Source organism: Eupeodes corollae, chromosome 2 (assembly GCF_945859685.1).
Source record: "Eupeodes corollae chromosome 2, idEupCoro1.1, whole genome shotgun sequence".
NCBI lineage: Eukaryota > Metazoa > Arthropoda > Insecta > Diptera > Syrphidae > Eupeodes > Eupeodes corollae.
In genome coordinates, this window is record NC_079148.1 from 142,215,059 (window position 1) to 142,447,840 (window position 232,782).

The 232,782-nt window shown below is 33.6% G+C and overlaps 8 protein-coding genes and 1 long non-coding RNA gene across 14 annotated transcripts; 2 read left to right on the plus strand and 7 right to left on the minus strand.

Annotated features, from left to right (window-relative positions):
• Positions 1-3,918: 3,918 nt before the first annotated feature.
• Positions 3,919-163,371, plus strand: LOC129944451 (breast cancer anti-estrogen resistance protein 1). 4 transcript variants are annotated; one of them, XM_056053881.1, is made up of 5 exons: positions 3,919-4,523; positions 115,122-115,265; positions 135,086-135,421; positions 158,605-159,404; positions 161,169-163,371. In XM_056053881.1, exons 1-5 carry the CDS (start codon positions 4,308-4,310, stop codon positions 162,208-162,210), a joined length of 2,538 nt encoding a protein of 845 aa, XP_055909856.1. In that variant the 5' UTR covers positions 3,919-4,307; the 3' UTR covers positions 162,211-163,371. The 4 variants fall into 4 exon arrangements, with proteins under 4 accessions (XP_055909856.1, XP_055909857.1, XP_055909859.1 ...); XM_056053882.1 differs by lacking the exon at positions 3,919-4,523 and adding an exon at positions 80,997-81,638; XM_056053884.1 differs by lacking the exons at positions 3,919-4,523; positions 115,122-115,265; positions 135,086-135,421 and adding an exon at positions 158,080-158,350.
• Positions 38,136-38,673, minus strand: LOC129944453 (uncharacterized). Its single transcript, XR_008781443.1, has 2 exons — positions 38,428-38,673; positions 38,136-38,366 (listed from the first exon to the last, which is right to left on the minus strand). It is a non-coding gene; the product is annotated as an uncharacterized LOC129944453 (long non-coding RNA).
• LOC129944452 (uncharacterized) lies at positions 70,733-72,521 on the minus strand. Its single transcript, XM_056053886.1, has 2 exons — positions 71,010-72,521; positions 70,733-70,883 (listed from the first exon to the last, which is right to left on the minus strand). Exon 1 carries the CDS (start codon positions 72,450-72,452, stop codon positions 71,187-71,189), a length of 1,266 nt encoding a protein of 421 aa, XP_055909861.1. The 5' UTR covers positions 72,453-72,521; the 3' UTR covers positions 70,733-70,883; positions 71,010-71,186.
• A 5,354-nt stretch (positions 163,372-168,725) lies between the features above and the next one.
• On the minus strand, positions 168,726-169,337 carry LOC129946095 (N-alpha-acetyltransferase daf-31). The gene has a single exon (XM_056056130.1). It carries the CDS (start codon positions 169,335-169,337, stop codon positions 168,765-168,767), a length of 573 nt encoding a protein of 190 aa, XP_055912105.1. The 3' UTR covers positions 168,726-168,764.
• Positions 169,338-169,380: 43 nt separating this feature from the next.
• LOC129946096 (small integral membrane protein 13) lies at positions 169,381-169,843 on the minus strand. The gene is made up of 2 exons (XM_056056131.1): positions 169,710-169,843; positions 169,381-169,523 (listed from the first exon to the last, which is right to left on the minus strand). The coding sequence occupies exons 1-2, from the start codon at positions 169,786-169,788 to the stop codon at positions 169,381-169,383; spliced, it is 222 nt and encodes a 73-aa protein (XP_055912106.1). The 5' UTR covers positions 169,789-169,843.
• Positions 169,844-173,263: 3,420 nt separating this feature from the next.
• LOC129946094 (uncharacterized) lies at positions 173,264-174,210 on the minus strand. The gene is made up of 2 exons (XM_056056129.1): positions 173,829-174,210; positions 173,264-173,767 (listed from the first exon to the last, which is right to left on the minus strand). Exons 1-2 carry the CDS (start codon positions 174,084-174,086, stop codon positions 173,393-173,395), a joined length of 633 nt encoding a protein of 210 aa, XP_055912104.1. The 5' UTR covers positions 174,087-174,210; the 3' UTR covers positions 173,264-173,392.
• Positions 174,211-182,450: 8,240 nt separating this feature from the next.
• Positions 182,451-214,368, minus strand: LOC129946844 (uncharacterized). Of its 3 annotated transcripts, none has more exons than XM_056057201.1 (2): positions 214,046-214,368; positions 182,451-184,444 (listed from the first exon to the last, which is right to left on the minus strand). In XM_056057201.1, exon 2 carries the CDS (start codon positions 184,330-184,332, stop codon positions 183,118-183,120), a length of 1,215 nt encoding a protein of 404 aa, XP_055913176.1. In that variant the 5' UTR covers positions 184,333-184,444; positions 214,046-214,368; the 3' UTR covers positions 182,451-183,117. The 3 variants fall into 3 exon arrangements, with proteins under 3 accessions (XP_055913176.1, XP_055913178.1, XP_055913177.1); XM_056057203.1 differs by lacking the exon at positions 214,046-214,368 and adding an exon at positions 212,927-212,947; XM_056057202.1 differs by lacking the exon at positions 214,046-214,368 and adding an exon at positions 190,062-190,081.
• An 8,469-nt stretch (positions 214,369-222,837) lies between these two features.
• On the minus strand, positions 222,838-224,378 carry LOC129947098 (innexin inx5-like). Its single transcript, XM_056057531.1, has 3 exons — positions 223,816-224,378; positions 223,609-223,751; positions 222,838-223,530 (listed from the first exon to the last, which is right to left on the minus strand). The coding sequence occupies exons 1-3, from the start codon at positions 224,246-224,248 to the stop codon at positions 223,012-223,014; spliced, it is 1,095 nt and encodes a 364-aa protein (XP_055913506.1). The 5' UTR covers positions 224,249-224,378; the 3' UTR covers positions 222,838-223,011.
• Positions 224,379-227,039: 2,661 nt separating this feature from the next.
• LOC129947467 (RNA exonuclease 5) lies at positions 227,040-229,305 on the plus strand. The gene is made up of 2 exons (XM_056058030.1): positions 227,040-227,365; positions 227,428-229,305. Exons 1-2 carry the CDS (start codon positions 227,198-227,200, stop codon positions 229,258-229,260), a joined length of 2,001 nt encoding a protein of 666 aa, XP_055914005.1. The 5' UTR covers positions 227,040-227,197; the 3' UTR covers positions 229,261-229,305.
• The last annotated feature ends 3,477 nt before the right edge of the window (positions 229,306-232,782 follow it).

Here is a 232,782-nt window from a genome sequence, read left to right on the forward strand (position 1 = left end):
TTGGAATGTTGGCTCTTACTAATAATACTTTGAAAACAATTTACAAAAAGAAGAACCCTTAACCTCACTTATGACAATTTTACTAAGGTCTTTGTATGTAAAGACCATAGTACTCTCGTGGTGGAAGGCTACTGAAGCTTTTTAGATCTATAGATGCCTTGTTTTTTAAAAATATACCTGTGTGCATCTAAAAGAAAAGAGTTCGTGAACTGGGTGGTCGTAATCTAAATATGGTGAACACTCTTGGAGCTAAAACGCTAGCAGCACATTTTAAGACTCTTTTGTCGGCTGAGGTTAATCACCATACTTTTTCTTAAGCTTTACCCAACGTTGTAGTTGATGAACTGGATTGTTAAATATCCTTGTCTGAACTCGATTCTTCACTTCATAAGATGAAAAATAATAAAGCTCCTGGCATAGATGAAATTTAAGTAGAATCTTACAAAACTAGCACAGTTCAATTCAAGAATTATCTTCTATTATACCTCAACAGATTATACAGCGATTCTTATGTGCCACACAAGCTAAACAAAGCAGTTATTTTTGGAATTCACAAGAGCGGTAATGCCACTCTACCGAAAAACTGCAGCGGAATTTTTTTTTAAGCACTTTGAGGAAGATTCTTACTTCGATTCTATACGAAAGGCTTACCAAATAGATGGAAGAAAAAACCTTTTAAGTATGTTCCAAGCTGGTTTTCAGTCGGGCTTCTCAACCATGGATCAAATACTTGCTAGAAAATCCATTAATAAAAAGAAAAAAACTATGCGCTTGCTTCGTAGATTTCAAGGCAGCATTTGACAAAGTAACAAGCAGACTGTTAAAGCTTTCAACGATAGGAATCTCCCGTTAATTTTTGACCATATACTCTAAATTTCTTGCTTCATCTAGTGCATCTCTAGGGGATGGAACGGACTTCTCAGAATGGTGTTCCATAGAGCTGTATTTTAAGCCCATTACTGTTTGCTTTATTTGTAGACCTTGAAGGGGAGCTCATTTAGCGCTGGTAATTCCAGCACTTGTGAGCAACCCAAACCACAGGAAGTATAGGCAGTGCTATTCATAGCACTCCTATACTTCCTAAACCGTGTACAAAACCGAAACCCTCAAGTAGCAGTGCAACTCGAGGAACCAAAAAACCATCGGAAGGCACTCTTCTCAGGAACCGCTTCAAAACGGCCTCTCACATTCTTGCCAAAAATGAAGAGACCGGAGTGATTCGCCCAAGATGAAATAAAGTACCAGAAGGTTCTTAATGAATACAACAACCTTCTGGCCAGTCGAGAAAAGGCCGTTAAGCGAAACAGATCTCAGGTAGAGATCTACCCGTCTCAGAAAAAGAGCAAGCTTGACGACCAAACAAAGCCAGGGAAAGCACTATCTTCTGGAGCAGCGCAACTGCGTACTCTTAGTGAGGTTGTCAGTTATGACCTCCAAGTAGCAGTTGTCGATGAGCTCTCCACAAACAGCAAAGGTCTGCTGAACATATGGAACTCTATCGAGGGCAAGATCTTTGAGATGGTGTTTTCATACACTATATCAAACAGGGAGGGTCCCTACCCTAGTTTTGACTCTGGCCAGATGCTCAGTGGGTATAGGATAATCAGGTGTGCGGACAGGTTTTTTAGGGATTTCCTAAGTGAAAGCATTGCTAAGGTTAGCAATGACTGGGAGGGCTTGAAGCTCAAGTTTATCCCAGCTAAGGACATCCCTAGACAACCGAAGGCTTGCATTTGGTTGCTGCTCATGAGCATAGAGCCAAGCGGACGGGATCTGATCCGCGGTCTTCAAAGGCGAAATACGCTGGTCACCATGCACGATTGGGCTTTAGTAAAGGTAGAAGAACCGCAGAAGACCAGCTCCTCTTACCTTCTGAGGATTAGCGAGGAAAGTCTAGGGGCTCTCGAAAAGACCAAGTACAAACTTATTTTTGGCATAAGAAATGCCAAAATTAAAATTCTGAAGAGTCGGGGAACAGACACCCACAAAGCTGATGACAACGTCAAGGTTGACGATGTTGTCAGCGGAGTCGAGGTCCCCAGCGAGTTGCCGGGCCCTAGCTCTGCAGCTAAAGATAATTAAAAACGCGCTGAAGGTCATCCAGATTAATCTGAAGCCCTCTAAGTGTGCTTCAGATTATCTGAGAGTTTTCCTTGGGGAGGAAAACTTCGACTTTGGAGTTATCCAAGAACCCTGGATAAACGGCCTCAAAGTGCGAAGCCTGAGAGACAACCAATACGACCTCTTTTATAAAACCGCAGATCAAGACCAAGGTAATCCCAGAACTTGCATTTAAGCTAAGAAACATTTAAAAGCTTTTTTATGTCCAAATTTTAGCACTTCCGATCTGACAGTTGTCCTGCTTTGGCAAACACTAGAATGAAATACTTTGGAAAAAGCAAACTTTGCGAAATATTAAAGGGAGGACTAGGATGGCGTACATTATATAATTATTGCAAACACGCATTAACAATCCGCAAAAGTTTCGATATTTAAATATTAAAATGTGCCTAATTTTTTTTCAAAAAAAGCTATAGTTTTCGACTTATTTGTCAATCAACAAAACTTTACTCTGAAATGTGGACACATTTTTATAAATATTCCTTAATTCAAAACTATGTTGTATGATTGTCCTTTTAAGATACGAAACGTCTATCTCCTCAACCATAAAATGAAACTAATTTGTTGCCTATTATACTTGGATATTATTGATTTCTTATTTGAATTGCTAAAGTCTTTTAAGCCTCCATCAATGAATTTATAACAAAACGTATCCAGTTAAGTCCTTCAATGACCTTAATCTACTTTTTTCCAAGAAAATTGCGTGCAATTCAATCAAACAACCTTCCGTTCATAATCACTTAACTAAAACCACTTTCACTCCATTTCTAATAACAAGCCTTGAATGGGCCAATCCTCTAGAAGAAGAGTAAGAAATAAAAAATAAACCTACTATAATCCTTATCGAGCACACATATTGCCCAATTAAGATTCGTCTTCAAAACTTCTTCGTCTTGGTCGTCTTTGCGTTGTCGTTTCCTTGTCGTGATGGCCCTTTTCATTAAATATTGTCTAGATAATCAAAACATATTGTTAACTAATTGCAAAATACACCCAAACCCCCTCCCCCTATTGCCCCTCCCAGTGTTAATCTCGTCACATAAACCACTTCTTGTATAACTTTAATGACAATACAGCACATACACTATCCCGCACGAACCCTCAAACAAAAATTGTAACATTCGAAAATTGATTATCCTCAAAAAGTTCGTCCTTGGAATCGAGAATGAGTGTTCGGTTCGAACAATTTTCGAGACTTTGGAGACCAAAAAGACAGAACACATGAGGCACCGCACTGCAAATAAATATAATTTTGTGTCGGTAATGCTGATAAAATAAACTCTAGACTACATCACCTACACACTCGTTCTCCTATAAAAATAAATACCAACAGAAAACAAAATTGATTGCTCTCTTATGGATCCACTTTGGAAACATATAGTAATCTTGACTTTGGTCAGCATTCCGTTTTCCCCAAAAACCTCGCCAGTACCCTGGTTTTTTTTCATTCATTTTTTGCAAAAGAACACTCACTCACAAAAAAAGGCACAACAGCGAAAGTTCAAGCTTCTCTAGGTTCTGTACTCCAAGGAACTTCAACTTATCTCTTTTACAGCGAAGTTAGATGGTGAAACTTTAAGCTATACACCTTCAGCGCATGACGACGCACCCCATCCAGAAGAACAACGACAACCACGATGACGATGGATATACTCGTGTATTCTTCCCCTTTTCGCAGAGTCTGATGCTCTCAATTTTCTTTTTTTATTTTTGCCAGGATAACAACCCGATTCGTTCGGGTTGAGATTTTCAGAACCATCACCAAGCACATCAGTTCTCCATAAGTCCTGTCTGAATCCGTGCACACAATTTCGTCAAGTTCCGGTAAAAAGTCATAAAGATTCCTAAAAAAAATCTACACAATTGTTACAGATTACACAAAACGTCCATCTTTCGTCGGTAACTAAGAATTTAAATATTTTCGCAACAATTAACAACCGGAAGTCGATAAAGAAGTTTAAAAGCAAATGTCGGGTAATCGGTGCTTATTTTGCATCGTGTGAAGTGTTTTTCTTGCGATAATAATTGCGTGAGTTGTTTTTTTTTCCATCCTTTTTCAAATAAAAATTGAATACAATCTCAAGTATTTCAAGTTAAGGAAAAAATTTAAATACAAATCAAGTCAAGTAAAAATAAAAAAGTAAAACAAAAAAAAAACAAAAGTAAAAATTGCTACTGCAGTTGAAATGTCACAAGGATCAAGAGAACCACAACCTCATGCTGGAGGTGGAACAGGGGGAGGAGGAGGTGGTGGAGGAGGGGGTAATGGTAGTATATCAGTGATGGGGAAACCTAACCAACAATATTCACACTTCCACCAGCAGCCGCCTACGAATATTTCAACGAGCACAATTATTTCAAATACCGGGGTTGGAATACTACAAAGGATTACATCTACGCAGGTACCGTATATCGTGTCCTTTTTTTTCGTTTTTTTTTTTGTTTTGCATGTAATTTTATGACGTCAATCCTGGGCTCTCGCTCTCATTGAATATGATTATGGTCCTATAAGGTATAAGGATATGTACATAGAGGTACACCACCATATCCGTATGATGCGGTGGATATACCGCAAGAGAAGAAATTACTCCCTAGCCGGCTTTTTTAACGGTTTGTAGTTTCTAGACGCAGCTCAGCGCAGGCAGAGTGTTCATGTAGTCGTACCTTTATGTAGATTGTAGATGATGGGGCGAAATTTCGATGAATGTGTATAAAGGACATTGTGGAGAAGTTTTTCATAATTTATTTCATTCATTAAAGTTGTTTTGCTCGTTAATTTTAATATTATTACTCTGTGAAACGATTGTACATAAGGTATAGACGGTTTATATAGGTATTATATAAATATAGGTACAATATAAATATCATAGGTACTCCTTCTACCTCTATCTATGTATATATGTAGGTTCTTATAGTATAGTTAATGGCAGGCAATATGCAATGGAAGTAGAGGTTTAAAGGAAGAGGAAGTCCATTGAAGTGCGAAAACATGAATACCCTTTTAAAAGCTTGATACTTGCTGTCTTAATTGTAATTAAGATTTATTCCAATGAACATATTTGGGGTTGGAAAGAGAAAAGATATAACTTTTATTGTAGATTATGGAACGAGTAGGAAATTTATTGCATAGATTTAAGATAAACTTGAAATAAATTTAAGTTATGTAATAAATTGTAAGGCATTAAGTGTTATTCTTAAACGTTATCAAGTGGAAATCGGTATTCTGTTATCGACCAGAAGGAGAAACGATTGTTCTGGAATTCATAAAAACAGCTAAAGATATAAAATTTGAAGAATTAAATTATTCCTTTAAGTAATATATTGGTAGGATTTTAGTTTTAAGCTTATCTTGAGGACTTTTTTAATGGTAACGATTTAAGTATAGATCAATAAAATAGAAGGTTGATTTTTTCACAATCTTTAAATGTAAACAAAAACTTAAATTTTCCTTATTTCCTTTTTAAAGGATCAATCAAACACACAAATTTTTAGTATTTAATGGTTATTGAATCCTTAAATATTGGACTTAAGAGAAGTTAGCTGGTTCCACATTAAAATAACTATCACTTTTTTTTAGTGGCGCGAAAACTTACATTTAAGAAATAAAAAATACCTACGTATACGCCAGAGTAAACCATTGTATTTAATTAAAGATTTTCAAGTGTTTGAAGCATATTTTCGGTCTTTCTTTTCAATTTATTGGTGCAATTATTAAGAATACCAATAGGTAAATATTTTGTGTGGTGATTATGATGTTCAGACGAAATTCAGTACGCACAAAATGAAATGTTGGATGTTTTTTTTTTTAGAAAAGTGTCTTCAATTATAACCCAGAGTTCCCAAAAATCCTGGAAAAGTATTTTTTCGTCATATTGAAAAAAATAATCCAAGTCAACTAGCGGCAAATTGTTTTAGTTTCCAGAAATGCACATTTGATTTTTTGGAAAAAAAAATTATGTCATCTATAGCGTCAGTGGAAAAAAGACAGGACTTGGTCCCTCAATATCGGGATTCATATTTATTTCCCCATTAAAAGTCATTAAGTAATTTGATAAGTTTAATACTTTTTAAATTCACAGATTTGCAAAATTCCTAGAATCTAAATTCTTACCTCCTTATATTTTTTTTTTCATCTATATCTAAAGAAGAATTCTGAAGACATTACATATTCAAAATATGCAGAAAAAGGTTTCGAAAAAGTTAAATCAATGTTTCAAAAAAAGGAATATTAGCTCCAATTAAATTGTAAACATTCTTATTAAAAGTCTCTACAGAACCGTAACTATTTTAAAAAAGAGGCTGTGATGCGACCCACACTGATAACTTCCCATCCTGTCTGTCGATTTTTCTTAAAAGTTTGTAGGTATTCATGTTGGGTTAAAAAACTTGGCAGCTGAATTATTCTTAAAAATTTTAAAATTACCAACAACATTTTTCATATCAAAAAACGGTTTAGTTTGAAAATCTAGTTTTGTTAAATAGATTTTAAGTCGAAAACAAATGTTTACCAGTTTTAGTAGCATTTCTTAAATTTTTACAAATTAATAATTTGAGAGATTTCAAGAACTGAACATCAATTTTTACCAAATTTGCGTAGGTACTATTTTTTGTAGATTTTATTTTTTTTGGAGACAATATTTTTAATTTTTGAAAAGCTATTGGAGTTGAAAGTAAATTTGTACCAACTTTTAATATTGTTTTTTTTTAGGTTTTTATTTTTTTGTAAACAAAACTGTCAATTCGATTTTTCTCAAAATTTGTCCAAATGCTGAAAACAATATTTCTTTTAAGTAAAAATTTGTTTAAAGTCATTATCTCAATTTTTTAAAAGATATTTTTGTCGAAAACCAATTTTTACAAACTTTTGCTAAATTTTCTTTTAAGTTTTTGTTTTTTGTAAGAAAACTGTCAATTCTCAAAATTTTTCCAAATGTTGAAACAAATATTTCTTATAACATAAAATTAGTTGGAAGCCATAATCTCAAATTTTTGAAAAGATATTTGTGCCGAAAATCAATTTTTAACAACTTTTGTTCATTTTTTTTACTTTTTTAGTTTTTTTGTTAAAATAATTTTCAAATCGATGTTTTCAAAATTTTACTAAATGATGACAATTAAAATTTTTAAAAGATAAAAGTAATTCAAAGCCAATATCTCAAAGTTTTGAAAACATATTTGATCCGGAAATCAATTTTTACTGTCTTTTGTTAAATTTTCTTTTATTTTTTTATTTTTTGTAAAAAACTGTCAATTCAATTTTTCTCAAAATTTTACTGAGTATCGACAGCAATATTTTTTAAAAGAGATTGGTAGTTTGAAACCAATATCTCAAAGTTTTTAAAAGATATTTATATTGAAAACAAATTTTTATAAACTTTTTTTAATTTTTTTTTAGGTTTTTAGTTTTTTTTTAAACTGTCAATTCGATTTTTTCTCAAAATTTTACTGAATGTTTCAAACGCTATTTTTCGTAGCACAAAATTATCTTGGAGATGAAATCATTTTGTACACGTAAAATTTTCGAGGTGACAAATTTTTTTTTCAGTTTTTTCGTTTTATAAAAAAAACGTTCCTTGGATTTTTAAATAATAAATTATATTCATATTGATCACTTCTAATATGGTTCATGACAACTTCTCATATATTTTAAATAATCGCTGATAACTTCCCAGAAGTATCCTTGGGGTGATGGTTAGTGTGTAGGACTCTTTGGGTTCAATCCCTGCCTGTATCACCTTAAGCTTTTTTTTTGTCAAGGGTACAAGCTCTTGCTCTTAAAACTTGCAAATTGTACTGTCAAATTCTCATTTAGGGGGATTCGAAAAGCATGAAATCAAAAACCAGATACATAATCTTGTTTATGTTGAGATATTCGAGATTTAAAACCATTTCAATCATATTTTTGGTATTGGAAAACAATTTGTAAATTGGATTTTATTAAAATTTCACTAATGTCTTTTCTAGTTCGATATTTTAAAGTCGTTTTTATGTGAAACCAAATTGATATAAACTTTTAAAAAATTCAACTGGCATTTTTCTTACAATCCAAAAATCTGAAACAAAAATATTTGTTACCATAATTTTTGCGAAAGTAAAATAATATTGATTTCAAAATAATTTAAAGCATGGAAAAACAATTTTTTTGACATATTTTTACATTTTTAAAAGTATTGAAATGACTTTTTTTTTGAAAAAATAGATACTTCCAAGAAAAGCTAAGAAAATTAGTTGAATCAAAATTATTGAATCATATGCAAAATATTGTTGTTAACATTTAAAGTTAATTTTGAAAAAATCCAATTGAAAACTTTTTTTAAAAAGGCAACTAAAAACTTGTAAATTTTAATCAATTATCTTGGGAAAAAAAGACATCGACTTCAAACTTCAAACATTTTGAAAATTCCTTTGACAGTTTTTACATCAAAATAAAACCTAAATATTAAATTTTCTTGAAAACCTTCAAAGTAGAAACTACTCCTCATAGAAATATTGTTTACTCTTTCAAGTTCTTTTAATTAGCAAATTGATTATTTGAATATTTTTAATTGACACAGCCTCATTTTGTTTGACAAATTAGAACGATTATCATAACTTTCAAAAATTGCAGGCCGCTTTTAATTTTTTTTTATAAAAAAAATAGCACGAAATTATTTCTAAAATCAGTACAAAAATTTGAAGAAAAACAATAATTTTGACTTGGGCTTAATAACTGGTATCGTTCTCTAAAAAAATCGTTCTTAAAACTAATACTACAAACAATTTTTTTTAACTTAAATTTCACCGGGCACCGTAGTAACAATAACCCAGTATATCGGTTGTATCTATCTGTCAGAATAATAATAAAAATACACAAAAATGGAAGAAAGTTTTGTGAAAATCAAATGTCAAAATTTACTTAGCAAAAAAACTAACTAAAAATAATAAAATAGACAATTTTCGAGAATAAATGGTAAGAAAACATCTGGAAATTTAGATTCTATAAAAAAAAATTCATTTAACAATTGCTTTAAGGAGAGGGTTTGTTCTCAAAAAGATTTATTTAATCTTAGCTATGATAAACCTTTTGTGGAAACATAGAAAAACTTAATTATCTTTTCTATTGTTTTCTCTTGCAAAATAAGCCCAGTTAGTCTATTTAACAAAACTAAACATTAACAAAACTAAATAACATCAACAGTAATAGATTGATTTTTTCCCCAAAAGAAAACACATACATAATTCGAAATGTACAACTACTCAACGAACACAGCCGTCGAGATACGAATGCAATATCAATCGTACCAACATTTGAGAACGAAATCACATAAGATCCATCCGAGACTCGTATAAATGTCAAAAACCCATCCATAGTAAGATTCTACTCTAACTTTTATCGGTGTTATTCATACTATGGATAATGTTTTTGTTATTCGTGTAAGATCCTACTATACTATTGATAGATTTTCAAACAAAACACGGGTAATTTTGAAATTGATTTTTCGTTTACATATAAAAACCTTCCTCCCTTCTTAGAAAATGTCGCTTATGTATTTCATCTTGAAAAAATTGCGTTTAAAGAAAAGGAATGAAATACTCATAACTTTTTTCCAATTTCTATCAAACATCTGTCAGAAATTCTTAAAGTTTTCATTGTTTTAAAAGTCTTCAACTTTTTTTTAAAAATGTTTCAAAAAATGGTCGCTTTTATAAAAGATCTGTTGTTTCTACCAAATTGTCTTGTTTTAGAAAACAAAGTGCAAATTTTATTATCCTAACATAAGTGTCAATTGGTTTCTTATAATTTAAATTAGTTTTTGTTTGAAAAAATTGACTTTTTGAAATGTGTAAAATCACGTTTGTGCGTCCATTCGTTGTTCGCTCTCATGTGCAAGTGCCAGTTTTTCATTGTGGGATCGAACAATAAAAAGCTAAAATTCTTGCATTTGACATTTGGATTTAAAAACCTTTAAAACATTGTTGTATATATTTATTTGCTTCAGAATTCTTAAGAATCTTAAAGAGTGTGGTAATTGTTTTTCAAGATTCTTGTAGGCTTATACAATGAACTTTCTGCAAACCAATAGAATCATTAAAAAAACATTCAAATCTTCTTCTCAATGTCACATTATTTGCTTTTCACCTTAAAATATAAAAAAAAATACAACAAAAGTAAAGCTTCTTGCCGATTAACTGACACGAATTTCTATTCACCAATAAATCCACCAATCTCTTTTAAGCTGATTATGTGTCAGAAAAACAATCCGAAGTGTCAAATAAATTACAAAACATCCACCCCGTCCCAGGATATCTTTTTAATCTTCTCAAATGCATTACAAGACTGCAGTACATACAATGTAACTTATATTTCTCTGTACTTATGTACATTTAAGACACCTACCCTTCAATCGAGACTTGTGTATCACTGATTATTGTCAATAAGTAGCACCACCCTCTCGCATTTTTCCCAACTTTATTTATATAAGTTCATTGAACCTTTACATTGATGCAGAAATGGAAATTACACCAACCTACCACCCCACAGGAAAAACACAGGCACAGCATGCATAAGACATCGTGATGTCCTTCGTCACTAACTATGTATAGGTACATACTCGTATCTATACGAACATTGATGTCTATCACACTTTTGCACACAAAATAAAAATGGAAAACTACTTTTTTTTCGTATTGATATCGACAAGACTATATTCTGTCAAACAAAGGCACTTTTCGCGCAAATGCGAGCTTGAGCTACGGCTGCTATGGAACAAAATCAACAAGATACAAAATCCTATACTCTCTATATGTTTTTGTAAATAAATAAAATGCTCAACACAACACACAAGGTAAAGAACAATCACCCCCATTTTGACGTAAGGCAATAAGCAAGGACGATTATTCTGGAACAAAACAGAGAAACAATAAAAAATCTAGTGCGACTGGGGAAACATAAAAAAAGCAACAAATAAAATGAAAATAACTCTGCTGCCATTATTGCCAACAATTGTTGATTTCTGAAAATCAATTTCTTGAGAAGAATAGGATTGAAAAAAGTAGACAAACAAACCTAGCTGTCACTCTGATTATAAGTTAAAACGTCAGTTGCAACCGCAATTATCGTGAATTGATGAGTGTGTTCAAAAAGTATGGAAATAAAAAGAACGAATTTTGAAGTGGCTTTGGAACTTATGTGGAAAAGTTTTTTACAATAAATTGTAAACGATAATAAAATGAATCTGATTCAAAATGTATGGATTAAAAACCAACAGGGTTTTCCAACAGTTTCCTGTCAAAAGTTCATCGTTTTTGTAGCGAATAGAACACAATTCGAATAAGTTTGTTTGCCATTGAATTAGAATAACTTTGTTTGTGTGCAAACAAGTGAAGAAGAGCTGTCAAATTTCCAATTAAACTTTCTTAAAATTCTGTATGAACTTGAAAAAGAGAAATATTCGAAATTAAAACTTTTCTATGTTTTGTTTAATTGTATTTAATAATGTACTTATGCCTGTTCTTTTTTCTTGAAGTTTTGTACATGTTTATTTGTTGACAGTTTCACTTAAAAGTTCCTAATTTCCTAAGGAATGGTTGAGATTTGTAAGTCACTGGGCCATAGTTTTCTAAGAGCTGTTACGCCACTTAATTTATTTATTTTTAAGGCAGGCTTACTGTTTATCACTTATCTTACTTTTCGGAATATTTCTTTACAACATCCTTGACAAAGTCTTATACATGATTTTTGTTTTCCTTTTTAAATAAACTTCTCATAGGTTGGGTTAGGTTAAAGTGGCTGCGGATTCATAATCCACACACTTAGGCCAAAAGAAACGGCTCATTGTGATACCACATGAATCTAGAGAATTACTTCCCACTAGCCGAACCATTTTGAGCTTTTTATAAAACAAAGGAAATATTTAAAATCTTAGTCAAAGAAAGAGCAAGGCAAGTGCAGAGGAGGTTAGAGATTGTTTCTTCTTCTTCCTCGTCAATACAGCTCCTGCAGAAGTCACTTGAGGCTACACCAAGTCGTATTGCGTGTCCGTCTATAGGACAGTGCCCCGTAAGGAAGCTAATATGAAGTCTGCTTTGAGATACCAAGTCTTTAGAACGCTTCAGGTGAAGTGAAAGCCATATGAGTTGTTTGTTAAATTGTGCCACATAGAGTTTGTTACCGCAAAACCTGTTTCTTTTAGCAGAAGTTTACATGCAGCTATCGGTATACCTATCTTCTCCCTTTCAGGTGAAATAAGTATGTCGGTTCCATTTTTAGGGAGTTTATCGGCTCTACAATTTCCTGTGATGTCTCTGTGGCCCGGCACCCAACAGAGGTGAATGTTAAACTGCTGCGCCATCTCCGATAAGAGGCGATCAAAACTCGAGGGCCGTTAGAGATATGGTTTAGACACCGTCAAGAGATTTGATAGCCTGACTGTAAAAGAAGATGCGGATATCAGGAGTTGATATCACGTTTTCTCTTAGCCAGGGGAGAACCTCTTTGATCGCTAAAATGTCTGCTTGGAAGACACTACAATGATTAGGTTGGCGGAATGAGATGCTTAGATTAAGCTTTCCTGAGTGCACACCACCACCAACTCCCTCCATCTTGGATCCATCTGTATAAAAATGGATGCATTTGTCATCCAGGAGTTTTTTGTCTTCCCATTCATCTCTGGATGGAATGGATACCTGGAAGTTTTTTCCAAATAGGGGTTTAGGAATAGTGTAGTCTACGTACTTTGGTATAAATGATGAGGCGTGGAGTATTATAGCCGAGAAGTGTCAGATGGAGGACAGTGTCTAACGCTGCTAAGGTTGTGGTTCTTAATGCCCCGCTTATGCAGAGACATGCAGTGTGTTGGACTCTGCTGAGTTTTTCGAAGTACGAGTAAGTGACATTCTCCAATGCAGTCCACCATACTGCAACGCCGTACATAAGTATTGGTCGGATGACCGATGTGTATAGCCAATAGGTTAAACGAGGTTGAAAACCCCATTTACTTCCTATGGCTTTCTTGTAAAGGAAAAGAGCTACTGTAGCTAATTTAACTTTTTCCTGAATATTAAGTTTCCAACTTAATTTGTTGTGCAATATCAGACCAAGATACTTGGCTTCATTGCTAGACTTCTCATCATATCAAACAAATCTTTAGCAGTTAATTCATTTTCACAAGAAGAAGATGGAGTTGATTGCTTCCATATTTTATTACATTTGCTTGTTTGATAGCAAAACTCTTTCCAACCGAAATATATAACAAATAAAAGAAAATGGATTATTTTAATCTTACAGCTAAAAATGAATTGTATTAGTATTAGCACGAAGAGCAGGGTAAATCTGCCAAAAAATCTAGATCCGCAGATTTGATCTTAAATCAAAAATAAATCAATTTTGTTTGCCTATGGAAAGCAAAAGCAAGAGAAAATTGTGTTTTGTGTTTTTTTTTTCTAGATCAAAAATATACTGATTAATTTTCATATGGAAAACACTATTTATCGGATAGGTTGAAAACTAAAAATAAATCACTTAAAAGCTGACACGATGGCCGCCAGTTAAAATTGTGTTGCTAACAACTTCAACACTGCTTAAAAAACACGCCTTTCAAAGAAGTGAACTTATGTGTTATAATTTTAAGTGGACCTAAAACTTTGTTCCTCTGGACCATTCGTACAATCATGGTTAAACATCTAAGGTGTAATTAGTAAGGTGATTTTTGATAAATAGCAGTGAAAAAATGAAAAAAGCGTTGGACTGTCATGCAAGGGGTCTTGGGTTCAATCCCTGCCTGTGCCACCTTAATTTAAAAAAAAATAATTTTCGCGGGTACTGCCTCTTGCGAGGAATTGACAAATCCTTCAAGAGTAATTCTTGTCATGAAAAAGTGCTTTCTCAAACTAGCCGTTCGGATTCGGCATAAAATTGTAGGTCCCCTCCATTCCTGACAACATTACTCGCACACAGGAATGGTTGAGAGTTGTAAGTCACTAGGCCCTGGTTCACAACGGACTGTTGCGCCACCCCATTTTGATTTTTTTTTTGAGCAGTGAAAATCAATTAATTTGATCTTTGTAAGGCGATAAACTCAAGTGACTGCTTAATAACTGTCAAAACAGAAATGTAAATGTAATTTTTTAAGGAATTTGACGTCAATAAGAATAAATCAAAGAAAAAGTAGGAATATCATCTCAGTAAACACTGTACTTTTATTTAGATCAAAAATGTGACTCACACTTTCCTCCTCCCTTAGAAAAAGTACAAATTTGTCACATTGGAAAACTAACTCACTGCTTTTCGAATTATATTTTATTTAAGGAGTTTTCAACACATTAAATAGAAAATTAATTTTTTTTTAAAATTTGTAAAGTGTTCCTACACCATTAAAGCAAACATTTTAGAACACATCCCTTCATATACCGAAAGAACTTTATTGAAACATGTTAAAAAATCATCTTTCAAAACAAGATTATATCACATCGTTGGCAATACTGGTGGTCTTGAAGCTTAATAAACTATTCAGGTGGAGCGAAATTTAGCTGAGAATATAAACCTACTCGTTAAAAAAGAGAAACACAAAGAAAAAGAAAAACACACTATCGTCGTCGTCGAAGGATAAAATAGTGTTCGCCCCTAGATCAACTTTTAATTTAACAAGAACAAAACAAAAACACACACATACATATGTACGAGTATAGTTGTACCCTTAAATCCCATTTGAAGTTTTTGCAGTATACTCTTCTGTGAAGTTCCATAAACTAGGTATAGGTGGAGTTGGAGTATGGAGTATAATGGCAATGAATGACCTTACCAACAAGCTATATGCACGCGCGCCTTTATTCCCGAATGCCAAGTTCATGTCGCATTGAATTATTCCCCCCTTGGTCTTGGTGGGGCGCTTTACGCTTTTGTATGGGGGCAGAAAACAGAGTTGAATGGGTTAGGGTTAGGATTGGGTTGGGTTGGGGATACCGCAATACTAACCTTCTGCCTGAGGGGCTTGCATGGTTGATTTGACTCGTCGAACAAAGGGACTTGTATACCTTGTGCCTTGTGCTTGGGCTTATGCTTGTGCTTATGCCATTGCCATCCACATTGCGTTATTGTTGGTTCTTTCGGTTATGTGCGCTTCTGGCTGCTGCTGCTGTTTCTTCTGCTTCTGATGGTTGTCGTTGTTGGTTTGGTTTAGCATGGCGCTGGCGCTGGCGTCTGACTGTCAGTGTGTCGACATTTAGAGTCGAGTCGATTTTATGTTTTAAGGGGTGAAAAATCGTTGAATGGAAAATGGAAAATTCCGCATAAGTAAATCTGGGTGTTTGTTTGTTTGTTGGTTTGTGTGCTTTCTTTTAAAGGAAGGGGTGGCATGGGGTGGCAGAAAATATACCTCAGTTAAACACAAACAGAGAGGGTGGAAAATAATGCGTTACACATGATTTGGTCTTTTGTTTATCGCATCAGATATTTTTGTTTTCTTCCTTCATTTTTGCTGTTTTATTGTTGTTTCTTGAACCTTCTTCTTGTACTGTTGCTGTTTACTGTTACATTGAATAAGAATGACAAATGATGTGCGTATACTGTTGTTTAGGTTGAGGATGTTAACACATGAGTGCTTGTATGTTAATGTGCCTGTCAAAGATGGGCTCAATTAGGATCGAAATACTTTTAAGAACAAAACAAGAAGGGAAAAAAACGCTTTGAAGGTTTTTTGTTGTTGGGGATTTTTTTGACATTTGAAAGATGAATTCAATCAGTAAAAATGTTAACAGGAAATCAGCTTATTTGAAAGCAGCTTGAAATTATTACAAATATTGGATGTTAAAAAAATGTAAATATTTATAAGATAAGGTTTTGACAGATCGACAGTATACTCAGTTCAACATCAATACATTTAAATCTGCAGCGGTTTGAAATAAGGTATGTTCAACTCACAGTTCTTGATTGTAAATTTTATAAAAGTTAAAAACATTTTATATATGAATAACTTTGAATACTTGTATTTTTCAGTAAATTGACAGATAATCGATATTCAGTTAAAGTTGTAACATCAGTTTTAGTGTATTTTGACAGTTAAGCCTCGTTCACATGACAACGACCGATGGCAAACAAATTAAGTTATTTCCTAGTTCTTTGAAAAACGTTGAATCTTTAAAATTGATTTCTTTCTTCGTTAAATTCTTGATTTATCACTTAATCTAACATCAGCAGAATTTTTTCTTTAAGTGAGTCTGCCAAGAGTTGATAACGAATCAAATATAAATCGATGTTCTTGTACAAAAAAAAAAAAAAACAAAAAAAGCAAATAAGAATTTTGACAGATCAAATTGAAGAACTAAGTTGGTTCATTTTTACAAATATTAAATACATTAAGTTTTTGTTAAAGCAAACACTTTAAAATATCACTTCCAATAACGATTGCTGTCAAGACCTACTTTATGTCACCTTGACCCTGACAGACGTCAAATTGAGTCACATGTAATTAGGAAACTTAAACATTCCTATTAAGACTAATGACTAACAGAATTATCAAATTTGTAAAAACATTCCTTAGGTAAATTATCCAAGACTGCATTACTATTATAATTCCTAAAAGATAAGTGACACCTGTCATTAGTGACAAGTAGCACAGTTAATCCAAATAGAAAACAAAAACTAACATCTTCACCTATTTACATTAAGTGTCTCATGTCTCGGCTTAAATAAGACTCAAGCACCGATTAATATGAAATTATGAATATAAACTCTGTATTATTCAAAGAAGTATTTTTATGGGCCAACAAAAACTATATCAAGCAATCACTTCAAGACTTAGACTCAGGGCGAATATAATCTCTTTGAGTAACAAACCTATTTGTTACGCAGCATAAATTCTAATGGAAATGATGATCTTTGATGACCGCAGTGTGTTCTATTTTTCGTCAATCAAATCTCCCCATTCCGCGAAGAAGACCGAAGTTTGTAAAGGAAGTATTGTAATTCAAATTGCTTTACTACTTGCCGACAAGTTGGTTAGGTTTGATTTTGACTTAAGGCGACGACACGACACGACGACGCGACGCGACGACGAGTGTGGGAATATTTTTGTCTGTTCTGATCTGATGGTGTTGTTTTTATTGTCAAATACTCGTGGGGTTAACACAATTATTATTGTCGTTATTTTAGTTTTGTTTTGTAGTTTCATAATTTGTAAAATATTGAAGTAGATCATGTTTGTTTTGTGAGATTGGGAATTTTTTGTGGGGTTTTGAATGGTGGTGGGGATTTATTACGCTGTTTGAGTTATGTGTTGACATAAAATTGAACGCTATCAAAAGATACAAAATTAAATTAAAATTCAAGAAACTAATAGAAATAAGATAGAAATAATAGAAATAACATAACAGAATGCAATGAATGAGTTGCAAAATGTTCTTTGTGATTTTTAACATTTTTACTATGGTATAAATGTCAAAATTGACATTTCATTCCGTCCGCAGCCTTCTCAACAAATCCTGTAATCTGCTTAATTAAAAACAGACAATACGGGAGGTTTCACTCTAAGTTATAATATCCGTAAAACGTAGGGAAATTTATATTGGTACATTTTGATTTCAATAAAAAGTGATTTTTATAATTGAAAATCGATGTTTTACTGTCATTATGTTAATATTCTTTATCGTTTCTGTACTTTTCAATATTCTCATCTAGGAAAAGGAACGAGCTTTATAAAGTTTGAAATTATTTCCATATTTAAGGAAAATTGTTATCAATTAATATTTTGAAAATCGTTTTCATCCAAATCAGAAACCACACTCTTCAAACTGACAGATATGTCTGAATTACAAACACACATCAGCTTCGGCTTCGTCTGCGTTACGGTGGGCCTGCTTCGAGGTTGCTTTGAATGACATTTCTATTATTACATCGCTCCAAAGAGCAAATATTTTGTTTTTTGACATTTTTTACAGCTGTTGAACTGTCACACAAAGCAAATGTTCAGATAATTGAACTAGAGCTTCCGTTTGGAGTCACATTACGTTACATTACGTTCTTTTCTTTACGATTGTCAAACGATACGTTAGGTCGAAGCTCCATTGTGGCTGAACTCGTAAACGTCAGGTGAAGCTGAAGCCGAAGCGTGTTTGCCAATATTGTGCATGAAATTTGGATTGGTGAATGAAGTGTCAAATTTCACGAATAATTTTCTAACTGAAAATTTAATTTAGATCAAAAATAAATCAAAATTTTAACAATAAAACAAGACAAAGTAGTGATTTGACAGATTCTTAAAAAATAAATTAATTTATTTTACCAATGAAAAAACCCATGATTAAGATTTTTTAGAATTTTAACGCATTAAAAGCTGTATCGTATGAAAACTAAAGCAAAAAGCTAAAAGTGTGTTCTCTTCCACAAAGCCTTAATGAAACTATCCAATCATAAAGTTGATCAAGTGGATACGTGATACCAATTTGCGTACTTCAGTTCACTTCTGACACATACGTTGTATTCAAAGATTATTAGGAACATCTTGATTTAAGATAAATCAGTTCTCTTTAAAAAACAATAAACTAGGTTAATAATATAATTCCTGATTAACATGAAAGAGAAAACAAAAATCCATGCCAATCTATTCATTACCTTCTGGAGCTCTAATTTTATATCTTTGGTGTCAAAATCAAACAAACAAAGTTCAAAGCTTTCTTATTTTCTTTTAACAAAAATGACTTAATTATTGTTTCAATCTTAGCCTGAATACCTCCCACATTTTTGTCCTCTGTTGTTCTCTATTCATTTAGACGATGAGTCAAATGATGCCATATGCATGAAGAACGAAGCACGAGGGTGTATTTTAATTCCAATTAAATGGTGATAATATGAAGTCTGCCACTGATGTTTGTTTACTCAATGTCTGCAACAAAATATTATACAGAGATAGAGAGATAGAAACTGACGATGAACGCCACTGATTTGTTTGAACAGTCCTGACAACAAAACCAAGCAAAAAAGAAAAAATGGCAAAAACAAGGCACATGTGCTAGGTAGGTACATGGATTAAGAGAGGAATGCTATTCATCCTTTTTTGCTATCAGCATCAACAAACCCTTGCTTGAAATGCGGGCAAGGATTAAGGAGTGGTGATAGGTGGCACATGGCCTAGACAGAAACAGGAGTCGTCCAGAGAAAAAAAGATGGATGCTGCTATGAGATGATGTTTCTTCTCAAAAGGTCGACCGAGATATGAGTGTGATGTGTGTGTACCTCCTTATTATAGTCACGTGTGTGCAGTTCCTTAGAATTTGTAGAGAGTTAATTTCATTTGAAAGGATGTTGGGACTTAATTTAGGAGTAGAAATTATAAAGTCCTTTATTAACTTACACATTTCTTGGAATGGAATATAACAATTCATAAAACAAATTGGACTCTCAAATTGACAAAGTTACAACTTTTAAACATTCCCATCTGACATTAATGACAGGGATGGAGGGGACATACAGTTCTTATGTCGAATCACTGTTTATGGAAAGACCACTTTGGACGATTTACCAATACCTCGCAAGATGGAGTACTCTTTAAAAAGCTTTTAAGTATCATCGGCAGATGTTGAGCCTAGACCTCTAGGATGACAACCCGTTGCACTAAACATCACGCATACCACGAGTACTATACTCTTAAGTAATTTGAAGCTACAATACCATGAGGGCTTGAACCTTAAACGAGATTTAATTTTGAATTTGTCCCAATATAAGGTCAAAGCCCCTGGGTTTATTAAATCAAACCAAATTTTTTGTTCTTATAAACCACAATGACGTTGAATCAATATCAAATGACATAATATCTTGGGTGTGTGATGCGTGAATATGACACCGACAAACGAATAAACATTTTGGTCAACAAACCCAAACCATACAAAAAAATCACCATCAATGAACACGAAAATTGACACTTCGTATGCTCCCACAGTCCCTGCCCCATTGGCTTCTCTTATAATAGGGTACAACTATGTAAACACGCCTCAAACCACCACATCACTCTACCTTACCTACATGAGAAAGTATATCTGTCATGCAGACAAGATGTGCATTTGATGTGTTACATAAGCAATCTAGAATTCTATGGCCTTTAAGGTTTGCTAAAGGAAATGTATAAACCTGACAAATCTTTGGGACGCGCACGATTCATCCAAAGAAGAAGACGCGATGAAGCATAAACATGCGGTAAAAAGAGCAGAAAAAAAAAGAAAAAGTGATTTATAAGCAAAGAACAATATTGACATACAAATTCAAAAATGGAACTGAGAACCAGACCGAAACCAAAACTGAAACTGAAACCAAAGATCTTCAAATATTGACACAGTCACATGAAAAAGAAAAGAGAAAAAGAAAATTCCTATTTTTTGAAAAGAATTATACCGCGAACTCAAAACACCTTCCCACATTAAAATAATCATTCTGCTGGTTTTTGAACTCTAACGAAAACCACCAGGTACTTTGAACATGTGTTTGCGTTGCATGGACATCTATCAAATTAATTTCTTTTGATGGCTGATGTTGCAAAATAGAATATGACACCTTTTTGAGACATTTTCTAAGGAGTGGGCGATGTTTAATTTATCACAAGTGAGTCTTTTTAATATTTCACATGTTCAAAACCTTCAAACTTCTCTGAATGACAGAGTTCTTTCTGTCTGATTTCAAAATCGATGTCATATAGAAGATTTCTGGATGACCAAGCATCATATTCAAAAATGTTTATTTTGACATTAGGAAATGTTAACATTCCGGTCTGACACAATACCTCCCATGTCCCGTCAAAGTTCCAGAAAGAAAAACAAAAATAAATATACAACATTTCATTTTTAGTGTGACGTTTATCCACACGAAAATATTCAAGGAAAAAAAAAACAACGGGAAAACTTAAAAATAACAAATCAAGTTATAATTAGAAGACGAACAACAAAATTATGACTTTTAAAACACAAACATTTTACACATGGTGTCATCAAGTTTGGGGATTATAAACTCACTCCACCCTCAAACTGAACGAAAACAAGAAGTTGGCATCACCACAATAATGATGAGGTTGATGTTTCAGTTTTGACATTTGGTGGGCTCTCTTAAATGACAATCTCAACTACTGACTAATTTACCAGATCCCTTTTTGTATATTGAAATGGTTTGTCAGGGTTAATTATCGCTGCTATGTCAAAACTTAAAATGTTGTCGTTTTCATGATATAAGCTGCTTTATACTCGAGTCTGGTGGTCGTTTCCCCTTTTTGGATTTTTCCTTTTTTTTTTTGGAAAAATTGAAGTGAAAATTATTTTATTTTTGAAATTTCGTCTGCGTGTCAGGTTTTTATTTAATGGTTTCATGGTAGATAAAAATTGTAAATTAGCATGCAGTTGGATATAGTTTTTGAATAAAATTGCATCACTCATATAGAGGGAGTTTTCAGAGATTTCTAAATATAAAGTTTATTTTAGTTTTGAAAGAATACAAAAGCATTTTTGAAAATGCAAATTTATTAATAAGTGAGTTTAGGTAAGTTTATTTCTTTTTCAAAATCTACACAGCCAAATTTAAGAACAAGAAAATTTGGGACTCTTTTTTATACACATTGATAGGTCGGAATTTTTAAGGGTACGCTCGCATTGCGTCAAAATTATAAAACTCACAATTGAAAAGTTTAGTATTTTTTTGCAAGCTTTTTTAAATGTAAAAAAGTTGTAAACTTTATTAAAATCGAGAAAATTTATGTACACATTTTGTTATAACAGGTGTATAATGAAATTTGAATTGGTATTTCTTTTTAAAATCTCATATTCAGTTTTTGAACTATAAGGGATTAGCCTAAAACTCAACTTTGTACTTGTATAAGCTCAATATTATTGTCTTTAAAACAGAAGTTGGAACAGTAGAATTCAAGTTCTTTTAGAAAGTACACAATCAAAAATTTAACACACAAAAATAAGAAAAAATAAAGCCTATAATACAATATATATTATATATATATGTTGTCCGGCTAAAAGTACAGCACCGCTTTAACTCCTGCTGGAGCATAGGGCAGCAACAAGATCCTTCCAGCTATCCCGATTCATCGCAACTGATCTCAGCTGTGGACAAGATTGAATGCCTTAAGACCGAGCCTCCGTCAAAACTGATGACTTCCAAGTTGTCTTTGGTCTTCCAACGAGTCTATTACCTTGGGGATTCCATTGGACCGATTGATTTGCTATGATTCCTATTCCACAGCTGAACGGTAGAAATGGTTTTCGGCCACCACCAGATCTCCAGAATAGAGCGCATACAACGGTTAACGAAAGCTTGTAGTCTGCTAGAGATGTTGGCATGTTCCATGTTTCAGAAGCATATAACAGCAACACTGATTTGACATTGGATTCGAGGAGTTTCAACTTGGTGCTTAGCGATATTTTGCTAGAGTTCACACAGAAGAAAGGATTCCAAATGCACTACGGACTTTGTTTATTCTACTGTTAACATCCAGGTCGGTTCCGATATCGGGAGATATAGAACTTCCCAGATAGTTAAACTGCTCGACCTCCTCTATGGTCCCCTGCCTTAGAATAACTTGTGTGCTTTGGCCCGTGGTCATTATAAATAAATAAATTGGGTGCAACAGTCCGTTGAGAACTAGGGCCTAGTGACTGACAACTCTCAACCATTCCCGTGTGCGAGAACTGTTGTCAGGGATGGAAGGGACCTACAGTTTTAAGCCGAATCCGAACGGCAAATTTGAGAAAGCACTTTTAATGACAAGATTTACTCTTGGAGAATTTGTCAATTCCTTGCAAGAGGCAGTACCCGTGAAAAAAAATTTAGGTGGCATAGGCAGGGATCGAACCCAAGACCTTTCGCATGACAGTCCAACGCACTAACCATTATGACCCGTGGTCATTACTTTGGTCTTATTTGTGTTAAACCTTAAGCCAGCCACTTCTCCATTTAATTGCAGTGAATGAAACATCTGATTTAAGCCTGCCTTGTTGTTAGCCATGAGACATATCGTCAACATAATCTATGTGGCTAAGCTTGTCAAACAGACTCCATTGGATACCGTGTCTTTCATTTGTACCCACCGTGGCAGTCATCACATCGTCAATCACCAGAAAAAACAGAATTGGTGAAAAAGACATCTTCTTGTCTCACTTCTTGACACGAAGAAGTCGGAAAGATGTCCATTATGCAACACAAAACACCTTGCGTTGTTCTACGATTCTTCAATAACAGCGACAATTTTCTCTGGGATTCCTCGCGCAGTAAGCGATCTAGAGATGAATTCACGATTAACCCCTTCTCAAAATCTACAAACATTAGGTACATCGGTACAGCCACTACGAAACCCCGGTTAGTGTCTATTGATCTTGAACTTAATCCTCTCGAGAATAATAGTTGGCATTAACTTCGGAAAAACGCAAAGAACTTTGATACCGCACCAGTTATTACAGTTTTTGAGGTTTCCTTTCTTTGGTAACTTTACAGTAACTCCATCCTTGCAGTCCCTTGGGTTAGTTACATTCTCCCAGACAGCCTGTACGAGTTTAAGCAAAATACGGGAAGCTGCCTCAGGGGCTGCTTTTAGGAATTCTGCGGGAATACCATCAAGTCAAGCTGCTTTGTTTTTCTTTAGAAGATGTATCGCAATACTTAACTTATCCCTGAACTTGTTGGGGGACTGGAGTCCCTAGAAGATCTGCGTATGTTGTTTAATTGTGGATTCAATTCTGCATTGTGGGCATCATTTGGAAGCGCAAAAAAGTGCTCCTTCCATCTTTGTAGCTGATCTTCTATCGTCACTAAAAAGTTGCCGCTCGAATCTAACACGGGATCTTTATTGTAAGTGCTACTACGCTGTCCAACAATATCCTTAGTGATTTTATAAAGCCACCTTGCGTCACCTATTTCTGCAGCATGTTAAGTATTTTCCGCAAGTTTGTCCACCCTTTCCCTCTTGTCACGTCTCACATATCGCTGCAGTGTCTTATGAGATACTCGTTTCGTAGAATCAATTACCGCTGAGCATCACTTTCTGAATTGATTCTAATTTTAAGTGTTCTTCGATAAGTGATTTTGTCCCAGATGTCTTGGAATATCCAGGAAACTCTAGCTCTTGTCTGTATGTCAGAAGCAAGTAATGGTCACTACCTGCATCAGCCTTTCTTTTAATGTCCCCCATGATGATAATGATATCGCCCCCTGGAACACCGTTGTACACCGAATTCAGATGAGTATAAAAAGAGGTCTTTTCGTGCGCTGACGCCTCATTCGTTGGAGCGTAGCATATAATAAAGGTGACCTTTCTGATTTTTGAGCTAAACGTCACCGTAATAATCAGACTTTTGGTAGCTTCTTTAGTCAACATGATGCCCACACCGTTGAGTCTTGGACCTCTGTCTGAATTCTCTTCGCCAGAGTACAACATTCTCGTTTGGGCCGATTCTGCACTATACTCATCTCCATTTGGTTTCACTCACTCCGAAAATGCTGATATTATGCCGAAACATTTCAAGCTCTACCTGCTCGTACCTGCCTGGTGCGTACATGGAACTAACATTTTATGCTCCAATCTTCGTTCGCCACCAGACTTTTATACCGTTGACAGCCATATGCAGTTCCTCCACTTTTAGGGAAATTTTGGTACTACTGGTAAAGCTGGTCTGTTTGCGTATACCGGCAGGCATTCGGTCCCGTTGTGCTTTAGCGTTATCCACTCTCTACCGCGAGGAGGTGCACATAAGAATTTTTCTTTCATTAAACCTAGGACCACAGGTGACGTTTCCTAGCGCTCTCCAGTACCTTAGAACGCAAAATGCAAAATACAGATAAATTATTATAACTGTCTTCTTTTGACAGGGCACTGACAAGCATGTAATCAGCCCCTTGAGGATTGGAATGCTCAAAAAAGTACTAGTTTCGATAAAAAGGTTTAAATAAATTTGACAAATGCGGTATTATAGAAAATTTGAAATGGTGAACGGTCAGCAAACGATTCTCAAATATGCTTGATGCCTACTAAAATATTTTTATATTTTCTGGTTTTGTGGTTTGACAAGCATATTTGAGATATGAAACGATTTCATTTAACAGGTTGATTTTTAGTGGAACAAACGTAAAGACTGTTTTATTTTTGACAAAGGGGCTTGCTAATAATAAATCGCTAAGCACACGTTAAAGTATTGTTGAGTTGAATTTTAACAGCGAGTTAATTTGCGTGTATACTAATAACTAAAATAAACACGTCTTTTACTAATTAGCCTTCTATTATAATATCTACTACATTCTCGGTCAAAAAGACAGCATTGAATTGATATTAGTAAAATATGCAAACATAAACAAGCATAACAATCAAATTCTGCGGTATCTTCAACAAAATCCAAAGTGGAAATTTCAGCAATTTCATAATCGATCTCAAAAGGTTCCTTGGAAGGTTTTAAAATACCGGTCTCCCTTTGAAGCCAATTAAATTGGTCCGTGGCTTCAACGGTACCTTACTTGTTTTGGCATTAATTCAAAGCTACTTGCCTAAATGACTTGCCATCATTTAGTTTATAATCTATAACATGCGCAAGTGGTCTAGCTGCTTCGACTTGTAAGTCCTTCATTGCCATCGTCTAATTTGACGATCTGCTCCGTTTTAAATTTAGTTTTTCAGCCATTTCTAAAATTATGGATATTGATTAAAATATAATCACAATTATATATTAAAACAAGTATTATTCGACTTACTTTTTTTATAAAATATTGCCACGAACAATCAGCAGACAACAATCGCAATAAATCTCAACACTTGTGACCTGCAAAGTATTTGTTGGATGTGCTGTCAAAATGACAGTGCAAACCGTGCATTTAAAGTTGAGTTTAGAAACACTTAAATTCAACCGGGTGTTAGCCCTTAACCTAATAATCAAAATGGTTATTGATCTGGCGAAATATTTAGAGCCCAGTTAAAAATTTAAGTTAGCTTGAAATTTGAATATTGGTAAGGCTAAAAGTCACCTTTCAGGAGCATTTCATAGAATGTTGATTTTTCTGCAGACTTGAATGATATAATTTAAGGAAATTTATTCCTCCCTAAAAATTTAATATATATTTCAAGTAGGTCCTCGTTGGTCAAAACGCAATTGGACGAAAATGAAAACATTTGTTTTTAATTCAAATATAAATATTCATCAAGCCATATTTTCAAAAATATTTTTAGAACCCCCATTCTAATTATTCGTTGCACGACTTATCTGTCATTAGCGTACAAAAAGTGTGGTTAAGGGTTAATAACGTATCGTTTGTCATTTTTCTACAAAAAGTGTGGAGTATTCCGAAATTTCATTGTAATGACCAACTTGAAATGTGCTATTCCCGATCGATTACACTACTTCATTTCACTTTCACGGTAGTGTTTACTTTGCAGAGTTCTCTAAGTATGTACAAATAAAAACAAAACCTCATCAAAAAAATTTAAATATAACATCCAATTCCATTTGTCATTTCGTCTCATGACAGTTAATTTGACAGAATTCATTAAAAAAGAAATGAAAAAGAACCCCCCATAGTCTGTGTTTGATATTTTCTTTATCTGTTTCCGTGCAGGGGAGTTAAAATGTATGATATCTCTGCATTCATCAATATTATGATACCCACATCATCATATCCATATCTATCAATGACATAAGTTATAGGCTTGATGATAAGTGATGTATAGCGAAAATCCCCTATAACTGTCACATCCTACTGTCACTAAAGAGACTCCGCAATATAATCATATAATGACGTCTGTCTTCTTTAATATTTCGATTTCTATATTTTCATTGAAAAGTATGTACAAGAGCTCGTTAAAAAACTCATGTGTTTCGGAATTCAGTAAGACTTTGTATGAGACAGAATCTTTATGTCAAAAAAAAAAAACAAAACAAAAACACACCATACCAGACTTCCACTAGACCAATCTTTTAAGCAGACGTTACATTCCACTCCTTCTCTTCTCTTAGCAACTTTAACTACGAGTATTATTCACCATGTCTAGTCTAGCTCGAAAAAATGTACATAAAAAAGAAGAACCTTTTTTATCGTCTGCGAATGAAAATTTCAGTTTTTGAATTTATGAATTGATCTGTTAAAATACAATTTTGTTGTTGCTGCTGAAGTTGGAGCACATTCACATTAAACAACAATCCAAGCTGCAGAGCGGTCTATGGTGGCTTGATAATATAGTCATAAAAGATGCACTTAAACACGCGTCAGTGTAGATAGAAAAGATGTGGATATAGATATTAATAAATCTTTTCAAAATACAAACAACAAAAATATCTAACCGGTCACAATAATCTTTTTTTAACGATAATTGAGATAAAGTTGCTTGATATACGTACTAAAATATGTAAATTATTATGAATAAACAAAGTTGCAATGGCTGCAGAGACTATAAACCTTGTTGCAGTTACAAGTTGCAACCATCACTTCTAGTCTTTGGGAATGGAAGAAGGAAGAGAATGGGTTTTTTCAATTGGTGCTGGAAGGATATTGTCAAGTGTATTTTTAAGCTTGATTCGAGTGACAAATTGAACTTGTTTTTCAAGTAAGAGAATAAATTCACTTTCATTAAAATTGATATCTCTCGTCGCGTTGTCCATCCAGTTGCAAGTCAAAGTGGTTTGGTATTATTGAATTATATCTGACATTTTTATCAGATACTAAAATTGTGACATTTAAGAGCTGTAAATTTTATCGCACCATAAATATGTCTGCCTTAATTTTAGCATCATAAACATAAACAACAGGATTATAACCTAATTTTTGCTTGCTTTTTTGTTGCAGAGGATTTTCCCCAACTTTCTTGCATTTGCAGAAATGTTTCTGGAAACTATTTTTATGGGAGCGTTCATATTACCCATTTTTTGATTTATTAGATAGTAATACATCGATAAATTTTGATAACTTGTCAAAACGTTAATACACCAAAGAAAAATATGTATAGATACATTTCGATACTTACACATTTCTTACTTAAAAATCTAGCTGCTGACCTACTTAAAGAATATTCAAATTTTGCAAATGACAGAAACCAGTTAAAGTGAGAATTTTGAATAAATATTCCTTATCTTTTTCTTTCTAGAAAATAAGTAGCCCAAGTAAAATCAACATTTGTGTTAGGTACACAAATTAGAAATTTGCAAAAAAAAAAGAAACAATATTTTTCTATTTGTATACATTTGCATATTTTTCTTCCCACAGTTAGGTATACCTTCTAGAAAGAAGGAACCATACTTTATCTTTTAGCATAACTAGAAACCTCAATTCCAACACAGCCCAGTGGAACGCCAACAGCAACAACACCAACAATCTTCTGACACTTTCAAGTTCCATTGAAAAATTACTAGCTGTCACAGTGACATTACTCGAGTTCGCCACTGTTTAGCTATTTGTTAAAAAGAGATTCTCGACCCAACTGACAGCCAACACGTATATTCAAATTGTCGGCCGCCACTGCATTCGTATATAATGATGCCTCTTAGGTATACGATACATATATAAGATAAAGTTTTTCTTCATTCTCTTCCCCCCTTCGACCATGTCAATATGACTGTCAGGTGATGCTAAGTGTACATATAGCTTTAAAGATATAAGCCAATCCTTTTGCATCTCTTTATACAATATGCTCAATGGTCAAGATGACATTGCAGTGTTGTTGCTGTGGTTTGGTTGGTCTTCTTCTGAATTTACACGTCTCGCCTAGAGTTATAAAACTATAAGCACATTTACCGCTGCTATATCCGAGACAGACCTAAACATTTATTCACACTCCAAACGGAACGTGAAATTGAATTTACATGTTTTGCATTTTCTATAAACTTTTCTGTGTTTTTAGCTTGGAGCTTGGTAGAAACACCTGCGTGCAAAATGCTTATTTTGTCTTTCTTCAATTTCAACTTCTTATACTTAAATCTGCCCAGTTTTGTTACCTAGTATTTATACGTGCTAAGAAGTGGTAGAATTCTAACTTGCAATGCAATGGTCAATGTCTTATGTAACCCTTTGACAGCACAGAGGTTACTTCGAATGCAATCGGACCCTAAGGGATTAGAATGTGCACAAAAGTACTAGTTTCTATAGTAACATATGTGATTTTTTGTATTGTCGCACGACTTATCTGTCATTAAGGTAGACAACAATATGGTGGCGGTTGTGGTGGGTTACGAATGGGATTATATATTGTATAAGAACGTGACGACCTGTCAAAGAAGGTTGGTTAAATATGCCAGCCGTCTTGAAGGAAATAGAAAAGAAACATTGTTAAACAAAGGTCTTGGCTATAGAATACTTATTTAAATTTAAATATGAAAGAGAAAGATATCTTGAAGGTCATAACACATGAACTCATTGATATTTTTATGAATAGATAAAGAGTTTTTTTTAAACGTAAGATATAAAAATGAATTTAAAAGACAAGAATACAAGATGAGTTCACGTTTCAAATTGACAACCACGACTTCAAGGACACCAATGATTCGACCATGACTCAACTATAAATCATCCACATTGATGACATTTCATATCTATTGATGTTTAGGTTCAGTAAACTTTGCGGCGTCATTTGATTTAAAAAATGGCTATTCAATCAACTGTCAAATGTAAATGGTCACGTTTATTTTGTACTGTTGGACGCTCATTAAAAAAGTATTGAAGTTTATAAGCTTCTGCAAGTTTGTTAAAAAGCTATCAACGGCTTACAATCGTTCAAGAATTATTGATAATTTAGTTAAAAGCTGTTAATAAATAGATAAAGAGCAGTGATAAGTTTTAAAGCTGTTGGTTACGTTATAAAAAATCACTGGTGAATCTATTTTCAACTGCTTAGGAACCTTAGATAATCCGGTCAAAAGCCGTTGACAAGGCGGATAAGAAATTATAATCCTATTAAGTAAATTATAATCCAGTTAGAAGCCAAAGTGTTAAAAAGTGGTGGATAGGCAAGTTACGAGTGGTAGGTAAGCCATTGCAAAGCTGGTTATTGTAAAGGTGGTGACTAAACGCAACTGTCAAGTTTTGTGAATAAAGCTTGCGTTTCATGTGGTTTTTAAGACATCATGTCTATAGTAAAATTTCCTCAGTTTTCAATGTTAACTACTACATCAAAGTTTTTGCTAAATCACACTTTTTTACCGTATTGGAAGTACGAAGTTTTCAATTCTTAATTCTCCTTCCTCAAAGTTCACCTTTGACATTTGCCGCAAACGTCACCATGGAGATGTCACATACCAATTTTTCCCATGATTCGCAATTCATATCATCAATCGGCATCTTCAGTTGTTAGGATTGTGACACTGTCTCTCCGTTCCGTGTGGTGTGTGTCTATCCATCCGCCTGATGTCTTGTCTATCTGTCTATCTATTTTTATGTTCTCGCGAATGCTTAAAATGGTCTTCATCATCATGGCAATGGTGATTCCAAGAACCAAGAAAAGCCACATAAATGGGATGTTATTTCCTAGTATGACGTCTCTCTGTATGTCGTTAATATATACACAACTTCCATCACAGGCAGTGATTACACCGATCGTTAAGTTGTTCCACCACCTGGTCAACCATATTTACACGATAAATTCTTTATACATCTTAAGGTTTGTCCATAAGACAAACAACAACAAAAAAAAATACAAAGAACATTGTCGATAGGTTACATTGAAGGTGGAATCCAAGGCGGAAAGACATTTTAACCACTTGGCATGTTTTCATCATGTCTCATTGAAGTTCCTTGGATAACAATGATGATGGTCTCCAGAGGTATGGCTAAATTAAGATAAAATATCAAAAGCAAACAAACAAGCTCGTGTATATCTTATCACATGGCCAGGCTTTTAAAGATAAGATAAAATAGATAGGCAGAGGTACTGTGAATTTTTTCACCCCATTATGTGGAACAAGCAAATTTATTTTTTCCAGAAAAAGAAGCCAAAAAGATAACTTTATTTGCAAGAAAAAATACAATATTACTCAAGCTTAAAAAAAGAACTGATAGCTCTGTTGACTGAACTTTAAGTACTACGAGTATATCTAGATGTGTGCATACCCTAAGTCATCGGTCGTTGGTCGGATGGTTGGTTTGGTTCTATACGAGCGAATTTGCTTCAACTAATATATTCGCTGAGCGTACTCAATGATATCCATAAAAAAGGAACCTTAAATGGTAGATATTTTTTCAACGCAATTAGAGTAAAATGGTGTGGTGAGGACAAACTTGGTTTTTGAATTTTTAACAAGACTTAGATTCGTTCGTTTTTCGTGGATATAATATTTATAAATTCATTTAGTTCTCTTCTCTGAATATTATGGCATCGAGAACACTTTGTTAATAGAGTTTTGATAGTCAGAATTTTTATAGCACCTTTAGACCTATAAAAGTTTTTTTTATACCTATTTTATGTTTTATCTTTATTTAATGAAGCTTCAATTTGTATTTGATTTGATTCACGTGCCTTTAGTGCGGTAGCGTAATAATAAAAATAAGAGATGTGGGCAGTTTTTATATTGAATTGAGGGAAGATAAATAGAATTCAAAGTACTTGAGTGTATCATTGAAATGTTTATTTTTGTTTTGTTATTTTAAGTGTTTCTGGTCACTCAAATTTGTTTCATAAATATGTGTTTTTTCAACTTTGTCAATGTCAACATTTTATTACAGTTATTCACTATCTTTAATCTTTTTTAAGGTTAGGACTTATTCATAATCTTTTAGACTCTTTTTTTTTCTTTATGTAAATGTCAAACCTTTTCTTCTTGTTAAAGACCATATATTTTACTCTAAAGTTTATATTTGATATAAATGTGTCAAAATGCAAACATTTTGTTCCATTGGACAAAACAAATTGATATTTCGAGAGATTTACAATCCATATACATGTTTGAAATCAATTCAACTTTCATCGTTGAATATGTCCAACTACATAAATAATGGAAATATCTATTACTTGATACCTACATTTTTACGTTGTTTTGGAATTTCAAAAACATTTAGGGCCATCGATAGGAATCCGGGCCCGGATATCATTAAAGCTTCTAATGATGTTCTAAGGTTTTTCAGATGATTTGTAAATGGTTTCACTGCCTCAATTCTAGCTGACCATTTTGTATCGGAAAGGTTGTGAAGGAATCCGGTAACATGTTTCTTAAGAATTTCCCAACGTTTGACATTGCTGCTAAACAAGTTGAAACACTTTTGAACTACACCAAAAAATATGATTGCGGCAGTACAACATTCCGCTGAATCGACTCCACACAAGTTAAGTCTTGTAAGAGCTGCACATGGTGAATACAAGGCATTCGGATTTTTCTTTAAAATATGACTTTGTGCACCATTATACAGTCATAGCCTTGTGCACAACAGTCTTCTAAAGGGATTATGTTCTTTGCCAATGTTTCGCAGATCAAATCAGCTATTGCGGTGTCAGTTTTTCTTTCTTGCATTCGACAAATTCCAAAAACCATTCTTGGATGGAGAACACATTTTCTTCCAAGCGCAGATATCGGAAAATAAATGTGTTTTATTCCACATGACTAGAATCAGGTGTTGCATCGACAATTATAGGGAAGTATTTAGCGTTTTCTCTCTCCTTCAAAACAGCTGAATTCACATGTTGGCACAAATTTTAATGAACTCATTTTGAATCCCAACGGAAAATTAGTGGACATGCAAACGTTTGTGTTCCTGTTGTTAAATTCTTACTTTTTCAAGTGCTCCTGAAGTAAGGGATCATAATAAATAATTAATTCCAAAATGCTCAAAAAATTTTCATTATTTGGCTCTCCAATAAGATTACTATCGCCTCGTAGTCCTAGTTTCCTTTTGCCAAGAAAGAGAATGGTGTAAAATATTATATATAGAATTCCTTGCCATTTTTTGGTTTCCCTAGTAATTTTGGCATTGAGAAGAGCATCAATTGAAACGTTTTTCTTTATTCGCAGTTGTAATGAGCGCCATTGAACGTAACACTGGACATGATCGGTATTGTTTCCATGAGCAGGCAATTTGACGTACAGCTTTTCCACACTTGAAGGCAAGAATATCCTCCTGTACGACACAGATTTGAGCGATGTATATTGATTTAATTTGTTGTGTAAACAAACGATAAGGTAGGCAATAGAACGCATTTTTAAGGTTACTCCACACTAACCAATCGCGCTTTACCAATTCACCGTTAGGTAAGATTTTCGAAAGCAGCGAGGTCGGAAATTGCTCGTTGTTTCGATCACGTGGAAAAGAAGCAGGTAACATCTCATGGCCTCGACGAACAACGGTATTTATGGTTCCAACAGCGTAATCTTTAAAAAGGTCAGTTCTTACCATTTCCTTAGTGAAGAGTAATGAGCAATCTTTTTCTTTTTCCAATCCTGCATATACTGCATTTTCGGTCACTCGATTATCATTTACGTCGCTTGAGTTCAATTCCTGTATTTCATTTGATTTTCTTTCTTCTTCTGACGTTTTTGAAACGAAATCGAACAGAGTTCTTTGGGTTCATTCTTTCTCTTTCAAGTCTCTCGAGCTTTAAGCGTTCTTTGCGCTTTTTAGCTCCCGACTGGTGTGTGTACATGATCTGTAATTGAAACCTTCAGTTAAAAAAAAATTAAAATATCTATTTTTAAATGTTTTTAACTAATGGAAATCTACATACCTGTATTATATTTTATTTCACCAACACTGTTCAAATGGTAGGCATGTGCATTCAAGAGGACACAAGCGTCCACAGGTTTTTCTCAAAACCAACCTCTGTCTACCAACTCCTACTTTCACCTCCCCGTGGTGAACATCGGGTGCCTAGTACCTCAACTGGAGATTGGGTTCCAAACCCAGTGGAAAGTTGTTGGGGTCAGCAAATGAGAGAGGGGGGAAGGTGTTTCTACTAAGGAACTTCTCCTTATCCAGAAGGCAGTGGAGGAATTCCCGAGATGGAATCAACGGTGGTGTCAACAGTTCCGTAAGGTTGAACTACTTAGTGAACACCTTATAGGGCTTCTTCTATTAATTCGGAGCCCAGGCCTACATAAGGGACGGTTTTATCCGGCTCCCTATCCTTGGAGTTATACTTAGGATCTGGCCCTCCAGGTTTTGGGATGTGCCGTCGGGGTGACTTCCTGGCCACGTAAAAGTTGCGAAGCACCAACAAGCTTCGGATTCGGACGGATTTACTGTTGAAAACCTACGCAAACGAATTAAGGACAACGAACTTAGGATATGCACGTGGAATGTTAGGTCCCTTAACAGACCACGTTCGGCCGAAGAATTAGCGGAGACCCTAGACTGCTATAAAGCAGACATCACCGCCATCAATACGATGGGATGGGCCGGGCCAAAAGAGAATGAAAAACTTGAAATTTTCCATGAGCTAACATCGACTCGGCAAAACAGGGAGGTGCTGGGGGAAGATACAACGTCGAACGGCTAAAATCACCAGAGATCGCCAAATCCTTTTCCGACCGAGTTACAAGTAACCTCTCTCGAAGTTCATTGCCTTCAACACTATGTATCGAAAACAAGTTGCAACATTGAAATGATGCAATCAGAGAAGCCACCTCTGATGTGCTGGGTTTCAAGAAACCACCAACAAGGAACCCCTTTTTTGATGAAGAATTTCGGCAGGCAAATGCAGCCAAACAACAGGCACGCAAAGCGGCGCTATATAAAAGAACGAGAACTGCTCATGAGCTCTATGAGCAGAAGAGGCTAGAGGAATGCCGACTTCTCAGAAGGAAAAAGAGAGGCATAAGAAGCGTGTGGTCGAAGATGTTGAGAGGTTTAAGAGCACGAATGCAGCTCGAAAGTTTTATGAACAGGTGAAACGAAATTCACAGGTACATATACCTAGAACCGAAGGCTTCAAAGACGAAAGTGGAAACATTATAGTGGAACCGCAGTCAATGCTGAGGACTGTATAACGGCAACGACGACCGAATTCCGCTGTAAGGCAGAATGATCCATTCAACATTCACGAAAGCCAACAATCCCGTCCTCCCGACTTAGATGAAGTAAAGACTGCCATATCTATGCTGAAGTCTAACAAAGCCCCTGGGGCAGATAGTTTGAATGCCGAGATCTTTAAAGCAGCTGGAGATAAGTTTGTTAGGAGAATGCACCAACTTTTCTGTAAGATATGGTGAAAAAAGCATGCCCGATGTATGGAACCTTAATATTGTTTGCCTGATCCTAAAATCCAATTATAGATGAATCAGTCTACTTAATATTGCCTATAAAATCTTCTCTGCCGTAATATGTGAACGTCTAAAGCCCATTGCCAACAACCTGATAGGCCCTTATCAGTGTTGTTTTAGACCAGGAAAGTCCAAAGTCGATCAATTATTCACATTACGGTAGATCCTGGAAAAAGTCAAAGAACACCAAATCGACACTCATCATCTTTTCATCGATTTCAAGGCCGCATATGACAGCATCTACAGGGACGAGCTGTATAGAGCCATGTTTAGTTTTGGCATCCTTGCCAAACTCGTCCGTTTGTGCAGGATGACCATGGAAAATTCACGCTACTCCATAACCGACGTTTTTTCGGGCTAAGAAAGCAATTGAGTGGTAAAGTCCTTTCTCGAGGGACCAAAGTATCGCTATTTAAGACCCTTATCATCCCGCTGCAGAAGCATGGACCATGACAAAAGCGGATGAAAGCATCTTGGGTCGGTTCGAGAGAAAAGTTCTTCGTGTGATCTACGGTCCCGTATGCATCGAATGGGAGTGTAGGAGAAGATGGAACGACGAGCTGTACGTGCTGTACAGCGACGTAGACTTAGCCAAATTAGGTGGCGCGCACAAGCGGATAGTGACCTCACGCAACTTGGAGTGCGAAACTGGAGACATCTAGCTAGGGACCGAGCTAGATGGAGAAGTCTGTTGGGTGAGGCCCTAGTTCACACAGGACTGTAGGGCCACCTTAAAACAAAATAAACGTCAAAACAAGGATGAACTGTCAAAATAAATGTCATAGAAAACAGTTTTGGCACAACGCACTACGAAGAATTATTTATAAACGTCACTTAAATGTCTCCTAATTCCACTTCATGGTTAAAAGATATAAAGAGTTGAAGTATTTTCTGTACAAATGGTGTAAGTGATGAAACGTCAAAATGATTGACCTCAAAAGATTGCAATGTGAGCACCGACTTAAAGTGCATTATTTCAAAATGGTTTCTGAAAGAAAAGATAACTTGCTTTTGAATTTTCAAATATTGGGGTAATAATGTTTAATGTCTTTTAATTAAAACAATTTTCTTTCTATTTCATACACAACGCCAAATTGGTAAACTTCAAAATAGTGAATGCAACCACTTAACTTTAGCAACAACTAATGCTTACCAAATTTCGGTATGAAACAAAAGAAGTAACTCTTAATCCCACAAGCTCCTTCGCGAGCTTTAAAAGGTATCAAAACCACGCCCTATATTTGTAACTTAATTAATGTTATTAGGCTTGCAATAGGTGCCTACACAATCTCTTGATCATAGTTTATGGAGCAGCAGGCTGTTGTTAAGACGTTTTTCTTAAACATATTCTGGCACTCAATTATCACCTGTTAGTGTTCACTAGATACTTCCATTTGAGATAATTATATTTTCCATTCATAGATTTTAAAATGTCAGTATTTTACCGATATGGGTGAAGTGTAAAATTCCAATTTCGATGTTTATCGTTTTTTTTTTTAAACTAAAAATACAAGATTTGGTCAAAGCCCACACTAAACAGTTTGTATGGAGTATGGAGCCAAGTCGAAGAGACTGCCTTAAGCTAAAGATAACTCCTTTTTTATTGTGTATAGACGTTAATTAAATTACGAAATTTTAAGTCTCAATGAAAAAACTAAAATAAAAACCGTGAAAACAGCACGACTAAACCACTTAATCGGACATTCGACTGTCCCAGGTGATTTTCAGATACCTACACATATACTATTATAGCTTATCGAAGCCTCCCAAATGAGGCCAATGTGGGTATGGACATCATGGGCATGCACTGCACATATGTACACTAGCGCCGCCGCCATCGGTTGTATAGTCGTCGCTACTGCCTATATTTTGTGAAAGTGTATAAAATGTTAAATCGTCGTATAGTAGTTGGTTGGCAGCAGCATCTATGTTGGCTCCTGATGGCGCCGCCAACACTGTCCACGCTACCAAATTGCCTAACAGACAAACTAAAACATCAAAATCAACTATAATTCGAGGCTTAAAAGTCTGGCTTGAGTCTCATGCAGGCCACACATTGCTACCTCTATAAAATGCATATATATTGTCTAGTCGTGTATCCTACCTATAGAAGTCTCTAACCTTCCTACATTTTGTGAGATGCATGCAACTGCTATACGCATCGCGAATTATTCGCTCAACACCGCGGTCGGCGTCTCTTCGTGAAAAATTAATTGAACCACAAGTGGCTTAGATTGTTACAACCGAAGTCTAATGTTCCTACACTGAAAGAATCATTTTTCAATGGACATCAAAGTAAGTGAAACTAAAGGAGCATACTCACTAGCCTGCATTTTTATTTTTCGTTAAGTTTCGTTCACTTTTGTTTTGTGTAAAAAAAATATGGTTCACTTAATTTCCGTACAGAATGTTTGATTTATGCTTTGACTCTTTCAAATCCAGTATTCGTTCGAATTTTGACAGCTTCTAGTTCAGACAGTAAAAGTCCTACCCTAAGATAAAAATTGATTATTTGTATATGGTGGCAACAAATATTTGTACAATCCTTAAATTTCGAAAACATACCACTTCTCGTTTTAATAGGTCAATCAAAAACTTAACGAAACATAAAGAAATAGTTGTTCTACCCTAAGTTAAAGAAAGTTTGTATGCTGCACTACAAAGTACTGCTGAAACTTGAAACTTAAAGCAACAAGACGAAAGTAATAACAATATTGTAGTAGAATACAAAATTTACTCGGATTTCTTTCTGAAACGTTCCCATTTGACAACATTTTCTCCATTTAAAAAATTTCAATAAGGCTTGAATTGTCTCTTTGATTTTTCAATAGTTTGTAGAAATAACAAAACACAGGGCGTTTTTCTTTTTTAGTTCAGAGCTGAGCTCTGAGCATACTCTGAGCGAACAGAGTAGAGTAGAGTAGAGTTCTGAGCAGAGTATGTTCAGAGCTCTCTGATTTAATTATGAAACAACTTGAGCACTAAACTGTCATGATTTTAAATGTCGTCTCTTTGAAGGCATTCAAAATTCTCCTTAATCAAATTAATTAATAAAACAATCATAGCGTTGGTCCATTTGACGCCTGAAATAAATTTGATTCATAAAAATGCTATATGCAATTAGTTTTTCCAAAATTATCTTACCTTCTACACCAGAGCAACCAGCCTCTTCCGCCATTTTTATTGTTTTGATAATGATTTTTTTTTATTTCCCGGCTTTCAGATATCAAATTGTTTGTGCTCAGCATTTTACTCCGTTTACTCTGTTATTTTATTCTGAGCTCACAGAGCGCGCTCTGAGCATGTTCAGAACTAAAAAAGAAACACGAATTTGAAGCTCTGAACGCTCAGAGCTCAAAAAGAAACACAATTATTTGTTTGACAGTTCGAGCTCTGCTCTGAACTAAAAAAGAAAAACGCCCACAATGTGTGCCTAGTGCACAACTTTGACACTTTCTAAAGTAAATTTTAAACTTAACGAAACACAACGAAAGAAATATTGACATAAAACGTGGAGTTCTTTCTGTTCTTTTCTAAACGATGGCGCTGTTTACTTTTATATAAAAAAAACTTGGTTAGAAATTTTCGACAAAAAGTAGAAGCTGTCAGAAAGTTAACGAAACAAAATAACAGTGTATAAATCAATGCCAAGTAAGCAGGAGATTAAATAGATATATGTGTATATTTGTCTATGGTACATTGTGGGGGCTTTGAAAGGCAATATTTTGTTTAAGCATAGAATTAAGGCATACAGACAGTTTGTTTGGACGCGAAAAGTATAGCTAGTTAGGTAGAGGTGTATATCAAGTTTGTTCGCATGTTAACACACACAGAGTCTGTCCTGAGATAAATGGCACGAGGTTTCGATTTACACACAGCCCAATGACTTTTACAGCAAAATCTATGCAATAAAGACAAATGTATATTTTAGGTAGAAGAACAAAATAACCCTAAATGGTTAACCTCCTTGAGATGGGTCAAATTAGACAAAACGCGGCTCTTTTGTTCTTAACAGCATGGGAAGCTTTTTTTGTTGGCATGTCTTGAGATTTTACCATCAGAACCCTGTCATTATATATGTGTTTAGGTAGAACTTCAAGACATGGTGCAGCATATGAGGTAGACCATAGACCACCATTTGGGGGCAACAACGCTTCAGAAAATGTGTGATTTATTGGAATAGTTAGTCAAACTGTTTACCGTTTATTATTCAAATCACATTCGTGTGAAATATATATTTTCTTTTCGTTAAAAAATGGCTGAACTCTATAAGACATAATGTTGGAGTAGGTAATGTAATATTATGATGGCTATGAGAGGTATAGATAAGCGTGAGAGAGGGAGTTCTGATGGATATAGTTGTGATGTGAGGCGCCTTTTTGCCGCATAAGACACGCCGGCCGCCGCCGCCGCTGACGTATAGCCATGTTCGCCACCGCAACAGCAGTCGTCAAGCTATTGCTGCGTCCATTTAAGGTACGAGTATTATGCCGCGTTCTTTGAATTATATTTCAGATAATTAATGACTCTGAAATGATGTTGTAAATATTCTAGAATGAGTGATTTGCGGCACGGATGCGCTTGATGTTGTTTTTTTTTATGCGGTGGCGGGTAAGTGAAAAATTCGTGATATGTCAAAGTTGGGGGCCACCAATTCTTTCAAAGAAGACCATTTTCAAAAGATCTTTGACAAAAAATGTTTAGAGTGAATGACAAAGTATTTAAAATGTAATGTTGATGAACGACTCTGCGACTGTATCAAGTTTTTGAAATAATAATAATTAAATGGTTTTTGAATTTAATGATTTTAAAACATTAGGTTTTTCAACTTCGTTTCTTAAATTGACGATTTAAAATTGTGTTTTACATCATTTTCAGACTTGGAGTGCGTATGTGAAACTTTTTTTTAATTCATAACGTGTGATCTTTTTAAGAGGTATAAAACTTTAATTTGGCAACTTCATTTTGACTGGCCGCCATTTTGTCAGCTGTCAAGTGTCTTATTTTTAGTTGAGTTTGGCATTTTACGTTTTCAACATGTATAAACGGACGCGCAATCGAAAAAAGTTGGTCTCCTAATTGGTTCAGACGCTAACGCCCATCACACGGTATGGGGTAGCTCTGATATAAATGAGAGAGGTGAGTACTTATTTGATTATTTACTAAGCACTAACCTACTCATAAGTAATATTGGTAGTGAACCCACTTTTGTAACCAAGAATAGGAAAGAGGTACCTACTTGATATTACACTTACCTCTGACACGATCCACAATATGATTTTAAACTGGCATGTCTCAAAAGAGAATTCCTTCTCTGACTACAAATACATTCAGTTTGAGCTCAAAGATGTAGCAAATACATCTACGGGATTTCGAAATCACCGGAATACAAACTGGGAGCGGTTGAAAGCTCCTCCAGTAAAGATGAACTAGACCTTTCTTTAAATCATCTCACCGAAGCCTTAAATGAATCAATGAGATCTTCATGCCCTGTAACCATTTTAAAGGGTAAAAAGAAACCTCATTGGTGGCATAAAGAACTAGAACCATTCAGAAAGAGCTGTCGCAAACTCTTCAACAGATCTAAGTACACTAGATCTCCTTCTGACTGGGACTTATACAAACAAGCTCTAAAGCAATATAAAAAAGAATTAAGAAAGAGTAAGAGGTCTTCTTGGAGAAATTTTTGAGGTAAAATAGAAAATACTTCAGAAGCCTCAACACTCAGGAAAATTCTCTCAAAAAGTCCAACAATACCCAGTGCTTTTAAGACTGAAGCAGGCACGTGGACTATCACAGATGAAGAACCTCTTAATCTGTTATTAGACACCCACTTTCCAGGTAGCTCTAACATAATCAATGACTTAGCTTATACAAGCGATTTAGTAGATCTAATAACGCGGGAAAAACTGCAATGGGCCATAGACAGCTTTGATCCATATAAATCTCCAGAACCAGATGGAATCATTCCGGCCGAACTACAAAAATGCTCAGACATGATTATTCCAATATTGGAAACCATTCTGACAAGCTGTGTAAGGTTGAGATATATTCCCAAAGCCTGGAGAATGGCAAAAGTAGTCTTCATTCCCAAAGCAGGGAAACCCTCACACGTTAACCCTAAAGATCTACGACCGATCAGCCTATCATCCTTCCTTCTTAAAACCTTGGAAAGATTGATTGAAATTTATATCAGACATAATTTAAAACCATGTCTTATTTCCACAGCTCAACATGCTACTCTAAGGGAAAATCAGTAGAATCAGCACTTCACTCACTGGTACGTACTATTGAACATTTCCTCGAATACAAAGAATATAACCTGGTAGCTGAAATTAGAGAAGTCAATCATAGATCTTATAAGACTCATGCTCAAAAGCAGGACAATAATTTCTAATATGAGTAGTTTTACTACCACCAGATCGGTGAATCGAGGCACTCCCCAAGGTGGAGTCCTTTCTCCTCTTTTATGGAAGATGGCAGTAAACGACTTACTTACAGCATTGGAAACAGAGGGTTTCAAGGTGATTGCCTACGCTGACTACGTTGCGATATCCGTATCTGGGAAGCACACCCAAGTTCTCTCGGAACTCCTACCAAATGCCCTAAACAGGCTAACTAAATGGGCTAAGCAATGTGGATTGGACGTCGTATGGTGGACCGCACTGGACAAGATGGTAAATCTAAATAAGCTCATTAAAGTCCAGCGGTCAGCAGGTATGTGCATCACAGGAGCACTTCGCACAACACCAAACGCAGCATTGGAAGTGCTTTTAAACCTAACACCACTTGACATCTTCTCTAAAAAGGTGGCTGCCAACTCATGTGTAAGGCTTAGAGCCACCTCTCAATAGACCAGAAACAATACTGGACATACAACTAATCTAGACAATTTCAGATCCATTCCAGATCGCTTAGACTATACCACCCCAAAAATGGTATTTGGTAAAAGATTCCATATGTCCATCCCTTCAAGATCCTCCTGGGAAGAAGAGGGACCCCTGGAAGACGATGCGGTACACTTCTATACTGACGGTTCAAAGACAACTGAATCTCAGTCTATCCTATAGACTTCCCAATCAATGTAGTGTATTCCAGGCAGAAGTAATGGCAATTAAAGAAGCACTATCCTGGCTCAAAGAAAACTTATATCTTGTAAGGATATACGAATCTTCTCAGACAGCCAAGCCGCTCTTAAATCTCTCGCGTCTGTCTCCACAAACTCTCGAACAGTCCACGATTGTCAATCATCTCTGAATGAGATGACGGAACAGTTTAACATTCACCTCATTTGGGTGCCGGGCCACAGAGACATTCCAGGAAATTGCAAAGCCGATGAGCTCGCCAAAACGAAACACTGCTGCCTTATGTTAGACAAAAACATAACATAGGAACACCACTTGCTACATGCAAATATCTTCTCAAGCAATATGCTTTAGAAACAACAAATGCTAGATGGTCACAAAGTACCACCTGCCTGACAACCAAGCAAATATGGCCAAGTATTGACTTAAAACGTTCAAAAAGCTTGTTATCACTGAGCAGACAAAGTATAAGCTCTACAATTGGAATAATAACGGGACCTCATAGGAAGACATGCTCTGAGGTTAGGGGTCTACACAAATGACTTCTGTAGAAGCTGCAAGGACGAGGAGGAAGAGGAAACAGTCCAACACCTTCTGTGTACATGTCCAGCACTCTCCATTAGAAGGAATAACTTTCTCGGTAATCCCTTCTTCGATAACACCAGTGAACTGGCAACGATTGACACAAAACGTCTCTCTAACTTTATTAAAAGTACAAAATGGTTTGTTTAAATTCATTACTCTCCCATGAGTAACCTCATTAGTGGTATCACAATGGACCCTTGAGGTCTACGTGTGTCAATGACATCTGGACAGCCACTCCAACCTAACCTAACCTAAACTGACGTCTGAACAACGCTTCCAAATTGTACAAATCAATTTTAAAATTAATAAGCGATTTTTTTTTGAGCATTTTTTTTTTATAAATACGTGATTCGCCAGAACGCTACCAGCGCAATGATAAAATGCAGGAGTTATTTCAAGAACTCAGTACGGTGCAGAATTTCACTCAGCTCTTGCCATAGTTTCACGTTACGAGCCCGTTAATTGGCTCTAAGATCGTGCGATTTAACGATGCTCAACATTCGTTAAATTTAACTGTCATTTTTCTCACAGCTTACATAGGATGCGTTCCTGGTTTTAACATAATTATTTGTCTGTGTTTATTGTGTACTTTAGACATATTAAATTGATTTACGGCTCAGTGTCTAAATTTGGCAATTATATAAACTTTCTCCTGCAGTTTTTATTTATGTTAGATTTCAAACCAAAGCCATTGAAATGTGACAGATCTACCAATCCTCCTATAATTCAATAAACTGTCACTTTAATCTTATTATTACGATTGCTGTGAATAAAAGCTCGCCTAAAATAATAAATATAAAAATAAATAAACTATGTTTCATGTCATATTTTAAAATCTACAAATTGAGCCTATAAAAAATTAAGAAATACACAATCTCATTTGGATTTGAATGTCGCCAGTGTAACCATAATAGATATCAACAAGACCTAATATATTCAAACTTTATGTACAGTTACAACCATGCCCATTCAAGAACACAAGAAGGAGTCAAAATGTTTTGTTAGTTGTTTAATACGGCCGTTTATTTGAGTTTAAACGTTTAAACAACAAGACAACGTGTAGCATGGTGTCTTAGCATAATGTTAATCTAATTTGTGGAATGCACTTATAGGAAAAACGGAATAATAGATAAATATAAATAGGTACCTAACCTACTCGTTATGCATAAACCATTACAACTTGTCTTTGGTAATGTTAAGGAGGGCTTAATTTTAGGTGTGTCAACATGTAAATCGATAAATTTGTTGCATTAGAAATATTTGCAAGAGACCCAGAAAATAATTGCGAGGTATTAAGCAATTATGTAAATTGACATAGTTTATCAAACTTCTAATCTCTCTAAGCTTTGACGGCGCTTAAGGCAGTTTTATGATCTAAAAGTTATTAGAGGCATTCAATTTTAAAACATTTGACTCTACAGATCGAACTATTTTGACTTTTGTTCCTTTTTAGTACCTGACAGATCTGATATAACAAATTAGTTGAACAGAAAACTAGAATCTAGTACACAATCACCATTTATTGTTTGTTATAGTCTTTTTTATAATCCGGAAAAAGAAATACCAATAGAACGCATGTAAACCAATCAAATTGACTTTGACAATTGCTTACGTGTTTATTACTGAAACTTTACTTGACATTTCAGTGGAAAGTGGCCATCTTCTAAAAATAGAAAAAGTATTGTAATTTAATGTTATTCATAAGATATTCGTATTAGCGCCATTACTAGGAATTAACGTGTCTTCTGTCAAAAATATCATGTATTTTTTGACACGTTTACATTTCATGCTTTAAATTTCTTGTGTTTAAACCATAGTAATTTACGTCTATTATTTTTCTTACCTTCACCACCGAGCATACTTATTTTACAATAAGTTCCCTTCAAATAAAATATTCAATCAATCATATAAATTGGCATTTGACAATTTCGAGATAAAACCTCCCGTGAGCGCAACTGTCAAAAGGTCATTGGATCGTAAAAACGATAATATCTTTCACACATTTGCAGTCAATGCTTACGATAATAACATGTCAAATTAGCATATGGGCATTAAAGTTCATTGGGTATGCAAATGCACATAAAAACGCCAAAACCACCACTGCCTTAAGTTTGTGTAGATAGTTTGTTGGTCGTTTATATACGTTAGTAGATAATATTATGTTTCCCAGTTGCCAGCTCTATTGCTCGTTGACGTCCAGTCGAATCTTAAAGTTTAACTCATGAATATTTATTCGTTCACCACTTGTATCAGTGCAGTAGTTAACTGTCATTTATTTTTTTCTTCCATGAATATGGATAGGATAGGTTTGTGCATTCCATTCAATTGTTTATAGTTTATTATTATGAGTTTAAAAGTGGTGGAAAAAGACGCTTCTGGTCTGGAGGCGCACATTATCATACATCTGTATATTTAGACGTCACAAACGTCAGAAAAGTATAGGTTTGGTCCATTATACGATGTTTATTTTGATGTTTTTTGTTTTTTTAATTTATGATATTTTTTAAATGCATTTTCTTGACTTGCTGCTGCTGCCGATAGTTATGGTACATATACACTTCTGCAATTTCTTGACTCATTTTTTATTCTGAGTCATGATTGTCTGTCACCTGGTTTTTTTTTATAGATATACTTAATGCAATTTGTCTACATTTTGCTCGTTGTGGTTGGGATCAGGCTTCTGGGTATAACGTGTGTGAGGTATTTTGGGGGCCCAAGGCTGGTTTTGAAGTTTTGAAAGTTGACTACTTGGTGACAGGGCAATTAGGTGTGGGTGGATGGATATGTAGAGCAATTACATAAGATTACATGGGTTGACAGATTATGTTGGGACACCTGTTTTTTCTATAAGAAAATTTATTGTGACAAAGTTATTTGTGTCAAGTTTATTGATAATATTTTATTCTTAACGTTTGTAACTCCAACTTAACATATATTTATGCATTAAATACTTCTTTTTCGTTGCAGGTATGTTTCTTTATGAACTCATTTAAAGTTGTGAGACATATGTCAGATAGGTAAGTTAAATCGTCCTGTTTCTGTCAAATCAAACATGGTGAGTATCACTTGGATATAACTTAGAAGATTCAACTAAGATATATCCAACGTGAAGAAAAATGTTTTTGAGATGATTATCGTGGCTTTTTTGTGACCAAAAACTAGTAAAAAAAACTTAGATGTTAAGGCTCAATCACATTAAAAGAACTCTGGCTACATTCACCTAATGACATTCTCAAATCATTGTGATTTTAGTATATGATTGATAAATTTTGACCCTTGATTTTTTATTTATTTTATTAAAAGAACTGTCAATTTCCAAAGCAAAGTAAGCTTTGTTTCACCAGATGAAATCCACCCTCAAAACTATTAGTAAAGCATTATTCACATGAGCACGACCAACGAATGAACGAATATTCGTCGATTTTGACATTTCTTTCACATGCGAGTTATTAATTCGTAGCGAATAAAGTTTGACTTCGACCACCGAAACCAAAACAAGAATGATTTTCTTAGGTTAAGTACGCGCGATTATTTTATTCGTTGGGAGTGTGGATAATGTGGAACGCGAATAAAGTTTGACAGTTCGTATCAACTTTAATTTTTTTCGCGACGAATAAATTTGTTTTCTTAAATTTATTAATATATGATATTGAAAAGTAAAAGTATGCATCATAAATCAAGTAGAAACTATATTGCTATCGTTTTGTTAAGAATTTGTGTGGACATATGTCTTAAAAAGTGTACAAACTCACATTTTGTAAGTCATTCGTCGTTCGTTGGTCGCGCTCATGTGAATGCTGCTTAACAAGAAACTTAGTTTTAAAGGGTGAACAACTTAAAGAACTTGTGTTAACGCAACTCAATTAATAGATTCAGTATGGAGTCCGTGTGTTGCGGATTACTACAAACCAGCATTAATAAAATATTTTATTTTAAGGGCATGTTCTACTTGTGGAGACAACTTAAAGGACTTGTTCATAGTTATCATCGCATTCAGCATAACCCCGAGTAGCGCGGACTATCATGACATTAGCGAAACACTTGTACAGCTTATTTAAAAGGTTCCTAAACTACTTTACATTCATTTTTTTTTATTTCATAACTTCTTTATAAATTGAAATAAAGACATTTACCAAATAAAATCAATACAATTTTCAAGCAAACCGCATCATGATCAATATTGGTGCTTTCAAGAGCGTTGAACTGTCAAGTGTCAATTCAACAGATTTTGGGACTTATAATAATCTTTGCGTGGTTGACTTTTAATGAATAATGATTTCATAAGCACAAGCACTTGAGTACTTTAGTCTGACAAAAAAAAATAACAATTAAAACGCTTTCAAAAGTCCGATGGTTTATCTAACGCATTCTCAAGGTATTCAACTTGTGTACTCTATTGTATTATAAGATATCATCAACCTTGTGTTAAATAGACTGAAGCAGCTTCTATATAAAATAAAAACATCACGTTGCCTCCATGGTCATCCATGCAAAACCATCAAGTATACACCAACCTCTTCCCTATACGTATCATATAGTCTCACAACTCACCAACAACCTATATATATCCATAGCTTTGTTAGATGTTTTCAGGCACCATCGAAGCTAAAGACTCTGCAGTAACAAGGGTGTTAAGTGCTCTTGTGCAAAAATAAATTGCATTCGACTGCTAAACATCATTTAAGTTTTTCTTCTCTGTACATAAAAGAGCGCGTCTTGGCCAAAGTCAGTGTAAAGAACCGAACTGCACTTCATCCCAAGCTGCAGTAGGTAGTTAGATACCGGCCGGTGTTATAATACTTCACCGCCACCGTTCCGGCCGTCCCCGACGAAACCTCATCGTGCCAAAATCATAGAATGTCTGTATCATTTTTCCATCCAATGCTTTTTCTCCCTCCTCCTCACTCACCCACGCTGCCATAGCGACGGCATGCAGCGCCAGCTTAAGACTGCAGATACCTTCATCAGACCCTGCCTTCTTCAGACATGTAAAAGCAACCATTTAGTTCACGAACTAGCACTAAAACAATCGCCTAGGAAGTATCTTGAAAGGTGTCCATGTAAAAGATACAATCTATTCATTACCATTGTGGCAGTGGCGGACGATGTGCTGGCGGACGCTGTGCGATAGGCGAACTCTACTCCACACCGCGCAACGCTGACCAGCCGTATAGCTTACCTCTATAAAGATGCTCATTGAAATCTTTGTGTCGCTTCGTTCTCCGTATATCTATTGTGGAACGATGATTATTTCAGGGGCCACTGAACGTGGTTAGCTTCCCGGAAAAGGTGCGTATCTCATGTGTCTTTTGGTGGTGGGTGACAGTGACAGTACCTAACTTCCACTGATATCTTTGACCATCGAAATGAAATTGTTATAAGAGATCTTGAAGTAGGGGTATCTCTTGGCACTCTTAAAGTAAAAGAATGGGTTTCTAATAATCTCTCGGTAAGTTCAAAAAGATAAAGTATACACAGAATGACTTGAAGAATCATACCTCCAGAAATCCACTCCAGAAGCCGTTGCCAATCCCAAACCACAAACGTTCCGAAATTCTTTAGCTAAGTGCTAAAGTCTGACAGTTGTATTACTTTTCGTCTGCCAAGGGTTATTTCGAAATCTGATCCATTTCTACGGGGCGAATATCAGAACATAAGATGAAGAATATGGGAAAAAGAAACTCGCTGTTCTCGATGTGCTATGGGATATTCCATTTCATATCCCGAGACACCATATCATTCTGATTCTGATTCTGATTCCATTGCCATATGTGTTTTTCTTCTGATATTCATGTATAAAAGTGGAGTGGAATTCCAAAGAAAACCACTGCCAGAAGTAATGCACTCGGAATGCGCGTTCCCATTGTTTTTCCTTTTGCATTCTTGGTTTTGTTGTTGTTATTGTGGTGTAATTAGTGCAACAGCATTTCTTATTCCCAATCCCAGTACTATGTATGTTTTTACATCTCAGCATGTGATGTGAGTATAAAGTGAGTGCGGTAGAAGAGACTTTATCCAGAATGCCTTTCTACCGCCCGCAGAGTTTTTAAACGATTAAAGTCCTTTGTCTGGATCTGGACGGACGTTCTACAAAAATGTTTTGCCTATCAGAAAGTCCATACAATATGAAGGTATAAGAACCTATTTTTAGACGTTTTCGAAGAACTGTTTGTTTATAAAGTGTTGAAGAACGACCTCGATTTCTTTTAGTCTTATGTGCAAAATCATGAGTTCTTTATTTTTCAAATAAATTAACTGTCCGAGTTTTGAGAAGTGTAGCATCATTCAGAATATTGTTTCAGTCTGGGATATTTATAGCGAAATAGTAAATAAAATTCTTAGTTTCAGACTATTTCTATATAACATTTCATCCATTATTAGCTGTGAGATCTGATTGACTAAGGTTCAGGTTGATTTAAACCAGTTGAACATTCTTGGACACTGGTTTAACCTCACTACTTAGTTAATCTGTCAAAAGAGTGTTTCAATGAAAGCGTTCAGTGGGATATGAGAATCACTATGGTTATCACACAATATATTTTTCGCATAGAGCATAGAATGTTATTTTTATGCATCTCCTTCCCACTGGTATAAAAAGGCAAAAAAGTGATTCATAAACGTAACGAAATGTCAAAATGTAAATGTAAACACTTCAGTCAAAGTGACAGCATTTTTGTTGCTTCAACTTGTTTTGTTATTTTTCAAATCCAATTTTACAAGTTTTACTAAGTTTACAAGAGATATCTAGACTTTGCGTTGAAATGAGGCCAGATTTTAAAATTAGGTTATACGTTTGTTTCCCTTCAATCCCTGACAACAGTACTCGCACACAGGAATGGTTGAGAGTTGTCAGTCACTAGGCCCTGGTTTTCAAACGGACTGTTGCCCCACCCAATTTATTTATTTTTTATTTAGACGTTTGTTTTAGTTTGACAGCTGCTAAAAATAAATAAATTTGATGAAGTGACTTCTAGTATAGATCTAAGGCTTAAACAAATAACTCTTCAAGAACTTGTTAAGTTTTTGCAAAAGGCAATTTCCCAAGGGTACGAGCCACGAACTGAAGCCTATAAGGACGATCAGGGGAACATCATAGTGGAACCGCAGTCTGTATTGAGAATTTGGAAAGACCACCTTTTCCAAATTATGTAACGGCGATCACGAACCGAATTCCTCTATAAGGAAGATAGAACCAATCAACCTTGCGAAAGCAAGCCAACAGTTCCGCCTACCCGACCTTGACGAAGTGAAGATAGCTATATCTAAACTTAAGTCAAACAAAGCTGCTGGAGCTGACGGTATCGCTGCTGAACTATTCAAAGCAGCAGGCGATGACTTGGTAGGGAGCATGCACCAACTCATCTCCAAAATATGGTCGGAAGAAAGCATCCCCGATGAGTGGAATTACAGCATAGTATGCCCGATACATAAGAAAGGAGAACTTCTTAATTGCGCCAACTACAGAGGCATCAGTCTCCTTAACATTGCGTATTAGATCCTCTCTGTCGTATTATGTAAACGTCTGAAGCCGTTCGTCAACAATCTGATTGGTCACTATCAGTGTAGCTTCAGACCAGGAAAGTCCACTTTCGACCAAATATTCACACTACGGCAGATCTTGGAAAAAAGCCCGGAACTTCAAATCGATACCCACCATCTTCTCATCGATTTTTAAGCCGCGTATGACAGCATCTATAGGGAAGAGCTCTACAGAGCAAAGTCTAGTGTTGGCATCCCTGTCAAACTTATCCGCTTTTGCAGAATGACGATGGAGAATGCACGCTGCTCTATCAAGGTCGGAAAAGATCTCACCGATGCATTTGATGCCAAAAAGGTTTTAGACAAGGCGTTGCACTGTCATGCGACTTCTTTAACATCGTTCCGGAAAGAATTGTGCAAAACTCAACTGTCAAAACTTAAGGCACAATCTTTCAAAAGTCCATCCAATTGCTCGGATACGCAGATGATATTGACATAATATGAAGATCAAAGCATGATGTCAGGGAAGCGTTTTTGAGCATTGCGACGGAAGCGAAGAAGATGGGTTTAGTGGTCAATGAGGGCAAGACTAAGTATACGATGTCATCAAAAAAAAGGACACCAACGCGACTTGAACAAAACGTCACCATGGACAGCTTTAACTTTGAGGTAGTTAAGGACTTTGTCTACCTAGCCAACGTTATTAACACAGACAACGACACCTGCGCTGAAATCAAACGAAGAATAACTCTTGCAAATCATTGCTTCTTTGGACTTTGAAGGCAATTGGGCAGTAAAGTCCTCTCTCGAGCATCTAAAATCACCATCTATAAGACACTCATCATTCCGGTTCTCAATTATGGCGCTGAGGCCTGGACCCTGTCATAGGAAGATGAGAGCGTCTTAGGATGCTTCAAGAGAAATTCAGGTGATTTTTGGTCCCGTACGCATAGATAAAGAATGGAGGAGAAGATATAACGACGAACTGTACGGGCTTTACAGCGACACTGACCTAGTTAGCAGAATTAAGTTCCAACGGCTTAGATGGCTAGGTCATGTAGACTGAATGGATATCAACGCTCCAGAACGGAAGGTCTTTGAATCCAATCCCGAGGAGAGGCGCAGTAGAGAAAGACCACGACTCAGGTGGCGCACCCAGGTGGGAGAGGACCTCAACCAACTTGGCGTGCGAAACTGGAGACCGCTAGATAGGGACCGAGCTGGCCACCAAGTAAGTTATTTGACAGAACGTTGTTTGCAAAATTATCGATAAAATAACGAAAGGCATGAATGTTTAAGCGAAATGAATGTCTCGGTTATAGTTCTATCGCCTATCAATTTCAAAGCTCCTTTTTGGGATCTTTTCAAGAGATTTAAACCTGTTTTTGGGGTGCCTGCCTAGATATAAGACTTACATAAGGGACTTGACCAGCAATCACAAGATTAACTTCTAATTAAAGCAACTTTAACCGTAATATGACTGGAAAGAAAGTCCACTTTTGTCAAAATGACAGCTAATCATGTTATACCGTTCAACTGAAAGCTGAATTTTATTACTCTGTATTTATTTGTTTTAATGTTTTGTGTTAAAGTGTTCCTTGCCTTATTGGAAACGGAATGAGTAATATTTCTTAAAAATACAAATTACATGTAGCTTACTTAGGAAGTGTTTTGCGAACAACAATTATATGTATTTGGCACTATAAAAAAATTATACTTCCGACATTGAATTGTTTGACATTTTAGAAACTAGCTAGTTGTTTTGGTCAGGACGTACGTGCAATAAATGCAGTTGACTACAAATTAAGTCCCTTATGTTATCTGAATTGGCCCATTGTTGTTGTTCTGTTAAAAAAAGTTATTAACTGTCAAAATTAGTTCTGTTCGACTTCTTATAATTTCTTGCACATTGATAGTGGGTAATCAGAATTCTGATATTTGACAGCAACAAAAATGTCGCTTTAAAAAGTTATGTCAATTTAAAAATATCTGTATTTTAACTTATGTACTCGTACGTATTTCACTAAAGAGTGAAATACTTTGTTTTATTTATATTTTTATGATTAGGGAGATACTTAAAATTGTTTAATTTAAATAAAAATATAAATAAAAGTGCTCCATCAACGATAAGGTTTGTTTGATTACAATAGAATTGAAGATGCTTGTTCCCCTGTCATTTGCACTTGATTTAAACTGTTTTTATTTTCTAAAAGTTATATTTAAAATCAATTTTTTTAATATTTGTTCAACTTATTATTAAAAATATTGCAACATCAAAATGCACTTACTTATCTGCTATCTCCATAAAAGTTATATCAAGATTGACATTTGAAAGCGAGTTACAATTTTTGATACTTCACAATCAATGTTTTCGATTGCAACAGACAATTGACAATTATTATTTTTTCAACATCACTTGCGTCGTCTCAATTTGTATCATGCCACTGTCAGCCATCTAATTGAAAGAGCGAGAAAACAAGTCTTTTATACTACAAAACACAATTTCTGATTCTGATAGCCCGCTCTGCGTACAAAGCGTGTTTTTTTCGCCTTATTCAAAAGTTCATTTAATTCTTATCGGGCGGTGTAATGCATTTAATCGGAATGAAGAATCTGGCGCGAGCGTTGGAAGAATGTTTTTGTAGCTTCGTTTCCATTTTATAGATGTTTACATGGAATTTCGCAAGAACACAAATTACACGCCTGTTATGTGGATGCATGCATGAGCTGTGCAGTGTGCACCACACCAAGCAAAATCGACCACGACGCTGTCGGACTTTTGAGTCGTCGTCGACGACGAACGACTGTGAGAACATGACGCGACGATGGCGACGCACGGGCGACATCGATGGTGGCGACAGGAATGTGCTTCATGCAATCATTTGTACGAGGGTGACAAGCTAGTTGTATGTTGCACTGAGAGGGTACTGCTGGGTTGCTTTGCTAGTTACTGGTACTGGTTAAAATGGTAAATGCTGCCAGTGGCAGGCAGACACCCCTATCAATTTCGATGCAACAAACTTCGTCGGTCGCGTCGCGTCTCGGTCGTGTGGAAGTAAAAGATATACCTTACAAAGGTAGGTAGGTTAGGTTAGGTACCTACTCTGGCTGTTGCTTGTTTTGTTATAATGTATTATAGCGGAGGTGGATTTGGAAGATTGCTTATGATGCTTGCTGGTGGCATATTTCTATATATGGTGCCTCCTGTACACAATTTTGCAGCTTGATGACAATTCTGTGTGGTTTTATGGTTGTAATGTGAGATACATTTTGTACATCACAGATGTTGCAGATGGCAGCAATAATTGCCAGGAGATATTGAGAAATAATAAAAGTAATAATAATAATCTTTGTTACAAAAGTCACCTGGTCAATAGGGACGGTTATCGGCAGGTATCAAGTCTTAGTGATGGTACGTACTCTACCTTTTCTTTTGCGGTCAACTGTTTTGCGAACTCTTGGATTTGGTGATTGATAAAAAATAAAATGTCCGATCAAATAACATAATTGCAAATTTGAAAGTTGCAAACATTTCAGACTAGAGTTCGATTGGGTTTTGACACATGTCAAATGATGGACCGATGATGTCACTAGCTCAAGATTTAAAATGAAATCTGACTTTTTTAATATGAACTGGACGTTCTTAAATCTCATGCGGATTGGTATAGACAAATAAACGACAATTTTGTTTTTTGAAGAACCAATATTTTTACAGAAGTTGGTCTCATCCTTAAAGTTGATTCAGGTCAGTTTCCAATAGTTTTAGCGCTCATTCAGAAAAAACCAATAGTTGTCTTTGGTAAATAACACTCAGGTAGTAGTGCGGGTGACGTATGGTTTGTGCGTATCACTGTCATGCTACTGCCTCTTACGGAAAATTAACAAATTCTCCAAAGTAATTTTTTGTCATGAAAAGTGCTCACTTAAATAAGTCGTTTGGATTCGGCATAAACACTGTAGGAACAGTCCTTGAAATGACTATGGCCCTAGGCAGTTACCAAGCTATTGTATGCGAAAGGCCAAGATCTTGTACGTAGCACGAAAAATATTGCATTGATAACACTCCCACTGACAGCAGCTTTTTTTGTCACTTCACGGTTTGTTATTAATCGTTTACTGAACCGAACTCAAATTTATTAACCACTTACTTACTTCCTTATGTAAGTCTGCGCTATAGCCCGGGGCGGATCTGGGCCTCAACCAACATGCGTCTCCAGCCAGCTCGGTCCCTATCTAGCTGTCTCAAGTTTCGCACGCCAAGTTGGTTGAGGTCCTCTCCCACCTGGGTGTGGCACCTGAGTCGCGGTCTTCCTCTACTGCGCCGTCCCTTGGGATTGGATTCGAACCTTCCGGGTTGGAGCGTTGATGTCCATTCGCTCTACATGACCTATCCATCTAAGCCGTTAGACTTTAATTCTGCTAACTAGGTCAGTGTCGCTGTACAGCCCGTACAGTTCGTCGTTATATCTTCTCCTCCATTCTCCATCTATGCGTACGGGAGCAAAAATCACCCGAACATTTTTTCTCTTGAAGGATCCTAGACGCTCTCATCTTCCTTTGACAGGGTCCAGACCTCAGCGCCATAAATGAGAACCGGGATGATGCGAGTGTCTTATAGATGGTGATTTAAGATGCTCGAGAAAGGACTTTAATTCTTAGTCCAAAGAAGCAGCTATTGCAAGAGTTATTCTTCGTTCGATTTCAGCGCTGGTGTCTTTGTCTGTGTTAATAGCGGTGCCTAGGTAGACAAAGTCCTTAACTACCTCAAAGTTATAGCTGTCCATGGTGACGTTTTGTCCAAGACGTCGTTGTTCAGTGTTTTTGATGACAGCATATACTTGGTCTTACCCTCATTGACCACTTAACCCATCTTCTTCGCTTCCGTCGCAATGCTCAGAAATGCTTCAGACGTTCAAATAATATTAACCACACTAAGAATTAATCTTTTGGTAGGACGAGTACGCCGTCCATGAAATGGGCTTTGCCCGCTAAATTTCGGTTGAAAAAATCCGTATACAATATTTTATTCAAATAAACGACTGTGACAGATCTCAAACAATGGCTGCGTTCATTTTCACATAATATTGATGAATTCTTTGATGTCTCATTAAAAAATTAAATTAAGATAGTTGTCAAAAAAATAAATACAACTTTCAACTGTTCACAGAAAGCAGATAAACAATGACCTGTCAAAGTCCAAAATTGTTGTAAAATACAATTTTCATTGCGTAATTTTGATACCGCAATCTTTATTTTTAAAATCTACTTGTGGCACAAGTTAATGTTCTTCAGTTTTAAATTGCTGGAAGATAAGACTTTTTTTTTGACACTTCAGAATTTCAGAAAGTAGTAAGCTTATAGCAAGCGTCAAACTACGGTTCTGTCAAAACTTATGTTGTTAGGATATGCCAGAAATTCTTGAATTTACAAGTCTGTTCTTTTTGCAACTATTTTAAACAATCCGTTACTATTGTCGTTGAGACTTTTGCAATGTGTAACAATATGAGTTCATTATAACGTTCCTAAACTCATTGTTGATGTTTCTATTAGTTAATTTGTGTTACGCCACAACTTAGCTTGAGAACTGATTTTAAAGTGTTGAACTGTCAAATAAATGATTTGCCAATTGTTTTGTTTTGTTCTACTTACCAAACAATGAATTTATTTAAGTCATCAATTTTTATTAAACTTCTCAAATTTGGTAGATTGACAGATCACCTGTATCTAAGAATAGTCGCGTTCCTAAATTATTCCAGCAAATTCTAACAATTCGTTACAATGTGACTTTGACATTTGACATAACAACAATAGTTAAAAATAGATCCGTTCGCGTACCTTCCTAAAACGGTATAATTTTACGAAAAATTAATAAATTTAACTAAATCCTGTTCGCGTATCTAAAAAGTTCGTAGTTTTTCGAAAAGAGAGCGCTCACGAGAGAGTAAAATATTTCTTTGGGCAGATTTGTGAAAAGTGTCAAATTTGATAGAACTTCAAATAAATTGCTCGCTTTTGCTGTCACTTATAAAATTAAAAACTCTTTTCCCAAAAAACAGCAACAAGATTGCAATTTTTAAGTTTTAATTTAATCAAGTTTTTTCATAAAAAAAACAATGGGCCAGCATGATTGTTGCTTGAAGTTTATGTTGTCTTAATTTATCCATTTACAAAAAAAAAAAAATTTCTAAACATGCTTTTTCAAAATTTATATTTTTATTTTGACAGTCAGATTGTGGGAAAAATTTGTGTTTTCCTGTTTGCTTGCTTTTATGTAGTTTTGTCTTTTTGTGAGAGAATTTTACCCCCACTCTGTAAAATATCTCTTTTTTCGAATTTTAGTACCGAAAGTAAGAGAATGGACCTAATATGGTTTAAAAATAAAACGGACCTCAGTTGTTTTGCATCAGTAAACAGGTATTGGGATATCCTTTTTTTAGATTGAACACAGCCAACAATATGGCCGCTATCAACTGTCAAAGTATTCAAGTTCTTATTGAAGTAATGTAACCTAAAAGCTTAAGCTTTTAAAACTAAAATACACAAATTTTATTAAATTAATTCACGAAATGTCAAATTGTATATAAAGAAATGTCAAACTTCTAGCTATGAAATGTCATTTACAGAACATTACAACGATTGATTTCTTCGATACATTTTTGTACTTCTCATGTCATATGGGACTTTTTAAACCCATAAGCAACTACGAATCTGGATATGTCTCTTTGAAACTGTAATACCTTCTCTTTCAATAATCTCGAATGCATCTCTCTGAAAGTATCACAACAATGGTCTTGACTTTCACAGAAAATGTGATACCTATTCGTATTGTTCCATTTTGATACAATCGAAGTATTCAAGTTCTATTCTCTAAATCCAATCGAAAGATCAATTCATAAGCAATGGACTAAAACTGATGCAATTCCATGTCTCATGCGATGTAGCAAATTTGACTCCAGCAGCGCAGCGTCCAGAACTCCGTTGTGTTCTCCCTAAGTGGGTCGTCTGATATTTTGTAATTTTGCTGTTGCCTACCTCAAGTCCAAGTAGGGTCAATCGATTGAAGTAGGTAAAAGTATCTATCGGTCCATGAGACCATGATTTGGCTTTTCTATAGAAATCCATACCTACTCAAGCCTCTTATTGCCTCTCTCCTTCCATCCCTTAATCACGCTTGGGTAAACAAGCCTCGATAGAACATTGAGAGTTTGTCTGTTGATGGCACCCGCCCTGGGATATCTCTATTTCGATTCGTATTCGTTATTTATGTCTGAGATTTCATTCATATTTACAATTTGCCTACGAATTGTTGTAGCCCCCCTTAAACCAACTTTGAAGCCTTAGCCTATATCCTAGCCTAACCGGCCGGCATGCATTGCGGGATTTGGATTGCACTGCATTTACATTAAGATCTGTTTCTGTATAGGTAAAGTACTCGTCTCGAGAGCTCTGAATCCAAGTACTATGAATTTAAGGTAGGTAGGTACCTATATTTATGGAGACAGAGACAATGGGGCTACAAAACGGATCTTTTGTCAGATTTGCGCCATTGTTGTTTGCCGATGATGATGATGATGACGATTGTCTCTCACAAGGAGCACACGTTCTTAATAAATTGCATCGCCTTGTTGACAGAACTTTGTGATGTATAGGCATAGAAGACACTCAGGACTTCCAAGGCGGTATAAGGGACGACCACGAAGGCAACGGCAACACGATGAACTGTGTGCCAGTGCAGTGGCAGGAGTAAATGCTGAAGCCAAGTTGTTGTTGGGGAGACTCCAGTGTGTCTCTATAAGATACCATATTCGAATATAGATTCTATACGAATTCAAATTGATGTTGAAACTTGGAATTGGAATTTATGCGGCATGCGTGCAACATCGGAGTGCATTCAATTTATTGACTTTTTTGAGGATTTCATTTCATCTATGGAAGCAGCTAGGCAGAGTCTATATGGAATATGTGGATACGTGGCTGGAGACGAATATGGACAAAGATGATAGTGTCTGGCTGGATGGGTCTGTGCTACGCTGGGTTAACGTTGAGGTGATATTTTGTTTTATTTTAACTTTGAAGTGAATGGTAAATTATTTGTTTAAGGTTTTTTATTGAGTATTTTTTTGTGTTTGATAAATTTATTGCAAGACTCGAGTCGGTCGGAGTGTAGACATAAGATTGAAATATACGTGAATACGAAATTTATTGAAGTTAGATAACTTATTTGGAAAAGTGGCAGTAGGTAAATCGCCTATACATCAGGAATTCATGTATGATGCTTAGAGGTTTTTAATTAAAGGAAGTGGTGAGAAGATTTATGAAAATTGGTTTGGATTTTGAAAATTCGTAGACTTGCTGGGGATTCATCAAAACTCTTTACGTAGACAAAATTCAATTAGAAAGGTATTCAAGTTCGTGATATATAAACGGTCCAAACTGTTTCTATTTCGAAAAAGTAAAAGAAACCATCAATTTTTGGCACGAGACAGAAAAAGGCTTGGTCTTTTCTTGTGGAATCAAGACAAGCCGAGTTGTGTTGATAAATAAATAAATAAATGAAGAACCAGGGCCTAGTGACTTACAACACTTAACCATTCCTGTGTTTGAGTAAATTTGTCAGAGATGGAAGGGACCTACAGTTTATAAGCCGAATCCGAACGGCTTATTTGAGAAAGCACTTTTCATGACAAGAATTATTTTTGGACGATTTGTCAATTCCTCGCAAGAGGCAGTACCCGTGAAAAGACTTTAGATGGCATAGGCAGGGATCATACCCAAGACCTCTTCCATGACAGTCCAACTCACTTACCATCACGCTACCGGTACTACTAGTTGAGTTGATAGAGCTTCATATATTTTGGTTGAAATTAGTCTCGCCAACTTTTAATCTCAGGAATATTCTTAGTCTCATAGTTTTCATAGGTCTATTCGTCATGTCCCAAAGGTCTCATTTTTTCAACGTGCCTCATCGGTCTAACAGGTCTAATACCTCTCATTGGACTAATCGGTCTCATTCTCTCATCGGTTTATTCGGTCGAAACGGTTTTATTGGTCAAATTAGTCCCAACAGCCTCATTGATATAAAGGTCTCACAGGTCTTGATAGTCTAATCAATTTCTTTGGCCTCATTGGTCTCAACGGTTTGAATGGTCTCAACGATTTTATTAGTTTTTACAGTCTTGTTGATGACATCGATTTCATCTATCTCGTCGGTCTTATTAGTCTCATCAATCTCGTCAGTCTCATTGGCCTCATCTGTCTCTTCCGTCTTAGACTGCCTCATCGGTGTCATCGATTTCATTGGTCTCTTCAGTATCAACAGTCTCATCAGTCTCATTAGTCTCATCATTCTCATCAGTCTCATCAGTCTCATCAGTCTCATCAGTCTCATCAGTCTCATCGGTCTCATCGGTCTCATCAGTCTCATCAGTTTCATCAGTCTCATCTGTCTCATCAGTCTCATCAGTCTCATCAGTCTCATCAGTCTCATCAGTCTCATCAGTCTCATCAGTCTCATCAGTCTCATCAGTCTCATCAGTCTCATTAGTCTCATCAGTTTCATCAGTCTCAACGGTCTCATCAGTCTCATGAGTCTCATCAGTCTCATCGGTCTCATCAGTCTCATCAGTTTCATCAGTCTCATAAGTCTCATCAGTCTCATCAGTCTCATCAGTCTCATCAGTCTTATCAGTCTCATCAGTCTCATCAGTCTTATCAGTCTTATCAGTCCCATCAGTCTCATCGGTCTCATCAGTCTCATCAGTCTCATCAGTCTCATCGGTCTCATCGGTGTCTTCAGTCTAATCGGTCGGATCGGTCTCATCAGTCTCATCAGTTTCATCAGTCTCACCAGTCTCATCAGTCTCATCAGTCTCATCAGTCTCATCAGTCTCATCAGTCTCATCAGTCTCATCAGTCTCATCAGTCTCATCAGTCTCATCAGTCTCATCAGTCTCATCAGTCTCATTAGTCTCATCAGTTCCATCAGTCTCATCATTCTCATCAGTCTCATCAGTCTCATCAGTCTCATCTGTCTCATCAGTCTCATCAGTTTCATCAGTCTCACCAGTCTCATCAGTCTCATCAGTCTCATCAGTCTCATCGGTCTCATCGGTCTCATCAGCCTCATCGGTATCATCAGTCTCATCGGTCTCATCGGAGTCTTCAGTCTAATCGGTCTCATCAATCTCATCGGTCTCATCAGTCTCATCAGTCTCATCAGTCTCATCAGTCTCATCGGTCTCATCGGAGTCTTCAGTCTAATCGGTCTCATCGATCTCATCCGTCTTATCGTTCTCGTAGGCTTAATCGGTCTAGACAGTCTCATCGATCTCATCAGTCTCATTAGTCTCATCGGTCTAACAGTCTCATCCGTCTCATCAGTCTCATATATTTCATTGCTCTAAACCGTCTCATCGGTCTAATTTGTGTCATTGATCCGATTTCGTCGGTCTCAGCGTCTCGTCCGTCTGGTCTGTTTCATCCATCATCGTTTTAGTCTCCTTCATCGGTCTAGAAAGTCTCAACGGGCTCATGAGTCTCATTGACCTCATCGGTCTCAATCGTCTCAAATTAACTACCTATCGGAATGTCAGCTTTTCACGATAAAGGTTTGTTTACAGAATCAATATTGGCAATCTATTTTTGATCGATCGTATTCGCCATTATAGATCGCTTTGGTTTGTTATAAAATGAATACAAACAACTTCCCAATTTTCCAATTTTTATTTTTCTATTTAGGTGTTGAAAATCAGCTTCTAAAAATGTCGATCCTCTTAACTACCACTTGGTATTTCTATTCTTTAGAAAAATCCCCTAAATCCATTTTTTCCTTGAACTTTTTAAAGTCTGGTTTATTTCAAGTAACCATATCAAATTGTTACATAGATGTCTCTTCAACCCTCTGTTTCCAATTAAAATTATGAAATAATTTTAAAAATTTGACAACAACATCGACTTTAGAAACAAAAAAATATTGTCTAGCTAACCCTCAAAAACAAGAACTATCCCTTTGAAATATTTCTTAGCTCCAAAATAAAATGTCATCTTACCCTAAATGTCATCTTAAATACTTAACTTGTCATATCGATTTCTTTCAAATGGAATTAAAAGAAATTTATAACACTTCATATTTTACATTAAACCCAGAACACAATGTATTGACAGCATTAAGCAATGAATGACATACATGTACTTAGACATTATGCATCATGGAACAAAACGGAGAACATAAGTAATTGAAACCAGTTCCCAAACAAAATTTTGTGATCCCCAAAATTAGATCCGATTAAGCATCAAGAACAAGATACAAACAAAAACTTTAATGGCGACAAAATCCTATCACCCGTCGATTAAGTCGTTTTCAAGAACTAACAAAAATCCAACAATAGGGACTTAGTGAAATTAAGCCTTTGTTGCAGAGTTGATGGAAATATGAAACTCCCACTCTTTTTTTTCTCTTCTGTCCCAAATGCTTATTACAAGGGATTTTCCATTTTTCCTTGTTCTTCTCTGTTTTGAAGTATGAAGAACCAATTCAAAAATATCAATATCACTTTGAAACATAAAATTTCATCAATAAAATGAAACTTAAGCGGCACACATAATAACTCGTCCAATTATGGTACAAGTTGAATATACCCATAACAGATGTGGGTTTCATTAAACGGCGACGACCCTCCGGAAAATCCTCAAATAAGAACTTCTTCACGAAGTCCTGAGGGGTGCATAATAATTGATATTTATTTTGAAAACCTTACTGACGACCAACAACGACGAGAACGACGCAATGTGGACATCATTAGAGAAGAGGGTTGAAGTCTAAAAAGTCACTTTACAGTAATTGGCTTAATTATGCGCATACATTTGATATTTATTGTGTTAAATTGTCTACAAAAGAAGAATGGTTTTATGATACAATTTCGTTAAGTTTCCGATCCGATCGAATCAATTCAACGTTTCAAGATTCCTCAATTATCATTTCTGACGTCTGTTTTTAGTGATTTCGTTCGGTATCGTGAACCAATGGAATACGTGAGCAACATACATAACTTAAAGTCGGTTACTCATCGTGTTATCTAGATTATTTATAGGAACTTGAATGGACGCTTTTTAGTGCGAAATATTTGGGTTTTTTTCTCTCTCTCTTTCTCAATACATCCGGACTTCAAGACTAACTTTATTTCCGTTGAATGACGGCATTACAAATTCGTGACATTTCTGAATCAGCTACTGTCAATGTCAGGAATCGATGTCATGTGGATGACATATTTTCATCCTCTTCTTTCCTTTGTATATGTACACAAAATTCGAAATTCTGGTTTTCTATAATTGATGCAAATTGTAAATTTGCAAACAGACGTCACTTAAAAATACACAGTTGGAACTTGTATTTTAAATCTGGTCAATACAGAACGGACGCTAAATCAATGCAAAATAAAAAGAACAAAATTAACAAATAAATCTTTGGCAAGAGAACAAGTTTTCACAAGTGATCTTAACTTCGAATACGAATCCAAGTCTCGAAGACGACGACCGGAATGGCATCGCAGGCCCAGACTAAGATTCCGCAATCAGACCACCTGATGTGGTGTAGCCATCAGACAGAGGAATTGAGTTCTCAATTTCAGGTTTAAGGTGTTAAATGGATTCCTCTGTACATATATTCTGTCTTTGTTTTGATTTGAATTGAATTTCTTTTATTTTTGTTGTCATTTGGATTTTGTTGGTATATTTTTTTGACATTTCTCTTATAAAGTAGCTAGAACGGGAGTCCAAAGGTGGAGACAGTTTGACATTAACGTGTCTGACCTTAATGTGGTTTTTCGGTTAGGTATGTTTGTTTATATAGTGCACACACGCTCTCTGCACGCCATCTACACTTATACTGTGCTCAGATTAGTGTCCCAAAAACCAGACACACCGGATAAGAAAACAAACTTGTACGTATCTTTAACCTACCTAATATAAAAAGGATGTCTAAGTGAGTGACATTAAATCCATTTTACTATATACATAAGTTCGTATACGATGTGTTTTTGGGTTAAGGTAAAATTTAAACTTTAAACACAATCTGATTTTGACATTGACACTTCAGACTCAAGCGGTTGGACTTTGTACTAAACTATACTCGTATGGATGTGATGTGTCATATATAAACAATCATGTTTTAAACCCTTTTTGTGTTATGATGTGACATTCGATATCATCGCATATGCATATGAGATGGGAAAGGAAATGGGTGCTCTGATAATTTGATGTTTGAAATGAAATACGGTACCGGACACATGGTTTTTTGAAAATAATGGGTGTACGAGTTATATACCTAGTTTTGCAGATGATGGTTTTGGGTTTTGGGCTGTGGTGTGTATGGAAGGGATACTTAGGTATACATTTTGATGAAAGAGCATTTGACCTTTTTGGGGTTATCAGCAACAAAAATATGTCCATATATCGAATTGATGAAGGATTAGATGGAAAATGAAGTGGGTGTTTAGTGTTTACACAGCTGAGGCTTTTGTTTTATGTTAACATTATTTAAGAATGGTAGAAAGATTTATTTATTAAAATTAAACAGTTTTCCACACAAGGGTGTCAAGTTAGACAAACTAAATTCACCAATCAAAAAGTCGTACACTGGTGAAAATTGTCCATGTTTTCTAAGATTGTTATTGGTGCCTTGCTCAGCACTCTTCAAAAATGAGTAAAGTATTTTGTCTTGAAACGTTTTCTGCTTGATGTAGAACGTAAAGGAACTTGTCTTCTAGTACTTGAACGGCTATAAATAAAGTTCAATTGTTCCAAAACTGATGGTGATATGACTGAACCATTGATTAATTTTATAATAAAGCACAGCTGAATGTACTCTCTGTGTTTAGAAAGCTATGGAAGATTTATGAGCGTGAGCTTATGATTGTACGGTGGAAGTTCCAGCCTATTGGACCATGTAAAGAAACGGAGGCAGATGCGCATGAATCTTCTTTGTACTCCTTCTATTCTGTTTATATGGACTGAATAAAGGGAGCCCATATTATGCAGCCATATTCCAATATTGGTCCTACAAATGTTATATAAAGAAGTTTAAGAATATAAGGGTCCCGAAAATCATGTGAAAACCGTTTTATAAACCCGAGTGCCTTATTTGTTTGTTTAATAATATAGTCATAATGATTTTTAAAAGCTTGGTCAGAGAAAGTAGAGAGTTTAGCCAAATAAGAAGAGTCTAATTGATAATTGAAAGTCAAAACATTTTATTTGCGTGTAAAACACATTGATTTACATTTGTCTATGTTTAGTAAAAGCTTATTTATAAAACACCATTCGCGAAAACTATTTAGATCATCTTGGAGTAAACAGTCGTCAAGTGAGTCGATACGTTTAAAAAAATGTAATGTCATCAGCGTAAATTAAAAGAGATGAGTGTTTTATAATAGAAGGTAGGTCGTTAACGTACAAAATAAACAGTAAAGGTCCTAAGTAGCTACCTTGTGGTACGCCAGAGTTGGTATAAAAATATGATGACTGCTCAATTCTAAAACCTACGCTGTATGATCTACTATAAAAGTACGACAAAACCCAACTAACACATTTATCGTTAAAGCCTTGGGATTTAAGTTTTGAAGTTAACGATTTATGGCACCATTTATCAAAGGCCTTACTAAGTCTGTGAAGACGCAGTCCACTTGTTTCCATTTTTTCAAATGAATCTAAATAAAATAAACTGAAATGAAAGAAGTTAGTAATTTTAAATAATAATTTTAACAAATAACTTAGGGATGACGGACAGTTTTGAAACTTGACGATATTTTTGTATTTCATTTTTAGTACCCTTTTTATGTAACGGTGTTATAAACGAATTTTTCCAAATTTCAACAAAAATTGAAGATTTAAGCGATTCATTAAAAAGAATATGAAGAGGATATCAAAATATAAGAAGGTACACCATCTGGACCAGGACTATAACAAACGTCAAGTTCCGAAGCTTTGCGAACGATTTCATCTTCAGAGATTCAAATGAAGGACATTTTGTGAGGGGGCCAATGTCTCAGGCGTTTGACAGAAGATCGCTACTCCGAACGTATCTTTAAAAAAATTTGCAAACATATTTGAAATTTTTTCAGCGTCATGGCTAAATTCGTTGTTGATAAACATGCAGTTTGGATATTCGTCAGTATTTCTCTTACTATTAACATAGATCCAAAAGTTTTTTGGGTTGTTTTTTATGTCAGCTTCAGTATTTAAAATAAAGTCATTATAAAAAATGTCTGAATAGTTAATAAACATATTTCTTAGCTCATTGTATATTACCAAGGCATTATCAGCTTTTGTTTTAATATATTTAATTCAGGCCTTGTTTCTTTTACTAACTTCCCATAGGAAGTCATTGTAATGGGTCCGATTTGTCAAATTTGACATTTCTCTACGTTTCAAGGTCCCTAGAGTCGAAATAAAATGTTTTTAGAAAGATGTCTGTGCGTGCATGTGTACGTCCCTACGTTCGCTACGTTTTTTTCGTCGTCCATAGGTCAAGAACCAGAAGAGATATCGATTTCAAATAATTTTTTTTATACAGATAAAAAGGAAGAAAAATGCAGAAACGGCTCTCAAGAAAATTACGTGGGTGGTTTTTTTACCATAGCAGTTTGAAAAAAGGTGAACATTTTGGTTATCCCTAAATATCTTACGAACCAAAAACGCTAGAGACTTGAATTAAATTTTATATAATATATTGTAACGTGATTTCAAGGAAGTATATTTTTTGAAAAAAATCTATTAAACAGTTTTTTTTATAAATCAAAAAAAAAAATGAAAAACATGTGTCAAATACAAAATTTTACGACTAAAATATGATTTCATCTCAAAAACAATTTTGTGTAAGGAAGAATAATGTTTTTGACATCTGATAAAATTTTGAGAAAAATCGAATTGACAGTTTTTTTTATAAAAAATAAAAATCTAAAAAAAACATTACTCAGAGTTGGTAAAAATTGAATATCGATTCATATATCGTTTCAAATACTTAAAATTAAGGCTTCAAACTTATTTTATCTTATAGAATTGACAGTTTTTTTTACAAAAAATAAAAATCTAAACAAAAAAATTAATAAAAGTTGGTAAAAATTCATTTTCGACTCAAATATCTTTTCAAAACTTTAAGATAAGTGCTTTAAGGGGGTATTCTGGTCTAGAGACATGAATTTTAGGTAATTTTTGAAGTGCTGTAGAAAAAAGCAAGCAACAATTTTATAACCAATTTTTGTATACATTATTTATTCACATTAAAAGCATACAAAAAAAATACAAAAGTAAAAAAAAAATCAAAATTCCGTTAGCTTTCAGCTGACGGAGTGGTGCGTCTCAAAAATTTGGTGCGTGACCATACCCGCGAATTTAACTCTCCTAGAAATCTGAAATCAAAAACTTAAAAAGATTATAAATCTACAATAACGTCGCAATGTCTGGAACTACGGAAAAGTTACAAACATTTTTTTTTTCAAAATGGCGGCTGTCTAAAGAAAAATACAAAAAATTTACCTTTTTTTTGAACATTCTTCGATTTGTTAAAAATAGTAAAAATTAAAATTTGGGGATGGCCGTAGTTCCGGACGTAGACAAATGCCTAAAGAAGACTCTCTTAAAATTTCATGTAAATCGGTTCAGCAGAACCTGAGAAATCGTGGGCATCAGATTCAAAAAGACAGTTCTGAGAAAAACGCGTTTAAAGTACCCCATTATGTCTTTTGTTCTATTAGTTGCAGCCCAACCGATTTGGATGGCTGCTCAGCAAAATACTTATTTCTCCGAAAATAATTTGAATTTGGGAAAATCCTCTCGTAGACATATTCTTAAATAGTTAAACTATGAAAATATGAAAAGAAAAAAAATCGATTTTTTTAATTTCTAGACCAGAATACCCCCTTAAGCTACTTATATCTTTTAAAAAATATTGTTGTCAACATTCAGTAAAATTTTGAGAAAAATCGAATTGACAGTTTTTTTCACAACAAATAAAAAAAATTAACAAAAGTTGGTAAAAATTGATTTTTCACTCAAATATTTTTTTCAAAAATTTGGGATTGTGGCTTCCAGCTAATTTTAACATACAAGAAAAATTGTTTTCCACTTTGAGGAAAATCAAATGACTGATAAAAAAAAAATTACTAAAACTTGGTAAAAATTTACTTAGGACTGAAATAGCTTTTAAAAATTAAAAATATTGTCTTCATTATTTCACAGAAAATATTGTTTTCTATATGCAGTAGGTTTTTATTTAAATCCAATAATCCGTTATTTTTATAAAAAATAAAATCTACAAAAAATAGTACGCAAATTTGGTAAACATTGATGTTCGGTTCTTGATATCTCTCAAATCAATTTCATTTATCCAATTTGTAAAAATTTAAAAAATGGTACTAAAATTAGTATAAATTTGTTTTCGACTATCAATCTATTTAACAATACTAGATTTTCAAACTAACCTACGAGTATTTCTTGATATGAAAAATATTGTTGGTAATTTTGAAATTTTTAAGAATAATTCAATTGACAACTTTTTAACCCAACACAAACTTTTAAGAAAGACAAATCGACAGACTGGATAGGAAGTTATCAGTGTGGTTCGCATCCAAGCCTTTTTTTTTAATTATTCGAACCGTCAAAATTATCATTTTTCCTTATACATAATTTTGTATCTGAAGATGATCTAATTTTCGATCGTGCAATATTCGTGTTCATACGTAATTTTTCAGTTTTTAATTTAAAAATATACTGTTGGTTGAAAATAGTTAAATTTTATACAAAATTGGTATAACGCTAAAATATGTAAATGTATAATTGAACTAAATAGCATTTTTGGTAAGTAAAATATTCGTTATTTAAAAATTTGTTTGATCTGTGAAAAAAAATGTTCATCCCGAATGTAAAATACGCAAAAGCCGAGAAAAATCCAAATTTTTAATTTGATCAATTACAATATTTTCCAATAGGAATTAAAAAAAAGTTCGACCTCAAGACTTGTACTTTTAAAATTTTAATACGCAATTAAGAGGTTTTAGTTCATTTACTCTAAAATTTAATTTTCTATGGCTTGCATTTGGATCAATGAAAATGAACATCTCAAATTCTCGGTTGTGCATCACCAACAACCACCTCATGTGGAAAGATCACTTAAAATTTGTTAGTCATTCAACGACATTTTAAGTTTCAATGAATTTAGAATTTGAAAAAACTTTAGTCATGACTTAAATTATTTTCATCAAATTTGTATCTAAAAAAAAGAGCAAATTTGCAGGTTCTTAAGAAGAAAACTCGGATAAGAGATTATCAGATGTATATTAAGTTGCCTTTAAATTCCCAAAATTGGCCTTCAATTTCATAATTAATTTTTGTTGGCCCACATAAATAGTGAACTTTGAAGTTATTTTTACTTGTAACATATAGGAACTATACATTTCGACGGTTGAGAAGTCGAAAAAAGTGAGTACCCCCGATTCCGTCTGTTTGTCTTTTTTTCCTGGCCCCAAAGTATAAACAATTGTGTAGATTGAAATTAAGGTTTTCAGCTCATTAGAGTATTAGCAGTCCCCATACAAATTTGTTGTTTAAAATATGTGATTTTTTTAAAACTTTCTCTAAATTTTGTGTTCTTAATTTGGCTTCTTTCTACTAGAAAAACATATTTTGGCACTGCTTCGGAAGGGTACCTCTCATAAGACCTTTATTTTTTAAGCTTTCTCAAGAAGTAGTGGACCGATTTTAATAATCTTTTCTTTCTTTGCAAGCTCTTGTCAATATTTCAATCATCAAATTGACGGTGATTTTTTATGATCAAACATTTTTTTTATATAAAAAAAGTACCTATTAATTTTGTTTACAAAACTCGATATCTCAGAAAGGGGTCAACATTTTTTAAGGAAATTTAAATGCAAAATGTATATTTATAAACACTTTATTTAGTGCTTACCAACAATATTTTAAGAGAAAATTTAAAATGATTTTCGAAAAAAATAAGTTAATGTAAATTGTTTGCATTTTATTTCTTTCAAAATTGATTTTATGTTGAACAAACCTACTTTTGAAATGAATTTGCTTTGGATACCCCAGAACTGAGATTTAAATATGAATTTTAATAATATAAATGTCCCAAAAAAAGCAAAAGTGACACTTTTGTTAAACTAATGGCTAAGTGAAAAAACATAATAAACGTTTCATATCAGTTGATATGAAAGACATTGAGTCTTGAGATTTGAAGTGAAATGAGATTTTTAAAAGTGTAATTTGTGAGTGCTACAAAATCGTTTCTTTCGAACTTATTTGTTTACCTACCTTAATTTGTTTTAATTTAATTTGTTTGGGAAATTTTGTACTTAAATGAACCTATTTTTTCTTAAATTCAAGAATTAAACATTTTTACTTCTACAATTTTTAAGTTTTGTTGACCCCTTTAAGATCCCTATGGGAGGGTGTCTATCTTCCCCCGTTTAGGTGGTAGGGACAATTTAAAATGGAAAAAAAATAGTTAAAAACTAATGGTAATACTTTTGAAAAATTACACTTTAAACCTTTTTTTAAACTTTTTTTTCACAAATTTTGAGTTTAAAACATTTTTTTTTTTCAAAACGTATAAAACTTAGTTGAAAGTACTACCAATATTATTCAATAATTGTGGGGAGATATACACCCCCCTCACATAGTAAAAAATTATTGTTTTAAGCTCTTCTATACAAATCAGTCATTAAACTTTGTCGCCTGAGTTATCGTACTCTCCCCTTGATAACGATAGTAATAAGAGACTCACGAAAATTTAGTTCGAAAAAACTACGTCAAAAAAAATTACATATCAGATTCTCTCTCATTTTCTAGATTTGAATATTTTATTTTTGGAAAAAAGATACTTTTTAAAACAATTTCTTACATTTCTGAGTTAAATGCACCAAAAACATTTTTAGCTTTCGTGTTTTAACTCTTAAATATTTCATATTTAGAAATCTGTTGGAATCTGGGAATGCTTTTATATGTAGGGAGTCATCTAAATTAAAAAGTTAGAATATACCTTGCTAAACAACAGTGTTATAAAATAATTTGCTTACTAAAGTTATTAAGCAATTGAAATGTGTAAATATAATTTAAAAACACACATTATGTTGTTTAAATTTTGTTAGCCTTCTTCACAAAACATTTAAGAATATTTGTAAGCGGTGAGTAAAAACTCATCTAAGTTTGTGACAAATTGATTAAAAGTTTGGATCCGCCCTTAGGTGAATGTTTAATTTTCTGTTGTTGTATGTGTTTGACCAATTCTTTTTTAATACTTATTTATTGTGTTTTATTAGGCTCTTTTGGTCTTTTTGTTTTTTGGAATGCGAATAAATAAATTAAAAACTATTCCATTCTTTTACCCAACGTTTCGTAAGAATTCCTTACTTCTTCAGGGGATTTTTTTGTTCTTTATTCAATCTGTTACAAATATACATATAAATACAATTAATACATTTTAAATTTAAAAATATTTAGTACTAAAATTTTTTAAATTATTTTAAATACATAATTTTGTTACATAAATAAATCATTTTACTTTCTTACACTTGTATGCAATCACATTATAATTGTTAAAACTCCATATTGCATCCTCCCGACAGCACTGACACAAATTTAAAATAAATAACAATTACAATATAAAATAAAACAAGCAAAAAAATAAATTATTAAACTATACGATAAAGACATTTATATCACAGCTTAATTTTAAGGTACTTGATGTTAAAGTGCTACAGCATAGCTTTGTTTGATGTTATCGGTGTCTTCTTTTGTGTTCATAGTTCTCTTTATTTTTTGTTGAATACGTAAACTCTCTAGTGTTAGTCTAGTATTAAGTTTTTTCTCTTTATCCAATATTTTTACTCCCTCGAAGTTCACCGAGTGTCCAGTTTCTGTTATATGCTGTGCAAGCCCTGTAGTCTCTTTGTTTTTCCTTATATCTGCTTCGTGTTCAGTTAATCTAATACCCAAATTTCTCTTTGTTTGACCTATGTATACTAGATCACATTGTTCATTCTCTTTTCCATTGCATTCAATTTCATAAACCACGTTGTGTTGTTGTTGTTTTTGTATTTTAGATTTTGTGTTCGTGAAAATGGATTTAAGTGTTAAGTTTGATTTATGGGAGAATGATATATTCTCTTTATTTATTATTTTATGTAAATTTCTATTATTAGTTAGGTTTGGAACATATGGTATTGAGAAGAACTTTTTTTCTTCTTTATTATCAGCTGTGGTTTTTGCGTGATTGTTGTTGTTTTTATTAGTTTTTGTTTTTAATTTTTCTGTTCTTTTTTTAAACAAGTTGTTTATTACGTAGAATGGGTAGTTGTTGTTTTTTAATATTGTTTTTATTTTTCTTATATTTTCTGTTTCATATTTTTTGTCGCTAAGATCTAAAACTTTGTTTATGAAATTAAATGCTGTGTTAATTTTTTGTTTTATTGGTTGGGTTGAATTAAAATTGATCATACGTCCAGATGTAGTTGGTTTTGCATACCAATTGTATAAAATTTTGTTGTTTTCTCTGTGTAGTATTAAATCTAGATATGGGAGACTATTGTTGTGTTCGTTTTCAATTGTAAACTGGATTTTGTTGTGATATAAATTGAGTTTATTAAGGATTATGTCTTTTTCTTTGACTTTAATGATAGCAAAGATATCATCCACATATTTTGCTATAAATTTAATGTTTATACCGATGCTGTTCAGTTGTTCTATAGTATCGTCTAAAAGATTATCCAAAATAACGTCTGCAATTGTTGGGGAAAGGGGGTTTCCCATAGGCATACCGAATGTTTGTGAATAAAATTTTTCGCCAAATTGGAAATAATTATTGTCTCTTAGACAAAAGTCCAAAAGCTTTAGAAACTTTGGTTTAGGTATTTTTGTGTGATTTTTTATTACATCCCATTGTTTCATGATGTTTTTAATGGCTAAATAAGTGGGTATGTTGGTAAACAACGAAACTACATCAAAAGAAACCATGACGTCATCATCGTCTAAAACCACATTAATTAATTTTTCTTTGAGTTGGAAAGAATTTTTGATGTTATATTTTTCTGATATGATGTTCTTAACAATTGTTCCAAACATAGAATTTCCCAATGAAGCAAAATGGCTTCTTTCATTAGGTGACAAATTTGCTTTACCCATTAACTCATCTAATTTCTCACCAATACGCATAATCGCAGACATAGAACAAACCATCCAAACAATAGAAGATGACACAGAAAAAGAAGTTACAAGATCAAAAATTGCTACCAAAATATCAGAACATAAAAGAAAACTTAAAAATACACAAAATGAAAAGTTTATTCTAAAAACATACCAAACAACTAAAAAATTTCTATCTACACAAAAAGACAATATTATAATAACAAAAGCAGACAAAGGTAATAAGACAGTAATAATGTATAAACAAGACTATGAGCAAAAAATGAACAAACTTCTCGAAGACAAGAACACATACAAAACGATAAGATTGGACCCAACAACAAAATTACAAACAACAAATAATACACTTGTAAACGAACTTTTCAAAAATGAACACATCGATCGCTGGCTGAAAAATAAATTGCACTGCTCAGCTGCTATAGCACCGAGACTATACGGACTTCCTAAGATCCACAAACCCGATCTACCATTACGCCCAATATCATCATCCATGAATGTTCCCTGTTTTAGTCTATCAAAACACATTGGAACAATTGTTAAGAACATCATATCAGAAAAATATAACATCAAAAATTCTTTCCAACTCAAAGAAAAATTAATTAATGTGGTTTTAGACGATGATGACGTCATGGTTTCTTTTGATGTAGTTTCGTTGTTTACCAACATACCCACTTATTTAGCCATTAAAAACATCATGAAACAATGGGATGTAATAAAAAATCACACAAAAATACCTAAACCAAAGTTTCTAAAGCTTTTGGACTTTTGTCTAAGAGACAATAATTATTTCCAATTTGGCGAAAAATTTTATTCACAAACATTCGGTATGCCTATGGGAAACCCCCTTTCCCCAACAATTGCAGACGTTATTTTGGATAATCTTTTAGACGATACTATAGAACAACTGAACAGCATCGGTATAAACATTAAATTTATAGCAAAATATGTGGATGATATCTTTGCTATCATTAAAGTCAAAGAAAAAGACATAATCCTTAATAAACTCAATTTATATCACAACAAAATCCAGTTTACAATTGAAAACGAACACAACAATAGTCTCCCATATCTAGATTTAATACTACACAGAGAAAACAACAAAATTTTATACAATTGGTATGCAAAACCAACTACATCTGGACGTATGATCAATTTTAATTCAACCCAACCAATAAAACAAAAAATTAACACAGCATTTAATTTCATAAACAAAGTTTTAGATCTTAGCGACAAAAAATATGAAACAGAAAATATAAGAAAAATAAAAACAATATTAAAAAACAACAACTACCCATTCTACGTAATAAACAACTTGTTTAAAAAAAGAACAGAAAAATTAAAAACAAAAACTAATAAAAACAACAACAATCACGCAAAAACCACAGCTGATAATAAAGAAGAAAAAAAGTTCTTCTCAATACCATATGTTCCAAACCTAACTAATAATAGAAATTTACATAAAATAATAAATAAAGAGAATATATCATTCTCCCATAAATCAAACTTAACACTTAAATCCATTTTCACGAACACAAAATCTAAAATACAAAAACAACAACAACACAACGTGGTTTATGAAATTGAATGCAATGGAAAAGAGAATGAACAATGTGATCTAGTATACATAGGTCAAACAAAGAGAAATTTGGGTATTAGATTAACTGAACACGAAGCAGATATAAGGAAAAACAAAGAGACTACAGGGCTTGCACAGCATATAACAGAAACTGGACACTCGGTGAACTTCGAGGGAGTAAAAATATTGGATAAAGAGAAAAAACTTAATACTAGACTAACACTAGAGAGTTTACGTATTCAACAAAAAATAAAGAGAACTATGAACACAAAAGAAGACACCGATAACATCAAACAAAGCTATGCTGTAGCACTTTAACATCAAGTACCTTAAAATTAAGCTGTGATATAAATGTCTTTATCGTATAGTTTAATAATTTATTTTTTTGCTTGTTTTATTTTATATTGTAATTGTTATTTATTTTAAATTTGTGTCAGTGCTGTCGGGAGGATGCAATATGGAGTTTTAACAATTATAATGTGATTGCATACAAGTGTAAGAAAGTAAAATGATTTATTTATGTAACAAAATTATGTATTTAAAATAATTTAAAAAATTTTAGTACTAAATATTTTTAAATTTAAAATGTATTAATTGTATTTATATGTATATTTGTAACAGATTGAATAAAGAACAAAAAAATCCCCTGAAGAAGTAAGGAATTCTTACGAAACGTTGGGTAAAAGAATGGAATAGTTTTTAATTTATTTATTCGCATTCCAAAAAACAAAAAGACCAAAAGAGTGTTTAATTTTCTGTTATTGTATAATATTAAAGAATTCAAAACCAATTAACAATGACACCACCACTTTCAAAACCTTCGCTTTTTTCCGATTGTTCACATTGATTCTTGGCCATGTTTTTATTCTTACAGTTTCGTTTTCTTATAATTATGAAGAAAACGATAGCAAAAAAAATTTTAATCTTTTAACCTAAATTAACGCTTCCATATTTAAAATCGACTTTATTTCCATGGCTTAATTCTAAACACATCGTTCATCTGCTTTCAAAACTAATCTAAATCACTTTCCTTTAAGTCTCATCTATACATATAACGAATCAATTACCAAGCCTAAAAAATAGGTCTATCAGTTAAATCATCTCTTTAATTAACTACATTTTACGGTTTTAAATTATGATAAAAAACAGTAGGTACCTACCCTAATATCCCTAAATAAATAAAACGTGCTTAACGTATAATATTTAAAAACAAAAAACACACAAATTAAGGACCCTTTTGGTAGATATTTTTTTCTTTGAGTGAAAAGAAATACTAAAAGTATATTACCCCCTGCCTACATTCATTCAGTCAGTCTTACAAAAAATCCCACACTACGTATCAACTCTAGTATGTGGAGTTAAATTTATATTTAAGATAAGAGCAGGTAGGTTTTTAGTGCAACCACACATTTTATTTCTTGAGATTTTTATTTTCAAACGGACCACATCAAAAAAAGAAAAAAGGAATTAAAAAAACAAACTGATTTCATTCAAAAATATTGAAAATTGTTATGCTTATTTCTTTCTTGGCGGAGCGGAGGAGCCGAAATAACCAACCGGTTTTCAATTCATGATGTGTGATATTTATTTTTTCACAAGAAATCCAAACAAAATTTAAAAAAACAACACATTGGGTATAAACATCACACACATGATTCGCCAAACATAAGACACACAAAATTCAAAAAAACTTACATCGCATTTTTAACCAGCAAAAACTGTGATTCTGCAAAACGACATATCCTTTCCCAAGAAAAGATACTCAGTAGTATTTTCACTCCGTTCCACAATCCACATCTCGTGTCACTCAACTCAATTGTGTGTTTCTTAATCTTAACTTCTTCATAAACATAAACGAATATTTAAACTCAGAGCATTATTCATGAGTTGTGGTTTTCCTAAGAAGTAGTAAATTCAATTAGGAGTTTTTCAAAATGATGTTAAAGACATAATACTTAGTTAAGATATCAAATATGATAAATATGGGCTTCCAGATTAAATTCCGTAAAAATTCTTTCAAAATTGTTTCATATTTCAAAAGAAGTTTGGATAACTGATTTAAACCCTATCTTAAACGCTTTGAAATGTTTGGGTTTTCACTTGCATATGAATTAACAACATAAATCCGAATCATCCGGTTAGAATCGGATATCCGTATCAACGTTCATTTTCAGTAGTGTTAAATTTATATTGATTTGAAGTATCATAACTTAAGGTAATTTGTAAAATTAAGTATTTTATAGCTATAGATTGGGCTATTTAAAGGTACATTTTTGGAGATGATATTTTAAGCAAGAAGTTCTTTAATTGAAATGAAAAACGTTTTCGTTCAAATTTGAGTCATAAGAGGTTCGGCGGATAAAAGGAGTAAGTGTTCTTCGACTTTCGAGGGTTTGTGTTGAAGAAGGGGCGGTCGACTTAATGCAAGTTCACCTAATGGAGGGTAACTGCTGTTGTTTTGTCGTAATTGTTACTTAGTGTATGCGCCACAAATTAAGGACAAGTTATCTTTGTGATTGTTGGTTTACACGCTCAAAATCATTTTCTTATCTTCAAAAAACATTTATCTTCAATTTTTTGTATGAATTGAAAAATGTGAACCGGATACAGCAAACTTTATAAAAGATAAAAAAGCATTTTGCTGCATTTAAAGTTAGACAAGTTCTGTAACGTAAACATTATATCGTTTAAAATTGTACGCATTTTTAGAGTCGACTTCGAATTGAAAAATTATATAGAGTTAAATTTTAATGTTTAAAAATTTGCCGCGGGTGATAAACAGGATATCAGAAAGCTCTCTAAGTTCTTCCAGAATCTTTAGATTAATTAATTAAAAGTGGTCATGCCAAAGTAGGACTCGAAGTGCAAATCGAAGAAAAAACATCTTTGAACGTTCTTAATTTTTGAAATATATATGCTTTATTAAGGGAACCATACTTGAGAAGCTTATTTAAGAAGAGGACGAATAAAGGTTTTTTAGAGAGATTGAGTAAGTAAGGGTCCCAAAATTCATTTGATCAACATTTTCTTAGTCACATGAAATCCCTAAATTACAAAAAATCTTCAACAGAGAGAATGAGTTGTTTGCAGAGAAGTTTCCCAATCTAAGCAGTTCTTTTTACACTATCCAGGTATTTTTAAACAACGTAAGAATCATACATCGATATAATAGTTTTCAAAAACTAGGTGCTTACTTGTTGCTCCTGCCTTCTCAAAACATGATCTGATTTTTCTCACTTTTAATTTCAATATAATTCGACCCCCAACAATTTTCGAGTATCGAGATTTTAAAAATGTAAATTATTCTGCTCTTGAGCGAAATGTTTCGATGATTGATTGGGATAGACTTTACTCTATGCCTTTTCCCAACGATCAAGTAGAATTTTTTCAAACTAGCATTGAGTATCTTTTTAACACGTATGTTCCCCTTAAACAAACATTTTTAACACATCGGTCTCAACCATGGTTTACTCCAGAAATTTCCTCTCTCATGTACCGTAGAAATCAAGCATACCTTCGTTGGAAAAGATATAGGTTAGAAGATCTTCACAGATCATACCGGTTACTTCGAAACCAAGTCGTTTGTAAGAAAAATCAAAAGTTTTCAAAAATCGTCTTAATTTATCCATTAATGGTCGAAAACTGTGGAACAATCTACGTGATATCGGTATTGGTAAGCAAAAAAGTTCTAAGTGTCATGACATTGACATCAATGAGTTGAATAAACAATTTTTAACGTTGCCCTCTACATCTTCACTGGATCTGTACAAAGTATTTAACGAAGGTAATTCTTTAGCCTCCCAATCTGCTTTTGAGTTCTCTAGGATTGATTGTACTGAAGTGGTTGAAAGCTATATGCTAGTTAAATCCAATACAGTTGGAATTGATGGTATACACCCTGTTTTTATTAGAGCTTTACTACCACTTCTTTTGACTTATATCACACATTTGTTTAATACAGTACTAACAACCGGTATTTTTCCAACTATTTGGAAGCAAGCAAAGATAATCCCCGTACCAAAATCATCTAATAGCAAGGATATCGTCCAATCTATATACTTCCATTTCTTTCTAAGGTTTTAGAAAGGATTATGCAAAGACAAATAAATACATACCTAAGTAGAGTCGATTTACTGACACCTTTTCAGTCTGGTTTTCGTCCAAAACATAACTATTTGAGAGCACTATTGAATGTGTCTGAATACATTAGACTAGCTGTTGATGTCGATAATGTAAGTTTTTTGTTTCTTTTGGATTTTTCAAAAGCTTTTGACACTATTGAACACTCGATTCTCATTCGTAAGCTTATTCATCAATTTAAATTTTCATCTTCTGCTGCTAATTTGTTTCATTCTGATATAAGTGATAGAAAACAGGCTGTAAGTCTCACCAAAAGGTTGTCTTCTTGTTTGCCGGTCTTGAAAGGTGTTCCTCAAGGATCGATATTGGGCCCGATTCTCTTCTTGCTTTATATATAAATGAGTTGCCATCTATATTGAAATTTTCGCTTACACAAATGTATGTTGATGACGTGCAACTTTACTTCAGTAGTCCACTCGGTCTTATTGAAAACTGCGTTCATAACATAAATCAGGACCTTTTAAGTATCCATATTTGGTCCCAAAAAAATGGCCTGTTCTTAAATCCGTCGAAAACTAAATGCTTAGTTATCTCTAAAAAGTCTCTTGATCTTTCTTATTTCCCTCGCTTAATGCTCAATGATATACATAGTTATTGACTATGTGGAAACAGCTTAAAATCTTGGTGTCATTTTCTACAGATCTTTAACTTGGGAAAACCACATTAATTCAACTGTTGGTAAAGTGTACGGTGCTCTTAGGGTTCTTCAAGATTCCCAATACTTAATTCCCATTGAAACTCGAAAAATGTTAGCTAAGACTTTGATTATTCCACTCCTTACATATGGTTGTCAAATCTATTGTAACTGTGATGGTGAGAGTAGACGAAAGGTTACGGTTGCCTTCAACAACATAGTAAGGAACATCTACGGTCTTAAAAGATATGACCATTTCTCCGAGTTTGCTTCTTCTCTATTCAACATGCAGTTTAAGTATTTTATACAATATCAAACACTTCTTCTTCTCTTCAGTATTAAACAGACGCATCAACCACATAACATTTATTACAGATTATAATTTCCTACTTCAAATAGATCAAACAAGCTTAACATCCCACGACATACATGCCTAACATCTGAGCGGCAATTCTTTGTCAACGCCATTCGCTTATGGAACTCTTTGCCAAGTGATATAAGACTTAACTACTTTTATTTGCTTTAAATGTGCGGTTTTACCTTTAGTAAATTTATATTTTAAACTTAACTTAATTTCTATAGCGTCATTAATATGTAAACTACTCAGTTTTGCCTTTTAACTTAATTTTAATTATTGTTTTAATTATTTTGATCTAGCTTTTGTATTCCAACTAATGTTAGCTTTTTTCTTACTCATGTATACATTATAAATCTATCACTTTTTAATAAGATATTATATCTTAATGTGTATAGCATATCGATAAATTGAATAAACTAAAATTAAATTAAATTAAATGTAGTCAAGTCCCTTATAGAAAACCCACTACATCCAATTCAAATACACATGAATTCGTGAACTGAAATCCGAATCATCATCATCAATTCGACAACCAGGATGCGGTCCTGACCCTCATACCAGTACTTTCTCCATTTATCCCTATCGCCAGTCGAGTCGGAACAAGAATTGGTTCTTCTTCGATCATACAAGCTAGGTGTCCAGTGCACCTTAGTTACCGTGGCAGAATATTAGCTTCGAGGCAGATTGCATACAGTTCATGATTGAAGCGTCTTCGGAATAGTTATAAGATCCATAAAGTCTTGTTTATTTTCATATTCAGCAGTATTTGAGTAGATTTGTATCATTACACTATCCGAATCACTTCAAATTGTTTGAAAATCCAATTTCACATGAATAAAACCGAAAGATATGGAGAGTGTAAAAAACTTATACCTAGATGCTGATTCTGCAGTGATAAATTGAAATCCTCTTACTCAAAAATCCAAATCTATCCGGATGTTTGGAATATCCTATGATTGATCCGTACACATGTTTTTCCAGTCCCTTAGGTCGTAGAAGATATTATAAAGCTTAAAACTATGAAGATCGTTTTCATTTTTAAGGCAGACAATTTTGTTTGATAAATAAAATAATCTATTCTCATTTTTAATACCTTTTTCCTTCATTGCTACCATTTTCAAAATTTTCTAAACGACATCACTGTTTCATTCATATCAAAACACTCCACTCATTTCACTACACATCAATGGAGTAACTTTTAGTTCCACAAGATACTCAGTTGAATTCGGTTGTGTTATCGGATGAATATAACTGTATTGTTATTTTATTCGGTTAATTCATTAAAATTCGGCCGAATTAAAAAATAAATACGAAATCATTTAAACGAGGCATCTGATTTTTATTTGTTTGTGTATCTTTGGCGGCGTTCTCTCACCAAGGATTTTGTGGTCATGTGCATATAATAAAAAAAAGATACAACACAAAAAAAAGATATTTTTGTATCTAAACCTATCTATTGTTAGTTAGATTTACTGTTGTTGTTGTGTTTTTTTGTGGTTCAGTTAACTTTCGCGAAACCACCAGCAAGTGGAGTGGGAATTAAGACGTCCGTCGTCGTTTAGTTTAAAACAACGAAAAACAAAAATCCGCCAAAATAAGAAAATAACCGTGAGTTATACGTTCACTTCACTTCACGTTCACTTTTGGGAGATATATAACAGAAGTTTATCTTGTGTTAAGCTTCAGTGTTTTTTTACATTTCTCTAAGTTTTCCGGTATTTGTGTGGTTTTTGTATAATAAATCACCAAAAAAGAAAAAAACCAAGTGTCTTATACAAAAGATTAGCAAAATAAAAGAAAAAAGTTTAAAAAAGATACAAAAAAGTTCAAAGTGCTAAGTGAGAATTTACCATAACACCGTTGTTGCTCTTTAAGCTAGATTTCGCTGAGTTCAGATAATATTTCTACGTCTCCACTTTTCTGTTTTTTTTTTGTAACTCTTTTATATTTGAAAGTGAGTGATCATCAGTTTTTATTGTTGTTGTTTTTTTGTTGCTTTGACCGTCCGCGAAAGTTGTAAATCAAGAAAAGTACCGAAAACAAATTTTAATTCCTATGCAAAATGGATAGTTGCTGCTGATTCATCATATATCACTTAACTGGCGCCCGGGTTGAACTCAAAAACATAGTTTTGACCTTTTATTTATAACAACACTGTGTTTTTGTTATTTTGGATAAGTAGCTGTCATCGGAGAAGATTGAAAAATCATCAAGATGATTGAAAAAATGAATTCATTCTACACCAACACTGATTACGATGTCCCGGCCTTCACTAAGCGGATAAATAAGGTATGAATCAAAATTCGTTACCATCTCTAATTTCAAGACTCTTACTCATGAAAAAAACTTGAGAACTTGTCACTTGGATGTATGGATAGGGATTTAAGTTGAGTATATGTGATGCATGTCACTATCTACATATATTTTGCAACATACATATATAGATAGATTTAGGTAGATGAATATAGAGATACATTTGTATCTGATGCGTCTATGAGGTATTTTGTGAGTGATTGCAGTGGCTCCAGCTTCATCAGGGCACCAGACTGGTGCTTTCAATCGATTGCAATGGCAAGTCGCGCCGAGTTGTCGATGCAATCTTGATGCACTTCTTGATCTGAAAGACGTCCGTGATCGGACTATCGATCTTATGGATACTTTTGTATCTTCAGCCTTCTCCTCTCTCTTTCTCTGCTCTGATGGAAATTAATCATTCTGCAAATTATCTCTACACGTTGCTGGACGGACTTGACAGTGCCATAAGATGATGATGTACCTATCTATATTCTTGATGGTCAGGGGCAGCTTCAATCCCAGTCCCAGTCTTGTAGTATCTCATAGATACGTGTGCACAGTAAATGATCTAAATGGACCTGGTAATTGGCTAAATCGTGTATTTATATATCTATTGGATATTCACCGGGGTGGGGTGTTTTCTGTTTTCTATAATTTTGTTTTATTTTCGTTCTTCATGTGGACTTCTTGGGTCTGCTTCATGGTCTCATTTATCATGTTTATAAAACCGGGGCTAATGTAGGTATAGAGTGGATATAATAATAATTGATGGGTGCATGCGATGCATAGAGAACATTTAGCTTTTTTTTGCATCGTTCCACAACTAAAACCTATCTTGATTGATCTGTCGTTTAAGTGGATTAATAATATATACGTTTGAATGATAGGACAAGCGAATTTGCATGCAACTTGTGTACCTAGAACCTATGTAGATAGTTTTTTGTGTTCTCATAAATTTATAGTCATTTATGAAATAGACTAGATAGATGGCGCTGTGGCGTCAACACACGAAGTGAACGACTTTAAATAGATCACATCAGACTTCTTAATTGCACTTAATATGATATACAGGCATTCAAAAATGAAAAAGATAGATTCATGGACAGCTTATATAGAATGACAGCAGAAGGCTTCAAAGGGAGGGAACGGAGGTGGGTGTTCGTATAAGCAAAAGTGTCGGGTTCAGTTGGAGATTATAATTAATCTTGTCACCTTTTAAACTGAATTGGTTTTGATTTTTTTAAATGATTGTAGAATTTATGTATTTTTCTGTTGTTTTATTTTAAATAATTGTTGTTATTTGTGTTTTTTTGTTTTAATTATTAAGTTGGAGATATACTTTTGTATTTCGATGTATTGTGTAGGTGATGTATAAGTCGTGTATAATCTACCAATCATTTAATTTTTTTAAATATTTTTCTGAAATGATTAATTTGAATTGATAACGATACCACCAAGCGATATAATGCTTTTATTTTGATAATGCATTATTAATTGCTTGGTATAATAATCACAGAATTAAGTGTTTTTTGAGCTAATAAAAAAAATGTGTTTTTGTTATAGAATTAGTCTAACACTATTATAAGCTATTATAACACAATAGCCTTATAACTTCTTGAAAGAATTTTGTAAATCAAATTCAAACAGCTTATAAATGCATTCTGACAGTTCTCCAAATTCATTGGCATGATGTTATTTTAAGTTTGACATTAAGCCTTTTTGGAAAGATTTTTCATTTAATCGCAAGATTAAAACACTTCATCTGTAATAAACTGGACTTAGCCGTTGCAACTTAAATGACACAGATTAAGCGATTATCTAGAGGTTCAATGCTGAAACTGATGTTTCTTAATGTTTCATTTCGCAATTGTCAGTTGTGTACCACCCCTCAGGGAATTCTGCAATAATACTTGAACTTTTAAGAATGCCCAACAATATAACTTTTGAGTTCAATCGCATTAGAAGTTTAGGTAGTATTACCTTTCCTACTTCCCTAACGCTTCCACTGTGTTTAAAAATGTCAAAAGTAGTAAAAAACACTTTAATAGGTAAATATTGTGCAAAATAACACACTTTTTAAGTAATTGGGATTGAACCAAGCTTAATAATGACATCTTTAAAATTAAAACTCTCATTTTGTTGATGATTTTAATTTCTGGTCTCAAGATTCAGATACATATTGTTATTTTCAATACACTTCTTTTCGTATTTATGGCGCCCAACGTGAGCTACAATTTCTTTTATGTTTGGATGACTGAAAGTAGCAATGTGCCTACTATACATTTGTAATTTGCCCCACAAAACAAACAATTTTTGAGTCTTTTGTAAACGTTGGTCGTTAATAATAATTAAATAGTGGCGCCCAACGCGAGTTACCAATTTTATCATGATTTGAAGACTGATAGTAAGAATATATTTATTATGCATTTTGTTCCCCACAAAACGAACAATATAATAATGTGTTGTGAATCTTCATCAATATACATACATATATGCAGGTATATACTAAAATGGCGCCCAATGCGAGATAACCAAATTTATTAGACATATTTCGTTCTTAAAAAAATTCACGTGCTATTGGAAGATCTTAAGCTCCAAACAAATCTTGGTCAATATAAAGAATAAAATGGCGCCCAACGTGAGTTTAAAAATAAATTATATCTTGTTTACTAGAATCAGTTGAGTAAATTGACATGCACTGAAAGCTCTTCTGAGAATCGCAAAATCAACAATAGTAGAGACTTTCGAAAATAAAATTTTCCATCCGTATTATTTGATATGTAATTTAATTTTTATATCTTTTCACAAGAATGTTAAAGAAAACCAATAACGTTGTTTTGCTTTTGGGGCTAATATAAATAACATATCATTCCAAACATCGGTTTTATCAATCTGCACAAATATTTAAAATACCTTTTTTCAATATTGTTTTCATGTGTTTTTCAAAGAAAATTTCAAAAAGGTGATGTGATAAATTTCTTTATATTTCGAAGTACTTTTAAAAGGATTATAAAATTAAAGATTAATGTGAGCCAAGTCAAATCTTACAAGTTATGAAAATCTTATGAAATACTATAAATACTATTTTTATGTATATATTTGGAAAACTATGTACTATATTCAGATAGGCTCAAAAATTCTTTATAACTGCGTTTTCCAACTTTAAAAAATAATATACTTATCTCAAAAACCTGACTTGATAGTTTTAATTTTGGAGGGTTGATCTGGGGTTAGTTCAACAAACCTTTCTGCCCAATGTTATGAACAATTTTGCTCTACAATGTAACAACACAAGTTCTACTCTTTTAGACCTATTCTGGGTGAGTGATTTAAGAAAGTTGTACATTACGATCAATTATCTGCCCAGCCTTTTTTAAACATGATTTAATTTACTTAACTTATGACTTTGACTTACAGGTCGTTACTCACAGTTTAAAATTCAGGGATTCTCGAAATATCGATATTGAAGCTTTACAGGTGAATGCTAGAATCATAAATTGGGATACCATATACAACAAGCCCTCGTCAGATCTTTAAGTCGATTTTCTCAACAAAAAAGTTAAAAGGTTGTATGATAACTTTGTTCAGGTACGATCAAAAGTCGTAAAGGCGGCAAATCAACCTTGGTTAACGTTGTATATCCGTTCCCTTATGATAAAGCATGATCTTGCATATAAGGTTTGGGTACGATATCGACTATTAGAACCAAGGCGCACTTACTGCTTGCTACGTAACAAGGTGGGGACCGAAATAAGAAATGCCAAAAGGCGTAGATTTTCAAATTACCTGAGCCAATCTCAAGTAGGTCGAAAATTATGGGCAAGTCGGCGAAACTATGGTTTATGCAAAAGTAAATTGTGCATCAGCTCTGTAATAGATACAAATATGCTAAATGAAAGATTTGTTAGCTCTTCTGTTGAAACCTCAAGTGATTCAAATTCTCATTACCATGAAGTTGCTTAGCCTGCGTCAATAGAACAAATTGCCAACCAATCGCTCTGGTTTCGGTTTTTCCTCCGTCGATTTTGCCGATGTTGTTGAATCAATTCTCTCAATTAAATCAAAAGCCCTTGGTATTGAAGATATACCTCCATTATTTCTCAAAATTTGACTGCCTATTCTTCTACCATACTTTACCCAAATTTTTAACTTCATCATAATGTCTGGTCCCTATCCTATGCAATGGAAGCTAGCAAAAATCTTAATTTTAGAAAAAAATTCCAAAGGGATATAGTTCAGGCCAATTGCTATTTTGTCTTTTTTGTCGTTGTCTTTGAAAGACTCATTCAAAAACAATTAAATAATTTTCTTAATGCCAACAATCTAATTACTCCTATGCAATCTGGTTTCCGAAAGAAACATAGTTGTATCACTGCCCTAATCAATGTTATTGAAGACTTGAGGATATCAATGAATAAAGACCATGTATCATTTTTAGTCTTCTTAGATTTTTCGAAAGCTTTCGATTCAGTTGACCACACATTCTTACGCAGTTAACTTATAAATGAATTTAATTTTTCTTCTGCGGCAGCAAACTTAATTTTTGTATACCTTACAGGTAATTCACAAGCTGTGGAAATAAATGGGTCGCTATCAAATTTCCTTTTGAACTTAAATGGTGTTCCGAAAGGCTCCATTCTTGGTCCATTGTTGTTTTCAATGTACATTAATTCAATTCCAAACTCAATGAAATTTTGTTCCTTAGCTTTGTACGCGGATCATGTGCAGCTTTACTTAAATTTTCCCCTCAGTTTAACTGAACACTACATTGAAAACTTAAATGAGGACCTTGAAAGGATTGAGAATTGGGCCACAGCAAATATGCTTCAACTAAATCCTTTAAAGACTAAATGTTTAGTTATTTCCCGAACACCTCTTGATCTGTCTTACTATCCTAGTATTGTCATGAACCATATCCCGATAGAATTCGTTGAGACGGCTTAAAATTTAGGAATAATATTTAATCGTTTTTTAACATTGGACAACCACATTAACACCATAGTTGGTAAGACTTATGGAGCCATTGCTTGCGGCCCAGAATTATACTCCCATGAAAACGCGTCTTTTACTTGCCAAAACCTTAATAAACCATTTCCTACTTATGAATGCGAAAATTACAACTTATCTGCCAAAATTATGGATGGCCATTAATTTAAATAATGCAACTATGTATCTTTTTTATGGTCAAGCCGAATTCTAAGATTTTTAAAGAACTTGTGGCATTGGTCATTGCTGTTGCATATATCTGCTGGAAGTTTATTAAATATAAATGAAGCTAGTTCTTAGGATAGTCACAGTAGACGCTGATGATCTCAACGAGCGGTTTATGGCATTTCTTCTTACTGTATTGTGACCACCCCGCAGATAGAACAGTCTCAATACCTTATATAGATAAAGATGCCGAAGTAATAATATATTGAGCGATTTAAACAACGGAAATGATGGTTCCACTATAGGTTTGTGAAGCATTGCTCTGATGATCTTCTTCTGGGCTGTGAGCAAAGGTAGATTGCTGACAAATGCACTACGCCAGCAGGAAAAACCATATTCTAAGACAGAGTTAGCTTATGCATAATAGATGGATGTTAGTAAGTTTGCTGGTACTATTTTTCGCAAGAGAAAGATTTTGTTCAGAACAATATACATATTTTTTTAAAACTCTTGATCTGTGACTTCCAGTCCAGTTTTGAGTCTTATATTATGCAAAGGTATTTAAGTTCTGTTACAAATTCAACTAGAATGATCCCAGCTTGCGTCATGAAGTCCAACATTTTCAATAGAAATTTCATTTGAGAAGGAAAAGTACATAATCTTGGATTTACTACTCAGCACCATCTGATAATACTTAAACCAAATTGCCAAAATAGATAGATCGTTATTCAATGAGGTTTTTATTCTATCACCAGAAGAAGCAGCATACGAAAGGACTAAGTCATCAGCAAAAGCAACCATATTTCCTTTCAAAGGCAACCGAAAAATTGAATTTATTTGAATAATAAAAAGTAAAGGCCCGTGCACTGACCCTTGGGGGACCCCTACACATGCATGTTTAGAGTGGTACATGTACTCTGCATTATCAAATCTCCCTCTTATTGTTTTTAGTTCAGCTTTAATCATTTTTTTTTCTGTTTGTATTTCTGAATATAATCACTTACATTGTTAGTGGCAAAAGAAGATAAAAGCGATAATCGGTTCAGATTATTCTTTTTTTGTTGCACACAAACTTTACAATTCCATGTTTATTTCAATTTGGTTATGTGCTCTGCATCTGAAGGTTTAAGTGAGGCACATTTTGCGTGAAATAATAGACTGCACTTACTGCAATAAATTTTACAGATATCTCATCCGATTTTTAATGAACAGATTTTGCAACTCATTTTATTAACTTCCCATAGCAAATTATTGTAATGAGTCCGATTTGTCAAATTAAAAATTTTGACATTTCTTGAGGTTTCAAGGTCCCTAGAGTCGAAATAAAAGATTTTTAGAAAAATTTCTGTGCGTGCGTGTGTACGTACGTACGTTCCCGACGTTTTTTTCGTCGTCCATAGCTCAAGAACCAGAAGAGATATCTATTTCAAATAAATTTTGTTATACAGATAGTAAAGCAAAAAGATGCAGAAAGGGCTTTTAAAAAAATTGCGTTTGTGGTTTTTTACCACAGCAGTTTGAAAAAAAGGTGAACATTTTGGTTAACCCTAAATATCTTACGAACCAAAAACGCTAGAGACTTGAATTAAATTTTATATAATATATTGTAACGTGATATCAAAGAAGTATATTTTTTGAAAAAAAAAATCATTTAACGGTTTTTTTATAAATCAAAACAACTGAAAAAAAAATTTGTCACCTCCAAAATTGTACGACTAAAATACGATTTCATCTCCAAAACAATTTTGTGCAACGAAAAATAATGTTTTTGACATCTGATAAAATTTTGAGAAAAATCGAATGGACAGTTTTTTTATAAAAAAAAAACAAAAATCTAAAAAAAAAAACATTACTCAAAGTTGGTAAAAATTGAATATCGATTTAAATATCTTTTCAAAAACTTGAATTTTAGGCTTCAAACTTATTTTGTCTTACAAGAAATATTGTTTTTAACATTCTGAAAAATGTTGAGAAAAATCGAATTGACAGTTTTTTTTTACAAAAAATGTATAAAAGTTGGTAAAAATTGATTTTTGACTCAAATATTTTTCAAAACTTTGAGATATGGGCTTTAATTTACTTTTATCTTTCAAAAATGTTGTCAACATTCAGTTAAAGTTTGAAAAAAATCGAATTGACAATTTTTTTACAAAAAAATTAAAAAAGTTGGTAAAAAATGATTTTCGACTTAAATATCTTTTCAAAAAATTGAGATAATAGCTTTTTACTAATTTTTACTTATAAGAAATATTGTTTTTAACATTAGGACAAATTTTGAGAAAAATCGAAATGACAGTTTTTTTACAAAAAAAATAAAAACCTAAAAAAATGTCTAAGAGTTGGTAAATATTGATTTTCGACTCAAATATCTTTTCAAAAATTGTATTTTTTTTATTGGCTTTGAACCATTTTTATCTTTCAAAAAATATTGTTGTCAACATTCAGTAAAATTTTGAAAAAATCTAATTGACAGTTTTTTTACAAAAAAAAACAATACCAAAACTTGGTAAAAATTTACTTTCGATACAAAAGTTTTTCAAAACTTGGTAAAAATTTACTTTCGATACAAGAAGTTTTTCAAAAATTAAAAAATATTAACTTCGAACTTATATTATTTCCTAGAAAATATTGTTTTCGATATTCAGTAATTTTTACATAAAAATCCAAGGCTCCCTGAAATTACGCCATAGGAAATCACGCCAAAAAAATAAAATGGAAAAAACGCCAAAAATTCTCCATACAATTTTTTGGCTTTTTTTCCTAGGAAAAAGAACCTAAAGATTTTGGTGTTAATTCCGGATTTTTTGGCTATTTTTTCCGAGTAGTTCTTGGCGTTTTTTCCTTTTAGAATAATGAAAAAAGGCCAAACAATTTTTGTTTGGAAAAAACGCCAAAAATTTGCTTATGGACTTTTTTTCCAAACAAAAAAGGGAAAAACGACAAAAAATAACCTTTTTAGTTTTTTTTCCAAATCTTAAAGCAAAAAACGCTTTTTCCTATTTTCTTACGCCAAAATTGTTTGGGCTTTTTTCCAAAACAGTTTTTGGCGTAATTTCCTATGGCGTCCAAATCCAACAGTCCGTTTTTTCATAAAAAATAAAATCTACAAAAAATAGTACGCAAATTTGGTAAAAATTGATACGAGTACATATAGACGAACTTTTAAGAAAGACAAATCGACAGACGGGATGGGAAGTTATCAGTGTGGGTCGCATCCCAGCCTATTTTTTGTTTTACTTTTGTCTTTTTACTTCACTTAACACTTCTTCACTCGACAAGGATTCAAACTTTATTCAATCCTGTGCCACATACTTTAATTTTTTAGTTGGCAGCCCTATACTTCTGTATTCATTATCTTGTATTTAGCACCAAAATTAACCTCAAACTTCCTAAATTGTTGGTTGAAAAGAAAAATACAAACTTATTCATCTTGTGTAGGCCTTTAAAATAATAAATCCTATTTAAGTTACTCCAACTTTTATTTATTTCCTCGAAATTTTTGAATGCACTTCCATTCAAAATACGTCTTAAGTTTTTTTTTTTATTTAAGCTTTATCTCAAGTTGCTTTTATATAGCATAAGAACATTGACTTGTTCCTTTTAAAAAACAAAATGTAGATTCTAAGGCCAGTTGAATTTTTTGTGTGTAGCTTCAAAAGAACAAAAACTGACCTAAATCAAAGATTTCAATAAAAACTCTTTCTTTTTCATTAATTTATTTTTGTTAAACATTTTGGTTTTTGCTCTACTTAAAAGAAGCTGTAACTGGGCAAAACATAAAATAGAAAACTTCGAGTTCACTCTTAATTATTTTGTTTATTTTTTCTCAACAACGGACTGAACAACTTCATCAAGAGAAAGAAAGAAAGATTTTTTAAGTTTAAAATTCAATTACTTGTTACAGAATAACTTAATTATTGTTATACAAATTTTGTTCACTTTTTTTCTTAGAAATCGTAACAAGTTTTTAACAACTACTATTTCGTCATTATAATGACTTTTATTCATCAAGCGTTTCTAATTTTTAAGTTTTTATTTTTCGCTTCTAAAGACTCATAAACAGCAAATTAAAATTTAAAGCTAAAGTTAAAGTGTAGAGTAAGGTTTTTGTTGTTGTATGTAAATTGTGAAGTCACGTTTTTTGTTTTGTTGTGTCTTAAGGGTCACACTTCGCCCGGATAGATTGTAATTAGTAGACGCACGTGTAGCGACGTCGTCGTCTCCGTCTCCGTCAACGACAGCAGCGTTCATACATTACCACCATGTGCATATTCATTCTATAGGTTTTCGTTTTTGTACGGGACAGGGACATGAGGACAAAAACCGTCGTCGTTGTTGTCGTTGTCGGTCTTGGGTCGTCTACGTTTATCATTGGGATACATCCACGATATTGTGCTGCTTCACAAGTCAATAAACTACTTCATCAAGTCATCCAGTCAAGCCAATTGTTATACCATAGATGGATCGAGTCGAGAGTGGCGGTGGCGGTGTCGGTGGCAGTGTAAACTAAAAATCGTGTAATTAATGATTTTAAAAAACTCATCGGTGGTGGTGGTTGACTTGGTTTTTAAACTTATTTGTTAGTTGATGGATTGGTTTATTATGTTACATGCAGGAGGCAGTCTTGAAGGTACCTAATTCAATTCGATTCAATATTCAAATCACCCACATGTCTGGTCTGGTCTGTTGTTATGGTCTGGTCTCTGATGTGATGGCGAAGTAGGAAACATTTTATAGTTGTTATTTTGTTTTGTCACATCAACCATAAGAGGGTTTGGAATTGGATTTCGACTCAAATCAGTTACAGACACAAACTAAAACTAAAAATACAATTTCTCACGATTTTTGTTTTATAGCCAAAGCGTACAAAATTGTTAGCCAAAAGACAGAAAACATGGTGTTATAAAACAGGGCGATGGTGGTGGTGGCATATGGAGTATCCCTCCTGTCAGACATTTCCGGCAGACATTTTGTTTTCTTAGTGAAGCTTCTAGTTTTTATTTTAGGTAAAATAGATTTTTCATTTTGATTGTGATTGAATTGATTTCAAATTCTATTTTTAAAATATCACAGTTCAAATAGAAAATGCATATATATTTCCAATTCACTGTAGGTATTGGGCTTAAGGTAGTGAGAAAAAAACTAAACCTGAAGAAGAATTGAAGACAATCGCAAAAAATTCAAATGAAATGCCATTTTTAAGCATGATTTTGTTTAGGTTTATTGGTTCTTCCAGTGCTGTTTGGCGTGCTCGACTTAAGAGATGTGTTTTTTAGTCTTTAATGATTTTTTTATATATAAGAATACAGTTTCCAATTGAGTAGTTACGTAACAACTTTTAGATTTAACTTATTTCCTAGTTCACTTGTATTTCAATAATTTGACTTCACTTTATTTTATGACTCGAATTGAAGCAAAAATTGTATCGCGTGCCGGTAAGAAATATGTTAAAGACATATTTCTGTACACTTTCCCGTGCTTCAATTGTATAATTTGTTTGTCTGTCAGTAGAAGTCCCACGGACCTTCAGTCGTTTTTAATAAATATTTTGAGAAATAGGCTCAACCAAGGTTTTATTTGACTCAAGATCACAGAAAAGAGGAACAAATCAACTAGATATTGCCTTGTCATTAAAAGATTCTGTTTGACAAGACAATAATTGCTAAACTTTTTACCAACCTGTTTTACCAAAGAATGACGATCAGTTTTTAAATGACAAGTAGGTACCTTCAGCTGTCAAAATGAAAAATTTAATTTGTATTACTTACATTTTGAAAATTACCAGGAAAATCAAATGGAAAATAATTTTCAGTTTTCATAATTTTAAAAAGCCAAACATTTTAAATTCAAGCCCTTAAAATTCTAAGTTTTTTTATCTATTTCCATTCGTAAAATAAATCAATTTGTTTTGACTTAAATCTGTCAAAATTCTGATGTTAGCTTTTTCCTGTTTTATTGGAGATTGGCATAAATTAGTTTATTTTTATAACTTTTGAAATCTTAATTTTAAAATAATAAACTTCTCCTTACAGAATCAGCAATAAAACATTTATCTGTGAGTTTGTTGAATATAATTTTGGTATTTTTGTTCTATCCGAAGAAAATATTTACCTCAAGTCGATTAAATCAAGCGTAACTTGTTTTTTTTTTACAATCCATCAAAAAAAAACTATTCATGCAAAAGTCTGAAATCACCAATCAATCGTGTTTCATTTGACAACTTCTAAATCTAAATCCAAATACGCCTTAGGTATATTCCGCAGGTTATCAAAACCATTCAAAATGGTTGCTAAAATGACACATTAAAAAAAATTGATAGCTGAACACAGAAGAAAATATTAAAACATAATTCAATAATATGACATGTGAAACGTCACTTAATACGTTTTTTGCATCAATGACATTACTTTTGACATTTGTGACATTTCAACTTCAGAAAAGAAAAAGAGAAAACAAAATCAAAAAAAATCGCAGAGTTAAAGAGCGGTTTTGTACTCAGTGAGTTAAGTTTTTAAGAAAACCTTCTGGCGTTCTGGTTTGATGGTGCTAGTCAATTGAAATCATCCGATTGCGTCTACTCCTTCTGACCAACTGTCAAAAAACCAGCCCGACGTTTCAAAATCATTAATCGAGAAGCTTTTACCTCTCGACAATCTTTAAATGTCAATAAAACATTATTATACACTTTTGTAAACCATTTTGTGCTGAGATCTCTCTATTCTGTTCCTCAAAGTGCTCATTTTGACACATTTCTAAACTTCTCAATTGCAAAGCAAAATAATTTTAGATTAATTCGAGATTTCATGATGTTGAATCGTTTTCTTCTCCTTTTAACGACTAAAACATGCAAACAATTCTCATTTTAAAGAGTTGTCCCTTCGGGGTAATTTAGAGCTACATATAGTTTGTGTTCCTTTTCTTATCCAAAGAACGAAGCAGACACATTTGTCAACCAAAGTGTAATCCGAGACTTTGGATTCGCTTCAGTTTGTCCCCATAATGTAAAAAAATTTGTTTCGGCATTTATTTTGAGGATTTAGTTGTCTCTGTACCTCCTCCCTTCCCCACTATATCCACATTTACACCAACTCCAAATCTAAGCCTTGAAAATATATGTTTTTATGTACGAATTCAAAAGAATAAATTTGCGGCGGACGTGACTTTTTTTCTTTTTTTTCTTGTTGTTATACATTTTTGAAGCATAAACATCACAGTAATTTTTTGTACAGCAACTATCACTCCATTTGTTGGCAAAACATGAACATGAACATGAACATTAAAGGCAATGTCACATACGACATACCTCAATGTCCACAAAATCATTTGTAAAGCAGTTAAATCTGCATATGGAACTTCAAACTTAAGACCATCACATAAAATCAACTCCAATGACATGAGACCGACAGAGTGACAGACCGACACACTGAAAACGACGATGCAAAGATAATTGCACTTGTTAGAGAATTTGATTGAGTGTCTTGGTCAGGATTGCCAGATTGGGCTATTTACTTGAAGTTAGGATATCTTTGTCCAATATGAACGAAGAAACATTTAGTGTGACAGTTCGATCATAATTGGGCTATAAGTAGCTTTAAAATAACCTTGTGGCAGTTCAATAATAATTGTGCTATAAATAGCCCAAAATCTAACCTTGGACGATGTAAGATCGTTGTGTTAATATTGTTAACTCTTTTTTACTTATGAAGAAGATTTTGTATTTTATTTTCTGTTGTTTGTTTTACCACGTTCTTTTAAAAAATTGGGCAATTTGAGCTACTTTCTTGGCATCTTCTGTTTTGGGCTACAAATATGATTAAATTGGACTATTGAGCTATTTCATGATATGGTAACTCTGTTGTTGGTATATGTTTATTCCTATTTACGTATTTATTTTGAATTCAAACAAAAATTATAAAATTCTTTCTTTGATGATGACAGGAATGGATGAACTCACATCACACAATAGGTTAATTAGAATTACGTTGGATATGTTTTATTTTGTTTGTTTGTGACTCTCAAAATGACATTTCAAGATCATGGTTGTGTTGGCAATATGTTGTTTTTATTTAAGCATTTTGCAACAACAAACGACGAGAAAAATAAAAATAAAATTAAAATATTTTTCATCTCTCCATTCAAAGATCAGACAGACCTCGAGGTTGCACTCTATTTGTATTGCACTTAACAGAGAAGCGACAACAATGACACCCGGATGTGAGCATCTCTTAAAAAAACCATCTGCTTGCAATAAAGCGATGTAATGCGATGGTGAAACTGCAATTTACTTGATTTTGCTTGTGGCACGACCGACCGACGGACGATGATGATGCGCTGCGCGCATATATGCATGCATAAAAATGTTGTTTCGGGTTTAATGTTTTTATTTTTTTAAAGAAAATGCGCGCCAAGGCCCATGATTGCATGAACTGTGATTTCAAAAGTAAAAAGAGAAAAATTAATTGAAAACATTCAATGACATTGTTACATATAAATACAATTATATGCATGCATTAAAAATAAAAAATAAACTTAAATGGAATTTAAATGAATCATTGCGTTTTTTAGTTTAATTAGATCGAATTCAATTTGCCACAGGTTGGTACTACCAGAATTGCATAAGCAATTACGCACCCATCGCATCGTGTCGACGCGTTGTCGGTTTGGCATTGCAACGTGTAAACGAAATCACAAACAACTTAATTAGCATTCATATGCGGTAAAGTTATAGCGAGCCGTTAGGTACAAAGGTGTTAGAAAACACCTGTTTTTTCACATTTAATGTGGTAATGATAAAATTGTACTAATACTTATAGGTACTTAACTCATTTTATGAATAACCTTGCAACAAACAAAAATATAACGATAAGGAAAAACACAACGTTAGATCAGCTGTCAAAGTTTTGTTGTTTTTATTGTTATATTCCATTTAGAATGTAATCAGCAAAATGATATATGATGATTTTTATAGGAAAAACTTCAATTGGTTGCTAAGCAAATAAACATGTATAAGTATTGTTTCGGAAGGTAGATATAAAATTTGATCTAAAAATCTACCTGTTACAATTTGACTACCTTACCTACCTAACATTTGGTATGCAGTCATAGCGCCATAAAATTGAGAAACAATCCAAAACGGAAACTGACAGGAAACCAATTGTTTTTTTTTTTAAAAATGTCAAACAAACATTTTATGCTATCACTCAATTTACAAACAGGTCTAAGATACCTGTTGCATTGTATCAATAAAATATTTGAAATATAACAAAAGAAACAAGATATTTCTTTTTATATGATGAGCGAAATTAATTCTAAGTATAGTTTTTATAAACAATATTGGATATATTCTTGTTTTTCAAGATTTTATTTCGAAAAATTAAAAAAATTCCACGAAACTTGTTTTATAGAATTATCTGATCTCTGAACTTGCAATGTATGATTAATAAATAAAATATATCATAACTTTTAAGAAATTTCGTGAACAAATAAACACATAAAAACGACTTCATAAACAAATTAGCAGATTTTAAATAATTATTTACTTAAAAATTTTTAGTAGCAACTATCTTGATAATCTTGATATTGTTATTTATTTGCGTTACGTTTACTTTTGACATTTGTTTTAAAGCTTTGAGAAAATGTTGTTTTCAGCGTTAAAATTATTTTGACATACAATCTAAACTTGTCAGGGAGTAAAGAGCACTACAAGACTTTCTCCCTCCAACATCACAGATCGAATTTTTTGACGTTTGACGTTTAAAAGCTTTGAAATAATCTGTTCACATCTGACCACAATAAAGGGAGGCCTTTTTTCTAATAAAACGTCTAATTTTGAATTGTTTACACAATTTTGAGAAATAATCAAAATAGAACATTCAAATATTTAAGCAATTTTGGAATTTTTTTGACAGTTCAGATTATAGCGATCATGGAAAATATATGTTTGTCATTTCAAAAAAAATGTTCATTGTATTTAAGGTTATAGTTGGTCATTGAAAGTAAAACGGATAGGTCTGTTTAGGCGCCAGTTATAGCTATCATTGGTTTTCATCATTGAAAACAAACATTGGAACTTTTGGCAGATCGTTAAAAGTTTCTGTCATTGGAAATAATTTCCTGATTGAAAACCACCGAAAAATGTTTACGGACAGAAATCTGTCATTGGAATTGTGTGAAATTAGAACACTTATTAGTGAAACGATTCGTTTCACTTTTGAACATAAAAGTATCAGCTGTTCAGGAAAATGAATTTCCGTCCGGAAAATAGCAAATTACATTTTTAGAGAAAAATAAATGAGCAACTAAAATTTTCTTTCTTAAAAAAAATCTTTGTGTGATTTCCTATAGATTGGTATATAATTTAAATTTCTAATCAAAGGGAAACACCGTCAAATATTGATTCAATCATTTGTCCGGATCGATTTCAATGATTGCTATAACTGACGCCTTACAATGAAAATAGAACGACTTCTGTGGAACATTTGGAATTATTGAAAAATATTTCATCTTTGAACAAATAAAATTGAACTAAAAAAGTTCTTGGTTCAAGCTTTTTTAAGGTCTATGTCTATGACTCTTTTGATTTATTTGAATGCCAAATTTTACCTTTGCATCGCTTTAAATCTCTGGTGAAAATTAATTATAGCTTTAGATGGGCCCTAACCTTTTTTTATAACATATTTGACATTACCGATACAAAACGAAAAAAAAGTGGAGAAATTTTCAATCCAAGAGGCCAGTTGTAGCTATCATTGGCTTTCTTTATCGAAACAATTCATTGGCATTTTTTGATAAGTCTTTAACAGCGATCACTGAACACTTCTGTCAATTTCCTAACTAACATCCTTTCTGACAGAAATCTATCATTGGAATTGTATGAAATTGGAACACAAATCAGTGAAATTAATTTTTTGACACACCAGAATGAATCAGCTGTTGAGTAAAATGAATTTAAAAGTAAATTAAATGCAGTAAGGATCCAGTATTAGCAATCATTGGTTTTCATAATTGAATAATTTGTTTCGAGACTTAAAAGCGATTAAGAATGTTAACTTTGTTATTTTTGGTTATAATAAAAAAGTAATAAGTTAAAGAACTTTTTTAGTAAAATAAATACTTTCAATCCAGACATTTTTTATTAGTTCATTTTTATTTTTCAATGAAAATATCGTTTTCAATGAACAGCTGATTTCACATTTTGGAAAAAAATTGCTCCACTGAAAACATTCCACATTCTTAGTATTTCCATCTGTCAGTTTTACTTTCATTGCATTCCAATTAGGGAATTATTAAGTGTGTTTTTTATTGTTTCGTATATAGTACAGTGAGGTATTGCCAATAAAACGATAGCCAGATTTTTGTATTTAAAAATTGATACAACTCAAAGAAGATCTGTCAGAATAATAGTAAACAATCACACAAATAAAAGAAAGTTTTGTAAAAATCAAAAGTTAAAATTAACTTAGCGAAAAAACTAACTAAAACTAATTAAATAGACTATTTTCAAGAAGAAATGTTAAGAAAACATCTGGAAATTGAGATTCTATAAAAAAAAGTTCATTTAACAATTGCTTCAAGGAGGGGTTTGTTCGAAGAATGCTACATTAACATGTTGTGCGGTGCGAAGATAAACTTTTAGTCCATTTTCATTAACAAAACTAAATAATATCAACAGCAACAGTTTGATTTTTTTTCGCCAATGGAAAACACATGGTTCCAAATGCACAACTACTCAACGAACACTGCCATCGAGATACCAATGCAATATCAATAGTACCAACATTTGAGAACGAAATCACATAAGATCCATTCGAGACTCGTCAATGTCAAAAACCCATCCGTAGTAAGATTCTAATTCAACTTTTATAGGTAGTATTCACACCATGGATGTTGTTTTTGTTATTCGTGTAAAATCCTACTATACTATGGATAGATTTTCCAACAAAACACGGGTATTGATTCCATTTAGGAAATGTGTGTCCACTGGTAGAAATTTTCATTGAAACCTAAAACAAACCTGTCAAAAAATTCAAATGATTGGTTTTAATGATGAAAATCAATGATAGCTACAACTAGCTCAATATTATCGCTAATCAATTAATCCAATTCTTATAGCTTTTCCAGAGATTCTTTAATAAAAATCTTACATTTTTCAGAAAACTAAATATTTGAGATAATATTTTTACAAGATTAGTAATTTAAATGGGGCTTTAATCAATACAAATATTTATATTGTTTAAATTACAACTTCAACAGCGTCTTTTTTGCAATGTCTGTTTACCAAAAGGCTTTTTCTTTTTTCTCCTCGCTCAATGGCCTCAATTTTCGGTGTTTCCACCTGATAATGGGCACAATCATACAAATTGAAGATACAAACAAAAGATCATTTTATAGCGTCCCAATTTTTTCATTTAAGAAAACAGCCTTCAACAGCCTTGTATTCAAATAAACTAAAAACAAAAAGTATTAAATCGAATTGCTCTTCTTAACAATTAAACATTTGCCTTATCGCTTTGAAACATGAGATTCCATAGAATTTCTCCGAGATCTTTCTTCATCCATTCAAGGAGCACTGACAGCGATTAACTCTTCTACTTCAATGAGCATTATATCTTCTCCCAGCAGTTACTATGACTATGTTCATTGGAATGCAGCTTACTGGAATACCTACCTACCTCCACTGAACCCTGGTATGTTCCCGCTAAGAAACTCTTCTCAAGAATTTCGAACTTCCGATTTCATCACGCACACTTAATCTTCTCTTTGGAACGGATTCCCCATAGCATGATGGCCCATCAATGCGCGGTGTGTACCAAATCCGCATGAATGGTTACATGATGACTCATATACACCCAATGGTATCTCTTTAAGTTGAGGAATTCCATTCATAGTCATCATCATCATCGTAATAATGAAATGGAATCTGTCTTTATGGACAGACGAGACGCGTGTAGTTCCATCATCCCACGTGCAGTTTGATATAAACACTTGATTAAATTCACGTGATGAATTACAGTTCTTAATTAAAGAGTAAGGGGATACTCTACTCAGTCAGTATTATTATTGTTAGTCTTGAAGTCTAAATCAGTTATAGATCTGGTATTTTCATTTCAAGTGTGGGTGCGTTCCGTGGCGTAGACTACAGTCCAAAAGAAAAAAGAAAAGATTTCAAAAAATGTTGCCTTAGAGGCTTGTTCTTGGTTTTATTTGTTTTGGTTTGATTTTCTATGGAATTCTTTTCGGACGTTAGGAAGGTAACACCCATACAATATTTAGCTTTTCGTCTTTTATTGACTTAAAGAATTTTGTGTGCGGGTTTACTTAACTGGGTTTATGGTTATCGTTAAAAGTTGTTGTTAGTTTTTGGCTTTAGTTTTTTTAAGACAAACTACACTTTACCCATTCAAAGTCTATTTCCATAACTAATTAGTTTTAGTATGTGGAACAGAATTTATGACTTCTTGGTATTAAATTTATGCGAAGTGGGTTTTTTCAACGAGCATTTGAATAAAAATTATTCAAACCACATGAAATGGTAATTTATATAAAAGTTATAAGAAACTATTTGCCCCCGACGACGCAGGCATTTAGTCAACAAAATTGGCGGAAAATATTGGTATACTAAAAATAAGCCAAAGTGTTTCCGTTGAATTTAGGTTTTTAATGAAAAGAAACTTATCAGAATTTAGCTTAATTTATTCTAAGTTCTGCTGATAAGTTACAATATTTACAAATATCAGGACTTGTAAACATTTTACTTAAATTAAAAATATCATAAGTTGGCATAAATAAGTTTCTCTGACTGTGCCATAAATCAAAGCATTCATTTTTAAGGAATTAAGTTTTTTTGACTTCGAATTCTGGCTTCAAATGTTTCTATTAAAACAGGTTTTTAAAATATGCCTCTTTAAAAAAGTTTTAGATAACCTCAAACAGGCTTAACACTTTCATGTACTTAACAATAAATTGTACAACACTTTATAAAGTACAAATCTTTGTCTTCTGAATCCCAGCTTTTGAAAATTACTATTAATTATTATACTCTATTAAGTTTCGAAAAACCTTGAATGCTATTATTGTTTTAAAAAGATACGGTTTGAAGGTAATTAAAAGTGCTGTTTTCAAATCTTTACAACTTGGGAAGATATTTTGAATATAATAATATTGAAGATAGGGATTATAGACTTGGAAAACCATCACGAATTTTACAGAAATAAAACTAATTCATAAATTTAAAAGATTTTAAATTTTTTTTTGAAGTTCGAAAAGTAATATCTCAAACTCTTGATGTAATAAGGTGATTTTGAAGTCGGTATCAATTAAAAGTAAGCAGAACTCATCGGAAAAGTAAAACTTTGCGTTTTCGTTGGCATGAACTTCATGAAAATTAAACATTTCGGGCTTTGAGTAAAAATTTCCAAATATCAGGAATGGTATAAATTCCGTTTAAATTGCAAAAACGTATTTCAGTATTTTTCAAAACGTTAGAATAAGTGCGATTTTTTGGTATTCCATATAAAGTACAGTGAGAAATTGCCAATAAAACGATCCACAGTAGCCAAATATTTTTATAAAAAAACTGGTACAACTGAAAAAAGATCTGTCAGAATAATATTTAAAACAAAAACACTCAAATGGAAGTAAGTTTTGTGAAAATCAAATGTTAAAATTAACTTGGCAAACAAAATAACTAAAACTAATAAAATGGACAATTTTCGAGAAGAAATTGTAAGAAAACATCTGAAAATCGAGATTATATAAAAAAAAGTTCATTTAACAATTGCTTCAAGGAGGGGGTTTGTTCATAGACTACTACATTATCATGTGTTGTTGAAACGAGCTTAAAGGTCGCCTTAACTCTTTAAATACCTGAATCGAGTTGAAATGAGCTTGATTTGACTCGATTTCGAGATCAGAGTCGAATCAAAATTTGAGAAAAAAACCTGTGTATAGGAGTTGGTTTTACAGATAATGCTTTATGGTCTGTTTCTTTTCATGTTTGTGTTTTAATCAAATTACAAAAAAAAAAAATGGACATTAAGAAGGTAGCATATTCTCATATGGTGCTGAGCTAATCAGTTCTTCATTGTTTAAAACGAATCAAACTATCTCACTTGCAATTCACACTTCGAAAACATCGAATCACCATTTGTATTTTAGAAAGTGCTGCCATACTTAATCATTTTTAAATCTTCTTGTGCGGTGGGGAACATAAAAAAGATTTATTTAATCTAAACTGAGATAAACCTTTGGTGGAAACATAACAAAACTTAATTATCTTTTCTATTATTTTCTCTTGCAAAATAACCCCAGTTAGTCCATTTTCCTTTGAAAAAAAAACTTAATAATATCAATAGTAACAGATTGATTTTTTTTGCCAATGGAAAACACATGATTCCAAATGCACAACTACTTAACGAACACTGCCATCGAGATACAAATGCAATATCAATCGTACCAACATTCGAGAACGAAATGACATAAGATCCATTCGAAACTCGTATAAATGTCAAAAACCCATCCGTAGTAGGATTCTACTCTAACTTTTATCGGTGTAATTCATACTATGGATATTGTGTTTGTTATTTGTGTAAAATCTTACTGTACTATGGATAGATTTTCCAACAAAACACGGGTAATCAATTATATAGTAAAATTCTTTATCGGGAATTCCACTGACATCATTATCAAAGAAATCATTCATTAATATGCGAATATTTACTACAGAAATTACTTCAGAAGCTAAGTTTTTGTTAATGAAAAAGTAAAACAAAAACTATTCACAATAAATTGTCATAAAACAATTATCAATAAATATTTTTTTATTATAAAGCGTATATTAAGCAATTATAAACAAGAAATAACTCAATTGGTTATTTCTTTTTCATTATAAGTGTGCTTGCATAATTATAAAAATTATTATAAATGCCTAGAGTGACAATTTTTGTCTTCATAGTTCAATCAACATTTTAATAAATAAGTTTAAATGCACTTATAAATTTTTGTTCAACTTTGTGCTTAATCATTATGGTAATTTTGTTGACAAACCGCAACTCTTTTTCCTTTGAATATTGGATTTTTGTGTGCCACAATATTAATGATTCATTTTCTATAGAAAAGGTATTAATGAGGTAAAAATGTTTGTTTTCACATATTTAAAGGGAAAGATAAATATACTTTAAGACCTTAACTTTCAGAAATTGAAGATTTTGTTTGTGATACATTATCAAATGAAAACAATTTGGTAACTCGAGTTTATGAGATTAAATTGCAAAATTTCTGAACTTAGTGTGATCAAACTTTGAAAAGTCAAGAAATTTTAAAAAAAACTTTTAAGAATTTCTAGAAAAAACTTATCCACTTAAATTATGCCAGAAAATGTGTGAAATGTAAAAAAGGTCTAAATGTTTGAAAATTGTCCCTTAGTTTAAACAATTGAACGAATTATTTACCAAATCTAAACAACTGTCAGCTGTCAAATTATTTAATTTTGTACTATACGAATATTACGAACCTTTTAGGACACCCTATACAAAATTCAAATACAGTGCAACGGGGGTATAAGCAATTTTCAAATTGAAGCATTTTTGCTAAAATACCAGAGGTTTTCTTCCAATAAATTGTAAGATGCTTCATTTAAAATATTCCACTTTTTGAACGGATAGCTGTCACTTTTGAAGATGACATTTGAGAAGTAAAAACTGCATCATTACTAAAATTTAACCGATTTACGTTTTAAAAAAGCATTAACATCGATAAAATTAACTAAACTACTTTTGAAGCAATGAAGTAATGATAAAGCAATTGCAATTTTGAAAGAAAAGTTTTCTGACTTAGTTATTTCATACCTTTTGACACTTTTGCTAGGGGGCAGTTGAAAAATGAGGTCAATACCAATGGTCCTAATTTTTAAGTTATTAAAGGCAAGTTATAGCAATCATTCAAACCAACCCAAAAATATATTTGAATGGATGTTTGACATTGTTTACTTTTCATTACAAATGCAAATTAAAACCTTAGTTTGACAAAAAACAAAATGGAAATTTGATGAACATTTATTTTCCTGAGCGCCCAATTCTATTTTCATAACAAAATTAGTGTATTCATAAGCACTCAAGGGGTTGGTAGTACCCTTTATATTTTTATATTTAAACACACTGCGACTGTTAGGAAAATAGGGAAGGATTTAAAAGACATTGGTCTTAAAGTTCTGAATATCAAAATGGGAGGGAAAAACAGAGTTGGCCAAAGCATTCCACATTCTCGATGTGCGGTTTAAGAAAGAATCTCTATACTTGACAGTACGCCCGAAATTGAGCTCAAGGGTAAACTGATGAGCATTCTTAGAAGTGCGAGTATTAAGGCTGAATTGTTTAAGGGGTGGAATGCAACTGGCTAATTCGACAGAACATTGTTTGTAAAAATATCTAGAAAGCAACGAAAGGCATGAAACATTGCGGCGGTATTCTAGCGACGTAAATTTTTCGATTGTAGTTCTATCGCCTATAATTTTTAAAGAACTTTTTTGAATTCTATCCAAGGGAATTGAACTTGTTTTGGGGGCACCTGCCCAGATATGCGAATTATATTCAAGCTTTGGACGGATGAAAGCTTTGTAGATTATAGCCAGATCAGAAGGGGTGACAAATTTCTTGCATCGTCGGAGAAATCCTAAGCACCTGGCAGCATTTTTGGCGATATCGAATATGTGATCATTCCATAAGAGGTGATCTGTAATACACATACCGAGTACTGATAGTTGATTGGTTTCCTGGATGCAAGTGCCATTCACAGATAGTGGCATCGGGGGAACGTTACACTTTAACGACAGGAGACAGCATTGAGTTTTCGAAGCATTAAATTCTACACGGTTTTTGATTCCCCATTGGACAATACTGTCAAGACCGGAATTCAATGAGTTTATCATACGCTGCCGTTGAAATTCCACATCCGAAGGACAAGGATGTGAATCTAGAAACGAATATGAAAAGCTGAGGGTACTGTCGTCGGCAAAACAGCGTTTCCAACACCTTAGAAAGAAGGGACGTAAGTGGAATTGGACGATTGTTTGAGGGGGAGAAGGATTCGCCTTTTTTAGGGACAAATGCAGACCTGTAGAATAGGACAGATGGAAAAGCTTACGCAGGGGTTTTACCAGCGTTGAAGAACATCTCTTCAGAACAATAGGGGGAATACTATCCGGGCCATCGGATTTGTGTGTGTCAAGGTCTTTCAGCACTCTTGCGACTGCACGAGTGCGAAAGAAGATTCGTCCCATAGAATCATTTACGCTCTCAAGAACAGGAGGAATCATGACACTATCCGGTATCGTCGAATTAACAGCAAACTGTGCTGCAAGCAAATTGACTTTATCAATCGAGCTTACAAAGGTAGTGTCATTGTGGACGAGCGTTGCAACCGAGGATGACGTGGTGTTTCGTACGTTTTTTACAAATGACCAGAAATGTTTACTACCTTTGGGACATTGTAGTATTTTTTGCCTTAATTTCTGATCATGCTAAAATTTGGTTCGTCGAATATGACCAATACAGGTTTTTTCAGCTTGTTTAAACTTATTCCGGTTTTCCTCATTCCAATAACAGATTTCTTTCAGGAAAAACATTTCTCGTGGATTTCAAACTGAAAAGTTTTATCAATGGTAGAAATTTCCTATGATCGATATTAATGGCCTGTCAAAAATTCCAATGATCGGTTTCAATGATAGCTATAACTGGGAACTAAGCAATGAAAAATTTCGTGACACAATATGGTGACACAACCGTAGACGTGGCTTTCATTTGACTGATATCTTTTTTTATTGGTCATGGCCCTCTTCATGGGCCAGTTAAAGCTGTCGTTGATATTTGACTACGTTTCGTTTTGATTAGAAATGAAAATTTTATTCTAATCTATTAAAAATCACACAAAAGAAAAAAAAGTGATCTTACAATTATTTATCTCTAAAAACGTATTTGTCCGTTTTCCGGACGGACAATTATTTTCCGGAACGGCAGATACTTCTGTGTCTAAAAGTGAGTCAAATCGTTCCACTGATTTGTGTTCCAATTTCACACAATTTCAATGACAGATTTCTGGTAGTACGAAATCTTTCAAAGGAATTCCAGGGACTGGTTTCAATGGTAAAAACCAATGAACACTATAACTGGCCCCTAACCACAAAAGAAACATCAATTGATTTAATTTTAAAAATGCAAGCTGTCATTTCACTGGAAAGTTGAAAGCTGTCATTAAGGGGTTATCACAATGATTTGAGAAAGGTTATTTTGCTATAAAGTAAATTTTATCTTCATTTTAAAAATTGATAATGAACGTAAGGTACTTTGTTTTTAGAAACAAGTTTCTTTTAAGGAAAATTTTAAAAAAGTACACTTTAATTTTGACTGACTGTGATTCAAATATCCGTAAAATACTGTTAAAAATGTCTGCACAACCCGCTTGAATCATTTAAATTTCTCAAGTTTAGGTTCATAGTAACTTAAAGCGCACTTCACCTAATCTCCATAATTCTATTCTAACTCAGCTTGAAAAAAACAAACGGAAATCGTCTCTAATTTAATAAATTCAATTCAAAGTCCTTGATGATGATTATTTTAAGTGACAGTTAAACATTCTTCATTCTAATTTGTTATTTTTTTTTGTTTTGTTTTTATAAATGTACATAATTAAGCAATTTATTATAATTAGACCAAAATAAAAATAAATCTCAAAAGAGGATCATATCAAAATGTATACTAAAGTATCTGTAAACTTATAGACTTCAATATATGACAATCTCAAGTAGCCCAGTGGTGTGTAGGTCATTCAAAATACAATTTATAATCATGTATAACTGACAAGAAAACGATGTCGTACACATCACATCACATCGTCATCATCGTCATCGTGTCATTTGAGAGAGCAATTCAGAGATGTCAATCAAAAAGTTTTGAGATTGCTTTTTTTTTAAAACAAAAAATACAACACTGTCATCTGATGGGGTTTTGAAATTGAGAATAAAATTGAAATTGATTGGAGAAGGGAAAATACACTTCAATAATATGATAGTACTTGTATATTTATCAATTTTTTTACTAAATATTTTTGTTTTTAAATTGTATATTTATCAGTACTTAAATGATTTGTGTGAAGGGAAACTATGAGAATGATTGAGGTTTCCACTTGAGACTTGACCTTATCCTAAAATTTCAATTGTTTTTCTGATTTTTGTTTGTATTTATTTTTGTATTGAATTAAGACACATTCCATCACCATTTTCAAGAATTTAGAAGAAGATAGTTTGAAATCAAAGAAATCTTTAAGATTGCACATAATCTTCCGTCCCTATAGATCAAAAGGTCATACAGATAATTTGTTTCCTCAAGCATTAAATGTTCGTTTTTCAAAACTATCTGTCAACAATTTGGTTTGGTTTAAGAAAGATATTTTTAATCGGAATATTTATTATCATTTTATCTCCTATGAACGATTGTTTATTTTGATTTCACTAACCAGCAAGATAGATCTGTAACATCAGATACGGTGTGGTATGAATGTAGATTCTCCTCAAAGATACGGATAGATATCTATAATTTTCTTCATCATCATCTTGATCATCTGTATCTCTAAGATACTTCATCAAACATTCAAACCAATCCGACATGTTTTGATATGACCTCCTTTTTCCATTACAGACGAGTGTGATAGATATTATAGTTGTTTTTTTCTCTTTGAACTCACTGCATTAGTTAAATGTGTATTTAGTTTAATTATTTTTCTTTTCTCCTTCTTGAAGTGGTTTGTAAACGTAAACGATAAATATTCATTGAACGAATTGAATGAATCCAATATGAATGTACTCTTCTATATTGACTCCAGTGAGCAATCAAATCTTCATCATATGTGCAATCTATGTTTAAATATGAATCTGTATCTATCATGGACCACGCAACACCGCCGCCCCACCGCTTTTGACTATATGGATGTCAAATAATAATGTGTATCTAATAGATACAAATAAGAGAGAAGAAATAAAAGAGATCTCGCGTACCAGGTGTCAATTATTATTTAGAAACTATGATGTGGTTATAAATTTGTGGTGAGGTCTTGAAGTTACTTTAACTTATGTTTGATGTTGAAGTCAATAGCATGTGGTTAGCTACTGAATTACACAAATTTACTTAGAAATACATTTAGTTTCATAAAAACATATAACACGCAGAGTATCTATTACAAATAAATTACATATTTGTAGGCCTATTATTTCCTTTTGATTGAAGGATAGCTTTTCAGGTCAAATGTAGATACAAATGGAAACAGAAATTAATCGGAAATGAAATACATGGGTGTACCACAAAAGAGTGAAATCTATTTGGGGTTTTGTAAAAGAAAAATGTATTAACTCGATACTTGAAGTTTTACACTTTCACTTTTTGATTTCTGATGTTCAAAGATATGTACCTCCATTTTGCAAGTAGGTATAATTTGAAATTGGAATCTTGTAAGGGCTTTTATATAGGAGAAATTTGTGAACAAAACTTTTGAATCTAATTATGGTTTTTTAAACTTATATTAATGATTATGATGTTAATAACAAATGACCTTAGGCATTGATTGAAGTAGATCAGTTTTTGCGACAAAGACAGTACTAATTTATGATAATTAAACAACTTTAAAAATTTAAGTAAATGTCAAAACTGATTTAAGCTTAGAAAAAATTTGACGGTTAATACATTTATTAAAATGCAAATTGTTTATCTTTTTAATCTAATTTATAACTCCATTTCAAGAAACCTTAACTTTGCATTATATCTGAATTACATTTTGCAATAATGGGTAAGCTGCAGCCTTATATGTAGATAGGGGAAGCTTGTTTACCTTGAAGGCGAAATAAAATCCGAATTCTTACTAAATTACCTCCTACAAAAATAATTGTATATTTGAGTAGATTTCAAGAATTTATTACAGTCGGGCCAACTTTTGACATTTTAAAGTCCCTAGAATCGAATTCAAAGGTTTTTGAAAAGATTTCTGTTACATCGATCTCAGAAACCAGTGGGTATTAACTTCAAATAATTGTTTTTTTGATACTACAATATAATATGACTATTTGTCAATTTGAATACATATTTTACGAATTAAAAATCATACTTCATTATGAGTAATTTCATGCAACAAACGTTTTAGATATCTAGCAAAAATTTTAGGAAAATCACAAAAAAAAACCTTAAAATATTACTACAAGTTGGTAAAATTTGATTTTAAAGTTAAATATGGCGGCATCATTTAAAGATATTGACTTCAAACTAATTTTTGTCAAGATTTTAACGCTATAACATTTCTTTGCTAAATATTCAGCAACATACAAGCGTCTCCAAATGTTAAACCTTTCTTTTCGTGTAGCTAATAAGTAAATTTACAATTCCATTTTATTTAAAAACGTGCATCCGAACATGTCTAAAAAGTCTTGACAGTTCGTGAAAACAAACACACTCAAACGGACCTAAATATTTATTATAATTAACAACTGTAGGCTGGACTATTCCATCCACTGGTATAGGTACAACCCCTTGGCTAATGAATGCTTCTCCATACACAAATTACGTGATACAAGTACTTGTAATTCCGGTGAAACCTTAAGCCTACGATTTGTAATGTTTTAGGTGTTTAGGTATTCAATCAAGAATTGAACTATTACCTTGTCCAACCTGTACCTAGAGTAAGGCTCTTCGAAGGGATTTGCTAAGGACTTTGCACAAATCGGAATCTTAACATATTTCAAAATTTTAATTTTCCAAGAACATTCAATCTAGCCTACGAATTGTGTCAAAATATTTTTGCTAAAATAATGACAGATGTCATTACATTCCGTGATCTTAGGTTTAGCAAAATGTTAAGAGATCATTAAAAATGACCTAAATCATCTTTTTAGATTACCCGTGTTTTTTTGGAAAATCTATTTATTTATAGTAGGATTTTACACGAATAACAAAAACAATATCCATAGTGTTAACAACCCCTATAAAAGTTAGAGTAGAATCTTACTACGGATGGGTTTTTGACATTTATACGATTCTCGAATGGATCTAATGTCATTTGGTTCTCTAATGTTGGTACGATTGATATTGCAGTTGTATCTCGATGGCTGTGTTCGTTGAGTAGTTGTGCATTCGGAATCATGTGTGTACTTTATATTGGAGAAAAAAATTAATCTGTTACTGTTGATATTATTCAGTTTTTTTAATGAAAATGGGCTTTATTAAGTTTGGCAGCACTTTCTAAAATACAAATGTTGTTTCGATGTTTCTTATGAAGTGCATGTGAGATATTTTGATTCGTTTTAAACAATAAAAAACAGAACAGTTCGGCACCTTATAAGAATATACTACCTACTCCATGTCCGTTTTTTGTAATTTGATTTAAAAAACATATTTTTTGTACACAAACATGCAAACAAACAGACCTTAACGCATTATCTGTTAAACTAATTTCTCCACACAGGTTTTTCTTCACAAATTTTGACTTGACTCCGATCTCCGACGGAAGTAGAATCAAATCAAGGTCATTTCAAGAATATAAAGAATTGAGACGATCTTCAAGCTCGCTTTAACACCAAATTTTAATGGTAGTAATCTACGAACAAAACCCCTCCTTTGTATAGAATCTCAATTTCCACATGTTTCTTACCATTTATTCTTGAAAATTGTCTATTTTATTAGTTTCAGATAGTTTTTTTTTGCTAAGTTAAATTTAAAATTTGATTTTCACAAAATTTTCTTCTATTTGTGTTTCTTTTTATTATTATTCTGACATATCTTCTTTAAGTTGTACCAATTTTTAAATACAAAACATCTGCCTACAGCGGATCGTTTTGTTGGCAATTTCTCACTGTACTATATATGGAATACAAAAAAAACTCACTTATTATCAGTATTGAAAATGGTATTAACATTTTACTAAATCCCTTAGAATAGCTTCTCAAATATTTTCTCAAGCAAACCAATAAAACTAAATGTTTGCTTTTCTTAAATGTACTTGTTATAAAAAATATTATTTGAAAACATTACACAGGCACCAATGCGAGGTTCTTTTTAGTTCATTCTTTCAAAATTTGAACACTCTATCTCATGATGTTCTTTTTTATTTTTACTCAACAAATGTTTAAAAATAGAACAATTTACTTTTAAATTTTTGAACATTCGACAATGAGGGGAAAACAACGTGCTTAGAAACCCATTTAACATTAGTGTAGTACGGCTTAAGAACGAACCTCTCTACTGGGCAGCATTAACGAAGTTAAACTCAAACTTAGACAAAACTGATATTCGTATGCCTAGAAGCGCGAGTATTAAGTTTAAATGTTTAATTTAGGTTTATTAAATATAATTGAAATATGACAAAGAAGTTTGGAAGTTTTGAATTCAAATACTTGTTATTTTTTTTTAATTTATTTGTACATTTTTACTAAAATATACTATTATTATAGTTATATTTATGATTGATTTCAAATGAAATGCCTACACAAAAAATTACTGTCGCACATTTAGGTATAGAAATTAAATCCATTAATAATGCAAATCGTCAATATATCACTGAAATAACTAATACCTCCAGGTATTTCCCACATAATGTAAATTGATCGATAAAATTGATTTTAACAACAATATAAGACTCATACATTAAGTACTTTGCACCCATAATACAGCTTCAATATCAACCTACATACCTTTTTATTACTCACTTAAATGTTTACCAATATTTTCCAAGAAAAAATTATGAACGCATATTTTATATCGGAATTGAAGTATACAAGTACGTTACGTACACTGTACAGTCCATATAAACTTCAAACACCGCGAAATGACAGATAAATATAATAATGTAAAAATATTAATAATAGAAACAGTCTTAACTCACGTACGCATTTCAAATTGTGTACTTTTTCCAATATAATCAACTCATAAAATCACTTATCTTATCTTTTCGTAAAAAGAACCCTGATAAAAGCTTAGTATTATAATAAAAATTTAGTCTGCCACCCTTTTTTTAGTAGTTTGCAAAAATAAAGAAGACACCTCTGACGTAAGTGTCAGTGAAATGTCAAAAAAAAACCAAGATTTCCTGACGTTGCATTCTTTTCTGATCATTTTGACATTTGTCAGATTCGCAAATAACTCAAATTTTAAGGTTGAGAATTTATCATATCTAAAAATCTTCAACAAAATTGTATCAAAAATACATACTACGTCGCAATTTAAATTTTTCGTTAAGTACTTAAATCATCACCTAAGCTGTGTGTTTACTTTACTTATTGAAACAGTTGTTAATTACACAAAAGATGTACATATTTACATAAAAAATGAAGATTGTTTATTAGTTTTTTAATTGAAATTCCAGAACAAGTTTTTTTTGCTCTTAACAATAACAGCAACAAAAAAATATGATACACTTTATCTAACGGTTCCTTTGTATACATAACCAATCACTTTTTTTGATTATAAACGATTCCATTGAAAGATTGTCACATGTGTCAAACAAATGTTAATATTTTCCTACATTATTCGTATTCTTTTTGCAATTTATTTTTACTCAAAGTCTGCAATAATAAATCCGATAAATAGAAATTCGCAGCTCTGTCAGCGGAGCTATTGCGACTCTCGTCTCGTATAAAAATGGAGACCGCACACATTATGACATTCTTCCATCATATAAACACAAAATTGTTGAATGTTTGGTTTATTGACTGACAGTAACCGTTTACATTGTTTATATGTCATTCTGGCGCGTCGTCGACGTCGTCGTTGATTTCAACTATCTCTGCCACAAGACAAGACGACTAAATGTCGCGTCGATCAGCAGTTTTAATAATAAAATCAGTATACGTCGTTGTTGTTATATTAACACACGCAGCTTCCATTCTGCGTAGATCAAAAAGATGCGCGCCAATAGATATACGAGTTGTAGACGTCAAACGAAAGAATATGGAACAATTTAGATTTTTCATTGCTTTGACAGATGGTTTTAAGCATTTTTTCTTTTCTCTTTGACATTTTTAATGTTTTGCTTCTGGCCACACAAAGAGAAGTTAGATTGATATGATTTGTTTTAAGGTTTATATGTTTTATTTTTACGACTATTACATTTTTAATAAAATTGGAATGGCATTTTATGCGCCGATTAAGAAAGTTTTTGTTTAAAAAAAAATGTGCGTAAGTTTTATGGGTCGTTTCATATAGGTTAGGTAGGTGAGTGCCTTTAGTTAATTTATGGATTTTTAACATTTCTTGTTTTTTTTTAAGTTTGACATTTGAGTGAATCCCAATTTTAAATTGTCCAATTAATGTTAAAAAAAAAAACTTAACAAGTAACCCTTTTTAAATGCGTCAATCAAGTCTACCGTCATTATTTAAAGGGAAAAACAACCAGGATTAGTGGACAAATATGAGTCAACAAAAATATGTAAGTGAAGATAGAGTTTCGAATTGTGAAATGTAGGAGGCAGTAAGGTGATGCCAGAAGAAATAAATATAAAGGGTGCGTGTGTTGATATTTATTCTATTTTATGCTGCGTCTACAACATATTCAATATTTTATCGTTCCCAAAAAACTTTTTGATAAATTTATAACGAAAACCTTTATTTTGATGTTAAGAGTAAAAAGAGGCCACAGGTTGCTTACGTACAAATTCGAATATCAAAATGCGTTCTGAACTTTACGACCTACGTTTCCACGAATATTTTAAATCTAGAGAAAGACGAGACTTCTGAACGCACCCATGCAAAATTTATTCAAGAACTGACATTTGAAGTAGCGTGAGCTTTGTTGCAAATGCAAGTGATACCAAATATAGTAATTAAACTATACTATCTTTATGTTACCAAAAATTTACTTTAAACACTATGAATTATCCATCTTCAAAAAATTGAGTGTTCTACTCTGGGAAACAGATGGTTGCTTTACGGTATTGAAAATTTATATTTTTTTAGAAAGGATTTGAATAGTAAATTGACGTTTTTATACAATCGATGAACACTAAAGTACTATTCACATGAGCACGACCAACGACCAACGAATGAACGAATATTCGTCGATTTTGACGTTTCTTTCACATGAGAGTTTTTTATTCGTCGCGAATGAAGCCACAGCCGAACACCATTCACCACCGAAACCAATATAAGAATGATTTTTAAGGTTAAGTACGCGCGATTATTTTATTCGTTGCGAGTGTGGATTATGTGGAACGCGAATAAAGTTTGACAGTTCGTAGCAACTATAATTTTTTTCGCGACGAATAAATTTGTTTTCTTAAATTTATTAATATATTATATTGATAAGTAAAAGTATGTATCATAAATCAAATATAAACTATATTGCTATCGTTTTGTTAAGAATTTGTGTGGAAATATGTCTTCAAACGTATATAAACTCACATTTTGTAATTCATTCGTCGTTCGTTGGTCGTGCTCATGTGAATACTACTTAAACTAACGTTTCTAAACAATCGATTAATGTCAAATTGACATTTTTTTACAATCGATAGCACATTATATAAGTATTTCTAGGAAGTAATGCAAAAAATGATTACAACTCTAAGTTTTTTAAAATCGCAAAAACATCACTTCACTTAATGAAAATTTGATATACTGATTCTAAAGTAAATAACCAATAATTTAAAAGACAATCAGGTATATTTTATTTCATGTTTTAAAAAATAGACTTCCATTTAAAAAAAAATCAGTCATCTTTTGAACGATGGTGATATAATTGAGAGTTATGAATAAGTTTGTACACAATACAAGTCGTTATATTGTTCAAGTACTGCATGTTTACACAAATGTATCACTTTATTTTGTTTACTCGAAAAGTATTGTATTCCAATTATTAATATTGTTCCAGGAAGCAATGTATGATTGTTTTATAAATAAATTATAGCAAAATAAAAGAAGTCTTCAATGTTATATGTGTATTTTATTATCTGATACAAAAGCAAGAATTATATTGAATTAATTTGTCTTTTATAAGGATATGTCAGATAAACAATCAATACTTGATTAAATTGCAGTTGTCTTTAATTAAATAATGTATTAAAAATGGCTTTCAGTCAAAATTGATAAGAGTAAACATTTATTTCCATTTATAAATAGATTATACTTTTTAATAAACGTTTTTAAAATGAATCCATTTCCATGAACCAATTATTATTTTTCTTTTAATAATAATCTCATTCCAAAAATAAAAAAACAAAACTTAATTAAGTATAAAATATGATGAAGGCAAAAATACATTTAATTCAATTACTATAATATTTTATTTTTGTTTTTATTTTATTTTCAGAAAATTTACGCGAAAGCTATTTACGATAATCTAGCTGACACTCCTGATGAATTGGCATTCAAAAAAGGTGACATCCTGACTGTTATCGAACAAGATTCTGACGGTTGTGAAGGATGGTGGCTGTGTACGGTTCGTGGTCGTCAGGTACTTAAAATTATATACATGTTTAAAAAAATATATCACCATCATACCCGAGATATAAAGGGTGTTTTCTTAGAGTTAATTCACTTTGAAATGTCATGAAATTTACTTTATTCGAAAGATAACTTACCGTCACTTATGGCAATAACACGGCAAATGTTATTTCCTCTAAGTTGTCAATGTTTATGGGCTTATCGAGCATAACTTAACGACTTTACATATCTCTTGAACAAAAATTCAAGTCCGTAACGTAAACATATGCGGGAACCAAATTTTCCTTCAATAAATCAATTGTGACACGAGCTGTTTGACATTTGCACCGCGCCATCTAGTTGCAACCTTTGCTACTGGACATTATGGTAGTAGAATTCAATGAAGGAAATAGTCAGTAAACAATGCTTTTAGCTAACACCATTGACAGAACGGTTGGGTCAACATAGTTTTTAAAGAAGCACGGACCTACGTTATAGTACACCAAACATTTAGTTTTTGTGGATGTGACGGTGGCTTAAAACTAACTTGTGTATCATTCACAATACGTCGGTTTTATTTATTGACATATCCATTCAACCAAAATTGAGATCGTTAAAAAATCGTTACTTGATAGGAAACAGGAATTTTAAAATAGATTTTGAAGCGCCCATGTTAAAATATCAAACTAAATTCAAAATAAATCACTTGACAGCTGTCAAAATGACTGCCAGTTAAAATAGATTTGCCATTAGCAGAACATCGTTTTTAAAGAAGTACGGACCAAATATTCCACTTTGTGGCACATCAAACATTCAGTTTTTGTGGATGTGACGGTGGCTTAAAACTAACGTGTGTATCACAATACGTCAGTTTTATTTATTGACGTATTCATTCAACCAAAAATGAGATCGTTAAACAAAATTAACGCTATACGTATTTCGAACAGAAACAGGAATTTTAAAATAGATTTTGGAAGATTTTGAAGCATGTTAAAATGTCAAAATAAACTCAAAGTAAATCACTTGACAGCTGTCAAAATGACTGCCATTTAAAAAAGTGTTGCCACCTTAAAGTTCTATACCTCTAAAAATAAAACACCCGTTTTATTTTTACCTCTCCTCCTTGAGTTAATTTAAGTGCACAAGAAGCTAAAAGTTTGCCTCAAGCTATACATTCATAAAATAAATGGCGTTGATCTTTTTATTTTTCCTCTCACTTTCTGGCAATTAATTGGATTTTCACTTCCCATCGTTATTATTATTATTATTATTATGATTATATTGCACAGGCAGGCAGAGAGGCACATTAACAGAGTCACAGATCCACAGAACAGAGCCATAGGTAAGGTAAGGTATTGTAAGTACTTTACCTACATTTCTAGGCTTTCCTCTTCCTCCGAAGTCAACTTGAAGAGGCTCTTGACTTATGTGTTCCATTTCCATGGTCGCGTTCTCGTCATGTCCTTAAAGTCCACAACAATATAAACCATCCTTAAGAGAGAGAGAAAAAAGAAAACTCACGGAAGAAACCACATAGAAGAAGAAAACCAAAAAACACTTAAGCAAGAAGCAAATGGATAAGAAAAGAATATAAAAAAAAAAAAACAAAATTTAACTTCCATCGCATAACAAAACGAGGATTCTGAAGGATCCTTTTATATGCGAGATGATGATGTAGCATGATTACAGTTTATTCTTGTTAGATGTGCGGTAAAACAGTCTTATTTATAACTGGTAGAGAGTGAGGAGGAGAGTAAGGGGGAGCGGGTAAAGAATATAGCCCATATTGAGAATGATATGACTCCTTCGCAAAGAGGTCCTTTAAAAATTTGTATGTAATCCTTGAAGTATATGGGTACCTATGCTGACGAAGATTTACTGCTTTACAAAATAAAAATAGGCAAATGTTGTAATAAATTTATGTTATGAGAGGTTTTAAATGCGTACTAAATCCTTTTTCCTTGCAAAATCTATTTCATCCCCTTAAAACTTTTATTTTTTCATATTTTATATTGAGGATATAGCTAGGATGTGATATGCAATTCAATTACATAGTAGAATAAACAGAAATAGGTAGCCATGTACCAAAGCAACGTTACTGATTCATAGAATTATAAACCTGCCACATTTATTATGACTCTGATGTAATAAATATGTAAATAATTTAATTCAATTTTGAATTTGATTCTCCAATACTAAGAAACAACAATAACCATGGCCTGTTTATTATTCAAGTCGTAGGTACATACGAGGACACATACAAAGTTCAAAAAGTCATTACTAAAGCACGCATCCTTTTTGTTTTGTCGACATTTCCGGTTCCCCCGAACATCACACTCATGTTTGTATTTTGTTATAATAACAAGCTTTTGATTTTATTGTATGGAAAAAGTTAAATTTTGACAAGTAATTTACTTCCTCTTTAGTTCCACTTCCGTGAAATCTGCACATCCGACAAAATTTTGCCTAAAATTTTTAGATTCATGATGATTTGTAGCTATCAAAATTTAATTTTCTGTGACAGCAAAAGGATAACCCATGGTGAATTTTCGTTTTGCCTAATAACAAATAAAAAATAACAACAACAGGAGGAGGTATAATTTATTTTCCTACCTTATATTTCGTGATGTCGTAAAACGTTGTTTTTGTTTGACAGGAGGAATATGAAGGCCTAGAGTTTCAGCTTTACCGTTACACATTTATATACATATGTATTTTCCTTGTACAAAAGGTTTTAGACATTTTCTTCTTCTACGATGTAAAACATGAAGTATTGTTGAAGGCATAATATTTGCATTGAAATGGAAATTTTCAATTTATAGTACAGGGTGGTTCAGTGAATGTAAACACATGCATATTTAACATTTTCAGAAATTCCATAAGCCATTGAAAACTTTTATTCTAACTTATTTTTATGGGCCCTCTACGAATGTCAAAAAGTAAAGAAGTTTTTATTTTTTTAAGGAGATGAGAAATACAAATTTCAAATCTAAAAATAGGAACAATTTATTATTTTCTAAAAAACTTTTGTTAAGAACTCCATTCCCCCAAAGTTTAAAATAAAAGAATTATTTAGCTAAAAAAGTTATACATATCTTGAATTTGAACTTTTTAAGTTCCCATATGAAGTTGTTGTAATGAGTCCGATTTGTCACATTGAAAATTTTGACATTTCTCGACGTTTCAAGGGCCCTAGAGTCGAAATAAAAGATTTTTAGAAAAATGTCTGTGCATGCGTGGGTCCGTACGTTCGCGACGTTTTTTTCGTTGTCAATAGCTCAAGAACCAGAAGAGATATTGACTTCAAAAAAATGTTGTTATACACATAAAAAGGCAGAAAGATGCAGAAAGGGCTCTCAATAATATTGCGTGAACGGTTTTTTGGTTAACAATAAATATCTTACGCCTTAAAAATGCAACAGACTTGAATTAAATTGTATATAATACATTAAAAAGTGATACCAAACAAGTGTTTTTTTTTTAATGCACTCAACGGGTTTTTTATAAATAAAAAAAAACTGTAAAAAATGTGTCACATCAAAAATCTTACGAATACGAAATGATTTTATCCCGAAAACAATTTTGTGCGACGAAAAATATTGTTTTCACATCTGGTAAAATTTTAAGAAAAATCGAATTGAAAGTTTTTTTTTATAAAAAATATAAACATAAAAAAAATATAATCAAAGTTGGCAAAAATTGAATTTTGACTCAAATATCTTTCAAAAATTTGAGATTATGGCTTTCAACTCATTTTAACTTACAATAAATATTTTTTTTAACATTCTGAAAAATTTTGAGAAAAATCGCATTGACAGTTATTTTATAAAAACTAAAAACCTAAACAAAAAAAATAATACAAGTTGATAAAAATTTATTTTTGACTAAAATATCTTTTCAAAACTTTAAGATATTAGCTTTAAACTACTTTTAACTTTAAAAAAAATATAGTTTTCAACATTCAGTAAAATTTTTAGGAAAATCTATTACAAAAAATAAAAACTTAAAATAAAATTTCACAAAAGTTGATAAAAATTGATTTTCGACTCAAATACCTTTTCAAAACTTTGAGATTATTTTAACTAACAATAAATATTGTTTCTAACATTCAGACAAATTTTGAGAAAAATAAAATTCACAGTTTTTTTTTACAAAAACTAAAAACCTCAACCAAAAAATTAATAAAGGTTGGTAAAAATTGATTTTGGGCTCAAACATCTTTTCAAAACCTTTGGAAATTGGCCTTAAACTACTTTTATCTTTTAAAAAATATTGTTGTCAACACTCAGTAAAATCTTAAGGAAAATCTAATTAACAGCTTTTTTTACAAAAAAGTAAAAACCCAAAAAAAAAAAACAATACTAAAACTTCTTAATAATGTACTTTCGACTCAAATAGCTTTTCAAAAATTAAAAGTATTATCTTCAAATTTTTTCATTTTATAGAAAATATTGTTTTTGATATTCAATAGTTTTTTTTTTTTTAATCCAACAGTCTGTTTTCCATAAAAAAAATAAAATCTACAAGAAATAGTACGCAAAATTTCGTAAAAATTGATGTTCGGTTCTCGATATCTCTCAAATTAATTTCATTCATCCAATTTGTAAAAATTTAAGAATTGCTACTAAAATTGGTAAAAATTTGCTTTCGACTAAAAATCTATTAACAAAACTAGATTTTCAAACTTAACTATTTCTTTATATGAAAAATATTGTTGGTAATTTTAAAATTTGTAAGATTAATTCAACTGACAACTTTTTTATCCCAACACCAAAACTTAGGCACTAAGGTTCCAATTTGTACTTAAAAAAATCACATTTTAATAAAGAACAAATCTTAAGATTACATTTTGAATGCAAACAAAAATAAATAGTAAAAAAAAAAATACATTTTCCAAATTAATCCCCTGAAAATAATTATTTAAAACATTATTAAAATTGAATTGATTAAGGAAAAATACAAATTTACCTTACACGATTATACCAATAGGTGTTCTATTACAAATCATTTTGAATCTAGAATAACATTTTTATCAAGTAAAGAAATAATTCAAGTAAACAAAAATTAACTTACCAAATAAATAAAAAAAGAAGTATAATTTTTCCAGAGCCTTAACAAATTCCTTCTTCGTGTCAATTTTCGGCAACAGCTTTCGAGATGAGATTCTTCCTTTTATGAACCCATCTCTTAACTCTCGGCCACACACTGAAACTGAAGCTTCTGTCACTAGCTATTTGGATAGATTTATATTTTCAGGAACATTTTGAACCATTGCGCGTAAGTCGTCATCTCATATCTTTAAAGGTGGTTCAGTGATCTTAATTGTAGCCCATTTCATTAGATCAATGTAATCATCGGCATCAGAATTTATTTTTGAAATCTTAAACTGTCGGATTTCATTCATTTTCATACCTCGTATGAGGCCTTATTCCCGGACAATGGCTCCGGCTATCAGCTAACATAGCAAGTAAAATATTTTCTGGATGTCAAAAATATGAATTGCGCTCTATTACCCGATGAACAATTGCCTTAAAATTTTTGGGTAGATATTTTGACGCTTTTATAAGTGCTAAAATGTGTTTTGGTCCATCTAACAAGATGGTTTTTGATTTAATACCAAACAAACGGATACACTTTTATTATGTACGTAGCCAGAACCAATAACTCCTTTGAAGGTTTTTCAGTTTCTACATAGAGTCGGAGAATCGTGTTAGCTGTTGTAAACCATCTTGAATGAGACATTCTACCTGGCTGTCGGTTTGCAAGCTCTAAAGCTACATTCCTATTAGAAACAGCTTCTCCCATTTCATATAGATATTTCTGATCTGTGCTTAAATTTTCTATAGTTATCGGAGGCAGTTCTAACATTAACTCTTTAAAAGCTTGAATTGGTAAACTATCACAGCCCTCAAGAGCTTTTCCCAGTACTCCAGAAAAGCCTTTTGGGTCATTTTTTCCATTATCGTGGCCATTAAATGACGAAGTTTAAGTTCATTTAGATGGAGTAAACAAATAAACCGATGTACTGGCTTACCGATGGCTGCTTCGAGCTGACATACAATACCATTTTTGGATTCAGTGTTCACAATGGTTCCATCGCATCCGACCGCTGTAATTCCTTCCATATATTAACCTTATTTCCTTATACCTTCATTCAAATCGCTATAGCCTCAATTTAGATGCAATATTTTAAGTTCTGTCGTGGGTGTCCGGAGGGATGACAAAGGGGAACATTGCCCCCCCCCCCCCCCACCTTGGAACTGGAAAATTCTACCCTACCAATATAAATATTATGTATTTAAAAATGTTTTCTATGAACTTTTCACCAATACCGCCTAATTTTTTTTTATAGAAGTGCATCATTGGGCCGTAAGTCAATTTATCATAAAGTCATTAGTACTTCTATAGCAGTTAATTAATGTAATCAACATTTTGACATTGGAGCTTTACAAAAATGTCGCCATTTTGAAATAAATCGCTTTAATCATTTACGGACACTTACAATAAAATTTTGTTTCTATATTCTTGAATTGTTGTGTTAAAAAAGAGCAGTCACTTAAAAGCCTATTTATTAGGCTTCTAAGATTTTCTAAGACCTTAAATTAAAGATAACGGCAAACAAAACTAGGGAATCAAAAAACTTCTTTTTAAAACTCTTTCAGGGGCATGAGTCCCTTGTGGTTAAAAAAATAATCTTACGCTTCCCTTAAAACTGAGATATAGAAAAATTTGCCATTAAACCCACAATGCAATAAAATGTATCAATCCATCAAAAATTTAACCAATTATATTTTAGGCTAGACCTTGTCAAAAATATTCTTCGCTTTTTATTTTAGTAGAAAAGACGAGAAATATTAAATTTAATGCAACCGAATAAATTTTAATTATATTTGCACATATTCACTATTTGGCAACCCTATTTTATGTCAAAAAAGTATCATTGTTTTGTATCGCTCGTTAGATAAAAGTCATTCGAGAAAACATGAAAGTTATTTGCTTTTTAATTTCATTCTCCAACTTCTAATCCTTTAAACAGTTTCTTTTGCAGAATTGTAAAAGAATGCAATCTTTTGGGAATGCAATCATTGGATTCAACTAAACATTAAGACTTCAAATTTTCTCTCAAATGATTGCAATCAATGATCGATTATATTGAAATGAATGGTGAAAAAATAATTGCGGTCTTTTTAAGGTCAAATGATTGGTGATATTAAAATTTAAAGTCCCAATGTTTAGGTGCAATCAATGAACGCAATCCCTTGAGTTGAATTGAACAAACGTTTGCATTTTTTTGCAAGTCTGTTCTCTCATGACAGTACTCTTAACTTTTAAAGTAATTTCACATCAAAGAAACGTTTCAGGAAACAATGTTAAAGAATGTTGCTGAAAAAGAACATTTAAGACAAATTTGAGTAATATTTCTGATATGTTTTTTGATAGAACGGTCAGTTTTATCCTCATGCATTTTTTCTACTTCAGCTTTTTCACAATTTATGTTTTTTTTTTTTATTTTACATGGAAAAACTTTCAGAACTGTGTTATGAGCGTTTCCAGATCAAAGTTAATATTCCGGTAAAATGTTTGAAACTTTTCAGAAGTGTTTCTCTTTTATTGGAATGTTATTCAAATTGTTTTTTGAATGTTTCTAAAATGTTTCTGTGTGAGCATCTTTTTGTTTTTTTTTTCTAGATTTAGTTGCTTAAATATATGAAGGAATCCAAAACAAATCTTTGAAAATGGTAACCGATAGAACTATAACAGAAAATTTTACATCGCTGAAACACTTCTGCAATATTCCATGTATTTTATTGTGTTTTCGTTATTTAACTCACCCCTCCCCTCGTAAACAATTCAGCCGTAATACTTGCGCTTTCAATTTTGCCCATAATTTTACCCTTGATATCAGTTTTGGACGTTCTATCAGGTAAAGAGATTATTTCCTTAACCACACATCAAGAATGTGGAATATTTTTACCTAATTATATTTTCCTTTAATTATTTTCTTAAGTCATGATCTTTTAAGTCTGTTTGAATTATAGAAACAAATATCAAGAATTAAGGTTACTGGTCGCTAACTCACGTTTATTAATAAAGATTTAAGAAGAAAAACTGATTTTTCATATTTTCTTTCAGTGAGCATTTTGAACACCCTTTCTTTCATATTTCGAAAAGCACAATCAGCCAAAAAATGTACACAAGTGTTCAATGTATAAGAAAAAGTAGTTACACTCTGGTTCTTCTTGCAGACGAATTGAACAAGAAACAAATTTAATATTACTTTACTTTATGCCTTATGCGTTGTAATCCTGGGTGATTTCATTATCCTTTTTTTTCTTCTTCTTCTTCTACGTCTTCGTGTTCGTTATCCTGTTTCATGTTCATATCGTTTATGCACATTATAGAGAACAGGATGTTGTCAGCAAAGTACAGAACCAAAAAACATTATTCAACTTCATATTATTAAATTTTCATGTAAAACTCGATTCGATGATATTTTAGATTTAAGACCTTTTACACGTGACTTTAGGAAAATGATGACGGTTTCTTGCCATCGAATAGAGCATAACGGCAAATGGGTAAACATAGAGAACCCCAAGTAAGTGTAGAAATGGGGTGGAATAAATGGGCTTAAAAGGAATAATTTTAAACTAAATGAAGGAGCAAAAAGCAGAGCAGAGTAGAACATTAGCCTTCTGGATGAAATTATAAATGGAGTACTCTATGCTCTATTACATACATACATATACAAGGTCCTTTAGAGAACTATGGAGAAAAATGAACATGGTGTGCATTTTTAAAGTTTAATCATGAATAACGGTACACTTTGGTGTGCGGGACCTGTTATTTGGAATTATATATAAAAGAGGAGGATATTCTAAGGAAAGGAACTATGGTCCTTGTTTTTTGTGTTGCTTTGTGTTGTTTTCTTTGTATAAATTCTATAAATTCCAATATACTTGAGTACCCAGCTTTTTCAATTTAAAATAGGACAAATTAATTGATTTTTTTTTGTTTAAAGTGGAATTAATTAGGACTCTGGATTTTTTTTGGTAATGAAAATCAATTAATTAATTGCGAGGTTTTTTGTTCCTCTTTTTTGATTAAATTTGTTTTGTTTGTATTTTATATTTTTTTTTCCAGATCAAAAGAAGCATTTTTTGTATAATGTAAAGGTTGAAAATTTTGTGCTAAAACTTGGTCCTGACTCAGAAATGTACAAAGCCATACAAACATGACCTATTTTGTTCAGTTTAATTTTCTATCTAAATTTCTTAAGGATAAAGTTTGTAACATTGTTTTTAGATAAATAACTATTCTAAAAAGAAAAAAGAAGTATACGCCACAGGCATTTTTAAAAAAGAGCAAAAATATTTGTTAAGAAGACTTTTATTTAAACAAAAAAATTAGATCAAAGTTCTTTTGGAACTCTTTGACAAAGTTTGCATTGGTTAAAAAAAATCGATTTCGAAAAAATTAGATCTGTCGATTCTGTCCGTCTGTCTTTCTGAACCTTCCCCGTACAGCCTAAACTATTGGGGTGATTTAGTTCAAACTTGCGTTTTTTTAATCATTTTTTCTCGAGAGCACAAATAACAGCAGTTCCAATACAAATTTGTTGCCCACAAATCGAAAATTCGAAGTTCCCCAGAATTGGAACTACGAGTATGTACAACTTGGCTTCTTTTGATAAAAAAATAAATATATATTTTGTGTTGCTCTAGAAGTGTTCTATGGCGGACCCGTAATTTTGGTTTTAAATTGTTCAGGAACTAACAAATCGATTTAAATAATGAACAAGCTCTTTTATTCTATAAATAATATTTGATGACCAAGAATGGGTTCTTAAAAAATATATAAATTTGAATTTTTAAATTTCATAAAACGAAAACGGGTCAATATTTAAAAGAAATTTGAGCTTATCCAAGAAATTGGATGAACTAACCAACTGCATACCAAACATACCAAAGTAAAGGTTCGGTTGCCATACAGTCAGCGAAACTACAAAATTTATTAAATTAAACTTTTGATGAACGTATTATTTTACGTTGTCGTGGGCCTATGGCGTCAAATCCAAGATCGTGCGATTTAACACCGCTGAGCTATTTTTTGTGGGGTTAGTATGGTAAGTTGCTTGTCTACGAAGGGTTGGGGTCAAAATCCCAAAAATCTTAAACCCGAAAACCCAAAATCCCGAATGGCCAAAATCCAGAAATTTTCTTAAATTTCCGAAACTGCATTTTACATTTTCTTTAAGAGCATCATTATACGATCATAAGAAAATTAAGAGAAAAATATTTAATGACGTATAAAATATATTTTATCTTATATACACTACTGTGCAAAACATTTGCAACTAGAAGCTCAAACATTTTTCATAAAAAAAAAATTGTTTAAAAAATCAAACAGGCAAATTCTTTCTTTAGTTTTCTAAACTTTTTTGATATTACGTTATAATTGTTAGAAAAAAAATTAGCACTCTTCACTTAAATAAAAAATAAATCACTAAATACTTTAATAGTTGGTAAAATTGCTGTGCAAAACATTTGCAACTTAGACCTCACATCTAAATTTCAAACAATTTTACTACTTCAAGACAATTAAATGTTAATACTTAATTACGTACCCTTTATTTTTTATAACAGCTGTACATATTTTTTCTGAGCATCGAAGCTATAGAGTTATTAAAAACCGTTTTTGGAATGTAATTCCACTACCTCTGAATTCAAGCGAATAATTTACTTTTGTACTTAAAAATGTTGCTTTTATTCACAATTTCATACAGGTTCTCTATTGGTATAGGTCTGAGGATTGAGCTGGCTATGGTAAAACCTCAATCTTTTTTTCTGCAATCCACTTTGTGGCCAACTTCGACTTGTGTTTGGGATCATTGTAGTGTTAAAACGTCCATTTTCCAATGGGCATAAGGCAGCATGGTGTTAAAAAGGATGTCTACATAGTCTTCAGACTTTATTATGCTCTACACTTTTCTAATTTGACAGATTACTTGGCCAGAGAAGCCCAAGACCAAAATTGAACCACCTCCATGTTTGAACGTCCCTTTAGTGTATATTTGACTTATCCTCTCACCACTTGGCCTCCTGACATGTTGTTTTCCACCCGATCCGTGCATATTGAACTTTGATTTGTCAGAAAACAAGGCCGTTTCCCTTTTTTGGGGACTCCAATTGAGATGAGTTTTTTTTTTCAAAATAAATATCTTTTATAAATAAATATCTCTTTTGCTATCTGAAAACAACGCAATCTGGCCTGCAGTGCGCGGCGTCAATCTTTTGCCATGGGGTTTCTTCGGAATAAATTTGTTAATTTTCAATTATCTTTTGCTGTGGTGCTTCCATACCTTCCTCCTCTTTAATGGCATAACACCTTTCCACTTTTACTCATTCTGCAAATAGTTTATTTGTGAACGGAACATTTCTTTGAAATTTCTTTTTGTGATGCTACTTTTTTGAGATCACACAAAATTCTGGATTTTACATCCGATGAATATTTATTTCCCGCTTTAAAAAAAAAAAACCTTTTTTTAAATTTAAAAAGATTTATTTAAAAAAAACCGTCCCGCCAAAACCTAATTAAACAAAAATCGAACTACACGCATAAACTTACCAACCTCAAACTAAATCAAATTAACCGTTATAAAAGTGAGATGAAAAGACAATTGGCCACTAGTTGCAAATGTTTTGCACAGTACTGTATATAAGTACAATATATGTATGTTTTTTAATTAGAAATAGCGTAGATTTATTTTCTTAATATAGCTAAATGTTTATTCTGAAAGATATTCTGAACAAAACTCGCTTTCTTCCTCAGAATAATTATTATCTTCTTCTTCAGAGTCATCTAATCGAGATGGAATCGGATCCTCAGCTATAAGCATTTCAATTGCTTCTTCCGAAAGCTGCCCAATTGGCAAAATCACATTTTCAATTACTTCAATCAGAATCGGAATGGTTTTCAAACTTTTGTTTATATTATGTTTGTTGTGATCCATTGGAAGCCCATTTTGAAATGAGCTCTAAAGATTTCATTTCGTCCTCAGTTAAGGTTTGTCGAATATCCAAATACATCAGTAAGCTCTTGGTGGTGTGATCAAGCAAGCTTTCCAAAATTGAGGAACTGTAAGACACTCTGGGTCAGGATAGCTTTTTTAAGTGAATCTACTATGACTCGGAAACATTTTCTTTTCACTCGGCGAGATAAACCTGCCTCAACAAAAATTGAAAGCGCTTTAAGATTTTTTACAACTTTTGGCTCTTCCTGAAAATGAGTAATTTCATTCAGGACTTTTGCAGGTACTGCCTTACCAGATTCCCACAATTTTATTTGTATTGCAAAAGAAAGTTCTTCTGTTTGATGCGATCGACGAAGTTCTTCAGTTCATCTACATTTACTACGAGGGCAAAGACCATCAAAGGATTTAGAGGGCTGACCAGGTCTTGATTTATTAGGATTTTCAAAACTTCCTTATAGCCATGTTTCATTTTTTTTTTGTTGTAAAAATCTACTTTCAACTCTTACAGAATCAAGCCATCTGCTCATAAATTCAAATAGTTAAATAACCCTTCCAATAAACAGAAATACTTTTCATTATTTAAATTCATATTCAAACCGTAAACGCCATATTTTAATTTTAAATTCTTCGAGTTGACCCTCCTTGACAGGCTTTGTCTAACAAATATTTTTCTAAATAATCTAATTTAGCTTTAAATCCACTTTCAGATCATGTTTTAAGACTATTAAGCCGGATGATCCTTCAAATATATCAAAATTTACGTATTTTAAGATAAACCTCAAAAATGGATAAAACATGACTTTTTCTAACACAAATAACAACTAAGGTTGCAAATTGTAGCACTTAATTTTTGTTGCAACTGTAGCTTTATGATTCACTTTACCATTTTACACAAACAACTCAACGGAATTTAACGGAAAGTAATAACAAAACGATTAAGAAAGAAAGAACAAAAAACAGAAAAATAATTGTATATGCACTTTTTTAACTAAATCACAAAAACTATTGGAACTCAATTTTTTAACAAAAACCAGAATGAATATATTAGAACACACCCGCATCTGTATTATTCATCTTAAAAATGATATCAACAGTTGCAAAATGTTGAATAAATAATGAATTGAAATTGCAACTTTTTTTGATGGTGCAAAAACAAATATGTTCTCTGTTTCACTGACTTTGAGCTTGGGCTGTGGCTAAATTAGTTGGAGTAAAAAAAATATACAGTTTCTAAATCTGCGGACATTTTTCTTTCGTCTGGTTGAAACTTTACTTCTAAGCTTCGCAATTTTAAAAATCAACGTTTGTGTCGCTTTTGCTTGCTTTTACTCCATAGTGCGATATATCGATTTAAAAAGAAAAATAGTAAAGGTTTTTTGAGTAATTTAATGACATTTATGGTTTTAAAGACAAACATTTCACAGGTACATTTTTAAATCTTTAAACTTGGGTTCTATTTTCAAACAGACTTTTTGGATACAAGAACAAATTCGGGAGACCAGTATTCCTATTTCATCAATAAAAAAAAACAGACATTTGAACTTCGAGTTTGACATTTCCGTTTTATCAACATGAACACAAATCAATTCCTTTAAAGTTGAATAATTATAATTTCCTAGAAAATATATAACAAACTCAATCAAGGTTGATTCAGTGTATCAATAAAAATTTTTAATAAAGTCAATCAAAAAAATCAATGTTGCTCCAAATTATTGATGACTCAAAATCGATCATGGCTGTATTTATCAATTTACATTTAAAGTTTGTTAAAAATCCTATATTTTTTAAGACCATAGACATAATTGAGAGCGTCTACATAAATGAGTTTCTGCATTCCATGTAAAAAAACATATTTTAATTATTAAAAAATACCCTAATCCGTCAAATCAAAACTACAGTAAAAAAAAACATGAGTCTATAAGGTATTTCAACAACCTTCCAAATCAGAGATCTGAAAGCACCTACCATAAACTGTGTGTTTTTGTATAGATGTATACATATTTAACCCCGATACTGTGCAAATTGTAAAAAAAAATAAAACCTAACATAAAATCATAACAAAAGAAAGAAATCGTATCATTTAAAGTGTATCATAATTTGCGGGTATTTATTTCATATCAGAAAGAAAAATCAAATTTCAAAACTTATCCAGAGCAGTATACAATTTCACGATCATTGATTGTGTGTCCAACAATAAAAATACTAAAATTCACTCATTCAAACAAACGACGAACGAAACCACATTAATTATAGTCCCATTGTTAAGTACGCCATTATAATTTGTGCTGCCGCTGACATTTTGTCAAACGGAAGTCAACATGAAAAGAGTTACTCTATGTCAATAAAATGCCGACATGCAGAGTTATTATATTGTTGTTTATACTTTTTTCACCTCCAAAAACCCCCCTTTTCAAAACTATGTACAAACAACAATATGTTGACTACGCGCATAAATAAGTAACAACAAAAATAATATTCTTTTGTACTTTGCTCCAATAAACAGACAAAACGATCGTTTTTTAAAAGTTTAAAGTTAAAACTGGGCGGGCAACAATAAACTCACCAACTGACAGGGAGTTCATTGCGCACGATTGCAAACTGTGCTACCGACCTAGCGACAGACGCACCAACGACGACGCGGTCAACATAGATTAATGGTGTACAATTCAGTCTATTGTCACTTTAAAAAAAATACCCCACTGTAGCCGTATTTATGGGTTCATGGACTTGATCTTATAACAAATGGTTCTGTCTCCAAGAAAGAAAAAAAGCAATTTTCATCAATTGAGAGCGCGAATTTGTTCTTCAATGAAAAATAACCTAACTAGTTAACTATGGAAACGTAGTCTAGGGGAGGTGTAGGAACTGTGGGGGACTGATGTGCATAACAATTGTACTATGACGTGCGAATTGATTAATTGATCAGGAGACATGCGATTTTGCAAAAGCCATATTCACCGTACCACACCGAACGCACCGGAATGTCAGTCTTTATGAGAATTGAAAGAGAATCTAGTCTACTTTTCGTTTGAATTATTTTTCGCCTCAAGTCCAGTTGACTTAAGGTTAATTGCCTTGATTGAAAGTTTCCAAGTAATTTTAATTAGCTCCTATAACAACGGCAAGGCACCGTGAGTTGGCCGACAACATTTATTTTAAACAAAAACTAGATCGAAGTGAATTGAATTAATTTGTTTACGATATTTGTTTTCATTTTTTTAAATGAATAGCTTTTTAAATACAAAAATATGTGTGCTAATAATAATGTTCGAACGCAATATGGTTTTCATTAAAAAAAATAATTGAAAAGTGTGTACTAGAACACAGACCTATTATATGAAGTGTCGGGGTTAAATGGAATTTGGAGCAAGAAGAAAATAGTTCTTAATTGAAAAGTGATTTACTTAGAATGTGCTCTAAATTTTGTCCATGGTATGGAAATAGGCAGGATTTTTACCAAATTATAAATTTCAATTGATGAATAAGACCATGATCGATTTTGAATCATCAATAATTTGCAGTAACATTGATTTTTTGATGGACTTTAATGAAGGTTAAGTTTATTATATTTTCTAGGAAATTCTAATTATTGTACTTTAAATTTTTGGTTTGCGTTTTGTTCGGTTAATGAAACGAAAATATCAAACTTGAAGCATAAAATACTGTTGTTTTAAATATGAAAGAAATAAGAAAAAATACCGAAATGACAACTTGGTCACACGAACATGCCTCTGTATCCAAGGAGTCTATTTAGAATTAGTACCTATATTTAAAAATCTAAAAATATATGAAAATTTAACAAGCTTTTTTGTAAATTAGCTCTTACTTGAGCTGTTAAATAACTTCGCAAATTAAAAGAATTTAAAATCAAGCGAAAATATGCGGATTAAAGAAAACGCGTGTTCAATGTGCGGAACTATCGTGTGACGTGTGGAATGGTTTTATTTTTCTTTTCATTTCATTTTCTTTTTCTTTTCCTTTTTCTTCTTAATTTTAAATTTTAAATAAAATATGGCCGCTGGGCGGGAAGTTTGAAATTTATACCAATACAGTTTACAATTCATACAATTCAGTTCACAATAGTGCAATTCTGTTTAACTGATATAAATGTATTTTACTTTTAAGTTAAATTCAATATTTAAGATTTAAAATTCATTTTATAACGTTTGCATTCAAAAATTTAAATTCCATTAATTTCCATAAAAATCGTTAGTTTACTAATTTTATTTTTGAAATCGTTTTCTATTTCGATTTCTGAGAACATTTTAAAAAAATAACGGGTACTTTTCTGAAGTTCTGAAGTAATACAAACATATAGTTAAGTACACATACATTTAGAGAATATTTGCGAAAAATGTATTGGACCGTTTTTGAACATAATTAAACTTTTTCACGAAACCAAATTTAAAGAAACTGCTGTTATTTTTTAAATGATTTAAAGTAACACCTAACTTATATCTGCCGAAAAACTTAATTTTCAAGTTCCTTTGTGTCGTAATTAAAAAGATCTACAAAATAAAACAAAAAATAGGCCGGAATGCGACCCACACTGACAACTTCCCATTCCGTCTGTCGATGTGTCTTGCTTTAAAGTTTGTCTATGTAGGTACTCGTATCAATTTTTACCAAATTTCCGTACTATTTTTTGTAGATTTTATTTTTTATGAAAAAACGAACTGTTGTTTTTATATAACAATTACTGAATATCGAAAACAATATTTTCTGTAAAATAAAATAAGTTTGAAGCCAATATTTTTAATTTTTGAAAAGCTTTTTGAGTCGAAAGTAAATTTTTACCAAGTTTTAGTATTATTTTTTTAGAGTTTTATTTTTTTTGTAAAAAAACTGTCAATTCGATTTTTTTCCAAATTGTATCGAATATTAAAAACAATATTTCTTATGAGATAAAATTAGTTTGAAGCCAATATTTCAAGTTTTTGAAAAGATATTTTAGTCGAAAATCAATTTTTATTAACTTTTGTTTAATTTTTTTTAGGTTTTTATTTTTTTTGTACAAAAACTATCAATACGATGTTTTTCAAATTTTTACTGAATGTTGACAATTATTTGAGTGGAAAATCAATGTTTACCAACTTTTAGTAATTTTTGTTTAAGATTTTATTTTTTGTAAAAAAACTGTCAATTCGATATTTCTCAACATTTTTCAGAATATTGAAAACAATAATTCTTATAAGATAAAATAAGTTTGAAGCCTAAATTTCAAGTTTTTGAAAAGATATTTGAGTCGAAAATCAATTTTTATTAACATTTGTTTAATTTTTTTTTTGGTTTTTAATTTTTTGTACAAAAACTGTCAATTCGATTTTTTTCAAAATTATACTGAATGTTAACACCAATATTTTTTAAAAGATAAAAGTAGTTTAAAGCCAATATCTCAAAGTTTTGAAAAGAAATTTGAGTCGAAAATCATTTTTTACCAACTTTTGTTAATTTTTTTTCGGTTTTTAAATTTTTTGTAAAAATAACTGTGTATTTGATTTTTTTTAAATTTTACTGAATGTTGACAACAATGTTTTTTGAAAGATAAAAGTAAATTGCACAAAATTGTTTTTCAGATGAAATCATATTTTAGTCGTAAAATTTTGGAGGTGACAACATTTTTTTTTCAGTTTTTTTTTGATTTAATTAAAAAACCGTTAAGTGGATTTTTTTTCAAAAAATATATTTCTTTGATACTTTTTATTTCAAACTGCTATGGTAAGAAAACCACCCACGCAATTTTTTTGAGAGCCCCTTCTGCATCTTTCTGCCTTATTATCTGTATAAAAAAAATTATTTGAAATCGATATCTCTTCTGGTTCTTGAGCTATGGACGACGAAAAAACGTCGCGAACGTACGGACGTACGAACTTACGTACACACGCACGCACAGAAATCGTTCTAAAAATCTTTTATTTCGACTCTAGGAACCTTGAAACGTAGAGAAATGTCAAAATTTTAAATTTGACAAATCGGACCCATTACAATAACTTCCTATAAGAAGTTAACAAGTATAAGTACACTCATTCTAATCTTTGTTTTATCTGTCCTTCGCGCAGTACCCGTGGCATGATGGTTAGTGCGTTAGACTGAACGGTCCGAAAGGTTGAAGTTATTAAAATTCTCTTGCAGCGTGATTTCGACAAGATTCAGCGATATTGCGACGACTGGAAACTGTGAAAATAAATGTCCAGAAGTCGAAGACAATTCTGTTCCGGATTCCCTTGGCCAGGGTAACTAGGGATACGTGCAAGAATTGGCTTAAGATGGTCATCGTTGATCTTCACAGGCAGCGAATAGTGAGCAAAAGTGTAGTGAAGTACCTCGGTATCTGGTAAAATCAATATTTATATTTCGACAGAGATATAAATGCTGCTCGGACCAGGGCCAGAGGAGCCTTCGCTCTGACGATACGGCTGTTTTAAAGCGGTCGGCTTGACCCCATAGTGAAAGTAATTTGCTACATGGCCCTCATACGGCCGATGATCGTTTATGGTTGTCCTGTGTAGTTCAACGTTGCCCCTTCCCAGATGGAGAAGTTTCGGGTGTTCTAGCGACAGTGTTTAAGATGCTGTACCGGCTTATATCGGACAGCGGAATATTCTTACGGGCGTTACTATTCCAACGAGGTCCTATACAACGGGGATCGAATCAACAGCATTGACAATTTCGTTAAAAAAAAACTGGTTGGAGGTCACATTGCAAGAGCTATGTCCTCCACCAACAATTTAATTTTGGGGGCGTTTTATCCGAATGACGACTATTTAGAAAGTACACGATTGAGCGGCTTCATTCCACCAGAGGCATTCCTCTTTTTAGACAGATGCGGTCTGATACAGGATAGATTGGCAGGTTCGCTAATTCCCCAAGAGTAGCCGTTCGGATTCGGCTTGAAACTGTAGGTCCCCTCCACCCCTACGAGAGTTGTAAGTCACTATTCCATGCGGTTCTCAATGGACTATTGCGCCACCCAATCTATTTATTTATCTGTCATTCGCGTAATTATAAAACTGACATTATTCTACACAAAATATGTGGCCACTGTTGTTTAATGTTTCGCTCTGATGTGTCAGAAAATAGATTTCTGAGAAAAAATTTCATACAATTCTGTTAAGGTACTTGAAAATACTAAACCATATCCAAGTTCATGTACGAGACTTACGAATTCGATTGAAGTGATAAGGGTTAACCTTTTTAAGTCATTAATATAATTCGTGAATAAAGTCCTTTAATTCTTGTTTCCTCCTTCAAAAATTTGGAAATATCGGATGAAATTTGTTGACCTCAGGAATTAAGTTTCGATAAACATTTGACTTTGATTAAATTATAATAAACTTGGGAGTTAAAGTAAGAAAGACAACGATATTCCACATTCTTGATGTGTGGCTAAAACACATATCACTGTACTTGAAAGTACGTTAGAAATTCAGCTCAAGGGTATACTGATGAACATTCAAAGTGAGCGTAATACAGCAGAATTTTTCAAGGAGGGAATGCAACTGGCTAATTTGACAGAACATTGAAAGGACCGATTCTTCTGACGCTTTAACTCTTCTAAACTTTAAAAACTGTTATTAAAATAAGTAGACATTCAAGGCAGTTTAAACAATCTTATAAGTACAATTTCTCAACAGACCTCCTTTTACATTTAACACGAAAGAAATAGAAATATTTTCAATTACACACCAATAACATACCTTAAGTCTTTTAAATGCAAAAAGTCTCCCATTTATCTGATCTCACTCTCATATTTTCTTCTATAATATTTAATATAATAATATATGTATGTATGCATGATTTTAATGTATCTTTTATTACAGGGCATCTGTCCAGGAAACCGTTTACGTATAATCAACTCATATGACTCTGGTTGCTTCTCACCATCGCCAGCATCGTCACCGTGTCCATCATTGGGCGCATCAACAGCGACACTCAACAGTTCGATATCATCGTCGGAAATCTATGAGAACTCTTCAATCATAAGCGGCTGTACCCAGAACCAATTATCATCATTGCACCACCATCATCAACAACAGCAACAGCAGCATCAACAGCAACAACAACAATTCCAACAACAACATCAACATAACATTCAGCATCAACTCCATCAGAAGAGTCAAAGCAAAAGAAGGTCGTGGCATACAACGCCACATAAGGTAATTACCTCAACTTCTCTATACTGTCTATATTTAGATGGAAATACCAACTAAAGGGTGTTTTTTTAGAACTTTGAAATGGAATAAAACAAACCTGATAAAATTTACTTATTTGAAAGGTAGTCCTCTGCTATTATAGTATTTTGAAAATCTTTTCTAAAGTCTTGAAAGAATCCAATCTAAAAGTCTAATTTTTGACCTTTGGCAGTGGCAAATCAAATCAAAACTAAATTTTTTGACAGCTGTCAAAATGGCGACCAGTTGAAATAGTGTTGCCAATTTAAAGTTCTATAAATCTACAAAAAAACACCCATTACTATAAACTATGCATGCATATCGCTTGCTCTCTTGTATCTTCCCCCCCCCCCCATTTAACTTCATCAGCCGCGTACAGCCAGAGAATTATATCTTCCAGGCATGCAAAACAAAGCACATTCATTAAATTGCAAAAAAATATATAATATTATACTTATCCGTGTATAAAGCAGGAAAAGGAGTTAATTAATTTTTAGAAAATACAAGTTATAATAACCGACTCGGCGTCGTCTTCGGCGTCATCGCGTCATTCTTTACAGCGTGATGATACTAAACCTTAGGTAATAAAATAAAATTTATTTTTAAACTCTGACAAAGCTTTAAGATCGTCAACATCATCATTACCATCACTTTATTTTGCTTGCTGCATGCAGCATGAACTTGCGATGGCTGTGAGCACTGAGCTCATACCTTCCAACTATCTATACTTAAATTTAAAAGTTGATGAACTTATCATAGGATTTTGTTCGTGTTTTCTTAAGAAAAGCAAAGTTAAGTTAAAATAAAATTAAGTGAATTAAGACACTGTCATGCTGATGATGGACATAAAAGTCTGGTTGGGGATTGTTAATTACTTTGTTGTCGAACTTATTTGTTTATATACATTTACTTGCTCTTGTTGCCAGTCCAAATTTCATATATTGTATAGCTACCTAACTTACCGCCTCCCGTGATGCCTCAGGCAATAATTGGGCTTTAATGGATAAAATTAAAGTACCGAGTACCGACTATATGTACAGTGAAAGAGAAATTTTTAACTCAATCAAGATTATTAAGTTGATTTTTTCTGCTTGTCTGCAACGTAATTATTTTTAAAGCTGTTTAAAAAATAAAGTTTGTTTATTTTATTAACAAATTTGTGTTAATTTAAGCTGGTTACGAAGAAAAACAAAATTAAATGGATTTATTTCAAAATCTTTCTCAGGTTTTTATTTGTGAAAAGTTTATTCAGTCATAAAGCACTTTTCTTTCGAAACAGGTTGTAACTTTCTAATTACATTTTTAATAAGTTTCATCATCTCCCTAAAGTAGAAAAAGAATCTTTAACTTTGAACCACTCCAAACAAAGCAAATTTTGCACAACAAATCCATCCCTGAAAACATTATTCGCACACAGGAATGGTTGAGAGTTGTAAGTCACTAGGTCCTAGTTCTCAACGGACAGTTGCGCCACCTAGTTTATTTAAATTTAAACTACGATTAAGGTCGTTTTTATCAATTGAACTTCTAACAATTTGTAAATTACAGATAACAACTGTGAAATTGACTCACGAGCCATTCTGCTCGTTCATGAATGACCAGCTTTAAGGACAGAGTACACAAGCTGTCAAATGAAATTAAAAAGGTTGTCAACGAAAATTTTAAATGTTTATTCTGTCTGATTCGGATTTGACAGAACAAAAATATTCAAATTTGACATGTGGTGGACTATTAAATCAAAATGGTATTTTTAAATCTAATAAAAACAAGTAAGAACTTGACAGTAGTGAGTACACCTATGGCACCACCCTTAATATGTGTGCGGTATCAGTCTTTTAAAACTATGCAATTTCTTACGATTGCAATCATTTATGACATTTAATTGAAGATTGCATTTTTTTAATTCACCAGTCAAATAATTAGAAAAAATGTTAGGGACTCCAAGATTTTGAATCCATGAAATCCAGAAACCAAAAAAATACCCACAGTTCCAATAACCCAAAAACCAGAACACCTAGAATCCCAAAAATTCATAATCCTTAAAACTCAGAATACTCAAAATCCAGAATCTCAAAAACCTAAAACCCCACAAATAAAATATTAATAATTTTTTAAGTAAAAAATCTCAACTTTTCTAGACTGTTTGATTCAAAAATGAGCTTTCTAATGAATACACAAATTAAGTATTCTAAATTTAAGCACATTTTTCATTTCATTTCTCGTAATTCTGTGTTTTCGGGATTCTGGGCTTTCGAGATTTTGAGTTTTCTAGATTCTGGACTTTCAAAATGCTGTTTTTTTTTGCGATTTTGCGATTTTGCGTTTTTAAGATGTTGACTCACTTCAGAACATGATTGCAATTTGTTTTAATTAATCAAAAAAAAGGACGAATTCAATAAAGGATCAAAAAGTCATTACATTCAAAAATGGTTGCATTCTTTAACAATCCTGTTGGTGTTTTAGAAGAATAAAATAAAACAGAGGTTAGCAAGAGATGAGCTGTTCTTGATGGCTGAAACACAAACACGCCTCACCTTCGGCTTCGCTTGACGTTTACGAGTTCAGCCATAGGAATTCAATGCATGCTATCACAATTAAGCTTCCACCTTAAGTTTTATTGACAATCGTAAGGAAATAACGTAATGTTACGTAGTGTGACTCCAAACGGAAGCCCTAGTTCAAATTTGCTGCACATCTACTTTGTCTGAAAGCTCAACAGGTGTAAAAAGTCAACAAACAAAAAACATTTGCTTTTGGAGGGATTCCCTTTCGTTATAATAGGTCGTGTAAGCTACTTCCGCAATAAATTTAATGTTTTCGATTTTAAAACTCATACTTTTTCATTTTGTGAAAAAATAACAGCTGCTTATGACAGAAGTTTTAAATAATTAGAAACAGCTTGAAAAGTTTACCATGAGTCAAGAACAGGTTTCGTGTTTTAAAGGTTGTTTCGTGAGGATTTTTGTAAAGAATCAAATTTACCGAAATCTGGATATTTTCAGATCACATATATATGTATTCAATAAAAATAATAAACCTAATGTAATTTTGAGTGCAGAACACTTCTAAGTCCCGATTGCCTCTTCCGAATTCACTATAATCTATAAAAACTTTATTCGTTCAGACCTCGGTTATAACCTTCAAATGCCAATAGGGGCCTTAATGTCACTTTTGAGTATTGTGGATACAATTTCCGAAAGAAAATTTTGTATCTCTTGAACATCGTCTTAATGTTTTACGTCTATCACTATTTAACCCTCGTTTGTTTAGCTTTAAGACCAATTCTAGAGGTATTGTTAAATGCAGAGAATCGTTTTTCAGCCGGACATCACGAATGTTATTGGCTCTACCCAATTCAGTATTTCTGACTTACTGCAAAACGCTGACATTCAAAACCAATGAACATGGAAATCTTCTTTAAGCCCTATCCTTCTTTCCTATTTGTTTGGGTTGTGTTTAACATTATAAGGGTATTCATAACCTCTAAATCTTATTTAAACTTTTTTGTTTCATAAAAAAGATTTAATTACGAAACAATTTTAGTATTTCAATAATTCCCATTTATTTTTAGCAGAAACCTACATCCAAAATATGAATTTCTGAACGTAATTCAATAGTGGATGTTCTCATATTTTGACTTTTCTTTCACTTGGCTTTATTTCTCTTTGCCGATAGCGACGAATTGAATACCCTTTTCTCCATATTTTCCTCAGCCACGATCTTTCACACAAAAACAAAACAAAAGTAATGTAATTTTGAGGTTATGTTGCGCGCAAACAATTTTTTCGTTGCAGTGTGGATGGTATGTGGAACGCAAATAGAGTTTGACAGTTCATAGCAACCACACTACTATTTGTTACTACCAAACAGTTTTAACAAAATGTTCTTGTTTTAGACAACAAAATGCAACATTCGTATCAATTGGTTTCTTATAATTTAAATGTGTTTTTGTTTGAAATTGACTTTTTGAAATGTGTAAAATCAGGTTTTTTCGCTATTCCTTGTTGGCTCTTATGTGCAATGCCCTTAAGAGAAATCTATGTAAAGAACTATTCACATGAGCACGACCAACGATTAAAAGAATATTCGTCGATTTTGACATTTCTTCCACATGAGAGTTTTTAATTCGTCGAAAATGAAGTTTGACTTTGACCACCGAAACCAAAACAAGAATAATTTTTTTAGGTTAAGTACGAGTGTGGATAATGTGGAACGTGAATAAAGTTTGACAGTTCGGATCAACTAAAATTTCTTTCGCGACGAATGAATTTGTTTTCTTGAATTTATTAATGTATAATATTGAAAAGTTAAAGTATACATTATAAATCAAATAGAAACTATATTGCTATCGTTTTCTTAAGAATTTGTGTGGAAAAATGTCTTCAAACGTATATAAACTCAAATTTTGTAATTCATTCATCGTTTGTTGCTCATGTGAATGCTGCTTAAGACTTCAGAATTATCACGACCAGTTTAATTCATAAAATTCAAATATTTCAATTAAATAACTTTGTTTGACGTTTCAAAATGCAAATACAAACTTTAAGAACTTTGAACTTTCTCTCACATAAAATCTTCATTAAATTATAAAACTATCCTCCCACCATCCACTCCCTTAGCATCAGCCTCTACTCAAATGGAAAAATATTCTTAAATTTATTTCATGTATCTCCATTTCCAAGTTAACTATGTCATTATTTTTGTATCAAGCACACAAAATAAAATATGCGCATTATGAACGCCCCCTTAACTTTGCCATTTTATGCTTGTCTATCCGAAATGAATGTACCCCCAAAAAAGTTCTGTTCCCTTAACAATTCATGATGCCAGGATTTGTATACAATGTAAAAAATTTTGGGTCACGAAAATTCCTACATAAACGATAGTAAAAATATAAATCAAATTCCAACTGAAGATAATATTCTTTGTCCATTCAACTCTCAATACAATTTTTGTTCTAAAATGTCAAAAAGCTGATTCAAAGATGGAGACATTTTCCATTTTCAAATTAATCTTGTGACTTTAAAAAGCTTCATGTCATATTAAATTGTCAAACGACAGAGAGATGAATTAATTAGATGACAGACACAGAGAAAGAGAGAGATAGGGAGAAATTTTATATTCCAAGGAGCAACTTGTAAATTAACACTTGACTGAACCCTTTTAGTTTTTGTTTTTCCCTCCCTTTCTGTTTAACTGGTTTCTGTATCGTTTAAATGATGATGATGATCGTCATCCTCATCATCATACCCCATGAATAAGGATATCCCTCTGTCAATCACTGATGGACGAACGATGCGATACGATGCAGGGAAGTTATATGTATCTCTTCGTCTCCGTCCGGTTTGACAGTTGCAGTCACTTGCCATTGCAGAAACGTCATTATACCAATATGTATGTCTTTCAGTCCAAATACGTCAACACGCACTGATGTCTTAAAAAAGATGGACACAGATGAGAAGAAATACTTTCTTGTTTGAAAAGACGTTTGATATACGAATATGAAGACGGAACAGAGAGACACAAAACAAGTGAATTCTTGAGAACACACAAAATAATTTTAGGCTTTCAATTTCAAGGACTTACCAAATTGTGTACAATGCCCTTTTTTATCTTCTCACTCCACCATAGAGTTCATTAGCTCTATCTGATCTGATCTGATGACGATGATGATGGTTTGGTCGATATTACCCCCCTAACACACCAACCACTCTAACCAACAGTCAAGTCTCTCGGTTCCATATTTGGCCAACTTGCCAAACAAACGCAAAGAGATATTTTATACTGAAAACAAGGAATGGAACGTTTTTGATAGCTTGATGCTGTTTATATGTGGAATGCTTCCATATAAACTCGACTCGTCTCGTTGCGTTGCTGCTTGGTCTTATAGTATAAGTAACTTTTGGCTTGAACGTATAAATATCTTATAAGAGTGCTTAAAGTTGTATCTCCTTATGCGTGCGGTGGCTCATATGGCAAACTTGTGTTTTCTTGCCCTTTTCGTTTCAATATGATGATGATGATGGAGACACTGGGGCTGGCCATTTTCTAAACGGGGAAGGATGAAAGAAGGTAACAAATTGCAAGCATCGAATAAGATCACGAACTGTTCGAGTACCAAACGTCCATACAGTCTCTGGAATCTTTTAAGCTACTTGTACTGGTATTAGTCCGGTGTGGTTTGGTGGAACTTCATCTTCTGCGTCCGTCCTACTAAAAAAAGAGAAAGATGTGCCAAACCGATATGGAATGATATTTTAAAAATGCAGATTACTTGCTCCCTGGCTCTGGCGTATTTGGTTTGTGGAATTTTCTTCACGCTTCTTCATCGGTTGTCTTTTTTTGATATTTTATTATGTGTTTCACCAGACCGTCATCATCATCAGAGACCAAGACCAAAGTGCGATGGACGGACTGGTGGTGGTATAACTTTTGTTAATATTGTTTTACAAGTAATTAAATGTATTAATCGATAAAATTTTGTTTCGAACAATTTACTTTACTTTACTCGTAAATCGAAGAGCGGTATAATTGCATAATTGTGTTAAAATATTTTGTAATTGCTGATTGTTAATGGGTTTTACGACCGACGCAACACATTGAAAGTGTCGGGAAGGTAGTTCGTATGGGAAATGTTAACGAGGGTTAATTTTGTTCTCAGTCGATATTTTATATCCTGTTGAGTATTTTCGTGGATGTGATGGTATTTTGAGTTAAACATCACAAAGCGAAGTTTTGTTTTGGAAAAAAGAGGATAATTGACATGGCTTGGTTCCTAGAAGGACCAAAAATTGTATTCCAAGAAATGTTTAATTTTAACCTCTCACAATTTCTTCAATCTTCTTATAGCCATCTTTGACCATTTTCAATGTCTCTATCGAGTTAAGGAAAATAAAATTATTTCACTTGATATTTGAAAAACATTTGATAAAATTTTAACTTAGCCAAGCCATTTATCAAAAATGGATGGTTTTGGTAGTGATGAATCCCTTATTCGTGGCATAAGAAACTTCCTATCTAATCATTCAGTACATTTTGTTTGAGATTCACAAAATAAATGCTGGTATTTTTCAGGGTTCCGTTCTGTCCTCGCCTCTTTTTATATTCATAAACGTCACTTGTCTGTAACTTCTTTTCTATTAAACTATTTCAGTGATGGCAGTTCTTTCAGCTTTTTAAATTTGTTTCTGAATTTACTAGCTAGTACTTCGGATGGAAAACTTACAACCACAATGCCTCTATTCAAGAGCATTTCGGAAATTAATCGACTTTTGGTCGATATCGATGTGTGTGTATCGCACGGATCATATCTTATGGAATGATCACATATTTGACATTGTCAAAAATGCTGCCAAGTGTTTAGGATTTCTCCGACAAAGATGAAAGAACTTTCAAAATTTTAATATGTTACTCACATATTTGGGAACGTGTTCCCTAAAATAAGTTTAAGTCTTTTAGATAGAATCAAACAAAAAATGACTAAAAGCGTTATGTCAAAACATCCATTCAATCCGCTCTCCTTCTCAAAACAATTCAGCCTTAGAATTCGCACTCTCAGGAATGTTCATGAGTTCAATTTGGGTCGTACGTGTTAGGTATAGAGATTATTTTTCAACCGCACTTCAAGAATGTGGAATGCCTAACTCTAATGATTTCAAGGACTTTAAGACCAATTTGCATCGGTATCTTCTCTTAAGTGCTTATCCTTCCCTATTTTCCTAACGCTCGCACTGTGTTTGATGCTTAAACATATTGAAGGCAGTCATAACCCCTTAAGTGTGTGCAAATTATAAATAAAAGAATAAGGCCCCTGGATCTGGATTCTTACATATAAATATTACTTCTAATCTTTTTTTGGCTGCATGAGATGCTTCGGTGATTGTTGTCTATGATTTGACAGTTAAGAATGTCAAACTGTGTTGGCATTTTTGTTTAGTAATGTTTAGCAATGCAAACCACGGGTCAGTCGGGATTTTGACAGGCTCCTTACTAACTTTACTTTATCTTGTGTTATAAAACGCGACCTAAGAATTTGTAAAGCTTCAAACCTCGGGCGTTAAGAAGAAAGCTTTATTTATTTGATTTATTTATTTATTTGTATGAATTAAACAATAGAAGAAAATACCCTCCTGCCAAATACAGATTCTTATATAAAAAGCAATATTGCGATGACCTGTTTGACAGCTGTCAAAGCCCGAAAAAATAGAAAATTGATCTCAGTGCTGTCGAAAAGTATTGTTCGTTTCTTATACCCTTTTGGAAAAATTCATTTGGTCAGTATAATTTGTCTAATAACTTTTAAATTACCGTTTTTACCCATTTAAATAACCTACTTAGTCTAAATGCATTGTGTCAACATTTGTCTACTCATTTAAAAACTGTTACCGCATTCAATTTACACCTGATAGGCCCTTTTGTTTTGGGAAACAATTACAAAATTCTCTGAAATTTTAAAATATTGAATATCACCCTAACATTTTTGCAGGTAGACAAAAACTCTCTGTGGTTCAAGGTCTGATTTTGCATTTCATATCATTTTTTTCAACAAAAAGGTATTTTGCCAAAAAAAAAATACCAACTTAAATGACACAAACAGGGCACTTTATAAATAATGTTGCATGCATCCTTTTTGCGTGACATTTTCGTATATTTATTTCTTGTCAAAAATAACACAAAAGAAAGAAAGAAAAGAAGAAATTTATTCGAAAAAACTGGCTACTTTTTCGGAATACTATCTTTTTACATAAATATGTACAATACCTATGCATAAAGAGTTTCCGAAGTATTCAGGGCCAAATAACAAAAAAAAAGAACTTAACACAAAAGGATAAAGAAATTGAAAACGACAACAAGAAAATGTAAAAGGAAATTATATATACAATCATCATAAAAGAATTTAACAAATTCGCTTTCTTTCGGAACTAAAAAGGAACGAACTGTCAGATATTTTTACCTGGTAGAGTCTTCAACTGCCAAAGTAAAATTGAACCCACAGAAAGATTTATATACCTTTAAGGAAATGTTGTCGGTAATAAGGTTCTGTGATAAGGATGAGTTGATTTTAATTGCGTCTACAAAAAGAAGGCTTATTCAAGCAAAAGGAAACAAATTTAATTATCTACCTGAAGAAAAATTATAACAATTCCAATTAGCTTTGTTAGTTTGTAGTCTAGAGTATTTTTCACTTCCCTTCATGAACTTTGATCTTAAGAAATAGAGTTCTTTCTCTAGTTTTACTTTTCTTTGACATCCCAACTGCTTAACAACTTGAGATTTAAGGAAGGAAAAGTTACCATTTTCTTAATTGTCTTAGAGAAATTATTTCAGAAATAATTCACAATTCATAAAAATGACGTCTGACAATATTTCTTTTGAAGCAATAAATTCCAAAATGGCGGCTGTGTAGTAGTTTTTGCTATGACGTTTCTTTTAGGGTCCACGGCCGGACCAACAGCTCCTGACAACTTCTAAAGGAAATGTATTTTTAAAAATTGATTCAAACTTTAAATCCAACTGTTTGAAAATTGTCTGAGTTATGAATCCGGCTAACTTACAAAACGCAGTATTAAGATAAACACGTTTGAAGTTTCGAGCTGTAGAAAATCAGGAATAATTTTACTATGACGTTTCTTACTGGGCTAACAGCTCTTGAACACTTCTAAAGGTTCAAGATGTACGTTGAAACTTTAAATCCAATTTTTTTTGAAAATTGTCTGAGTTATGAATCCGGCTAACTTACAAAACGCGGTACTAAGGTAAACACTTTTGAAGTTTTGAGTTGTAGAAAATCAGGAATAATTTTACAATACTATTTAAGTACAAAACCGAGTTCTCAGAGGCTTTTCTCCAACTGAATACTTTAGGACAACGTTAAAAAAAAAGAACGATTATTCATAGATTCCAGGTTGGCCAAACCCCTCAAAGTACTATAAATGTAGATGTATGAAGTTAAATTAATGATGCACCTTAAGTTATGATCCATAAGTCATGATAACTTTTGACTTCCGTATTTAATTTTTAATCCTCGTCAAATGTCAGTTTTTATCATATCAACAAAAGTAGATGTAAACATAAATACAGAAACACGTCAAAGTCAAACCTTTAAACCTTTAAGGTGAATGTATATAAAGCAGGAAAACAACTTCCATCAATATATGAGATCATCCAGTTCAAGGATTGGCTTTGGCTTTGGATTCGATTGCGTGACCGATATTGATGCCAAATCAAACGAAACAGAAAAACCCATCAGACAATGAGAAAGAGAGGTGTAAGACAATTTCAAAACCGTCACCGGAAGTTGCATTTATATTCCAATATATACCTTTTCTTATATTTCCAAGTAGTACCTAAAATATAATTGGTTTTGATGTGTCATCCCTCTGTAGAATGTTTGCCTTTCAATCAAATCGATTGTGGTAGAGATAAAAGTCGCCGGTAGCAGGGTTACGTGTAGCATATCAAGAATCTTTTAAGGTAGCATTTTTCCATGTACCTTCCTTAAAGAATTGGTTCTTTTGTGGTGTTTTGTTTTCTTATCCCAAGGATAAAAATCTTATAAAATGTTTGAATAAACAACATCACGTGAAGAGTATAATCATCATCATCATGATTGTATGTTAAATAATTTTCATTCGCCCTAAAACATCCTTTTTAATGCAATTGAAGATACTTATATTTATGCATATACCATGACGACACGACTCAAATAACAACAACAAAATAACAACTTAAATGTAATCCTACTTAAAAATCAAGCAACGTCTTATGTTTTTTCAAAAAAAAAATTAAATCGGTGATTTTCAAAACAAAATTCTTGAAATTTTTGGAAGACAATCAAAAAAAGAGGAAGCAACAAAATTCCAGTTGACCTTTAAGCACGAAACAAAAAATTAATTGGCGACGTGCCAATTTTTAGAAAAAGAATAAAAATGCAAGATGCATGCATATAAAACTGACAGCTCAGAGAGGCTGTTTGTGGATTTTTTTGCATCAAAACTGAACGCATGCTGACACAAGATTTTTGATCATAAAATGGAACGATAACTGACAAGTGGTATATTTATATATGGGTATTGAAACATTTTCTAAAAGGACTTTGTTAAGTTTTTATCTTTTTAAGTTAAGTGTCAAAATCCTTGAAATCAAATAAACAGGGTGATGAAAAAGTTCAAGTGTTTTATTTAAGGTTCTTTTGAATATTTTCTGCCTTAATCCTAAAGACATTTAGCCTTCAGGGCTTCAAATATATGTCCTTATTTTATTATTGACGGATTATTTACTTTTATTCACGGCCGAATAAGTTGGGAAAATATCTTTTATAAATGGATTAAGCCCACAATCCCCTGCACTTAATTTGACAGATATAACAGAGAAGAGCAATCGGAGAAATATTCTCCGATTTATTTACTACTACAGATCTGAACTGTCAATTTTTTTCAGAATTTGACACCTGTCTCCTTCATACCACACGAAACAAAAGTGAAGTCAGCTGAGCTCAGATTTTTGCTTTAATAGCCGCTTTTCTTTTTTACCTCAGAATAGAGCTGTGAACAGAGTCCGAGCATATCGAGAAAGCTCTAAACATCCTCTGAACAAAGCGTATTCTGAGCGTTCAGAATTATTTTTGAAAAACACCTAAACACTTAAGCTGTCACTATTTGACATTCCAATTCGGTCTGCTCAGTTATTTTATTCTGAGCTCATAGAGCACGCTCTGAACAAACTCAGAACACGATCAGAACGAAAAAAGAAACACAAATTTGAAGCTGTGAACGTTCAGAGGTAAAAACACAATTTTTTGACAGTTCAGACTCTGCTCTGAACTAAAAACTATTAAAGCACTATTCACATAAGCACGACCAACGAATGAACGAATATTCTTCGATTTTGACGTTTCTTTTACATGAGAGTTTTTAATTCGTCGCGAATGAAGTTTGACTTTGACAATTGTTTTTTTTTATCATTATTGGCGCATATTCATAGATTTATAAATAAATTTAAACGTAAGTTTAGAGCTAAACCTGTGGTTTAACTATAAACAAAGTAAAAGTAGTTACTATCACGGCCAAATGTCATATTTGATTTTTTTTTTTGTGAATTGAAAAGCTGAAAAGTTACCCATATCAAATAAATTGTACGTAAACTTGTAATGCATATCGGAAAATGATACTCATTTGAATTTTATTATCAATCACCTTTCTGTACCTTTTTATCCATATTTTTTTAAGGAGCCACAGCCGAACACCATTTACTACCGAAGCCAAAACAAGAATGATTTCTTTAGGTTAAGTACGCTCGATTATTTTATTCGTTGCGAGTGTGGATAATGTGGAACGCGAATAAAGTTTGACAGTTCGTATCAATACAATGTATAATGTATACAATATTTTCGCGACGAATAAATTTGTTTTCTTAAATTTATTAATATAATAATCAATCAAATCAAATCAGTTAGAAACTATATTGCTATCGCTTTGTTAAGAATTTGTGTGAAAATATGTCTTGGAACGTATATAAACTCACATTTTGTTATTCATTCGTTGTTCGTTGGTCGTGCTCATGTGAATACTGCTTAACTCGGTCATTGTTTTCAGCACTAACTCTGATTGAAAAAAGAAAAACTATTTCTGTGCTTTGATATGTCTGAGCAAAAAAGAGGAAAACTCATCTTTTTTGACAGCTCAGATTTTTGCTCTGTGCTAAACAAAAAAATACACCCATAACAACAATCAGCTGTCAAAAATTCCTATTGGACGTTAATTTATAAATAAATGTAATGTTAAGTAAATTTCAAGAGCGTTTCAATAATTAGAACACAAGTGGATAATATTAATCTTCAAATGAACACCAACTGTCGAACGGAAGTTTTTATAACCAGGGCGTTTTTTATAATTGAAATTTTTTACATTTCTCAAATATTCAAGGTTTTTAAAATCTAAAATCCATGGTTTTACAGCAAATAAAAAAAAAAAAAGATTTTGGTTGACCCCAAATGTCTCACGAACTAATTACTCTGCCGAATTTCATTGAATCTTTTAAAATTTGTCTCTTTAAAAACGTTAAAGATATCCTAAAACTGAGTTTTAAGGGCAATGATTTTGCAAAACATAAATCTCAGTTAGAAGTCTTCATTTTAATCTAATCTTATTCAAAAAATATCAATTGTCTCATGTTTTTAGTTGTTTTTTTGAGATAGTGTAGAGATCAATCTGGCAATGCTTTTTTCGGAATTGGTCTTTATTACAGCTGTCACTTGACTTATGCTCAGTTTGGTTTGTCATTTCATAATAAATAGAGTTGCTTACGGACTTACGTTTTGCAAATAGTTCCAACTTATTACAAAATAATGGTTCAATTGGCACGACGCTTAGAAATAGTCAATTTATGACTTGAAAACTTTATATGAGTTTCCCTGTGGCGTGGCATTCAAGATCGTCTGATTTGACACTGCTTTTTGTGGGGTTTTGTGAAGTCTCTTATCTACGCAGATAAGCCCGAGACGATTAAAGCCTTGCAAGAGAATATTCGGCGCGTTGTTGCTGACGAACCCAATTGCTTCAAAAAGTGGTTGAAAATTTGGCATCTCCACTTGAATTCATTTGAGGCAGCCATTCATTAAATTAGACGTGTTTTATTTTTTAAACCATGTGTTTAAGAAACACTCTTTATTTGAAAAACTTCATGTAGCATTTTTAAGACAATGGATTTGTTACAAAAATAGTACGTAATTACATTTAAACCGTTTTTTTTATGTTTAAAACCATTTTAGCATTTTAAGAAAAGTTTATAGAAATCAGTTGAAATCTGATAACTTGGGACGAAATTTTTTAAAAATTTTGTATCAGTATATTAAAAATTCTAAGCTTATAAAAATGTATATACATCAACTTTTTAATATAAGGTTAAAAACATTACAAGTACCAAAGCTTTGCATTTCCTTGACATGTTCAAAAAATTGTCCCAACTTACAAAAAATCAATGGGAAACTTTTCAACACCAAAATGATTTTCTGGTTATTCCCTTCAAGCACGTATGTTTGATAAAAGACTAAATAAATTGGTCACTTAGTCTTACATTAACATAAGTAATAACCCAAAAAATCCCAGTTATCCAAAAAGTCTTAATTATAATCCTTCTTTATATAGCAAAAGTATTTATCGTATCATCTGCGTGCAGACGCTGAATTTCACTTTTCTTCCACCTACATCCAACATACTCGAATTACAACAAAAATGTTTCGCAACATTATATGTACATAGGTGTAAAAAATCAAACACATAACATGCCTAAAATTTATCGGCAACATTTGTCACCATCAATATCACTCTTAACCTGTTGTCCGGCGCGGCGGCCGGCGCGGCGTGTATCACCGGAGATAAGCATCAAATATATGGTGGTGTAATAACTGTCAGAAACACATGCGAAAATCATGATACATATTTTATTAATTAATTATAAATTATATCGCACTGGCAGGCGGATTACAACGATGACAAGCGTCGCGTCGTTTCCCGCGTTGTTGTGTTTCCACCTAAAAATGTGTACAGTGCATACAACACACGGCACACGCTGCAAATAATAATTTGTATCTGCAACATGCAAATACACACGCAGCCAAAGTACAATGAGCTAGCTGGATGACTTGACTTGGCTGTTACTGTGACTGTGACAAATCCCCGTTCGAGGGTTCGAGCACAAAGCGACTCTCGACTCTCTCTAAGTAGGGCAATCTCGTTTCTTGTATCTTTGTTTGCGGATAGATTGCAAATGCAATGAGCAGCCTCAAGTAAACAGCTTTTATTTGTTATTACCATAAATGTACAAAACCCCAATTGCGCGTCTCGTCGGTATCGTCACTTCCCCCTGCCGGCCAAACAGCAATTCCTGCTGAAGTAAGCTTCAGCATCATAGTCATCGTCGTCGGTAATATCGTGTGGTAAAAATAACACTTCCCTGCGCTGCTGGTTTGATATGCACACGCGTGTTTGGAACTTTTCCTTTTTCTCCCGGTAGCTACGATCAGTGAGAAGTTTTGAAGTTGGAAGTAGTCCCGCGTCACATCGATCGCACCACGGGAGACTCTATCAGCAGGCAGCGTCCTACTCACTTCTGGTCCACCAAAGCAAACTAGTTTCTTATAGCAGGCTCAAGTCTATCTCTGTATATGCCCAAGCCCATGCCCACAAATAACAACTCATTATTGCATTTGTAAGCAATTTTTTGTTGTTCACTGCACCTAAAGCCATCATTCGAAATTTTCCTTATTTGCTTCCAAAAAACACCTTAAGTTGAAAATTTGATTGAAGGTTTGAGATAAGCTCAACTCCCATCATCTGTATCTGTCTTTGGTCTCTGGTGTATCGTTGCCAATCGAACTTATCACGATTTAGAAAAATGATCCTAAATTTTCAAAACTTTTCACTCCTTGGAACGCTGTAGCTCAGCTCAGCTCAGCTCTTGCTTGATGCTCTCTCTATATGCCTCTGGTGGATTTCGTTTCGATTCCAGCGATATAAAAATAAAATGCAGTTACATTTAGCTAAGTTCTGCAATCTTGATCGGGCTAGAGTAATAATAGCAATTGATTTAACTAGAGAAAGATTCGAATATGGGGTTTTTATTTGTTTTAACGCCTGAGTCGAATTGAGTCTGACTGAGTCTGGTGCACAAAGTATTACCAGGAGTGTGTAGGATTTGAAAGCAGCGGAAATGAAAAATCGTGGTGGGCTATAACGTTTTGCCTACGCCTTGGGCTAGGATAGGAACCAAGCTGGTGCTGGACTGCTTTAAGCAGACACAAAAGTAAGGAGAAAAATAACAAAAATATTAAACATGAAAATAAAACGCAGAATACTCTTTTGAGTAAACAGCGCAAATTAATGGATAATTTATTATGTTTCGCTTGTAAATTGAGAGAAATGAATGGATGCAATTGATTTTGAATTAAATTTACAGAAATGTCCATAAAACAAATAGTAGAGTTAAAAGTTAATGCATTTTATTGGATTTGATTTCGATCCGGGATTTACAGATGCGTGCCTTAGCAGGTGGTGGAAAATGGAAGTAATAAAATTATTATTAGTTAAGGAAATTGTAAATGTTATTCAAATCGATTTAATTTAAAATGATGTTATCTGTCAGAAAAGTACATATCTTAAGGTGAAAGAGTACATGGTTTTTAAATGAGGAATTGATAGATGGTTGAAACAGGCTTACCGCATCAGAAAGTCAAATGTACACTCTGTAACATTTTTGATACACAGTTCTGTCAAAAGAATATAAGAACAGTCAATATTTTGACATAAAGACTGTCAAAGCTAGTAATGCCAAAATCTAATTAATTGTAGCTTTTTTGTTTAGAGCTTTGGCTGCAATTATTGTGTTCTGAAAATGTTAGATATGCAGATATAGGCGTTTTTCTCTTTTAGCCCAAAGCAGAGTCTGAACTGTCAACATTCAGACCAAATTGAATGGTGAACACAGGCAATTGACAGGTGATTGTTTTAATATGTTTAGTTTGTTCATTCGTATTTATGTTTTGAATCTTATTTTTTTGATTTTTTAGAAGACAATGACAAGGAAATTGACAAATGTCAAATAGCTCGGAATCTGTTCAGAATTCTTTTCTGCACGGTGATGCCTAGAACTACAAAAAAGTGAATACCTAATGTTAAAGTATGGGAAATTGTGAACGCCACCACATATCGTATTGGTTTGTCCAAATACTCATAAATAGGGATATAACGTAGTATGGCGCAGTAGGAGGTTTTCTTTTTAAGCTTAGAGTAGAAAACTTACTTACTTACTTAAGGTAGCGCAACAGTCCGGGGTGGACCTTGGCCTCAGCCAATTTGTGTCTCCAGCCAGCTTGGTCTCCAGTAGAGAACTTAACTGTCAAAAAAGATCTATGTATGTTTCTTTTTAAGCTCAGACATATCAGAGCGCTCGGGATGTGTTTTTTTTTCAATTAGATTTAACTCGGAGTGCGTTGAATGAAGTTTATATTGTGTGGTATAAAAGAGACAGATGGCAAATTCTAAAACTTTTGACAGTTCTTTTGTACGTTTCATAAAAAATAGGAGAACTCTGATCAAATTCTGAACTTACAAAGACAAACGAATATAAACAGTGTTTTATGATTTATGCTTTAATAAATGAAGTAAGCTGCGCAACTGCCATCTAATGGGTTTAAAGGTGTAACTACAAAATGTCACGTGAACGTTTTCCAAATGTCCCCACAACTCAATCAAGGATGACAAAGTACATTACAATGACACTAAATATGGAATGACATTAAGTTTTCTCATTTAAGCCTAGTACATACTTCCTCGTGAAGTGAACGTTCGCCAGTGGAGAAAGTGAACTTTTGACATTGCTCACTGGTACACACTTGTGAGTACACGTTGTGAAAATGCGGAAACCAAATGTCAAAGCTTCACCAACAGTTCCCGTACATTTTGCACGTGAATTGCCCGTGAACGAAAACTCTCCACTTTGCTCTCCACTCAGCTTCACGAGCAAGTTCACGGGTGAACCAAAAACTGAAATTTGTATGGGTTCACGAGATGGTTCACAAGTATGTACTAGGCTTTAAAAGGAATTTTAAAAGTACTTTTTCCCAATCTGTCAACTTCAGAAATGTCAGTATTTTGATTACTTTGTGGAAACTTACAGATGTAAAATGTAAAATTGCAGTAAAAATAAAGAAAGTAGACATTAAAACAGATTTTATCTTAAAAGTAATTTCTTAGTGATTTCTTTATCATTGGAATGTCTCTTTTTGATAAAATTAAAATACATAGTTTGTATTTTTGCCAAAAAAACCTCATGATTAAATCTATTTGGCCGAATGACTCTCATATACCTATGTTGTTAAATAGAGAATCATTAGCAGAAAAACGAACATGAAGGGTGTGAACATGTACACTGAGAACAGCTTTGACAACAGATGTGAAGTGTCCCTCATTAGAATTCAACAAAACACAAATAAAGTACCTTAGGAGAAAAAAACCAATAGCTCTGTTTGTTTACACATATATTTGCCAACAGTCATCTTGTCATACCCTCGAGATGAATAACAACATGTACTTTTGTACATACATATAGAATAACGGCGACATACATTTGCCCAAGTAAACAATGTTCCAATCAAAATGAAATAAAGCACTCGCTGGCTGGCTGGCTGCCTGAATGGCGCAAAAAATCCAAACGTCATCGTCATCATGACAATCTCAACGAACGGCGGCACCATCGCACCACCCTCTCTAATCGAAATAGAAGTTGTTGACATTATTTTTTTTCTCCTTGTCGTTCATGTGTGGTACATATTTCCTAATGTTCCAGTGTCCTGATTTCAGTGCAAATACCCTTCTCCTGTCACATCACAGAACACAGCACATTCATCAGAAACTTGAGAATATTCAATTAAATGTTCACCACCGTTCGTACTAAATTTAACCCACAACCACAATTGAATTATTATTATTTGAAAAAAAAAAAGTAAAGAACTGTTGAAATTTGACAAGTAGTCGGTAGTATCCCGTTATAGAAAAACTAAACATGAATTACCAAAAATAACAGGATACATTTATGTGCTTGTAAAATTTGAAAAGTAAATGTTATAATGGTGTCAAATTTATTATATTCAACCTCGTGCTTGACGCGCGAACGGAAACTGACGAGTTTTTTTGTCAAATTCTTTTACTTCTTCTCTTTTAAATTAGCTATCAAAAGGGGATCATTAAATGTTAAAAGATCCCTTTTTGTGTTCTTCTTTTGCAAATAGGTTGCATTTTTCACTCTTTTGTATTTCATTATATACTCGTATTCTCATCTGGCACTCAAAAAGGAACAGATCTTTAAATGTTAACTATCAGATATCTATTTCGATCTTTGAACTGAACATCTGCCCTTTTTGAAGCAAATTTATTAGGTACCTATAGTTTGTCATTAGTTTTCTAAAGAGGAAATTGTTAAATTGTAACCCAATTCTTCCACACTTCATTAATTTATTTAAGCACACATGTGCGATAGGAGTTTCATAGAGGAAGAATGCAGATGCATAGTTATGACGTTTTCGATTGGTCATCCATAGAAGACTTTTGCAACAATGAAATGACAGTTTTTCTTCTTCTCCTTGATAGAATAAAAATAGGCTCTGGATTTTGCAATGACGTTTGTCAAATTTGACAATTCAACAAAATTCGAGTTCGAACCAAATACCAAAAAAATCATGTTTATTTTTCTTTCAAAGTTTTGTATTACAAGTTGACAGCAAACAGAAATTAATAAACTTCCGTTGTGTGTGACTTTTTTCTTCTAAAAAAAAAAATTTGTTTAAATATTTAAAATGGATTGATTCTTAAATAAACAGTCTTTGTTGTTGATTCAGTTCGATGTCAAATGAATGGAATGTGTCATACAAATAGCTTTCCATTTTGAATAAAGTGCAACGTGTGCGTTTATAAATTGAGCCGTATTCAATTTGGTAGGTTTAATATATGACTAATGGCTTGAAATATAAACGTGTGCCATGCATATGCTTTTATAAATAATGTATAATTGTATTTATTAACATAATTTTCTTAATGAAAATGGGGTTATACTTTATATTTAGAACTTATAATAATAATTATTATTATTTACATATAAGTTTTAGCAGGTGTAAAGTGAAACATGCGAAAAATTCAAGTACGAGTATCGAGCGTTGTTTTGTATGACAAGGGAAAATCCTTGCCTAAATGTTTGGATGTTATTTGCATGAGTCAATCAAGTCCAGAACTGCAGTACACAAACATATTTTATTTATCAGGTTTTACAATTTTTTAACACTTCAATTTTCCGTTTTGTTTGGTTTCATTGAGCTAAATGAATTGACAGATCTAATTATTTTGAGAGACTCCTTTTGACAATTCATAATTTTCTCCAAATCGGAATGATTCTTTTTAAACGAGTGGGAGTGAGATGAAATAGTAAACGTCAAAAGTATTCTTCTTTTAAAAAAGGTCAATGTAAGCACTGGCCTTTTTTTTATTTTTATAGAATGTGAGAATTTAAAAAAAATTAAGAAATATCAACATAATTGAGATTGAAATATGAAAACACTTTGTCTTACATACATTTATTCATATGTCAGGATCCTATCAATCTTTAAAAGAACGTTAGGCCAAATTAATGAAAATTTGACAGCTACACTAACATTACATTTTTAGTGAAAAAAAAGAACGCCAACATAGTGACAGTAACAAGATATTTTCGTATTTCAGTCAAATTTACCAATTAAAAAAGGCATTGACAGTTTTGGATAGAAGTCCAAACAAATTCATTCCTAAGGTACTAGTTACATCTATCATTGGTTTCCGTCATTAAAAAGCAATTATAAAATCTTAAAGCGTAGTACTTAATTTCTAATTTTTCATTGATGAACCATTTTAAACAAACAGCTGAGATTTTTAATAAGGAACAAAATCATTCTACTACAGGCGTTCCTTTTTCTTTGTATTTCCAGCTGTCAATTTCACTTCCTAATCTCAAATGCTTTATTCCAATTTTTCTCAATGGCAGAAAAGTTCAATGACGGCTATGAACGACCTGTCAAAACTATTCCAATGCAATGGGCAGGTTCAGAAAACATAGGGTACTTCATTTGCCGTCAACTGCATTCTTTCAACGCAAATTTTGACCAAGGCCAAGTAACTTTTACAAGTGTCATAAATTTTAAACTCAGATCCTTACTTCACTAACTTCTACTTTAAGTTTATCGTAAAAAAAACTTTCAAAAACAATATTGTATAGAAGACACTCCTCAGTTAAGATATAAGTCCATCAACATTTGTATTTTGTATTGTAAAGATATATTACTTACTTCTTTTCACAATTTGATAAAGAACCCTTTTAGACATAACACTAAATCCAATTGGTCAGAAAATAAATAAATCTTAGAGTAATGAAGTTCAACTTTCAATTGAATGAAAAAGTTTGATTAACTGTCATTTTGACATAAGCAGACTTGTCTTTATAGTTAGGGAGATTTTACTTGACTTACTTTTCAGTCAGCTTTCCAATAAAGTTGCCTGAATTGGAAGGTACATTTTTAGCAGCTAACCAATCAGATACTAGATACTTGCCTTACTTTCAATTCCCTTATGTCGCCTGAACCTGCTCAATAATTAGTTTTATTGATGACAACCAATTGTCAACTCGTCACTTAGTATTTTACTTTATTTGATTTTTTTATTGATCTAAAATCAATTTTGCGATCTAATTCCCACAGTTTAGAATAGTTGACAGCAGCCAGTTTGATAGCTCGAAATCTGAAATGGCTTATCGAAAACGACATAAAATAGAAGCATGTCAAAATTTAGAACTGTCAAAGTGAGTTTTACTTTTTATTTATCGCCTTCTGAACTCGATCTACCTAAGAATGTGAATATTTCCTAACAAATTCTCGCCTTTTCTGATCATATTACCAAACATTTTAGAATCCAAACAATACTGAAGTAAATAAGTAAAACCGTGTTTTGAAACGCCTTTTCTTTTAATATAATTTCAAAAACATCAGCTTCATTTCAACACTCCCTCAAAATACCTAAACAAATAAAGAAACCCTCCAGTCCCTCCTAAAAACCCCTAATGGAACAATATCTAACCAACCAAATTATAAAACACTATTCTCCAAATAGTGCTTAATGAAGCAGCTTCATCCCATAATCGATCGACTAGAGAGTTTAATAATATTCCTTAAATTGAATTTACATAGCCAAATAAGCGTCAAAACCCCACAGTATTGTCATTTGCATGATTACTTTGAAAATAATATATTCGAACCCTTCAAAATCTTCATACACATTCAAAATCTCTTAAAGCACTTTATAGAATATAGATAGAAGCAATAAGTTCATATAATAAAAGACCTTACTCTCGTCTTACATAATCCCCACCTCCAAACCCTTCCTTCGACTTTTTTAAAGAAATCTATTTTCGCCTAGACGACTTCTTCAACTATTTCGAAACTTTCAACAATCAAAACCGATACAAATCCCCCAAGAGAGAGACACAATCCTCAACATTGTCGTCGTCATAGGGAATAAAATCAATGGCGGGGCTAAATGCGGAACTCAGACAATTCTCCCAGGTCTAATGGGGGCGCCACACCGCCGTCGTTCATCAAGGGGGGTTTACTGACTGTTTACTGCTCTGAACCCTCCCCAACACAGAACCTATTGCAAAAAAAAAAATAAAGAAAATAAATTACAAACAACAAAAATTCAAATGTTAAATAAAAGTCCCTATAACTATAAAGTAAGTACACCAAAATCCCCTCCTTGACACTGACAATGAGATTCAAAACACCCGCGGGCGGGTAACTGACTTTTGGTTGTAAGTTTTTTTTCCCGTCATAGATACACATCACAATCATCAGCGACCTCTATCATCCAAACAAGGGTAAAATATCTATCTTCTCGAGTATTGTACATAAAACAACAAAAATAAAAACTTTAGTTCGGCGAAGAGAGAAAACGCCTGCGCTTACAAGGAAGTCTTTCCCCTTTGAAAAAAAAACACAGAACTTAGTAACTTTTGCTCCTTTATACAAAAGCAGAAAAAGATAATAGTGGTAAAAAGTCCCATTAGAGACTCATCGGTGCACCAAAGTAGACGGTTCGGTTGTTGCGCGTATTGCAATGACCAACAGTAGAAACTTTTTTTACATTTTTGTACTTTTTATATAAATTTTTATAAAACTTAAATATTTTATACAAAGTGTAGTTCCTAAGGTATAAGTTCTTGAGTTCTTGATAAATGATAAGGTGTGTTTACCGTTTAGTGTGTTACCAATGTTAACGATGTTGATGGCAAAAGTTCTGTAGAAGTGGCAGAGGAATCAGTGAAAAATCGATACCGATGGTTTAGTAGGTAGATATACGACTTTCCCGCAACCCAACCCCATTTCTTTTTCGGATTCAAAACGGAATAGATAAGAATTAAATTGAATAATAAACCACATTCCCCACCATCCCTCAAAAAATTACACTTTTCTATATGAATATGAATGAGTTATACGTCACACACCTTATTCGTAGTAAATTTGTTGTTGTTGTTGTTGTTTTTTTGTGTGTCATTAAATTCAATTTTGTTATCATCACTTTTATTTTATTTTGTATTTCCAGGTAATCACACCCCAGAGACATGGTGACGTTTATGTGTACAATTCAGTCCCATCATCGGCAGCTTCCTCGCACACGTCAAGCAGTAGTTGTAGCAATAGCACCTACCAAAACCTATCTATGATGTCCTCGGACTCATTCGAGACATACGACGTACCAAAGCCAGCAACCCCCATAAATTACGATTGTCCAAAGAATTGGTGTCGAACACCAACTAAATATTTTGACCAAATGTCCACCACCACAACAACCCCCACATCCGGTATGACGAAGGTGCATCAACATTCGATGGGCAACAATGCCTCGTCACTGCAAGAAGAATGTTACGATGTACCGAAGCCGATAAATCTGTTGCATCAACAGAATATGACACCGAGCAGTTCAAATTCGTCGCTACTTACATCCGATAGTTTGAGCTTATCGTTTTCTTCTTCGAATCGATCGTCGTTGGCAAATATGCCAGACTATGATATACCGAGAAAGAATCCGATTGCGGTACGAAATGGTCATCATGTGAATCTTAATTTACAGCAGCAACAACAACAACATCATATGATGCAACAACAACAACAAAACACATATGACTATCCGTTGCCTGCAGCAGTTGCGCATGCGGGCGGCGGCGGTGGTAATGGGATTTGTACGTCGACGACGACGACGACACCATTGCAAGACAAACATTCACTATCACTATCGGCGGCATCTCCAATTCCAGCTGTTACCAAAGAATTACCATTAGAATTATCGTCGGCGTTGGAGACTCTGGCGAAGTTGCAAAATGAAGCAACTACAGCGATATCGAGGTAAGTTTTGTGATGTTTGTATAAACATAAAATCAAAGATCAACTCTACGATGTTTTGTATTTGAAAAAATAATAGATTTATGGTGAGTCAAGTTTTTGAGGTTTTGAGTTGGGCGCCATTTTTAGTGATTGTGTAAAACTGGAAATGAAATTAACAGATTTATCAAAAATCAGAGATAAATGTGCAGGCTTCACTTTGTTTGATTGATTCCTTGAACGCATTCAAGTCTTATTGATGACAATTTGTACCTTTTGTTGGGCGCCATTTAAGCCCCTAGGTGAGTGCTTGTAGTGCAAACGGAAAATAGCAATGTTTTTTTGTCTTGAATTGTTTTGATCGGTGTCATTTATAAAAAGTTATAAAGACTTAAGAAGGGAAAAATTACAAATATTTCGGATTTTTATAATTTTGTTGGGCGCCATTTAATTATTTTCAATAGGGCTTAAATCGTTTGGTAAACAAATATGAAAGCATTTAAATGCTTTTTTTTCGTCTTTAATTATAGACTTATAAAAACGCAAGCAAATAAATTGAGAACTTCACGCTTTTCGATTGCTTCGTTGGGCGCCATTTAAATGTTGAGACTAATGATAAGACAGTGCTAAGACATAAAAAAGCTTACAAAACTAGAAAAAGTGTTATCTTTTTCATCAAAAATTATGATAAGCACTATTTTAGTCCTCAAAAAAATTGTTGGGTAGGCAGACAGTAAAAATGTCAAGGCCTTTGGCAAGAAAAAAGTTATAAATATTTAAGTAGGAAAACTATCAAATATTTCGTTTTTGTATTCCTATGTTGGGCCTGGTTTAAATCTTTTGAACAGAAATTAAAGGTCCTTTTAAATGCTTTTTTTGCTTGCTATTTAACGTCTTTTAAAAAGTGATTAAAATGTAAGCAGTTAAGTTACATGCTTTCCGCTTTTTAATTGATTTGTTGGGCGCCATTTAATTCTTTTAAAGATTGAGAAATTACAAAGCTTTTCGTTCTTACTTTGTTTCGTTGGGTGACATTTAAATCTATTAAGAAGTTATTAAGGTAGGAATAAAAAAACTGTATGGATTTATGATTTTTGTATTGGTTCGTTGGACGCCATTTAGGTCTTTCACTGATTTATTAATATCTAGTATACAAATGTTGCGAAGTTTACTGCATTTGGAGCCATTTGAGTTATTTTAAGGAGTGACTGGACAAATTATTCTACTTTTCTAACTTGATATGATTCTTTGGGTTCCAATTGTTCAAATTCGTCGCTTTGGGCTGCCATATAGGTCTTTTAAGATAATTGCTTTGTTGGGCGCCATTTAAAGTCGTTTAGTGATTTATTAAAGATCAGATCGTTGAAATTTGTAAACCTTGTTGTTTTGTGCAATTGCTTTGAAAAAGGGAGTTAAAAGTAAGCTAAAATTTGCAAAGCTTCCCGCTCCGTAATTTCATCGTTGGGCACCATTTAATATCTTTAAGGAGTGATTTATCAGCAATAAGACATAGATAAGCTTTAAGAACTATGAAAACTATTGTTATTTTGATCAAAAATGACGGAGTCAGAAGATGATTAAAAAAAATCAAAAACTTCCCGTTTTTTGTTTCCACTGTTGGGCGCCATTCGATTAAAATAAGAATTGTTTCTGACAAAAAATCGAATAACAGTAAATCAATTGATTCCTACGATTTTTGATAAAAACTTATAAATTGATCTTTTATGTTTTACAACTTTATGTATTGATTATGACAAATTCAATAATGTCCTTTTTCTCTACTTTCAGATTACTTTACTTTGTTACACAAAATTGGAGAAATCGCGAGAAACTCGAACCAGTTGTAATGGAAGTTAAATTAGCCGCCGTAAGACTTCGAACAGCCCTGCATGATCTCACCGAATTCGGAGAAGGAGCACTTGGTAATGCAGCACGTTCGGAAGATCGCAATTTATCCCTTAAACTACGTCCTCTAGTCAAAGCTCTTCGAGATGCTGATAAACTAATTCATGAATCCTCACAAACTCTAGACAACCAAGGTGGTTGGACAACGGAAAATCTTCAACGAAATGACGATCGAACTAATTATCCTCCCGATAGTTTAGATCAGCTGATTGCTTGTGCACAAACGTCAATTGAGGATGTGAGACAGACAACGTCATTTATTCAAGGCAATGCGCCATTGTTGTTCAAAAGAAGTCTTGAAATTATAGAAACCCCAACACACGAGAACAACAACAGTGATTGGTTGAGTGATAATGATTACGTGGACTTGGAGTCAAAAGATGCAGCAGCTAAGAAAAATTCATCTCTCCGTGAGGCTATTCCACAAAATCTCCAAAAGAAGTTCGATAATGTGTTGAAATCAGCTGAAGAAGCTGCTTTTGCCGCCACTGACAGCCGAAACAATGAATTGAATACAAATGACAAGCTACTGGTGAGGTATTATGCCGCTCAGATTACAACGCACATGGGTTACTTGACCCAAGCTATAGACTCGTTCCTAGAGACTGTGGAGAAGAATCAACCGCCAAAGTTCTTTATTGCCTATGGTAAATTTGTTGTCCTGAGTGCGCACAATCTTGTGACCATCGGGGATATTGTCCATCGAAATATTTCGAAGCCGGAATTGAAAGAGAAGGTCTTGAGGTGTACCGACGCCCTTTCGGATGCTTTGAAGACTTGTGTTACAAAATCAAAGAAGGCAGCACAACATTTTCCCAGTGTAACAGCAGTTCAGGAAATGGTCGATTCAGTGGTTGATATATCACATTTGGCCAGTGCTCTTAAGATATCTATGCTCAAGGCAGTGCAATTAACAAAAACTTAAAGGGGCTTTAAGAGTATTACATATGTATAAATATATTGTTTTAACAAACTGCGCCACGGGATGGGCATAAAGAAGAGTTGTGTCCCCCTCTGATTTTTTCTAGCTACAGCAAAAGCATTCAGAAAAGTCTTCCAAACAGAGTCAAATAATAGAATGTATGCAGTTTAAGAAGTAATGACAGCTAATTTGACATTTGCTCCCGCTATTCCAATGGAATAATTTGTTGTGTCTATGCATTAGTACCTGCATTTCGTACAAGCTACAAGTCGTGTATAGAACAAAGAATCACTAATTCTGCATTTTTAATAGAACTGGGCATAATTTCTGACAGAAAGTAATGTCACCAAATTGACAGATTCGTAAAACATCCTTCTGTCATATGGTCATCAGAGATGTAAGTTGCAGTTGTCTCTTCTTTGGCTACAAACAAGATGGCGTGTAGCTTAGAGCAAACAAAATGGCTTGAATTTGTCAAAAAAATGATATTTTGTGAGTCTTCTTTGAAAAGTGCAAAACAAAATGGGAGGAAATGGCAGTTTGGCTGACATTACAAAAATATCAACTATGCTTGCGTAAAAAGCTTATAATTTACATATTTTAAAAAAAAAATTGTAATAATTTCTTTATTATATAAATTTATATTTGTGATATGTTAAGATTAATCTAAAAAAAAACAGCTAGCATTACTAAAAAATTGATAAAAGATAAAATAAACAATAATTTTACTATCCTCAGTTCGAGTTTAATGATTTTAAAGTTTACTTCTTGTAAATAAATACTTAAGCACTTTAAAATAAAAGATGTTACCATCTATTGAACAGAAAAAAAAGTATTCAAATTCAAAATGTAATTATTTTGTTTAATTTGTTATTAATAAAACAATATACCTACCTTTATTCTAAAACATTAAAATGCTTGTAGAAGCGGCAGCCACATAAAATATTGAAGAAGTAATTTAAAAATGCTTTGCAATAATTGTAAATAAATATTTTTGTTTTAATTTTAAAATCATTTTGTTTAATTTTAAGTTTAAATAATACATACATATACATTATAAAAAAAATAATTATAGTGGTATAAATAGTCATATTTATTAGAAATATCTATTAATCATTATTTTAAATAATAAAATTAAAGTATAAAACGCATTGTATAAAAAAATACATAATATTTGTATCAACGCAATGGCGTCAGTTAAATGTGCAAAATAAACCGTTATTGTAATAGAAGTAGAACAAAACAAAAACAAAATATACTACAATATACAAATAAAAAATATTATATCGTTGAATTAAGAATAATTAAATATAATTAAAAACAAAATATGTGGCAACGATAAGACTACTAAAGATATGTCAACAGAAATAAAAATGTTGTAATAAATTATGAAATCTACAATTAAAAATAAATTATACATATATATCAAGTAAATAATATTGTTGTTTTTTTTTGTTAAACTTTGAACTCAAAATAAGACTTACGAAGGCAGCTAGCTCACTTTCCAGACGTTATTAATTTTAAACATGACTATCTACCAACAACATTATTATATCAAAAACTCCTTACACAGGTTCCATAGTCCATCATAATTTGTGTTTTTTATTCTAAAATGCTTACTCCTTTTCCAATATGACAAAAGGAACCCTTTTACATACAACTTTAAATAAATGGGCAGGTTCAAGCAGTCAACTTCATTCTTTGAACATACATTTTGACCAAAACAATTAGTTAATTTTTCAAGTGGCATGAATCTCAAATTCAGAACTTTGCATCACAAACCTCTACTTTAAGTTCATAGTACAAAAAATACCAAACAGCTTTTACTTACTTACTTACTTAAGATGGCGCTACAGTCCTGTGTGAACTAGGGCCTCACCCAACAAACTTCTCCATCTAGCTCGGTCCTTAGCTAGATGTTTCCAATTTCGCGCTCCAAGTTGGGTGGGGTCACCTTCCACTTGTGCGAGGCACCTGATCCGCGATCTTCCTCTACTGCGCTGTAATGTGGGTGTGGATTCTAAGACTTTCCGGGCCGGATCATTGGTTTTTATTCGCTCTACGTGACCCAGCCATCTTAGTCGTTGGACTTTTACCCTTCTGGCTAAGTCTACGTCGCTGTACAGCCCGTACAGCTCGTCGTTCCATCTTCTCCTCCACTCCCCTTCGATGCATACGGGACCGTAGATCACACGAAGAACTTTTCTCGTGCTTTCATCCGCTTTTGTAATAGTCCATGCGATGATAAGGGTCTTACATAGCAAAACTTTGGTCCCTCGAGAGGGGACTTTACCACTCAATTGCTTTCTTAGTCCAAAGAAACAGCGGTTAGCAAGAGTTATTCTGTGTTTGATCTCAGCGCTGGTATTGTTTTCTGCGCTTACAGCGGAACCTAGGTAGACGAAGTCTTTGGCTACCTCAAAGTTACGTCTGTCGATGGTGACGTTTTGACCAAGACGTCGGTGTTGTAGGTCGTTTCTTGACGACAGCATATACTTTGGTTTGCCCTCATTAACCGCTAGACCCATTTTTGCCGCCTCTGCCTCAATACTCACAAAAGCCCCATTGACATCACGCTGAGTTCTTCCGATTATGTCAATGTCATCTGCATATGTAATTATACAGACTTTTGAAAGATAGTGCCTCTAGTATTGACGTGTGAGTTTTGCACTATTCTTTCAAGCACGATGTTAAAAAAATGGCATGACAGCGCATCACCTTGTCTTAAAACTTTTTTGACATCGCAAGGTTCTGTTAAGTTGTATCCAACCTTTATGGAACAGCGGAATTATCCATGGTCATCGTGCACAAACGGACGAGTTTGGCAGGGATGTCAAAACTAGACATGGCTCTATACAGCTCGTCCCTGTAGATGCTTTCATGTAAGGCCTTGAAATCGATGAAAAGATGGGGGGTGTCGATTTGGTGTTCTTGGGTTTTTTCCAGGATCTGCCGTAATGTGAATATTTGATCAACTGTGGACTTCCCTGGTCTAAAACCACTCTGATAAGGACCTATCAGGTTGTTGACAATGGGCTTTAGACGTTCACATATTACGGCAGAGAAGATTTTATAGGCGATGTTAAGTAGGCTGATTCCTCTATAGTTGGTGCAGTTTAGAGGGTCTCCTTTTTTCTGCATTTGCTGCCGACATTCCTCATCAAACTAGGGGTTCTTTGTTGGTGGCTGCTTGAAACCCAGCACATCAGACGAGTCTTCTCTAATTGTCTCTTGGCAATGTTGCCACTGCTTTTCGATACATTGTGTTGGCGGCAAAGAACTTCCAGAGAGGTTACTTGTAACTCGGTCGGAAAAGGGTTTGGCGATCTCTGGCTTTTGACGTTGTACCTTCTCCTAGCACCTCCCTGCCTTGCCATGGGTCTGGAAATCCGAAGTGGTACTTTGGCTACAACGAGGTAGTGGTCCGAGTCGATGTTAGCTCCTCGGAAAGTTCGTACATCCATGATGCTGGAAGCGTGTCTGCCGTCGATCGCTATATGGTCAATCTAGTTGACGATAAATTTTTTCGCCCGCAGCATAATCTATGAGCCTAAATCCGTTGTCGGAAGTGTTGTCGTGCAGGCTGTTCTTCCCGATTATTCCACCAAAGATGTCTTCCCTTCCTAGCTTAGCATTAAAATCGCCCAGGACAATTTTAATATCGTATCGAGCTCGAAGAACATATCTTAGGTGTTGTCATCTTTCTCTTCTGTAGGGGCCTGCATGATGAATTGATGCACCTATAGCTCAAGACTTCTTGCCTAAGTCTGGTTCCAATGAGGAAGCCGCATTCAATTAAGCGCTGTTGGTTTTCGTGGTAGAAGTCACCATAGTAAATATCGCAGTTTTTCATCCTCTTTTTGCCCGGCCCATCCCATCGTATTTCCTGGATAGCGCTGATATCTGCTTTATAGCTGTCTAGGGCCTCCGCTAATTCTTCGGCCGCACGTGGTCTGTTAAGGGACCTAACATTCCATGTGCATATCCGAAGTTCATTGTCCTTAATTCGTTTGCGTTGGTTGTCAACAGTCAATCTGTCCGTATCCGAGGCTTGTTGGTGCTTCGCAACTATGAAGCTTTTACGTGGCCAGGAAGTCACCCTGACGGCACAACCCCCAACCTGGAGGGCAGGACGGGGAACCGGATAAACTGCTCCTTACAGGCCTGGGCTCCCAATATGTCGAAGAAGCCCTATAAGGAGTTTACGAAGTAATTCAACCTTACTGTAACTGTAGACGCCACCGTTGATTTCATCTCAAAGATTCATCCCCTGCTGTCTGGATAAGGAGAGGTGCCTTAGTGGAAAAACCTCCCCCCCCTCTCTTTTGCTGCCCCAAACAACTTTCCACTGGGTTAAGAACCCAATCTCCAGTTGAGGTACTAGGCACCTGATGTTCACCGCGGGGAGGTGAGTGTAGGAGTTGATATAGACAAAGGTGGGTTTTGAGAAAAACCTGTGGACGCTTGTGTCCTCTTGAATGCACATGTCTACCATTTGAAAATTCAACGGTCTGGCAGGTTCATTTTTCAGCCGGGCGGGGGTGGGTGGTCGAAATGGTAATATTTCGATTTTGGGGTCGAACTGAAATGGATATACATTTTGTATTCCATAAGTTCTTCGACGCGACGAATTGTAGCAGATTTTTAAATGATGCAAAAGAAACAAACATACAAATAATTGTTCAATGTTTAACAAATGCGGTTTTATTTAATTTTTGCTAAATAAATAAGTAATTAAAATGATAAGTGTAGAAATATATTACAACACATGTATCGATAGTGACGATGATGAAGAAGATGGAGTAAGAAGTTTTGAAAAAGCACAATTAATTATAAAAAGAGAGGAGGCTCTTCAGTTTCAAGTTGCTGTTCCGGTTGTTGAGGCTCCAAAACTTTACCCTCTAATTCGACAGAGTCATCTTCCATGTTTAAAACTTCTGCTTCTAAATAGGAAAGGAAGGCGTCTGCATCTGCATCGGTAGCCTGAGTTTGTGTTGATTTATGCCCGCATGTAGTCGTCAAAGTATTTGGAAGTAAATTGGGCTGGGATACACCAATTGGATTTCCGTTTATATTAAAGCAAATTTACTACAGCATCTTCCAGCGGAGATAAAATTTTCAATTGGTTTGGACCTCCTCCAGTTTGCCTTTTGATTTGTTTTTTATTTTCTTCTTCACTTTGAACTTAAAATCGGACCAAACCCAAAATATTTGTTAAATTATTGAAAAAGTATTGTTTACATTAATGAAATAAGCGATTCAAACCCTTTGCCAACCATCTCCATCTCTTACTGGAGTATCCTTGCTGTTCAGCTGCTCAGCTATGGAATTCCATTGCCTTTTTATGTCAGTTTTGTTGATTCCTTTCAAAAATCTCCTAGCCAACTGCTCGTTGCTTTGCATCAGCTCGACGAGAGCCTGTGGAACTGATTTTGATTTGTTAATTTCAACTGCAAATGTGAACAAATATTTAGTTTTTTTATCGCAAATAAAGTACTAATAATTTCCATAAAATAAATTATTTAACAAGTAAACTTACAGTTTTGCGAACTTCCATTTCTTCGTAGTGATCAAATTTTCAAACGAGAGATACCGTCGTTTTTTTTCATTGTCGTCGTTTCCTTTCGTCTTACAGAATGCTGAATGAAAGCGTTCAACACACTTGACGTTTACACACGAGAACAAAACGAGTGAAAAAATTGAAAACGACTTATGGAATGCAGATTGTGTCGTGTCGTATATTTTGCTGTCGTTGAATATTTGAATTGACAGATGCCGCCGATTATTTGACTCAATGTCCAACAGATTTCACAATGTAATTAAAGCTAATGGCCATTCTACCAGATATTAAAATAATTTTTAAATCCAGAATAGCTTTGCATTTAATTTAATTTTGTTTAAATCTTTGTATCTATTTTTCCTTTTTTTACATTTATGAATTAAATAATCAAACAATTGAACTCAAATTCAAAATACTTTTAAAGCCAAATTTCCAAACTTGTTCCAGTTTTAAATTCATGTTCAAACTTTTTGAAACAATTGGCTGCGAGGAATTCAAAAACTGTAACACCTGACCATGTACTGCCTACACTTTGTAGTGCGGACCGTCATACCTTGCATTTCCTTGGAAATGCTTCTCCCAACGAAATATGGAAACGTTACTACTTCTGCATTGATCTCATTTTTAACCTATCAACACAAAAGTCAAAGTCCTCTAAAAACTCAATTCTCAATTTTAATAAATTGAACAAGATCTTTTAAAATATTAGAAGATTCACAATTCTCAAGAAAAGTGTATTCATAACAGCAACGTTTATCCACTTGTTGGCTATTTTGCGATGAATGTTTGGCACTCCCTATTTCAAGTAACAGTTTTAGAAGTTTCATAGAATTCCCTTTTTAAATAAAAATACTCTTCATCTTGTTCTCGGCAAATGCTTTCTTTATACAAAATAAAAGAAAATAATAAAAATTAAAAACCTCTTAAGACTACATGTAGTATTATTTTTTATTAAAAAAAAAAAAAAAACGCCTTCTACTTCTAAGTCAACCACCTCTCAACAACAGTGTCCATCGTGCATGCTGTGATCATGGGGAGATACGGCCTTAAACACAAGTTTAGGACCACTCTCTAGCTCTTTCTCCGGGTGCAATTCCCTGGCGATCTCACCCAAATCACGTCTCATCGAATAAGCATCCTCTCCGTCGGCATAGTACTTGGGTTCGATTTCCAGAATCTTGAATTTCAATGAGTTGGTGTACAGATTCAGAGCCGCCCTGTTGCTCTTTCGTACGTGCAACGACACGTATTGAGCATCAAAACATTCCACCATTGCCTGTGACGCCTGGTTCATCAATTTCTGAGCCAAACCGAGTCGACGGTAGGATCGCTTTACTGCCAGCGATGTGATATGTCCATGTTTGCTCTCCTCACCCGGCTCGGGCTCCTCCATTTTAGCCAACACGTAGCCAACAATGTTGCCTTTGTCGTCCTCGGCGACATAACTCAACTGAGGCCATGTCAGGCCGTGGTAGAAGTAATACTTCATCTGGTAGTTCTCGGGCAGACACAGCAGATTGCAGTGCTGCATGTTCATTAGATCTTCGGGCTTTGCACAACGGATATTCATGGCGTGGCTTGAAGCTGAAGAAGAATGGCTAATCTAATAAGTTTTAGTCTTTTCGAATCTTTCGGGATTTGGAGGATTTCTCGGGATGATTGCTCTGGGCGTGAGCTTTATCTTCGTTCGCTTGGCCTAACAGCTCACGAACAAGCCGGAATTTTGATAGGAACGCCTTCCAAATAAGAAACCAACCTGGAAACGAAAAACCAACAAATGTCTAATTATAATTTAAAAGAAGTACCACTGGTCAAAGGTTGATTTATCGACATAAAAATAGGTTAGAATAGAAAGGGAAAGGAAAACTTCTCCAACTACAAGCCAACAGCTTGTCATTCGATTTCTTTAGTGGAATTGAAATATCAAAGCCCTTTCTTTTACCTAAAAGTATAATAATTGCAACAATGCTAATCGATGCCAACACAGTGAGTAGCAAGACGAGGGTACTTTGCACAGTCATTTGGATCACAATCTTAGCAACAATACGACAAGAAACAACGCGAGGTAAAAAGGAATAAGAAGTAATTTGCTTAATTATTTATGGCGATGTTTGTATTTGTTGGTTGCACATTTGGTTTTTATGATCAAACTTAATTTTAATGGAAATTTATAAACATTTTTAAAGGAGCAACATAAAAATAAAAAACACGTCAAATGTGCACCGTCCCGTCGTTGTCGTAGTCGTGTATCTTGTACTTGTTTGATAATCGTTCGGATTCGGTTAAATTTTCGGAACAAATAAAGTAAAGTGACAGTTCAATGGAAATGAACATGGAGCGCGTGGGAGTGTAGAAGAGGTAGAAAAGAAAAAGATAGCAAATATCGATTACACATCATGTGGAAACAGAAAAATAAAAGAAAGATATCGATTACATATCGATATGAAATCGCCAAAGTTATTTGCAGGTCCACATTATTTTTAATAAATTCTAATTAAATATTTTAGTATCAAACATTTTGCTGTATTTTTAATTAAAATGGATGCACTGAACAACCTGGCACGTGAGACTATATTTAAGGCGGCTTTAAATGATATAATTAGTCCGAAAAAGAAAACGATTTAGCGGCATCCACTATAAGCTACTCTCGCACAACGAATTCATTGAATTAAATTAAAGGCGAAGAGTGTTTTTAATACTTTGGAATATTAATGGTCGATGTTGTTAAATAATAAATCCACAATTACCTTGATTAATATAATTAATTGGTGATTTAAGAGTAAATTTCTTAGACGAAAATTCTAAAAACCACAAAACTTCGCACACGGTTCAATTGGATTTTGACAGTTCTCTTTTGCACCCGCATTCTAAAAAAAGTGTTTAGAAAGTTTTCTTTGAGTTGAGCTTTAGAAAGTGTGTGTAAATTTTGTATCTTCACCAGGGGTGGTATTAAGGGAGCTCTTGGAAAAATTGAATTTTGTTGGCATATACGATTTTTATAACGAAAAATGTCCACTTATTACTTACTTACTTAAGGTGGCGCTACAGTCTTGTGTAAACTAGGGCCTCACCCAGAAAACTTTTCCATTTATTACCTTAGTCATTTATTACCTTATTACTTTTCCAAACGATTTTGTTGCCCTAAATTCATGTTTAACCTTCTTATTTAGGTCAATATGAAAATTACTATCATTGGAAAATATATCCGGATTGAAACCACTGGATATTTTTTTCTGACAGAAATGCATCATTGAAATTATTTATATTTTTTTATAATAAGCACACACTCAAGGGGATATTACTACCCTTATTATACAGAGGCACAGTATGAGCACTAGGAAGAGGAGAGAGAGTTTAAAAGGAGATGTCGGTGCACATTGGTTATAAATTCCTAAATATTGTTATGACTAGGAAAGGCAGAGTGTGGTAAGGCATTCCACATTCGTTTAGTACGGCTAAAGAACGAATCTCTGTATTTGACAGTACTGCCAAAATTGGGCTCGAGGGTATACTGATGAGCATTCCTAGAAGCGCGAGTATTACGGTTGAACTGTTTAAGGGGAGGGATGCAACTGGCTATTTCACTAGATCATAAGCCGTTGAAATAACGGTATAAAAAGGTCAGACAAGAGACCTTACGACGATGTTCAAGCGAAGTGAGTGAACTTATGTTGGTATTATCATCTATCAATTTAAATGCTCTACGTTCAATACTTTCCAAGAGGCTTAAGTAAGTTGCAGGAGCACCAGCCCAGAGATGGGAGTTATACTCAAGCTTTGTACGTATGTAAGTCTTGTAGATAACAGCCAAATCAGAAGGGTTGACAAATTTCTTGCATCGCCTAAGGAAACCCAAACACTTTGCAGCATTTTTAGCGACATCGCGTATGTGATCGTTCCACAAAAGGTGGTTGGTTGGTGACACACATATAATATCGAGGTGTTCAGTCTCGTCTCATTGCTGCAAGTGCCATCCATGGATAATGGTACTGAAACGCAAATCAGTGGAGAAATTCGAAATGCTATAAAAACATCGAGTGTAGCCTCGGCTGTTACCAATATCCTCTTCCTCCTTTTTTGAACAAAGATGTTAATCTTTTAGATACAGTTCAAAGCATCTCAGTGTTTCAACTAGTTGCCGGAAATATTGTATATGTCTTAAGGTGTTGAATCTTTCATGGTTTTGAAAAAAAATAAGTTTCAGGGTTAATTATTTCGAAGAAAATACTCGTTTTTAGTTTTTTTTATAATTTTTATTTATTTAAGCATGAATAGTTCTGTGTTTCTTTTAGGACTATTTAGGAGAGGTAAAGACTTAAAATAAATGATGACTTTTCAAAAATTTTATGAAATACTGAAAATACTTAAACTGGACATTGAATATTTTACTAAACAAAAAAAATTAATTGATATATTTAAAATATCCAAAAATGATTATTCCTTCGAATTATTAATTGTGCAAAGATTTATAATGTTATGTTCCCAAACTGTCGCAAAATTTCAAAGAAGTTGTCGCCAAAAATAACCCTGACGTGAACTTAGCATATAAGTCATACCGGACAGTTGCATCTTTATTTACATGCCTAAAGACGAAAACGGACAAGGATCGCCGCTCAGGCGTAGTTTACAAAATAAACTGCAAAGGAAAACCGGACGAACCATGCAATCTCTGTTACATTGGCACAACTAAACAACTCCTTCGACAAAGAATGGCTAACCATAAATCAGACATTCGCCAAAAAAAACCGGAAAAGACAGCACTAGCATGCCACACCATCGAAACAGGACATCAAACAGATTTTGAAGGAGTCCAAATTCTTGCAACGGAGAAACAGACATCCAAACGCTATACATTAGAAACACTTCACATAATAAATAACAAAAATAATATGAACCGCAAACAATACACTCAAAACATATCCGCTGTTTACTGTTCCTTAGTTTCAGACACAAACAATTCAACAGTTTACATTTAACAGTTGACAAGTCTTCAAAATCGGTAGCGCTTTAAATTTTATTTGTTTTAATTGTTTTTAAATGTTTTTGTAATATTCAATTCAATGTAAGTCATACTTGTACGCTTTACATAATATTCGTATGTATTAAATAAACACTTTGATCATTTTTGTGAATAAAGACATCCCCTGAGAAGACGGCAATCACCGTCGAAACGTTAAGAAAAATCAGATGAAAACTGTTTTCATTTATTCATCAAAAAGATCAACAAAGCCGATGAGAATCACCGCTTTAATTGTTTTCAAATTAAACATATTAACTGTGATGTCTCAAAATCCTGACGTGTTAAAGTGATTTTGAAGCCATTTTTTTACTAAGACAATTTCTCCGAAATCGCTCACTCAGCTGAATTACATAGAGTAATATTTTTGTAAAAATTATCACTTTTAGGTGGCGCAACAGTCCGTTAAGATATGCCAACATTTTTCTGGTGAATCCATTCGAAGAAAATCCTTAATACAATTGAAAAAACAACGGCAATTATTTTTCGCACCTTAAGTGTTTGAAACAAACTTTATTCTAAGAAAAATCACTTACATCCTATTTATTATATATTTGCAATCTCTTCTCTACACAACTATTATATTTTTTAATATTAAATTTTCCAATTCAGTCCTCTTCTTCATCTTCTTGAAGATGTGACAAAGTTAGCTGCGAAGACGTTTCAATCTTGCTGGGAGATCTTTTCTTTCTTTTGTCTTTTTCCGACTTTTGGCCAATTACGTATTCAGGCATTACCAATTTTGAACCTTTTAACTTTGGTTTATCAACTTCCTCATCATCTACTTCTCCAGAAATTCGTATGCTTCGTTTGGCTTTTACTGCTTTATTGAATGATATCTTTCCAGAAGCACAATCAGTTGATTCTTCCTCATCTTTTGAAGATTCGATTTCTTTGAGAAATGATAGTGCAGCTGCGGTATTTGTATGGTCTGATATGTCCACATCGGCTAGAGAATACTTCTTCCATTTGTGTGGATTAACCTTTAAGAAACAAAAACAATTATTAGGTGTCAAAACAAACATCGATTGAACTAAAATTTACCTGATAATCTGGAGCAACACGAGGTTTGAGGCATTTAGCAATAGGGAGTTCTGGTTTCTTGAATATACTTTCTTTTCCACGGAGTTTTGTTAACGTACGATCCGATGATATTATTTCCTCCGAAGGGGCAGAACGTTTGAGCAAGTTTACTGTGTGAGATTCGGGCCCGGTTTGGTCGAGAATAGTTCCTTTTAAATCTTTGCCAGCTATATCAAGACTGGCAAACAATGCATTTCTTTTCATTTCAAACTCTTGCATTTTAAAAGCTGTGAGTAGTTTTTCTTCTCAATTAAATAATTTAAATTAAATATAATTTTAAGGCAGATCAAACAAATCAAAAATGAAAAACAAGAATTTTTATCTGTCTTCTGTCAAATGTGACACTTTGATTTGGTCAGCTGAAGTAACAGGGATGGCAGTTTTCTGAAATGAATTTGCGTCCAGTGATTTAAACAAGAAAAAGAACATGTTCAGGTGTTTAAATTAGTCGGATGAGTACGTTCACATCAGTTCAACTTCTAAAATGTGATTTCTTAAGGATTATAAGGAATTACAAAGAGATTTTTTGTAATTAATTCATAATCAGCCCTATCAGGAGTTTCGCCCGAAAAGCTTTTCACCCGAAATATTTTTGTTCCCCCGGATTTTAAAAAGCTATCAGGAGTTTCGCCCGAATAAAATGTCACTTCGAATTTAAAACTGACAGTTCGAAACATAGGTATGTTCAAAAAACTGAGCTATCAATAAATTTCCCATCTCTGTTATGGAAACAGAGAATGGAATATGAATCTAAGTTTTTTCTTGAATATAAAAAAGTATAAAGCGAATGAGGTGTTGCAATTTTCTGTTAAAATTGTGGCTACTGAGAGCCATGGTACGATTTTTAATCCCTCTCCAATCGATTTCTTAAAAAAAAAAACTTTCCGAGTAAGCGGACATACAAAATATCCCCTCCGTTCTAAAGTAGGGTGCCTTTGCGTATTCAGAAAATGAACAAACCTACCATCTGAATGTTTGCGTTGACAGTTGTTGTTTACAAGGATTAAATCAATCGAATATTGGTTACTGTATTGCAAAAAAGCAAAAAAGTATGAATTCTTAATCAAAAAAATCAAATGGGGTGGCGCAACAGTCCGTTGTGAACCAGGGCCTAGTGACTTACAACTCTCAACCATTCCTGTGTGCGAGTAGTGTTGTCAGGAATGGAAGGGACCTACAATTTAAGGCCGAATCCGAACGGCTAGTTTGAGAAAGCACTTTTTCATGACAAGAATTACTCTTGAAGGATTTGTCAATTCCTCGCAAGAGGCAGTACCCGCGAAAATTATTATTTTTTTTTTTAAATTAAGGTGGCACAGGCAGGGATTGAACCCAAGACCTCTTGCATGACAGTCCAACGCACTAACCATCATGCTACGGGTACTACATTCTTAATAATAATTTTAAAAATATAAAAATGCAGAGCATAGCCATGCATATCTGTTTAAGAATGCCAAACTTATAATTTTCTTCAACAAAACAAAAATACTGGTTTTTGCGTATTCTTTTTCATTTCATTTCCTTACCTTACTTTTTAATTCTAACTAAGCTTAACAATTTTGTTCTTATTCTTATTCTAATTCTTATGCTTATTCTTATGATTATTCTGAATTCAATCGCCAACGAAATCGGTTGGTTTTTTTGCACGCAAAAGGAAACACATATTTAATCACATTACAACATTTAACAGATAACAAATCAAGTCAAAATCAATACAAATCACATGACAGTACAATAAAATTATTATAACGTTGTTTTAAAGACAAGTGTTTTTCTTTTTTTCTATTGTGAAACAAGAATCCAACAGGAATCAAAGACAATTCAACATATTAAATGGGAAAGTGGTAACACAAATTGAAAAAGACTAACAAATTAACATCAATTATATACATATTTAACACAATTTACACAATATACAAACTAATGCATATTATATAATTTTTTTTGTATACTAGACCAAATCATTTTATGGTCCTTCGAGCCGGATATATAAAAAATCAGTGCCAGTAGTTTTGATTAAACAAATCAAATTAATCGAAAATAGTTACAGTGCCGTGCGAAATTGACATTTATTTTTTGGTATAAAATTTATTCGGGTTTTTGGTGACCTTATGTTAATAGAGGTTACTTAGAGGAACTTTAATGCCGTTATTTTTCTGATATTGCGTGATAACATGGACAGTTATTGAAACGGGGCAAACATCAGTGTCATAAGACTGTACCGTATTGTAAAATATTTTTTATCCAGTTCGTTGTGTCGAATTTTAATAAAGAAATTTATTAAATTGAATAAATTTATTCACACATTTATAGGCATACAATTAAAGACAAATTTGCTATAGTGCGGTTGCGACTTATAAGACATTTATATTTTTTTTTTTCTATTCATAATGAATAAAATCATTGCTAAGCGTGGTCGTGCAAAAGGCTGTATAACACTCACAGCTTCGTATGCATCGTCGATTCCTACTGATACAATAGTTAGTACATTAGAATTTAGACTTGAAAGATTAACTGAATCATGGAAAGAATTCGTAGCATTGCAAGACGAACTTTTAGAATATTCTGACAAGGAAAATTACGTTGACCGCGAACCTGAATATGCCGAATATGAGGCAAAATATTTTGAAACACATGCCTTACTTTCTGATGCAATTCTTTGCAAATCAAAAACATTAGAATGTCATAAAATTGTGCCTCAAGGTTATCATACACCATCGGAAGATTCGGAATTGGTTATCGCTCACAAGTCTATAAAGTTACCACGAATCACAATCGAACCTTTCTCGGGCGAATATAAAGATTGGCCGACATTTCGAGACATGTTCATGGGAACTGTCGATTCAAATCATACTACTACGAACACTCAAAAGCTTCATTTTTTAAAATCGTTTCTTCGCGGAGAAGCCGCGAATCTTCTCAAGCATATAAGATGTTCGGAAAACAACTATGCGGAGGCTTGGTCAAAGTTAGAACAACGCTACGATCAGAAACATCTTATTGTCCGTTCATTTATTCAGTTGTTTTTGTCGCTACCGTCGGCGTCGTGCAATGCGACAAATCTTCAATCGCTTCGTAAGATCACCAATGGGGCTGATGAAGCCATACGGGGTCTTAAAGCTTTAGACTCCAGTTCACGAGATCCATGGCTCATTTACCTGCTTCTGCAAAAAGTTGATCAAGACACTAAGAAGGCCTGGGCTGAAGAAGTTGGCTCAAAGGATGATTCAACTATAGATGAGCTTCTTCAATTTCTTCAAACTCGTTGTCAGTGTTTTGAATCATGCAGTTCTTTTTCATCTTCCATCAACACTCGGGCTGTTCGTACGCATTTTGTAAAATCTACCCCAAGTTGCCCTAAGTGTCAAGATAGTCATTTGCTTTCAAGTTGTCCGAAATTTATATCATTTAGCATTGACTCTCGTTGGGAATTCGTTAGGAACAATTCACTCTGTTTCAATTGCTTGCGTTCGGGGCACGCTTATAATAATTGTCGCCTCACTGTTCGTTGTCACAAGTGTCACTCACGTCATCATTCTCTTCTCCATACTTCTCAATCTCAAAATTCTACTCAATCAACATTTCAAACGTCAAATCAAAATTCGAATGCAGCTTCACATTCAAATCTTCGGTCCAATTCTTCTGAAAATCCGATTCCACATTCTTCGAATTCACTAATCGCAAACCATTCAATCTCATTCAAACATAACCATCAAGTGTCTACTATTCTACCAACAGCTCTAGCTAGGATTCAGGACAAGCAAGGAATTTACCAAATCGTGCGCATTCTTCTCGACTCAGGTTCTCAGGTGTCATTTATAACTGAGCAAGCTGCTCAAAGCCTAGGACTTCCTCGCAAACGTGTGAGAATTCCAATAGTAGGAATTGCTTCTAAGTCTGCTGGCGTAACCAGCGGGTTATGCAGCCTTAATATTGTTTCTTGCTACAGCTCTGAATCAATTGATATCAACTGCTTCGTATTGCCAAACATCACTTCATCGCTTCCACCATTACCAGCCAACCAAATTTTACCAAAGTTTCTCGACAAAAATCTTGCTGATCCTAAGTTTCATCAAAGTGGCCCAATCGATATTCTGATAGGGGCTGATAGAGTTTTTAATATCATTACGGGAGCTGCTAAAATCGAAGAATTTGGATTCCTTACTTCGATTCCAACCATTTTTGGCTGGGTAGTCGCTGGTTGTAATTCACAGCCCCCAGGAATTCAGACTCTTCACACTCGTTTAAATCAGGATCTAGAATTCGATTTAGAAAGATTTTGGAGACTTGAGGAAGTATCCAACGAGCAATCAATTTCTGTCGAGGAGCAATTGGCAGAAGAAAATTTCGTCAAAAATCACACTCGTTGTCAAGATGGCAAATATGAAGTAGAACTTCCGTTTAAGCCTTCGACAAATTTCGATTTCGGAGATTCTTTCGGCACAGCTTTAGCGCGTTTTCATTCCATTGAACGGAAATTCAATTGGAATCCAATTCTTAAATCGGAATATTCAAAATTCATGAATGAATATATTTCTCTTCAACATATGGAAGAAATCCCATCCAACGAAATTCAAAAATCAAATTTTACGAACTACTATTTGCCGCATCACGCAATCTTCAAAGAAGATAGTAGTACTACGAAAATCCGTGTCGTATTCGATGCGTCTGCAAAAACTCGTGATTCACAATCCCTAAACGAAACTCTTCTGGTGGGCCCTACTATCCAGCGCGATATATTTTCAATCTGCTTAAGATCTCGTCAACATGCCTACCTAATGACAGGAGATATTGAGAAAATGTACAGGCAAATTTGGGTTGCTCGAAAACACACAGATTTTCAACGAATTGTCTGGCGTGAAAGCCCTAATGAACCATTAAAACATTTTCGTCTTCTCACCGTTACATACGGAACAGCTGCTGCTCCATTCTTGGCTGTCCGAGTTTTAAAACAGCTAGCTGCTGATTCTTCTATAAGTCATCCTCGAGCATCAAAAATTCTCTTAGAAGATTTTTACGTTGATGATGTCATCACCGGCTCAGATACTATTGATGATATCATATCTCTTCGGATGGAACTAGTCGAACTTTTGAAATCAGCTGGACTTAATCTACGAAAGTGGACTACGAACTGTTGGCCACTCCTGATCTCCTTGCCAGAGGATCAGCGAGAACTTTCACCAGTAGACTTTGAAGAATCGAATTCTGTCAAGGTCTTGGGTTTACAGTGGTGTCCGTCAAAAGATGTCTTTTCATACAAGGTCAAATTCCACCCGTCGAATATATGCACAAAACGTCACATATTATCAGAAGCTTCAAAAATCTTCGATCCGTTGGGATTTCTCGCGCCGGTCATCATAGGAGTCAAAATCTTGCTTCAGGAGCTCTGGAGAAACAAAATCAATTGGGATGAAGAAGTTCCAGACTACTTATCGCAACAGTGGAACTCTATAAGGAACGAACTACCCATCGTCGAATCTTTAGCTATACCGCGAATCATGCTACAAAAACAACGTTATTGGGAACTGCACGGCTTCTGCGATGCCTCTTTGGATGCATACGCAGCGGTGGTCTATTGTCGAAACGTCAAATCTGATAATTCCATTTCTGTGACTCTCGTCGCAGCAAAATCTAAAGTCGCTCCCTTAAAGGTTTTACCCCTACCAAGGCTTGAGTTGTGTGGAGCTTTATTACTTGTTCGATTGATAAACAAAATCAAGCTCTCTTTACAGGTTACAGATGTGAATGTATTTGGTTGGACTGACTCATCAATAGTTCTGCATTGGTTGGCCGCTGCTCCAAAGAAATGGTCGGTATTTATTGGAAACAGAACATCCGAAATCCTCACATCTATACCTTTTAAATCGTGGAATCATGTACGATCAGCATCTAATCCCGCAGATGCCGCTACAAGAGGATTATTGCCATCAATATTGAAAAAAACTAGTATCTGGTGGGAAGGTCCCGGATGGCTAAGCAAAGACCGAGACCAATGGCCTTCATCTGGTTATAGCCCAGATGACATCGAAACTCAGTACCTGGAAGAGCGTAAGACAAACAAAATCGCCAAGGTATTTCTCTTAAATCATAATTCAAATCATCCATTCGAAATCATAATAAATAACTCCTCAAGTTGGTTGAAGGTAGTTCGAGTAGCCGCTTACGTGTTTCGTTTTACCAAAAACTACTTTTCACCTAAAGAACTTCAGAAATTAGATCCACTTTCTACTATCGAATTATCCTTTGCTAAAATTCAAATCATAAAATATGTTCAATCATCTTTGTTTAATTCAGAAATTCAATGTTTAAATTCTAAGAAAGAACTTCACTCGAAAAGCAGACTCAAAGGTTTAAATCCTTTTATCGATTCATCAGGTGTTCTTCGTGTCGGCGGTCGGTTAGAATATTCGAATTTGACCTATTCTGAAAAACACCCCATAATCTTGTGTAAATCCCACAGAATTGCTAAACTAATTGCGGTCTTAACACATAGAAATCATTTACATGCCGGTGCCTCACTTCTCTTTGCTTTAATCAAACAAAATTTTTATATCCTCGGTTGCAGAAATCTTGCTCGAAAGGTGGTTCGAGAATGCATTGGTTGTATTCGTCAACAAAAAGCAACAACGAAACAACTTATGGGAAATCTTCCTTCGGATCGCATCCGGTATGCTCGACCATTCAGCAGAGTTGGCTGCGAGGGCCTATAACGCTTCGTTTAAATCGAGGTCGGAACCCTAAATTTGTAAAGGCCTACATAGCTCTCTTCGTTTGCTTTGTAACAAAAGCAATCCACATCGAATTAGTCGGAGACTTAACTTCAACTGCTTTTTTATCAGCTCTAGATCGCTTCGTTGCCCGCCGAGGCAAACCGTCTGAGATTTGGAGCGACAACGGTACTAACTTTGTTGGTGCTAAACGTCTACTCAACGAAATGTACAATCTTCTCTGCAGTCAACAACACAATAACATCATCATTGATCATCTGGCCAAGGACAACGTCGAATGGAAATTCATCCCACCATCTTCCCCACATTTTGGCGGATTATGGGAGTCAGGGGTTCGATCCGTCAAATTGCATCTAAAACGAGTAATAGGCGATACAAAACTTACCTATGAAGACATGTATACACTATTAGTAAAAATCGAAGCTCTTCTTAATTCTCGCCCAATGTGGCAAAATTCCGATGTTGACCCTGTTGCCCTTACACCCGCTCATTTTTTGATCGGTGAACCCTATACTGCTGTTCCTCAACCTGATTTATATAACAATTCTATTTCAATAAAGACTAACTGGTCTCTTTTGCAGGCGATGGTTCAAGGTTTTTGGAAACAGTGGCATTTTGAATTCCTTACTTCACTACAACACCGATCAAAATGGCAAACTCCACAGCCAAACCTGGAGGTAGACGATATTGTCCTGCTAAAGGAGCCAAATCTACCACCATCCAAATGGTTATTAGGACGAATCATCCAAACGCACCCTGGAAAGGATGACAAGTGTAGGGTAGTGACAGTTCGGACCAAATTCGAAGACTACGTTCGTCCTACAATTAAAGTCGCTCGCTTATGTTCAGAAAGCCCATAACCTTTCAGGAGGGGGCTGGATGTTTAAGAATGACAAACTTATAATTTTCTTCAACAAAACAAAAATACTGGTTTTTGCGTATTCTTTTTCATTTCATTTCCTTACCTTACTTTTTAATTCTAACTAAGCTTAACAATTTTGTTCTTATTCTTATTCTAATTCTTATGCTTATTCGAAACGAAATCGGTTGTTTTTTTGCACGCAAAAGGAAACACATATTTAATCACATTACAACATTTAACAGATAACAAATCAAGTCAAAATCAATACAAATCACATGACAGTACAATAAAATTATTATAACGTTGTTTTAAAGACAAGTGTTTTTCTTTTTTTTTATTGTGAAACAAGAATCCAACAGGAATCAAAGACAATTCAACATATTAAATGGGAAAGTGGTAACACAAATTGAAAAAGACTAACAAATTAACATCAATTATATACATATTTAACACAATTTACACAATATACAAACTAATGCATGTCCAGACCAAACGGCTTATTTGAGTAAAAATTTTTCATGATAGGATTTATCGTTTCGTCGCAAGAAAATTTTATTATTAGGCAGTAATTGAGCCTCTCGTATGACAGTCATACACACTAACAATCATGCTACAAGTACTTTTAATATAGTAATTAAAACGTTATTTCTCCAAAAAACTAAATAGACTTTGTATGCATGTTTAACAACTTGAATTCTTCACCAAGTATCGCTAATCACTATTTTTGTCTTTCGGTTTTTGAAAGCAAATTGTGAACATTTTACTTTAACACATCAAAGTCTTTCCAGCAATTTTATGGAGGACAAAATTTGATGATAAGAAAGAACTCATCTGACAGAACACGGTTTAAGCGTCACAGTTGTGTTATATTGTTCTGTCAAACATATTGCTGAAGTTAAATGGTGAGATTGGGAAAATTAACGAACTTGACGAAAGATTTAAAATATTGTCGTCCTGTAAAAAAATATAATCAAAATAAAACCAGCATATATGTAATTATTCCCTATATTTAATTTTTTTATTAATATTATTTTGATAACTGATAATATGGCAATACCTATGATATAATTTAGCTATTAATACAACAATGATGAGTCTGAAAATAAATAACGACTCCTTTGTCTAAAACTTACAGAAGATGCTAATATTTTATTCTAGACAATAATTTACTCTACAAAATGCATTAAATTAACATTATTATGTTCTATAACAAATATTTTAAAATTTATTTATTAAAAATTAGAAACAAAAATAGAAGTCAAGATATTTAAATGCTTTTACACATATTTGTTCATTTCATGATAAGATGGCTCTCTCCAAATTGACTACTTTTTTCCTTTTCATAATACACAATTCATAATTATGTTATTGTATTATTATAAAGGTATTTTGAAAGAAAAATCACGCTTAAGATTTTGTTTTGTCTGTAAAAATGTGAAGGTACAAAGAATACAAATCGTATATGTGCGTTTGATGTTTGTATATAAATGTGAAATATAGAGTTTGTGATTTTTTACCGAAAAGGATAATTTACAAAATTAAAATTGTTTTTTTGTTTTGTTTTTTTAAAACGACACAACATCGAATAAGCTTATTATTATTATCCTTATCCTTATTTCGAGTCCACATAATTTTATGATAGGCATATAGGTAGGTATACTCAGTCGAAAATGCATGCAAATACCGTCAAGCAGTTCATTCCGAAACTCTCCCAACATCCGTCGTTTCCGTTTTCGATTTTTTCAGCACGTCTCATCTTTTTGGGGTAGTTCTTCGGATTACTCCGATCACTGAGGTGGATAGGCATTTTGGCGAACTCCGGTCGTGGTGTGCGGAATTTCTCCAACATGTGCGTCTGTTCGGGGGTGAGATGCTTCATTTTCTTTCCGTCGATGGCTTCTGCAACGAGTGAGACTTCCGCTGGATCCAACAGCTCCACCCGGTCGCATGCTTTTCGAAAGTCTTTTGCTGACATCGTAAGGTATCGTGGGGCATAGCACAGAGGACCCAGAACTCTTCGACGATTTTCGGCATTAGGGTCGAGTTTCTTGCGCTGACACTCTTCCAATGACCAATCGGCAAGGCATTCAAACAGCCCCAGCTCTGAATGGAGTTGTAAGGCATCCCGTTTGGCAATCATTTCCAGTTCCTCAAAACGAAGTGCTGTCATCTGTTCTTTTGTCAGCACCAACTCGGCGTGCATGTCAATCAACTGCAGGGAGTTATTCAGCAAAGCGATCATGTGATCTTCAGGAGTGAATGGATACGAGTTGGTTGTCGTTGATTTGGATTTTTTCGATGAAGCCTTCCCGGGCTCCTGACTAGTCACCGATTGATTTTGATGGATGGTCGAAGGAGCTGCACTATTATAGTACCACAGAGAGCGAAAAACATCCAAAACAATGGCACTAGTCAGCTGCAAGTCTAACTCTCGTATGCAATGGATGACAAGATCGGGGCAGTTGAATCTGTTGGCTAATTCGAGAATCTCCAAAATGTGCATATGATCACGGTATTTGACGAATTTTGTTTCAAGAAATCGAATGAGTAGCTCGAAGTCCTTCTTGTCAACGTTGGATATCTGAAAATGGTTGTCATTTTTGCGGCCGCTATTTGGACCGGCATGAATTATTTTCGCCAGTTCAACACTGTTTTCTAGGACTGCTTTGCGTTCGCAGCGGATCATGTATCTGTCATCACCGTTGACAACTATGAACTCAATATATTGACTCTGTGGCACGATTATAGGCACGGTCGTTACTGTCGTTGTGATGGGCACATGCGGCTCGGCAGGTGGCGCCGTCGGCGGTACCATGGCACGGCCAGATGCAGTCGGATGCTGCCCATCTGGCCCAAGTCCAAACGGAAGAACCATATTTCCTGCTGACTGTGACTATTTGTTTATATGTTCGTTAGGCTTCTGTCACTTCGTGATAAAAGGCCCTAATCATCGGTGGAGGCAGTGTGATGTTTAAATGGATGGTAATCTGCAAACAAAATTAAAATGCAAATGAAAAAATTGTTAAAGAGAATCGAAAGGTAAAATAACTATTATATCAATGGCTTGGGATACCAACAAAAATTTGTGAAAATGGGGTTTCCCCTCCTTAAATAACATTAAGAGAATTTTATTCGAAAATTTCTATTTTCGGAGGCATCTACAAATCGGAAGACGTAAATCATTAAACCATTAGTATACTTCCGCTTACCATAAAAATGGTGTCCTCGTGAAAAATATGTATACCCGCAGTTATTAAAAATAAATAGTATTTTATAATATACATGCATTTTATTCGCATTTTGGTCGAAAGTAGAGCCTTTTTTTAATTTCAGTCAATGACCGGCATTCGGTGGTTTGATGTATGCTTTGTATATATTTTCATATGAACTTACTCAACAATATTTTCTTAATTTATCTTAACCGGCTTAATTAAACTTTTACCATAAACATAATATACAGAAACAAACATCATAAGATACTCGCTATAAACGCCTATCTTTTATGGTACCTATAAATATATTTTTTTTGTTGTCAGTGTCAACTCATCAATTAAAGGTGCGTTGTTTAATTTTCAAAATGAATTGCTTATAACCGACTTTGTGAACTTGTGATGGATGGTGATGAAAAATTTGTAATCAGTTTTATTTTATCTATACCTACAGTTTAAATATATGTAAAAATTAATGAGACCTTGGAACTATAACATTATAAATCATTTGTTTAATTTTGTTATTTCCTTGTTTAATTGGTCAAAAATATTAAAGTTATATGATTTTCAGTGAAAGCAAGGATGGGACAGAATCTAATATAGGACTTTTCAGTGACTTTCATTTTGAATGAAGCGTTTTTTGACAGCTTTTACTTTTGAAGCTGTCATCTTTTGACATTTGACAAATAAAAACTACGCCAATACTAAAAATGGAACTAGGACACGTTTCAACAAAGCTTTAAAGTTGTAAAAACTCACAACAAATAATTTGTAGTCGGAGTTCTAAGTTTTGCGTTTCTGGAAGAGGTGATTATATTTGGTCCTCGACATCTTTAAATTATACTCCCTTACATTTTTTCGGTAATAAAATGCTTTACAATTAATTCAAAAGATTTAAGGTTAAAAGTGAGGTTATGGAGGACATAAGGCAGTAAATGTGCGAATTGGTCATAGAAAATTAGACTGATAACGATATCATTCCATTGGACTCTTAAAAATACTAATTTTTTTAAGTTTCAAAATGAAACCTCTTATTTGAAACCCCTATAGAAAATTGAATCAACGAAAATATGAATAAGAAATATAAATTATAGAAGTTGAACATGGCCATGGTATCTTTCTACCGTGTTTAGCTCTATTATGTCCTGTTGGGCAGAACCTTTGTTCATGTGGAAATTATATAGAACGGTTTGGCTGGGTTTAAATGGTAGACATGTGCATTCAAGAGGACACAAGCGTCCACAGGTTTTTCTCAAAACCACCTCTGTCTATCAACTCCTACTTTCACCTCCCCGCGGTGAACATCGGGTGCCTAGTACCTCAACTGTAGATTGGGTTCCAACCCCAGTGGAAAGTTGTTGGGGCAGCAAACGAGAGAGGTGGGGATGTGTTTCCACTATAAGGCACCTCTCCTTATCCAGGCGGCAGCGGACGAATTCTCCAGCAAGGTTGAACTACATAGTGAACACCTTATAGGGCTTCTTCGACATAATCGGAGCCCAGGCCTGTAAGGAGCGGTTTATCCGGCTCCCCGTCCTTGGAGTTATGCTGAGGATCTGGCCCTCCAGGTTGGGGGTTGTGCCGTCGGGGTGACTTCCTGGCCACGTAAAAAATATCTTTAGTTGCGAAGCACCAACAAGTCTCGGATATGGACGGATTCACTGTTGACAACCCACGCAAACGAAATAAGGATCACTTCTCCAAATTATATAACGGGATGACGAACCGAATTCCGCTGTAAGGGAGATAGAACCACTCAACCTCGGCGACGCAGATCAACAATTCCGCCTACCCGACCTTGACGAAGTGAAGATAGCTATATCTATAAACTTAAGTCAAACAAAGCTGCTGGAGCTGATGGCATCTCTGCCGAACTATTCAAAGCAGCAGGCGATGACTTGGTACGGAGCATGCACCAACTCATCTGCAAAATATGGTCGGAAGAAAGCATGCCCGATGAGTCAATCTCAGCATAGTGTGCCCAATACATAAGAAAGGAGGCCCTACGCCAACTACAGAGGCATCAGTATCCTAAACATTGCGTATAAGATTCTCTGCCGTATTATGTGAACGTCTGAACCCATTCGTCAACAACCTGATTGGTCCTTATCAGTGTGGCTTCAGACCAGGAATTCACACTACAGTAGATCTTGGAAAAAACCCAGGAACTTCAAATCGATACCCACCACCTCTTTATCGATTTTAAAGCCGCGTATGACAGCATCTAAATGGAAAAGCTCTACCGAGCAATGTCTAGTTTTGGCATCCCTGTCAAACTTATCCGTTTGTGCAGAATAACGATGGAGAATGCACGCTGCTCTATCAAGGTCGAGATCCCACCGATGCATTTGATGTCAAAAAAGGTTTTAGACAAGGCGATGCACTGTCATGAGACTTCTTCAACATCGTTCTGGAAAGAATTGTGCAAAACTCAACAGTCAATACTAGAGCCACAATCTTCCAAAGGTCCATCCAGTTACTCGGATACGCAGACGATATTGACATAATTGGAAGATCAAAGCGTGATGTCAGTAGAGCGTTTTTGAGCATTGCGACGGAAGCGAAGAAGATGGGTTTAGTGGTCAATGAGGGCAAGACCAAGTATATGCTGTCATCAAAAAAGGACACTAAACAACCACGTCTTGGACAAAACGTCACCATGGACAGCTATAACTTTGAGGTAGTTAATGACCTTGTCTACCTAGGCACCGTTATTAATACAGACAACGACACCAGCGCTGAAATCATACGAAGAACAACTCTTGCAAATCGCTGCTTCTTTGGACTTAGAAGGCAATTGAGAAGTAAAGTCCTCTCTCGAGCATCTAAAATCACCATCTATAAGACACTCATCATCCCGCTTCTTATTTATGGCGCTGAGGCCTGAACCCTGTCAAAGAAAGATGAGAGCGTCTTAGGATGCTTCGAGAGAAAAATTCTTCGGGTGATTTTTGGTCCCGTACGCATAGATGAAGAATGGAGGAGAAGATATAACGACGAACTGTACGAGTTGTACAACGACACTGACCTAGTTAGCAGGTGGGAGAGGACCTCAACCAACTTGGCTTGAGAAACTGGAGACAGCTAGCTAGGGACCGAGCTGGCTGGCGACGCATGTTGGTTGAGGCCCAGGTCCGCCCCGGACTGTAGCGCCACCTTAAGTAAGTAAGTAAGGTTTGGCTGGGTGATCTCTATTGAAACATTGCATTCAAATAAGGAACATTTTAGTATCTTTTTTGTGCAATAATAATTGTTAAGAAATTTCATACAACTGCAACTGCATAAGAAGCATTAAACTTTACTACATTAAAAGATAACACGAAGACAAAAAGTGGAATTGGTTACAGTTTGCTTTGGTTAAAAAAAAATAATTTATAAATTAATTTTAATTAATTTAATCCTACAAAATTTGTGGATTATTTGGAATAATTACAGCTATTTCAGAAACTTTAGAAATAGTTTTAAATGAATCAATTTGCCCATAAACATTCAAAGCAAATCTAACAAGTAAGAATATAACACAATCAGCTTTGTTCGATTTTATACGATTCAAAGGATTTTTGCTTAGTGGTGTTCATCTGGTCAGCTGTTCGGCAATTTACATTGAAATGCAACCGATTGCACTTATTTCGTGACAGCTATGTGCAAACTTTTTGGATTTCCCTTGGCACGAATTCTTTGCGAAAGAAATTAAGACATTTGAATAAAAAAAACAATATTTATTTGAGTAAATATTTGCACTAATTCTGAAAATTTGTTTTTCCACGATATGTAATCGGAAATATAAAAACATAGCACGCAAAAGTACAATGTATTTGTGGGCAATTTGACCTCCGACAAAGTCTGAGTTGTGGACAGTTTCTTGTCGCGAACGGATGCCTCGCTAGGGTCAAATGTCAAAATAAACTATTTTTAATCGTTTTCCAACTCAAGAAAATAAATCAATTTTTTTGTAATGAAATAAAAAATTGACATAAAGTATGAAAATTCTCAGCTGTCAGATCCTTTCTCATTTTTTTTACTGAGAGTTTAATATTAAAAATGTTGGGCTTTTGAAACAAATACCTTAACTTTAAATGATGGAAAAAAATTAATCATGTCATGATTGATTTATTAATTCTAATGGAAAATCTTCCAAAATCAAGTAAGAAAGCACACTTTAAAATAAAATTTAATGGACAAATGTTAGACATATGGAATTAGACAAAGCAATGTAATGGCTGAATCACAAACACGCTTTAGCTTCGGCTTCACCTGATGTTGACGAGTACAGCTATAGGAATTCAATGCATGCTATCACAATGGATCTTCGGCCTCACGTTTCGTTTGATAATCGTAAGGAAAAGAAATTTCTATTGTTTGACAATCGTAAGGAAAAGAACGTAAAGTGACTCCAAACGGAAGCTCTAGTTCAATTATCTTAACATTTGCTTTGTCTGACAGCTCAACAGCTGTAAAAAAATGTCAACAAACAAAATATTTACTCTTTTTGGAAGCCGAAGCTGAAGCGTGTTTGTGATTCAGCCATAAATGTAAGAATGACTTTTTTAACTCATGCCCAAAATTTATTTTATGAGTTTGCAAACCACAAGTTAACAAAGATTTACGAAAGCAACAAGTGAAACAATTGCATACAAAAATATTGCAAACCTTTTTTTTATCCACCAATGTATTCAATTCTTATTTTAAGAACTCCCGCTTTCGCCGTTTCGAAAAAGTGCATTGTTTGAATGAAAAGGATATTAAACAAATATAAAATACAAAAAACTTAAACTTCACGTAACAATCAAACAAAACGCAACGTAAACAAAAACTCATGTGTTGTCTTTGCATTGAACTACCTTACAACTTTACGTAATTGTTAATGAAATGCATGACATCTGCATGGGGATGTTACCGACAGTTCTTTCAAGTGTAAAATAAAAAAAAAAACAGACTCACTGATAGTCATTTTCACTAAACACATGTACTTTGTTTACAAAAAGCAGACAAAAAAAAAAGAATTAAACAAAAGCAAAGTACATATTTTCTTTTGCAAATATAGGTATTATATTATTTTGTATAAATATGTAGAGTAGAACAAGGCCAATGATAGTTCTTTATTAGATAAATATTATTTCAAAAAAGTCTTTCAGATGATTTAACATTTTAATTTGTTTACTTAGATTTTTATTACTGCATATTACCAGTTGATAACACAACCTTTAAAACAACAAAAGAAATTACTTAAAAGTTAAACAAATCTTCTTCTATTCTATTAGTATATTCATAAACAAGTTATCATTAAACAAAACAAAAAAAACACCAATTATTATATTATCAAAAAAAAATGTTTAAATTGCTAAATTTATTGAAACGTTAAAAAAGTTAAATTAACAAAATAAATCACACTTACGATTTAAAGTTTATTTAGTTTCTAATTCTTCACACACAAATTTTGATCATCAATTAACACTCAAAGCTATCATAAATTCCCGCCAAATATATACAAACGGTTAATTTAATTTTCAAAATCACTTCATTTTCATTTTTTGACACTTTCTTATCCTACATTATCTATCTTATGTAATTTATCTTCATCGAATCGTTCGTAGAATATGTTTTAATTAGATTAAATCAATAATATAACTGATATCAGTTTTAGTTTAATTTTGACGTTTCCAACGTCATATTAAATTTATCACGTACAAAGTATTGTTCATTTAATTAAATCCACACATGGGGAGCTGCTGTTAGTGCTAGTTTGACACTGTCAACCGTTGTTGTGGTCGACTCGATATTCTACGATCGACTAAAATTTAATGTGCACAAAAAAGTATGAAATATTAAAAAATTAAAGAAAAAAAAACTCCAATTCGCGATACAACTAAATTGATTGTTCTCAACTACATTGTGAATTCCAAGTTCCAAGCGAAGAGTTTGCATATAGTTGCCTTAAGCACTGATAAAGTGGCCCTAGTGTATTTTGATATTACATCGCCCTTTTCCTTATTTGCACAGCATACTGGCGAGTTGTAGGCATATTATCTTCTGTGTCAATTGGTAGAACCTTCGTACTCGTAGGTTGAAAAAAAAACCACCCAAACCCTCGTCGTTCCATTCTAGGCACACAAATTATGTTCAATTCGACTCCTTCCACATGGGCAGATGAGATGTTAGCGGGAAACGGGATGTAAACGAGCATAAAATCAACACAAATGACGGTAGCTCTATAACCAATTAGGATTGGAATTAAATGTCAAATACTAGCTGCCATGTAGTACCAGCATTTGCCGTTTGATTTTGAGTTTGAGGTTAAGTTCATGGTAATGTTATGAAGTTGTGAATTGCTTTATTAAACAAAAGAAAAAAAAACGTATGTGTTTAAAAAGATTGTCGTTGTCGCGAATGCAATCCAATTGTTAAGTATTCTATTAGTTGGAGTTGAACTCTCATCAAAACAGAAAATTTAAAACCAAATATTGACTAACAATAATGATTAAGCTTGTTCGTAGGTATAAATGTTTTAAAGTTGTATATAATAGAGATAGAATTTGCATATTGGTATACAGTCTTCCTCCCTCCTCTCTCTATCTTTCAGTCTGTACTTTTTGGGTATCCCAAATGTGATATTGTAATATTTTAATTATCATTTTTCTGAGATTATGCCGGTCGTCGGTCGAGGTAAAACCTACGCACAAAGGTAAACATTGAGGGTTTTAAAGATAAGAAAGTCTAATATACCGAATCGATCTTCATGGGTGTACTCTACTCTCTTATTCAAAAGAACAAAGAGGCTCTGGGAGGTATGTTTAAAAAAAAGAAGATAATTTCATTTTCACTATTATAGTGAATAAATTAATTGGTTTTGATGATAATTTGTTTCTGTGTTAAATAAATAGTAAAATATCTAGCAACGTGTGCGGCGGCGTTAAAGATTCATTTGAAGTCAATTATTGTGTATTTTTTTACACACAACTGTACCTATACATGTAATGATATCTGCATTACATTGAGAAAGATTAGGAAGAATAAAACAAATTAAATCGAATTTATGTGAAGAAATGGCGCCCAACGAAGGACGTTTGTATACAGAATTCAACTAAGCGGCATGTCAAGGAAAGAGTGCACAGCCACATAGTAACGTAAATAATAATCGTAAACAAGGAATAAACACAAACAAATATTAAGGTTTTTGGCTCTAAACGTTTGACTAAATAAAAACTGCATTATCTATTTTCATTTGTCAAATTTTTGATTTTATCAAACTTACCTAACTTCAAATCCTATACCATTCAAAATCCTTATTCAATCATTCATCGGGGCTAAGAAGATTGTGCAGCCATACATTTTTGGTCACAGTAGAGACTGTAGACATTTTTTATGTGAGTGCGTTTAACAATGCATAAGAATAAATCTGAACTTATAACTTTGTTGGCGTCATTTAGGAATGACAATTGTAAGAAATTGTTGATCTGTCAAACTACCGTATTTCAAAAAAGGAACAAATTGTTTTTATAACCCAAGATAAAGGATAAGGTTAGGTTAGGTTGAAGTGGCTGTCCAAGATGGAAACGGACACACTTAGGCCAGTTTAAAGGCCTATTGTGATACCACATGAATCTTTAGGAGTCCTCCTAAGCTCAATGGAACCAGTTTGAGTCCGAAACGTGATCTACATAGATCGTTAAAGAAGAATTCTCCAAGTAATTCTTGCGTTTTTGAGCCAAAGCAGGGCATGTACAGAGAAGATGAAGAATTGTTTCGTGCTCTTCCTCGTCCGTAAAGCTTCTGCAAGAGTCATTTGAGAATACGCCTTGTCGCGAGGAGTGCTTTCCTATTAGACAGTGTCCGGTTATGACACCTATTATCGAGCTTATATGCGATCTGCTTGGAGATAGCAAGCACCTTGAAAGTTTTAAATCCAGTGTTGGCCAGATGTTTTTAGTGACCTGACACGTGGTGATGTTGTTCCACCTGTTGCCTGCCCTCCTCACAGCGTCTTGCATTAGCAACAGTTGACAAGTAGCGATTGAAATGCCAGTACGTGCCAAACGTGGTAGGATGGGCTGCACTGTACCGTTCCTGGCGAGTTTATCTGCCTTACAGTTACCTGGCATGTCTCTATGGCCCGGCACCCAGCAAAAGTGAATATTAAACTGTTGTGCTATCTCCATTAGAGATGATCGACAGTTATGGACTGTTATAGAGTTTGTAGAGACAAAGTCGAGTGATTTGATAGCAGCTTGACTATCTGAGAAAATACGGATATCAGATGTCGATATCACGTTTTCTTTAAGCCGTTTTCTTTAGGACTTCCTTTATCGACAAAAGTTCCACCTGGAACACGCTACAATGATTGGGACGGCGAAATGAGAGACTTAATTTCAGTCGTTCAGAGTACCTACACACCTCCACGACCCATCTGACCATTCCTATCCTCCCAAAAAGATCTGGGTGGTATAGCAATCTGGAAGTTTCTGTCGAATTGCAGTTGGGGGATGGTATAGTCTGTGTGCTTTGGAATTGATTCTAAATACCTTTATCATTGGCCAATGTTGTTGTAAGTCCACTGCGACGAAGCTTTGAGGTGAATAGCAGAGCTTGCTGCTATTTGTTTGATAAATATGTCAAGAGGTGTTAGGTAAAGTAAGGTGTCCAGTGCCGCAGATAGGGTCGTGCGAAGCGATCCGCTTATACATAGGCAAGCTGAACCTTGGACTTTATTTAACTTATCCCTGTTTATACCTTTCTCTACAGCAGCCCACCATACTGCCACACCGTACGTTAAAATTGGTCTGATTACCGATGTGTATACCCAATGCGTGATTCTGGGTTGTAAGCCCCATTTATTACCAATAGCTTTTTTGCAAGAAAAGAGAGCTACAGAAGCTTTTTTGACTCTTTCCTGTACGTTGCGTTTCCAATTAAGTTTTTTTTATCTAAGACAAGACCCAGGTATTTAGCCTCGTCTGAGAATTTTAATTCGATTCCTTTAATATAGAGAGGGTTGACAAATGGAATTTTGTATCTCCTCGAAAATAACACCAAATTGGTTTTGTGTGGGTTAACACCCAATCCACACCAATTAGCCAAAAGTATTAGTCTGTCTAAGGAATTTTGTAAGAGTTCTTTTAAGGTGTTAAGATGCTTTCCTGAAACTGCTATAGCAACGTCGTCCGCATAGGCCATCACTCTGAAGCCCTTCGCATCCAGACTAGTAAGGATTTCATTCACCACCAGGTTCCAGAGGAAAGTGGATAGAACACCACCTTGCGGTGTCCCTCTCCTAACAAATCGTTTACCAGAAGAGTTGCCCAGTTTTGAGTTAATTATTCTGCTAGTAAGCATTAAATGAATTAACTCCCAAAGCGAACTCTCTACATTTAGAGATGTTAGTGCAGATGTGATTGCAGATTTGTCCACGTTGTTAAAGGCATCTTCGATGTCAAGGAAAGCAACTATAGTAAAGTGTGTAACGATGTTTCCACCGATTTACCTTTACAGTAGACATTTTGAGACGATGACAGAAGTCTTGTATCATATACTTGCCCTGAAATGGATATCAATCAATCTTTCCAAGGTCTTAAGAAGTAATGACGATAGACTTATAGGTCGCAGATCTTTAGGATTGACTTGCGAGCATTTACCTGCTTTGGGTATAAAAACAACTTTAACTTCTCTCTATGCCGAGGGAACATGGACCAGGTAAAGACAGCTGGTAAAAATTGCCTCAAGGATTGGTGCAATTATGTCAGAAGTCTTTTGTAGCTCTACTGGTATTATTCCATCTGGTCCTGCAGACTTAAATGGTTTGAAGCAGTTGAGAGCCCATTGTAGCTTGTCCCTTGTGATCAGACCTTGTGGATATGTTGTATTGGAACTTGAAAGTATATGATTGTTGCAAGTTTCAGTAAGAGAACTACCAGGAAAGTGAGTGTTAAATAGTAAGTTCAGCGATTCATTGCTTGAATTTGTCCAGGAACCGTCTGCATTTTTCAAGCAGCTTGGCATCGCTGGACTAGTTGAAAGAATTTATAAGATAAATAACTAAAGAAAAATTGAAGCTGGTTTTTAACTCGCTAATACAAAATTATGAGATTAATATTAAAATATTTCTTGAATCATATGTTTAGTTATTTCAACAAAAGAATTCATACAGGTATTCGTTGTTTTCTCCCCAGTCAAAAAAAACATTCAACTCATTGGTAAGCAAATCACTCACTTTGACAGTTCAACACTTTTGGGTTGTTACACATCGTAATTCTTCGACACTTCAACAATGGACAGGTTCAGACAACATAAATAAGGGACTTATGTACTTTGCAGTCAAGTGAATTCTATGAACGTAAATTTTAATCAAAGCTACAAGTTAGTTTTTCAAGTACCGCATAAACTTCCAACTCAGAACCTTACTTCATTAACCTCTACCTGCAGTTGATCGTGCAAAAACTACCAAAAATATTATTATCTACAAAACACTTCTCATGCGTAATACAATTCGATTTCGACTTTTATTTTGCATTTTAAAGAAAAATTACTTATTAATTTTCCAATTTGATAAGAAACCCTTTTACATCAGAAAGAACTGTGCAGAAAAAAAGAGTAATAAAGTTGAGTTTTCAGTTGAATTATATATTATGATTAGCTGTCATTTTGATATAAGTAGACTTGACAGTAAGGGAATTTTTTCTTGACTAACTTTCCAGTCAATTAAATTATAAAGTTACCTTAATTGGAAAGCAATTTTTTGGCAGCTGGCAAATCAGATAATAGAAACTTCTACATAAGTCCTTTATGTAGCCTGAACCTGCCCAATAAGAATTGCAATATCTTTTTTAATTGGCTGCGTTGAATCTCGTGTTGGATAAGTTATCTTGGATAGGTGGATTTGTAGATACCTTGTTGGACGAGTTGAATAGCTGCATTGAGATAGCTGTCAAAAAATAAAAACAACTTTCAACTGTTTACAAAAAGCAGAGAAACATTTAAGCTTCGAAGTCAAAATTGTTGTAAGATTCGTCAGACGATGATGAATTGATAGTTGCGTAACAATTTAATAAATAAGAGATAACCTTAATATGTAATCTGTGTATGTTAAATTTTCTCTTAGCACAATTAGAATTCTAAACGATTAATAATTTATTAGCGAATTTTCCGGTTTTAAACGATTTACGTTTAACAAAAACTATCCTAAAAGAAACGAGGACTATTAGGAACTGACAATACCTAGATATAGAAGGCAAATAGCTTCTTCATCGTCTTTTATGTATAGAACATCCTCAAATACAACTATACAACTTCAACTAACATTTTGTATCTTTTTGTTTACCTACAAATACAAAAGGCTGAAATCATTTTTCAAGTTTCTTGAAATTCATGCATGTGCTGAATCAGCTGTTCTGTCAGATACCTACATACACCAGAAATTCTTGTATACCTTTGGATTCCTTTTTTGACATCTCAGCTGTTTTTGATCAGCTATTATTTTATACGTAAAATACTAACACAAAGGTATCCGGATACCCTATCAGTCTGAGATTGAACGCAGCCATTAAGTCACCTAAACTAATTGCAGAGCATATTATTCATAAACGTCATTCTGTAGTTGGAGGAGAACGATGAAGGAGACATTTGGTGAAGTAATAGTTACTATGAATATTAACGCGGAAGCAGTTTTGTTAAATTGTAGAAACTACAGAAAATATTAATATTTTGCGAGGAAACAATTTAAATAACTATTTTGATGATGTTTAGCCCTTCATGTTAACAATTTTGCTCTGCAATTGCGTTAAAAATGTCAAAGAATAGAACTTCGAGTTGTCTAATTCCTGAACATTCAAAGAAAAGGTACGAGTGTCTGTGTCTGTCGTTTTTTTACGAATCGTAAAACTAGTAACACGGTATTTTCTGTACAATTTCTATGAAAACAGTTTTGAAGTTTAAAGTTTCCCTAAAAGTATTTGAGCAGTTGACATTTAAGAAGCCGTTACCTTTTGACATTAGAAAAAAATGGTGAACTGTGAAGTTGTGGTTTGGAAAGAAAGACACACAATGAGCTTAAAGATGAAATTCGTGGAGCTATAGTGCACATACATCAATAAATGTGTGAATTGGGCAGAGAAAATTTCATTAAAAGGTGCAGAAATCATAGACTTGGCGTGACAGCCATTATCATTTTTAAGGACGTATTGGCTGAATCAAAAACACGCTTCAGCTTCGGCTTCGTCTGCGTTACGGTGGTATTTTATCCCTCCAGAGAGCAAATATTTTGTTTGTTGACATTTTGTAACAGCTGTTGAGCTGTCAGACAAAAGCAAATGTTCAGATAATTGAACTAGAGTTTCCATTTGGAGTCACATTACGTTCTTTTCCTTTCGATTGTCAATTGTCAAACGAAACGTGTGGTCGAAGCTTCACAGCTGGAACACAATGGTGACGGGGCCGGAGTTGTAACCGAAATACCTGCCAACATTTTAAAAGTACGCAAATGCAGATGCACGAACACAACGCAACGGAACTGGAATCGGAGCCGCAGCCGGAGTCGGATGAGTTGACCAACTTTTAACTTTGAAGTACGACACATTTGACGTCTATAATTTTTTGCACATCAAATTTGATTTCGTGGTTTGTGTTTGTGCATTAAATTGATATTTTTCATTGCGGTTGTTTGAATAAATAAAAAAAGTTAAATTAAATCAAATAAACAGTTAAATTAAAACAAATAAACGTTAAATTAAAGAATACAAAATGGATGAATCGGAAAAAATTATTCAAGCGGCCAGTGAAAGAGACGTTCTTTGGAATTTGGAAAATAGACACCAAAAAAACAATAAAATCAGAGCAAAGGAATGGGAAGCAATTGCCCAACAGTTGAATATGCCAAGTGTGTTTTGTGTGCTGTTGTTTGTTTTAATTTTTATTATTTATGTTTTGCCTTTTCCATTATATAAAATAATTTTAAAACTTAGCCAAACTCAAACCAAACTCAAACCAAATGATAAGTATCAAATCAATAATTTCAAAATAGAACTAGATCTATATTTAACGTCAAAAAGTCATACGACGCATTGTGTTCTGTGACAGCTATTCCGACTCCGGCTGGGGCTCCGATTTTTGCATTGTGTTCCAGCAGCCATTGTAATAGCATGCATTGAATTCCTATTGCTGAACTCGTAAACGTCAGGTGAAGCCGAAGCTGAAGCGTGTTTGTGATTCAGCCATATCTTCCTTTTTAAATTAAAAAAAAAACACATGAACTAATTCCTCTTGAAAAATACTTATTTTTTTAATATAAAAATGTAACCTAATAGTGGAAAAGCCTACTTATTGTTTGGAAAAATTTAAAGCTAGTTCGATATTATGATAGATTCAAATGTTCAAAAGCATGAAAACCTCTCAAAGTAGTAGCAAAAAATGATTTTTTAGAGATCTTAAATTACTAAAAACAAACCGGACATAACGATTATCATGGTCATTACCGCATGTGTCTAAATTAGGTTATTCATTCATCTGACTTTTTTAACTGATTCATTTTTACTAAAAATATTTATTCTTAAACATTCAAGCTTATTCATCTTTTTTAAAAATGAAATCACTCAAAATTTGCGCAACAAATGACAAAGGAAATAATTCTAGATTTATTAAACATAAACAAAAACATCAGATGCAAGTATTCGTCGGTAAACAAACCAGAATTTGGCACAATTCCAAATCACCCATCAACAGAAATCTGAAAACACGCACGAGAAATATCTCTTTTGGAAAAATGACCCGACACAAGGTTTTTTTTACTTAAAGTCTACACATGTAGAACACACATAAATTCAAAATGTTTTATTTATAAAATTAAATTCAAAATTATTGAATGCATTTTTTAAATAAATTATCCAGACATATTTGAAATTTCGATTCACGTCAATAGCTCATCATCTCATTAGTTACAGACTTTGGTGTAAATATTTTACTTTTGAAATGAATATTGCTTTCGAAATTTTCCAGAGAAGTGAATACAAAAATATGACTACAAACTAGCTAAAAGCAGTCTGGTTATGCACATTTTCCTTTTTAATCGGCAAAAATAAATACAATAAAACAACATTTCCTTAAAAACATGGCCGTTCATATTTGTCCAAAATGACAGATTTATATTATTTTCCTACTTTTCGTAATTGAATGAAATGCATATGGACCGATGAAACGTTATGGGCACTCGTGAGTTAAGAATAATTTCGAATTCTATGCCAAGTCTATTTAAAGACGGTTCCAACCAATTAAAGTTAAAAAGTAAGTTATAAAAGAGTTACAGTGTAATCTAAGGAATGAGGAATGTCTCCTGCTTTCGAAGTAAACTGGAAACTTTGATTTAATTCTCATGTGCATGTATTTTGAAAATTGATGTGAAGCTAATTTTAGAAATTTTAAGTCTTTTCAAAATTTGATTTTGAAATTTCACTGATCAGCTAAATTGAGTTTGTTTTTCGTTCCAGAAACAAAATATTGCGTTTGTAAAGCATACAATTGTCTTGAGGTCTAATCTCTTGTTCTATCACATCATGTTTTTTACGCATGCCTCTTTAAAAGAGTTTAAAATTACAAAAAATGGTGCTTTTAAGGCTTAATTCTTAAAATAAAATATACGCTGTAATTTTTTGAATATTTTTATTAGTTATGAGTCTTTATTTTAATCTACACGATGTTTTAAGATAGCTATTAATTGAATGCTTTCATGGTTTTGAAAAATACCTTTTGGAGCTATTTTTTACTGCTGATTGCGAACATCGATTTCAACTACATATATAAACAATTAATTAGTTGACGTTACAGTCCGTTGTGAACTCGGACCTCTAGAGACTTACAACTCTTAACCATTTCTATGTGCGATAAGGTAGATATTGTCAGGGATATAGGGGAGCTTTGGTTTTAAGCCGAATCCGAACGTCTAATTTGAGAAAGCATTTTTCATGACAAGAATTATCAATTAAGATGTGATAACCTTGTTTAAAAGAAGGATTCGTTATAAACAAAATTTTCTTTCAAACGGTTTTGACATTTTCTGTTAAAAAGAGTTTGAGCATAATGGCTGAAACACAAACACTATTTAGCTTAGGCTTCAGCTGACGTTTACGAGTTCAGCCATAGGAATTCAATGCATGCTATCACAATGAAGCTTCGACCTCACGTTTCATTTGACGATAGTGGGGAAAAGAACATAATTCAAATTTGTTGAACATTTGCTTTGTCTGACAGCTCAACAGCTGTAAAAAAAAGTCTACAACCAAAATACATTTGCTTTTGGAGAGATTGGCTGCGTTCAATCTCAGACAGATAGGGTATCCGGATACCTTTTAGTTAGTGTTTTTATAAAATAATAGCTGATCAAAAACAGCTGAGAAGTCAAAAAAGGAATCCAAAGGTATGCAAGAATTTCTGGGGTATGTGGGTATCTGACAGAACAGCTGATCCAACACATGGTTGAATTCCAAGAAACTTGACACTTGATTTCAGCTTTTTAATGTAAGTTGAAGTTGTATTTGAAGATGTTCTGTAGATAATGGACGATGAAGAAGCTATTTGCCTCCGGAATGTAGAAGGTAATTATGATCTATTTTTTTAAACTTCGAAATTGACTTATTTTGTTCTCGTTTTGTAGATGACAATTTGTTTATTAAATTGTTACGGACCTATCAATTCATCATCGTAAGACGAATCAGTTAAATTATCCATTAAATGTTTTATCTTACAATTTTGACTTCGAAGCTTAAATGTTTCTTTGCTTTTTGTGAACAACTGAAAGTTGTTTTTATTTGTTGACAGCTATCCAACTCGTTCAACAAGGTATCTAAAAATCCACCTATCCAAGATACCCTATCCAACACGAGATCGAACGCAGCCAATGAAGCTTCGACCTCACGTTTTATTTGACAATCGTAAGGAAAAGAACGTAATGTGACTCCAAACGGAAGCTTTAGTTCAAATTTTCTGAACATTCGCTTTGTCTGACAGCTAAACAGCTGTAAAAAGTTTTGGAGGAATTCCCATTGGTTATTCCGCGATATATTTAATTTTTTTTCGATTTCAAAACTCATATTTCTTTTATTTTGCGAAAAAATAACAGCTGCTAATGACAGAAGTGGCGTTTTATAAATGTCGTATATTGGAAGTGTCATTCAAAGCAACCTCGACAAATAGGTCGCATTCACAAAGCTAGTGGCTACGTAGTCAAGGGATTCTGATTGGCTTAATCTAACTACAAAAGTAGTTGAAATTTCCCCTCCGACGTAGTGTAAAAAATTAGGCTACAAAGTTAGTGGAGAGTGATTTTGACGTTTCACAATCAGTTGCTCGGTAAAGTAACACGAATTCAAAATGAAATAAATTGTTTAATATTTATATACAAATATATTTCATTCAAATTGTGTCTTAAATGTGATTTTATTGAATTTCAAAACACAAGAGATAAGTTAAAGCTGTCAAATCAAAAATATTTGTTATTTTATATATTTGCATTTATCAATAATATGACAGTTCCAGATTGACTAGCTTTGTAGTGTAGTTTTGTATTCACAAAACTAGTTGAATTTTGACTACGTAGCCACTAGCTATGTGAATGCGCCCATAGTGTTTTTCTTTTTTAGTTCAGAGCTGAGCACTGAGCAGAGTCTGAGCGAACAAGAGTAGAGTATAGTAGAGTTCTGAGCAGAGTACGTTCAGAACTTAACAAAACGATAGTAATATACATTGACGAGCAAAATTGGTCAAATGTTTTGAATTATTTGAATAATTTACTAAAACTAAGCGTTTAAATTCAAATATTTTTATTTTTTATTATTTAGATTATGAATCCTACGTTTATTAGTTATAATATTTTTTTTTTTAAAAGGATATGTTTTACAAAACAAAAATGATTTAATTAATTTGTTGACTTGTTTAGTTATGCTCGTTTCAAAAATTCTTTTTTCTTTTTAGTCCATAGTCCCTTATTTTTTATTACTTGTGAAAAACGCTTAGGCATACTTTCCACCAAGTTATGAAGAAATTCTTCTGGAATATGACTCCGTTCCAACTCCAATCGTTGCCAAAGCTCCTAAATATTGAATGGGTGATTTTGGTAATGCCCCAGCCGGTGTTTAGCAATTAACCAAAAATTTTCAATTGGATTGAGGTCAGGGCTTTGTGCTGGCCACGTTATCGTCATAAACTGTTGATTTCTCAACCATTCTGTGACAATTTTCGAAGTTTGTTTGGGGTCTCCGTCCTGCTGAAAAGTAATTTCACACTCATTGTGGCCCATTGATGCAGTAAAAGCTGTTAAATTGGTCTTCAAAATATTCAAATAATTTTCTTCGTTCATGATAACCTCGATTTTTACCAAGGGTCTAGAGTTCCACAATCTTTTGAGAGTTTCACGGTCTTCTGAACTTGATGTTGTTGAAGTCCTTCTATAGGTCGTGACCAATAAAAAGCTCTTCCATCCGTTCCTATTCTATTGACCTTCCTCTCGTTGGACAAAATTACTTTTTTCCATTGGTCTTTGGTTCATTGTCTGTGCTTTTAGCAAAAGCTAACCTAGCCTTAATATTTTTCGCTGAAAGAGGAGGCTTCTTTGGTTTCTCTTTAGCGGCTAATCCAATTGTTTTGAGTGCCCGGCGTGCAGTCCATTCACTAATTGACTTGTCTATATTTTTGGTTGCTTGCTTAGGTGTTTTGGATCCACAACTTCTCAACTCCTTTTCCATTCTTCTAGCATCCAAGCCAGTAAGTAGTCGTTTCCGTCCTTTTTTTATTGATGGTACATCGATATTTTCGTTTTTTCTTATGTTAAGCACAGAAATTTTTGAAATTGATTATAGTTTGGATATTTCGCGAGATGATTCATTACTTTTTAGAAAAAAATAGCGCGATTAACGATATTTTTACAATTTTTTTTAATTTTGACAATAATCCGCATGTTTAAAAATGAACCTTTGTTCACAATAAACAGTAAAATATACAAGGCACAGTAGAGACTTAATTAAAAGACGTTGTTTAATCTTTTGAAACTTAAACGTGCACAATTGGTCACATCGAAAAATTATTATAATTTTTATTTGTTCGTGATGTATTCTTTTTTTTTAAATCTTATTATACATAAAAATTGCCAGTTGGATAACCTAATATCTCAATAACCTAACGTGGTAGAGTGATTTTGGAGTTCGATTTAAAAAAGTACATTGATACCCCTCTGAAAAGTACTATTGGATTGCTAAGGAAAAACGTTGAATCATGGATATATTTAAATAGTACTATTTAATCGTATTTTTTGGAACCTTAAATTAATCCTTAAAATACAAACAGCCCTATTCTGATATTCACGTTGATTGTAAAGGGTGATTTGTTTTGAGGTTAGGATTTTCATGCATTAGTATTTGACAGATCACGCGGGATATCAGACATGGTGTCAAAGAGAAAGAAGCTCAGTATGCTTTGACATTTCATCATGAATGAAAAGAACTGAACTTGGTTATCATGTGGTTTCAACAAGATGGCGCTACATGCCACACAGCTCGCGATTCTGTGGCCATTTTGAGGAAAACTTCGGAGAACAATTCATCTCAAGGAATGGACCGGTAAGTTGGCCACCAAGATCATGCGATTTGATGCCTTTAGACTATTTTTTGTGGGGCTACGTCAAGTCTAAAGTCTACACAAATAAGCCAGCAACTATTCCAGCTTTGGAAGACAACATTTCCGAAGAAATTCGGGCTATTCCGGCCGAAATGCTCGAAAAAGTTACCCAAAATTGGACATTCCGAATGAACCACCTAAGACGCAGCCGCGGTCAACATTTAAATGAAATTATCTTCAAAAAGTAAATGTCATGGACCAATCTAACGTTTCAAATAAAGAATCGATGAGATTTTGCAAATTTTATGCGTTTTTTTTTAAAGTTCTCAAGCTCTTAAAAAATCACCGTTTATATTCGATTCCATTTCACACTGCCTTCGCATTCTGCTATCCATCGGGTGAACTGCATTATCCCAAACCAATTTGACATTCAAATAAACAGCTGTTCATGTAAAAATCTTGTTAATGTTGGATAAATTGTTTTGATTCATACAAAAATTAAGTTGAATCAATCCACATAAACAGAATAATTCATGTAATTTTTGGAAATGGACAGCATTTGACTTTTTATTCCAATTGTAAGCAGAGGAATAAGAGAATCCTCAAACAGAGAGCTTCGGAGAAATGTTAAAAAGTGTCTTCCTTCCCCTAAAAATATTAATATTCTTTTATTTAAAAAAAAAATATTCTAAATTTAGCAATAAATTAGTTTTCACTTACATTTTGCTTACATAAATTAACAAACCAGACATCAATTGAAAAATCCTCTGCATTTTATATGCAGATCTAAATTGTATAGAATGAATGTTTTCACGTGAAAGAAGAATACCGCGCAGTATTACCGACGTTACCGACATAACCAGATTCACTTCGAATGAATAGCATAATAGTGATTAGTGAAAATTCAAGTAAAATCCACCAAGATGAATAGCAGAATAGGCCTGAAACACTTTTAGCACAATAAGCCTTATAATGTCCTCAACCAATATTGAGAGGTATTTGCTATTGTTTTCTTACTTTTCTTTGAATTTCGTTGGAGTCAGTTGTTGTTATTTGTATTTAAAAAAATACTACCTTTTTTTTGTAAATATGTAAATGATTACGGGTGTTTTGTGTCATATACATCATAAGCAAATTTATCAATTCTTTTTTTTTGACGTTGAATTACATATTGTCACAAAAGCAGTGTTTCACAAGATTCACAAGAGATGTTTCAAGTGTACACGTCTCTTCAACATGTTTTTGATAGATAATCGATAGCATAACTTATATTTAAGGTTCTAAGTACTTACATTTAAAAAAAAAAGTTACAAATACGCCACAAAAACCAAAAAGGTTGAATCACGTGTTATGTGCTCCATCTATGGTTAAAAGAACAACTTAATGTACACTGCGGGTCATAAGGTTAGAAGCAGGCATTTTTGAGAAATAAAATCGATATTTTTCCCGTTACATGGTGGATTAAAAAAAAACAACTATAGTAAATGAAAGACTACTTAGTTAACAACAAAATGTAAAATTTGGGAATATTAGAGAATTAGCTAACGGATCTTTTATGACAAATTGTCAATTGAGTCGAAAATATGCGAAAATAAATCGGGTCATAAGATTAGAAGCAGTGAACATATAAACGTTCAATGACTACAAATGATTGTCGGAAGGTTATTTTTTCCGACGAAAAAAAACTTAACCTAGATGGGCCAGATGGTTATAATTATTATTTCCATGACATGAGGAAAGAGGAGCGGTTTTTAAACCGTCACCACAGCAGAGAAGGAGGCTTTATGGTCTGGGGCTCAATTTCATTTTATGACACTATAGACTTGGTAGTCTAAGATAGTAAAATGACTGGAAAAACATACAAAGCTTTGCTGGAATCAGTATTCCCCAAAACTACCGAGCTTTTTGGACCAATTTCATGGATTTTTCAGCAGGACAACGCTGCGATACACACAACACAACCCGAGAGGTAAAATCCTTCATTGCAAACCAAAACACCTACCTGCTGCCTTGGCCACCATATTCCCCGGACCTTAACATAATGGAAAATGTGTGGGGCTGGCTTACTCGTAAGGTGTATGAGGGAGGGAACCAATACGATGACAAGGAAGCGCTTATTCATGGTATCAAATTGGCCTGGAGTGAGATTTCACTGGACTACTTGGAATCTTTGTATAAATCCCTAAAAGATAGAATTTTTGAAGTTATTTTAAAGGCTGGTGGCAGCACACATTATTAAATATTTAATAAAACCCAAAAAACTTAAACAAAATAAGAATAACTGCATTTTATTTTCATTTATTTTATGAGCTTCTAATCTAATGACCCGATTTATTTTCGCATATTCTTGAAGTTCAGTTAGCTTAATCTCTTCTATACCCAAAAGTATGTTGTGTTGTTAACAAAATAGTCTTTCATTACCCATAGTTTTTTTAATGCATTATGTAACGGAAGAAATATCGATTTTACTTCTCAAAAAATCCTGCTTCTAACCTTATGACCCGCAGTGTATTAACTCGGTTGTTGCATTTAATCGAAATTCAAACCACCATCCCTTCTGTTAACATTAAATTTTGTAAGATAATCGTAATAATTGAGCCTTTAATAAAGTTAAGTATTTAATATGCAATAAATACAAACCTACTGATAAAAATAAAATTAAATATTGTTCCGAAATAAATTGCAGCTGAAATGTGATATTTACGTAATTTCAACTCATGTTTTCTATTCTTGATACTGAAAGCGCAATAAAAAAGGAAAAACAAACTCTACTCCATTTTACAACGTTTGTTGTTGAAAAGGATTTATAAATAGCAAATGATGAAAATTTTGCATGAACCACTTTTATGGAGTTGCTTGGCGCACAGAGTCACAATAATAAAATGCGACGGATTAAAATGCATTCCATGCTATAATTATCTACTTGTCAGGAATTGAATGCAATGCCTTGTTCTCGGAACTGAGACTGCAAGTGTTTCCGGATGCAGTTTACAACAACAGATGGTAAAGATCAAACTTAACATATGAAACAATTTCCAAGGTCATTGTTCTTATATTTGTATGTGCGACGTGTGAATGCGTTTTTTACTATTTACAGATGTGTTCATAAAAATAGCAGTGCTCTCCAAATAAAACAAAAAAGCCTTCAACATCAACGTTAAAATATATTTCATTAAACTTCTAATAACAAACTAAAATATTTTATTCGTAATAACAGAAAATAAGTATTATCGATTTTTTACCGTTAGCTTTGTCACAGTAAACCCACTTTTTAAATATATGGCTGTTCATAAAAATAGTAAATAGTAAAAAGTACTAGATCTATTACGTATGTAGTAAGAAAAACTGTAATAAGTTATATGAAAGTATACAAATAATTTTAGCTTACAATTTGTACTTTGTTGCATAACCATTGTTTTTTATGATGCTTGGCATCTACGTGGCATAGAGTCCATTAAAACCTGACACCTCTTGACTTGTATTGCGTCAATTTGCGATTTTTTTCGAATTCTTGGGTTGTGCTTTATGAACTGCGTTCTTAACAACAAAAATTAGCGATGGGGTTAAGGTCGGGGGATCGAGTGGCCCACTTCATAACGGATAACTTCTTCTGCGCAAACCATGATTTTGCTTTTTTTGACGTACGCTTTGGGTCATAGTTTTGTTGGTATACAGAAACCAACGGCATTTTCTCTTCAGCGTAGGGTAACATAACCTCCTCGAGAATTTTCACATACTCGGTTGCATCCTTATACCCCCATGGGATAAATAGGCCCGACCCCGTAATATGAAAAGCAAGCATTTCATAATTTTTCCTCCGCCATATTTCACTGTTTTTATAGTGTACCGTGGATCGTATGCTGCATTTTCGGGTCTTCGCACATATTCTGGACGACCCTTGGACCCAAAAAGAACACTTTGCTTTCATCGCTCCACAGAACATTTCTTCATTTCTCTTTTGCCCAATCTCTATGCGCTTTAACAAATCCCCATTCTATTTGCCACATGCCTTTTCGTCAAGAATGGTACCTTGCGTGGAATTCAGTCTGGTAACTTCGCTTATAAAAGTCGTCTTCGTATTGTGACAGCGCTAACGGACAGTTGAAGTCGATTTCTTATTTTCCTAGAGCCTACGGAAGAGTTCTGTTTTGCTAACTGAATAATTTTTCTGTCAGTCCTTTCAGTAGCCATCCTCTTTGGGCCTCGCGTTTTCGGTTTATTTTGCCATTTTAAGACGTTACTAACCATTTTTGCTGAGCAGCCTAGATGTCTTCAATATTTTGGTACGTTTTTCCCTCCAAACGCAGTTTTCTAATAAGTTTTCGATTTCTTCGGTGCAGTGTCTTGACGGTCCCATTGTTTACATAGTAAAATATTCACTTAACGAAAAATAAAAATAAAATTGTATTTCTAACACTTTAATTATAAAATCGAAAGCACTGCTATTTTTATGAACACCTAATATCCAGAGAGTTTGAAATAATGGGCTAAAAGTCTCTAATATAAAAACGATAGACCGTTAGATCCAAGTAACATGGTCATTTTTTTTTAAGAGTTTCCGTTATTTAAATAAATGACAGTTTAATAAAATGAACACAAATGTACAGTGCATCACAGAAGTCATAGGACAGAGCAATTACATAATGTTTTTAGCAATCTAATTAAAAATTAATACAAAAGCAAAGACTATAGGCAATCGATTTACTGCTAAGAAGTAGCTAAGAAATGCTAACAAAGGAAATTATAATTTATTAACTAACGGGAAAGTATCAGCATATAATATAAACAAGTACAAAATCTTATCTCACAAAAGTCATGGGACAAGACTAGAAATAGCCGCATTTTTTGTTTGTCTTAAATTTTTTATTACGAAGTATTAAACTTCGTGGGGTTTCCCTTGTCTTCGATAACCTTTTGTAGCCTTCTTTGGACCGATTTTACTAAATTGGTTGTCTCTTCGGTGGTAATAAGGGACCATCTACCATTCAAATTCTCTTCAACTTAACCTTAGAATTAATCGGATGTTTCCTTACTTTTAGCTTAAGAATATCCCAGAGATGTTCAAAGGGCGTAAGATCCGGGTATTGAGGTGGTGTTTCGATGACCTTAGGACAATTGTATAGAAGCCAGGACCGAACAGTAAACGATTTGTATTTATAATCGTTATCCTGGTAATAACTAAATGTGTTACGAAGCCCCATTTTTTCAGCGCTTTGGTGCAAATAGTTTTTCATTATGTTTAGATACACACACTGAGTCATTGTCTCTTCAATAAAAACCAAATCGCCAACACCACCAGCTGACATACACCCCCAGACTATAACTCCACCTCCTCCATGTTTGACTGTTGGAACTAGGTTCTACTTTTTAAATTCTTCATCTTCACTATAATGCGCCCATCACTGCCAAAAATATTAAATTTACTTTCGTTTGCGTATATATGCAAATCGAAATTTGTATTTCTTTCTTGCTGATCTACCGTTGCAACCTGCCTTTCGTATAGTTCTCCTTATAGTTTCCGGATTCACTATTTTTCCCATTGTTTCCTCTAAGTTTGCTGCCAGTTATAATATAACCTAGTAGCGTTCCTAGATATTGAAGGAGCTTTCAACAACGTCAGTTACCAGGCGATCACAACAGCAATGGATAAGATGAAATTAGAGAAATCACTTATAGATCTTATAAGTCTCATGCTCAAAAGTAGGACAATAACTTCTAGTATGAGAAGTTTTACTACCACCAGATCGGTGAATCGAGGCACCAACCAAGGTGGGGTCCTTTAGCCTCTTTTATGGAACATGGTAGTAAACGACCTACTTACATCATTGGAAGCAGAGGGTTTCAGGATGATTGCCTATGCTGACGACGTTGCAATATCTGTATCTAGGAAACACCACCAAGTTCTCTCGGAACTCCTACAAAATGTCTTAAATAAGCTAACAAAATGGGCTAAGCAATGTGGCTTGGACGTCAATCCACATAAAACAGAACTAATACTCTTTTCGAGAAGGTATAAAATTCCTCAGATTAGCCCACCCAAGAATAAAGGAATACCATAAAGCTTTTCGACCAAGCTAAATATTTAGGCCTCATTTTAGACAAAAAACTAAATTGGAAGGCAAATATTGATGACAGAGTAAAAAAGGCTACTGTAGCGCTTTTAACTTGTAAAAAGGCCATAGGATCAAAATGGGGCTTCTCCCCAAAAATAACCCACTGGCTATACACTTCGGTAATCAGACCGATACTCATTTATGGAGCTGTCGTATGGTGGACCGCACTGGACAAGACGGTAAATCTAAATAAGACCATCAAAGTCCAGCGGTCAGCAAGTATGTACATCACAGGAGCACTTCGCTCAACACCAATCGCTGCACTGAAAGTGCTTTTAAACCTAACACCTCCTGACATCTTCTCCAAAATGGTGGCAGCCAACTCATGTGTGAGGCTTAGAGCCATCTCACAATGGAACAGTAACAATACTGGACATACTACTATTCTAGACAATTTCAGATCTATCCTAGATCGCTTAGACTATACCACTCCAAAAATGGTATTCGGTAAAAGCTTCCATGTGTCCATCCTTTCAAGATCCTCCTGGGAAGAAGAGAGACCCCTGGAAGACGATGCGGTACACTTCTATACAGACGGTTCAAAGACCAATTACGGAGTTGGATGTGGTATCTATTCGGAACAACTGAATCTCAGTCTATCATACAGAGTTCCCAATCAATGAAGTGTATTTCAGGCAGAAGTAATGGCGATTGAAGAAGCACAAACCTGGCTCAAGGAAAACATTATATCTTGCAAGGATATACGAATCTTCTCGGACAGTAAAGCCGCTCTTAAATCTCTGGCGTCTGTCTCCACAAACTCTCAAATAGTCCAAGATTGTCGATCATCTCTGAATGAGATGACGGAACAGTTTAATATTCCCCTCATTTGGGTGCCGGGCCACAGAGATATCCAAGCAATATGCTCTAGAAACAACAAATGCTAGATGGTCACAAAGTACCACCTGCCTAGCAACCAAGCATATATGGCCAAGCATAGACTTAAAACGGTAAAAAGGCTTGATATCACAGAGCAGACAAAGTATAAGCTCTACAATTGGAGTAATAACAGGACACTGCCTCATAGGAAGACATCATGCTCTGAGGCTAGGGGTCTACACAAATGAGTTCTGTAGAAGCTGCATGGGCGAGAAGGAAGAGCAAACAGTCCAACACCTTCTATGTTCATGTCCACCACTCTCCATTAGAAGGAATAACTTTCTCGGTAATCCCTTCTTCGATAATACCAGTGAACTGGCAACGATTGACACAAAATGTCTCTCTAACTTCATTAAAAGTACAAAATGGTTTGATTAAGTTCATTACTCTCCCATGAGTAACCTCATTAGTAGTATAACAATGGACCCTTGAGGTCTAGGTGAGTCAATGACATCTGGTAAGCCACTCCAACCTAACCTAACCGAGCCAATATGGGTTTACCAAAGTGTAATAACTATAATGAACAATTTAAGAGAAACAAAAAATGCCTCTATTTCTAGTCTTGTCCCATGACTTTTGTGATGCACTGTACAGCTGTGTTCAAAATAATAGGAGTGCTTTTACAAAATTTGCTCAAGTGTTTTTTTTACCATGTGTATACTGGTAATTATCCCATTTCTCTACCGGTAAGTATAACGGAACATTAAAGATGATAAAACAATGAACTGGTTTGCAATTCATAACCGTTTACATTTGTAACCAAAGATCAAATGATCTATTCAAAATAATAGGAGTGTGAGTTATATTGTACGTAAAAAAAATCAAAAACTTAAAAAAAATAAACAGTAGGTAACTAAATTAAAATAGGAATATTAAATAGTTGGAATATCGAATATATAAACAAGTTTGGTTATTTAGTGGGCCGAGGAAAGCACTGCACCGACGAAAAACGGGAAATCATAAAAAAGTTACGAAATGAAGGAAAAACTTATAAGGATATAAAGTTGATGTTGGGGTGTTGTGACCAAATGATCGCCAATGCTGTAAAATATGAAAAAAAAAAAAGTCAAACCCGGGGACGGAAACGAGAAACGAGTGAAAATGACGATCGTCGTATTGTTCGCTACAGCCGAAAGGATCCTTTTGCGTCCTCTAAGATGATCCAGGAAGATCTAGGACTGGCAGTAAGTAGCGTAACAATAAGAAGGCGATTGTTGGAACACAATCTTTCCGCTCGCAGTCCACGAAAAGTGCCGATGCTTACGAAAAAACATGTAGCCGCTCGTTTGAAATTTGCAAGAAGCCATGCTAATTGGCCTGCAGAGAAATGGTGAAACATTTTGTGGACTGACGAGACCAAAATTGTTTTATTCGGTGGAACTGGCTCTAGGCAATACGTCCGACGTCCAGAAAATTCCGAGTTTAAGCCTCGGTACACCATTAAAACGGTAAAGCATGGAGCTACTAAAGTGATGGTATGGGGCAGTTTCTCATATGCTGGTGTTGGCCCCATACATCAAATCATTGGCATGATGGACCAGCGCGTTTATGTGGATATAATGTCCAGTGTGATGCTGCCTTATGCGAGTTGGAATATGCCGGCTAAATGGGTATTTCAACAAGACAACGACCCGAAACACACCAGTAAGTCTGCCAAGGAATGGTTTCTGGTCAATGGGGTTGAGGTCATGAACTGGCCAGCTCAGTCGCCTGACCTCAATCATATAGAAAATTTATGGGCAGATGTGAAAAAGGGTGTTTCTCGACGAAGACCCTTGAATTCGAGACAGTTGTGGGACGCAGTCGAGGAAACATGGAACCAAATTCCAGTTGAGAGTTGTCAGGCCCTTGTGAACTCTATGCCACGCAGATGTGCAGCAATTATAAAAAACAAAGGATTTTCCACAAAATACTGACAAAAAAATCTTAATATTGAATATTTTTGTTTAGTTTTTTATACTTTATTTTGTTTACTCCTATTATTTTGAACAATTCGTTTTGGCTTTATTTTGATAAAATTCATGTTTTCACTACCTTATTTGTTTTAAACAAAGAAGTCTTTAAGCATAATAATTAAAGACTGGATTACTTATTTTGTACAAAAGAAAAAATAAATTTAAAAAAATTATACAACTTTAGAGTCACGATTTAATCTAAAAAGAACAGGCACTCCTATTTTTTTGAACACAACTGTATATAGTTTTGTTCACACTTCATTGTGACATATTAGGTCAAATTACAAATATATCCGTCAAATAGTAAATATTATTTTGAATATCAAGTTAACAGTTAAGTTACAGAAATTTGATATTATAAAGGTTATCTAGACATTTAATAAAACGTAAATTAAGATATAATACCATTCTGTGTTAATAAAATTCCAAAAAAAACAGACATTACAGCGTTAGTTTCTTAAGTTTTAATTGTATTTTGAGCATCTAAGAATTACTCATAGGAAATCCGGCAACACGGGTTTGAACGCATTTCTTTTGAATATTATACCCAATCATTTTCTCCATATGAGCAAAATCATTGCATTTTCATGTAGAAGAATTCAGTCCTACTTAACATCCTAGCAAACACTATTTCAATCGTCAGCATCCTCCTGACATTTACTCAAAAGTGACACACAATTATATTTTACATAAATAGATTATATGGCCATCTTACACTCTCCTTCTACCTTGAAAACCACACAGAGACCATATCCTTTCCCACTTTGCACTACTGAATGAATTTTTAAATCCCATCACATCATCCACCCACAAGCCCAGATAGAGAGGCGCCCTTAAAGTTCCTTATGTAAAACTAAAGATGATCATAAAAAGAATCCAATAACCCAGTGCAAGCAGCGACTTAAAAAAAAAACCGTAATGGATGTTAAAACGCCTTGACTTTTTTATTTCAAAATCACGTTCTCTTTCAGTTTCAGTTAAACCGCCCGCCCGCATTATCTATCATTATTCGTTATTCAAGTTTTCATCTCATTTCATTCTCTTTCATTTTATACGACATCCTTGAATAACTTAACGGTACAATGAAAATCTTCGTATGCACTCTATGCCAATCGAATGAACTTGTTTATCTAATAAGTATGTAGGTGGATAAAAGAAGAACACGAAGAAAAAAAGCAGAAAAGCAGAACTCTTCCAATATCTCAACCCCCAATGCATCGTGTTTCTGTTACAAGTGGCCAAGTGCTCCACTTTTATTATCTCTGCTCATTCTCTAAGCCCTCGCAACCCTTATTACGTTTCTTGTGCGAGACTGTGAGCCCTTATTTACTTCTCACATCTGAAACAAAACACGATGGGTAGGTATTTTAACCGTTACCAAAATTTTACAGATAAAATTTCAAGTATATAGGTCAAGGGCTGCAAATTATGTAGGACACTGTTTTCGTTCTGTAACCAATTCAATCAAACATTCGACTGTTAAATTATAGGATGCTCGCTGTTAAAATATTTACAAGGACTATATTTAGTTGTCCTGCAAATTACACATTTTCACATCACCAAAAATAAATCAATAATCACAGAAACAACGTAGAGTTCATTATACCCACACAGAAAATAAGTTTTAAAGGAGTAGGCGACCGACCGAACGACGACAATGACGCTGACGATGATTATTTCGAGCGACCGAAAACGAAAAGAGAAAAACTATTGCCCCTTCTCTGGAAGGAAGAAGGAAACGTCAGGTTACATTTTATAATACAAAGGCAGGTACTGATGTGGAAAGATTAATTAACGAATTTTTATCTTAACAAAAGAAAATATTAAACTTTGTTTTTTTAACTCACCAATGAAAATTTTGACTTTCTATTGTAATTTGAGATTCAGATTTCAATGAAAAAAAGACATTAAATACGGTTTTTCAAAACAAAATTAAAGAAAAAACACCACACAATACGCCAGGAGCGAAAACCAACGTTACGACGACGACGACGGCGGATCCGTTTTTCAACTTGAAACGAAAATACTTACGACGACGTGTTCGCTCACTCCACTATTGACACTGTTGTTGGTGAATTTTTTTAAAAAACTCAATGATTGAAAACCGTATCCGACATGCGTACAAATTTTAACAAATAATTGTGGCAAAAATCCTTTTGCTTGAAGTGAAAAATTTTCAAAACAAAAATAAAATCTATGTACATACATATTTATTTACATACCTACATAAATATTGTATGTGCACAGTACATACACATTGAAAATTTGAACTTTCGAAAAACTTTTTCTCCCATTCGTTGAGTATTTTTATACAAAACATTAGATTCTCTCTATCATAGGGCTGATTTGATACAGTGTGTCGCAGTTGTTTAAGCTTTTCATAGGCAAATGGATTTGGGAAGACATAGTTTGCTAGAAATGCAAAGTTTTGAATAAAGAAACATGCTTGCTTGACTTGACATGCCAATTTGTATGTTTCCAAAAATATAAAAGAAATAGAAGACTTTGAGAAAGCTAATAATAAGAATGACCCTCTGAAATACTCAACAGCAAAATGACTCAGCTCTAGGAGCGAATGTTGGTGTTTGATGATTTCTTTGTCAACAATCACATCCAGAGCTTTGCCGCTTTTCAGAAGAATTATCAAAACGACTACCGTTATAAAATTGATTAGGTTCGTCTGGTTAAGCTAAGTATACACGATTGGAACATCTTCCAATATTGGCCGAACTGTTAAAAGTCTTCCAATAGAATCCAATAAGGTGCCAATTGCCAATTTTCTACCAAGCGAAAACTTTCCGTTTATACGGTTGGTTTATTTTACCCAGATATTAGACAATGGGCAGGTTCAGAGGTATAAAAGACTTCAATTCAGTCAACTGAATACTGTAAACAAACATTTTGACCAAGTTTAATTTTTCAAGTGTCATAAGTTTTAAACTCAAAACTATAATTCACTACCATCTAACTTCGATTCATCGCTACAAAAAACTACCAAAAACATTATTTTCTACAAAACCAATCCTCAAGCAAGCTACAAGTTCATCACTATTGTATTTTGTATTTTACAGAAATAGTACTTATTAACTTCCCATAAGAAGTTATTGTAATGGGTCCGATTCGTCAAATTGAAAATTTTGACATTTTTCGACGTTTCAAGGTCCCTAAAGTCGAAATAAAAGATTTTTAGAAAGATGTCTGTGCTTGCGTGTGTAAGTACGTTCGTACGTTCGCGACGTTTTTTTCGTCGTCCATTGCTCAAGAACCATAAGTGATATCTAAAGGGCTCTCAAGAAAATTGAGTGTGTGGTTTTTTACCATAGTTGTTTAAAAAAAATGGTGAAAATTGTGGTTAACCTTAAATATCTTACGAACCAAAAACGCTTGAGACCTGAATTAAATTTTATATAATATAATTGAATGTGTAATTTTTGAAAAAAAATCCAACTAACTGTTTTTTTATAAATCAAAAAAACTGAAAAAAAAAATTTGTCACTTCGAAAATTTTGAGAATACAAAATGATTTTATCTCAAAAACAATTTTGTACAAAAATAAAAAAACGTTTTAAACATCTGGTAAATTTTTGAGAAAAATCAAATTGACAGTTGTTTTTATAAAAAATAAAAACCTAAAAAAACATTACTCAAAGTTGGTAAAAATTGCATTTCGGCTCAAATAACTTTTCAAAACTTTAAGATTATAACTTAAAACTAATTTTATCTTATAAGCTATATTGTTGTCATCATTCAGTAATATTTTGAGAAAAATCTAATTGCCAGTTTTTTTACAAAGAATAAAAACTCAAAAGAAAATTTAACAAAAGTTGGTAAAAATTGATTTTCGACTCAAATATCTTTTCAAAACTTTGAGATATTGGCTATAAACTACTTTTATCTTTTAAAAATTATTGTTATCATCATTCAATAAAATTTTGAGAAAAATCTAATTGACAGTTTTTTTTACAAAAAATAAAAACCTAACAAAAAAACAATACTAAACCTTGGTAACTTACTTTTAACTCAAATAGCTTTTAAAAAATTAAAGATATTGTCTTTAAACTTTTTATTTCACAGAAAATATTGTTATCGAAATTTAGTAGTTTTTTTTATAAAAATCCAATAGTCCGTTTTTTCATAAAAAAAATAAAATCTGCAGGAAATCGTACACAAATTTGGTAAAAACTGATGTTCGGTTCTTGATATCTCTCAAATAAATTTCATCCATCCAATTTGTAAAAATTTAGGAAATGCTACTTAAACTAACAACTTTTTTAACCCAACACAAAAACCTACAATCTTCTAGATAAGAAAAATCGACAGACGGGATGGGAAGTTATCAGTGTGGGTCGCATTCTAGCCTCTTTTTTCTTATCTAATTTGACAAAGAACCTTTCATACAAAAAATTTGATGAAATTTTGCAAAAATCAAAGAAATCACAGAGTAATAAATTTCAACTTTCAGTTCAATACAAAACATGCTTAACTGTGATTCTGGCATAAGTAGACTTGATTTGTATTGTAAAGAAATATTAGTTATTACTTTCCCAATTTGACAAGGAATACTTTTTCAGAAAGCATTACATGAAGTTGTGCAGAAAATACATAAATCATAGAGTAGTAAAGTTTACCTTTCAGCTGAATGAAAAAACATGATCAACTGCCATTTTGATGGAAGTTTACTTGACTTGATAGGTAGGGAGATTTTTCTTGAGTAACTTTCTAGTCGACTTTCCATTAAATTTACCTTAATTGGAAGGTAATTTTTTGGCAGCTGGCCAATGCGATACTAGAAAGTTGCCTTAAGCACTATTCACATGATCTAGACCAACGGCCAACGAATGAACGAATATTCGTCGATTTTGAAATTTATCACCGAAACCAAAACAAGAATGATTTTTTTTATGTTAACTACGCGCGATTATGTTAATCGTTGCGAGTGTGGATAATGTGGAACGCAAAAGTTTGACAGGTCGTATCAACTACAATTTTTTTGCGACGAATAAATTTGTTTTCTTAAATTTATTAATATATGATATTGAAAAGTAAAAGTATGCATCCTAAATCAAAAAGAGATTATATTGCTATCGTTTTGCTAAGAATTTGTGTGGAAATACATATGTCTTCAAACGTATATAAACTCACATTTTGTAATTCATCCGTCGTTCGTTGGTCGCCCTCATGTGAATACTACTTTACCAATGTCTGTCAATTAAAAATTGAATGATGTTGTTTGAAAAGAACATCTTTCAATATCCAATTAGTGGACATTCGTCCCATTATTTGAAAATATAATCAAATTGGGTGTTTAGAAGAGTAAAAACGTTTGCAAGAAGTCCGCCAAGTTTTTTATAGAAAAATTGTCGACGATTGACAGCCAATTTTTTCTGTCACTTTTTACAGATAAAATTGGAATATCTAAAATATTAGAAGATCATTCCAATCGTATAAAATAAGCTTAACTTTATAGTTTGTGCAAAATACCTGTATCACCAAATTCGCTCGAAGACCAAATTTGTATACCAATCTCTTCTAAGAGCGAATTTGATGATTATTTTTCTTGATGTGTCTAGATTTCGTGATAAGCCTAAAGATCTGTAAAAAGAAATAAAATTTCAAATCTTAAAAATAAAAGTTCAAACATAATTTACCGACTCTTTGTACATGAATATGATTATTTGCGCACGAACAGAACAGCTTTTCTCCTCCCAATTTCATAAAATATGGTATTTTTGTTCTCCTAGTCCTCCCTCAGAGAGAAGAACTCTATTCGACTATTCCTAGTGTTATCCAGAGAGAGAGAGAGTTTTTAAATAACAACAGAAGCATAAAAACAAACATAAAATGTGTGTCATATCGTGCCACGCACAACATAAATTCATATTGCAAAACTTTACTCAAAAGCTTCGTGTTGTGCTATCCACTGAAAGAAGGAAAAACAAAACTGGGATAAAAGTGTGATAGGCTAAGGAAAATTCTGTTAAGTTTTCCTTCTCTCACACTCAATTGCTGTTGCTTCCAAGAACCCAACCACCAATCTATTCCCATTATAGAAAAATTTTGTTGGAGCTGTCCAAGTGGTTAAGGTGGTGGTTCTGGTTCTGATTCTGATTCTGGCGATATGGTGATGCGATGGCGTGGCGGAGGTGGTTGTTGGTGTTTCGAAAATAGTGCGCCTGAAATGAATTGAAAAAAACAAGACTTCATGTTTTATAAAATTCTATTTTTGAACATTCGGTCAGAGCAGAGGAGCACCGAAAGAAAGAATACTTGAGGTGTGTGTTTTTTGGGATGGTTTGGAAGAGTAAGTTGCATTAAATATTTTCTTCACACGAAACTCGCCCTCTCTGACTCACTCTGAATGGAAATCATTTTCTAACATGACATGGCAGTGTTTGGAATTCCCGGTGATTAACAATTTATTATCCAATTTCGCCACAACTTAAATTGGGAGCAGGTTGAAAGGAAAGTTCTTGGATTTGTTTTGTTTAATTGGATGTGGATGTTATGGTTGTTTAATTGATTTACATTTTGAAATGGTGTCGATGAAATGTGTAAATTTACTAAGAAAACGAAAAAGAATTTAAATTTTATGCACCAAGGTGTGGTGTGTTTTGCAACAATAATTGTTGAAAAACAAATTGATGAAATTCTGTGAATGCACTTTGTTTTGTACATCAAAGGCAAAAGAAAACAAACAAATTGTTAAGGTATCTGAATAATAAGCGTTCGGCATTAGAAAACTCAAACTTGCAAGATTTTACCATGCCTTGAAAATTAAATGTACTGAAAGAAACAGCACAACAACATATGTACATAAGAACAAATCTCTGTAAGAGGAGATACACCTAGAAGAAAAAAAGACCATTTAGCAATTTTTTAATAGAAAAACTATTTAAAATTTTGGATTGAAATTTAAACTGAAAAAGAGGCTGGGATGCGACCCACACTGATAACTTTCCATCCCGTCTGACGATTTGTCTTGCTTAAAAGTTTGTCTATATGTACTCGTATCAATTTTTACCAAATTTGCGTACTATTTTTTGTAGATTTTATTTTTTTATGAAAAAACGAACTGTTGGATTTTAATATAAAAATTACTAAATATTGAAAACAATATTTTCTGTGAAATTAAATAAGTTTGAAGCCAATATTTTTAATTTTTGAAAAGCTATTTGAGCCGAAAGTAAATTTTTACCAAGTTTTAGTATTGTTTTTTTTTAGAGTTTTATTTTTTGTAAAAAAACTGTTTTTAAAAATGTTACCAAATGTTGAAAACAATATTTCTTATAAGATAAAATTAGTTTGAAGCCAATATTTAAAATTTTTGAAGAGATCTTTTTTAGTCGAAAATCAATTTTTACCAACTTTTATACATTTTTTTGTAGGTTTTTATTTTTTGTAAAAAAAACTGTCAATTTTTTTCTCAAAATTTGTCCTAACGTTGAAAACAATATGTCTTATAAGTAAAAATTAGCTAGAAGCTATTATCTCAAGGTTCTGAAAAGATATTTGAGTGGAAAATCAATTTTTACCAACTTTTGTTAATTTTTTCTTCGGTTTTTAATTTTTGGTAAAAAATCTGTCAATTCGATTTTTTCAAAATTTTACTGAATGCTGAGAACAATATGTTTTGAAAGATAAAAGCAAATTAAAGCCAATATCTCAAAGTTTTGAAAAGAATTTTGAGTCGAAAATCAATTTTTACCAACTTTTATACATTTTATTTAGTTTTTTATTTTTTGTAAAAAAAACTATCAATTCGATTTTTCACAAAATTTGTCCTTTTGTTGAAAACAATATGTCTTATAAGTAAAAATTTGCTAGAAGCTATTATCTCAAGGTTTTGAAAATATATTTGAGTGGAAAATCAAATTTTACCAACTTATGTTAATTTTTTTTCGGTTTTTAATTTTTTTGTAATTAAACTGTCAATTCGATTTTTTCAAAATTTTACTGAATGCTAACAACAATATGTTTTGAAAGATAAAAGTAAATTAAAGCCAATGTCTCAAAGTTTTGAAAAGAATTTTGAGTCGAAAATCAATTTTTACCAACTTTTATAAATTTTTTTAGGTTTTTATTTTTTGCAAAAAAAAAATGTCAATTCGATTTTTCTCAACATTTTATCTGATGTCAAAAACATTATTCTTTGTTGCACAAAATTGTTTTAGAGATGAAATCATATTTCAGTCGTAAAATTTTGGAGGTGAAACATTTTTTTAGGAGGTTTTTGAATGAAATTTTATACTCGCAGTTTAAGGCAGCTGCTTGCCGAATTTACAATTGAAAATTTAGAATGAAACAACAACAACTTGTGTGTGCTACCACCAAGTTCATAGGTTGGAGTTATAGCTATTTCACGAGGACCAACCCGATCATCAGACTCCTTTAGTGGTGCTTAAACGCTTTTATGTTCAATTTAATTTTTGAAGAACTTTTTGCCCGAGCTGGGCTTGAACAAGCGACCTAGTGTGTGAGGAGCTAGTGCACTACGCACTACGCCACCGCACCCACCTGAAAGTTGTAAGCCGTTCCGTTCTATCGAACTATACTGAACCGATTAGCATTTTTCTAAGCAAACATAAGTAATTGTTGTTGTTTTATTCAGGTTCCTTCTATTATCTCCTCTCTTTTTTAGTTTTATTAATTTATAAAAAAACCGTTATATTGATTTTTTTTTCAAAAAATATACGTGTTTTGTATCACGTTGCAATATATTATATAAAATTTAATTCAAGTCTCTAGCGGTTTTGGTTCGTAAGATACCTATTTAGGGTTAACCAAAATTTTCACCTTTTTATCAAACTGCTATGGTAAAAAAACCACAAACAATTTTCTTGAGAGCCCTTTCTGCATCTTTCTGCCTTATTATCTGTATAACAAAATTCATTTGAATTTCTGGTTCTTTAGCTATGGAGGACGAAAAAACGTAGCGAACGTACGGACGTACGGACAGACGCACGCAAAGACATCTTTCTAAAAATCTTTTATTTCGACTCTAGGGACCTTCGAACGTCGAGAAATGTAAACATTTTCAATTTGACAAATCGGACCCATTACAATAACTTCCTATGGGAATTGAATAACTGCACATTTAAAGTTGCTTAAGCTATGGTAATAAGGAAAACTTATATCGCCTTGAAATAATTTTTTCTGCAGTACATTTAATAACGTAAACTTTATACATTAATTTAAAAAAAAGGCTATGATCTTCTCGGTTTGTGATTAATAACATAAAAGAAAATTTACTTAATTTACCATTAACTCTTTCCTTTTTTTTATATTTGGACTTATACTAATCTCAATTGGCATTACCCTGGCAACCACTTCAACTTAACCTTAGCCATTTCTGGAATCGAATAGCAAGCCCTGAATAAGCGGATCGCTTCGCAGGACCCATCTGCGGCACTGGACACCTTATTCTACCTAACACCTCTTGACATAAGCAACAACTAGCTGCAAGCTCTGCTATTCGCCTCAAAGCTTCGTCGCAGTGGACTAACAACAAAATTGGCCACTCCATAATTCTTGGGTATTTAGAATCAATTCCAAAGCACGCAGACTATACCATCCCCCAACTGCATTTCGACAGAAATGTCCAGATTTCTATACCTCCCAGATCTTTTTTGGAGGATAGGACATTCCTGGAAGATGAGTCAATCCATTTCTATACAGATTGGTCAAAAACAAAAGAAGGGGTTGGTGGAGGTGTGCAGTCTGAACGACTGAAATTAAGTCTCTCATTCCGCCTTCCCAATTATTGAAGCGTGTTCCAGGTGGAACTTTTGGCGATAAAAGAAGTCTTGTCCTGGGTTAAGGAAAACGTGATCTTAACATCTGGTATCCGCATTTTCTCAGATAGTCAGGCTGATATCAAATCTCTGGACTCTGTCTCTATAAACTCTATAACAGTCCATAGCTGTCGATCATCTCTAATGGAGATGGCGCAACAGTTTAATATTCACCTTTGCTGGGTGCCGGGCCATAGAGACATTCCAGGTAACTGTAAGGCAGATAAACTCGCCAGGAACGGTACAGTGCAGCCCATTATACCACGTTTGGCTCATACTGGCATACCAATCGCTACTTGTAAACTGTTGCTATTGCAAGACGCTACGAAGAAGGCAAACACAAGGTGAAACAACATCACCACGTGTCAGGTCACAAAAAACATCTGGCCAACACTAGATTTAAAACGTTCAAGGCGCATATTAGCTCGATAATAGGTGTCATAACCGGACACTGTCTAATAGGAAAGCAAGCCAAGCGACTAGGCGTATTCTCAAATGACTTTTGCAGAAGCTGTATGGACGAGGAAAAAACAATTCTTCATCTTCTCTGTACATGCCCTGCTCTGGCTGGAATTCTTCTTTAACGGTCTAGATCATATCAGCGTAATCTCACGTTTCATAAAGGACTCAACGGGTTCCATGAACTTAGGAAAAAGCCTCAATATTCATGTGGTATCACAATGGGCCTTTCAACTGGCCTAAGTGTGTCCGTTTCCATTTTGGACACCCACTTTAACCTAACCTAACCTAGGCCCAGATTTTTATAAGTTGTCAAAAATTTAACCAGTGAATGCCATGCCGTTATTACAAAAACACACATAAACTTCATAAAAAAAATACTTTTATTCCAATAATTCTATGTATATATTTATACACAATATAAGTAACAAAAAAAAATAATAAATTCACATTCAATGTGAAATTCAATTCATGTTATGGTCAGTGCTGTTAGTGCGGTTTTAAGTTTAAAACAAAAAACTAACCCCAACAGTTCTTATTTACATTTGTACACCTGCGAAATTTTAAACAGACATCTCATTGTTATTTCGGAGCCTTTGAAAGTCATACAAATCGCGAATTAACTCTGCAAACATTAAAGGATTAATATTTACACAAATACGAGTCAACAAAAACCATTCAGAATAGCTCATGTCCTGCACAAGTTGATGAACTTGTTTCTTCTGATTACATCCGACACTACATTGAGTCATGATTATACGAGCTGCATTACTGCAAGTTGCAATTATACGAAAAGTTAAATGCATTGCCGAAACAACCATCAGGATCAAGAACCACACATAAAGGAATGCAAATATTTTCTCATTTAATATATTGATTGGCAGCACACAAAGGCAATCGAATTTGCTCTGCGATCCCGATCCACCGTATTTAAAGAATTCACATTTGGTAATTTTGGGGAATACCCTTGAACTCATTTCGTTCCATTGATTCCAATTGTAAGATGGGATTTGTTTCATTGCTTGAGAGTAACTCGACCAAAATCCATTGAAAAATGTATTCATCAAAGTAAGGTTTAAAATCTAGATATAAAAGAATTAAATAAGGAAATTATGAAGAATTGACAAGGTTCAAAGCTCAGGAACACAGTAAGAACTTACGCATATGAAGAAGTTCAGAATTTCGCATAGAAAATAGTTCTTGGCGTACGAACGATGCATTTGTTTGTAATTCGGATGGAAAATCTGCATCAGGTAAGCTCTCCGTTCTTTGTTGGCACTATCCGAAATAAGCACCTTTCTTTCTGTATAAAAGACTCAAATTTTATATCATCATTACCTCTTTTAGTCACGAGGATGATTACTTACCAAATCCATCGCAAAGTTGACTTATAAATCCACCTTCCCACTTCTTCCATAAAAACGCCGGCAAATAGAAGACAAAGGCTTGTATCAGGAGTATGATCACAACCCATTGATAATAACGAACATAAAGCCTTTGGCTGTCTGTATATTCAGTTCCAACTCCGACTGCAATCGAATTACGATTGTTAATTTGATCGTTTGAATCCGTCAGAATGAACGTTCCCATTGTCCAGCAAAATAGATTAACATATTCCAGATTCTTTTCGTCGGCCATACATTCTATAGGTTGACCAAAAAATTGGCGTGCAGAAACCAAAATTGTAGAGGTTAACAAAATGAAGACGGTGACTTTGCAATGTAAAACGAAAGCAAAATCATAGATGTTAACTGATTTTGGTTTCAGGTATTTTGTTAAAGGAAGAATGGCTTGAAACATTTTTATCTTTTTTTTTCAACAACAAAAAATTATGAAATTGTAAATTATAAAGAAATGATTTTTTTGATATTCATTATACTCAGAGCTTGAATTAGAAAACCCGCATTTTTTATTTTTTTGATGTGCCATTTAATTTTACTGTTGTAACGGTAAACTTTTGACATTCGGGATCCTAAAAGTAGGCAATTTTTTGTTCAGAAAATTGGGATGCGTTCGTGGAAAATAATTGTTTTTATTTTTAAATTTCATTTACATGATGAATTTTATCGTCGAATATGACTTCGAAGTCATTTTTAATGCAATTATTTTTTATTCTTTTCATATAATATGAATAGATAGAAAAGTAGCTACTAAACTGCGGATCCATTATTGCGAGTCGTGATGGTTGAACTTTGAATTGGGTTATTTAAGTAATTTTTTTTCAAAATTTAGCAGCTTTCGCTTTCTGTCAACACACAAATATAAAATTCATTAAATCCATTGTTACGAGATCCCTAATTTGTTTACTTAATTTTCGGTGCTGATCAGAGATCATCTTCTAGTAATTCAATCTAAGGTTAACAAGTTGAATAGCAATAGTTTTAACAACATTTTTGAAGTGATTCAGTTTTTTTTTTCAATATTACTCCCTAAAGTAGGGTACGCAACTAGAGCTAAAATATAGCTTTCATGCAAATTTCTTTCCAGCTAAAATTTAGCAAAGCATTTTAGCGAGTGGTTAGAGAACAACTGCATTTTCATTCCTGAAAGGGTTCTTTCTTGAAATAAATTGTATATTGAAATTATTTTGTGCCATGCGTAAGTGTGGGTCTCCATTTAACATTTCCGATGACAGGACTATCGGCCTATCTCCAATAGAGACCAACAATCCAACATCCGGTCCATGATCCGGTCATCGGATTTTGAATTTTTTGAGTGGATCAAAATCTTGTCATCAAATTTGACGTTTGTGTTGTATGTAGTGGTGAGCGTCCATTACATCCTTTTTGAAATTAAAATATCATTTCGTTTAAACTGTCGTCGAGTGCCAAAATTCATTAATTCAAAGATATCTTTACTAGGCACAGAACAGCTTCAAAGCTGTCGACCGACATCCTACGAAAATTCTTATAGTCTGCACCGTCCTCCCATAGTGAGTCCAAATCATGAAGTTCCCTTACTTCGAGAAATGGATTCACCCAAAACCTGCGTTTCCTTTCATTCTTCAGCGACTTAATCAGCATTCATTTTGAAAGGGCTGTTTGTTTTAATTTAATTTTGTAAAAAAAAACAATAACCACCGACACTAAAGGTAAATCAAGAAAAAGTAAACAACTGATTGTAAATGTGACAGTTGGAGTTATTCATGGCAAGACATAATATGCCCAGTTAAAAAAAAAACAATGGATTGCGGAAGATTGGGTTTTACTCTTGTGGACCCTCAGGGTAAGTAAAATGGATATGGAGGAGAAAAAAGAATTTGACTATGCTGGTGCTCATCATATTTTAATTTGGAACTTCTACAAGTGCAATTGCATTTTCGACACAACTTTCTACTGTCAAAATTTAGCTAAGGTTGGTGCTAACCAACTTATCTCCAGCTGCTTTAAAGAGCTGGGCATTCAAGCCATCCGCTCCAGTGGCTTTATAAGACTTCAGCTTAGGTATGGCAATCTTTACCTCGTCTAAGTCGGGAGGACGGAATTGTTGGCTTTCGTCGTCTATGTTGAATGGATCATTCTGCCTGAAAGCGGAATTTGGTTAATCTTCGCCGTTGAACAGTCTGCAGATGTGGTCCTCAGCATTGACTGCGAATCCATTATGATATTTCCACTTTCGTCTTTGCAGAGCCTTTGGTTCTAGGTTTATGTACCTGTGAATTTCGTTTCTCCTGTTCATAAAACTTTCGAACTTCATTCCTCCTTTTAATGATGAACATATTTCTTCTTTTCCATATTTAAAAAATGGACCGGGTCCAAATGGTTCAGTACTGTATGTCCAGCTTAAGGTTCATTGGTTTCAATCTTTTTATAGCTATACTTTTCTTCTTCTCAAAGACGAAATAACTTGATTTGAATCTTTTAAAAAATAGGAAAGTTAAAAAGGAATTTTAATTATTTTTAATACAATTATGGACAAAAATCAAAATGACATTTTTTACCATAATTTAATTATGTAAGCTTTATTCAACGGTTATATGCAACGTTCCGTTAATCTTATAAACAGTTTTCATATTTAAGGAATTATAAAACGTACATAACTGTATACAGGCTCTACACTTTTTGTTCTATTTGTAAATTGTAAAATGTCATAGAAAAAACATCAAAATAAATGTAAAAATCAAACAAATTAATCTGATTAAAACAAGAAATCAAAATATCAAACTTGACCTGGAAGAATGTATTTAGTGTTTAAATATTAATTTTGTCTCCATTTACAAGACATACAGTTATTGTTTTTGAATTTATTAACACAAGAAATATAATTTTGTTCATACTTTATGTCTTTATATTTATTTGAAAAGCTGGAATAAAAAACTTAGTGAAACTATTTTTCTTTTATGAATTTGTCCTCTAATTTATTGACCAATATTAGGTTTCACAGTCTTTTAATTTATAAGAGGTATATTCCTTTATTTTGTTTTCTTCTTATCAAAGTACAAAAAAAAAACAAAATAAATTTTCGAGGAAATGGTTTCCTCGTGTGAACAGGGTCAAAAGTTATTTTCAGATAGGTATCCGAACGTAGTCACCTTTTTAAACATTGAATGTCAGTGTCAACTGTCAACAACCAAACGTCAAAAGTGAAGTTTGTGTTGAATGCATGCTTTTGCTTTTATACTGTACCACGCGTGAGAGTGAAATCTAGGAACAGAAAAACAAAATTTTAAATTAATTCACGAGATAAAAAATAAAGAACTTGAAATAAAATCATTTCTTACGTGTGTCTTAATCAATCAGTTATCCATTAATGCATACAATGACTTCAAAAAAAGCCGAACGCTTTGAGAAGAAGAAGAAAAAACTTGCAGCACTCGCTAGCTTGGTAAAACTGAACGACAAAGACCGTGAATCCGAATCCAGTGCTGCTGCCAAGGCTTCAAATTCTGACAGTGATAGTTCAGATGAAAAAAATAAGGTAACTAATTTCATAAAGCTTCTCTAAACTTAAATATATAATTAGTCAAATCTTCCCAACAGGTAAAGAAATCGAAATTGATTACTGTCAACCATGATGAAGAACCCACTGCCAAGAAACCTAAACTCACCGAAGATGATTCACAGAGTCAGGACTCTGGCACAGGAGATGATAATGCAGAGGCAAAGAAACTCAATCTTACACAAGAGCAATATGTCAAACTCAAAAAAGAACTCAAGGAACGCAAGCGCGAACTTGAGAACCTTTCAAAACTGCACCTGAGACCAGCTGGCTACAGTGCAAGCCTTGAAGTTGATCAAGAGCAACGAACACCAGTGTTCTTGACAGATGTTCAACATCTCCTCATGTCCGCTCTGATAGGAAAAAAGTCACCATGCCACCCAGATCGGTGGTGCTATCTAGAAAAGCCCTTAAAGTTGTCTCACACTCTGGTGGTTGTCCTCGACGGGGTGTCACTATATCATTATCTTTCCAACGAAGAAAAATTCACCGAAACCAAGAAGATCTTCGAAACAAAACTCGAAGTTGTCCTTCCAGTGAGAGGAGATAAAAACATAATCGCAGATTTGGTAACAGCCCCTCTGACTAACGTTCAAGCCGATGAGCTCATAGCTAAGTATGGATCACTTGAAACAGCCATTGAGATGAACAAAGATCCAACACTACTTGTGAAATCGATCTTTCCCTGCGATTCGTCGGAAGGCGGAGAAAAAGTGAAAACAGGGGAAACTAAAATAGAAGACAAATTTCCAAGGACCAAATTGCTACTATCCGCCCTGCAGATGGTCGACGAAGGTTACCCAATGCCACTGCGTGGAGAACTCGCCAGTCGTTTCAAGAATTACGTATTCACAAAAGACCAATACGCCCCAGTGACTCCCAACAGTCCTATGTTTGGTGTCGATTGTGAGATGTGTCAGACAACATCCGGAAGGAATGAACTCACACGTATCTCGATTGTAAACGAGAAGTTCGAAACGGTCTACGAAACTCTGGTAATGCCAACCAATAAAATCGTAGACTACCTCACAAAATATTCGGGAATAACCCCCGAACTGATGGCTAAAGTCACTAAAAAGCTGCATGAAGTCCAACAAGAGGTGCGAGATTTACTTCCTGCTGACGCGATTCTTGTCGGTCAGTCACTGAATTCAGATTTGCACGCCATGAAAATGATGCATCCCTACGTCATCGATACGAGTGTGATTTTCAATATCACAGGCATGCGAAAACGTAAGTCAAAGTTGCAAACTCTGGCCATTACGTTCCTGGATCAGGTTATTCAGGGACACGAAGGTGGACACGATTCGGTTGAAGACAGTTTGGCGAGTATCCGCTTGGTGCAGCTGAAACTCAGAAATAGCATAGATTTTGGTGATGAGATTTTGTTACAACGGAGGCGAGTGAACGAGATCGTTCGCATGGCTGTGGGTGATTCAATACAGAACAATCTCTTTGGTCAGGCTTCACAACGCGATAAGCGAACGGCCATCATTACCACCGGAAGTATGAATCCCAAAGTTAAGGAAATCTGCGAGAAGGCCACGGGAGGCGATAAACTCAAATCGATTGTATGTCTTGAAGCAGAGACGAACAAACAATCGGTGAAGAAAACTCGTGAGATTGCATTGGAACACGCTCTGACCATCAGCAATCTTAGTGTGGAAGCAGACAAATTCAAACTCGATAAAATTGACAAAACGGTGGAAAAATTAGACAAATGGATTTTAAAGCTTTGGAAGACAGTTGCCCACAATGGACTGTTTCTGGTGTTGTTTGGTGGATCTGATGATTCTCCCAGTGGATTATTGCAAATTGCAATTAAGAAGAATGAAGCAGATGTGGCTACGACAATGCCAATAAAAACTGTATGATAGGAAGTAAAGTTTTTAAAATAAATTTATAAGAAGTTAAAAATATATGGGAAGTATTTTATTTTATTTTTTTGAAAATGTTGTTTTAAATGTTGAACCCAATTGGACAACAATCTGTAGTAAAATCATAAAACTAAATGCTCTTAAATTTAAAAGGAATAAGGTACACAAAACATAAATTTAGAGCCACGTTTTATGAATTCTCGGCAGATAAATTTGTTCGTTTTTTTTTTTTCAAAAATGTATCTGAAAAAAGTCTACTTTTGTTCATTGCATACAGAACATTTTGATTCAGGTTGCAGGGATCCTGAGGTGCTTTAGGCGGAAACAGGTAAGTTCTTAACTTACAAAGGAATCAAAAAGAGAGCAACAGGATTCACAAACAGAACATTCCAACCCATCTGTTTAAAACTGACAAAGTCACAGAATCTCGCCAACGGAGCGAGCAGTCTCGACAAATCCATCTGGGTGATGATTAGAAGTTCCACCCCAACCAGACTTAAATGGGATGAAGACAACCATCATCATGCTGATATTAAACAAAGCTGCCTGTGATGATGGCTTTACCAACTTTTAAAGCCACATCACAGGACCCTTCGTAATAGATTAGAAAATAAGCAGTATTGCTCCCGTCAAACAGTTCGTGAGTTGGTATCAGTACCAACAGTTAATTTGATCGGAGTTCAAATCATAACGATACAAGATATTGCTTATAAAAATAAAATATATGTATATACAACCTTATTGCGAAGATCAACTATCAACCGATTGACGGTTGATAGACTATATTAATTCAAATCAAAATCGGTATTGTGAAAATCAATTGACAAAATATTGTGCTATTGTGAATGCCTTCAAAATAATTTTATTATTCTTGCCGCTTGCAGAAGTTTTGAAAGCAAATAAAAAACTTAAAAATTAAATAAAAAATGACTTCGACGGAATTGTTTTTTGAATAGGTTTTTTTCTGCTGTTGGTCAACAACTTCAACTGGATCCGGGTCAATCTGATGGGTTGATCGTTCATTTGCAGCTTCTTCAGTAAATAAATCATTTTCATTTTGAGGAGTTTCCAAACCAAATTCTCTTCCGGGTAAATTAACACATGTATTTAGACCCAATAAACTTACTTACAACAGCTTCTTCCATATCTCTGAAGTGGTGAAGTCTATTTGGACCACGACCAGTGGCTGATATTTCGATTTTGTTTTCAGTTTTCTTCTTCTTTGTTTGCATTTTAGGTCGACCCATACTCTTTGCCACTTCTCTGAAGGACGTTCTGTAGGCCCTAAGCTATTTAGCTCTACAGAATTTTGTTCCTATTTTGAATGTGCTCTACCTTTTGTGCAGATTCCATTAACGAGTTCAATATTTTGTTCCATCTGTTTTTTGTTACTAATAACTTTTTGAGAACTTTAAAATACAAAATTAACGATTTTATAATTCGAAAATCACATTTCTTTGTTATTTTTTCAGCAAACACGAACTCATCAACTACAAATTTACGATTGAAAAAAAAAATTGCCAGTTGACAAGAAAGTCGATGATTTTTTTCCCAATACCAATTTTTTCCATTCACAATAGGTTATTGATACAAATTCACAATGTATCAACAATTCATTGACAGTTTATGCTCACAATACCATTTAATAACAATATTTTCTTTATTTTCTATAATGTAATTAAATCATACAAAAATTAAAACATGTTAAAATAATCCACACAATAAATGATGTTAGCAAAAAATTAAATAAATTCAGAAATATGTCTGCTAAAAACTTAACGGATTTTTGTCACCAAATCTTTAATCGGGAGATTGGGACAGCCACTCTAAGACACAAATATTGCAAACCACTCTTTTAGCAGGTTTGAAGAGAGTATGGCAGCAAAAATAACCCTATATTGAAAACGGTCCATAATTACTGCGATTTGATGTATGGGACTAACGCCTGCACCGGAAAAGCAATCCTAGACCAACACCGAGGCACCACCGTGCTTAACCGTAAGGAGTACATTAGCTTTAAAAGTGTTCCTTTCGAGCGCCTTACTGTCATTTTACCATCGGAGTGAAATAAGTTGAATTTGCTTTCATCACTATAAAGCACACTTTTTCATTTGCGTATAGTCCAGTTCAGATGATTTTTTGCAAATTCAACCCTGATTAAATATTTTAATTAGAAATTGAAAGTCTTTCCGATACACCTATCCTATTTTACCTTTTTTACGATGGTTTCCAGTAAGTAGTGGCTTTTTGCTGGTCGGAACGCATAAAGACCGCAATCCCTTAAACGCCTCCTTACCGTAGATGGCAGTATAGATAAATTTAGATCCCCACAGATGTTTTTCGAGGACGCAAAAGGGTCCTTAAGAATGCATTTCTTTATGCGCCTATTTGTTTTACCTGTTGTGTTGCGTATTGGACGCCAATACGATGTTCCGTTTCTACTGATTTTCAGCTTCTAACCTTTTTGATAATGTAGTAAACCATTGAAGTTAGAATTTTCAGCATTTCAGCGATGACATATTGTTTGGTACCGGCTTGATACTTATCTAACACTTTATAACGAATAGCGTTTGTCTGACGTATCTTAGCCATTTTATTAATCAAATTAATTTCTATTTAGACAGCTCACAACCTGCTTAGTTTTTTTAAATCCAAATGACAAGAAAAACCTTTACCTTAACATCAAGACTCGAAGTTTTGTATAAAATCCGGTTAGTTATGAGCAGGGATGTTATGGGGTAGATTTATATATTTTATATTTATTATTTTTTTACTATCAGATCATTATTTTTTTAAAGTAATTATAAAGTATACCAATATTTATTCAATGTTTGTATTTAATTATTGAACGATTTATTTCATTTTGAATTCGTGTGTCTTTATCGAGCAGCTGATTCTAAAACGTCAAAATCATTCTTTACTTATTTTTTTAGACGAATTTTTTACACTACGTTGGAGGGAAAATTTCATCTACTTTTGTAGTTAGATTTAGCCAATCAGAATCCCTTGACTACGTAGCCACTAGCTTTGTGAATGCGACTAATACCTCTAGCTAATTGTGAAGCAGAAAGATCTTTCACAGTCCTTAAAAGAATATAAAATATATACCGATCTTCGATGTTGGATGAAAGTTTATCATCTTTAACTCGTTTAGCAATCGAATTCGAATTATAAAGATCAATTGCGTTTAATGATTTGATTCAAGATTTTGTAAAAATGAAATTGAGGAAAAAAATTTTGTTTTATAATTATTATTTATAATGTATACTTAATCATTCAATCTAATATATCTTAATTACTACATAATTTGTTAGTTTAAATTTGTAGAGTTGTGAGTAATCAAGAAGAAATGGTCTGACAGTCTGACGATTTTGTTCATGGTTTTTGGATTAATTACAAATTGAGTTATGTGGGTTTAACGCATTTGGGATTACGATTGCGATTGCAAAATGAACACATTTAATTTTTCAAAAACGTTAAAAAGAAGCCGTGATGAATAATTAGCAACGGGTATCAAAA

Bases quoted from the DNA above. Each gene is read 5' to 3' on its own strand.
- LOC129947467 (XM_056058030.1), top strand. From the start codon at position 227,198: ATGCATACAATGACTTCAAAAAAAGCCGAACGCTTTGAGAAGAAGAAG. The intron at 227,366-227,427 runs GTAACTAATTTC...TCTTCCCAACAG, and splicing joins GTTCAGATGAAAAAAATAAG to GTAAAGAAATCGAAATTGAT.
- LOC129944452 (XM_056053886.1), bottom strand. From the start codon at position 72,452: ATGGTTTCTTTTGATGTAGTTTCGTTGTTTACCAACATACCCACTTAT.
- LOC129947098 (XM_056057531.1), bottom strand. From the start codon at position 224,248: ATGTTTCAAGCCATTCTTCCTTTAACAAAATACCTGAAACCAAAATCA. The intron at 223,752-223,815 runs GTAAGTAATCAT...TCTTTTATACAG, and splicing joins TCAACTTTGCGATGGATTTG to AAAGAAAGGTGCTTATTTCG. The intron at 223,531-223,608 runs GTAAGTTCTTAC...TTTTATATCTAG, and splicing joins TTCTGAACTTCTTCATATGC to ATTTTAAACCTTACTTTGAT.
- LOC129946844 (XM_056057201.1), bottom strand. From the start codon at position 184,332: ATGGTTCTTCCGTTTGGACTTGGGCCAGATGGGCAGCATCCGACTGCA.
- LOC129944451 (XM_056053881.1), top strand. From the start codon at position 4,308: ATGTCACAAGGATCAAGAGAACCACAACCTCATGCTGGAGGTGGAACA. The intron at 4,524-115,121 runs GTACCGTATATC...TTTTATTTTCAG, and splicing joins AAAGGATTACATCTACGCAG to AAAATTTACGCGAAAGCTAT. The intron at 159,405-161,168 runs GTAAGTTTTGTG...CTCTACTTTCAG, and splicing joins GCAACTACAGCGATATCGAG to ATTACTTTACTTTGTTACAC.
- LOC129946094 (XM_056056129.1), bottom strand. From the start codon at position 174,086: ATGCAAGAGTTTGAAATGAAAAGAAATGCATTGTTTGCCAGTCTTGAT. The intron at 173,768-173,828 runs GTAAATTTTAGT...TGTTTCTTAAAG, and splicing joins GTGTTGCTCCAGATTATCAG to GTTAATCCACACAAATGGAA.
- LOC129946095 (XM_056056130.1), bottom strand. From the start codon at position 169,337: ATGAATATCCGTTGTGCAAAGCCCGAAGATCTAATGAACATGCAGCAC.
- LOC129946096 (XM_056056131.1), bottom strand. From the start codon at position 169,788: ATGACTGTGCAAAGTACCCTCGTCTTGCTACTCACTGTGTTGGCATCG. The intron at 169,524-169,709 runs GTAAAAGAAAGG...TTTCGTTTCCAG, and splicing joins TGCAATTATTATACTTTTAG to GTTGGTTTCTTATTTGGAAG.